Here is a 261,753-nt window from a genome sequence, read left to right on the forward strand (position 1 = left end):
AGGGGAGAAGTAACGTTATTACATATACAAGAAAGTAGTAACGTTATAGAATACACAAGGGAGTAGTAACGTTATTGCATGCACAAGAAAATAGTAATGTTATAGAATACACAAGGGAGTAGTAACGTTGTAGAATACACAAGGGAGTAGTGACGTTATAGAATACACAAGGGAGTAGTAACGTTATTGTATACACAAGGGAATAGTAACGTTATAGTATGCACAAGAGAGTACTAACGTTGTAGAATACACAAGGGAGAAGTGACGTTATAGTTAAGGGAGTAGTAAGGTTATTGTATACACAATGGAGTAGTAACGTTATACAATACACAAGGGAGAAGTGACGTTATAGAATACACAAGGGAGTAGTAAGGTTATTGTATACACAAGAGAGTAGTAACGTTATAGAAAACACAAGGGAGTAGCAACGTTATAGTATACAGATGGGAGTAGTTACTTTATAGAATACACAAGGGAGTAGTCAGGTTATTGTATACACAAGGGGGTAGTAACGTTATACAATACACAAGGGAGAAGTGACGTTATAGAATACACAAGGGAGTAGTGAGGTTATTGTATACACAAGAGAGATGTAACGTTATAGAATACACAAGGGAGTAGCAACGTTATAGTATACAGATGGGAGTAGTACCTTTATAGAATACACAAGGGAGTAGTAAGGTTATTGTATACACAGGAGTGTAGTAACGTTATAGAATACACAAGGGAGTAGTAACGTTATTGTATACACAAGGGAGTAGCGAGGTTATTGTATACACAAGAGCGTAGTAACGTTATAGTTTACACAAGGGAGTAGTAACGTTATAAAATGCACATGGGAGTAGTAACGTTATAGTATGCACAAGGGAGTAGTAACGTTATAAAATGCACATAGGAGTAGTAACGTTACAGTATGCACAAGGGAGTAGTAACGTTATAAAATGCACATGGGAGTAGTAACGTTACAGAATACACAAGAGAGTAGCAACGTCATAGTATACACAAGGGAGTAGTACCGTTATAGTATACACAAGGGAGTAGTAAATTTATAGAATACACAAGGGAGTAATAACGTTATAGAATACACAAGTGAGTAGTAACGTTATAGTATACAGATGGGAGTAGTACCTTTATAGAATACACAAGGGAGTAGCGAGGTTATTGTATACACAAGAGCGTAGTAACGTTATAGTATACACAAGGGAGTAGTAACGTTATAACATGCACATGGGAGTAGTAACGTTATAGAATACACAAGGGAGTAGTAAGGTTATTGTATACACAAGAGAGTAGTAACGTTATAGAAAACACAAGGGAGTAGCAACGTTATAGTATACAGATGGGAGTAGTTACTTTATAGAATACACAAGGGAGTAGTCAGGTTATTGTATACACAAGGGGGTAGTAACGTTATACAATACACAAGGGAGAAGTGACGTTATAGAATACACAAGGGAGTAGTGAGGTTATTGTATACACAAGAGAGATGTAACGTTATAGAATACACAAGGGAGTAGCAACGTTATAGTATACAGATGGGAGTAGTACCTTTATAGAATACACAAGGGAGTAGTAAGGTTATTGTATACACAGGAGTGTAGTAACGTTATAGAATACACAAGGGAGTAGTAACGTTATTGTATACACAAGGGAGTAGCGAGGTTATTGTATACACAAGAGCGTAGTAACGTTATAGTTTACACAAGGGAGTAGTAACGTTATAAAATGCACATGGGAGTAGTAACGTTATAGTATGCACAAGGGAGTAGTAACGTTATAAAATGCACAAGGGAGTAGTAACGTTACAGAATACACAAGAGAGTAGCAACGTCATAGTATACACAAGGGAGTAGTACCGTTATAGTATACACAAGGGAGTAGTAAATTTATAGAATACACAAGGGAGTAATAACGTTATAGAATACACAAGTGAGTAGTAACGTTATAGTATACAGATGGGAGTAGTACCTTTATAGAATACACAAGGGAGTAGCGAGGTTATTGTATTCACAAGAGCGTAGTAACGTTATAGTATACACAAGGGAGTAGTAACGTTATAACATGCACATGGGAGTAGTAACGTTATAGTATGCACAAGGGAGTAGTAACGTTATAAAATGCACATGGGAGTAGTAACGTTATAGTATGCACAAGGGAGTAGTAACGTTATAAAATGCACATGGGAGTAGTAACGTTACAGAATACACAAGAGAGTAGCAACGTCATAGTATACACAAGGGAGTAGTACCGTTATAGTATACACAAGGGAGTAGTAAATTTATAGAATACACAAGGGAGTAATAACGTTATAGAATACACAAGTGAGTAGTAACGTTATAGTATACAGATGGGAGTAGTACCTTTATAGAATACACAAGGGAGTAGCGAGGTTATTGTATACACAAGAGCGTAGTAACGTTATAGTATACACAAGGGAGTAGTAACGTTATAACATGCACATGGGAGTAGTAACGTTATAGTATGCACAAGGGAGTAGTAACGTTATAAAATGCACATGGGAGTAGTAACGTTATAGTATGCACAAGGGAGTAGTAACGTTATAAAATGCACATGGGAGTAGTAACGTTACAGAATACACAAGAGAGTAGCAACGTCATAGTATACACAAGGGAGTAGTACCGTTATAGAATACACAAGGGAGTAGTAAATTTATAGAATACACAAGGGAGTAATAACGTTATAGAATACACAAGTGAGTAGTAACGTTATATAATTCACAAGTAAGTAATGACCACCCATTTAACCCCAAAGAAACAACATTCCACTTTTAACGTCTTTTTGTATCGCACAATAGAAACTTTAGCATTTCCCCAATGTGGTAGGTCATGAGGTAGTGAGTTAATGGCTGCTGTTGAATGCCTCAGTCAGTATTTTTCCATAATTGCATGGCAGTCTGTAAAAAATCCAGTCAGAGCCAAGCAAACCAGTGGCTGATAGCATGTGCAACGATCACCTCCAACGAACTACGGTAACACAATCAACCAGATTACATTGGGGCCACGTGATGTGGATGTTTCACGACTCTAAAGACAATGAACTGTCACCTATTGTCAATCAAACACCATTATTGACCAATCAGAAAGTCCAAGTTGATGCTGAATCCACTACTTTGTCTGAATAACTTCAAGTATTTCAAAGTGCCGTAGTGATGAAATATTTATTGTTGATACATGATTCAACATTGCTATCTTGTAGAGTGTTGTGAGATGGCATGATGGGCAGATGTGAACGCACATATATTTACATACTGTTGTTTTCAAAAGGCACAATCATCAAGTCACGGACATCGTTTGATGGAATCTGTAGAATGGTCCCATGTTATGTCTGAGAAAATAAGTCGTGAATTTCTAGTAACAGTTCATGCATCCCCTTGTTGTACTCCAAATACACAGGGGTGAATAATCCGGTGATCGGGAAAATAGTTACAGGAAAAAAGTTACGAAATCAAATTATTTATGTCATTTTATTTCATACACAATGTTTTATTGACATAGCACCGTATATAGCAATCACAGTATTTAGTTTAAAGTCCAAAGTTGCTTATGGAGATTGGACAACAGATTTATGACCTTCAGCGATGTCCAGACATTGATTCTTCAAATGATTTTGAAGACGAACAAACTTCCTCTTCACCTTCTTGACAGGGATATTGCCGATGGCTTCTTGTATTGGGACAGTGTCGATGGTTGCATTTTCTTCAGCATAATCCGTGACAGTACGTGTTTCATCACTTCAAACACACACGGGCAAATAATCTATGACAGTAAATGTTTCATCATTTCAAACATATACGGTGTGATCACAGGTGACGGTATATTATATTTCATCACTTTAAACACTCACGGGCGAATAATCCATGACAGTAAATGTTTCATCATTTCAAATATTTACGGTCGGATCCGAATCTTACAGTATATGTTTCATCACTCCAAACATACACCGGTACAAAATCCATGACAGAAAATGTGTGATCACTTCAAACACACTGACTGATCAAACATGGCGGTTTATGTGTCATCACTTTAACAACACACAAACTGGCACAAACACAGGACGAGTTTTGGCAGAGACCCTTTGGATTAACTCTGATCATATATCTAAGGTCACCATATGTACAGTTCTTGATCACACAGTAGTTCTCTGCTGGTCTTCGATATTACTTCTTTTGTGGTCATTCCCATAGAGGAATTCAAATACATGCATAACTCTGTGTACATACCTAATAATTAAGGTCGTCAACATGTTGAATTAAGCAGCTCTCACACTTTGCCAAGGTGGTTGCCGAGCTCTACCGAGCTTAACTCGGTTAGGACTCAGGAAGAGACATATATACGAGTATGTTACGAGCCCCATAGGAGTCCAATAGGAGTCCAATAGGAGTCTAATTGGAGTCTATTAAGAGTTGCATACGAACACAACGATCTCGATACGAGCTGTACGAGTTTGGTACGACTTTGGTACGAGGTGGCTACGAGCTGCTAAATAATTCGACGGGAATTTGTCACATGATTTAACATACAGGCTCGTATAGCTCGTATTAGACTCGGTCAACTCGGCAGTAAATTTTGCAGACGAGTTCTGTACGAGCACCACGAGTTCGCCACGGTAATACGAGTAGGACGAGTAGGTTACAAGTTTGTTAAGAATTTGTTAGGAGTTGTCTGGTCCAGACTGGATTATTTACAGACCGCCGTCATATAGCTTGAATATTGCTGAGTGCGGCGTTAAACAACAAACAAACAAACAAAATGTTAGGAGTTGGCTGGAGGCCCGACTGTTTTGAGCAGTTCCAGAACTCTCGTAGATCAGTATGATGTATCCCGAGTTACCCCGAGTTTAGTACGACCTCGCTACGAGCTCCATACGAGTACCCCCGAGTCAGCTCGGGTTCATACTCGGGACGCAACTCGGCAAAGTGTGAGAGCCCCTTTAAAGTCATGACGAATATACTGCCCGCTGAACACGTCCGTCAGTGAACACACTATAAACGCAGTGCTATAACTGGAATACTGTTCAAAGTGGCGTTATACATTGTTAAAGTAAGACTTAATCGTTGTGACGAATGATATCATACCCGAGTCGTACCACCGCAGACAAATGCACTAGAGCTTGTTAATTTTTTTACATCAGTTTTGATTTAATGTCACTTGTTATTGCGAGTGTGAAGCTTCACCTCTTCTAACCTGTCCCACTGGCAACAATCACAGCTTAATTTATGCCTCATCTTGGTGAGCTTCACTATTATATCGTCTTCTGTAAACATAAATATTTGTCTTGAGCCATGGTAGAGTTGCCTGTTTTTGGAGAACGTTACTAGCGGCCACATCAGGTTCAAACCCCTTGCCTGACAGAACACTCTGTACATATGACAAGGGTCTGTTGTTAACGTGCGAGAGGCCGCCTTGACCAGGCACTGCCCAGCTCAAAACAATACCTATCTTTGCGTGCCTCGCGATATTGTCAACGTATATCTCTTCATACTGAGATGGAATATGTTCCGCCACCTCAAGGCTTATGATCCAGTCATATATCGGAAGTCCGTACTGCGGCGCCGTCAGATCTAAAAACCGGACCACCCCACCACTCGTTTCCGGTCCATAGGGGGCGCCATCGAAAGCATCGTAGATAAGAAGTCGACGTGTGGAGTCTAGGTATTTCTTGTAGTCGCCTGGGCCATCCCCGAAACTTGCCACCGTTTGGTTTTGAAAGAATATTGACAGTTGCTCTGCTAGACTTTTATCACATATATGTGACCCGCCTTCTGATCTACTTGTCTGTCTGCACCACCCACCCGCCGTAGACACCGAGGGCAGCAGCGTCTGGAGGGGAAATACAGATGAACACCACACAGTTAAAACTACGACTTACAACTTACCACTAAGTCTGTAGTCGTACTTCTTAGACTACCCGTGCTTCTAAAACGTTCTACTTTTAATAGTAAAATTACATAGTAACAATTTTATTCGTTAAGGCACTTCGAACATACACCTGGCCAGTAAAATGTCCACACGAGGCGTATAAAAACAAACTAGAGAAAACGAATATTTATACACGTACCCTGTTAAGTTTTGCATACAAGTCTATCATTTCACAGCTCATGGCTGCGATTTCTTGTTTGACCTTGTTAAGTGTTTTAGACAGCTCATTTCTCTGTTTGCGGAACTTCTCAGCTGCCTGCACGGTGACGTGAATCTCCAAACCTTCCTCTCTGTCTGGTATTCTATGGATGCTTTGCTGAAGAAGGGACGACTTCATGACAATGACGCCGATTACTCCTAGTACTGAGAGAACCATTACTAATGACATGAACCATTTCTGCCGAGCCATGGTGGGAATCAACCTGTAACGAAATATAGACATAAATAGGAAGGTAACCAAATGTTGGATGTTATGTTACATAAACAAATGCGTTGGTGGTAATGTCGGAAATGAAACAATATAGGCGAACATTATTTGAGTTACAAAGCGTCGACGATGTAAACAGATGACAAGATGACGCAGAAAACACTACGTACCACTTCCCGGGCATACCACACCTGACAATCCAACATACACGCCTGACCATCCAACATACACGCCTGACTATCCAACAAATACACACGACCATCCAACCCACGTCTGGCCTTTCTACATACACCCCCGACCATCCGACATACACGCCTGACTATCCATCATACACACACGACCATCCAACATACACACACGACCATCCAACATACACACACGACCATCCAACATACACACACGACCATCCAACATACACACATAACCATCCAAACCACGCCTGGCCTTTCTACATACACACCCGACCATCCGACATACACGCCTGACCATCCAACATACACACATGACCATCCAACATACACACCTGACCATCCAACATACACACACGACCATCCAACATACACACACGACCATCCAACATACACACCTGACCATCCAACATACACACACGACCATCCAAACCACGCCTGGCCTTTCTACATACACACCCGACCATCCAACATACACGCCTGACCATCCAACATACACACACGACCATCCAAACCACGCCTGGCCTTTCTACATACACACCCGACCATCCGACATACACGCCTGACCATCCAACATGCACACCTGACCATTCAACATACATTCCTGACCATCCAACATGCACACCTGACCATCCAACATACATGCCTGACCATCCAACACAGACGCCTGACCATACATTCCTGACCATTCAACATACATGCCTGACCATCCAACATACACGCCTGACCATCCAACAAATACACACGACCATCCAACCCACGTCTGGCCTTTCTACATACACCCCCGACCATCCGACATACACGCCTGACTATCCATCATACACACACGACCATCCAACATACACACACGACCATCCAACATACACGCCTGACCATCCAACATACACACACGACCATCCAACATACACACCTGACCATCCAACATACATGCCTGACCATCCAACATACACACACGACCATCCGACATACACGCCTGACCATCCAACATACACACACGACCATCCAACATACACACCTGACCATCCAACATACATGCCTGACCATCCAACACACATGCCTGACCATCCAACATGCACACCTGACCATCCAACACACATGCCTGACCATCCAACATACATGCCTGACCATCCTTCACACATGCCTGACCATCCAACATACATGCCTGACCATCCAACATGCACACCTGACCATCCAACATACATGCCTGACCATCCAACACAGACGCCTGACCATACATTCCTGACCATTCAACATACATGCCTGACCATCCAACACAGACGCCTGACCATCCAACACAGACGCCTGACCATCCAACACACATGCCTGACCATCCAACACAGACGCCTGACCATCCAACACACATGCCTGACCATCCAACACAGACGCCTGACCATCCAACATACATGCCTGACCATCCAACACAGACGCCTGACCATACATTCCTGACCATTCAACATACATGCCTGACCATCCAACACAGACGCCTGACCATCCAACACACATGCCTGACCATCCAACACAGACGCCTGACCATCCAACATACATGCCTGACCATCCAACATACATGCCTGACCATCCAACATACATGCCTGACCATCCAACATACATGCCTGACCATCCAACACAGACGCCTGACCATCCAACATGCATGCCTGACCATCCAACATGCATGCCTGACCATCCAACATGCATGCCTGACCATCCAATACACATGCCTGACCATCCAACATACATGCCTGACCATCCAACACACATGCCTGACCATCCAACATGCACACCTGACCATCCAACACACATGCCTGACCATCCAAATACACGCCTGACCATCTAACACACATGCCTGACCATCCAACATGCACACCTGACCATCTAACACACATGCCTGACCATCCAACATACATGCCTGACCATCCAACATGCACACCTGACCATCCAACACACATGCCTGACCATCCAACACAGACGTCTGACCATCCAACATACATACCTGACCATGCAACATTCACACCTGACCATTCAACATACATTCCTGACCATCCAACATGCCCACCTGACCATCCAACATGCCCACCTGACCATCCAACATGCATGCCTGACCATCCAACATGCACACCTGACCATTCAACATACATTCCTGACCATCCAACATGCCCACCTGACCATCCAACATACATGCCTGACCATCCAACATACATGCCTGACCATCCAACACAGACGTCTGACCATCCAACACAGACGTCTGACCATCCAACATGCACACCTGACCATCCAACACACATGCCTGACCATCCAACACAGACGTCTGACCATCCAACATACATACCTGACCATGCAGCCTGACCATCCAACATGCACACCTGACCATCCAACATGCACACCTGACCATTCAACATACATTCCTGACCATCCAACATGCCCACCTGACCATTCAACATACATTCCTGACCATCCAACATGCACACCTGACCATTCAACATACATTCCTGACCATCCAACATGCCCACCTGACCATTCAACATACATTCCTGACCATCCAACATTCACACCTGACCATCCAACATACATGCCTGACCATCCAACACAGACGCCTGACCATCCAACACACATGCCTGACCATCCAACATTCACACCTGACCATCCAACATACATGCCTGACCATCCAACACAGACGCCTGACCATCAAACACACATGCCTGACCATCCAACATTCACACCTGACCATCCAACATACATGCCTGACCATCCAACATACATGCCTGACCATCCAACACAGACGCCTGACCATACATTCCTGACCATCCAACATACACGCCTGACCATCCAACACACACGCCTGACCATCCAACACAGACGCCTGACCATACATTCCTGACGATTCAACATACATTCCTGACCATCCAACATACACTCCTGACCATCCAACACACACGCCTGACCATCCAACACACATGCCTGACCATCCAACATGCACACCTGGCCATCCATCCAACATACATGCCTGACCATCCAACATGCACACCTGACCATCCAACATACTCTCCAGAATATCGAACATACATGCCTGACCATCCAACATGCATGCCTGACCATCCAACATTCACACCTGACCATTCAACACACATGCCTGACCATCCAACATACATGCCTGACCATCCAACATTCACACCTGACCATCCAACACACATGCCTGACCATCCAACACAGACGCCTGACCATCCAACACACATGCCTGACCATCCAACATTCACACCTGACCATCCAACATACATGCCTGACCATCCAACACAGACGCCTGACCATCAAACACACATGCCTGACCATCCAACATTCACACCTGACCATCCAACATACATGCCTGACCATCCAACATACATGCCTGACCATCCAACACAGACGCCTGACCATACATTCCTGACCATCCAACATACACGCCTGACCATCCAACACACACGCCTGACCATCCAACACAGACGCCTGACCATACATTCCTGACGATTCAACATACATTCCTGACCATCCAACATACACGCCTGACCATCCAACACACACGCCTGACCATCCAACACACATGCCTGACCATCCAACATGCACACCTGGCCATCCATCCAACATACATGCCTGACCATCCAACATGCACACCTGACCATCCAACATACTCTCCAGAATATCAAACATACATGCCTGACCATCCAACATACCCACACGATGGACCATCCAGCATACACACACGATCGACCATCCAGCATACACACACGATCGACCATCCAACATACACATACTAACATCCACATACAACCGTTCAACATACACACACGACCATCCAACATACACACACGACCATCCAACATACACACACACGACCTTCCAACGTACACACACACGACCATCCAACAAACAAAATACCATCCAACATACACACCCACGACCTTCCAACATACACACTACCATTCAACATACACACACACACACGACCATCCAACAAACACACACCACCATCCAAATGCCGCGGCACAACGTACACCTTTATATCTCCTGTTAATTAACTTTTCATTATATTCGTTGACGGATCACTAGAAATACGGTCCATTTCAATGCTTCCCCATGTACTAAATTAAGGATGATGATATTTAATAGGCAACTGACTTCAAACGCATTGTATCAACTTATTTTCCATGAACAATGCATTTGATTTCCATCTGTTTAAAGTGGAAAACTATAACAAGTGTGACCAGGGCTTGTTTGCCTAACAATATATATTAGCAGGAACACAACTGTCGTGCAGTACTCGCACAGATGCAGGACTATTTGACTACCGCTGTGTATTATATCCAATGTTTGCTTGGGATGAAATCTCCGGTAAAGACCGTTACAAGTTAAACCGCCTTTGTCGATGTCACGCAACCAACCAATATTTATCGAGAGCCAACACCGTGTGCTTCAGACAATAAAAGAATCCATTGTTGTTGCCTACAATCTTGCCTCATTTGTTGATTGCATGTTTGATCGACAAATGCAATTTTTTTCATAATGTGTTAATATTTAATGCAACGTATTCACAGACTGTGCAGTTCGAAATGTACATGCCACATCCAAGTAGCGTTCAGCATGTAAAATGTCGGTTATGTGAGGTTCGGCGACGTCTCATTTGATACAGCTTTGTTTCTATAGTGTCACTGTGTTTATATCGACACCACGGAACAGAACACGTTTTGGAACTGTTTTCTAATATTTTCAGGACTTGATCTGTTATAGCTGCTAGGAACTTCAATCATTTTTTTGTATCATTCATGCCAAATGATCAAATCTATCTAATATTGTAAGTAATAATTTATTATATCATTTGAATACATTGTCAATTTTACGAGTCGTGAAATAAAAGCGACAAAATCCTTTTCCTAATCTGAAGAAATATCTGCTAAAAGCAGAGTACAAATACTATTCCGAGCAGGGATAGATCCAGGATATATAAAAAGGGAGTAGGGGTGTGTGTCCACCTGGGCCTTTTGTAACTTCAAGGGCAGGGGCGGTCCAAACAAATAGCCTACCCCAAAAGGCACACACACTATATGTAAACCATTATTAATTATGTTACTTTAACAACCGCATCAACATGTTATCATGGTAGGAATTGCGCATACAAAATGTCATCAGATGTGAAAAAGAGGTGGTGGCATCCCCTCCACCCATCCCCAAGGTACTTGTAGATCTGTCAGAGATGTTCAACATGAACTGAACTTTACGACTTTCTGAGGAAGTGTTCCTGCTGACACAACCTCATTGGGATGGCTCGAATACTCTCGTTGGAACTCACCTATACTACTTCCGGGTACATATCTTCGGTGTCATATATACATATATATATGGTGTGGTCGCCAGGAAGAACATCTATATTCGTTGGGAAGGATGTGATCGCCAGGCAGGGAGGAGACCTATATTTGTTAGGGAATGTGTGGTCGCTAGGAAGAAGGTCTATATTTCCCAGGTGGATATGGTTGCTAGAGAAGTTGTGGTCGCCAGATAGGAGATATACATGTATTTTATCCAGGGTTGGTGTGATCGCCAGGGAGGAGACCTATATTAGCAAGGCATGGCTTTCGAAAAGAGAAGATATATGTTCCCCATTGAGGGTGTGGTCGCCAGGAAGAAGATATATATTCGTTAGAGACGGAAATATATAATCTACAGCGAGGGTGTGGTCGCCAGATAGGCGATATATATTATCAAGGGAGGTTGTGGTCGCGAGATTGGAGACATATTCGCAAGGGAGGGTGTGGTCGCCAGATAGAAGATATATATTCTCCAGGGAGGTTGTGGTCGGCAGATAGGAGATATATATTCTCCAGGGAGGGTGTGGTCGCCAGACAGGAGATATGTATTCTCCAGGGAGGGTGTGGTCGCCAGATAGGAGACATATTCGCCAGGGAGGGTGTGGTCGCCAGATAGTAGATATATATTCTCCAGGGAGGGTGTGGTCGCCCGATAGGAGATATATATTCTCCAGGGAGGGTGTGGTCGGCAGATAGGAGATATATATTCTCCAGGCAGGGTGTGGTCGCCAGATAGGAGACATATTCGCCAGGGAGGGTGTGGTCGACTGATAGGAGACATATTCTCCAGGGAGGGTGTGGTCGGCAGATAGGAGATATATATTCTCCAGGGAGGGTGTGGTCGGCAGATAGGAGATATATATTCTCTAGGGAGGGTGTGGTCGCCAGATAGGAGACATATTCGCCAGGGAGGGTGTGGTCGACTGATAGGAGACATATTCTCCAGGGAGGGTGTGGTCGCCAGATAGGAGATATATATTCTCCAGGGAGGGTGTGGTCGCCAGATAGGAGACATATTCGCCAGGGAGGGTGTGGTCGACTGATAGGAGATATATTCTCCAGGGAGGGTGTGGTCGCCAGATAGGAGATATATATTCTCCAGGGAGGGTGTGGTCGCCAGATAGGAGATATATATTCTCCAGGGAGGGTGTGGTCGCCAGATAGGAGACATATTCGCCAGGGAGGGTGTGGTCGGTTGATAGGAGACATATTCTCCAGGGAGGGTGTGGTCGCCAGATAGGAGATATATATTCTCCAGGGAGGGTGTGGTCGCCAGATAGGAGATATATATTCTCCAGGGAGGATGTGGTCGCCAGATAGGTGACATATTCTCCAGGGAGGGTGTGGTCGCCAGATAGTAGATATATATATTCTACAGGGAGGGTGTCGTCGCCAGATAGGAGACATATTCGCCATGTTGTCGCCAGGTCGGAGATACATTTTGGCCAGGAAGGAGACGTGTATTTGTCAGGGAGGGTGTGCCCACCAGGTAGGACACATTTGTTCATCGTGCAAGGTGTGGGCTACCGTAAAGGACCGTCTTTAGTCATTTACATGATCTAGGTATATATTTTCTTGTCGGATTCTATTGAAAAACATACGATGTCTTAAATGTTTGTAGTAACAGCAACTTAACAATGATTAACCACAACAAATACATGAATTGCAAACACAAAATTAAGATTCGAAGACATTCTGTTTATAACTGTCATAAACCTTTGCAACTGAATTTTACGTCGAAATATTAAATAAATAACAAAATGCATGAAACGACAAAATAGGCATATGCTACCGGCCGTGCCTAAATATACATATTAGCCATATTTGCTCAATATTTTCACTCACAGTTTTTCTCACGTTAACAAGTTGTTCTTAAAATACGGAGACAGTCTTCTCCTTGGCTGCCGTTCACTGTGTATACTTTGATATTTGCTTCGAACAATCTACTTTCAGTGTGTGTCCAACAGAGTACACTCTCCTCCACCAGCAACCGAGGACATACTCCGTCACAAGCCAGGGGCAAAGGGGCTACTAGCCATTTCCTGTGTCTATCTGATATTGCTGGATGGGAGCCTAGTTGTACCACCCACACTGACGGGGGTAGCAGCATCGTGATGGATGGACATACCTTAGTCAATCAATCTTCCCCGTCATCACGACGCTCGCGTGCAGGTCTGCTTTGGGACATGTTAGTTTGTGTCATTATTGGAAACTGATATGCATATCAGACATTACGATCTGTAACGATGTCATGATTTCAGTTGCCTCTCACTCTACAAATTGTATATAGCAAATCCAGCTGATTGTACTACTTGTGCATTTTTATAAAAGACGACATTCAAATATATCAAGATCTTACTATCACTTTACATTTTATTTGCATTCAAACTATTTACAGACGTACCTCAGATACAAAGTTTATATATCAATTATTCGTAGTTTTCAAAAAGCGTTACCCATTCTGATGTTCAATTTGCCATTAACACTCCGTCACTGACACCATTTCTATGAATTATTTTGGCATGATAAATGTCAAGTTATTGAGGATACTGTTTTCATGTGATCTTATTCTAAATATTATGAACGCTAACATTGATAGGCATTTCATCATTACCTGTATACGTACCAGTCCATGAAGTAAGAGTTATATTATACATCAAATTTAAACAAGAACAAAGTAAAGGACTAAAAAAAAACAATTTGCAACTAAAACGAAACAAATCTTACCTGCGGCTTCTGACACATAACTCTGAACGCCGGGCTCTAAAATTAAACTTTTGTTTAAGTGGGTTTTCACAAGTTGGTTTTCCGGCAAACAGCCTTCCCACATAGTTGACCAGCGCGAGGACAACAATAACATTTGATAGACCTAAATGTCCAGACGTGATTTGGACGTTTGATCAAGAAACCTGAATAATTTTGTGCGAATCTCCCGGGCACAGAATTGAGAGTTCATACAAAGAGAGGTAACTCTAATCTTTGTTTACTGGCTCAAGTCACAATAAGTAAACAAAATGAGTTTATCGCAGTTTGTTTCCGATGGATATTTTACGCGGCATAAACAAATGGCCGTAGCCTTGCATCTTACGTATCCCCTGGCACGATTCGCGAGGGGGTTTTAAAATATTTCGGATTTTTTCAAAACAAATCCTACTTCAAGCTGATGGGCCATGAAGTCTCGTCCAGGGTTATGTTCATTATGAAGGAGAGATAGTTGGTGTTTGAGTGTGGAGTAAACGGTGATACGTGACGCCGACAGTGAGGACCCCTTGTTTCGTGTCACCATGGCCTGTTGACTGATCAGAGAATTACAACTGTTCCCGGACCTTAAGGTGATAGTATTGATTTGAGAGTAAAGATGTAATGGTGTTATAGCTTGCCAAAACATTTAAAACGCCCTTTTTGCGTGGAGACAATGTATTCCCACATTGTTTTGTAATGAATTTAATTAGCACGTGAATGTTTGAAATGGCTGATATTACTGTTATTACTGCAACACGTGTATTTGTGAGAATATGAAGATAAATTCTTATGACATTCACATGTTTTACACTTAATATAATAAATATATTTACAGTTCGAAAGGTTATTTGTTGTCAAGCCACTCCAAAGTCATTTGCTTGCTTCTGGAATGCATAAGGAAACTGTACTTAGCCTTATTCAGCTATCACCACCACCGTCCTCTCCACGTCATTCATGTGCGAGTTCCAATACCGGAACTTTACTGTGTGAGTTATGTGCACATTCGGTTTGGCGACAAAATGTAAAAAACAATTATTCATTCAAGGACGATAGTGATTCTTAAACAATGTTTTAGTACGGAAATATAAAACTCAAGAATAGAAATAGTGTTTTTATGGCGGGAATCTGTGACTTATTGATATATGCCCCTTTCGGATTTTTCAACACCGAAAAACATTTAGGAAACATCAAGGTGTGGCATGTGCCACTTTCTAAGACCTGAAAGCACGGGACGTACTATGTCCCCTTGGGCATTATTCCATAAACCACCAACAGTGTTACTGAGTTACGATGTACTAATATAATATAACGTCACTTTACTAAGATTAAGTCATCAATTTAAATAATCTAGTAACAGACATGAAAAAAATCACATTTCTCACTGAGAACTAAGGTGTCAAGGCAAAGTCTTCAGGAAGCTATTTCCTACCTTAAAGACTAACGGAATCAGAGCCCTAGTTACCATCTAGACCCACCCTAGTATCAATCAAAGTACTAGATTGTAGGTAGACCGTTTCTACTTGTGCAATCACAGTACTAGATTGTAGATAGACCGTCCCTACTTATGCAAATACAGTACTAGATTGTAGATAGACCGTCCCTACTTATGCAAATACAGTACTAGATTGTAGATAGACCGACCCTACTTATGCAAATACAGTACTAGATTGTAGATAGATCGTTTCTACTTATGCAAATACAGTACTAGATTGTAGATAGACCGTCCCTACTTATGCAAATACAGTACTAGATTGTAGATAGACCGACCCTACTTATGCAAATACAGTACTAGATTGTAGATAGATCGTTTCTACTTATGCAAATACAGTACTAGATTGTAGATAGACCGACCCTACTTATGCAAATACAGTACTAGATTGTAGATAGATCGTTTCTACTTGTGCAATCACAGTACTAGATTGTAGATAGACCCTAGTATCAATCAAAGTACTAGATTGTAGGTAGACCGTTTCTACTTGTGCAATCACAGTACTAGATTGTAGATAGACCGTCCCTACTTATGCAAATACAGTACTAGATTGTAGATAGACCGTCCCTACTTATGCAAATACAGTACTAGATTGTAGATAGACCGACCCTACTTATGCAAATACAGTACTAGATTGTAGATAGACCGACCCAACTTGTGCAATCGCAGTAAACACGTCCCATTTTAATTCTGGAAACCCAATTTCGGTCAAAGGTGTTTACAAAATTCAACATGCTGTTTTCATGAATTCATACACAGGAACAAAAAATGAAAACAAATTGTTTCGAAAACTCAAAATGTAAACTATGTCGCCCATTGCGAGAATATTTTCCTTTGCTCAAAACTCATGTTTTTGTTTTGGAAATATGGTGTTTCTACAAGTATCATGACACATATTTCAACTCACTTAAACTTTATTCAACTAAATAATAGCGTTATTAAAATATTTCCCCCATGGGCGAGAAATATTTACTTTGTTTAAACCTCATTGGTTGTTGTGTTTTTTTCAAATACTTGGAGGTATGTCAACAAGCGTCATGACGTACTTCAAGTCCGTTTAACCTAATAACGTTATCAAAATACTTGACTCGTGGGAGAAAACGTTTGGTGCATGGCCCAGCAAAAATATTCCTTTGTTCAAAATTAAACTTCTTTCGTGCTTATGCAGATGTGAAACTAAATGTATCATGACACATATTTCAAATAATTGTAACATTGTTCAACTATTAAAGTTTATAGTCATATTAAAAATTGGCTCACTTCTTGGTTTTGCAAAAACACAAAGGTGTAAAGCAACTTAATTTTTAGCGCTTTAAAACTTGACATACAAACAAAAATCAATCAAGATTAAAATATTTTATATATATAACAAGTGTCACAGAATATACGGTTGATAAGTAACATCAATTCATGTATGAAGAACATAAACATAAAGTCATGTTTCAATGTTTTTACACAATAATTACATTTAAAAGCATATCTTAGTAAACGGGGTTTTCCGTGACACACCTACATAAATATCAATCTATTTACACAATAATTTTAAGCATGTCAATGAACATTTACAAGCATGAAGCAGCTATGAGTCCTTCGCTTGGATGAGTTCCGCTGGCCTGAAAAGTGAAACAGAAGGCTTTCTGTTTGCTGCTCAGGGCCAGTCAACTTCCCACTCGAAACCGCCAAAGTGTGATTTTTCATCAAAATGTTAATATGAAATGTAGATTATGTAATGAATTTAATGAGACTGTCCAACACATTGTCAGTGGATGCCCAGCTTTGGCACAAACACAGTATCTTAAGCGACATGATGGATTGGCTCGATCATTTTGTTACCGTCTTCGCCATGCTTGTGGTTTTGACACAAAGGTCCATCCATAGTACGACCCGGAATATGTAGAGGGCGTCAAGGAAAATGTTAAACACAAAATTCTTTGGAATAAGTCCGTATGCAGCCTCAGACGTATCCAGGCCAACAAACCTGATCTTGTCCTTTTTGATACATCCAATGAAATCATTTATATTATTGAATTTTCTGTCCCTTATGACACCAGTGTGATTGACAAGATTCAGGAAAAAACATTGTAAATATGCAGACCTCACGTTCGAAATGTCACGCTTGCATCCAAAGTACCAAGTTGTCCGACTCCCCATTGTTCTCCGTGCCTTAGGTATGGTACCTCCCAATCTGTTGACTTACATTGGGAGAGTACCCGGGTTTGCTACCAGGAATACAGCCCTTCTGACAATTTGGGTAATGCAGAAGGCTGCAGTGTTGGGGAGTCTTCACATTCTCCGAAAAGTCCTGGGTGGGTTTGACCAGGTAGCTTGTTTGCTGTGTTTGTTGGGTGTTTTATTTGATTGTTTGTTTGTTTTAAATGCGACCGAGTAAGCCTGTTTTGAATAGATAAATGCCTAATGCTTTAAATTTTTGTAAGTTATTTGAGGGGTTTAGTAGAGTTGCTTGTGCCATTTGGTTGTTGTAGTTTGGTTCGGATTCGGAATCTGAATCTGCAAGATATCAGACAAAATCCTGTCATAAAATGGCCGACTTCGACGGGCAGATTACGGTCACAGGTTCTATGTTTCAGAATAGGATAATATATTTGTTTAGATTGGAGAAGAACGTTTTCAAATGACGGGATATCTTTATATTATATATATCATATATATCTTTCATTTCTTCAGTGTCTATATCACGTTCTTCAACGATGTGTTTATTTACAGTGCAGTCATCTTTCAGTGCTCTAGTCTTTGCATTAAGATCACCCATGAGTAAAATATAATCCCTCTCCGCTTGCATGTGCAAAATGGATTGTTCTACACGGAAATATATGTCATCGTTTGCATATTTAGAACCTTCTGGGGGTAGATACAATATTCCTAGATACAGGCCATTGTCAAAGTTAAATAATGACTTGGATATATAGAACCATTTAACTTATTTACAATAGTAATGAACAAGAGAGATATAGTCAGAGTATTTGCCACCAAGCTCATCAAGTGAATATGTTTTTGTTTCTTGCAAACCAATTATAACAGCTTTATCGATTAGGGAGGTACATTAAGGATATTCTAATTTCCTTTTGAGTCCACACACATTGAGGCTAATAAACATAAGTTTATTTACAGTGTTGGGAGAATACTGATCATTAGATTTTTCTATATTGTTTATTACCTCATGTGTTATGCTGGAGCCATTCTGTAATGGAGTAAGTTTGTTAATTATAGTAGATATATTATCAGGATTATAGTTCTGATAATGTGTCTCAAAACAACAGGTACAATCGTTAACAAAAACATTGCAAATCATTGGTATGAGTAGGATTTGTTTGTGAAGACTCTAAAGTCTCTGGGTTGGCATTTCCATCAGAAATCCTATGTTTATATACAATATTCAATGTTGAATCATAGACAGTGGTACTTATACCAATGCTGTTTACAGTATTTACATTAGCTACCTCATCAGCAGTATGAAGAGCAGTACAATCCCTAGTAATAGAGTTCTCTTCCTCATCTACATGCACAGCATGAGGTACACCTACATTGTACAAGTCCCCGAGACCACAACCGTCGTGTCCCTATGGTCTAGAGTTAGATGTAGTGTTAGACCGTGTGCTGGAGACCCTGTATGGGGGTGACACAGGCACATTCTGGAGTTTGTTCTCAATGTACAGTTTATCAACTGTTATGTGGGCTTTCTTGTTCTCTCTCCAAGCCTCCCTCGGTAGAGACCTAAGAACATCCTTCCTACCGCTGCTCACCTCCTCTGGGAACTGCTCGGATATACTATAGTCTTGTCCCTTGAGTTCCCTCCCAGCCCTCTTAACAGTATCCCTTTTCACAGTATAAAAAAACCTGGTATGGTTTAACATGGTGTTGGGGTTTTCTGTACCGCCCACGTCTACTTATGTACCGGTTGGTTCGAAATACCCCCTCAACAGTAAAACGTATTAAGAATGACTTTCTCGCCTACTCAAAGGTCGATCTGACTGAAATTGGCATACTTCCGCTAATCTTCACTGTTGTTGTTTATGGTGACATAAACTTATTGCTCTGTATTTATGTTAACATTAACGTTATGGGGTACTGGCTGAAGCGAATCTGCTGGCACAACCTCAGTGCCAAGGGAACCACTTTGAGGTATTAGCTGCAGTCGAGTCGAGAGAATCTGCTCATGTTGGTGACCGATGAATGTGTGGCCCCTTCAGTGAACAGTGTGTATTTTACTTAACTGTGAGTGTTCTGAAACAGATTTCATCATGTTTGATAAGCTGTTCTGACATCGAACGTATACAATTCTAATGGGGTATCGGCAGCCATTGCTGTATGCACCAATGCGTAGGCTGTCGATACATCGACGTTTTCAGAGGCAAGGTTTTTGTGTGAAAAGGCATGTTGAGTTCGAGGTATCGAATGGAATAATATACCTGATTTTGACCTATCAGAAATAAGCATTCTTCAGTGTCATTGTAGAATTATGCTCAATCCTGATCAAATGATTCCATATTTCAATCACAGTTGTTAGCCCATTATGACAATGTTAAAGGGGCACTGATCTAAAGCAATTCCCCGGGACTGGTGGTTGCCTTTGTTATTGTTTTTTCCCCGTGAGTACCCGGATGATACGCAACGCAACTGAGCGTGACAAGAGACTGGGCTACTGTCTGCAAGGACAGCTGAATAAACTTGGAGGCAATAATTGTTTTACTCATTTTTGAACACTGATTGGTTAACCGTGATCTATTAGGATTTCGACAAAGGGCGCATGTTAATTAATTTCTTCAGCCTAAACAATCAGACAAAAAGAAGCACATCGGATGTCGTCATTTGGAAATAGTTATATGATTGTTATAGTTTAATAATAAAAGAGTATCCATGCAATGAAAGCATTTTCGGATTTCGGATTTCGGATTGCGTCGATAATACGATTACTACTCCCTTGTTGTCATCCACGTTTTCTCGTATACCCTACACTTGTGTGTATTTGTCGTCATTCACTTGGTGCTCAGTTAAAGAATTTATTACAGGTAAAATTAGTGGTAGCACCGCTCAGAATACCTGACAAAGGTTTCCATTTGGCATTTATTGTGTCTGGGGTAATTAATAAATCAAAATCCAGGTTTGAAGTGAGGTGAAATGTGTATTATGTAATATGCACGTGGCAGCCCAGCAAGAGATAAATGATCAGTTGATTTACTTTTTTGTAAATCAACGGATCGTTCCTAGTCATCAAAGGGTTGACAGAAAATACATTGATTGATTAATCACTGTTATCTTGCACAGTGGATATGTCAAAAGTGAGTGTTTACATGTCTAGGTTTACTAAAACAAAGGGAATACACTCATATCATGGCGTGAAGTGCCGATGTAAAAACAACATACTTTGTTCAAAGGGTTAACCGATAATGTATTGATTGATTGCTCATTGTTATCTAACTCAATGGATTTTTTTAGGAACCGAGGACGTTATGAAAATAGTTGTCACGTGGGCTTTCTCAGCCGACCTTTGAGACATGACACCTATGTGAAACACCTGAAACAATCTAAGTGATCAGTTGAGAAACGAACACCGGTCCTTCTAAATAATGGTGAATCTGCGAAGCAAATACGATTTTATTTTATTCGAACTGACGAGGTATTCGTCCGGGCAACGTCGGGGAGCATCTGGTGGGAGCGTCCGGGAGGTTTCATCAGACGACGGAAACGTCCGGGAGGTTTCATCAGGCGCCCGGAAACGTCCGGGAGGTTTCATCAGGCGTCCGGGAGTTTAAAGATACAGTGCAGACAATAAAACATGTCTTTCTCAGTTTGGTAAGATCGTGAGAATATCAACTGGCGTACGTGTTTGCCACGTGCAGCGGCCAGAAACTTCCGGTTACTGGTACTTCCATTTTCTGGCCGCTGCACGTACGCCAGTTGATATTCTCACGATCTTACCAAACTGAGAAAGACATGTTTTATTGTCTGCACTGTATCTTTAAACTCCCGGATGTCATTTTGACTGAAAAATCTGTCCATTTCTTTAACAGATTGACTAAAACTGATTAAGACGATCAAAAGGGCCTATAAACATCACAATAGATTATTATGTAGGATTAGAAGCCAAACAATATAGAAATGTACTTTTCATCGTAACATTTTCAGTCTCTTGGTGATGATATTAAACATAAAAATGTTTGGAATTCGTTATCATAATATTACAGATGGACACATTTTTCAGTCAATTTGTAAAATAACTGAATATTCAGGCTTTTAATAAATTTCCTAAGTGAAAATTTTGCACATTTCTGACTGTAAAAAATATAAACACGATAAAATAAGCAATCCTCAGGAGAAATATTTACTTTGTGTTGCAAGTCAAAATAGTGTAAACGAAAATCGCACAATTACCAAGCAAGTGACTTATCAAAAGTTCGTCACAATTAGAGATGCTACCCACAAAGATACCTACATTTCCTTATTATTTCCAAAACTGTATTTCATTTTGATGATAGATGTGACCATACGCCCTTATACTATCAATAAAAGTGACAAATGCGCTTACGAATGGCGCAGCACAGGTCGCGAACTAGTCTAGGTTTCTGCTATATCACCCGGGTACTCGCGGGAAAAAAACAATTACAAAGGCAACAACCAGTCCCCTTTAACGTGTCTCTTTTAGAAACCGAAATGTACATTTAGTTACTCATTTAGAAGACAAAGCGTTTATAAAGAGTCTTTTGTAAATTGAGAATTTCATGACACACTTTTCATGTAAATAATTCACGGAATATTAAGACAGGTACAGTGGATTATTCAAATTATGTATGCACGCATTGTGATAACGGTGTTGTAGATGATGAACACCTTGTTATCTTCATTTGTCAAAATTGTTAGGAGCCACTTACTTGCTTAGTTTTGGACCCGTGAAGATCCGGGGTAGAATAGGTCTTCAGAAACCCATGCTTGCCGTAATAGGCGACTATGGTTGGCGTAAGAGGTGACTAACGGGATCAGGCGGTCAGGCTCGCTGACTTGGTTGATGCATGTCATCGTATCCCAATTGCGTGGATCGATGCTTATGATGTCAATCACTGCTTTGTCTGGTCCAGATTCGATTATTTACAGACCGCCGTCATATAGCTGGAATATTGCTTAGTGTGGCGTTAAACAACAAACAAACAAACAAACTTAGTTTGGGTTTTAACGTGCACTTTCCGACATATGCGTATTTCGCGCACGGGCCCGCCAGTCCATTTAGTGACGTGGTCGAGAAGAGTATGTCTAAAAGGTAAGGCAACCTGGAGGGGCTTTATGGTCACTTAAATCATTTTGGCGGAAATTTGGAATTTTGAAATATGCCATGCAAATAAGGTGGGGGAACTAAAGGAGTTGTGTGTTTTTATAGATTAATAATTTATGTTATATTGGTAGTTTGTTTGCTGTGTTTGTTGGTTTTTGTTTGTTTGTTTGTTTGTTGGTTTGTTGTTGTTTTTAATGGGGCCGAGTAGGCCTGTTTTGATTAGATAATGCATAGTGCTTTATATGTTTGTAAGTTATTTAAGGGGTTTAGTAGAGTTGCTAGTGTCATTTGGATGTTGTAGCTTATTGTGGATTTCAGTGTTATTCTGTGTTGTTGGTAATGTGTGCAATGTAGTATTACGTGTTCAGGAGTTTCTATTTGGTTGCAATGTGGGCATTTACCGGTTTGATGTTTTTTTTAATTTGGAGTAGGTGTGAGTTTTGTTTAGTGTGGCCTGTTTGTAATTTGGTTATTGTTCCTTTGGTTTTATGATGGATTTGGGGCTTTTTGAGTGGCTTTTGTAGCAGGTGTTTCAGTTTGCAGTTTTGATTTCTGATAGTTGTTTTGCCACTTTTGGAAGATTTTTTCCTCCGTAATATTTTTAATTTCGTTTTTAGATATTGGAAGGTTGATGCTTACTTCTTCTAATTTTAGTGCTGATTTAGCTGCTTTGTCGGCGTGTTCGTGAGTTAGGAGCCAAATATCTAACATCTTTTATTGCTATTACTTGTCTCGTCTTGTCGTCTCTTGTGTGACACGTGTGTCTTGTCTTGTGTGTGTATTGTATTGTCTTGTGTGTCTTGTCTTAACTGTATTTGTCTTCTCATCTCATGTGTGACACTTGTGTCTTAAAGTCTCGTGTGTGTTATCTTATTTTGTCTTTTGTGTCTTGTCTAGAGTGTCTTCTCTTGTGTATCTTGTCTTGTATTTTGTGGCTTCTCTTGTCTTGTGTGTCTTGTTTTGTTTATCTTGTCTTGTCTCCTGAAACAAGAGTTTAGCTGCTTGGCTATGTTTTGTGTCGGAGCATGACGAGTACTCTGCAAACACAACAACAATCCCTTGAGCATATTCACCCGTCACATCCTTGTCACATGAAAGCGCACATAAAAACCCCATCTCTCTCTCTCTCTCTCTCTCTCTCTCTCGTCAGATGATCTGACTGAGCGTGTCGGTGTACCTGGATATCCTGGATTTGCCACGGCGTCAGAGATAAGGCAGGTATTAACGAACGCCACTCATTCTCATCACTTTAAAGTTGTTCGAACTAAAGGCACATAACGATGACAAATTTGTGGCATGCAATTCACGCTGTGTTGAAACCGGAACTGATTCTTCGTAAAACCCATAATGACAGAACATCGGCGTTCACGATCGGCTGCATCTTGCAATTGTATTCCGTATGTTACTTCCAAGTTACTATTTACTATTCCTCGGCTCTTTATGGTCATGAGGTCCATAGGGCACGAACGGTTTCTAGCAGTCTGCTCCTCGGCGCTGTCCATGTCATACACAATGTATGTCGGGAATAAAACGACACGCATATACTTTAAACAGTTTAATAAACGGCAATATGTACACGCATGAAGATTGCTAAGGTAGCCGAACATTGTTGAACTACATAAAAGGGTCAGAATGGAATCGGATTTCCTTACCAGGACCATAAGATTAATCTATAACAGTTTTGCGAATCAGGAGGCTAGTCTGGCACGGGTGGTCAACAGTGTGGCAGGTCGTGGGTTGTATCAATGGAATAATTCTCTGACCAGTCTAATAATTAGTGAATAATTAGGAACGGTATGTGACGGAGAGAATAGCATTATTGAAACTTCATCCGTCCTCCGATTAAAATAGCATTTTTGTTATATGTCAACGTCTGATCTTATGCCGATATCTACTGCCTTAAAAGACTGTCTGGTGTTCCTTACCGAGTCCCAAAACGCTGCCATGATTTGATTTGAATATCTCCAACAATAATGAGTCTCATTTGAAACATGTAGAAAAGCACAATGGTGGAATCGAACTGTTTCCGATGATCAGGTGACAGGTCTGAGAGGACTGTATTCCCGATGGGAAATCGCACTGTCTGCAGCATGGAGATAGAAGCTCCCTTATGTCGCCTCCACTGCCAAGTTACTGACCCATGCTCAGGGCACCGGCGCCCCCTCCGAATCCGAAACCCTTCGGACCATGACGCTTTCCGTAGCATCCTGAAAAATGAAGTCAACATTAATTGTTACAACGACTAGGGAGAAGAATCTGTATCTACTTACCCTAAAGTCACGTTTCGGCAACTCACTACTCTATTGGGCAGCCATACCACTACGTGTAACGCCAAGGAGTTCAGGTTAGTTTTTTGTTTGTTGTTTAACGCCGCACTCAGCAATATTCCAGCTATATGACGGCGGTCTGTAAATAATCGCGTCTGGACCAGACAATCCAGTGATTGATATCATAAGCATCGATCCAAGCATTTGGGATACGATGACATGCACCAACCAAGTCAGCGAGCCTGACCACCGATCCCGTTAAGTTCAGGTTAGTGTTCAACAGGGAAGAAAGGAAATGCATACTATCTGTTAACATGCATACCATATTGAAACACATTCTTAAGAAAGCTCGTAGAGAACATCTTTAGCCAACGTAAACATCACGACATTTTCAATTCCTAAAGAAAATGTTGGAGTATGAGTTGCACTTGTGTGCTTCTGATACATGTTAATGTGTGAAATAAGAGCATGCTGGCTGTTGCTATTGCCGGGTGTGTTCCAGGGATACCTAGCACATTACCGGAGTACATGAACATGTTCTTCTATACTTTCCAACATTCGACATATGAAGGTCTTCTATGGAACAATTCTTATTGGAAACAATCCCCAGCAATGTAGTCTCCAGCGTCATTAATACCATGCCCTGACTAAACCTACAATAATATATCAATTACCCAGGCGTCAAGGAATTGTATATGTGTACACATGGTGTTACGACAGTAAGCTTAAGATATCTGTCCGTTCATCCCTATGTTGTGTGCAAGTGGTCATGTCGGTGTGAAGTCAAGTACAGAGATATGATACAGTTGTTACACAATGTATTGGGTGTCTATGCTTTGTACAGCGTAGTTCTTCATACTATATTCGTTAGGCCCCTTTGTGTTAGATGAAGAGACACCCCCCCCCCCCTCCCCCCATCCACCCACACACGGCAATATTTTCCGTTTAATAACAGACCAAAAGGCCAGAACCGTTTTTAAAGTGTACACCTCAGGCTCATAATCATAATCACGAATAAAAGCAACTCAGTTTATTGAGGTCAATTGAATATGAGGCACTGCATCCCGATGGTATTGCGGAAGAAATCTTGTTTAGTATAGCCATATCATTATTTTCAAGTAATTTTATTTCTCTACATTTCAACACATACCTTTACAAAAGAGGTCCATCTCGTGCATGGCCATTGTGGTAGAGTCCACGGCTTTCTTGCAGTCTTGGCAGCGGAAACAGGACTTGTGCCATGGCTGATATACAACACATTACATGACCTTTCCATGACAATATCAAAGGTGTTCCTTATAAAACTCTGTTATGTGTCTAAATGTATATCTTTTCTTTTCTTTTCTTAGAAGCGCATTGACAGGAGGCACATTAGGGAATTAGATTTACTTTATGGAATGTATAAAACGATCTATGTATGGAACATATAATGTATCGTCTTGTGCCGTCGACTGATCAAATGTTAAATAAGCAACATTTAGAAGAGCCAGGGACATCATAACATGACACATTTTGATTCATCCACATCTGTCCGTGAGTGTTGTTTCCTGTAACGTGACTGCATAAGGCAAGACATGTAATCATGTTCTGGTGAGTAAAACACTCTTTATAGCTGTAGTCCGTGGAAGTGATAGCCTATTACTGCAGTTAAAATCGCTTTTTGATAATATATATATATATATATATATATATATATATATATATATATATATATATATATATATCGTAATTTCGTGTCCACTGACAGAGAGGTCCGACTTCACACGGGAGGCGACACTATGCCACAGCAAACCAGATCGAGGGATATACTGTCAGCAGACAACTGAGAGTTTGGACGCTAAAGCAAAGTATGATAGCATGATATTGGTCATATAAGTTTTTATAAACGTAGATATTGTACAAATAAGAGCAAGGGAAGTTGACATTGCGGTGAAAGGTTGATTGCGATTGCATCTATCTTTTTAGAAAAGATATGGGGCGATTGACTTTGTGTTTGATATAATGGTGTGCGCATGCTCTAGATTTCTGTTAGTCTGTTGCTGCAGGTGTTTTCTACCAGCTGTGTGCAGTACTCTCTCTGCCACTACTGACATCGGAAGTCCATAGTGGAAAACACACACGCAGTTTTGCTTGCTTGCAATGTAGATGCACCCAGCTGTGAGTTAACATAGACTATTTCCTAGTTTCATTGACAGTCTTTTAAGCACTCTTCGGGTCGTACTTTTTAATGGATTGATAGCTGAAGCAGTATTATACTGAGGTACTGAATGTATAGCAGTGTCTTCTTTGCATGTACAATATGTGCACAATAACGTTTTCGGGAAACACAGAGAATATTTAATGTTTTGAGCTGGATCTGTGTATAAATAGGTTATGCATTTCAAGCATACTCTGATCACCAATGTCGCAGTATTTTTAAAATGGGGTTATAATATTTGATAAAACTGAGTCATCTGAAGGTTACAAAAATACACTTATCCAAGGTAATTTAGCTCTAGAACATGACTGTTTATCCTTGAAAGACCGTGATGTACTGAGAATGAGATGATGCAATCATAATCGAACGGGAAGATGGCAAAATACACCATTTGTTATATCTTGGGTAATATGTCAGCTTGACCTTTACAAGGTCGTGACAGGAAGTTGTGCTTCCAACAGATTGTTAGTTAAAACTGACCCATATTTCCTTGAAAGTATTTTTAATAAGCTCTTTCTATTTATATTTAAGTTTTTCAACGGAGTGGCCATTGGAAAGTAATGTTTACGATCAAGGGTAATTTTAAAACTTTACTACTGATAATCTATCTTACAAAGTTTATTTTGAAATATTGAATCATTCGTCCATCTCGTTGCCATCGAAACGCATAAACTATATATTCAGAACACTTTCTTAATTACCAGAGGCACCAGTACAGAGCATTCTTTGTTTGTGTGTGAACGTTTCATAAAGAGATATTGAACTGTAGTTGAGCTACTCTCCGTTTCTATGTCCACGGCAATAGTTCGTTTGGGTTTGGGCGATCGATAATCTTGATGTTGATACTTATTTACAATAACAAGAAAAACATTACAATAACAAGAAAAACAAATATAGCATTATTCGTACGTCATATGTGTTTGTGTCGATGGAAGAACAGTTTTCAATGAAATTAAAAAGCTTACATAGTGCAAGTTCGCAAAACTGCGTGTGTGTTCTCCGCTATGGACTTCCGAAGTCAGTAGTGGCAGAGAGAGTACTGCACACAGCTGGTAGAAAACACCTGCAAAAGCAGACTATAGCAATCCAGCGCATGCGCACACCATGTCAACATGTCAGCTCTTCACTGTCGAAACAGGAAGCGAATGGGTTACCGGCCTGTTATTACCTCAAGTTGTGGGTATTAAATTATTACAGGCACGCGTACAGGTAGGGAAAGGATCAGACAGTAGAGTGACATCAACCTTTCAGTCACACACCCATGAGAAATTTGCACGAGGGGTAATAGGCCACCTCGGTCTGAAGAGGATTTATGAAGGTGATGTAGGGTCTTGTGGGGCTTGATTGTCTGACCCCATCGCGGCTCTCTCTCGGGTACTATTACAGGTGTTGGAGCGGATTCCTAGACTAACGAGCGAGAGAGCAGACTACTCGAGGATCACTTGTTCCAACCTCTCCATGCTAATGGGGGTCTCATGAGGGGGATTCATTTGCTTCTTGTTACAAGGCCAAAAAGTGAGCGCTTTTATTCTAGAGTTTGCAACCCTGGCGCTGAAGGGGAGGCGCATTATCTGTGGGATGGGGAGAAGTGAGTAACCTGATAGTTCCGTCTGTTAGCATTGCTGGAGACTTGAAACACATGGAGGAATGCAGTGCTCGGGGCACAGTAGTATTTCTGTTTGGTATTTAGCGATTTGTGACCCCTGTTGTGTCGTAATAATAGTTCATACCACAAGTAAGGGAATGGATACTTTGTCAACTAATATGCCTGGCGAGCTATGAGAATACGCGAGTCGCAACAGAGCAGTGGAGTTCAAGTGTCTTGTAGTGAGCAGCTCATGGTAGGGTCGTGTGATGGTCATCTGATGTGAGCATACGCAGGTATGTACATGGACTGTTGAGTTGGGAAGAATTGTGGATTTGTACTATCATGAGTTTCTTTATATTTCTTCCACCTATATAGTGTTTATATATGCATGACCAGTAGGTTGGCGGTTGTGTATAACAGTGCACATGTTCAAGGTATATGTGTGCACACCCGCGCGTGTGTTGGCTGTAGAGCCAGGATGGAATCATAACGTGTAATGTTTAAATAAATGAGTATATTTGGTGTTTCGGGGTTGACAATCTCAGGATGGATCAGTATCGTGTTTATTACAATCAGACAAAATCGCCAACTAGTTTCTGCCATTACAGACCAACACAAGATGCCTTGGGGCAGTGAGCGGTTATTTACTTTCGCGCTAAATTTAACATTTGAAACCACACGCTGCTCGTTCGGTTCCAAATTCAATTTTGCGCGGTTAATTCTTCAGGTAACATAGCTCTACATTGAAAACACAGTATGCTTATCTCCTGATTATGATGGGATTACGTTGTAGTACAGCTGTATGTACACTTGTTTAGGTATATTTTCGTCCATGATAATGTGTATCACTGTGTATGTGTTGACTACAGAGGCAGCATCATAATACTACTTGAATCTTGTGGACGTGCATACTGTATGTCTGCGATAGGTCACATGTGTACTGTAATCCCACCGGTAGTTGTTGTTTGCAGATGTTGAAGGAACATGGTCCCAGGGTATTTTCTCTAAATGGAGATGTTTCCCTCTTGTTTTACGTGTCGGGCAACAAGAAGTTATTTTTGTGAATGACGATGCAATGTATGCAAGATCATACCTAGTGATCATCTTATGTATGTAAGCAACTGCGTTAATAACTCTCGGTCGTATAAGCCGTCAGAAGTCTTATTAGGCAGTATAAGACTGGGCTGCCTGTGTTCGTCTTGAACCATGATGTGAAAGCTTGTTTATGATTGTTATTGGTCGAAATTTGTCACGTTTAGGAATATGGAAACAATATCATATGTATGTGATGTGCTTTAGCTCCTAAAGTACCTGATTTAATCAACAGTTGGTGCACGATTAGTCATTGCCTTTGTTGTATGTGAGAGAAAGTAGAACACTATTGCTTTTTCGAATGATTTATCAAAAGAAGCTACGAAAGCAGAAAACTTTGGAAACCTGTTGCAGAAACTACTTACGATGTTGACACCGATGGCTCTCTCGGCATCGTAGACAGATTTGCCACAACGTGGGCATTTGGGCCCCGTGCCTGTACTTCCAACAACTGCTTGAGTTGGTTTATTGCTGAAATAGTCGACATTTAAGTAAACTACGGTTATAACACGAACATGGTTTACTGTATTCCACTGGAGAATGTGAAGTTGGGTGCCAGATACATAGTGCAGAGATAGGTGGTCGTTACCTTAACGCGGTTCCAAGTTATTGCTCTAAAATCAGAGGATACATGTAGGTGGTTGGTTGATATTGGTAAATTTTGCAAATCACTATTTCCAAACTGTTAAAAATATGTTATCATAATACACCAACAGACAAGATACGTACTCGGAACAGGACGTCTAGATTATCGACGTCTTTACCTCATTTCGCCTGTTTTAACTCCAAACTGGGCACCTGTCTCTGTGCTCAGAGCGCCTGCGCCACCGCCGAAACCGTATCCCTTGGGTCCAAACTGTTTGCCGTGGCATGACCTGCAGTAGAGATGAGCCTCATGGCAGTTGGCATTTGTGCTGTCGAGGGCCTTGTTGCAAGTATCTAGAAACACAGCAGTCATAAAATACACCAGGATACAGCTATACACTATCTATACAATATGTTTTCTTACTACCCATACACACGGCATCACCCATCGTTTAACAGCCATCGTCCTACAGGATGTTCGTGGTTGTTTGCTGTCTAAATGCAAACCATTATTTGATTTATATACGTTTATTATTTTTGTATATTCACACACGTTAGATGTTAGTATTATCATTTCAGTTTTGTCCATGTTTGCAAATGTTTTAGATAATGTTATGAGAGTTAATGATTAAGATGACATATGTATACTCTCTATAACATTGGTATATTTGTCAGGTGTCCCTTACCGCATTTGAAGCACACTTTATGCCACTTGAAACCTCCGGCAAGTCTCTCCTCTGCCGCATAAACAGACTTGTCGCATTTTGGACACTTAGCCATTTCCTTTGGTACGAAAGGCATGATTGTTGTTTATCTCTGAAAGCAAAGGAAAACAATACTGCAGGTGGCCTCATTCAAAGGATGTGTTTGCGTGACCTAAAACCTACATTTTCTTAATATTTGCTTTTAAATGTCCCCAATCACATTATAGAATATGGATGAAAATGTGAAGGAATCAACAGTACTCTTTTTGTTATTTCTGTCACCAAACCGTTTTAATATCTTTGATTGTCATTCAGAAGTGGTAACTTCTTTATTGTGAGGATCATAACGTTAATTGTATATCCTTACTCCTTCATTCACCTGAATTTGAGCTGTAGTGGTTGTTAAGAATAAACACTCGTCTGTGGGCCCACAGCTTTTATTGAGACAATATGACTGATGTCAAGGTACGCCCCTGATCAGTACATTATTACCATCTACCCCTGGGTATTGAGTTCAAGTCAATGTAAGTCCCTGATCAGTACATTATTACCATCTACCCCTGGGTGTTGAGTTCAAGTCAATGTAAGCCCCTGATCAGTACATTATTACCATCTACCCCTGGGTATTGAGTTCAAGTCAATGTAAGTCCCTGATCAGTACATTATTACCATCTACCCCTGGGTGTTGAGTTCAAGTCAAGGTACGCCCCTGATCAGTACATTATTACCATCTACCCCTGGGTATTGAGTTCAAGTCAATGTTAGCCCCTGATCAGTAAATTATTACCATCTACCCCTGGGTATTGAGTTCAAGTCAATGTTAGCCCCTGATCAGTAAATTATTACCATCTACCCCTGGGTATTGAGTTCAAGTCAATGTTAGCCCCTGATTAGTACATTATTACCATCTACCCCTGGGTATTGAGTTCAAGTCAATGTAAGCCCCTGATCAGTACATTATTACCATCTACCCCTGGGTATTGAGTTCAAGTCAATGTAAGTCCCTGATCAGTACATTATTACCATCTACCCCTGGGTGTTGAGTTCAAGTCAAGGTACGCCCCTGATCAGTACATTATTACCATCTACCCCTGGGTATTGAGTTCAAGTCAATGTTAGCCCCTGATCAGTAAATTATTACCATCTACCCCTGGGTATTGAGTTCAAGTCAATGTTAGCCCCTGATCAGTAAATTATTACCATCTACCCCTGGGTATTGAGTTCAAGTCAATGTTAGCCCCTGATTAGTACATTATTACCATCTACCCCTGGGTATTGAGTTCAAGTCAATGTAAGCCCCTGATCAGTACATTATTACCATCTACCCCTGGGTATTGAGTTCAAGTCAATGTAAGCCCCTGATCAGTACATTATTACCCTCTACCCCTGGGTATTGAGTTCAAGTCAATGTTAGCCCCTGATCAGTAAATTATTACCATCTACCCCTGGGTATTGAGTTCAATTAAACGTTAGCCCCTAATCAGTACATTATTACCATCTACCCCTGGGTATTGAGTTCAAGTCAATGTAAGCCCCTGATCAGTACATTATTACCCTCTACCCCTGGGTATTGAGTTCAAGTCAATGTAAGCCCCTGACCAGTACATTATTACCCTCTACCCCTCGGTATTGAGTTCAAGTCAAGGTACGACCCTGATCAGTACATTATTACCATCTACCCCTGGGTATTGAGTTCAAGTCAAGGTACGCCCCTGATCGGTACATTATTACCATCAACCCCTGGGTACTGAGTTCAAGTCAAGGTACGCCCCTGATCAGTACATTATTACCATCTACCCCTGGGTATTGAGTTCAAGTCAATGTTAGCCCCTGATCAGTACATTATTACCATCTACCCCTGGATATTGAGTTCAAGTCAATGTTAGCCCCTGATCAGTACATTATTACCATCTACCCCTGGATATTGAGTTCAAGTCAATGTAAGCCCCTGATCAGTACATTATTACCCTCTACCCCTGGGTATTGAGTTCAAGTCAATGTTAGCCCCTGATCAGTAAATTATTACCATCTACCCCTGGGTATTGAGTTCAATTAAACGTTAGCCCCTAATCAGTACATTATTACCATCTACCCCTGGGTATTGAGTTCAAGTCAATGTAAGCCCCTATTCAGTACATTATTACCATCTACCCCTGGGTATTGAGTTCCAGTCAATGTAAGCCCCTGATCAGTAAATTATTACCATCTACCCCTGGGTATTGAGTTCAAGTCAATGTAAGCCCCTGATCAATACATTATTACCATCTACCCCTGGGTATTGAGTTCAAGTCAATGTAAGCCCCTGATCAGTACATTATTACCATCTACCCCTGGGTATTGAGTTCAAGTCAATGTAAGCCACTGATCAGTACAGTACAAAAATCTAGACTTGCTTCATTTCGGGCTTTCATGTTTTTCATAACAGAAAGGGATGGGCGGAAGGGAAAATAATATGGTTTCAGTTAGACTCCCCGTCTACCAACTGACTGGGATATATGCCAAATAAACGGGTCGGCAAACACGCAACGCGTAGTGAAAGTTCCTGGAAGTGTGCCAATTCACCAAATAGACAAGACGAGCCAGAAATAGACGGTTCCTTGTTTATCCCTCTACAGTAAATCTAAGCTCGTCGGATGCTACAGCTGGACTGGGAAGAGGAAGATGTGTTACCTTCGATCCCCGATCTCTTCCGTGTTCCAGCAAGCAGAACTTGTTTCTTGAAGATAAATGCCATTTATAAAACAGCTTGGTACTGTACAACGATTACTGGTTTCTTTTGAATGAGACCTTTAATCTAGATTGTGTTCTGTGTTGTGTACTGTGTCTTCTAGCCTATTAGCAGGACTCGATGTCTACCAAGTTTGGTGCATTCCTTTGCAAGTATTCATTAAGTAGCGTTTCAACCTCTACATACCATATCAGAACGGGGACATTTTATTTCTTTAGCGAAGGGACATGACGGTCAGGTTTTGGCACACATGCATGTACCGCACACTGAGTTTGACATAATGAAATCGCAGAAACAGGATTAGAAGAAGCGGTGCAGCGTACAGGCTGATCTAATGGTCACGTTATTCTTGCCTAAACTCCCGCCTTGTTATACCATGGTGTACAGCGTGTCCTTGTGTGGGTGCAAGACCTAAGCGTTCAGGCTGATTTAATGGTCACGTTATTCTGGCCTAAACTCCCGCCTTGTTATACCATGGTGTATAGCGTGTCCTTGTGTGGGTGCAAGACCTAAGCGTACAGGCTTGTCTAATGGTCACGTTATTCTGGCCTAAACTCCCGCCTTGTTTTACCATGGTGTACAGCGTGTCCTTGTTTGGGTGCAAGACCTAAGCGTACAGGCTGGTCTAATGGTCACGTTATTGTGGCCTAAACTCCCGCCTTGTTATACCATGGTGTACAGCGTATCCTTGTGTGGGTGCAAGACCTAAGCGTACAGGCTGGTCTAATGGTCACGTTATTGTGGCCTAAACTCCCGCCTTGTTATACCATGGTGTACAGCGTGTCCTTGTGTGGGTGCAAGACCTAAGCGTACAGGCTGGTCTAATGGTCACGTTATTGTGGCCTTAACTCCCGCCTTGTTATACCATGGTGCACAGCGTGTCCGTGTGTGGGAGCAAGACCTAAGCGTACAGGCTGATTTAATGGTCACGTTATTGTGGCCTAAACTCCCGCCTTGTTATACCATGGTGTACAGCGTGTCCTTGTGTGGGTGCAAGACCTAAGCGTACAGGCTGATCTAATGGTCACGTTATTCTTGCCTAAACTCCCGCCTTGTTATACCATGGTGTACAGCGTGTCCTTGTGTGGGTGCAAGACCTAAGCGTACAGGCTGATTTAATGGTCACGTTATTGTGGCCTAAACTCCCGCCTTGTTATACCATGGTGTACAGCGTGTCCTTGTGTGGGTGCAAGACCTAAGCGTACAGGCTGGTCTAATGGTCACGTTATTCTGGCCTAAACTCCCGCCTTGTTATACCATGGTTTACGGCGTGTCCTTGTGTGGGTGCAAGACCTAAGCGTACAGGCTGGTCTAATGGTCACGTTATTCTGGCCTAAACTCCCGCCTTGTTATACCATGGTGTACAGCGTGTCCTTGTGTGGGTGCAAGACCTAAGCGTACAGGCTGGTCTAATGGTCACGTTATTCTGGCCTAAACTCCCGCCTTGTTATACCATGGTGCACTGCATGTCCTTGTGTGGGCAGGCATTGCTTTGATTGCGCCGACAGACCAGACTACCAGTGCATATATACTCAACAACAAAAGTTCCTGTGACACCAATATTTAAGTGTATTTTTCAAACAAGTAAAGTTTGGTTTTCAATATTGTAGTACATGTATGGAATCAAGTCACAAAAACGCAACTTCTACAGAAAAGCATGCATTCCATGCAAAAGTAGACTTTTATGCAAGCCCCATGCATTTCACTACCCAAGAATGGGTATAAAAACGGTGTGCGTTAACGGTATTCCATATGCATTGTTTAGCATCGTGCTGACAACAACCACCCAGAAAAACAACAAAATTACGCGATTATTCAACATTACGAAATGCCACGCCTGTCCAAAAATGAGCGTCTGCGAGCCATTGGTATGCTTGAAGCAGGATCGTGTCAACGTGATGTTGCAAGACAATTTAACGTCCACAGAAACACCATTTGGTGTTTATGGCAACGTTGGCAACAGACGAATGCAGTCAGAGACCATCCTCGGAGTGGCAGGCCAAGCGTAACCAATAACCGACAAGACAACTGGATTCGAACAACAAACCTAAGAAATCGATTCCAGCCAGCAACAGTGACTGCAAGAAGCATCCCTGGCCTTCGACGAATATCTTCACAAACCATACGTCGTCGCCTCAGATGTGCAGGGATTGTCGCCAGAAGACCCGCCAGACGTCCCATTGTGACGGGTAACCACCGGCAATCACGTCTACAGTGGTGCAGACAACGTCTACGCTGGACGGCCATGCAGTGGGGACAAGTTCTATTCACTGACGAGTCTCGTTTTCACCTCAGCCACAACGATGGACGGATTCGAGTGTACCGACGTCGAGGTGAACGTTACGTCAATCATTGTGTCATGGAAGAAGATCGGTTCGGGGGCGGCAGCGTTATGGTATGGGGTGGGATTACAGCAAGACAGAGGACCCGTTTGATAGTGGTAGAGGGAAAACTCAATGGACAGCGCTACCGCGACGAGATCATCGGCCCTGTTGTTCTACCGTTTGTGCGTCGTCATGGCCCAGGCATTACCTTTCAACATGACAACGCCCGGCGTCATATTGCTCGACTTGTTCAGGATCTCTTCAACAAAACAACGTGAATGTCATCTCCTGGTCGGCTCGCTCCCCTGATCTCTCACCAATCGAGCACATGTGGGATGAGATGGATCGGCGCCTTCGACGTCAACCACGTGTTCCACAGACACTCCAGGAACTTCGAAACATGCTCCAGCAGATATGGACAGATATCCCACAGGACTTTGTGCGACGCCTGGTCCATTCCATGAGACGAAGAGATGTGTTGCTTGCATCGCAACCAGAGGTGGACATACACGCTATTGATTTGTGAATTGACATTTTGGCATGTTCATGGTTTTTTTTATGAAATCATGCATTTTCTGAAGTCTGTATGGCAAATTAAACCATTTGAACATTTACATGAGTCTTTTATCTGATGCAAACCGAAATTGTTTCAGATTTGTTAAAAAAACATAACTTTGCATTAAATCTTATTCAATGTCACAGGAACTTTTGTTGTTCAGTACAAATACTGAATGTGTTCAGGGGAACGGCTGATCCAGTTGTCTAATGCGCCTAATTTAGCTGTGCAGACTTGCGTCCGAAACTTCTGATTGTGGGTTCGAATCCCGGTTACGTTTCTATATTTTGTCAGCACCATACCCGTGCTCGTTGGGTTGGCCCTCCTCCCACATCAAGCTGACATAACTGGAATAATGTTAAAAGCGGAGTGAAACCCAACTCACTCACTAGCTCATTCACCCTCAGTGTGTTCAAATGTAAGTCATAGATAGAAGTATTCAAGACACCTCGTAAACAACAGACATGGAATGTTTGAGAAAGGGTCTTTACGCATGTGTAACAAAGTATTCTGAGACCCTGACTTTCATTGATGTCTTCATACCAAATACTTTTCTCTCATTTGTGTATTGCTTCAATCATGTTCCGGCACCTGACATTCTCGGTGTAATGATACTGTCGTATTTCCTTAAATGGTACATGTATGTACTTACGATATGTCGCTTAATGGTGTCAGAGGTCGGTGTAATGTATATGATGTAATACCCTTGCTGTCAAGAAAACTGCATACGGCCATTCCGCACCTACGCAGCATGTCGCTGTCATGAACTGAAAATGTGCCTGCCAGTGTTAGGTCCAGGTTGACATAAATTTGTTAGCACAACTGTCATCATTCGTTTCAAATATTAGATGGTCTGCCGTAACATTTGAGATATCTAGTGAAAGGGGAGATGTGTGAACATTTTAGCGTCCGATTTCACTCACGCGACCCTTGGGGAAAAAACAGTTGTATGGGAACTGTGTCAGGGAATGGTAGTACACCCACAGAACAACAGCCTTCATGACAATACATGGTGGTGATTTTGAAGCTGGTTTCAAATACTATGTGAGTAATAAACTGGATGAGTAAAACAGTCTCAGTTTGTGTTGAATAAAATATATTTGTGACACAATGTTCGTTATTCTGTTGTATTTGCTATTTGTTTTTATTTCCATGATCAATGTATTGTACAACATTTAATTATGATGATGACCATTTGAAAAAGTTGCAGTGATCATACACTACTTGCATTTAGTCTCCTTTGGCCAGCACTCAATGTAATCGAAGCATGGCCGCCCGCCAGGTTTTTTCACGGTAAATATTCTAATAGTACCCCGCAACGAGCACACTTAGCACCTCTGCAGAGAAAGTCCGGCATATCAGACACTTGCACTTGGCATATCAAATACACGACACTGAGCGTAAAAGGCGGTCATTTTTAAGTCGGACCCTTTTCTCCAATATGGTACATATCTGATTGAAGATGTGACATTCCTCCACAGCAGGGCACTGAACTTTCTTAGTATCAAATCAGCGAAATAGTAATACATTTGCTTCGAGTAATGGCATTTTAATTGTCCTTGCCTAATACCCCCATTGATTAGCTTGTGTCAGTTTAACTGAGTGAATAACAATTTTACGTCACATTCTGTCGCAGAAACACTTGCGTCACTTTAAATGCTTAGGTATCCAAAGTGGCAACATTCTGGTGTATGAAATTTATACTCCCCAAAAAGAAAAGGCATATGTGGTTTTCAGGAGATCCATCTGTGACTATGGCGTTACAGCCAATCCACTAATTCACCCCTATACCTAATCTCTCCGTTTCTTCCGGCGTAACGCCCAGTCAATCCCCGATGCACTCGGAACCGACTATCTCTCCTCTGAAAAAGGAAACGGTCTTTGTCACTAATCCAAATGCTTCACCAACGTTGGGGAACTCACTGATAGTGTAAACAACATCACTCCAGCAGCTGGCGTATATTACGTTGGGGGTAACAGAAAGCCAGAAATTCACTATGTATTCATGTGGTAATTGATACAGCAGACTTGCCACATACGTCATTAGTGTGAATCGTTTGAAACTGATACTTGTTCTTTACTGAATAGTTGGGGCTGGGGAATGATGGCACGCGTTTCTCATGAAAGAGAAATTGACGACTCATCACTTCGAGATTTCGAAATAGACTTGTGAAACCACGGACGTGTGAGGGCACTGTGACCTTGCAGTTCCGTTTCCCGTTGTATATTCCCATCTTTCTGCCATGCACAGTCAGTGTGCGAGCTCAGCCTATGTTACCGCTTATAGATGAAAACCAAGCCTCGCTTTCACCCAGGTTATAAATAGATTCAATGCTAAAGGCCCCATAGTGACGTCACAGCCCCTGTCACAGGAAGTGAAAAATCCTGGGCTCTACACCTACCTAATATAAACCTTTTTTTTACAAATCCTATATGTACATGTAATGTTTTCATATATTTCCCATTTCCACATATGTCAATTTATCAAAATAATACCTAAATATAACCCATCCATGCACAGTAGAGGCTGTGAGAACATGTTTATTGGAGTCACGTGATCTCAAAATATTCTCTCACAGGGTAGAAGTCATTCACAAAAATATGGGTTCCATCTATCTTAAAGGGAGGAGGGGCCAATTCCTATGTTTCCTGCAATCACTGTTCACTAAGCTTACTATATCCAATTTAAAATAGGAGGAGCTACAACTGTAAACATGTTTTTAATTGGATAAAAGACAGTCCCCAGTTTCCCCCTCGAAGTGACCAAGAAGTCCCACACAGAGCGGCCAGAAACATAAATAAATCTGGCACCTTAGTGATAGCATCACATTCTAGTGACAGATATGTTACTTTAGGGCAGTTTAACACCGTTTGTTTAAATTTGAGTTGACTGATATGTCATTGAGGGACTAATTTGTGTGTCAGGGGTCTAAACTGATGGTTTACAGGTCGTGGTGTTTGACATTTGGTTCTTTCTGTCTTAAGCTGTCTGGACATAGTTTGTCAGTGTTATCACACTGAACAGACATTTGCGCTTAAATAAATTAGAACTTAAATCTCAAATATGTATTGGTTTGTTAGTTTTAATTAGGGAAAGTAACCCTTCACAGCACCGGAAGTAGTCAAGATTTTAGTCATGTGACCTCTATCAGTAAAATGATTGGCTCAAACCTATCGTCTGCTGTAGCAGTATACTACTTTTACTGTTGTGGTGGACGATTACTTTGGGAATACACCTTGGCTATTGCATTTTTATGCTCAGTCATGGCTAAATCATGTGTTACAACTGTTATTTTCTTGGAACTCACTTGGAATACCAGTCTCTTACTAACTATTTATCATGATGCAACTTCCAAGTGACACCACTGGAGATTTGTCAAGAAAGGTATGAACATATTGGAATTCTGGCACCTCTATAACTAATGAATTTTCAAGTGGAAAATATCAAGAGTACATTTATACCAATAAGGCTTGTGTATGCATTAATATTATATAGAAGTTTAAACGCTAGTAGAATTTTGCATCTTGTGAATATATGTGCATTTATGCCATCCAACAAGTCAGAAAAAATAGAAACAAAAGAATAAATAATGGTATTCCTCCTGAGAAAAATGTAAGACATCGTATCATAATGGTAGCCCATGTCGTCCTTGTCAGGTATACATACAGTTGGGACAATTTTAAAAAAGATGATCCTCATCATGAAATGAATAAACCTTATTATCCAGGTGAAAAGCATTAATATCCAGTGAATAAATTTTGTAACATGGAAAGCTTATAAAAGTACAAAAAAAGTTGTTTCAGTGGAAACCTCTGTTTAAAAACTCCAGTTGACAGAGACTATAGAGTGAATATGTCATCTGCTAGCAAATTGTATTTACTGTTTGTAGGTCGCACTTGAGAAGGAGGCTTGGTTTTTACGGGAAAAGATATCATTTACAAAATTGAGGCTAAGCTCGCACACTGAGTGGTGTCTGTGTGTGAGACACCCAATAGAACATCAAGCTGATGCCTCCAGGTGACGTACAGATATATCCGACAGGACTGTGCACAAGCATTCTCTGGATACAGAGAGCGGCGACGTGTACTGATATTCAGTCTCAGGAGAAACACAGTGAGGATACAGGATGTAGGGTGTCAAGGCCCAAATAGGAGTGAGTGAGTGAGTTGGGTTTAACACCGCTTTTAACAGTATTCCAGTTATATCGCGGCGTGTAAGCTTAATGTGGGAGGAAAGCCCGAAGTGATGCAGGTCTCAGACGTTTACCACTTCGGTGAAACCCACGAACACGGGTATGGTGCTGACAAAACATAATCGGGGCGAACCGGGATTCGAACCCACAAACATAGGTTTCTGGCGTGCCCAAAGGACGCAACTCTGCACAGCGAATCGCGGCGCCTTAGACGATTGGGCCATCCGTGCCCCCGGCTCCAATAGGAGGGGGAGTGGGTTGGGGGCATTACATGCGGTCGCCATTCATTCCGACAGTAACCTTTTTTCACAAACTTTGTTCAGATGGACACAGAAAAATATATAACTCTAATGTTTCAAGTGATAGTGTATTTTGTTACTCAAACGAGCTGAGATTCCCATATCTCATCAATAAACCGTATCAACTATTCTTAGCGCATAGATCACACAATATAAACACGTGTTATCAGTTCTAACAGTAACACAAGTGTTTTTTCTGTGGCACGTACTTCCTATATTTTATATCAGTTGGGTTATATTTTGAGTCTTACGGCAGTATTATTGAGCACAGCGGGCGAAGACTGCTCGACCTTGGCATCACAAGGTGTTTCTCTCGAGCCTGAAATAGACAAGGTATTCGTCTTCCTGTCTCGTGTTGCACGCGATATTACCAATTCCTGTGCCGCTTCCAGAAATGCCAGTGGATACGCGACCTGTTATGTACATTTCCCCAGCTGACAAGACGGTCAAGCCGCACTTCCTGTATGAGGTAGTTCCTTGTTCCGATATACCCTTTGTTTACCCGGCCGTGTTGTGGTTAGGCGTTCTTTTCAACCCCGTTTTTGAGTTCTTAATATTATAGAGACGTGATTATTCAAATTAACCCGTTTTTATCAGGTAATGAAGACTTTGCAAAACATATACTTACAAGTATATGAACCTTGGAATTGTGTTGAAAATCGAAATTAATTATTTGTATATGCAGACTGTTTCATTTTATTCTGTGGTTGGTAACACTATTCATAAACATATAGCACTGCATAAGTAATAATTTTAAAATATAATGATAATATATAATATACAGTATATAGGGGTATCATTCTCAACTTTATATTTAATTTGTGTCTTTAGATTTAAGATACTGTTGACATTTGTGTTAGGCACCTGATTATACGTGTATTGCACAGGCGGAATTGAACAAACTGTTATGACTTTATCAAAATGACAGCTTGCATAGTAGATATATTTATACTATGATGAGTTTGCACAAGGACAAATCACCAAACTACATATCAGGAAGAAACCACTAAAATCATACAAATATTATTACATAACCATTATAAGCAAAGGTCCTGACAATAATACAAATTGGAGGTGAGGTGCCTTACCTTTTCTTGAAACGACGACTAAAGGAAACCTGCCTGATTTCAGGTGTGAACTGCACCAAACCGTTGCAGATAGTGGTGGAAATTTGCCTATGTGCTTATTTTGCACACGATACGAACTTAACTGTGTATATTCATGTAGTTTTGCACACCTCTCTTTAAGTTCCCTACTGCCGGTGGACATATAGGGACGGAATGGTCACTTTGCACACGCCCTAAACATTGGCTGAATGTGTTGTAGTGCGCTTTCACATAGTCTTAGATGTACGATAGAAATCTTACTCAGCACGTTTGGTATGCCCAGAGTTTTCGGGGTGATTAGATTAGGAACTAATTTGCAGCTGTGTTGTCACTGAGTCCACCTGTGCTGTGTCTGGTCAAGCGTTATCACGTGTAACATATATCATTGTGACATACTGTGTCCCTATCCCATTTCGTTTGTAATCAATTTCACATCTTCCAATTTCCTTTTTTAAAGTTTCAATGAAACGCATGCGAGCGCCCACACACGCAGACACACACACGCGCATGTTGGAGTCTCAGCTCGACACATATCGTAACATCGCTTCCGTGTTCGATTTACATTTACTGCGCTTAACTCCCTTTGTAAACCACTTTTGAAATATGTAGATGTTTTAAATGAATCACACGACGAAAACGATGGTTTATTTTATATCCTAATGGCGAATACCTTGTATTGCTATCACGATAGCACATCGACATTCATGTAAACCACTACCAAGACGGACTGATGTATTTAGGATATATATGTCCTTGTACCTTTCAGATATTCGCTCTACGTTTTAACAGCCATAATTGTTGTGTATAAAAAGACATCTCATCAATTTATCATTCATTTTCCGGTCTTTTCTTACACGTTTTACACGCATCGTGTGTGAGGTGTATCTCGTGGTCAGTATCTGCAGGGCACCGCCGATACGGGTTAACAGCACAACGTGTTTGAAGTTGGCAGAGCATTTGCTCTTACTCAGGCGGCATGGAATTGTTGCACCCGACACCAACCAGCTTTACATGGAAAGTGTAACCCGATCTCACGGAAGTGAGTAACGCGCTGTTCTAAACGCGCTCTTGTCTGTCCGTGATGACTGAGTGCGTAAAGGAGAAATAGTTTCTAAAAGTAGTGGAGCAAGCATATTCTTGCTTGAAATGGACAACATGATTGATGGCAATGGACATATTGTTTATAATGTACATTGATCTACCTTCCATGTACTTGTTTACTGTCGCGAGCGACCCTTAATATCTGGGGTAGAATAGGTCTTCAACAACCCATGCTTGCCGGAAGAGGCGACTGTGCTTGTCGCAAGAGGCGACTAACGGGATCGGTTGGTCAGGCCCCATTTTCGGGGTTGATGCATGTCATTGTGTCTCAGATCGATGCTCATGATGCCAATCACTGGGTTGTCTGGTCCAGACTATATTTATTTACAGTCCGCCTTTATATAGCTGGAATATTGCTGAGTGCGGCGTTAAACAACAAACCAACAAACTGTCGCTAGCAGTCATGTAGCAGTGTTCCTTTCATCGTTGCGGTGTTGCATATGTTGACATTGTCAGGATACATTGCGTGTGTATTTGCACATGACACGTTCCAGGTAATTAGTGTAATGACGTCTTAATACTGTCCAGATATGTGCACAACGACATATAGTATCTATGTATATTGTCTAAACAACATGCACTGACTCCGAAAAGGCATACCTATGTTATTACGAGATTTGTAATTAATTGGACGTTGTCTGTCCCTTAACTGTCTTCGGACGCTCTCTCGCTCTCTCACTACCCCCTAGAAATAACCCTCCTTCCCACTGCGTCGTACACAGTGGAACATAGTCTTTAAATAGTGTTTATCACAATGCATGCCGAACTAAAACATACAACACATAATTAATAATATATCCATTATTCTACTTAAAAGAAACTGTGACATAAATGTACTGCCCGTTGGTTTTAGCCAAGGTCCGAGGCTTAATGCTCGAACATTGAGGCGAGTAATTGGATTTGGTGTTCTGATTTCGTGACTTGCTTGATTGCGACTTTTACCGTGTTTCAAGAACACAAAAGGTGCGAGGCAAAACTGTTATATTATTTCACTTTTAATAGATAACAATTCTTCAGTAATTCTATGAACATATATTTCACCCTTTACACACCGAAAGCTTCAAGATATGTGCTTCTTAAAGGGGCACTGATCTAAAAGCAATTCCCCGGGACTGGTTGTTGCCTTTGTTTTTGTTTTTCCCCGTGAGTACCCGGGTGATAAAGCAGAAACCTAGACTAGTTCGCGACCTGTGCTGCGCCATTCGTAAGCGCATTTGTCACTTTTATTGATAGTATAAGGGCATATGGTCACATCTATCAACAAAATGAAATACAGTTTTGGAAATAATAAGGAAATGTAGGTATCTTTGTGGGTAGCATGGTAATGGTGACGAACTTTTGATAAGTCACTTGTTTGGTAATTGTGCGATTTTCGTTTACACTATTTTGACTTGCAACACAAAATAAATATTTCTCCTGAGCATTGCTTATTTTATCGTGTTTATATTTTTAATAGTCAAAATGTGCAAATTTTTCACTTAGGAAATCTATTAAAAGCCTGAATATTCAGTTATTTTACAAATTGAAAATATGTCCATCTGTATTATTATGATAACGAATTCCAAACATTTTTATGTGTAATATCATCACCAAGAGACTGAAAATGTTACGATGAAAAGAACATTTCTATATTGTTTGGCTTCTAATCCTACATAATAATCTGTTGTGATGTTTATAGGCCCTTTTGATCGTCTTAATCAGTTTTAGTCAATCTGTTAAAGAAATGGACAGATTTTTCAGTCAAAATGACTGAAATATTTACACATTTTATAAATTGCCTGAGAGAATCACATTTTACAAATTGACTGTAACATATACACGCTTGCAAAGGAAAAGACTTGTGAAAACAACGTCTATCGCGCATCGAAGAATTTCCCAACCAAGACGTAGAGGAACAGGAATGAATCTGTCCAATGCTACAGCAAATGAAGGAAAACAAAATGAAATATCATAATTACATCCTACCAATTTTATGTGTATAACTTTAGGCAGCTTCCTTGTTCGAGGAATGTATCCGTGAATATCCACACAAATGAACAATATCCCACACGTCTGCAGCTGTACAAAGAAACTTATTCGATGTCACGTGTCTCTGTAACAATCAAATATTTTAAAATATATATATCGTTTCGGGATATTATAACCCGTGTTCGTGGGTCCTACTATTTAACGCCCAAGGACGCCCGGGAGCGTCCGGAAACGTCCGGGAGTTTAAAAATACAGTGCAGTCAATAAAACATGTCTTTCTCAGTTTTGTAAGATCGTGAGAATATCAACTGGCGTACGTGTTGGCCATGTGCAGCGACCAGAAACTTCTGGTTACTGGTACTTCCATTTTCTGGCCGCTGCACATCTGCTCCTCAAATTCAGAGAAACCAGGCTATCGGACGTTTGAAGCTGGAGAGTCTGTCCAAGATGTTGCCCGTCATTTCAACGTTAACATAACCACAATTTAACGTCTCCTGCATCGCATCGATACAATGCTACACAGACCACAGATGACCTTCCTCGGATCGGTCGTCCTAGGGTCACCACACCTCGACAAGATCGGCAGATTACCCGTCAACACCAGCGACATCCGTTCCTAACTGCAAGCGAAAGTGCTCGACAGACCATAGGAACACATAATCGACACATTAGCCGGGACACTGTGATCCGACGTCTCCGTTCCAACAACCTCAGATGTCGCCGACCAGCACGTCGTCCTGTTCTCCAACAACGACATCGACAAGCACGACTTCAGTGGGCACAGGGTCATCTCAATTGGCGTATCGTGAGTGGAGGCGTGTCATCTTCTCTGATGAAAGTCGCTTTGGTGTCTCCCATGCAGACGGAAGAGTCAGAATTTGGCGGCGTCGAGGTGATCGTTTCGCTGACAGAAACGTTGTGGAAAGGGATCCATGGGGTGGACCTAGCGTCATGATATGGGCAGGGAATGGACTTAATGCGAGACTTGGACTCATGTGCTTTCTGAATGTTGGTCAAGGTCGGGGACACGGCGTCACTGCACAGCGGTATATCGACCAAGTGATCAGACCCCACGTTGTTTCATTTTTTGCACAACATCAACAACACATTTTCCAGCAGGACAACGCTCGTCCCCATGTTGCAAGAGCTACCATGGCCTTTCTGCAACAACACAACATCCGTGTTCTACCGTTGCCAGCCCTCAGCCCTGATCTGAACCCCATCGAACACTCGTGGGATGAGGTTCAAAGGCGTCTGCACAATGTGCACCCATTCCCTACAACTGCCGATGAACTACGCACAGCTGCTCTGGATGAGTGCAGGAGGATCCCTAGGGCCTTCACAAATCGTCTGATCCACTCAATGTACAGGAGATGTGTGGCAGTGATCAATGCTAATGGTGGTCACACCAGGTATTGACTGACATTTTGAGTATTGACCCGAAACTGTGTAAGCCCTTAACATTTGAAAAAAACAACAATTATGTCTTCTTTTAATCCATTTAACTGTCTTCAGTCACATTTTGGTCAATCTTGCCCTATTAGTATTTCTTGTCTTTACTGTTGAAAATATATAACATGTATACAGCATACTCGACTTATCTATACGGATTTATAACAGGATCTGTCCACCCTGACGTCCTCCAGAAGGAGGTTTTGAATAAGCAAAAGATCCGAAACCCTGAGGACACTGTCATTGATTCTCCTTCTAGCCAACAAGAAAAACAATCACAGAAGACTATGCACATCACTCATGTTTGCCAAAGTTTTAGAAATGCATGATTGTTTAATGGAACATTCTCAGTCCGTTGATCGCAAAATTAAGCATCTGTGTGAGAAATTTGACTTAAACATCAAAGCCATTAGCCGATCATTGGAGGAGCAAAATAAAGAGCTGATAACTGCTACTGGAGAAATATAAAGACTCCATACCACTGAACTAAAACTACGCAGTGATATCAGGGTCTTAGTATATCAGATGAAGGATAAAGACTCACTGATCAGCCTCCTCAAAGATCAACTTAAAACGAGCATTGACACAATCTCTCGCAAGACAAGTGATATTGATGGAAAACTGAATTCATTGAACAACAGAGATAGACTATTGTACTCTGAAACACTAACAAGTCCTCCAATGCGTAAATCCCCCCAAACTAATGAAAACGGTAGTATGCAGCCTGGAGCATCCATAGATACACAGGAAACATATTCCAAAGAGATGGAGTATAATTCCCATACTCCCGCCAGTGGTGATGGATTATGTGACGATGAAAGCGCTGACGTAATCCTGAGTACAGGGATAGGTAAAGTAAACTTCGCGAGACAATACAAGAGTACGGGCAACGTTCCAGCAACGTTATATCTCACTCACAAAGAAACATTAACTTTGACGGTGAATGGGAGAGGGCTTTCAAGGGGGCTTCACCTGGATTTAAAAGAAACAGACTTGTACTGTCAAACATCAAAGCTGATATGCCCTTTGACGTAGTTCGCGATGCTATTGTAGCATACGCCAAGAAACAAGATGTCCATGTGAGCATGGTCAGACTCTTGAAACATTGGACCGGTGCGTACCCAACATATACACTGCGGATCAACATTGACACTGGATCAGCACATAAAGTTCTTGAAAATGAACACTTTTGGCCTAAGAATGTAAAATGCCGCGAATGGGTGTCCTACCCGCGGCGGGATGGTGGAAATAAGTAACCATAAACATGCTTAGGTTCCTAATACTGTTCATGCTGAACATCGGAATACCAGAGGTGGACTGTACAGTCGCCAGTACCTTGAAAACATAGCTAACAAATGTGATGTGTTAACTGTTTCTGAACACTGGTTGACCAAGAGAACTGAGACATTTTTCGACTCGCTGAGTTCGTCATATGACGCCTTGGTAAAAATCAAAGAAGACCAGAGAGGATACAGAGGCGAAGGTGGAGTTGCTATTTTAGTTAAAAAGGACTCGTTCAGTGATATGCAGACTTACGTCCCTGAGTATGACGGAATAGTTGCTGTAAGGCTATCAAGACCCAACTATGTTGATCTATCTGTGGCCTGTACACTCATTCCCTCTACCAATAAGAATGTGTGTGCCTATCAAGAGCGATTAAAGGAAACATTCGACATTGTTAATGAACTCTCACAAACCAGTCATACTATCCTGTGCGGCGACTTCAACACTGACATAACCAATAATCGATCACGCCTACTCCGAGAGTATCTGTCTGTGCGGAATATGGTATCTTCCTATAACAGCGGTAAAGTAGTAGGACAACTAATGACATGGAGGAACAAGAGTTACACACAATCTTCCGTAATTGACTATGTATTTGTACTTCAACATCTACAACTATCTGTCAACAAGACACGTATATAAGATTCAACTCCTTTCGATGTGTCTGATCACTTCCATGTTATAGTGTCCATACATGATGACAAGCTAAACAGCACTACATGTAAAGCGGACATGCCGTCGACTCCATACAAATGGACAAAAGCTAGTCACCTAGAACTAAGTATGTATGAAGCCGAGGTTCACAGATTGCTTGGTGATGTAATGCTTGACACTGGGAATATAGGAGCTGATGTAATAGAGAGTTATATTGACTCGATTGTTAGCGCACTAAAGACGTCTGCTTCTAAGTTCATACCACGTGGACACTATAGAGCTCACCTGAAACCGTACTGGAAGAGTTCAAATCTTGACCTCTATCACTACAAGATGCGCCAGGCGAAAAGATTGTGGTCAGCAGAAGACAGGCCTCGGGGTGCCGGTAACGACTCGTATACCCTATACAAACAGGCTAAATGTGACTTCCGATGTTGCAAAAGACAGGCTGAGAGACAATGGAATAAAGAAAAATATGTTAAAATAAACTCAGCATGTGAAGTAGATATTGCTGAATTCTACAGGATTGTAAAGAAACAAAGACAATCTAAGAGACTGTAAATACACATCTCAGGTACAAAGAACGCTGTTGCAATACACCATCAGAGGTGTGCAACTTGTGGGCAGACCACTATGCAGATTTATTATCACCTCTTGACCGGCCGGAGTTTGACAGCGACTTTCGTGTTGAGACAGACTCTAGAATAAACACATCTCAAAGATACCACTGGACGATGATCCTATACTGAAGACAGACATAGAAATCCACGAACTAAAACGACTGAAACAAAGCTTAAAAATGAGAAAATCACCAGGACCGGACCAAATCACAAATGAACATATCTATTTCGCTGGAGATTTGCTTCTGATGATACGAACATGCTACAGTCCTGCACTGTTGAGATCTGGAACAATTATTCCAATATATAAAGGAAACAATAAGGACAGATCGGATCCTGCAAATTACAGAGGTATAACTCTGACGTCCGTGGTGGGAAAACTGTTCGAATTGAGAGATATGTCAAATATATGGAGCCCGACTTCCCACATAGATTACAATGTGGCTTCAGGCGAGAACATGGTGCAAACATAGCTACCTATATACTCAAAGAAGTCATATCTTTCTACACGGAAAGGTCTTCCAATGTATACACCGTGTTTCTTGATAATGAGAAAGCGTTTGATCGCATTTATCACAACGGACTACTCCTAAAACTATTCATCCTTGGTGTGCAAGGGAAAGCCTGGCATATCATACGTCAGTCGTATCACGAATCTACTGCATGTGTCAGATATGCCGGCGAGACAAGTCGAACGTTCCCAATCGGACAGGGTGTAGGACAAGGACGTGTCTTATCAGCTTGGATGTTCCTTGTGTATATTAACGAGCTTATAATCCGCCTTGACCATTTGAAACAAGGTTTTATGCTCGGACGTGATCACTTCCCAGTTGTCCTACTCGCAGATGACACAACCATCATAAGCTCAACAAGTAGTGGCCTATGCATGTCCTTACAGACTGTACATCAATATGCTTGCCAATGGAGACTGAAATATAATGCAAGCAAAAGCTGTGTTCTGGTGTTTAAAGGTGGAAACAAAATCAACCAGCTATGTTCTTTTAGACTAGGTAACCATATACTGGAAATGAAATCGAACACAATATATGCAGGTTCCATTATCAGTACTCATTTAGAATCCGACAGGACCAGGGGAGCTTGCGCCAAGGCGAGGAAGAATTTGAATTCCCTGAGAGATATTGGACTATATATTGGTCTGAACCCAGTCTGCTGCATGAACATATGGCGTAGAGTAATAATTCCATGTGCCTTCTACGCGTGTGAACTGTGGTCAAATATGTCCAAGACAGATCACAATGAAATTGAAAAACTCCAGCGCTACTTTGCACGTAATGTACAAAATGTTCATGTAAGATCTCCGACCGTTGCAACTATTCAGACGCTGGGATTGTGGACAATAACATCTGTGATTGACAAAATGAAGCTGATGTTCCTTGGGAGGATGTGTACAAGCAGCCACAGATATGCCACGAAAAAGGTGTTCTATTTCAAGTGTGCTCAATATATAGCAGGCAGTGACAAAGGCAAGTCTGTAACACATGATCTACTCAATGTGGCAAAGAAGTATGAATTATGGACCATAATAGTTCACTTTATGAAAACTAACCAGTTTCCATCCAAGGATGTGTGGAACAAAACCGTACAGACGAAAATAACAGAACATGAAACTGCTCACTGGCACACGAGTCTGCGAGATGACCCTGAATTAAAGAGATTTATTAAAATTCACAGTAAGCTTGTACCTCATAGACTGTGGAATATGTGTATTCTGTACAATATACCAACTAGACCAATGTATGCACTTGTGAAGCTAGGAACACTATCAATAACACATGGACAGTGTTTAATGTGTGATGAGGAGTGCGATGACATAATAAAGCACCAACTGCTATGTTGTACAGCTTTAGTTGATGCAAGGAACACCCTCTATGAACATCTACTTGACACTTTAAACCTCGAACAATACATGTGTATTGAGGACTGTGCAGATGACGAAGTAAAACTTGTGACATTGCTAGGTGGTATAACCCCTATTGTAGAGGATATGAGCCTTGATAGCTGGGCTGAATTCATATCTTCTGTATCACGAGACATAAGCCTCAGGAACCTGCGATCAATGCTCTATCTATAGATAGTATATATCATACCAGGGCCACGACATGTAAATATTCAGTATGACCAATTTCTCTGCATAATGTTCTTGTAAATATGCTGTGTTAAGATGATTCCAAATGTATATCACTCTCCGAAATTAAAGGAGGAAATAAAGATCATTCATTCATTCATTATAACATGTATACAGCATACTCGACTTGTGTTTCTTTTGCGTGTGAGTATACATATAGATGATACTTGTTCATACAGCTATATACAGGAGGCGTTGAAGTTCATATACGTGGTACCCGGTTATGCAGCTATATACAGGAGGTGTTGAAGTACATATAGATGGTAGTGTTCATGCAGCTATATACAGGAGGTGTTGAAGTACATATAGATGGTACTTTAGTCTGTCTTACAGACCCTGATACATTTATATCAACTACAGCCCATGCAAGTCTATAATGTTTGGCAAGTCTAGATTACTGCAGTACTGAAAATGAAGAGAATCACTGGGCTCCCTTTTTATTAGATTTTTATTAAGATAACTGAACAACTGTTTTTTCTGTATGATATGTTCATTTCAGAGACTATATGTTAGTCTAATGGTACTTGTTCATGCAGTTATATACAGGAGGTGTTGAAGTACATATACGTGGTACTTGTTCATACAGCTATATACAGGAGGCGTTGAAGTACATATAGATGGTACTTGTTCATACAGCTATATACAGGAGGTGCTGAAGTACATATCGATGGTACTTGTTCATACAGCTATATACAGGAGGCGTTGAAGTACATATACGTGGTACTTGTTCATACAGCTATATACAGGAGGCGTTGAAGTACATATAGATGGTACTTGTTCATACAGCTATATACAGGAGGTGCTGAAGTACATATCGATGGTACTTGTTCATACAGCTATATACAGGAGGTGTTGAAGTACATATCGATTGTACTTGTTCATACAGCTATAACCAGGAGCTGCTGAAGTACTAATAGATGGTACTCGTCCATGCAGCTATACACAGGAGGTGCCGAAGTACTAAAAGATGGTAATCGTCCATGCAGCTACACACAGGAGCTGTTGAAGTACTAACAGATGTTACTTGTCAATGCAGCTATAAACAGGAGGTGCTGAAGTACAAATAGATGTTACTCGTCCATGCAGCTATACACAAGAGGTGCTGAAGTACATATAGGTGGTACTTGTTCATGCAGCTACAAACAGGCGGTGTTGAAGTACAAATAGATGGTACTTGTTCATACAGCTATACACAGGAGGTGCTGAAGTACATATAGGTGGTACTTGTTCATGCAGCTACAAACAGGCGGTGTTGAAGTACAAATAGATGGTACTTGTTCATACAGCTATACACAGGAGGTGTTGAAGTACATATACTTGGTACTTGTTCATGCAGCTATATACAGGAGTTGTTGAAGTACATATACGTGGTACTTGTTCATGCAGCTATATACAGGAGGTGTTGAAGTACATATAAATGGTACTGTTCATACAGCTATATACAGGAGGTGTTGAAGTACATATAAAATGGTACTTGTTCATGCAGCTATATACAGGAGATGTTGAAGTACATATAGATGGTAGTGTTCATGAAGCTATATTCAAAAGGTGTTGAAGTACATATAAATGGTACTTGTTCATACAGCTATATACAGGAGGTATTGAAGTACATATAAATGGTACTTGTTCATACAGCTGTATACAGGAGGTGTTGAAGTACATATACGCGGTACTTGTTCATACAGCTATATACAGGAGATGTTGAAGTACATATAGATGGTAGTGTTCATGAAGCTATATGCAGGAGGTGTTGAAGTACATGTAAATGGTACTTGTTCATGCAGCTATATACAGGAGGTGTCGAAGTACATATAAATGGTACTTGTTCATACAGCTATATACAGGAGGTGTTGAAGTACATATAGGTGGTACTTGTTGATACAGCTATATACAGGAGGTGTTGACGTACATATAGATTGTAGTGTTCATACAGCTATATACAGGAGCTGTTGAAGTACATATAGATGGTACTTGTTCATACAGCTATATACAGGAGGTGTTGAAGTACATATAAATGGTACTTGTTCATGCAGCTATATACAGGAGGTGTTGAAGTACATATAGATGATACTTGTTCATGCAGCTATATACAGGAGGTTTTGAAGTATATATAGATGGTACTTGTTCGTGCAGCTATATACAGGAGGTGTTGAAGTACATATACGTGGTACTTGTTCATACAGCTATATACAGGAGGTGTTGAAGTACATATAAATAGTACTTGTTCATGCAGCTATATACAGGAGATGTTGAAGTACATATAGATGGTAGTGTTCATGAAGCTATATTCAAGAGGTGTTGAAGTACATATAAATGGTACTTGTCCATACAGCTATATACAGGAGGTGTTGAAGTACAAATAGATGGTACTCGTCAATGCAGCTATATACAGGAGGTGTTGAAGTACAAATAGATGGTACTTGTTCATACAGCTATACACAGGAGGTGTTAGAGTACAAATAGATGGTACTTGTTCATGCAGCTACATACAGGAGGTGTTGAAGTACAAATAGATGGTACTTGTTCATGCAGCTATAAACAGGAAGTGCCGAAGTACTAATAGATGTTACTCGTCCATGCAGCCATACACAGGAGGTGTTGAAGTACAAATAGATGGTACTTGTTCATACAGCTATACACAGGAGGTGTTAAAGTACAAATAGATGGTACTTGTTCATGCAGCTACATACAGGAGGTGTTGAAGTACAAATAGATGGTACTTGTTCATGCAGCTATAAACAGGAAGTGCCGAAGTACTAATAGATGTTACTCGTCCATGCAGCCATACACAGGAGGTGTTGAAGTACAAATAGATGGTACTTGTTCATACAGCTATACACAGGAGGTGTTAAAGTACAAATAGATGGTACTTGTTCATGCATCTACATACAGGAGGTGTTGAAGTACAAATAGATGGTACTTGTTCATGCAGCTATAAACAGGAAGTGCCGAAGTGCTAATAGATGGTACTCGTCCATGCAGCTATACACAGGAGGTGCCGAAGTAATAATAGATTGTACTCGTCCATGCAGCTACACACAGGAGCTGTTGAAGTACTAACAGATGTTACTTGTCAATGCAGCTATAAACAGGAGGTGCTGAAGTACAAATAGATTTTACTCGTCTATGCAGCTATAAACAGGAGCCACTGAAGTACTAATAGATGGTATTCGTCCATGCAGCTATACACAGGAGGTACAAGCATGTGGTACTCGTTCATGTACATATAAACAGAAGGTGAAGACGAACACAAGACGAAGAAGGTTCTCCTTCATGCAGCTATGAACGGCAGATGATGACGTACGCAGAGGTGGCACTCGTTCATGGTGCAATGCAATGCAGTGCAGTTGCTAATCGATAATCGACTGATTATTCTCTGGCGTGCGCGTTTGTTCTTGTTCTGTGTCATCGTGTGTTGCTTGTTGTGTCTAGTTATCAGTTTGACTGACTGTACAAGTCTAAACGTGGACTGCACACATAGTTATAGCACATAATCTTCCTATATTGGATATAATAAATACTTACTCCATGAATAAAGTGGACGGTTAATGACAACCCGCTCCGATGCAGCAGGAGCGTTGACGGGTAATCACAATCCGCTCCAATGTAAGCGGGGCGGTCGGGTAGCCTAGTTGTTAAAGCGTTCGCTCGTCACGCAGAAGACCCGGGTTCGATTCCCGACATGGGTACAATGTGTGAAGCCCATTTCTGGTGTCCCCCGCCGTGATATTGCTGGAATATTGCTAAAAGCGGCGTAAAACCATACTCGCTCGCCCCGCCCCTTTATAAGTAGAAACCATGAGAGGTAATCACAACCCGCTTCAGTGTAAGCAGGAACCATGACGGGTAATCAGAACCCGTTCCAATGTAAGCAGTACCTATGACGGGTAATCACAACGCACTCCAATGTAAGCAGTACCCATGACGGGTAATAACAACCCACTCCAATGTAAGCAGTACCTATGACGGGTAATCACAACCGACTCCAATGTAAGCAGTACCCATGACGGGTAATAACAACCCACTCCAATGTAAGCAGTACCCATGACGGGTAATAACAACCCACTCCAATGTAAGCAGTACCCATGACGGGTAATAACAACCCACTCCAATGTAAGCAGTACCCATGACGGGTAATCACAAACCCTTCCATGGTAAGCAGTACCCATGACGGGTAATCACAAACCGCTCCATTGTAAGCAGTACCCATGACAGTAAATCACGGCAATCGGTTATTACGGTGCTGACCTCTCGGGAAGAGGAAATTGATATATAATCTATGCATAACAACAGTGGCAAATAAGATATTTGTACAAATGAGAAATACATGTATTTGACAGAATGTTTTCATCGGGACCAAAGCATTTAATTATTATAAAGAAAAATGACTGTTGTTCTGACCCGTCTAATATTTAACAGGTTTGAAAATGTATTGTATAATGAATATTTGAGGGATATAAAATTCTTTTTTAACATTAAGAATCTATAGTACATTCTTTCCTTCTTCATATAACTCTCACAATAGGCAACTACATTATGTGCCAACTGTTGCGGTATTATTCAACGGCACAACCTCGATCGGGGCGGCGAGCTGTTCAGAATTGGAGTAAGCAACTCCAAACGTTAAGTGTTAGCCTATGAAGAGATCTGCACATGGGATAACTATGGTAGATAGAACTGATCCTTAATACTGTCAACTGAAGGACATTCCTGGCTCCTCTGCTACAAATAATTATGCAAAAATCCATTGATGTTTATGAGCGCACGTATGGTCATGATATAATTGGAGATGTTGCGTGAGTAAATGTGTTTTGCACATTTGCAAGTTTCTGTACGGGCCCTGTAGGATGCAGCACGAGTATATACGACAACACTTCCCTATACACGCATCCAGTGGGGGCACGTTTCAACAGAACATACAGTGAACACTTTCAGTTATTCCAGTTTATACAACTATTCACTAGCACTGTTGCTACAACATATGGTTTCTTGTTCATAAGGTTCTGTTTGGTAGTTTACCTTCCTGCACTGATCAATGTATTTATGACTGACGTTTGCGTAAACTGTGTAGGAATTCCTCCAGCGAGTGAACATCTTGAAATGATTTGCACTTAACAATTTATATGGATACACCCATCGACCAACATACCAGGTTTGTTACTTCCGTTTGTACTTTGAATTAAAAAAACAACATGATATCCATCAGCAATATTATGCTCACGAAACTCGAAACCCACGCATCGTGTGGATCCTGACATCAACTTTTACACAACGACGTGCAGTGTCGTAGAGCGCTGCAACCAACCACAGCCCAACACACCAACCCTACCTCCAACTCACTCCTCAATCTCGTGTAAGCGATGTAAGATGTACACGGACTGAGATGAGTTTCTCTTCAGTGGTACATGCCCTGGAATCTACCTATTGTTCCTGTCGACCCCTTGTACTGTGATCACCAACATTTATGGTTACAGTCTGTGGCGGCTACCGCCATACATCACTTGCTCTGCGGGGAAACAGTTCGATTCATAGACATTCCAGGTTAATCAAATGTGTTTATAGGGGGATTGGTTCGTCCGTGTCTCAGCTATGTGATAACTATTAATAGCTTGATAGTACGAAGTCTGGTATTACGACATTGGCTATCAGCAGTCTGCTCCGTAGGAAATGAAAATGAACGCTCATGATCATGTCAAGTTGAATGATACAACAAACTGATCTGTCCCTTGAAGCATTACACATGGAGTTGTGCTATGTGTGTCAGCGTGGAAACATGGAGATACCCAGGATGGACCACGCCTCCACACTGATGCATTGATGCAGTGTAATCTTCACGTGGCATTTTATGGAATATTGAGATGCCACAAACACAACTAGATCCCAACATCCAGGCTCAGAAATAGCTGCGAGTCTGCCAACTACACAGACATATACGCTGAAAGCACCAAGGAGGGTTTTTATCTGCCTGATGCTGGGCAGCATAGTATAAGTGTTTATGCGGTGACTGTAGCGTGCGTGATCTCCACTCTACCAAGGTACTTGTTACCACATACATTGCTTTTTTGTTTTGTCATCGCTGTGAGAGATATGAGGGAATTAATTAAAATGAGCTGGCAGCCGTCATATGCTACATCGTGATGGGTTCTGCCTCAGGTGTGCACCCTGTCTGTATCAATCCCTAAGTGACATCCCACCTGCCATACGTAGTGCCAGACAAAATGACATCCCAACTGCCATACGTATTATCAGACAAAGTGACATCCCACCTGCCATACGTAGTGCCAGACAAAATGACATCCCAACTGCCATACGTAGTATCAGACAAAGTGACATCCCACCTGCCATACGTAGTGTTAGACAAAGTGACATCCCACCTGCCATACGTAGTATCAGACAAAGTGACATCCCACCTGCCATACGTAGTATCAGACAAAGTGACATCCCACCTGCCATACGTAGTATCAGACAAAGTGACATCCCACCTGCCATACGTAGTATCAGACAAAGTGACATCCCACCTGCCATACGTAGTATCCGACAAAATGACATCCTAACTGCCATACGTAGTGTTAGACAAAGTGACATCTCACCTGCCATACGTAGTATCAGACAAAGTGACATCCCACCTGCCATACGTAGTATCAGACAAAGTGACATCTCACCTGCCATACGTAGTATCAGACAAAGTGACATCCCACCTGCCATACGTAGTATCCGACAAAGTGACATCCTAACTGCCATACGTAGTGTTAGACAAAGTGACATCTCACCTGCCATACGTAGTATCAGACAAAGTGACATCCCACCTGCCATACGTAGTATCAGACAAAGTGACATCTCACCTGCCATACGTAGTATCAGACAAAGTGACATCCCACCTGCCATACGTAGTATCCGACAAAGTGACATCCTAACTGCCATACGTAGTATCAGACAAAGTGACATCCCACCTGCCATACGTAGTATCAGACAAAGTGACATCCCACCTGCCATACGTAGTATCAGACAAAGTGACATCCCACCTGCCATACGTAGTGTTAGACAAAGTGACATCCCACCTGCCATACGTAGTATCAGACAAAGTGACATCCTAACTGCCATACGTATTATCAGACAAAGTGACATCCCACCTGCCATACGTAGTATCAGACAAAGTGACATCCCACCTGCCATACGTAGTGCCAGACAAAGTGACATCCCACCTGCCATACGTAGTATCAGACAAAGTGACATCCCACCTGCCATACGTAGTATCAGACAAAGTGACATCCCACCTGCCATACGTATTATCAGACAAAGTGACATCCCACCTGCCATACGTAGTATCAGACAAAGTGACATCCCACCTGCCATACGTAGTATCAGACAAAGTGACATCCCACCTGCCATACGTATTATCAGACAAAGTGACATCCCACCTGCCATACGTAGTATCAGACAAAGTGACATCCCACCTGCCATACGTAGTATCAGACAAAGTGACATCCCAACTGCCATACGTAGTATCAGACAAAGTGACACCCTAACTGCCATACGTTGTATCAGACAAAGTGACATCCCACCTGCCATACGTAGTATCAGACAAAATGACATCCCAACTGCCATACGTAGTATCAGACAAAGTGACATCTCAACTACCATACGTAGTGTTAGACAAAATTACATCCCAACTGCCATACGTAGTGCCAGACAAAATGATATCCCAACTGCCATATGTTGTATAGGACAAAATGACATTCGACTACCATACGTTGTATCGGACAAAGTGACACCCTAACTGCCATACGTTGTATCAGACAAAGTGACATCCCAACTGCCATACGTAGTATCAGACAAAGTGACATCTCACCTGCCATACGTAGTATCAGACTAAGTGGCATCTCACCTGCCATACGTAGTATCAGACTAAGTGGCATCTCACCTGCCATACGTAGTATCAGACAAAGTGACATTCCATCTGCCATACGTAGTGCCAGACAAAGTGACATTCCATCTGCCATACGTAGTGCCAGACAAAATGACATCCCAACTACCATACGTATTGTCAAGTGACATCCCCACTGCCATGCGTGGTATCAGACAAAGTGACATCTCACCTGCCATACGTAGTATCAGACTAAGTGGCATCTCACCTGCCATACGTAGTATCAGACAAAGTGACATTCCATCTGCCATACGTATTGTCAAGTGACATCCCCACTGCCATGCGTAGTTTCAAAGTTACATCTGACCTGCCATACGTAGTATCAGACAAAGTGACAACACACCTGCCATACGTAGTGTCAGACAAAGTGACATCCCACCTGACATACGTAGTGTCAGACAAAGTGACAACACACCTGCCATACGTAGTATCAGACAAAGTGACATCACATCTGCTATATCAGACAAAGAATCATGTCATTTGTCACACAAAATCTTACTTTCGGACAAAGTGACATGTCTTGGAATATAGAGTTGCTCATATATCAACTATGAGGGCTCCTACATCGGAACAGTACACGACTCTACTTGCATGCAAGTCGAATCGAAAGGTTCATCCATGGATAGATGCCAACTCGTGTTTTGTGCTTTCAGCCAGTGTGTGCGCAATGGCATACTTTTGTGTTTTCAGTTGCATGTTTTATCATCTGATACTATCTGATATGAAAAGAGCTGACTTATCGCCGCTTTGAAGCAAGTGGGCCTCAACACAGGCCATTTCCGTATTTAGGGTAGTTCTTTGCGTTCGCTGGCCACCCAAACAGTCGGAGTTTGAAGTCACCGCAGCCCTGGGTAGAGTATGTAATGCCAGTTGTTCGCACCTGTTATCAGAGATCCCTAGCAAGTATTTTAAGACACTTTGTGGTGGGCGTTGTCAGGGCATACGGAAAGGCATCGCCCATGTATGTATCACGGACGGGGATGATGCAACTGGCAAATTGACGTAGCCTTCTAGAGTATCACATAGAATACATGCATATAATTCGTACATAATCTGTGTTGTAAACAGACCGGGTTAAGTTCATGCCTTTGTCGACGGTGTGAAGAAGCAAGTGGCCATCTTGAGAATATCATGTATCATAAGTCTAGATATAACATATTATTTATACCATACCTGCATGTGCCCATCCAAGAAGCACATCGATAGCACATTGAAAATAATAGCTTCCTTACTCATATATAACTTGTATGTGCGATACATAACACGTTTTACATTGGGTACACACTAGAAAAAATCTTGTGAATTCTACTAACTTACTTAGACACAGCGGCCAGAAGGTTAGTAAACAACGAATTTAGTATCCTGCCTGGTAGATTGCACGAAGATGCTGAAGATCTGTAAATGCCACGTATTATATTAGTATTGTTCACTACTTAAACCACAATTTAAAAACTGTTAAGAATGTAAACACACAAGACATGTTTAGGAATGTGTTTCAATCCTTAACGGTATGCACATTTGATGTGTTCTACCTTAACACGTTTAGTGTCTAAACACATGAAATGGCATAATCTCCTCATAGCCTAAAAAACACCTAAACGCAACACCCCCATAATCCAAACATGCTTAGAATTTAAACACCTTTAAACATGTTTAATAAAGTGCGTATCATCAGGCTATAAGTCAAATATGGATGAGATGTATAATATATACTAGTATTGAAATTAGATGTGCAAATCAGATCAACTACATAACATATATACAATGTGGACTCACTACAATATTTACATATAAATGTGCAAAATAATTCAAGCTAATGGTAACTAGGAAAACTGACACTTGTGACAACAGTTTTACGCAGCACAGGTGGTAGCGTGACGGACTACAAATCAAGAAGTTGCAGTTTCGAATCCCACCGAGTTCTTAGCTACGCAATTATCCAAAACATTATGTGAACTATTTTTTACTTTTCCTTTCGAAATTTCCTCATGTATGGAAATGTTCTTCTATCGTTCCAATACATAAGAAAAACGATGCCCATGACTGCTCACATCATAGACCAGTTGTCTTACGAGCTGTTTATCCAAGGTATTGGAAAAATGTGTTTACAAACATGTTTCCAATTTGTTTCTCGATAATGACTTAATATTATCATTTCATTCAGGATTTAAGGCAGGAGATTCTACCGTGTACCAGTTAACTGATTTACATGTTATTATTGCAAAAACATTGGACAATGGCAAGGAGATTAGAGCAGTATTTTGTGATATTAGCAAAGCCTTTGATAGAGTCTGACATTAGGCACACAAGTTATATTTAAATGGAATACGAAGACCACTCTTAGCATCAGTTGCAGTTTGTACTCCAAGCGAGCAACACCTCCCAAGCCAGCACAGAGCATTGCCTGATAGCCAGCCAAGGAAACTCCATCATCGGTAATTATCACGTTATCCTTTCAGCCTTATTCACATACTCTTAAAATCACTCTCATCGTTTGTTTGTTTGTTGTTTAACGCCGAACCTAGCAATATTCCAGCTATAGGACAGTGGTCTGTAAATAATCGAGTCTTGGCCAAGCGAGCAACACTTCCCAAGCCAGCACAGAGCATTGCCTGATAGCCAGCCAAAGAAACTCCATCATCGGTAATTATCACGTTATCCTTTCATCCTTATTCACATACATCACTCTCCCCGAATTAATCACAAAACCCCTAAATCCTTAAAAACAACAACACTCAACTCTTATAAATAACCAACACCTTATCCTCCCCCATCTCCTAACACAGCTCGCACTCATTTCTACTCACTACCCACGCCCACCACTCAAACACACCCTTTGACCCAACTCCTAAAAACAAAAAAACACCTAATCCCCCCTTCTCCTTAACACAACGCACGCTCTTTCCTACTCACCACCCACGCCGACCACTCACATACCTCCATCTTTCGACTAAATATCTCCTAATCCCCGCTTTCAAATTGTCTCACCTAATCCCAGCCTTCCAGCAACAAAATAAATCTTTAATAATTAATCCATTTCACAAACCCTCCTACTAAAACCAACAACAAATAACCACCGCAACCTCCTCCGCCTCCTAAACACAACTCACCAAGTAAAAACAACACATCCAGCTAAACTCGACACATCCACTCCACCTCCATCGCCCACACCTTCCCCGGCCGCCTTCCTCACCACATTCGCCCTCTACTTCTTCTCAGCAGGCTCAGGCACCACTCTCTCACTAGAACTTTCGGCAGATAAAATAGGACTTTGGTTTAAAAGAGAAAAAATAAATTACAACAATATTAAAAAAGCCAACAAAGGATCTTCCCTAACCGAGAATCTTACAACGCAGCAAATAAAATAACTCAAATATTCCACGTCACAGTAATCAAACAAACACCTAATTGGCAACAATATACACGAGGCGTAATTAGGGTTAACCCAAGGGGAACAACTGAGGACTTACAATTATACTCTCTAGAGGCTATCATAAACCAAGACCAAAACCCTCAACCCCTAATCACCAGCACGCGTAGAATAACCTCAACTAGAAACGGAAAAACGGTCCCAACCTCCATTGTCATAATCAACTTCAAAAAGACCGCTAAATTCCCTGAAGCCCCCAAACACATATCCTTCGGAGCCCACACCAACTTAGAAGTCAAACCCTATATAAAGCAGGTTAAGCAATGTACAAAGTGCCTCAAATACAACCACACTGCCTCCCAATGCACATACCGTAAAACTAAATGTAAAAAATGCGCACAAACAGACTGCCCAGGCACATGCACATCCTGGTGCATCCACTGCAAATCCACCCCACACTTCACTCTCAAACCAATGCCCATACAGACACACACTCACCCAGCAGGCCAACAAACACATAAACATAGACACCTACACCTGCATCTAAACCACTCCTCCCTACACCACACCCAAACACCATCCCACAAACAAACACCACACCCATAACCGACAGCTCTGTCTGGGCCCCCTACCGAGAAACCTCACCCACCTCACACATACAAGCAGCCACTCAACCAACCACGAACCCTCCCACATCTCACATAGCCAAAACATCAACCCCCGCATGCAAAACAAACCTCAAAATGACCACCACAACACAACCCTCATCCAAGCACCCTACAGCCCATATGGTAACAACACTCTCCCACAAGCAAGCACAACAACAAAACACAAACACTAAGAAATCATCAGCTACACCCATCCCACAAACACCTTCACAATCCTCCACATCACATGCCTCCCCCATGGAAACTCAATCAGCTAAACCTAATCTAACCGATGACGAAGATTTCTCCACTACTGAGGAAACAATAGACTCTACTCCAACTAAAACAAACCAAACTCCCCAACAAGCCAACACCCAAAACCTAAATAACCTCACCTTACTCCTAGCATACATGCATAGTCAAAACTCACCAAAAGCTAGCATGAAATCCTTCTACAAAGTAGCTTTCAATCTAAAATTAACCGATCTTCCCTTCTTCCTCTTTAACCTCCATCTAAAGGAACTCACCGAATAAAATAAAAACTAAAAACTAAATCACCAATCACCCGAACCCAATATTCGAAGGACTAACTATTTTTCAGTGGAACGCCAACGGACTCACCTCCTACGGCCATGAACTAAAAACTAAATTTAAACTAAATAAAGGCCCTCACATTGCTTGTATACAGGAATCCAAATTCTCAAAAAAATCCAAATTCACACTACCTAACTACAACTCAGTTAGAAGTGACAGAGCTAAACCGAAAACAAGAAGAGCCGCAGGAGGACTAATCATAATTATCAGGGAAGATATAAATTACGAAGAAATAAAAATAGACACGCCAAACCTAGAAGCCAACGGCATTAAAATCACATTAAATAACCGAAACATAAACATCATAAATATTTACCGCTGGGCGGAACAAAAAGTCCAACCTGAGGATCTAAACAAACTACTCCAAATAAGCGATAAATCTACTATATTCCTAGGAGACTTTAACGCTCACCATCCTACATGGAGCATAGATGATAAAATAGATAATCATGGCAAATTAATCTCCGAATGGATAGAAACAAACGACCTAGTACTCCTTAATAGCAACCAACCCACGAGGTACGATAAGATAAACCAAAAAATGTCGGCTATCGACCTAACCATATGCACCGCAGATCTAGCCCAAAGTACTCAATGGGAAGTGCACGACGTCCCGCTAGGTAGTGACCACTTCCCCATAAACATAACCATAGGAAATACAAACGTACCAATCCAAACAGAAAACCAAGAACCAAAATTCCATTACAATAAAGCTAACTGGGACCAATTCCAAGATATTTGCAACGAAGCTAACTTAAACGAAATAGAAAATAATGATCCAGAAACCTATTGTAAAAACCTAACAGACTATATAATAAACGCAGCCAAAACCTCCATCCCCTTCAAAACATCTAAGACAGGCAAACCGACGGTACCATGGTGGAATGAGGAAATAGAACAGACTAGTCGAAAACGTAAATCAGCCTTCAATAAAGCAAAACGCGACTACAAATATTTAAACATAGCCCACAAACTAAACCACCAGGTTCAAAAACTAGTCCAAATAGCCAAAAGTAGAGACTGGAAAAAATTCTGCGAAGGTATAAATAACCGTACAGATGCCAGAATGGTCTGGCGCAAAATCCACGCCATCAGAGGCTTAAAACGACATAAAAAAAACCTAACATTGACAACTCAACCAACCCCGCCCAAAAAGCAAATAATCTCGCCAACCACTTTTCGGCCGTTAGCAGTAACACCAACTTCAGTCAAAAATTCCAAGATAAACTTAAAACAGAAAACAAACCCACAAAAGAACCAAACAATAACAATCTAGAAATAAATCAACCTTACACAATGGAGGAGCTCCTCTACGTAATCCAAAACAGGAAAAAGGGCACAGCCCCAGGATTAGACCTAACTAAAATGATAAACGATCTATTCGAGGGCCTATCCCCTAAAGTAAACACATCAAAATTCGCGGATGATGGAGCCATCTGGATCCGCACTAAAAGCATGAACATGGTCCAAAATTTACTCCAAAAATCTCTTAATAAAATACAATGGGCTGACAAATGGGGCTTCTCCCTTAACTCAGAAAAAAAACAACAGGAATAGTATTCAAACATAAAAAGATGAAACCCGCCTCCCCAATCCTCCAGCTAAACAATCAAACAATCAAATTTCAAAAACAAACCAAATTCTTAGGACTTATTTTCGATGAACATCTCACCTGGGATGCTCACATCCAAAACCTAACAACTAAATGCAGTAAAGACCTAAACACCCTAAGATGCCTAACTGGCTCTAACTGGGGAGCATCCAAAGATACCCTCCTCTCTCTCTACATATCACTAATTAGATCAAAACTAGACTACGGCTGCGCCATATACAACACCCTTAACAACTCTCTATCTAAAAAACTTGACTCAATACAATATCAGGCTCTCAAACTAATTACACGCACCCAACATGGCACCTCTTACACCTCACTTCAGGCCTTAACAGGAGAAATGCCACTAAGTCTACGCAGAGAACAGCTAAGCTTAAATTTCTGGGCCGCGTCCCAATCAAACCCTCTCATCCAAAACTTAATAAACCAAAACATCAGCCCCCAAAACCAAGCTCTAGCTCGTAAACACCCCTTACTTACCCCAATATCCCAAAGAATAACAAACTACCTAAATGAACACCAAATTAAAAATCTTAAACAAAACTGCAAACAATCAAATATCTTCACCCCTAAACTTAAAATACCCCAAATAGACACAACACTAGCTAGCCAAATAAATAAACAAACCGACCCAAACATAGCTAAAACTACCACACTAGCATACATACACGAAAATTGGCCAAATTGGTGTCACATTTACACGGACGGATCCTCAGATCCGACCTCCAAACACACAGGTTTCGGAGTCCATACCACACAACCAACTAAAACCACACAATCCTTCCGACTCCCAAACAACCAATCAATATTCACGGCCGAACTAATGGGCATGGCCTCAGCCCTCCATAATCAAGAATCCAAAAAACACAAAAAAATCCTAATACTTACCGACTCCCTAAGTGGACTGCAAGCCCTCCAAAACAAAAATACCAAAAACCGACCTAAATTAATAAATCAAATACTTAAAAGCTCCAACGACCTAACTAAGGCAGGCAAACAAATAACCTTCTTGTGGATACCCGCCCACGTAGGAATATACGGTAATGAAAACGCCGATAAAGCAGCTAAACTATCCCTCAAAATCCCAGAAATAAGCTTAAACTTACCCATCTCAAAATCAGAAATTAAAAGTGTAAACAAGCAAAAAATCACCAAAAAATGGCATAACCTATATCTAAACTCAAATAGCCAAATCAAGAAAGTGCTCAGCAAACCACTAACCAAACCAAAAATTCTCCATCCATCCAAAAAAATCGACAGAGTAATCACTAAACTCCAAACAGGACACACCAACCTAAATAACCACCTAAAAAAAATAAAAAACACACTACAGGTAACTGCCCACACTGCAAACAACCAGAAACCCCAGAACACGCACTCATCCACTGCACACACTACCAAACACATCGAACCGCATTACAAACCACCCTCAATCTAAACAAGGCTCTAACTCTAGAAGCAATACTAAACCCACAAAATGAACTAGAAAACTTCAAGGCCTTAGGCGTATTCTTAATAAAAACGGAACTAATAAAACGCTTCTAAAAACACAATAACCTACCAAATCAAAATCACATAAACAAACAAACATCCACCATACCCAGCTCCCTTAGTTCTCCTCCCCAATCCCATCGGCATCTATTCCAAATCTCAAAATTCCCAAATTCTATATAAGCAACCCCTAAACCCCACTCTTGGGTTGCACAGACCACTTTCGCCCCTTTCGGAAACACATTAAATTGCCTGACCGGGCCCGTGTGCGAAATACGCATCAGTCGGAAAGCGCACGTTTAATCTCCAAAGTAAGTAAGTACCACTCTTAGATTGGCTTGAAAGTTATCTAACCAACAGAAAGCAGAAACTGTAGTTAACGGATATAAATCCAATACTAAATCTGTACATGCAGGCGTTTTTCAAGGTTCAGTGCTGGGACCACTTTTCTTCTGAATTTTGATTAATGATATAGTTGAAGACATACAAAGTAATATCAAATTATTTGCTGATGATACTTCTTCATACGTTGTTATTGATGACCCAGTGTCAACAAGTATATGTTGAGATAGGGATATAGAAATGATATCACAATGGGCTAAATTTCGGAAAGTAAAGTTTAATTCAAACAAAACAGAATCAATCATATTTACCAGGAAGATATCAATAACCCATATGCCCGCTCAATCTGTAGATTCTCATAAACACCTTGGACTTACTTTGTAAAGTGATGGTCAGTGGCAACTGTATGTTAATGACATTATGATCAAAGGAAGCCCAATGGTTAATTGCTTAAGATGTTTCAATTATCGTCTGAATATAAACAGCCAAATATACGATTACTGTGATTTCATCTGGAACAATTGTACCAAGGGTCAAGAATTGTATTAGAAGAACTACAATTAGATGCATTTAGAACCATATGTGGATCTATTAGTGGAGTATAATATATAATGAAACGGGCTATATTTCACTAAGTGATCGCCGGTCAAACCACAAAATAGGTGTATTTCACAAATGTTCTATAATAAAACGCCCGAATACCTGTCTAGTTTAATTCCTTTTAACATTTGTGCCTCTTCCACGTGTGTAACGAGATCATCCAACATACTGCAAGTACCCTCATGTCGCACGGAAACATATAGAAAATCATTTTTGCCACCATTAGTACTTAGATTGGAATATGTTGGCTGATACTTTAAGATGTACCGAATCACTAATTCAATTTAAAAAGAATTACCAAAAATATATCATTAGCAATGTACATCCTTTATTTCAATGTTATGGTACTAGAAAAAACCCAAATCATCCACAGTGGAATGAGACTCAATTGCAGTGACCTGAATGGACATAGGTTTGATCGTTTTGTTGTTACTGATCCTAAGTGTAGTCGTGGACATTATTACGAAGATAATCTATATCATTTATTTCAATATAAAAGATAAACGGATATTAGATCAAATTGTTTCTTTTATATAAAAGGTTATGATATTAAAACTGTATATTGTTTGGAAATATAACTCTAGCTGACATCAGAAACAAATATTAGACTTATAGAATCTGTTCATGATTAGTTTACCCCCCCCCCAAAAAAAAACAACAACAACAAAACAACAACAAACAAAACAACAACAACAACAAACAAACAAACAAAACAAACAAAAAACACTTTGAAAGCCTTTAAAGTATCTTAGACATTTTTCTACATTAATTTTATATATATTTGATGTTAAACCTTCTATCATCCACTGTTTGTTATCATATATAATATAAATATTTTTGTATCGGAGAGGGCATTAAATAGGCATTGCGCCTGTTGCAAATACATTTTGAATAAAATATAATATTGTTTGAACAAAAAATAATAACTGATTAGTAAAGTGTTCTAATATGTTAGTGTCGGGGTGGACAATGAAATTAACTAAGTTGGTAGACTTAACAACATATTTATGTCAGCACACGTTTTCCCGGAAACTGACAAGTAGTTAAGAATATCATTTGAGGTGATTTCTACACTGTCAAATGCATGTAAACCGACTAATTTGTGTGACACTTACGTCTTTTTTGTTAAACTATTTATTTATATAATACTCTGTTTGAGGTTCGTGTCGACTATACCATGTAATATGACTGTGCTTCCTCGCCAATCAGTCCATTGTTACCCAACAATAGGGCTCACCTCATTGTCATGTGCTTAACCCCATCCACCATCTTCTGTTGAATGAGTAATTGCAATATCCCGTATGTGTTAATGTTGTGTAACTGTATCAAATATCCAGCTTCATGTAATGTCTCTGTACGAAGTTAGCCCTTGAGTCCAGTGACATCCGTAGGAAGTCAATGGGCGACATTTGTATATGATTCGCGGAAAAGAACAGAATTTTATTGCGTTTCAGGCCGCGGCATAACGGGATAAGAAGTTTACATGACTGAATGAATTAATAGAACAAAAACAGAGTTAGGATTTTAACAGAGGATATATAGGTTTTCAAGAAAACTGAACAGAAAGCACTCACCTTTCTTGAAACACTGACAAATTTATTATTAAACAGATAAAAACTAAAATTTATAAATACTCAGCGATACAGGATAACCATTTGACTATCTAAATCTAGATTATCATCAGGTGACATGTAGAATAATGGGCTACTGTCACAATTGCGACTTTCGAGATATACATAAGCTAACAGCTTATATATACTAACAGGAAAAGTAATTTTCCCCTGCATGACCCCTGTTTTACATGGGTAACATTAATGAGTGCACTAACATTAACTATAGGGCCTGTCACCAATGCTGCTACTTACTTGACCGACTGGGTTGCCCTTTTTATTGTAAACCTGAATCGGTGTGTTTTAGTATATGAGTTACACCCAAATGTGCATTGCAATAAACAAAACATTAATCACATGCTTAGATCACCGCAATCTCATTAAAATCGGATACAAGTTCTCGCTACTGCTGAGAACATCCCATTACAGGTCACGTCAGAACGACCTTTGTCCTTTTGACTTCTGTGCACGTGAATAAGATTTTTAAACTCATACACGTCACTGTCAATTGCACGCATTGGGTGTAACATATATGTTGATTATAAAGTGGCACTGAATGGTCATTTAATGATTTCACAATTTAGTTTTATGCGAATCGATTTTTGGGTTGACCTCTAATTTAGTTTGGAAATCACCTCATAACACGTCATTGCGCTAATATCGCATATGTACCCATGTCACGTGATCATCCAAGTTACACTACATATTAGTTTGTAGGGTATATATATAGACCAGTGGATCCTCACACTGCAGGCGTATATATATGTGACACCTGTATTATTCTTGGAAAGACATGATACTGTAGAGTTGCAAAGTGATATTTATCATCATTAAGGGTTGCATTTAATGGCCTTGCCTCGTCCACCCACCCACTTTGGAACCATTAGGTAACGAAGGCGATGATAAATCACCAATGCTTTTTACCCCGAGTGCAAGAGATATTTTACGCCCGTTTCCTGAGGTTCATGGAGAGTATGTTAGAAACATAGTTGATAATGTTTCAGATTTTATTCTCTGTTTGATAAGTTTGATAAAACATTTTCCCTAGGGTGTTTATGAGATTTAATTAAGTTTTCAGGTTTTGAACCCATCGACCTTGTTTTATCCTACACATAACAATATCGCCAACACAATCAGGTACCATTTGTCGCCGGATCTGTTTTGACGCGTTGACGGTTCAGCCTGGTTCCACCGGAACTATTTATAATTAGCACCATCTATGCAATGCCCCCTTGATCGATACATTGTCTAAGGTTCCCGATAGATCGTGATTGCGACTGCCGATGTGTGGGTGCTCCTGGGAGCAAACATGGCTGCAAATTATTTGTCTTAAATTTGATGATGTTAGAATGACATTAAAGAGATACAGTTACCCACACTGTGTCAGAAATGGCGTATACTAGGAAAACTTAATCTAGCACAGTCTGTTAATTTTAATCAAGCTTTTCACCCGTGTTTTGGAACCTGACTATACCACAAGAAAAAGAGGACCTTTTGCAGTCAAGTCGTGTACTTTCAATCGTGTTGTGTACTGACCACGATGCTTCACTTTCATTCATAGTAATCGCCCTCCTGTGATTGACCTTTGGCAATTCCTTTGGTAGCGAATTGTACATTGTCTTGACATAAATCGCGACCGACGATACATCACATGGTAACGATACTGTAGTATTACATAATTATAACTTATGTGGATATACAACTGTGGCCACTGGACAATAGAAATAACCCGAGTGCGATAGATTTTACGAACGCGGCCATCTTACGTCGCCTCAGACTGCTATGTTTTGAAACCTTTATGAATATTTTAAGTCAAATAATATTTGGAGCGAATAAATATATTAGAAAATCTCTAATATCTTTTAATGTAATTTTTTTAGCTGTATTTTGTTTTGGTGTGAACTGAAGTACGTGTCAGACACATGCCATATACAAATATACATAAATACACGCATGGGATCAGGATGGCATGTATTAACATGTCTGGAAACACGCTGTCAGAGATCTGTACTGCATGTATAGTATCACATGGCTCACAGCATTGCTCATATGTGTGACGGACAACAAGAATGTCGGCTTGCAAGGGATGGTTCAAAATAGCCTTCAAGGTTTTACCACAAAGTAATGGAGATGGAATTTACTAGTATACTTTTACACGAAAATTTGTTTTTAATTTTGAATTCAGGTCAGTTGAGAGAAAACTTAAAAGTAATAGACTGTCTCTGTTACCAGTCCGATCGGCACAGGGAAACGTTGCTTTTTGTTGTTGTTTGTTGTTTAACGCCGCACTCAGTAATAATCCAGTTTTATGACGGCGGTCTGTAAATAGTCGAATCTGGACCCGACAAGATAGTCATTGACATCATGAACATGATCTACGCATTTGGGATATGATGAAATACATCAACCGAGTGAGCGAGCCTGACCACCCGATCTCGTTAGTCGCCTTTTACGACAAGCATAGGTTGATGACCAATTCTAATCCGGATCTTCACGGGCGACTATATTGTTGATGAGCTTGTCACCCGTCCTATGCGCACAGAAGCGCTTTGGCTAAGTTTAAATGTGGCACCACTCCTATCCAAGTTTGGACGGTATATTTACCAGTCATGGTGTCATGGTGGTCTTGAGCTGGTCTGGGATGTTGACATCGCTTTTAGTGGTGCCTGTGAGGAGGTTTACTTTCTCTGGCGATGTAAAGAGCCATTGGTGGCTTCGAAGATGGGGATGCTGGATACAAGCGTCTTCATTCCTTCTGCCCTAGGTCCTACCCTCAGTCTGTTAAACTTCTCCTGGTACAGTAATGTCGCCTCAGCTGCCTTCTTCTTGATTCTCTCCAAAGCCTCCTTGACCTTCATGCCAAGTCGGACTGGTTCATGGTTGCGTTCTTTGCCAAAATTGGCAAGGGTGTCATCCTTTGCCGACACACGAGCTGGTCATCTTCCCTGGACTCTTCCTATTGCACCTAAATATTGAAACAAGAAGCCCTGCACCTTTATGGATGACAACCTCTGTTATACTTTATTAGTGGCGTTTTGATTTAGATTCTTTAACCGTCCTCAAGCTGGACAGAGAGCGATGTAAGAATCCACATCGAAACGTGGCTAAATGCAGTAAAACAGTACTTGTCATCTATAGAGTTGCATGTCTTCATATTTACTCACCAACTTCTAGAATGCCGATCAAACAGCTTTACATGAAACCATGAAGACAAAGGACGCGACCTAATCTGTATATTGGTTTTAGCTTGACATCTAACTCTGCTTTTGCCATTTTGCACGGGTACAATGTTTCCACCACATATATCCGAGAATTGAACAAAACTCACTATGAGTAGTTTACTCGAAAATCGCAAAAATCAGTGAACGCATTTCACTGAGCATAACATGCGCTATCCACATGTCCTGTATGCATCAATCACTTGTCCAATCAATCAATGTTGATTCAGAATGTAGGCCACCCAGCGAATAGTTCACATAATACACTGTGTTATTACATAACAAATCAAGTATTGGGCACAACTATGTCCCTATAAATAATATCAAACATACATATCAAGACACACAGTCCATAACGCGTCCATCATGTCCTGGTACGAATACAGAAAAAGGATAATTTATTAAAGTAAAACATTACCAACATCCACATTTTGGATGTTTTTACTATAAGGATACAAAGGATTAGTGCTCAGTTACTTCTCATGTTGTTTCTATCCAATCTATCGAATATAAAGCTAAAATATAGATATTCCCCTAATTCTCACGCTTCAACTTCACTGTTATTATTTCTACATAAATGATCTCCTCGAAGATATGTGTTACTCTTGTTGTATAACGGGCATGTGAACAAATTCTACTTTACATTTCCCCCGGTGAGAGAGACAAGCGAGACAAGAGAGACAAGGTTGTTTGTGTATAGCCTCATGGCCAAAAGCATTGGCAATAAAATGATTTGCGCCCGACAGATGAGATTTTGCGTTGTTTCACAGTAAAATTTGTAAACATTTTTTTGAGAAACAAGGCAAGTTTTTTTATATCTCTGTTGTTTGACGACAATAATTAATGTAATTTCTCATAGATAGGTCTAGCACCATACCCGTGATCGTGAGTTTAACCGAAGTGGTAAACGTCTGAGACCTGCATCACTTCGGGCTTTCCTCCCACATTAAGCTGACACCCAACTCACTCACTCACTCATATAGGGTACTGCTGCAGGTAATCTCCCACGCTCACCTAGTACAGCTTCAATGCTTGTTTTCTTTTCAATTCACAGTATCTGTTTGCAAAAGAACCCTCAGCTTAAATGGTCTCAATCTTCCCAGTATACTGGTACACGCACGCACGCGCGCGCTCTGGCGCGCCGTGGTCTTGTGGATGGAGCGCCTGCAAAGAGAGCGGAAGGTCGGTGGCTCGATCACCGGCCGCGTCATACCAAAATACGGTAAAAGATGGTACTTGTTGTTACCTTGCCTGGCGCTCGGCATTAAGGAGCTAAAATAAGGACTGATCAGCTCGGAATGTAATTTTTCAATGAAAACATGTAATTCAAAATGAGATTTTTAACCATTATTAAAGTCAAGAGCTATATATAACTCCTTTGTTTTTTATCAATGTTTTTGCTATTCACAGGACTGATAGTTACAGTTACAGTGGTGTATATACATGACCAGAAGGCACTGGACCCTGGTTGTATCAGTTTATAGGTACATGAAATATACCACTCGGAGGTTCTGTACATAGCTTGATATGCAAGAATACCACGCTTTGATTGTATCTCACGTGGGTCTCCTTAGACGTGCTATGTTTATATAGTCTTCACACGTTCACCTATAAGTTGTGGTTTCCTAAGCAATGCAAATATGAAAATATGAAAAAAGAAAATATCCTAAATATGTAACAGTATAGCAGATGTGGTAAGTGTATGACATGATATTATGAATTTTTCACAGAGACAGGCCATGATACCTATGTTTTATGGCCTTACTCGGCTCTAGATACTTCATAGAAGCAGATTAAATTCATCAGTAATTGATGTTTAATGTCATGAATATAACAATTCTGTTTACTGATAAGTTCATTTCATCCTTCCAAAGTATCAATTACAATATTAAACGTGTGTTAAAGGTCAGAGACATAATTTGTTACTATGTGGTAACAGTTTCCCTGTCCAGATGTTATCTAGATACTCTTAGTATTCATGATCTCTTAGGCAATGTAGCATTAACGTTTGGTGGCCTCTGAAAAAGGGCAAGGACGCCAGAGGTAATTTTCCATTCATTTAAGATAGAGGTCATAACTAAAGTACTGTCGGAAATGCTAGAAAACTGCTTTTTGTTAAAAAAAAGATATATTTTTTCACAGACTGTTGTTATTGAAATATCGAGTAACTACCGATCGACCTACCTGAGCTTTGAAGTATTTCAGTAACAAGGAGTCATATCGACAAGTTTACAGGAGACAAATTCGAACGAAAACAGGAAGTTTACATTTATTATGTCCAATGATGGCAGTCTGAAACGGACTATAGAAATATGCGCACGTGACTCCGTTATAATAATGATAATAATGTAGTCTTCATAAAACATCTAGTCCACACACAAAAATCATTTTGAGAAAATTCTAGATTTGCATCTTCTAAAATGACAAAGTGACGCTGCGTTTGTTTTGTTAACATAGTTCCCATGATGCATGTTACATAACACTTGCATAGCCATAACCATGGTATACGATATGGAGTCTGTATTGGGAAATGTATACAAGTTCTTTACACTTTAGAGAGATAGAGGGAAAACATTTATTAATTTAGATAGGGTGAATTACCGAACTGCCCAAGCTATGGTGTTTTCAATTCATACCATCAAGTCTACAGTATGATAAATAAAACAAAACAGGTATAGGGATGGTCTCAAAAACAAAACTGGGGCGTAAACGTATATTACAGGATGATTAGGCGTATAGTGTACAAGCTTTATGAGCAGAAGGTATTCCTGACTTGTAGTAGAATTTGGGAGGAATTAAAGATACAATACAGGACCATACAGGAATATATGACATTGTCGATTTCAGACCATATGAGACGAAAGTTCAACCCATGGAGATTATTCGGCTGAATAAGAACCCTGTAAAGTACAGGACATATGTGCTGGCGGCACAACACGGTCACGTTTTCTTACGTACGGCAGTCAGACATTGTGAGCTCAATCCTGTTGTGCCCATCTTGGCTAAGTGTAAAGGGTTCGTGTCAAGACATAACACAACATTCAAAAGTACAGATTCATATACGTCATCGGCGGAGATAAATGCTACCTCAAGAAATCATCTGAAGAATACCAAATACTTCTGGATTCCAAAAAACGCAACCTTCCAATACTCATCCCGTCTCATAGCTCTTAACTATTCCATCATGTTTCCAAGCAAATATTATGCAGTACATATCCTTAATTGCTATCCGATCAACGCACATGTCAATTAAGTACAATAACAGCAATGTTTTGAGACCACCCCCAACTCGGTGACATTCGGACCTGTGAGAATGCACGTGGCGGTGTGAGGTCAACACTTCGGGACAGGTGTTAGGGAATTACCTCAGGTTATAGGCCATTTCATACATGCATGACAACACACGAATATTTTCTAAGTTGATCATCATTTTACCTGTAAAAGTACATTTTAAGGGTAATCACAGTGTCAGTTAGGACAGGCTAGATTAGGGCGATTTGCGTTATTTTGATATATGCTCTTTTTATAGTCCTATGACTCGTATTTATGAAATGAAGCCGGAAAACCAGTTTTCTAGCATTTCCGACAGTACTTAAGCCCAATATTTGTTATATGTCATGGCTGTGACATAAGTGAACGCCGCTTTGAAGGTCATTCACTCAAGCAGTTTTCTCGAATGTGATTGTTGAAGGTCAAGGTAACTCTATATGAAGTGGACGTCCCCATGAGATGGTCTCCACAATGTCCAGACAATGGACGGTTGGTTGGTTTCGGGGTAGCATGCATCCCTAGCACCCTACTGTTCGTCGTAAAAGGGGACAAAATTGGGAAACCTGTTGGCCGTGGGTTGCGTCCTTGTGGAAGTGGGGAGTCAGGTGGTTGTGGGCACAAGTTCCAGGAACTGTGTTGCTGTGCCCAATACACCTCGCTGACCGTTACTTCATCTTCACCGTTACTTGAATTTTTAGATTTAACAAACTGTATCATTGTCTAGAGTCTAATGCCAAGAAAGTTGTGGCTCATGGGCCAATCTGGTACGTTACACTACTGGAGTATATCTATCCTGTAACTTCTTGGTGTTGCACTGAATATAACATTGCCTGATATACCTCATCTCATCTTATAAAGTACCCTTGAGTGCAATTTACCTTCAGTGAAGTAGAGCTGAGGGCCTCATGATAGACCTAGCACTCATTTGAATATGGTGATAGCACTCATTTGAATTGCTGTTGTACGCTTCGTTATTTTGTTCACAAACTGTTTGCCGTGCGTGCGTGCGTGCGTGCGTGCGTGCGTGCGTATGTGTTTGACTTTCTGTTCAGTTGTTAAAACTTGATTGCTTTTCAGAAAGTAATCCTATGTATTGCAAATGAATAGTTTGCTTTGATGAACATTTGCATCTTCTTTTTAAAATGAAAATCGTTCAGCAGATGGTAGCCTCTATTAAGGCACTAGATGAACAAGAAAATTAACTGATTTCTCCAAAGATGTTTTAATCAACAAAAGCATACAAAGACACTTCCAAATTCAATGATCGATTGCAACCGAGAAGTATAGCTTAAATATTTATCCTTATTTTTCTACTGGCGATTTAATAACTACACATGCTTTATACTTTAATTGTTTTATAGCTAAATATAACGAGTGTTTCATTGCTTACCTTAGTGTTAATAATCACATTATTATTGAGGTTTCTCTTATTCAGCATTTGTAATGTTCCATTTATTAATGTAAGTTGAACACGTGAAGAGTTGAAGTTTTAAATGTAATACGGTATGGTCAACAAAATACTTTCTGAAGAGATGTGAGAGTGTATGTCTATATATCATATACTTTTTTGATTTACTTTAAAATACACTTAATCTTGTTATCATTCGCTTTGTAGTTTACGGGCAGTCTAGAGTGAATGGAATTGAACACTGCAGTGAACAACATATGAAATTACCTTGAATTTAGGCTACACGCGAACTGGTGCATGTAAATATAACCATATTTTGTTAGCAAGCCCTCCAGTTTTAGTAGAGTTGGCACTGATTATGGCAGTAATGTTGGCCCTTCTCAATACTATTGGCGGAAAGAGACAGCAGTTACTTTCCTAAAATATTTGAGCGACGTTTTAGTTAACAAAACAACATTAGTATTTGTCTTGTTTTGAATATTGACTTTGACCTTTGAACTAAGGCAACACTGTGTATTTATTGCACTTCTTCATGTCGTGTTTAGGCAGCTCTGGTAATATGCACAGGTAAATTCAATTGCACTTCTACCGTATTCCACCCCTGTCTTTATCTACTTTTTAAGATACCTTTCTTACATAAACTGACATGTAAATAGCTCCAAAGATGTTGAAAGTTTAGCCTTATCCACTTGAGTGCATCATCGCTGTATGCTGGGGGAGTGTGGCCAGTCATCCAGTTTGGGATTCCAGTCCTCATAGGAAAGGTTTGTAAGGGGTCATGTGATTATGCACTCCAGTATGTGTTGTCGTAGGTTGAGTTAGTCCCTGATTCTCATCATCCTCATCTGAAGACATACTGAGGTCACTGTTTGTCTCTTGATCTTTCAGGCCTTCAAATGTACTTGTATAGCTTGGAGGCAGACTTGCAGCTGACGCCTCACTTCCAGACATCCTCGCCGAAGACGTTTCACGTGGTTCAGACTTAGATTGAACACGTAATGTCGATGTTTCAATTGGTGCCGCAACATTTTCAGGGCTTGGTGATGGTCTTCTTTGAGGTGATAATGATTCTTCATAACTTGGAAGCTTCGTTGCAGGTATGAATACAATCTGTGAACCATCTGGCATATGCTGATACACAACCTGATCGGGCATGTGCCCAAATATTGACTGAGGCAGCGGGGGTAGAAGTACGTTCCGAACCGGGAAGTCACGTCGTTGATGATCTGACGTGGATGTATTAGTAACCTGGTTGGGTGGCGACGACCGGGACATGTTCCGGGCAATCTGTCTGTAGTGTTTCCCAGCCTGGCGCCGCCTGTGAAGCCACCGCAGTAGACCCGTGATGACCACGGCACAGGAGACTATGGCGCCGATAGCTGTCACGAAATATACACCAGTGTGGCTGTCCTCACCAGAACCAGTCGTGGAAGCGATGCTATTCAGGTTAAATTTCTTTTCGGAACATAAAGAACTGCGATCTGAAACCACCAATGACACCTTGGTTAGTAAAGGCTAATCAACAATTGTTCACAGTAATAAAGACGACATAACTGCAAGTATAACTCGATACACTTATGAATGCTCAGTAGTAAATCATAGTTTTCACACACGTCCTTGTTTTGGGCCAATATTTGTATAGACGTTCTGGGCCAAGTAGCCACCAGGTAACTTTTGGTGACTGCCTGAAACTGCTGCACATAACCTGTCACTCGTATGTATCATAACAAATATTTATTGTCTTAACAGTATAGAAGACTATGACTGTAGCTACAGTATACGAAATCTTGTATTAAGCAACAGGGTGTGATGGGCACGGCAACTCAAATGGACGGTAGAAACAGTACACTGATCAAAGCGTATCGCACATACAGATCCGTGCGGGCAAAAAGTTATTTAGGCTGCTCAAAGTCAGTCAAGGCAGTACCTCAAGAGGGAAACAACTCTTATCAATACGCACCAACCCTGGGAGTGGAAGTCATATGACTTGTACTCATTCCCAGATGACGAATACTAACAGTCAAACATGTAATTATTTAAAACTGAAATTCCACTGAGTGTATCAGCAATACCTACTTGCATGTGGGAATCCTTCAACCAAGCAACTGATACCATAGATGCTGTTCCCACAATTAGCCTTGCATGTGTAAACACCTTTGACTTTGTCACTAAAGGACAAAATCTCAAGATGGGATTCATACTTGATGAGCTCTGTGGTCACTCGGTAGGTAGTGTGATCGTGTGCCGGGTTCGTCTCCAGGTGACGGTCAGCCTCGTGCGACCACCATATGTTGGAACACGGTTCCTGCCTGACTTCATGATAACTAACGGCACAATGCAGGATTGCTTCCCAGTGATCTTGTACTTCAAAGTCATCTTCGTATACTTGCATCAGGACACCATTTTCTAAATAGACAAATCAGCGTTCGCTACATATAACACATCACTTAATTTGTTTTCGAATTTACTTTATGTAGAACGAGTCAACACGTCATGCAGGGAGGTGCAGTGCACATGATGATTGATCAATCTCGAACATTAACGCTGATCCCACAAGATACCTAAAACGTTAGCACTGATTACTAATTACTTCACACAAAAAGAATTTTAATAATATTGTTGGATTGTTTTACAAAAGTTTCATACTCATATTGAAACATAGAAACTGAAATTGATTATTTAATTACATGTGTTATAACCTATCCTTGACGAGTGGTTTTGTAACTACTATTTCCTTTGCATCATATGCTATAACTGACTGGGGAAACAGGAGTTATTGTGCAAAATTGAAAAAAAAGGATCCATTTAGTTTCGGGGTTATGTAACATAAAAGGGTCCTTGGCGTTTTCCTGGTGTATATATCCATTATATTTTTTGAATATACCGCATCAAGTCACGTGATAATAAGGAAGGTCCATGGATATGTTGCTGTCATTGACGCCGAGCCCTTACTGTAATCATATACCTGATGTATTAGTGCAGGTAAACCTAGATTTCCACATCTTGCCATGTCGGTATTATATCTGAGAAATAAACTGAAATCAAATCACAACAGGAATGGTAAAACAACATGCATTCATTATGAATCTTTGTGAACAAATGTATGAACAAATCTACACATGTACAATTTTTAATAACAGCGTCGATGGCAACGTGTCATGGACAACGATGTTTCCGTAACAACGTGAGGGATAAACAAGATTTAGTTTTTTCTTTGATCCCTGTATTTAACACGGGATTGATTTTAACGGGCGTCTACCGTCACCCCATGAGCAGCCTGCAGAGTGGCTATAAACGACGATGTCAGTAACATCAAGCAGCCTATAGGCCTCTATAGAAAATACGATACATAATGTGTCCTTATGTAAGTAACATCAAGCAGCCTATATGCCTCTATAGAAAATACTATACATAATGTGTCCTTATGTCAGTAACATCAAGCAGCCTATATGCCTCTATAGAAAATACTATACATAATGTGTCCTTATGTCAGTAACATCAAGCAGCCTATATGCCTCTATAGAAAATACGCTACATAATGTGTCCTTATGTCAGTAACATCAAGCAGCCTATAGGCCTCTGAGAAAATACTATACATAATGTGTCCTTATGTCAGTAACATCAAGAGGCCTATAGGCCTCTATAGAAAATACGCTTCATAATGTGTCCTTATGTCAGTAACATCAAGCAGCCCATAGGCCTGTATAGAAAATACGCTACATTATGTGTCCTTATGTCAGTAACATCAAGTAGCCTATAGGCCTCTATAGAAAATACGCTACATAATGTGTCCTTATGTCAGTAACATCAAGCAGCCTATAGGCCTCTATAGAAAATACGCTACATAATGTGTCCTTATGTCAGTAACATCAAGCAGCCTATAGGCCTCTATAGAAAATACTATACATAATGTGTCCTTATGTCAGTAACACTAAGCAGCCTATAGGCCTCTATAAAAAATACGCTACATAATGTGTCCTTATGTCAGTAACATCAAGCAGCCTATAGGCCTCTATAGAAAATACGCTACATAATGTGTCCTTATGTCAGTAACATCAAGCAGCCTATAGGCCTCTATAGAAAATACTATACATAATGTGTCCTTATGTCAGTAACATCAAGCAGCCTATAGGCCTCTATAGAAAATACGCTACATAATGTGTCCTTATGTCAGTAACATCAAGCAGCCTACTGGCCTTATAAGAAAATACGCTACACAATGTGTCCTTATGTCAGTAACATCAAGCAGCCTATAGGCCTCTTAGAAAATACGATACATAATGTGTCCTTATGTCAGTAACATCAAGAAGCCTATAGGCCTCTACAGAAAATACGCTTCATAACGTGTCCTTATGTCAGTAACATCAAGCAGCCTATAGGCCTCTATAGAAAATACGCTTCATAACGTGTCCTTATGTCAGTAACATCAAGCAGCCTATAGGCCTCTATAGAAAAAACGCTTCATAACGTGTCCTTATGTCAGTAACATCAAGCAGCCTATAGGCCTCTATAAGAAATACGCTACATAATGTGTCCTTATGTCAGTAACATCAAGCAGCCTATAGGCCTCTACAGAAAATACGCTTCATAACGTGTCCTTATGTCAGTAACATCAAGCAGCCTATAGGCCTCTATAGAAAATACGCTTCATAACGTGTCCTTATGTCAGTAACATCAAGCAGCCTATAGGCCTCTATAGAAAAAACGCTTCATAACGTGTCCTTATGTCAGTAACATCAAGCAGCCTATAGGCCTCTATAAGAAATACGCTACATAATGTGTCCTTATGTCAGTAACATCAAGCAGCCTATAGGCCTGTATAGAAAATACGCTACATTATGTGTCCTTATGTCAGTAACATCAAGCAGCCTATATGCCTCTATAGAAAATACGATACATAATGTGCCCTTATGTCAGTAACATCAAGCAGCCTACTGGCCTCTATAGAAAATACGCTACATAATGTGTCCTTATGTCAGTAACATCAAGCAGCCTATTGGTTTCCATAGAAAATACGCTACACAATGTGTCCAAGCCGCCTACTGGCATTTACAGAAGATACGCTACATAATGTGTCCTAATGTCAGTAACATCAAGCAGCCTATAGGCCTCTATAGAAAGTACGCTACATAGTGTGTCCTTATGTAAGTAACAACACGTAGGCTACTTGCCTCCATAGAAAATACGCTACATAATGCGCGCTTATGCAAGTAACATCAAGTAGCCTACTGGCCTCCATAAAAAATACGCTACACAATGTGTCCTTATGCAAGTAATATCAACCAGTCTACTGGCCTCCATAGAAATTACACTACATAATGTGCCCTTATGTAAGTAACATCAAGCAGCCTACTGGCCTCCATAGACAATACGCTACACAATGTGTCCTTATGTAAGGAATAACGCAGCCTATTGGCATCTATAGAACATACGATACATAATGTGTCCTTATGTCAGTAACATCAAGCAACCTACTGGCCTCTATACAAAGTACGCTACACAACGTGTTCTTATGTAAGTTACATCAAGCAGCCTACTGGCCCCCATAAATAAATACGCTACACAATGTGTCCTCATGCAAGTAATATCAACCAGTCTACTAGCCTCCATAGAAATTACACTACATAATGTGCCCTTATGTAAGTAACATCAAGCAGCCTACTGGCCTCCATAGACAATACGCTACACAATGTGTCCTTATGTAAGGAATAACGCAGCCTATTGGCCTCTATAGAAAATACGATACATAATGTGTCCTTATGTCAGTAACATCAAGCAGCCTACTTGCCTCTATACAAAGTACGCTACATTATGTGTCCTTATGTAAGTAACAACACGTAGCCTACTTGCCTCCATAGAAAATACGCTACATAATGTGCCCTTTTGCTAGTAAGATCAAGCAGCCTACTGGCCTCCATAGAAAGTACTCTACACAATGTGTTCTTATGCAAGTAATATCAAGGAGCCTACTGGCCTCCATAGAAAATACGCTACACAACGTGTTCTTATGTAAGTAACAACACGCAGCCTACTGGCTTCTATAGAAATTATGCTACATAATGCGCCATTATGGAAGTAACATCAAGCAGCCTACTGGCCCCCATAAATAAATACGCTACACAATGTGTCCTTATGCAAGTAATATCAACCAGTCTACTGGCCTCCATAGAAATTACACTACATAATGTGCCCTCATGTAAGTAACATCAAGGAGCCTACTGGCCTCCATAGACAATACGCTACACAATGTGTCCTTATGTAAGTAACAACACGTAGCCTACTCGCCTCCATAGAAAATACACTACATAATGTGTCCTTATGCTAGTAAGATCAAGCAGCCTACTGGCCTCCATAGACAATACGCTACACAATGTGTCCTTATGTAAGGAATAACGCAGCCTACTGGCCTCTATACAGAGTACGATACATAATGTGTCCTTATGTAAGTAACAACACGTAGCCTACTTGCCTCCATAGAAAATACGCTACATAATGTGTCCTTATGCTAGTAAGATCAAGCAGCCTACTGGCCTCCATAGAAAATACGCTACACAACGTGTTCTTATGTAAGTAACAACACGCAGCCTACTGGCCTCTATACAATTTGCGCTACATAATGTGCCCTTATGCAAGAAACATCAAGCAGCCTACTGGCCTCTATAGACAAAACGCTACACAATGTGCCCTCATGTAAGTAACATCAAGCAGCCTATTGGCCTCTATAGAAATTGCGCTACATAATGTGCCCTTATGCAAGAAACATCAAGCAGCCTACTGGCCTCCATAGACAAAACGCTACACAATGTGTCCTTATGTGAGGAATAACGCAGCCTACTGGCCTCTATAGAAAATACGCTACATTATGGGTCCTTATGTAGGTAACATCAAGCAGCTTACTGGCCTCTATAGAAAATACGATACATAATATGTCCTTATGTCAGTAACATCAAGCAGCCTATTGGTCTCCATGGAAATACGCTACACAATGTGTCCTTATGTAAGGAATAACGCAGCCTACTGGCCTCTATAGAAAATACGCTACATTATGTGTCCTTATGTAAGTAACATCAAGCAGCTTACTGGCCTCTATAGAAAATACGCCACATAATGTGTCCTTATGTCAGTAACATCAAGCAGCCTATAGGCCTCTATAGAAAATACGCTACATTATGTGTCCTTATGTAAGTAACATCAAGCAGCTTACTGGCCTCTATAGAAAATACGCTACATTATGTGTCCTTATGTAAGTAACATCAAGCAGCTTACTGGCCTCTATAGAAAATACGCTACATAATATGTCCTTATGTCAGTAACATCAAGCAGCCTATTGGTCTCCAAAGAAAATACGCTACACAATGTGTCCAAGCCGCCTACTGGCATTTACAGAAAATACGCTACATAATGTGTCCTTATGTCAGTAACATCAAGTAGCCTATAGGCCTCTATAGAAAGTAAGCTACATAATGTGTTCTTATGCAAGTTATATCAAGCAGCCTACTGGCCTCCATAGAAAATACGCTACACAACGTGTTCTTATGTAAGTAACAACACGCAGCCTACTGGCCTCTATAGAAATTACGGTACATAATGCGCACTTATGCAAGTTACATCAAGCAGCCTACTGGCCTCCATAAATAAATACGCTACACAATGTGTCCTTATGCAAGTAATATCAAGCAGCCTACTGGCCTCCATAGAAATTACACTACATAATGTGCCCTTATGTAAGTAACATCAAGCAGCCTACTGGCCTCCATAGAAAATACGCTACACAACGTGTCCTTATGTAAGTAACAACACGCAGCCTACTGGCCTCTATAGAAAATACGCTACATAATGTGCCCTTATATCAGTAACATCAAGCAGCCTACTGGCCTCTATAGAAATTACGCTACACAATGTGTCATTGCGTTACTCACATCAAGCAGCCTACTGGCCTCCATAGTAAATACGTTACACATGTTCTTATGTAAGTGAGATCTAGCAGTCTGGAGCGGTGGGGTAGCCTGGTGGTCAAAGTGTTCGCTCGTCACGCCGAAGGCACGGGTTCGAGTCTCCACATGTGTACAATGTGTCATGCACATTTCTGGTGTCCCCGCCGTGATATTGCTGAAATATTGCTGAACACGGTGTAAAAACATACTCACTCTCTCACGCTACCACCCTTAAAAAGCCTTTAAAGTAAATACGCTACGCAATGTCAGACCATGACGTGTAGGCAGCATGTAAGGAGAGCAATATGTCATTGTATCGAGCCTCAAGATTTGGTTAGTGGTACTCGCTCTACACCGTGTTGCGGGACGGCTGGTTGTCTCTCTACCGTGTCTTATTTCTGCAGCGTTTCAATGACATGATAAAGGTCGACGATGAGTACAGTTATTCATACACTATAATCAGACAATATCTACGGCTTGGTAGTCAATATATCTATTATCAATCGTATTGATGTTTGAAAGAAAATAGGCGATTGATTTTTTTCTCCATTTTTTTTTATTAGTTTTCATTTTGTGGCTATGTTTATATATATATTTAGATAGTGTCCCTTCTTGTGTCAAACACACACTGGTGATCGAGGGTTTGACGTGTTTGTCGTCGTTTCGCTTTGGTTAGTTTGCCTTTTTGTATTGAAATATGATCAAATAAAGGAAACCAGTGATTATATGAATGTCTTCAAATTTCGGTCAGGGGGTGTTGCGTTAGTAAGGTAAGAACATAAGTATTTATCTCACCTTACATTAAAATACTAGCTTCTGATTGGTTAAGGTGCGGGCAATTATTTTCCATGTAGCCCGCTCATGTAACCCGCTGAGAAATCAATCGGAACACACTCTTGATAACTTGCTTATCTCGCATACGTATCGTTGAGCTGAAATGAACCGATGGTTATTCGAATGCATTTGGTAAAGGGAAGTACCTCGTAAAGCGTTTTACTCTGTGAAACGTCGGACATGAATTCAGGGTCTGTATGAATGAATGTCGGTGAGATAAATGCGTAAGGTATGTGGTGTGATGTGCCCTGCGTGTGAACCTAACGGCTCGGTGTACATAGGCTCTCACACAGGGGACATCGCACCATATAGCCCTCGAGATCGGTTGACAACTTATAATGTAATTGCATTTGATCACTCTTTATTTTAACAATATATGTTTTCCTGACTGACATAACAGATTCGAAAATTGAAAAAGAAGACACATGCATAACCATACAAAGCCTATAAAGGGTGTACTTTTAAATAATATGAGAGATAGAGCCTGAATACTACAATACACTATTCGTGTATGCTATTTCTTTGTCGTGTATGTTGTTATTGACCCCTGGATATATTCGTCCACTAAGTAGCCCTGGCTTTTGTTTGACCTCCTTACAGGGCCGCCTCTGGGAAGGCCAACTCCCTGCTGACCATTAAGTGCCCAGCCAAGGCCGGCGCTAAACAGGTACGGTAGACAGCAATTACCTCTGTCGTGAATGTTCATACTACAAGTGTACAACTGACAGGTGATTGATTGAAACTGATGATGTGCATAGCAGGCATGCCAGGGTCTCATTACTGACACATTTAAGTGACTTGTGAAATAGACATCGCAACAGGTGACCTGTTCCCTCGCTGACCGTGTCTGACTGCAGCTGGTCACTTCTGTGTGAACTTCCTACACATGATGCCGAATTCGGAAGCATGCTGTGCCTACCTTGCATAGACCCATTACATGCAAGATGGGGATCTGTTAGATACTCGAGATACTACAATACACGGTCCCTGTAGCCCATTTGCAGGCGGGGTGGATGGGGTGGGTGTGAGAGGGAGTGGGGTCATCTGGGTGTATTAGGGCTGGTACCACACACACTCATCATTTTATTGTGCTACATTAATACGGATACATTTGAATTATAAAAGTATCACCCATATGTCATGAGAATAATTGTCGTTGTATATCGTGATAATTCCACCTGCACAGCTCTACATGTATCACATCGCCTTCTTTCTGGGCTGAACATAAATGGGGGGACATCATCAACGTCTCAGTCTGTATTTCCCTGATGTCTACGATCCGGGCACTCACTATCCTGCATGTATTAGGAAATGGCCTACAGTCTTGAAGCATGAGCAAAAGGTAGCTAATAAGTGTAATCGATCTTACATGAAATTTATATTAAAACATAAGACGTTTAAAAAGTCCTCTCGGACCTCAGATAATACATCTATGTAGTAAATACATTATATGACTTACCTAGAGGGCACGAATGCCCGATGAGTGATATCAACAGAAGATAAGTCAGATTTGTCTCCATTGACCTTTTCTTTTCTGCAAACAACCGAGGTCGGATATCTCGTGTGTAGTTTGCACCTCACTGAGGCCCAGGTACCATCGTCACCGATCACCGCACATGTATATCTGTTCCAGTCGCCGGAGGACATGTCACATGGTCACCAGATTATGTGGTGTCCATTGCATTTAGATTTCGTCCTTGCTTCAAGTGAAAGTTTGACATGTGTGACCTACTTCTATGTGCTGCGCGCATCCCGAGCAATGGCAGTAAGAATTTGTCGAAGATGTTGAGTCAATGCTGGTGCCACACCAACATGAAAGTGCCTTTGTGTGATAGACTGACATAAATGGAAGGCAACACAAACTAGAGTACCGACGGCGCATCATTCGTCATAATACTGACTTTACATTCAATAAAACACCAACATTTTGATTTTAGTCCGCACCGTGTGGCTAGTTGTACATGTCGTCTAAAATACCAGTATCTGGATGTGTACAGTCAATCGCCACACTTCATTAAGGATCTTTTTAGTATAAGTTATCATTTAATCGTCGGTTTTTAAGGAAATTGAGTTATTTCACAAATTCTGATTGACATGTTTTGTATGTAATGAAGGATTTTTTTTATAATTGGTAGAATAAATTTGATAACTGAGATTGTTAGTGGCTGTATCCTCGAAGGGGGTAAAAGTAGTGTAAATTACTGTCGCCCTGAGAGGGTATGTCAGACTACTTCATTCAAAATTGTAAGATTTATTTCTGCCACGTTTTCAATAATAGAATATATGCTGTTGGCTAAATGTGTCAATAATCGCCAACACCTGAAGGGATGATGTTGATCCTGCTGGGGCCCCTGCAGGTAGCAAAGGTACTGTAAGTCCCCATGGTCCCTAGTGTGGTGATCTACCTTCACTTGCTAGCGATCTATAGCCCGTTTTATCAGTATTGTTGTGTATAGTAATATCCTTTTTTTATAATTACATACTACTTATAGATTTGTTTCTGCGATAAGTCTAGTTATTTTACTGTCCTTCGTTGGCAGTTTTTGTATATAGACTAAATGTATTTATTATGTTTAACCATCGATAGTCACGATATGGCTGAAATATTGACGATGTGACATTCAACATTAACTCACTCACTCACTCACATACAGTATTCGAGATTGTATTAATTAATGTCCCACAGCGTTCTATTTCAGTTCAGTATAGCAGAGATTATGTTTACTTATTTAACTTTATTGTCAATCACACTTTTTTTATATATAATGTCCTCTTTGCTTGACCAACTGGCTTTCTATAGTAATGGTGGTAGCAGTTTTAGGTAGAAGTAGTTGTAGCAATGGTAGTAGTAATAGTAGTAGGTAGTAGTAATAGTTTTAGGTAGTAGTAGTAGTAGTAGTAGGAGTAGTAGTAGTAGTAGTAGTAGTAAACCCGTGAAGATCCGGGGTAGAATAGGTCTTCAGCAACCCATGTTTGTCGTAAGAGGCGACTATGCTTGGCGTAAAAGGCGATTAACGGGATCTGGTGGTCAAGCTCGCTGACTTGGTTTGATGCACTCTGCACAAATGGTCGAGTATTGCTTTCCTGTCTTGTGGATTGCAAGATGAAGCCACTCCATAATCATGTTTTTTTTTGTTATAAACATTGGCTATTCTGTTTATACCGTGAGCAGCAAGCAGTGATAATTCACATATGATCACCGTGTCTACATCCAGCAGTACCCACTGTCACTGTCTTAGTCAACAGTATGATGTCCAAATGACAAGTTTTGTTTGTGTTCAACTGGTAAACGGGTTACATTGTAAGCCTCGGGAAGATAAGTGTTTCTCGGGCACATATCTGTTTCTAATTTATGAGTTTAACGTTTTTCATACATTTATATGTTCATATTCTTCATTGGGCGAAAGACATTACCACAAAACAGACGTTCGTAAGCACTCGTAATGAACTTCTGCTATCACTGTAAATCCATAACGATTCGGCCACGTTCATATGTAAAGATCACTTAAACATTTTACTCTTGATATCAACGGTTTTGTACTTCGGGACAAAGGCTGTGTGTTTAACTGCTTACCCACAGTGGAATACCTTCGCTGCGCTCATCCCAGTAAATACAGCGAAGAAGTGTAAATACAACCAATCGATTCCGCGCCTATACTTAAAATAGATGTGATCATTCTGCAGTGACCTGTGATTGTAAATGTCTTGTCTTGTTTGGAGAAGTTAGGCTTATCTAGATCACTGTAATGTGACAGAAGATAATATAAGTTTATTTTGTTTATTGTTGGTGGCAACAAACTGAATGAGGCTCTCGTAAAATATATAACTAGAGTGACCTCCGCCAGTTATTGTGGTAGCAAGGGATTGACACCTCGGTACAGAGAGCATCGCGAACGGGCTATGCTGTTGTTGATGCACTTTCGGGACAGACTGTCGATAAGTTTCGTGAGGTGACGGTCTCTAAAGGGCAGGCTGTACCTCCACAAAGAGAGACGAGGGAGTTTCTACGAACTGACTTGCGTCTTTTCTACGTTCCCCGTGCGGACAGAATACCTTTCTGAAAACATCGGCTTCCTGCCACAGCCTCCAACACTGTTTCCGAATTCCGCAGAGCACGTCACTCTCTTAAGACAATTGACAGTGACACATTCTGAACAGACGTGAGGGCACATTTAGTCCAGGGGCTATTATCTATTGCTGCTGCTACATACTTGCATTGCCTCTTGTGATTGTAAACTTAATACTGTGTCTTTCAATATAATGTGTTTATTATTCATATATCTTGTGTGGTTGTTTACTGATTTCTTATTCAGTTTGGTCTCCGATAAATATGTTAACCTTCGCGTTTCAACTTTTAAGGCACTTCGTACCATTACTTTTATTAAATCATATTCATATTAACCAAATAATAGGATGTTAGAGTTTTTCTGCACACGCTAATGATACCTCTCGCCTTTAAGGTTATGTCAAAATCTCCGAACATGGATTCTATATACGATATACTATAAAGTCTCTGCTGCGACGTTCATACAGGTTGGGCCTTCACTCTGACGGTTCGCCCTCGAATGAACCCAATGTTTAAGTGAGAACAACAGTGCAGGGGGACGTCAACTTTATATTTTGTTCCAACGGAAATATAAATATAAGCTGTTTCAGCTTTGATAGTGGTTAAAACAGTAAATATCTGCAACGTGTTAACAAGATATATCCTGAATAACATGAATGACAGAAACACTGAATATTCAGTTCATATAAACGAAACCTATTCTTGTCTCCTATGGTGCGCCGAAATGTAGCCGCATTTAGTATTACAGCAAGTAGCTATAGCTAAAAGGCGATCGTAGCTAAACGACAGTCGTAAATCTATGTTGTTAAAGGGGCGGTCGGGTAGCCTAGTGGATAAAGCGTTCGGTCGTCACGCCGAAGACCCGGGTTCGATTCCCGACATGGGTACAATGTGTGAAGCCCATTTCTGGTGACCCCCGCCGTGATATTGCTGGAATATTGCTAAAAGCGGCGTAAAACCATACTCACTCACTCACTATGTTGTTTAAAGGATCGGAGTTATGATCACCTTGGCGCTACGGTCGCTTCGTGGAACGGGCCCCAAGCACCAAACTTTAAAGTCCATGTTAACTACGTGTCAGTAGATTTTACTGACGCTTCATACTTCGCAATCTTTTACATTTTCCTTCATAAGCCACCGCAAGAAGGCCTACCAAAGAAAACTAGAAGAATGTTCCCAAACTATGGAATATGTACACACTTTAAATAGAAATAGTCACCCAAATTACAAACAAAGACACAATACCCATACAGTTTGCATCGTAATGATAAGTATCCGGCACATTGTCAATGGAACCTGACACAGTGAATCACGCAGACAGCAACACATGGTTACAACTGTGTGTGTTACTGGGTCAGTCAGTACAGCACATCTTACCCAACACGTGTGCAGTTCCTAAGATGGGTACCCAGAATGATAACACAATGATAGCTGAGAAAAAAAACCACCTACATGTTTTGTTCAGTCGGCATGCAGATTAAAAAATATTCTTTATTTGGACATTTAGAAAACTATAACATCTTTATAAAACCTCACGAAGACCACCATCTTAACGAACAACCAGTACAATCAATGTAAACCTTTAAGAGAGACTACTACTCCCACTTTGAGTTAGACGTGGTATATATATATACATAACTGAATAAAATCCGTCTCAGATTGCACTGGCACTGAACAGTAGTCGAGACAACTCATCAAACTGATATCACATCAGAACAGGTGAAAAAACAACGTATATCTATACATACCTCTAATGTTAATTGCAGTCAACACAGACATATTCGGAAATGTTCACTCTTAAAAAGACACTCAATCAATTTGGGGCGGCAACTTAATATCACGCTCTCTCCCAAAGTATTTATAGGTCGGAGCTCAGTCACCATTCTTGCCACTAATAATTCCCGGAGAGAGGCTCTTATGTTACATTTATACCTGCGATTTGTTTGTTTGTTGTTTAACGCCGCACTCAACAAAAGTCCAGCTGCATGACGGCAGTCTGTGAATAATCGAGTCTGTTGATTGACATCATGAGCAGCGATCTACGCAGTTGGGATGCTATGACATGCATCAACCAAGTCAGCGAGACTGACCACCCGATCCCGTTGGTCGCCTCTTACAAAGCATAGTCGCCTTTTACGGCAAGCATGGGTTACTGAAGTATCTGTGAGCTAACAGTACGTTGGCTATGAATCGACATTGGGTTTCATAGAGTTCTTCTTCTCTCTGTGAAGACTCACACTGCATGGAGAAAGCATATAAATATCACGAGAAGAAGAGACAACAAAGCCCCAGTGTTCTGTGTAGCTATACTGTCTAGTGTCTGTACAAATATAGCTTATCTGCGCAAGTAGCAGCGGGGGGTGTCTGACGTGCACGACATCCGGGCGACAGATACTTTGCTTGTATTATGGCCAGCAAAAGCTGATTGAACTCTTTCAGACCTTTTCGCCTCATCATTTCACACATGCCTAAATGCACAAATTGAATAATTACCCAGTAACGCATATTATCAAGGCTGAAGAAAATGACCCCCGTTAGCTCCAAGATTACTGTATCTGCCTGTGTCACTATTACCTGAACTACACTGCATGTAGATATCCTGTAAGATATGGGAATGTGCGGGAAAAGGCCTGTATTTATCACGACTACTACCACTGCCACTAACACTACTACCACTACCACTACCACTACCACTACCACTAGCACTGAGACAACGTAGTACCATTATATATCGCTTTAAGATACAATAGTATCATTGCATAGCTCACTACTGTACATTGGTACACGGCAGCTTTACGTGTAACTTACCGAGCAATGGTGTACGTATCACAACAATGAACCGCAATACACAAGGCATTGATTAAAGCTCGATGCCCAGTTGAAATATTATTAAATTATGTTTGCGGTTCTCGTGTAAGTGTGGCTGACACAGCATACACAGAAGCATATCGAGGCGGTCGCGTGGCAACGTGTAGCTCGTGATCTTAATGTGTAGTTACCAAGCCTGCATTCTTCACTAAACTCCGCCATAGCACCCGTCAAAAGCTCAAAACTCACACAGGTTATGTAAACACATCTGAGTGTTCCAGTACGTACAACTGGGTTATAGATAGCAGACAATAAAGGTGGGATGAAACTTTACATAAGCAGGCTTTTCAATGTGTCCAAAAAACAGCGTGTCTTTAAACCGTGACTATAAAATTACCTCCTTATATAAGGGTACGTACGAAGCTCGTGTTTCACCGCAATGTAACGTCATTACAATAAACTTACATAACTGCATACAACTGTTTGGCGACAACTAATGTTCTTACATGAAGAGAAGTGCTTTAATATATGTTCCTCTGGGATATGAACATGTACGTTACTAAGCCGATTTGTGAACCATTTAAACAATGATCTGTGAACCACTAAAGCAATCTGTGAACCACTTAAGCAATCTGTGAAACACTAAAGCAATTTGTGAAACACTAAAGCAATCTGTGAACCACTTAAGCAGTCTGTGAACCACTAAAGCAATTTGTGAAACACTAAAGCAATTTGTGAAACACTAAAGCAATCTGTGAACCACTAAAGCAATTTGTGAAACACTAAAGCAACCTGTGAACCACTAAAGCAATTTGTGAACCACTAAAGCAATTTGTGAACCACTAAAGCAATCTGTGAACCACTAAAGCAATTTGTGAAACACTAAAGCAGACACGGGTACAATTTGTGAACCCCATTTCTGGTGTCCCCCGCTATTGATATTGCTGCAATAGAACGAAACGTGGCGTAAAACCATATTTACTCACTCCATGTAATTCCATTAAACTGATAGTGGTGTGACTTCATGATAGTGGTCAATAATATTATTATCGTGAATACCGCATTGAGTACCATGCGGGTACTACAACTACTATTGCGGCTACCACAACTACTACAATGGTAATGACGCGCCGTCTACTACAGCAGTGAGTACTATTGCGGGTACTACAACTTCTACAATAGTAGTGAAAGGCCATCTACTACAATAGTGAGTGCTATTGCGGTTACCACAACTACTACAATGGTAGTGACGCGCCGTCTACTACAGCAGTAAGTACTATTGCGGGTACTACAACTTCTACAATGGTAGTGACAGGCCGTCTACTACAGCGGTGAGTACTATTGCGGGTACTATAACTTCTACAATGGTAGTGACAGGCCGTCTACTACAGCAGTGAGTACTATTGCGGGTACTACAACTTCTACAATGGTAGTGACGCGCCGTCTACTGCTGCAGTGATTTCCACTGCGGGTACTACAACTTCTAGAATGGTAGTGACAGGCCGTCTATTACAGCTGTGAGTAATATTGCGGGTACTACAGCTTCTAGATTGTTAGTGACGCGCCGTCTACTACAGCAGTGAATACTATTGCGGGTACTACATCTTCTAGAATGTTAGTGACAGGCCATCTACTACAGCAGTAAGTACTATTGCGGGTACTACGACTTCTACAATGGTTGTGACAGGCCGTCTACTACAGCAGTGAGAACTATTGCGGGTACTACAACTTCTACAATAGTAGTGACAGGCCGTCTACTACAGCAGTGAGTACTATTGCGGGTACTACAACTTCTACAATGGTAGTGACAGGCCGTCTACTACAGCAGTGAATACTATTGCGGGTACTACAACCTCTACAATGGTAGTGACGTGCCGTCTACTGCTGCAGTGATTTCCACTGCGGGTACTACAACTTCTAGAATGGTAGTGACACGCCGTGTACTACAGCAGTAAGTACTATTGCGGGTACTACAACTTCTACAATGGTAGTGACGCGCCGTCTACTACAGCAGTGAATACTATTGCGGCTACCACAACTAATATAATGGTAGTGACGCGCCGTCTACTACAGCAGTGAGTACTATTGCGGCTACCACAACTAATACAATGGTAGTGACGCGCCGTCTACTGCTGCAGTGAGTGCTTTTGTGGGTTCTACAATTAATTAATATAATGGTAGTGACAGGCCGTCTACTACAGCAGTGAGTGCTATTGCGGGTACTACAACTTCTGCAATGGTAGTGCCCAGGCCGTCTATTATGTGATGTGTTAAGGCACTGGACTTCACGGGCTTGACGGACCTCGCCAACAAATTGAGTCTCAGGATTACATCAGTGTTCCACGAACAGATCATACTTGTATTACGACCCGGTTTTAACGCCGCTATCATCAAAACAGAAAGATATAAGAGAACTTCTTACACATGATGGTTGTACGACTTCTATAAAATTACCAGTACTACAACCAGTACAATCTTAGTGGTACGACCTCTATTTAAAGACTTGAAGACCCGGGTTCGATTCCAGACACGGGTACAATTTGTGAACCCCATTTCTGGTGTCCCCCGCTATTGATATTGCTGCAATAGAACGAAACGTGGCATAAAACCATATTTACTCACTCCATGTAATTCTATTAAACTGATAGTGGTGTGACTTCATGATAGTGGTCAATAATATTATTATCGTGAATACCGCATTGAGTACTATTGCGGGTACAACAACTTCTAGAATGTTAGTGACGCGCCGTCTACTACAGCAGTGAGTACTATTGGGGGTACTTCATCTTCTACAATGGTAGTGACAGGCCGTCTACTACAGCAGTGAGTACTATTGGGGGTACTTCATCTTCTACAATGGTAGTGACAGGCCGTCTACTACAGTTGTGAGTACTATTGCGGTTACCACAACTTCTAAAATCGTAGTGACAGGCCGTCTACTACAGCAGTGAGTACTATTGCGGGTACTACAACTTCTACAATGTTAGTGACAGGCCGTCTTCTTCAGTAGTGAGTACTATGACGGGTACTCCAACTTCTAGAATGGTAGTGACAGGCCGTCTACTACAGCAGTGAGTACTATTACGGGAACTACAACTTCTACAATGGTAGTGACATGCCGTCTACTGCTGCTGTGAGTGCTATTGCGGGCACTACAAGTTCTACAATGGTAGTGACAGGCCGTCTACTACAGCAGTGAGTACTATTGCGGGTACCACAACTTCTAGAATGGTAGTAACGCGCCGTCTAGTACAGCAGTGAGTACTATTGCGGGTACCACAACTTCTAGAATGGTAGTGATAGGCCGTCTACTACAGCGGTGAGTACTATTACGGGTACTGCAACTTCTACAATGTTAGTGACAGGCCGTCTACTACAGCAGTGAGTACTATTGCGGGTACTACAACTTCTAGAATGGTAGTGACAGGCCGTCTACTACAGCAGTGAGTACTATTGCGGGTACCACAACTTCTAGAATGGTAGTAACGCGCCGTCTAGTACAGCAGTGAGTACTATTGCGGGTACCACAACTTCTAGAATGGTAGTGATAGGCCGTCTACTACAGCGGTGAGTACTATTACGGGTACTGCAACTTCTACAATGTTAGTGACAGGCCGTCTACTACAGCAGTGAGTACTATTGCGGGTACTACAACTTCTAGAATGGTAGTGACAGGCCGTCTACTACAGCAGTGAGTACTATTGCGGGCACTACAATTTCTACAATGGTAGTGACAGGCCGTCTACTACAGCAGTGAGTACTATTGCGGGCCCTACCATTTTCTACAATGGCAGTGACAGGCCGTCTACTACAGCAGTGAGTACTATTGCGGGTACTACAACTTCTAGAATGGTAGTAACAGGCCGTCTACTGCTGCAGTGAGTACTATTGCGGCTACAACTATTACTTCAATGGTGGTGACCAGGCGTCTTCTACAGTAGTGAGTACTATTACGGGTACTACAACTTCTACAATGGTAGTGACAGGCCGTCTACTGCTGCAGTGAGTACTATTGCGGCTACAACTACTACTACAATGGTGGTGACACGGCGTCTTCTACAGTAGTGAGTACTATTACGGGTACTACAACTTCTACAATGGAAGTGACGGGCCGTCTACTACAGCAGTGAGAACTATTGCGGGTACTACAACTTCTACAATGGTAGTGACAGGCCGTCTACTGCTTCAGTGAGTACTATTGCGGGTACTACAACTTCTACAATGGTAGTGACGCGCCGTCTACTGCTGCAGTGAGTGCTATTGCGGGTACCACAACTTCTACAATGGTAGTAACGCGCCGTCTACTACGGCAGTTAGTGCTATTGCGGCTACAACTATTACTACAATGGTAGTGACACGGCGTCTTCTACAGTAGTGAGTACGATTGCGGGTACTACAACTTCTATAATGGTAGTGACGCGCCGTCTACTGCTGCAGTGAGTACTATTGCGGGTACTACAACTTGTACAATGGTGGTGACGCGCCGTCTACTGCTGCAGTGAGTACTATTACGAGTACTACAACTTCTACAATGGTGGTGACGCGCCTACTGCGAGTACTATTTCGGCTACAACTACTACTACAATGGTAGTGACGCGGCGTCTACTACAGCAGTGAGTACTATTTCGGGTACTACAACTTCTACAAAGGTAGTGACAGGCCGTCTACTACAGCAGTGAGTACCACTCACCCGAGACACACACACCGACACAAACATGGCACCACTCACCCCAGACACACACCTGACACCACTCACCCCGACACTCACCTGACACCACAACTACCCTCTCTCATCCCAGATAGACACCTGACACCACTCACCGCCAGACACACATGACACCACTAAACTCACTCACCCCAGACACACACATGACACCACTACCCTCTCTCACCCCAGACACATACCTGACACCACCACTACCCCCTCCCACCCCAGACACACACCTGACACCACCACTAACCCCTCTTAACCCCAGACACACACATGACACCACCACTATCACCTCTCAACCCCAGACACACACCTGACACCACCCCTACCCCTCTTAACCCCAGACACACACATGACACCACCACTATCACCTCTCAACCGCAGACACACACCAGACACCACCACTACCCCCACCTCACTCACCTGACAGAACCACACCCTCTCACCACCAGATAGACACCTGACACCACTCACCCCAGACACTCACCTGACACCACTGTCCCCTCTCACCCCCAGACACACCTTACACCACCACTACCCCCTCTCACCCCAGACACACACCTGACACCACTACCCCCTCTCACCCCAGACACACACATGACACCACCACTACACCCTTTCATCCCTGACACACACCTGACACCACCACTATCCCCTCTCACCCAGACACACCTGACACCATAACCCCTTCTCACCCAGACACACCTGACACCACCACTATCCCCTCTTACCCCAGACACACACCTGACACCACCACTATCCCCTCTCACCCAGACACACCTGACACCATAACCCCTTCTCACCCAGACACACCTGACACCACCACTACCCCCTCTCACCCAGACACACCTGACACCATAACCCCTTCTCACCCCAGACACACACCTGACACCATCACTACCCCAACTCTCTCACCTGACACCACCGCACCCTCTCACCACCAGACAGACACCTGACACCACTCACCCCAGACAGACACCTGACACCATTACTTCCTCTCACCCAAGACACACACCTGACATCAACCCCAAGACACCCCCACCCCCCAGACACACCTTACACCACCACCCCCTGTCACCCCAGACACACACCTGACACCACCACTTCCTCCCCCCACAAGACACCCACCTGACATCACCCCAAGAAACCCCAATCCCCCAGATACACACCTGACACCACCACCCCCTCTCATCCCGACACACACCAGACACCACCACTACCCCCACTCACTCACCTGACACCACCACACCTTCTCACCCCAACAAAGACACCTGAAACCACTCACCCAAGACACACACCTGACACCACCACTTCCTCTCGCCCAAGACACACATCTGACATCATCGCAAGACACCCCACCTCTAAGACACTTACCTGACACCACCACCCCCTCTCAACCCGACACACACCTGACACCACCACTACCCCTACTCACCTCAGACACACTCCTGACACCACCAATACCCCCTCTCACCCGTGACACTCGCCTGACACCACCACTACCCCCTTTCACCCCTGACACACACCTGACACCATCACTACCCCCACTCACCCCAGACACACCTTACACCACTACCCCCACACACCCCCACTTACTCACCTGACAACACCACTACCCCCTCACCCCCAGACACTCACCTGACACTCCTACCCGCGCTCACCCAAGACACACACCTGACACCACCACGAACCCCTCTCACCCCTGATACACACTGACACCACCACCCAACTCACCCCAGACACACCTGACACCTCCACCCCAAGTCACCCCCAGACACTTACCTGACACCACCACACCCTCTCACCCCCAGATAGACGCCTGACACTACTACCCCCTCTCACCCCAGACACACACCTGACACTACAACCCCACTCACCCCAGATACACCTGACACCTCCACCCCAACTCACCCCCAGACACACACCTGACACCACTACCCCCACTCACCCCAAGACACACACCTGACACCACCACCCCTACTTACCCCACCCACCCCCAGACACCAATACACATTTACAGTTATCATCTTGTTCACGCAGACGTCGCGGTTGTAGTAGTTTTGTATTAACTACACACTAGAAGTGCTGATATATCCTTACATGGATACGACCACTGTGTAAGTTAACTAGCCTAGGGTGACGCGTGGGAACTACATGTACGTTCGACTGACTGCACAAGGTTCATACTCGCATGTGATCATATAAATGTGTCTAGTACACCCCGACCCGCACAGCGGATATTCTACTGGCATTGTCTTGTATAACAGCAGTTTAATGATCCACTCCATAGACTCACCCGATTATTTGCATTTGTTTCCGGGTTTTCAAACACAGGCCCCGCCACGTGTTAGATAAGGGGTCCAGCAACAGGGGTATAAGGTACCCTATCCCTCTCACTCTCCTTCATAGTCGCCGTCAACTGTCGCGCACGTCAACCCCTCCGCGTCTCATCTCTATACTGCCAATATGTCGACCAAAAGAGTCTTTAAAGTTGGATCACGAGAGAGCAAAGTAAGTGAATATCAAATATTTTGAACTAAAGACATCTTAGATATCTCCGAAAATTATTATGGAAATGATAGGATTATGTGATGATGATGTATGTTTTCCATGCCACTATCCTGGACGAGTTTGTGGTATAAGTTTCGCTCCTGGTCAATCAGTAGATTCCATGAATTTGTGTTTATCGTTTTGGAAACAATTAGAAGACTTCAAACTCAGTTAAAATAAACTCACAGAAAACACGTTTTCAATATTTGTTTTGCAGACGTGAAGGATAGATTATTTATTATATAAATGTAATTGGGCATTGTAGTACATAGTTAACTGTAGGTGAGGCTTGGGGGGCGTGAAAAAAAAATATATGAAAAAATGAGACAGCGAACGAGGTGGGGTCGCGAAACGTTATCACAATTATATGGGGTGAACGCGCATGAAAAAAATAACACAGTTCGACTTTTTTTCAAATAAAAATGTTATTAATGTGAACATTATTAAGGGATTGATATAGGGAGTGTCGATATGAGGATTATGTTACAAAACAATGAAAGTATTGCTGAAATTGTTTTATCATTGAGCCTACAGTAAATAAACAAGAAAACATTGATGCAGAGCATCAAAGTTCCCCGCCATATGTGATGCCTCACAAACGCATAATTATGATGTTACTGAAAGGCATGATGGAGCATAATTATATTAACCACAAATAACACAACGCTGTTTTGAGTATTGGGCAATACAGTTGATACATATGCATAGGGTAGGTCTATTTAAAAAGTTTCTTGTTTAACGCCGCACTAAGCAGTATTCCAGCCATATGACGGCGGTCTGTAAATAATCAAGTCTGGACCAGATCATCCAGTGATTGACACCACGAGCGTCGAACAACGCAATTGCAATATGATGTTATGCATCGACCAAATCGGCGAGCCTGACTACCCAATCCTGTTCGTCGCCTCTTACGGCAAGTATAGGTTGCTGAAAACCTATTCTAACCTCGGTCTTTATTTAAAAAGTAGATCGAAGGAAATGGAAGCAATTTCTGGCACAAATGTAAACATGTGGAAATAGTATCAAAACTGCCAACAACATTGGCAGATGCACATACTCAAATAATAGATCACATTCTTTTTACACTTGGCATTTGGTTATAATAATGTAAGTGAAAATACTAAGGGCTCCATATGGCAAAAAAGTCATACTAGATAAGGTCTATTGGTCACAACTCAAAATATTATCACGTAGTTGGAGAACATTTCAATACCGGGACTAATCAATAACGGAGATTCCTCGTCTCTTGTTTTACGTTTTTTGGTCAGTTTCCTTTTTGTATTTCTTTCTTTCAAAGAATAGTAATTCTGATCATGATGAGTTGAGTTGCTTGTTTTTTTTCCTATGTATTGTTTTTTATCCAGTGTCAGTAACTTTTTGTTGAATGTGGTTTACTTGTAACAATGACTGGTTTAGGTTCATATGATGATGATTGATTGGTTTGTTGTTTAACGCCGCACTCAGCAATATCCCAGCTATATGACGGCGTTCTGTAAATAATCGAGTCTGGACCAGACAATCCAGTGCCTAATATCATGAGCATCGATCCACGCAATTAGGATCGATTCCATGCATCAACCAAAGCCTGTCCATCCGATCCCGTTTGTCGCTTCTTACGAGAAGCATTCCTGACCCAAACCATTCCGCTGATGAGAATCAAATAATGCATACGAATCAAAATCCGTAAAAATTGCAATGGAGACATCATTAAAAGTTACCAAAAGTGACGGGGATATCATTATTCCTTTTTGAAATGATTCTATGAAATTTGTTTTCCCTGCTTCAATATTTGGAGCACCTGTGACGGAGCCATAAAACTGATTATGACCTAAAAAAACCTCATAGCCTTCGGTGTTAACTATGTGACTGTAGAGAGCTGTGCCTTCATCCAACTGATTATCGAGGTCAGTGGAACACGGTGCAGACGCAAATAGATTTGAGCCATGGGACACAAAATATATGAGTGACGAGCTACGGCTGTAAATTGAATTCCATTAAACGGTTGAAAAATACTACAGCCTTGATGCAAATTCGCCGACACACTACTCCGATTTTGCTTTGACCAAAGACGTACGTCCGTGCTTTGACTTTGCTACCAAACGTTTCACATGTGCCTATGTGCGGTGCACTGATAAAAAAACCGGGGGACTGGTTTAATTCAAAATACGGAATATAACTATTCCAAATATTTCCAGTCAACATGAGCATCCAAACAATCAAAAGTGTGGTATGTAGAATGTGGAATTCAGCCATATTACATTTAAATTGAGATGTCGTCGTTGTTCATGAATAAGCATATTCAGAACATAATCTTTTTATTATGCTGTTATTTACGATCTCCGGAGAACAGTTCTTCTTTTGTATACACCGTGAAAATCAGAAAATTAGTCCTTGAGGAAAAAAGGACATCGGATTACACATGAATGGTTTAATAATGTCAGCTAATGACCAGAAACGGTCAGATGCATCAATCAACTACATAAAGACGATTTTGAAGTATCTCTTATAGCTGGAAAAGAACAGCATCAACATTCCACGCACATGATTTGTAAGTTTTGTTTCCGTAAATGCGTGGCTTGAAATTTCAAATAAACCAACATGTCGACATCCATGCTACAAAATTAACGTTTCCCGTATACTTCCCCGCCTTAAGGGCGGGGAAGAATAACGTGAAGGCCGTATACGTAATTCCCCGATATAGGACACATTCCGGAGTCGATAAGCTGTACAAATATAATTAAACAACGTAACGCTTACCTGACCTACTGACACAGGGACGGACCCACAATTGTGTTGGGTGTTGTGTTGACGGTCAAACTGCCACTTCAACCTCTTCTATTGCCTTGCATACAGCCCCTATTGTCTTCTATTGTCACTATGTGCATTCGCTAGAAGTGCGCCGGGTCCTCATACCGCCACTTCATCCTCTTCTGTAGCCTGGCATACAGCCCCTATTGTCTTCATGTCACTAAGTGCACTCGCTGGAACAGCTATCAAGCTAAACATGTAGTCGATCATATTGTCTGGAATTTTGAACATAAACTTTTACCAGCTCTCCTAGTCAGATCTAACCTGTGAAAATGTTGCTGTACGTAACAAAATGTTTTCTGTAGGACTCTTCAGCAAATATATGGAAAGCTGTGACAAGGTCGGATGGGCAATTAAGTGCAACGTATGCTGGATCTCGCTGCATTATGTCAAATTGACCGAGATTGTATACCCTACCAACAGCTGACTGCAATTGTTTTACTTCAAGTTATCCGTCGACGATGTTCCGTCGTGCCCCAGTTATATTTTATAGTCGTGCGTGACGTCGCAGCTAAACAGTTGCTGACCGACAACGTTTAGCGCGCACCTCCCCACTTTTATACGTCTAGTCATGTTTCACGTGTCGAATATGTACGACCATCGATCCTGCATTTTTTCTGCATTGCAACTTTTGGGATATGCATGTTCTAAGATAGTTGACCTGTTTAACTATATGTATCTCGTACATCTTTTTATAAAGGACACTTGAATATAACAAGATGTTCATCTTCAAGAACAGAACATTCTGTACATAACATTCACAATCACATGAAGTAAACGCCGACGAACAGTTTGTGTTTCATGTAACAATCTGCATGGTAGCACACTTGGTGAAACGTCAATACTTGAGTCTATATGTAAACTGAGATAGGAGTGTGGACTGTGTATGTACATATAGACATTGTGTCTACTGCAAGCGAAAAGTAGAAGTTGAGACTTAATTACAATATGGATCTCCAGGGCCGATCCAATCCTGCCTTCTCGGTATTTAACGGTCATCAAATATGCTGACTTGGATCGTTTAATAAATGAAACAGTTTTATTTATGTCATACATTGTGGATAATTACATTCCGTATAAAAAAACATTTATAAAGGGGGTGGTGGCTAGTGGGGTGGTTGCTGAAACAAGTAGAGGCGACTAAGTGGGTCGAGTTTGTGGTTGTACCTCAGTGTGAATGTGTTGACTGGTTGGCATGCAATGAATAGATCTCCAGCACCCCGTGCTTGTCGTAAAAGGCAACTAACGGGATCGGGTGGTCAGGCTCGCTGACTTGGTTGATGCATGTCATCGTATCCAAACTGCGTGGATCGATGCTCATATCAATCACAGGATTGTCTGGTCCAGACTCGATTATTTACAGACCGCCGTCATATAGCTGGAATATTGCTGAGTGCGGCGTTAAAACACAAACAAACAAACGTTATGGTATTGGATATTATGGAAATAAACTGTCCATTTGTAGTATTTATGTAATGTCTTGACACACTCGCAGCAGCCGGCCATCCGTAGGTAGGAGAGTTATCTCTTTGTTATTTCCACTCCGTGAGCATCATGCAATGTATAACACATGTCCTTTATTACCATTTTCAGCTCGCACTTATTCAATCCAACTACTTGGTATCGAAACTTCAGGAGCACCGCCCAGATATACAGTTTGAAACAGGTAGGTATTTGCCGGGCACCACAGTCTGCTAAATCGAAACAAAGAAGTCAACTTATAATCTATGTAAAATGCTTATATCTGATTTGTTTTGTGTTATTCAGTTACCATGTCAACTCCTGGAGATAGAGATTTGAGTCAGTCCATAGTTAAGGTAAGAAAACAGTGGCATTTTAAGGCACCCACCACGTTATCGAAGAACACCACATAGAGTTTTCGTATATTACTATTTCAAATTATCATTTATTAATAAATCATATATCAATAAATACATGTCAGCTAATTTAATTCAGCTACAAAGAGGGTTTCAAGGTTTACATAATGCATGCAGAAATAGTTTCCGCTACATACTTAACGTTATTGAAATATAAAGCTGATTCCCATTACGATCTTGATGTTATGACTTTCACAGGCATATCAACATTATGAGACTTGCTAAGATCATCGCATATGGATGATCACCGTACCACGACTAGCGCTTGATCACTGCTGACACATCACCACACTGTAATATTAGACCGGCAGCCCAGAGCACTTTGGTCAAACGAACAAGGTACCAATATCCGAACACAGGAACATTTACTGTGTAACCCAACATATTCATATATGGATGTCTGCCGGGGAGCCCCTGCTGCGTGTGGCCCCTGGCCCCCCAAAAGAAGGGGCCATTCAAGGGCTGGATCAAACATTGGAGGTACCACATGAAAGTAAGTGTAAATGAACTGTTACATCTCACAGAGTACAGAATGGGCCACGCCAGACAAATCTTCCTCTGCAAAAGGCCTGCCAGACACCCCCAATGAGGGTCCCAAAATTTGGGCTGGGTTAAACATTGGATGTACCACATGAAATCAACATAAAATGAACTATTTCACTCTACTAAGAATAAAAACCCCATTGCCAGACAAATCGTCTGCTGCAAAGGCCCGCCAGACACCCCCCAATGTTGACCCTTAATGCACTCAGTGGACACTCTGGTAAAATTTGACCAGAGTATACATTCAAAGTACCAGATGAAAGTAAGTTTAGATCAACAGGTACATGTTACTGAGTAAAACACAGCCCATACCTGACAAATTGTCCTCTGCATAAGGTCCGCCAGACCCCCCAGAGAGGGTCCCAAAATTTGGGCTGGGTTAAACATTGGAGGTACCACACTGGGGGGTCGCGCCTTCAGATTATAACAATTGCAATACAAACCAGGGGGGTCCAAGAAACAGGTTCTCATGACCTGCAAGTATGATCATGTTAATTCTAGTTCAAGTGGGAAATCACGCCATTAAGATAGTTACAATGCCAAGACAAACCAGGGTGTGTCAAAGGAAGGTTTCTCACGACCTTCATGTATGATCATGTTTATTCAGTTCAAAGTGTTTTATGATTTGATAAATGCTTCAAGTTATATTGGGATTATAACGTCAGTAGCACTATTATTAAGATTTCATATTTGCATTCAGAGGTTGGCAGAAAAGAAAAGGCTAGGTGTGGTTTGGAAACGGCTTTTTTTTTAACAAAAGAATTCACATTTGCTTGAAAACACAGCTCTATGGTAACAATTATATGGGAATTTATACAAAATTCAGTCAATGGTGACAGATCAACAATTGCTTGTTTAGAATTTTGTGTTGTGGAAAACACCCTGAATGGATCAGGTTAATGCAACATTTTTTGGCATTTTACCGGGAGGTAAGAAAAGTTTTCAAGGGAAGCTTGATGTCGATTTGTCACACACCTCAGAAAAAAAGAAGTTAAATTTATTGTGTATGGCTTTCCCTTCTTTATTGAGGGTATTCAAAAACAGATATATATATATGTATGTATGTATGTATGTATGTATGTATGTACACTAGGTCATCCTGGGATAGAAGTCTAAACACATTTAACCGTGGCACAGCTCACGCGCCAATATCATGACTCTCTGTCTAGTGTAAGACGTTTATTCAAACAGATAGATGGCAAATCTGAGACGTAAGGCCTTGTGAACATTTAGATATATAGTGGAGGTTTCATAACAGATATTTGAGTATTGAAATCAAAACCATGTCACATTATGAACATACATTTACATTTAACAACAAGAACAAAATCATAAAACATGATGGGTAATTACATTTCACATTTGGTGGTACGATAGTTTTGACGAGGTGAATATCAGTAACGGCCCTTCTCTTTTGAACAGAAAAATATTTTTGTATCCAACCGTGACACTCCGAGAAAAGTTGTAAAGATCAGGACGAAAATACATCAAGAATAGAACATTAATCTTTTCGTGTCACCAAACCCTGTTCATCTCTTTCCGTGACCTGACAAACTTGATATTTTCACACAGGTCTGTGCCACGATTTTGTTAGGTTTCTCGATACGATAAACTTTTCGGGACCGACCATAAATATGGAAATATTTGGCCGGAATTCAGCTTTTTAGATGATAAAACTTGCTAAATGAACGGAGATCATAGGTTTTTAAACACAATTATCACCAAAAGATTTCCAAATGGTATTAGGGACTGTCATTTACCATTCTTATAGCAGGCTTTGAGGACTGCCTAAGCATGTTTGGGTTTGTAGGAATCCATAGCCAAGCTATCAGGCTATAGCAGGCTTTGAGGAATTCATAGCTGATCAGATATATATTCACAAGAATCAGATTCATGCCTTTTTTTTATTACATTTCAACGATAGGCCTAATCTATGATATCAATACTAGTATTCAGAGACCTGATTTTATAAATACGTGATTTTAATCTCAATAAAATCCTTCCATCTTTAAGAACAAAACATAAATTTGACCATCTGTTGACTCTCAGAGCTGATGTCCAATGTTTCATTATGCACACTGGGATTACAGAGGGTCAACTGTGTGGGGTGGGGTGAGGGTCTGTCTAGCGGGCCTTATGCAGAAGAGGATTTGTTTGGCAATGGGTATTTTGTAAGAAGTAAAGTGTAATAGTTCATTTTATGTTGGTTCCATGTGATACCTCCAATGTTTAAGCCTTATGCAGAGGAAGATTTATCTGGTGTGGCCCATTCTGTACGCTGTGATATGAACCTGTTCATTCAAACGTACCTTAATGTGGTACAATCGATATATATTCCAGACCAATTTTACCCGTGCATACCTGAAGGGTCAACTTTTTGTGGGTGTCTGGCGGGCTTTATGCAGAAGATGATTTGTCTGGCAATGGGTATTGTGCAATAAGTAGAGTGCAATTGTTCATTTTATGTTGGTTTCATGTGGTACCTCCAATGTTTAACCCAGCCCAAATTTTGGGACCCTCTCTGGGGGGTCTGGCGGACCTTATGCAGAGGACAATTTGTCAGGTATGGGCTGTGTTGTACTCAGTAAGATGTACCTGTTGATCTAAACTTACTTTCATCTGGTGGTACTTTGAATGTATACTCCGGTCAAATTTTACCAGAGTGTCCACTGAGTGCATTAAGGGTCAACATTTGGGGGTGTCTGGCGGGCCTTATGCAGCAGACGATTTGTCTGGCAATGGGGTTTTTATTCTTAGTAGAGTGAAATAGTTCATTTTATGTTGATTTCATGTGGTACCTCCAATGTTTAACCCAGCCCAAATTTTGGGACCCTCTTTGGGGGGTCTGGCGGGCCTTATGCAGAGGAAGATTTGTCTGGCGTGGCCCATTCTGTACTCTGTGAGATGTAACAGTTCATTTACACTTACTTTCATGTGGTACCTCCAATGTTTGATCCAGCCCTTGAATGGCCCCTTCTTTTGGGGGGCCAGGGGCCACACGCAGCAGGGGCTCCCCGGCAGACATCCATATATGAATATGTTGCGTTACACAGTAAATGTTCCTGTGTTCGGATATTGGTACCTTGTTCGTTTGACCAAAGTGCTCTGGGCTGCCGCTCTATATGCTGACCAGTATCAAACATGAAGACATGTACATGTATAGCTGGAGACGTGTTAAGGATGTTTGAACCCTTAACGGAAGAAAGGTTTACATGTTTTATTTAACCACATTTCAGATCTAAAACATGTAAGAACATCTCATTCCACGTCTACAGCATTTCCATAATTTAAACATTTTTAGAAATGTGGGAAATATATTTCATAGTGGCATACGGCATTTAGCTTCCGTTCGTGCGTCAGAAAGAAGTACGTATGTTTACAACAGATTAACTGCATATACTTAATCGAAATATTATGAAGAATGTTTGGTTCTAAACACGTTTATATTATGAACATATTTTAAATCTAAAACATGCTTAGATGGTAAACAAGGAACGTGTTCGGGTTTGTATTTGGATCTGAAGACACTTTAGCAGTGTACTTGTGTGCCCGGGTGCCTGGTTTTATGCACTCACTCAGCTGACCATATTGATTGTAGTGATGATATTACTTCAGATTGGGGAGTCTGCACTCTGGACACTGGAGCTAGAAAACTCTCTGAAGAGCGGTAGAGTGGACATGATCGTCCACTCTTTGAAGGACGTGTCCACATCTCTGCCTCATGGCCTCGTGCTTGGCAGTATACTGGAGTACGTCCAACCTCCATTTTCTCTCCATATGCTAAAATATGTGTGACACATTTTCTTTTAAATATAACTCTGTATTTATATGGCATGCTTGCAGATAATAAAAGTTATTTTCGTCGCTATATGTCTGAAATAATGCCGATGATACGTTAAATTTTAACTCCCGAACACACTAAAGGCAATGGGTTTAGTTACACAACCCACACAGCGGCTGATTACCTTTACCACAACTGGCTGACTTAAACACCTTCATGTTTTTCTTGTCTGTTATGTTAACCAGGAGAGCAAATCCGCGTGATGCCATTGTGATGAGTCCCCAAAATCATGGCCATACCCTTGCAACTTTGCCAAACGGAAGGTACGTCTTGTAATTGAATATGATATACATGATGCTACGTGAGAAGCCTATGGTTGTGGGTTCGAATCCCGGTTCGACCCGATTATGTTTCTAGGTTTGTCAGCACCATATTCTTGCCCGTGGGTTTCACCAAAGTGGTAAACCTCTGAGACCTGCATCACTTCGGGCTTTCCTCCCACACGCCGTGATATTACTGGAATACTATTGAAAGCGGCGATAAATCCAACTCACTCAATCACTGGCATATTGACTCAATACACCCACCAAGTCACGCACTGAAATAGGTGCGAGGGGTAGTGTGCACTGAACCCACTTGATCCTACATACATGTTTTACACACCTCCGAAAACGTTGAAGTAGTAAGAGCACATACCTCCTGCAGTTATATTATGGCGTGGCTACCCTAGCTGGGGGCGGACCAGGCCCAGACCCAGGCCCAAGCTATACATAACCTTCATGTTGTATAACACTGATACCATCGGATGATTTATACCCTGTACACATACTCAAATACCTGACTCACATGTGGAGCAAAATTTTCCTCTCCTTATACAAGCAATGTGTTATTTGTGTAATGTGGGTCAAGGATAGATAAGCGGGGAATTATAACCATTCGCAACCGTGTGCTTTATTGGGGTTATTGGTCACAGAGTCACAGGCGGAAATACTACAGAGGTCACATATTTCGAAACTAGATAATTATAGTTGTTTTATCTCAGTAAGAAATCTTCCGTTCAGTTTGTATTTTTCTGCTTGTTAGATCGTCCCACATATGTATGCCCTGCATTACGTAAAACAGTGTTTATTCCGTGCTAAACAAGGAGCTGTGTGTTTCTGTAGGTATGTAGTTCCTTAACATGTAGGAGTCATCATTACATAAACACGACACATCGTTGTCCACGCGTGAGGCGTACATTGTAACTGTATGGCCGTCAGCCCCAGACACAAAGCACACAATGCGGCCTCTCAGCTGACATGGTATTCATCCGTACCGGAACAGGGATCTCGTGTTCCGGTTTGTAAGATGCAAAATGCTAAACCTTAACCCAACCCTCTAGATTCACGTGTTTCAACTGATTTTGGAAGTACAAGTACAAAGTCCAGTTGTTTGCTTTAGCTACCATTATGTAGAAATTCTTAGTAGTGCGAGCCAGGACCTGTATACCGTTTGCAAGGACGGCTTTTCGCACTGAGATCAACACAGGAGAAAAAGCACAAAAGCTAAACCTCGCTCTCCCATACCAGCTATATCTCAATTTCTAATGTTTGTTTTGAAACATAAAAAGTCCGAACCAGCTCTGAAATGCAACTCCCAATTCTGACTTTGGAAGGCGAAGCGTTGACAACCGCGTTATGTAGTTACAATGAGACTGACCACTGCACGGACCAACACCTGACCGCTTCTATTGTATATTTCTCTTTACAGTGTAATTGGAACAAGCTCGTTGAGACGTGCGGCCCAGATCAGGAGAAGTTACCCACATTTAAAGATATATGATATTGTATCCTTCAATGTAGATACCCACATGCAGTGTACACACATGTAAACCAACATTCACATTGTGTGTTCATGGAGTTCGGGGATTGAAATGTAACGATATGATAAACGCATAAAAACAATATATACGAATATATACTGAACCGCAAAAGAAACGTCACCCCATGTAACATTGCATGAAAAGTTGTCATTTAATTATCTTGGTAATTTTTGTCAAAGTTTCTAAAATTTAACATTCCCTTGTCGGAAAATGAAATTTGATGATAAAAAAACAAAGCAGATGACAATAAAACCGATCGCCCAAACACATCACGGCAACGGCCATGGTAACACGAAGCACGTCAGTTCCGTGCAAATTGAAATGCACATGCGTACCCCCATTTCTTGCCCTATAAAAATCCAACCAGATCGGATAACATTCATTCGTTTTTGAATTGCTTCCACATGCCAAGATTGACAAGATATTAGCGACACCGTCAAACCCTTGGGCGATTGCACGCTGGACAAACCGCCCGGCAAGTAGCCAATGTATTTCAAGTCCACGTAAGGACCATATACAGGCTCCAGCAACGGTACCAGACCACCAACACTACAGATGACCGACCACGAAGTGGAAGACCAAGGGTCACCACCCGACGTGAGGATCGTCAGATTGTGCGGCAGCATCTTCAAGATCGCTTTGTTACTGCTGCGGAAACAGACCATGGGGACACACCAGCGACACATTAGTGCGGACACCGTGCGTCGACGATTGACGAGCAGACACCTCCACTGTCACAGGCCATACCGAGGACCCATTCTGACACCACGTCATCGCCGGGACCGTCTTGGGCAATACAGCACCAGCATTGGCGCCACCAGCAGTGGAGAAGAGTCCTCTTCTCAGACGAGAGCCGTTACTGTATCTCAACAGCAGATGGCGGAATGAGAGAGAGAGAGAGAGAGAGAGAGAGAGAGAGAGAGAGAGAGAGAGCGAGAGAGAGAGAGAGAGAGTCTGGCGACGCCGTTGGGAACGTTATTCGGATGCTTGTGTTGTTGAGAGACTCGTGGGGTGGACCGAGCATCATGGTGTGGGGTGGAATTGGTCTTGCACAGAGGGTCGGCCCTGTGGTCTTCAAGAACATCGGTCCAGGGAGAGGCAATGGTGTCACAGCTGCTCGGTATATTGACCCAAGTCTTGAGACCACAAGCTATACCTCATTTTGCACGTCGCCGCAACAACGAGTTTCAGCATGATAACGCCCGTGCCAACACTGCGAGAGCAACAAGAGACTTCCTCCAGAAGAATGGCATCAGAACCATGCAGTGGCCTCCCCTCAGACCTGATTTACATCCCATTGAGCACCTGTGGGACGAGATTCAAAGACGGCTGAATGACGTCCGACCAAGTCCAACAACCGCAGCTGAACTGCGTCAGGCGTTCCTGAGAGTGTGGGCTCAAGTGCCTATGGCCTTCATCAACCAACTCATCCATTCCATGTATCGACGTTGCACGACAGTCATCAATGCACATGGCGGACACACGAGATACTGACTTGTGATGCAATTTTCTCAGTGACTAGTGTTGTGTTTCACTTTAAGAACATTTGACACTTTAATTTCAACCTTGATGATCAGTTTTGCCAAGTTTCATCTTTTTAATATGTCTCAAAGTATTTTTACAGTGTTCGGACAAATAAGGTTTCTCATATATCTGTTCATGGTGACGTTTCTTTTGCGGTTCAGTCTATGTCACCGGGCCAGTGTTCACGGGGCCTATGTGTTTCACAGTAATAATAATGCTGATAATATTCTTTCTTTTTCACCTCGTTTCGGTATGTGTCACGAAACACATGAAACTAATTTTCAAATTAAATTCTTCCTTAGTGTGTATACTTTTGACATCAAAATGACTCAACAATAAAAACTTAGCGGTATCTCTCCATCGCTCTAAAAATTTCTCCCTGTCTCCCTGTCTCCCTAAAACACTTTTTATATGCTTTTGTTTTTAGGGGCATACATACATATTCCCTATTTCCTCAGTTAAGACGAGATTCATACTCAGTTAATAATACCTTAACCTCGGTCAGCGCGGCAACATAGACGGGCGTATGCAGAAGCTGGACGAGAGCGGTCAGTATGATGGGTTGTGTCTGGCTGCCGCGGCGCTTGAAAGGATGGGCGCGGAGTACGAGAAGCGAACCTCACAGGTGAGTCACGCGAGGGTAATATCTGTCAGACGATGGCCGATGCCTTTGACCTCGCCACAGTATCACACAATGGTTGATCAAACGTCACACATGAGTAATTCATCATAGTTTGATCAAACATCACATGTGAGTCATGCATCACAGTTTGATCAAACATCAGAGGTGAGTCATGCATCATAGTTTGATCAAACATCACAGGTGAGTCATGCATGATAGTTTAATCAAACATCACAGGCGAGTCATGCATCAGAGTTTCATCAAACATCACGGGTGAGTCATACATCAGAGTTTGATCAAACATCACAGGTGAGTCATGCATCAGAGTTTCATCAAACGTCACGGTGGAGTCATGCATCAGAGTTTGATCAAACATCACGGTGGCGTCATGCATCAGAGTTTCATCAAACATCACGGGTGAGTCATACATCAGAGTTTGATCAAACATCACGATGGAGTCATGCATCATAGTTTGAGTACGTCACAGGGGAGTCCCGCTTCATAGGTTGATCACACGTCATAGGAAATCCATGCGGCATAGGTTGATCAAACGCCACAGGTGAGTCATGCGACATAGGTTGATCCATCGAGGATAACTTTTTGTCACGCGGCACAGGTAGGAGATACGTCATAGGTGTGTCAGATGGGGATGATGGCGAGTGAGTTTCACGCAGATGGCAGTGCAATTGTATGAACTGAAGATTTATTTCCATCGCGCACAAAAGGTGCAGCGTGTTTGAAGCGCTTGGACGGGTAACCTGCTGAACAGGTCAGCTGTGATCTGGCTGAAGAAGACGTACCACTAATACTGACACCGGTTTGCCTGTTCTTGGTCCGACTGAACTACGTGTTCCTGGGCGAACATACGCCGACATACGCCTATTCCCCCCCCCCCCCCCCCCCCCACCGTGTAACATCTGGTATATATTTGTCCATCACACCTACGGATGCTCCAGTTCGTATCTCAAACGGACGTTAAGTGTTGTTTCCTATTCAGATCCTGTCCCCTGAAGAGTGCATGTACGCTGTGAGTCAGGCCGCACTAGCTGTAGAATGTCGAGCAAACGACGTAGATGGACTAAATCTGCTGGACAACCTTCATCACAGAGACACGGCGCTCCGAGTTGTGGCAGAGAGGGCCTACCAAAAGAGATTGGTACGTCTGATTGGTGGCGATGTGGCAGAAGTAATCGTAGACGGCGTGACGATTTTGCTAGGATATAAGTAGATGGCGTTATGATGGGTTCAGGTATAGGTAGGTGGCGTTATGATGGGTTCAAGTATAAGTAGGTGGCGTAATGATGGGTTCAAGTATAAGTAGGTGGCGTTATGATCGGTTCAAGTATAAGAAGATGGCGTTGTGATGGGTTCAAGTATAAGTAGATGGCGTTATGATGGGTTCAGGTATAGGTAGGTGGCGTTATGGTGGGTTCAAGTATAAGTATGTGGCGTTATGACGGGTTCAAGTATAAGTAGGTGGCGTTATGGTGGGTAATAGTATAAGTAGATGGCGTTATGACGGGTCTAAGTATAAGTAGATGGCGTTAAGATGAGTTCGAGTATAAGTAGATGGCGGTATGTTGGGTTCAAGTATAAGTAGGTGGCGTTATGATGGGTTCAAGTATAAGTAGGTGGCGTTATGATTGGTTCAAGTATAAGTAGGTGGCGTTATGATGGGTTCAAGTATTAGTAGATTACGTTATGATGGGTTCAAGTATAAGTAGATTACGTTATGATGGGTTCAAGTATTAGTAGATGGTATAAGTAGGTGGCGTTATGATGGGTTCAAGTATAAGTAGATGGCGTAATAATGGGTTCAAGTATATGTAGATTACGTTATGATGGGTTCAAGTATTAGTAAATGGTATAAGTAGATGGCGTTATGATGGGTTCAAGTATAAGAAGGTGGCGTTATGATAGGTTCAAGTATAAGTAGGTGGCGTTATGATGGGTTCAAGTATAAGAAGGTGGCGTTATGATGGGTTCAAGTATACGTAGAATGCGTTATGGTGGGTTCAAGTATAAGTAGATGGCGTTATGATGTGTTCAAGTATACGTAGAATGCGTTATGATGGGTTCAAGTATAAGTAGATGGCGTTATGATGGGTCAAAGTATAATTAGGTGGCTTTATGATTGGTTCAAGTATAAGGAGGTGGCGTTATGATGGGTTCAAGTATAAGAAGATGGCGTTATGATGTGTTCAAGTATACGTAGAATGCGTTATGATGGGTTCAAGTATAAGTAGATGGCGTTATGATGGGTCTAAGTATAATTAGGTGGCTTTATGATTGGTTCAAGTATAAGTAGGTTGCGTTATGATGGGTTCAAGTATAAGAAGATGGCGTTATGATGGGTTCAAGTATACGTAGAATGCGTTATGGTGGTTTCAAGTATAAGTAGATAGTATAAGTAGATGGCGTTATGATGGGTTCAAGTATACGTAGATGGCGTTAGGATGGGTTCAAGTATAAGTAGATGGCGTTAGGATGGGTCTAAGTATAATAAGGTGGCTTTATGATTGGTTCAAGTACAAGTAGGTTGCGTTATGATGGGTTCAAGTATAAGAAGATGGAGTTATGATGGGTTCAAGTATACGTAGAATGCGTTATGATGGGTTCAAGTATAAGTAGGAAGCGTTATGAGGGGTTCAAGTATAAGTAGATGGCGTTATGATCGGTTCAAGTATAAGTAGATGGCCTTGTGGTGGGTTCAAGTATACGTAGATGGAGTTATGATGGGTTCAAGTATTAGTAGATGGTATAAGTAGATGGCGTTATGATGGGTTCAAGTATAAGAAGGTGGCGTTATGATAGGTTCAAGTATAAGTAGGTGGCGTTATGATGGGTTCAAGTATAAGTAATTGGCGTTATGATGGGTTCAAGTATACGTAGAATGCGTCATGATGGGTTCAAGTATAAGTAGATGGCGTTATGATCGGTTCAAGTATAAGTAGATGGCCTTCTGGTGGGTTCAAGTATACGTAGATGGCGTTATGATGGAGACCGAAGACAGGTGGATGTTTGATGGAGCCCGAAAGAGCGTAATGATGTTGCTCAAATATACGTAGATTGCTTTATGATGGGCTGAAGTATGAGTAGACAGTGTTATGATGGGGCATACATAGTTTACATAGAAGCGTATACATAGGGTCGTATGGGAGGGTACAGGTGTATACATAGAGCGGTATGGGAGTGGCCTGGTGAATACATAGAGTGGTATGGGAGTGGCCTGGTGAATACATAGAGTGGTATGGGAGAGTGCAGGTGTATACATAGAGTGGTATAGGAAGGTGAATGTGTATACACAGAGTTGTATGGGAGAGTGCAGGTGTATAACATAGAGTGGTATAGGAAGGTGCAGGTGCATAAATTGAGTGGTATGGCAGGGTGCAGGTGTATTCATAGAGTGGTATGGGAGAATGCAGGTGTATGCATAGAGTGGTATCGGAAGGTGCAGGTGTATACATAGAGTGGTATAGGAAGGTGAAGGTGTATACATAGAGTGGTATAGGAACGTGAATGTGTATACATAGAGTGGTATGGGAGAGTGCAGGTGTATAACATAGAGTGGTATAGGAAGGTGCAGGTGCATAAATTGAGTGGTATGGGAGGGTGCAGGTGTATTCATAGAGTGGTATGGGAGAGTGCAGGTGTATGCATAGAGTGGTATGGGAGAGTGCAGGTGTATACATAGAGTGGTATAGGAAGGTGAAGGTGTATACATAGAGTGGTATGGGAGAGTGCAGGTGTATAACATAGAGTGGTATGGGAGGGTGCAGGTGTATACATAGAGGTTATGGAAAGGTGCAGGTGCATACATAGAGTGGTATGGGAGGGTGCAGGTGTATTCATAGAGTGGTATGGGAGAATGCAGGTGTATACATAGAGTGGTATCGGAAGGTGAAGGTGTATACATAGAGGTTATGGAAAGGTGCAGGTGCATACATAGAGTTCATATGGGAGGGTGCAGGTGTATACATAGAGTGTTATGGAAAGGTGCAGGTGCATACATAGAGTGGTATGGGAGGGTGCAGGTGTATACATAGAGGGTTATGGAAGGAGCAGATGTAAACATAGAGTGGTATGGGAGAGTGCAAATATATACATAGAGGGTTATGGATGGGTGCAAGTGTATACATAGAGTGGTATGGGAGGGTGCAGGTGTATCCATAGAGGGTTATGGATGGGTGCAGGTGTATTCATAGAGTGGTTTTGGAGGCTCTTCAATATTCATAGAGAGGTATGGGAGGGTGCAGGTGTATAACATAGGGTGGTATGGGAGGGTGCAGGTGTAAAACATAGGGTGGTATGGGAGAGTGCAGGTGAATAACATAGGGTGGTATGGGAGGTTGCAGGTTATACATAGGGTGGTATGGGAGGGTGCAGGTGTATAACATAGAGTGGTATGGGAGGGTGCAGGTGTATAACATAGAGTGGTATGGGAGGGTGCAGGTGTATAACATAGAGTGGTATGGGAGGGTGCAGGTGTATACATAGAGTGGTATGGGAGGGTGCAGGTGTATAACATAGGGTGGTATGGGAGGGTGCAGGTGTATAACATAGGGTGGTATGGGAGGGTGCAGGTGTATAACATAGGGTGGTATGGGAGGGTGCAGGTGTATAACATAGAGTGGTATGGGAGAGTGCAGGTTATACATAGAGAGGTATGGGAGGGTGCAGGTGTATACATAGAGAGGTATGGGAGGGTGCAGGTGTATACATAGGGTGGAGTGGGAGGATGCAGGTTATACAAAGAGAGGTATGGGATGGTGCAGGTGTATACATAGAGAGGTATGGGATGGTGCAGGTGTATACATAGGGTCGTATGGGAGGGTGCAGGTGTATACATAGAGAGGTATGGGAGGGTGCAGGTGTATACATAGGGTGGAGTGGGAGGATGCAGGTTATACAAAGAGAGGTATGGGATGGTGCAGGTGTATACATAGAGAGGTATGGGATGGTGCAGGTGTATACATAGGGTCGTATGGGAGGGTGCAGGTGTATACATAGAGAGGTATGGGAGGGTGCAGGTGTACACATAGAGAGGTATGGGAAGGTGCAGGTGTATATATAGGGTGGAGTGGGAGGATGCAGGTGTATACATAGAGAGGTATGGGAGGGTGCAGGTGTATACATAGAGAGGTATGGGAGGGTGCAGGTGTATACATAGAGTGGAGTGGGAGGATGCAGGTGTATAACATAGGGTGGTATGGGAGGGTGCAGGTGTATACATAGAGAGGTATGGGAGGGTGCAGGTGTATACATAGAGAGGTATGGGAGGGTGCAGGTGTATACATAGAGAGGTATGGGAGGGTGCAGGTGTATACATAGAGAGGTATGGGAGGGTGCAGGTGTATACATAGAGAGGTATGGGAGGGTGCAGGTGTATACATAGAGAGGTATGGGAGGGTGCAGGTGTATACATAGGGTGGAGTGGGAAGATGCAGGTGTATAACATAGGGTGGTATAGGAGGGTGCAGGTGTATATATAGAGAGGTTTGGGAGGGTGCAGGTGTATACATAGGGTGGAGTGGGAGGATGCAGGTGTATAACATAGAGAGGTTTGGGAGGGTGCAGGTGTATAACATAGAGTGGAATGGGAGGGTGCAGGTGTATACATAGAGAGGTATGGGAGGGTGCAGGTGTATAACACAGAGGTGTATGAGGGTACGGGTGTATAAAATAGAGGTGTATGAGGGTACAGGTGTATAAAATAGAGGTGTATGAGGGTACAGGTGTATAACACAGAGGTGTATGAGGGTACGGGTGTATAAAATAGAGGTGTATGAGGGTACAGGTGTATAACACAGAGGTGTATGAGGGTACGGGTGTATAACACAGAGGTGTATGAGGGTACGGATGTATAACACAGAGGTGTATGAGGGTACGGGTGTATAAAATAGAGGTGTATGAGGGTACAGGTGTATAACACAGAGGTGTATGAGGGTACGGGTGTATAACACAGAGGTGTATGAGGGTACGGGTGTATAAAATAGAGGTGTTTGAAGGTACAGGTGTATAACACAGAGGTGTATGAGGGTACGGGTGTATAAAATAGAGGTGTATGAGGGTACAGGTGTATAACACAGAGGTGTATGAGGGTACGGGTGTATAACACAGAGGTGTATGAGGGTACGGGTGTATAACACAGAGGTGTATGAGGGTACGGGTGTATAAAATAGAGGTGTATGAGGGTACAGGTGTATAACACAGAGGTGTATGAGGGTACGGGTGTATAAAATAGAGGTGTATGAGGGTACAGGTGTATAACACAGAGGTGTATGAGGGTACGGGTGTATAACACAGAGGTGTATGAGGGTACAGGTGTATAACACAGAGGTGTATGAGGGTACGGGTGTATAACACAGAGGTGTATGAGGGTACAGGTGTATAAAATAGAGGTGTATGAGGGTACGGGTGTATAACACAGAGGTGTATGAGGGTACGGGTGTATAAAATAGAGGTGTATGAGGGTACAGGTGTATAACACAGAGGTGTATTAGGGTACGGGTGTATAACACAGAGGTGTATGAGGGTACAGGTGTATAAAATAGAGGTGTGTGAGGGTACAGGTGTATAACACAGAGGTGTATGAGGGTACGGGTGTATAACACAGAGGTGTATGAGGGTACAGGTGTATAAAATAGAGGTGTATGAGGGTACAGGTGTATAACACAGAGGTGTATGAGGGTACGGGTGTACATGGAGGTATGTGGAAAGATGCTTGTTAACATTTAGTCACAGCTTTCCGTACGGGATTTTACGTTCTCTTCTTCGTATTTATTTCGCATGGTGGTATGATAAGGCTTTTCAATATATTGGAAGCATTTCTGATCGACTTGCTATTTCTTGTTATGTAAAGGTAGTCATCTTTAGCCCCCAAACTGGTTCAAACCTTCCTCGATTCTTTTCATAATATTTACTCCTGTGCCATGTGAATAAACTGCACTTGCGAAATGGAGGATTAAAGACGGAGTTTTATCTACAAAGTTAACATGATTGGTTTGGTTTTGATTCGGACATAAATATAGCCATGGTATTTATAATGATACAACATAAATTTAAACAATAACAATTTGAGAAAAAAATAATTTCATTCAGATTGCGCTGTCTAATACATCCATCTGTAAAGATCCCAAACAATGTATACTCATGTCCGCCCCTCTCCGTAAGCCGCAAACAAGGCTTGGCTGGAAAGGAAACGAACTGTCATGAATGATCTTAAATAGCATAAAAACGAAATAGTCTGTTTCATTGTTCTCGTACAGCACGAATATTGTGTAGCCGGAGTATTGGTGTATATTCGGTACACAGATACAACCACGTGCATACTTCCCTGACACCTCTGACAAACTATTTCATTATATTTGACAGAAAGCCGGTTGCAGCGAACCTGTTGGGGCCCATTCGATCCTTAAGGATGGTGTTGTAAGTATGAACCGGAGATGAGAAAACACGTAATCAGAATTATCTTTCCGTTGACTCAGCGACATGTGGTGAGGCGGAAATTTAACAAGGGATTTCGTGATTAGTGTTTAGTTATTGGAGTCGGGCACACAGAGAACAATCATGTCGACAGTAGTCGATGCCTTGTTATGCCAAAGAACAGCGAGCGAAGAGGAAAGCAACAAAGCCCAACTATTGATGGTGTGGAGCTAACGTGGCTCTATGCCGTTTGATTTGAGTCGTTCCGTGAAGCTAGACTTGCTCATACCACGGCTCGTTAAGTGGCTTTCTCAGATTCCTTCAGACAACGATTTATCGTCAGACGAAATATACTGTAAATCGTGTACATATTGATTTCTTCACAAAAGTAGGTACTATATTAATATCTGTTCCACCATGAAATACTCGATTCTAATAGGTCAGTCAGAGGTTTCTAATAACAACCACCTCTAAACGGAAGTGCCGATATGACGGCCGAAGCCAGTGTTACAGAATAGGTTCTCAGTCATTGTCGGTAGGCATTTTGAAATACCCATAGGCACAACTGTTGCTTGCGAAATGCGGATACGGTTACTACAATAACCGTAGTATGTGTAACAATATGTTTTGGGCCGGAAACATGAAATCGACAGTTAGTTCAGTAGTTCATGTTTAGGGACAATTGATTTAGCGCTACTGTTAGGGTCAGGGGTAATTTCACCTGGTCTTCTTACACGTAGTTATTCTTGCACACTTTCAATGCTGGTCATATAGGCATATAGTATTACGCGTACGATGTGCAAATACAGGGCCATACTTTGGTTAACGGCTACTGTCGATGTTTACTTAATTCAGATCGACAACCTGCTCATAAACTTTGGACCCAATAGAATTTGCTTTTTATTTAGTCATGGTAGAATGAACATAAGCATACTGTGTTTTAAATGTAAAGCTAGGTCACCTGTAGATATAACCGCGCTAACTTAAATATTTAAAACTGAACGCGAATAAAATCAATTTGGAGCGGTTAAATCTACCAATCTCCTAATTGACAATACAATTATTTTGATTAAATCACCCAACTCTTCTTGAGATATAAATAGAATTTCTGACGTCACTGAGTAAAGCTGTTGACTTGATTGAGTACATTTTCTGTAATATATGCTTCCGCGGTGATGCGGCCGTCATAGCAGGAGAGGTGGTTTGTGGGATTAGTAATCTCTGATTGACCTATTAGACTCGAGTATTTTCAAAATTCACTGTAGAATGATATTTACACAAGGTTAGCAGTGCAAATAATTGCCTGATATCATTATTACACGTCTGCTACCTATGGATATTTTTTATCGCGCTTGTACTATTTTCAATCATATAGATAATGAATTATTATTATTAAACATGGTTTTATCTGTTCAGTATCTGAGAGAGATGAGAATTCTGAAATATACTCAACAACAAAAGTTCCTGTGACACCAATATTTTAGTGTATTTTTCAAACAAGCAAAGTTTGGTTTTCAGTATTAAAGTACATGTATGGAATCAAGTCACAAAAACGCAACTGCTACAGAAAAGCATGCATTCCATGCAAAAGTAGATTGTTATGCAAGCCCCATGCATTTCACTTCCCAAGAATGGGTATAAAAACATGTGCTTTAACGGGATTCCATATATAGTACAAGTGATGTTCAGCTCAGACAGATTTCGACATGTTTTCAGCTAACACTAAAAGGGGCAGTGTTTACCGCCGACGGCAAGGAGGCCATCTTTGATGAGGAGACTATAAGACTACCGAATGGAATCAAGGACGGAACTGAGGTAAGGACTATTCTACCTCAATATTTTCGAATCCTGCATTCTGATTGGACCGCCGCCGGTATGGAATCGGCGTTTGACCATGGTTTTACCAATGGCCACATCATCGCAGATGACAAAAGAATCTTTGAAATCTCCAAGACGTGGTTCTCTAACCCGACGGGTAGACAATTTCGATACTGATTTTGCTTATGTTGCTAAAATAAATGCGACAAAACCATTTCCACAATCACCCGAAAAATCATCTCTGAAAAAGGTTTTGTATGATTCCAGCTATATAAAAACCTGGGAAGAACCACGGGAACATTTGGTACAAAGTCAACAGAGGGAATTGCAAGTAGCGAATTAGACAAAAGAAACACCGTCTTGCAGTTCCATAACTGTTTCCTGGCAAGCGTGACTATGGACAGGAGAACAGCTACACGGCTGAGAGAATGTATAATTTTAGAATTTAATCACATCGCCACCACTTCACATATGACTTGTTGGCTACTGCATCAGAACGTGGTAGTTGGGGGGTACTTAGAAGACAAACCTTGCACGGGTGGCTACAGTTTCTCTAGTAAGAATTATTGGTGTCTGTCACGATGATTTGATAGTAATTGAAGTGAGGTGAGGTGAAATGGGGTATAAAGTCGCGTTCAAGATTGTTGCACTTATGTAGCTACGTGAGGCAGTCAAGTATCACTGTGTAAATTATTGAGTAAACACGTCTCATTTTAATTCTGGAAACCTATTTGATGAGGAAACTCTCCTTGCTGTTGACAGTCTCGGTCAAAGGTAATTCCAAAATTGAACATGCTGTTTTCATGGGTACATACTAAGGAAGAAAAAATGAAAATAAAATATTCGAAAACTCTGTCCACAGCAAGGAGAGTGTCTGGACGAATAGGTTTCCAGAATTAAAATGGGACGTCTTAGTAAATGAAATACTTAGTAAACATCGTCATTGATTCCAGAATTTGACCACTTTATGTTCTGTATTCCAGTTCAAGTTGATATCCTAATTGAACTGCAAACTATATCTTAATTGATTATTTCTTTATATTTGGGAGCACAGCTGACCCAGTTGCCTAATTGGCCATTTACACTGGGTTTTTTACCCGTATCTGTATCCATAAATATCGCTTTTGTAGAAAATACACTGGGGCATCTAAAATTCTCCATATCAGTACATTTGGGACACGTGTGCCACACCCGTTTTACTTTTCGATCCCATACAGAATTGTGCGGACACCGATGGACCTGCGGATAGAACAGCCCCTGCTGTAACGTCACATTATAGTATGAACCCCATGGGATTCCTTTTACCACGTGGAAAGCAAGCATCATGCTTAAATTAAAATTGTGTTTGTTTCAGGAGCAGAGTTCCGACTTGAAGCAGTACTCTTGCATTGTTACTGGGAGGTGCAACGACCCCCGCCTCTTTCAGGCTGCCGAGAGGTTAGGCACAGAATTAGCTGACAGGATGATTAAAAACGGCGCTGAAGATATTCTAATTACAGTCCGGAAACAGATCGCGGCCGAAAATGCAGGCGGGAAATAGTTGTGACTATTTAGAAGCTTAGTACACTATCTGTAGTAGCATAGAAGTGTACTGTAGAAACTTCTAGAGAAAAGACAACAAACTTGTGTTAGACCCTACTTACATTGCTATCGTGTCCATAGTTTTAGCAGATGCATGTGCACGAACTGATGTTGGACGATGCTATTTTAATGAGAGGGGGGTAAAAGTGAGCCTTGGTTCAAGGTTTTGCATCATTGTGTACAGGTTAAATAGTCCATCGAGTTCGTAGCCCACGGGCTGGTTAGCGCCTCTCTCTATGGGAAGTATGCTCTCGGCAAATGCATATAGAACTTTGAAATCCACGTCCCGTTTGGGCGGTAACGAATAGCTACTGAGGATACGATAATATTACTGGTGATTGAGTCACATCACGTATCTTAATCCCACACCCCACGGCCTCTGTTCCTAACGACGCTGTTATGCTTCCAATGACATGTGTACATCTGTCTGGGTGTCTGTCTGCAGCCGTCGGAGGCATCATAGCGTCGTTAGGACCAGAGGCCGATGGGTGTTGGAAATTGTTTGTGTGTTAGTTTCTAGTTAAAAACCAAGCCTGACCACCCGATCCCGTTACGACAAGCATGGGTTAATTGCTGAAGGCCAAACGTCCCCGACCTACATCCTGTTGGGCTCTACGCTAACACTGGAATAGATCCGCCGTGATGTCGCCGAATTACTGCCACTTTTCGGTTGATTCGTCACATTCCAAATGCATCCAATCAGATGATGTTAATGTCTGCTGTTCGATACACCATACAATGTCATGAAGGGTAGAATAGGATGGGGTATTACACGATTTGAAATGCCATAAAGAGTGACTACTGTAGGGCGCGGGGTTTATTGTGAACATATGTACGATTTGTATACAACTAGTCCATGATGACAATGCAGAAATAAATATTTCCATTACAAGCTTGTCGTTTTTGCGCTTCTATAAACAGCAACATCGCAGCTCGTAACACAAACGAGCTTGTTACATCTTGATAACTGTGCAGGTTGCAGCCTCAATGTGATTGTGTTCTGTGTAAGTTCTCCGTGCATGTGTGACACGTGTGTGCGATCTCTGTGTCTTTTGTGTGACACGTGTGGGCGATCTCCGTGTGTCTTGTATGACACGTGTTGTGAGATTCGTGTTTGCGATCGCCGTGTGTCTTCTCCGAGACGGGGCGGTCGGGTAGCCTAGTGGTTAAAGCGTTCGCTCGTCACGCCGGGTACAATGTGTGAAGCCCATTTCTGGTGTCCCCCGCCGTGATATTGCTGGAATATTGCTAAAAGCGGCGTAAAAGCATACTCACTCACTCACTTATATGACACGTGTGGGCGACCTCCGTGTGTCTTGTGTGAGATTCCTGTTTGCGATCTCCGTGTGTTATATTTGTGACACGTGTGTGGCGACCTCCGTGTGTCTTGTTTGTAACACATGTGGGCGATCTCCGTGTATCTTGTTTGTAACACATGTGGGCGATCTCCGTGTATCTTGTGTGAGATTCGTGTTGGCGATCTCTGTGTATTTTGTATTACACGTGTGGGCTATCTCTGGTTGTCTTGTAGGTTGACACGTGTTGGCGATCTTTGTGTGTCTTGTGTGACACGTGTCGGCGAGCTCCGTGTGTCTAGTGTGGGTGATCTTCGTGTGTAAGATTCGCGTGGGTGATCTCTATGTATGCTGTGTGAAATAGTTATGAATGGTCCACGTGTACTGTGTGAGATATTTGTTGATGATATTGATGTGTCCTTTGTGAGATGCGTGTGCGATTTCTATGTGTCATGTGTGGAACTCGTGTGGGAGATCTCCACGTGTCCAGTGCGAGAGCTTTTAGTAATCTATCACCCACCAACCAATCTGGACATACCAACCCAATTGCCGAAACCATGTTTACCACAGCACTTTTTCTGGCTCCTACATCCACCTCTGGAGAGCACACATATGCAGCTAACGGAAATAGGTGCTGACATCTGTTGACGATTTCTAGCCAACATAAGCATGATCTGTGGTTAAGATCGTCGACTGGATAGCACGTGTGATGTGATGAGAGACGCACAACTCACATACATGTTCAATTGGTGTTTGTTTTCCCTAAATTATGGGGAACGCCTGTACGTAGTCCTAGAGTTCTATGTTCTCATAACTGTTCTGAGAACTGGGTTTGGGGATTGATTTCATTCTTGCAGCCATGTTGTTTTAATATGAAGTGTGGCACGATGTGCCCGGGACAGCCAAACTAGAAGCAGGGATCAATGGAGGTGGACGATGTGCCCTGGACAGCCAAACTAGAAGCAGGGATCAATGGAGGTGGACGATGTGCCCTGGACAGCCAAACTAGAAGCAGGGATCAATGGAGGTGGACGATGGGCCCGGGACAGCCGAACTAGAAGCAGGGATCAATGGAGGTGGACGATGTGCCCGGGACAGCCAAACTAGAAGCAGGGATCAATGGAGGTGGAAGATGGGCCCTGGACAGCCAAACTAGAAGCAGAGATCAATGGTTGTGGCACGATGTGCCCGGGACAGCCAAACTAGAAGCAGAGATCAATGGTTGAGGGCCAATAATTATGCAAACAGAAAAATACAACATTGGTGTTTTGGCCAGTCGTTTCGAAACGTGGACAGAGAACCAGTCGAAATGCCATGTCCATTAAACGGTGAGTGAGTGAGTTAAAATTGAACGTCGCATCGGCGTTATTTCATCCCTATAGCGACCCATTATACAGAGAAACTAAGAAACTAACCGATGCATACTTAAAGCAAAAACAAATATACAAACATATGCATCTATAGACGGGTAAATAAAATCCCAAATAACCTCGTATTTTGCGAAAACTGCTACCTTCCTCAAAATTCGAATTAGCTGATTATTTATAAATGCGGCCATCTAAATTGATAGCACATGACAAGATATAATTAATTGCAATAGAAATATCAAAAGAAATATTTCATGTTATCAAATGCTCCCATTGTAATGAAATGTACATTGGAAAAAACACCACAACGTACGCTGAAATAACGCATAAATTTGTCCAGATCACAATTCAATCAGCGCCTCACAAGTAATCATATGATTTGGAAGAATGTTGAACAAAAGGACATACATTACACTGATCACCGAAGTTAGATATCGGAGTATGGCGCACAACTTTTGTCTCCTTGTTTCTCTGGTATTATTATGTGACGTCCTGCACGGTAGAGTTTTGTCCCCCATCTGAAAAGACTCGTTTCATGTTATTTCGAAAACAGCATGCCCATTTGAGTCTTTAAGAAAGCCAAAACTTCAACGGAGGCGTGTCAACATTCCCATGCACACACACATACCGGACCAGTCGTAACCAAGGTCAGGACAGGCTGCTGTAACAACTAGGCAGGGAATGGCACTGGAGACCAATTAATTCTGAATAACAAAGTGTTAATCGCACGATTATTTTCCGAAAATACACTCCTCCTGCAAACAGAACGTTGTACGTTTTCTTGTAAAATTTATCTATTTTTACTGAATAATTGGGTTGTTGTAACATCAGTTTGTGCATTTTGCAGCAACTGCAGTGTGTTGTAAACGCATCAACATATGACTGCTGGTGTCGCCCCAAGCCGTCTGTAGCAACATTAGTCCTTGCTGGTGTAGTAGTATTAGTATGTGGTGTTAGTAGTGGTAGTGGTAGTAGTAGTAGTAGTAGTAGTAGTAGTAGTAGTAGTAGTAGTAGTAGTGGAAGAAGTAGTAGTGGTAGTAGTAGTATTAGTCGTAGCAATAGTAATGGTAGTAGTTATAATAGTAGTAGAAGTAGTGGTAGTAGTAATAGTGACTGTAGAAGTAGTAGTTGTTGTAGTAGTCGTGGTAGTAGCAGTGGTAGTAGTAGTAGTAGTAGTAGTACTATTGGTAGTGGTAGTGGTACTAGTGTGAGTGGTGGTGGTAATGGTAATGGCAGTGATAGTAATAGTAGTAGTGGTAGTAGTAATATTATAGTAGTCGTAGTAGTAGTAGTAGTAGTAATAGTAATAGTAGTAGTGGTAGTAATATTATAGTAGTAGTGGTCGTAGTAATAGTAGTGATGTTGGAGGTAGTAGTAGAAGTAGTAGTAGTAGTAGTAGTAGTAGTGGTGGTAGTAGTGGTGGTAGTGATAGTAATAGTAGTAGTGGTAGTAATATTATAGTAGAAGTAGTAGTAGTAGTGGTGGTGGTGTTTGAGGTTGTAGTAGTAGTAGTGGTGGTAGTAGTAATACTAATATGGTTGAAGAAACAGCAACAACAGCATATTATTATTATTATTAATGTTACAAGTAGTAGTAGTAGTAGTAGTAGTAGTAGTAGTAGTAGTAGTAGTAGTAGTAGTAGTAGTAGTAGTAGTAAGAGTAGTAGTAGTAAGAGTAGTAAGGGTAGTAGTAGTAAACGATGATCTATATATAACTAATATTTACACTGTATACATTTGCACTGAAAACGTTTAGTAATATTTTTACTCCCAAGCAGGTGTCGTCAGCATACACCTGTGTGTACTCTCTTATCACGTCTTGTACGTGGAACACATGTTTGCAAATGCGTATTTTCTATACATGCTGCATGCTGCAAAACACACTATTATGTTACCTTAGCCTGTAATATTTCCATATATTTCCTTATCTTATACGTCATATGTTTAGATATGATCCGTGGTACATTATGTAGATGAACAAAGATAGATAGATAGATAGATAGATCCTCAAAGTCAAAAAGAAATAGTCCCTTGGTGCCGAGAGTTATAATTCCCTGTTGCTCGGAACAAGTCAGCACATATCGATCAAATACGTGTTCTCAACCGCCCGATGTTTGCACTAAACTCGAATCATGCAAACACTGTCATGTCTTGGACCAGAAGTATGTGACCGGTTAACAAACACCTAGACTATTGCTAATACTTCATTGCTTGAGATCTGTAGACGGGGAAACAAACAAACACCTAGACTATTCCTAATACTTCATTGCTTGAGATCTGTAGACGGGGAAACATTACTGTGTTACCTATCTTCGTGTAGAGGAACGTTTCCTTCTATCAGGAATTACACCCTACCTATTGGTTCCATGTTGCTAGGCAACGCTGCCATCTTGGGTTGCTGGGTAGTCTTCAGTATCTCGAGAAAGGAATGGAAATCATTATGATCCGTAAGGAATGAATGTCTGCGCAACGTGGGTATTTGATCCACCAATGGTGTCTTGGTTTCTGTAGCATGTTGGAATATGTATGGTCCTGTATTTTCATTCGTGGTATTCAGTCTCCAGTTGGAAATGTATTTTTTAATGCTTTTCTTAAATCTTCGCTAACAGAGCAATCTGTCGAAGTATCAAGAAGGCGTGATACACTCTAATAACAAAGGAGTATGTGGGGATAAACAGGAGACCGTCGGAAGGACAGTTACTTTCATCATGAAGATGCGAGCATAAGGAGTAAGTGAAACCCGAATCTGTTTATTTGACTCTCCTTAGATTTACATGTATGATGTACTATGCGATATGGTATGCCTAATTTCACCTATATATATAAACGGAACATAGGCTTAACCTTTAGGTTGTCATTTAGTGGGTTGTGGCATTTAGTTCCGCGACTCTGCACCCAAACATAACATAAATGTGAAATGTGTCTCATTATATGACATATAACTGAAACTCTGCATTTCCTCTTTTTCTCAAATGTCGACAGAAAATATCATTTGTTCCAGGCTGATTTTTGTTGGGTTTCAGAAAAAATCGCCAAGGAAAAGACACGTTATAAAATATAATATATACTGTACAACTTCAATGTATTATCGTACTTCCAAACTACGCCCATCTGAACGCGGCAAGTATGTAAACTGCAAATGCATAACATTGATTTGCAAAGGCCACCTGAAACCTACAGCGTGAAGATATCTTGTTACAAAATCAAAAGAGAGAAAGAACATTTATATTGATAGTTTTCAGGTGTGTAACCATAACATTTCAAGAGGCACATCTCTCAAGTAGCATAACACAGGTGCGTTTAGTGGGTGGAGGGTTAGAGTGTGAGGGGATGTTAGAATTCCTTTGTTCAACGTCTAGACAGTGATCACCTTGGATTAGAGAGCGCCGCCATCTCATGTGCAGACGACTAAGGAAATGTTCTGAAAGAAAAACATACGAACATTGAAAGTTTATTCATGTCCCATCATTCAAGTGATTAAAATTAATCTTGAGTTTATTTCTGAGAGGGTAGTTTAATCGTAGATTCCTCAAACGCAATAATTTTTTTAATGTGAAGTTTAAACGATATGTGTTTTTTTCCATTGGACGATAGGTCGGTTAAATGACCGTGAAACTGACGTATGTGAACGACATATTTTGACGTTCCTACGTTTTTTCCCGAGACTGTTTTCTTAAATTAACGTAAACACTAACGGACTACTTCCGCATTCCAGGGAAAACCTCTTTGAATTCCCTGGCATGAATAAATACAGAAGTGTTGTTTCTGAACATTTAGACCCTTTAATCCTAAAATTAGCGTTTTAGCATACATTGGGATAAGTCAGAGATTTAACTGCACGCCCGTTCAAGAATATCCTCGCTACGACCCATCTCAGTGAACAAAGAAATGTATAATTATTCAAACTTTGGATTCGATCTGTGTCTAGACAGATAGGTGACAGTCTTCAGCTAACTATAAATTTACCTTAGTATCTGTTTGCCACACCTATATAAATCATAATTTCAATGGTCAGTCAATTGATCAAAAGTAACTATCACTTGTCACCGCCACAGGTTCAAGACGGCCATTTTGACGTCCTGTATTTGATGTATATGTTTTACGAAGCGCCGTCACTGTGACCAACATACTGATGTAGTTCTCAAGAGATCCTTTTCATCTATTGATGCTATTATATGAATGTTTTTGTTGTAACCAAACTCCATGAGATGTTATCGTGGAGCAATTGGAGCATGCATACGCGCAAGTAACTTCTCCTTTTGATGAACTATTTTATTCCACGTATTCCATAAAATAGATTTCTTGGTCTCTGCACGAACTAAATGAAATTGGGTAACTCATCCCTAGTGGTAGAAAAAAAGTAATACATGTATAAGAATTTATAAGAATTGTGTTCCATTTTGTGTGTGTTCGCAAGCTCCGTTTGATACTCACTCTATGCACGTTCATACTCCGATGAACTCGCAAAGGGAAAGCCTATTCATTATGATTTATGCTATCGATGTAAAGAAAGTACTAGACACTGATTATAGGACACCAATGTCTATCTATCGGAACGTAATGTATTCGATATTTGCACGACATAATTACTGAGATATTTGTTCATTGTCTGTACCTTTGTGGTCATACGTTCGTAATGGCTCTTGATAATATAACAGTCTTGGCAAAACAGGCGCCAGGGAAACTGATTTTTAAATAGAGTGTTTTTTTATTAAAACTTACTATGCTGCTGAAACTACGTGATTACGCATCATGGCTCTTCACATGCATTACCTAATACACCTCTATTGTGTGTGCTTCTTCGAGTGAGTGAGCATGGTTTTACGCCGCTTTTAGCAATATTCCAGCATTATCACGGCGAAATGCGCTTCATACGAGTGGCGTTCAATAAGTTTTGCAACTTCAATATAAGACCAAGTCGCAGAATATCTTTTGCACTTTTATTTTTCAATATAATCTCCATTTACCTCAATACACTTATTCCATTTGTCCTTCAAGCTTTTAACACCACTTTTACAGAAATCCGCAGATTGGCCCTCTGACCATGCCTCTGTGGCAGCCTTTATGTCCTCGTCATCCTGGAAGCGTCTTCCACGTAGGGCAGATTTCATTTGCCGGAACAGGAAATCGTCATTGGCTAAGTCTGGGCTGTAGGTTGGGTGATGTAACTGTTCGAATCCACATTCACATATGGCGGCCTGTGCAATTCTCGGCTTGTGAACCGGAACATGTAAGGAACTTTATTACACTGCGTTGTTCATTTTTGAGAGACTTCTAATTCTAAGGAATCAATGTCCTAGGCTCGGAGCTTATGTTCTATAAGTGTCGCTTTCTGGTTCACAAGGTTCTACTCGTTAGGAATCAATGTCCGCGACAAAGATGCAAGACAATATTCATGATTATGTCATTTGTATATTTTAACATGATTTTGAATTTTTTAAACAACACTGTTTCTATAGTGATGATATCAGTTAAAAGTGCCATTCATGTAGACAAACTTAACTTGTTTTTTTCAACAAGAAGATGTGATCAACATCTTTGTTTACTACAATTCCTACTCATAGACATTTCCTATTTCAATTTGTTTTACAAAGTAAACCCCACGTCTTATGACCGGTATACAGAAATACTAATCACACCTTTTAATTGACATCTGCGTTTTATCTCAGGACCAGCGGGTTAACGATGGTGGTCGTGGCAAATATTGCACATCAATTGTTAGGTCAACTTTGTAATGTTTAGGTCAGTTGTGTAACGTTTAGGTGTGTTGTGTAATGTTTAGGTGTGTTGTGTAATGTATGGTGTGCTGTGTAATGTTTAGGTCTGCTGTATAATGTTTAGGTCAGCTATGTAATGTTTAGGTCAGCTGTGTAATGTTTAGGTGTGCTGTGTAATGTTTAGGTGTGTTGTGTCATGTTAAGGGGGGCTGTGTAATGTTTAGGTGTGTTGTGTAATGTTTAGGGGTGCTGTGTAATGTTTAGGTGTGCTGTGTAATGTTTAGGTGTGTTGTGTAATGATTATGTGTGATGTGTAATGTTTATTGCGCTGTGTAATGTTGAGGTGTGTTGTGTAATGTTTAGGTCAGCTTGTAATGTTGAGGTTTGCTTGTAATGTTTAGGTGTGTTGTGTAATGTTTAGGTGTGTTGTGTAATGTTTATGTCAGCTGTGTAATGTTTAGGTGAGTTGTGTAATGTTTAGGTGAGCAGTGTAATGTTTAGGCGTATTGTGTAATGTTTGGGTGTGCTGTGCAATGTTTAGGTGTGCTGTGTAATGTTTAGGAGGGGTTGTGTAAAATTTAGGTCAGCTGTGTAAAGTTAAGGTGTGTTGTGTAATGATAAGGTGTGCTGTGTAATGTTTATGTGTGCTGTGTAATGTTTAGGTTAGCTTGTAATGTTTAGGTGTGCTGTGTAATGTTTAGGTAAGCTGTGTAATGTTGAGGTGTGTTGCGTAATGTTTAGGTGTGCGGTAAAACGTTAATGTCAGCTGTGTAATGTTTAGGTGTGTTGTGTAATGTTTATGTGTGCTGTATAACGTTTGGGTGTATTGTGCAATATTCAAGTCAGCTGTGTAATGTTTAGGTGTATTGTGTAATGTTTTGATCAGCTGTGTAATATTTAGTTGTGTTGTGTAGTGTTTAGATCAGCTGTGTAATATTTAGGTGTGCTGTGTAATGTTTAGGTCAGCAGTGCAATGTCAAGGTCAGCTGTATAATGTTTAGGCGTGCTGTCTAATGTTTATGTGTGCTGTGTAAGGTTTAGGTGTGTTGTGTAATACAATGTATTTAGGTCAGCTGTGTAATGTTAAGGTGTACTGTGTAATGTTTAGGTCAGCTGCGTAACGTTTAGGTGTGTTGTGTATTTGTATGTGCGTTTTGTAATGTTTAGGTGTGCTGTGTAATATTTAGGTGTGCTGTGTAATGTTTAGGTGTGTTGTGTAATGTTAAGGTGTGCTGTGTAATGTTTAGGTTAGCTGTGTAATGTTTAGGTATATTGTGTTATAATAAGGTGTGCTGTGTAATGTTTAGGTACACTATGTTATGATTAGGTGTGTTGTGTAATGTTAAGGTCAGCTGCGTAATGTTTAGGTGTGTTGTGTAATGTTTAGGTGTGTTGTGTAATGTTTATATCAGCTGTATAATGTTTATGTCAACTATGTAATGTTTAGGTGTGCTGTGTTATGTCTAGGTGTGCTGTGTAATGTTTAGGTCAACTGTGTAATGTTTAGAAGTGCTGTGTTATGTCTAGGTGTGCTGTGTAATGTTTAGGTATACTGTGTTATGATTAGGTGTGTTGTGTAATGTTAAGGTCAGCTGTGTAATGTTACAGGACACAATGTAACTGGACACCTAGGAAACATAGTTCTAGTCACAAAATACCAGTAATAAAAATCCTCTGTTATTCGCCTGTCGGTCATCCCCACATTCTCTAGATCATTGCTGATGTCGCTGATGCGTCAAGCCTTCCAGGGCAGGGGTTATCTTCAAGGCTCTCCCTGCAATATTGAAATCCTTCTACCCACCTCCTTACAGTGGCAGTGGGAACGGGCACCCTTCCATTGTGTTCTGCACCTATATTCATAGATGGCTCTTGTTGTTAATTCCGTTATCAGCAAGTACTTGATCACTGAATGTTCCTCAAGTTTGTCCATTTTCCAAAGGTCAGAGACCCATGCTTATTTTAACAATTTGCTCAAATGACTTATGTTCTTGTGGATATACATCTATGACATCATGCAGTATCTTGTTCAATTGATCTTTCTTTCACTAACCCGCTAGGTGCGCTGACCGGACCGGAGCGGTACAACCTTAAACTTACAGCGCACGTGGTACATGTATGCGCAATACTTGCGGTACGTGTTACTATCACACCTATAGATAGTTAACCAGTATAGCCTTCACCTCTATCGGCAGCGTTCACGCTGGAGTATGGACACCTTTCGCCTAAACAATACATTGTCATGACCTGCAATATTTGTTCCTTGATTCAACGATGCATCAGGGATGACTATGACTGTTATTATATATAACCACTTGATGGCCGTAAGTTCGAAGTGAGACGGTGGGATCAACTGATCGTTCAATCCCATTCAGTCGCTTTGTTGACATGTTGCAATTGATCAAGCATATTTTCATTGTATACTACCCATATCTATGGCGTATTATCGTCGACGAGGCTACAGACAAGCACCTCACCGCCAAGGTGCAAGATGCGGCACACGAAATGTGAAGGTCTTATGCAACGTAAAGTTCGTCTGTAAATTTTGTGAATTTTGACAGCAACACGAGTATTTAGCAGGTATATAATATAAATGATAGAGGTGAGGATAAATGTTCAAGAAACAACAACATAACATAATACAATGTTCAAAATAAAAGAGATGAAATCACTGAAATCCATGTTGGTATTTGTAAGGGTTAATTGGTGCATGGTGTATATAACGATTGCATGGATGGATGGTGGACATTGCCCATTACCACCAAGAGTACATTTCAGATATGATAAATACAATATATTATTATGGCAATAAAATGTTGACTATTTGAAAATTATATTTTTTTCAAGACACAGAAGAGCCTAAATATAGTTTAAATGTATATTCAAGGGTACTTACCCTCTACAATTTTTCATCATATTAATTAAAAGCACTATATTCAAACTAATTTTCAATCTCTATAATGATGATTGCTTAAACAGTATTATAAACCTCAAATGATTTACATTTTTCTACATTAGATTTTCAAATTCCCACACAAACAGGTCAATGCTCATTCTTCTCTTTACATCCACTGGTATCTGCATTGCACATTGCTAAAATCTTATTTGATTAAATTGCAAAATTGTGCATGGGTACTAACATTACATAACATGCACGACATTTTAGCAGTCATTATATATAAGTATAATTTGTTATTAAAATTTAAAAAATACCATATAAATAAATATATTTAGTCATATCAACATGGAATGTTTGTGGGGTGAAATGTGCCTTTATGCCATGATAAAAATACTTTATTGGAACCTTTTTAAAAGCAAACATGCAATATCATAATAATATCTAATAAATACATTTAATACTTCAGTTGTCTTGAAGTACTGTTGAATGAAAATCAGGATATATAGCTGAAGCAGGATAGAGCATGGAATGTGAGGTATATTTCTAAAACATATTGTCAGAGTTAAAACAAATGAATTCAGGTGTCAGATGTTATATTCTGTTCGTTATTTCTTCTTCAATTACTAGTTAAGTCAATTATAGATCTATGGTAAAGGTCTGCCAAAGGATGCCCGTGTACTGCAGATGTAGGCGTATTTCCGATTTTATTACCTTGAAATTTGAATCCTGCAATAGTTAAGGATTTGTCGTGGGAAATAACGCAAGGGCTGCTAAATACAGTGAGATTGCATTATTCGCTGTCTGGGCTGCATGTATATCGGGCTCTGAGCTGATGATGAGTCTAACCAGCCTGACTGTGCCAGTATCACCCGATCATATATTTAATTAATCTGTATTATAATAATTATTATTATAATAATAATAATAAGAAGAAGAAGAAGAAGAATATTCGCTGTCCATCCGTTGAAGCATGCACACAGCATGACAGGAATGACACCCTAAACACGAGTATATATATAATATAATATATAGGATGATGGTAGAGGATGATGAAGTATTAGAACAAAGATAGTGTCCTATCCAATTTGTTTTTGCCTTTAGAAAATACAAAAACTTGTGTTTAGGGTGTCATTCCTGTTTCTTTACACTTTCAAGGAGGGTCGTTTAATCATAAAATATCTTAATGATTATGCTCATCTTACAGTTGTGATTTCTCTTGATGTCATTCATTTTTTGTATATGAACCAGCGATACGGTGTCTGAGCGTCTATGAGCAATTGGCATATATATATAATATTATTTCAAAGGCTTATATGTATCTTCATCTATATACAGTTTTTTAATATTATTTTGCAGGTATTGTTGATGGAAAATATTGGACGGCATGTGGAATGAAATAGCTTGAAAGGGTATTTACAAAGTGAAACAAGTTTGATTTTGAGCAGATTGTAGTGTAATTGGATCCACGATGATATTAGTGTACTGGTGTAAATTTTGTTTTGTGGAAGATGAATACAAAGAAACTATAAATTTAGATGACCATTTGCTTCGTCGGGTGCTGCATACCAGTACATAAAAGTAATACACTGTCGGATAAAGAACAGTTACGACAATGAGTCGTCAATCATTGTCACGAAAAGCATCGCTCAGTCGTAAGCTGTCGAATGACAAGAGGGACCAGAAGACCAAAGACCAGAAACAGACGAAAGGCGAAGACACACGCGAAGACTTTGTCGCTAGGGGCATCTTCGGCGACGTCCCTCTCACTGATACAGAACGTCGTTTCCTCACAGCAGCTGAGACAGGGAACCTAGAGCAGGTACAGCTGTGTATCCGGGAAAATGGTTCCCTGAACCTGAACTGTCGCGACTACCTAGGCCGCACAGGTCTACAGTTGGCTGTTCTCGGCGAGCACTATGAAGCCATACAGTTCCTTTTGGACAGGTGTAGCCTTGATGTGGTTGAAGAAGGACTTCTTCACGCCATCAAAACCGAGAATGTAAAAGTTTGTGACATGTTCCTGGCACATCCAATCTACTCGGACAAACGAGCTCGGATGGAGTTGGAATTTCAGCATGGCTTCTATGATCAAGAGGAAAGTAGTTCCAGCTTCGCGCCAGATATAACTCCAATTGTGTTAGCTGCCCAGTGTAATAATTTTGACATTGTTCACATGTTGATTCAGAAAGGATTTACTATTCAAACACCCCATCATTACTTTTGTCTGTGTACAGAGTGTACTAACCACAAAACATTTGACCGTTTTGTCCATTCCCGGTCGAGACTGAATGCCTACACTGGCCTAGGGAGCTCGGCCTACTTGTCACTGTCCAGTGATGACCCAATAGGGACAGCCTTTGAACTAAGTCGGGCACTGCAGATACTGGCGGAGACGGAGAAGGAGTACAAGGTGAGTTAGTCAGTTATTGTAGTGTAAAAGACTCTGCAACTTCACAGTTTTCATAGTAAATATTGGCGATTAGTCAGAACATATAATCCGCAATACGCCGTCAGAATATTACAAATTGCCTCCACGCAAAGCCTAATTTAGTCGGCTTTTACCACAAGCATGGTTTACTGGGGTGGGCACAAGATTGGCCGTGTGTAGTCATATGTGATATGAAATGGTATAGTTTAATGTGATTCATTATACACAAAATACACACATAACATAAATTATATGTGTATGCTATGTTAAAAGAGTAATATCCCATAATTATATATGTCCAGATTTTATTGGATGATGACATGACTACAGTTTGAAATCAAGTAGTTTGAATATTATATCCTCCAGTGAAAGAATCACGACCGAGGAAAAGTACGTTTTGAAGTTCGATTAGTGCAATAAGACGTGGTAACGGCAATGACCAAAAACAAAATCCTTAGCGTTTGATTGCTATGGTAAAAAAAAAATAACTTGATAAATTTTGACTGAACTGATCAGCCTGTTTCAATCCCCAAAATCAGTTATGTAGCAATTCATTATTTTATAATTCATCTGGCCATAAAAGAGGTAAAAAAATAGACGTTCAACAGTGGTAAGGGATTACGCAGATATGACTCAGAATGACTCAGAATGAACTCAATGCTTACCTTGCATTTGAGGTCCCACAGTATTATATTGCTGATGTATACGTTTAAGCTATGTATTTCAAGAAACTGGATGCCAACTTGGCACCCTTTAGCATTTCGAATAAAATGGGTTTGAAAATATACCCTGGAATCTCCAGCGCCAGCAGAGGACCATGTGGAGGCAAAATAAGTTGTTCGGTAAGTAGTACAACATGGAGTTCTTCCTTTATAGTTGACATTAGTTACTCATCTTCTACCTCATCTGTACAAATGATATGGCACAATGGTAGCTCATTTTTATTGTCCAACTCATTTATGACATATACACTACAGTAATCCAGTGTAATTGTATGATTGAAAAGTAGGGGGACATATTCAGAACAATTTTCAAACTAGTGAAGTGTCGTCCTGCTGAGCCAAGCATACCACTGTAATGAAAAGCTGTATTATATCTGTTGTTGAAATCTATTTGAATATCTTATAGATGCATTCATATATTCATGTTTGAAAACCATATTTCATGGCAAAAATGTCGCCTTCCACATGAATTGATAGTTTGGTGAAAACTGTACATACTACTCTCTGAACAACTAATGATACTGCCATAGTGTCTCTATTGTCTGTGCAAGTAAGGGAGGTTTTTATTTTATTTTTATCTCTAAATTGACAAATAACATGGACCAAAGTGATTTGGTTTCTAGATACTATATTCATGTGAACTATGATGTTTTTCATCAAACTTCAAAGGACAAGATGTATTTGGCAAAAATGAGCCCCCACAAGTAATATACAGAGAATATAAGGAAATGTTACATAATTTTCATCAAAAGAAATATTGATTATATGTACAGTCTGGACTGTAAATATGTTAAATAATTGATGCGGCTAATGTTTCATAAATTCAATTTCATTTATATTTGAATTTTAAACGTTTTGAAACATTATCAAGATTATATAGTTAACCTTTCAATATTTTATTTACATTTTTGTATATTTCAAGAGAAATAATGAATCCTTTCTTTAATTTTAGTCTGGGGTTGAGGAATGTTTATTCAAGCTGGTTAGCTGTTGCAGTACCCTAAGTCAGAAGCTTAAAGCTAATTCAACAAGCAAACGTATCACATCTTCATGACCTACATTTAGAAATTGAACAAAAGAATTCTTCTTTTCTGAAGTTAATGGATTATTTTACCACAAAAGCTGTGTTTCTACTTACACATCAAAGTCAAACCTCAATATGCATCCTATAACCATCCAAAAAGAGAAGCCGTTGTTCAGATTCAGGCGCTAACTTCAGCTTTTTAAAACATTGTTTATTCTGTTGGAGCCCATGTGAAAGTGAAAAGACTCTAGAAATCCTGGACGATGGAAGAGATCGTTTCTTTGTAGATATGCAGATGATTGCCAAAGACCATTCAAGAATATAATTATTGGGACGATTTACGCCAAGATAAGTGGGGAGATGAAGTACGACTGAGAGTAGATGGAGCCATTAGCGATCTTCATGCTGCAGAAGCAAGATATCATGACAGGAGTAGAAAACTTTTATGGACCCTATATCTGAACAATTAGCTACTTCAACATTCAAAGGAACTCAGTCAAGCTCAGGTGCATCATTTCATTGTGTGATCAGATCAGCGAATGCTGATTGGAAGCAAATTAGAAATTCCACAGAAGTATACAACCAGTCGAGAGAATGATGGGGTCATACTTTCAGAGAGACAGTTTAATGAAGAAATATGAAGGTGCTCTGCCGATGAACTGATTATAAGGAGAGTGGCTAGTATTATTTGCTCTTCCGTGAAACTGCAACAGACACCTTTAAGGTGGTTCTTGCTGAAACTGGAGATGATGATTTGACTTATTCCATGAAAACACTTCCAAAACAAGAAAGGCAAGAAACTAAACAAATACCACAGAATGACACACAGGTCCGAAAAAGCCACACATGCCTAAGGACAGCATCACGAAGACAACGTTACTACTGAAATCTTTTAGCCACGCAGGTAGTCTCAGCATCACGCGCAACTGTTAGGGATGTTGACCTCTTGTCTGAAGTTGTTCAAGACACCCCCTGTTCAGAATCGAATTGATACAATAGTGCACACTGAACAGAAGAGATAAAAAACAACGTTAGTTTTTACGAGTTACACATTAAACCGGTTGGCCCTGACACCATCCTAACTGCTATGACGGAAGCTAACAAACTGACCAAACAAGTTGGACAAGATATTGTTGTTTTCACGTGTGAGCATGACCAACAACAGTACAGGGTGGCAGTACACATTCCATTGGCATACCCCGAAAGATTCCATAATTTCTTTCTGCGTATTGGAGGAATGCATTTCCTTGTGAATTTTTTTTGAAGTGTTGGCACACTGATGGCTGGAAGTGGATTGTCAGACATTCTTGAGAGTTCTTTTGGAAGTGGAGCAAACATGATGTCAGATAAAAGATACCCTCAAAACTAACGAGCCTTAGGAATACTTGTTGAACAGCTATTAAGGAATGTGATAAGACAGATGATTTATCGGAAAATCTTGGCATACAGAGCAAACTATGATTGGATATGCTAATCAAGCCAGTTTTGGTGATGCTACAGTTTTTCAGAGCTGAAAAAGAGGATGGTAGGCCAACCCATTTGCTTGCAGTAAAACTGATAATGCTATAGTTCTTTGCCGCTGACATCAGAACTATGCTCGTTACGGTCTCTATTATCTTTGATCAGCAGATCTCAATCCAGAACTGCTTGAAAACGTTCTCAAAGGGGAACATGTCACGCTTCATACACCTGGTACTTGGAACGGAATATGGACAGGCATGATGATTGAAACGACTTTCATGAAATATGGAAAGGGTCCAGATGGCATCATTGGCATCACCTTAAAGCCAAACACACTGAAGACATGGGCCTTGAGATTTCGAATTTACAGTGTTTGGTCAAATGATATTTATGACATGACAAACCAGGACAAATCAACTGGTCAAGTTCACAAAGAAGAAATGAAAGCCAGAATTGCTGCAGATGCGACTGATCGGAAAAAAACATCGACAGAAGCTCCAAGAGTCAAGTGATCCACTAGCTAAACTTCTGATAAACTTCTGCAGGTTACAGATAGTTCTGTGAATGTTGATAAGGCATTGACAGCAGGTCAGAAAGAAATGGTCAGATGGAATGCATATGCTTTTGTCAAACAAGATTAAGACTGTGGCTGTCTTGAAGAATCATGTTCAGATTGGATCTTCCACGTTATTATATGACACAGTTCTGATCTACCCCAGAATCACTGGACTTCAGGCCTCAGGATGAGACATTAACATACCCCAGGTCTTAAAGTTTGGCACCAGTGCCTGCTTCTGTGTATACAGATGCAGGTATTACGAGAACAGCCACAATCGAATCTACTTTGAAAAATCAATTGCAGATTGAATTTTCAGAAAGTCTCGGACTACAAAAACATTATCGTTGATGGTAAAATAATTCTTGGACAAAGTTACTTCATGTGTGTACCTTGTATTTGACAGGTATCTGATGACAGCATCAACGGTGTCACACAGAAGCCAACCGACATCACAATATTTCTCTGTCCTCCCATCAAAACAGTTTCAACTCACAGTTACTTTAAACAAAGTCCAACTGATAGATCTAGTAGTAGACTGTCTGCAAGAAATAAGAGAATCATTTAAAGTCTGCTCACACAAGCTAGTATTAACTGGATGTTCCCAGATTCCTGTGGAGGTCAACATTGGTTTAATTTTTCATCGACAAGATCATCGTTCAGAAGGTGATATATGTTGCAGAGTCATATACCAGTGCATCTATCACAGTGGTGTGTGACGACGCTGATGTGTTTGTGCTGCTACTGCATTTCTAGCTGTGCCTGACTCAGCTATGAATGGAGTCAATATCATCTGTCAAAAAGAAGTGCATTGACATCAAAGCCAAAGTTGAGAAACTCTTTGCTGTTGTTCTCAAAAGTTCTTTTACCTCATGCTCTCGCAGATTGTGACAGTAGCTCAGTGCTGGGGTGTTGGGGAAATCTAGCGTTGTCAAATTGTTGAAAGGTTATTAGGCTCTTCATCATGTTGGGTATTTGTCTGCTCTGAAGAAATAACACAATAATCTATGTCATTTCTGTCATCATGCTATGGTCACACTGCATCTACAATGCATGAGCTACGCTTCAAGTATGGAAATAAAAGTTGGAAGAAGACACAGCTCTCTCATCTATGAATATCATGTCATTTCCCACCTACTCAGGAGGCTTGTGAACAGAATGCAATGAGGGCTTATCTGCAAACCTGATGAAGATCCTCCGACCCTAGATCCTATCAAGCATGGCTGGATGAAAGACACCCTCAACCAGACCCTTGCTTCCAGTGATGCTGCCACCAGTTCCCGACTACATTCTCAAAATGTTGAAATGTAGCTGTGTAAAACTGCGCCTCAGCAAAGTGTGGATGTGCTGTTACTCGTCTTCCATGTGCAATTTTATGTGAATGTGAAGGATGTGATGATTGCTATAACCAGCACACAAAAACTGCACAGAGAGTATTAAATGAAAGTCACTGACATTTGGGTTGCTTTGTTTCTGTAGAGTAAAACAGACTTTGCCTATGACTCTCACTCATAACTATAGTGACTCAAATAAATTCAAGAATGGAGTCCTGACTGGTTATCCTGCATAATAATTTTTATGATGCATATTCTTCATCTTTGTAGTATTGTAAGTAATACACAATATATAAATCAAACCATTCAGTCATGGGTTTAAAGTGGGAAAACTTATTTCTACGTCATGCATTTCATTTATTTGTTCAGTAAAACAACAATTGAAAAGACATTTATGGATATTGTTAAAGCACCCTTTTAATCATTCGATAGATAAATTAACATCTGAAAAGTTTTCTGAAATATGTTTACTTATCCTGTTTTCTTAATACATATCAAAGAAATTATTACTCACTTAATATCAGAAATTTCAATATCAAATATTGTTTTTTTATCTCCTGTAATACATTGATTATTCACAATTCAATAGTAAAATGGTATTAAGTACATGTTGTCTGGATAGAAGGAAGTTGAGATTTTACAATTCCCCATGTTTTAACACTTAAAGAAAATTAATGCTTAAAAGAAAACCACATGTATGAGTAAAATGTTTTATAATATATGTTGTACATCAAGTGTATTTTACATCCATATACACTGTATTTCCATTATGTGTTTCTTTGTGACTACAAAAATGCAGCCAAATATCAAAATAGGGCCAACTTTTATCAAAACCCTCAATGGTGCCAAAGCGGCATCCATTAGTTTATTCATATGTAGTGTCTGAACAAATGAAATCATGCAAAAAGAACTGTGGGACCTAAATTGCAAGGTCATGTCAACATTCTGCCGGACTAGTTATACAAATTGGAATTCAAGAACTTGACACGTGTTTCTTTCTTATTCAAGAATGGATACTTTTACAAATTGCCAACACACTACCTTTAGGAGGGATGCAGCAAATGTTCGACAAAGTTTTATCACAAGAGATACTTTGCCACATTAAATATGCATCCCCTACCAACGAGGGGTCATTCGTGTAGCTCATTTTTATATAAATATCTTGTCAAAGAATATGCATTTGAGAGAGATAATTCAGGAAACACCTGCATCACTGCCGAACTTTGACAACCCTTTTTCATTCCAGTTACCTTTTTTCGATTTCATGACAGTTGTTAAATCGCATGATATATTAGCATCAAGCCACAACAATGTTTTAACATGTCATCTAACTGAAAACTAGGAATTGCAATAAATTATATGAAACAAAAATCTGGTTGTGAACAGAATACCGTGAACGTATAATCAAGCAGAAAATCCAAACATTATTTTCATTATGTTCATGCCAGTGCGTATTTGTACAATGTACTCTTTCAATTCCAACTTAAAATAATCATATTGCCCATGACATAATGATTAAAGGTTTATCATGTTTTTCAAAAACAATATTTCTGTACTTTGAAGTGAAAGGTTCTGCATTTCTTAGGCACCTTGGCGTTACAGATTTGCAACATAATTGTGGTTCCGATATATATTGAAGGACAAGAATGATTAAAAATGATTACTTTTCTCAGTTTCCAACGTAGACACCTAAAGGGCGTCTCTCCTACGATTTTATAAGCGCAGTAAAAATGAAATAGGACAGTTCATTGCATATAAGCATGAAATTACATATATCACAAAATATGTAAATCGTTTGGCGATCAAGATTTTTGCTTGCTTTTTTTTAACGTGTCAAAAGCCTTCGACAGAGTATGGTACAGTGATTTATTACATAAGTTGAACCACTATTGTATATGGTAACCAATATGGCGAAGACTTAAACCTCCTATTGATATATAAAATTGTCCATAATCAATGTATGTATCATGTATGTCTGACTTATTTCCTACCAAAATATCCAATGTTACCAACTATAATTTGTGTCATAAAAACAACACAGTTATTCCTTTATTATAAACGCTTTATGTTCCTGGCAATGGAAGCATCTTGGTTGCGAAGTGAAAGTAAATTTGAAACAAACAAAGGTCCCTGACCAGTTCGACTGTGACAAAGAACAGTTAACATACGACATAGCAGGACCAGACATGTGGTTACTGTGGTAACTGCAGATCTATGCAGAGTAAACATATTTGATGAAATCATTTGTAGTTTTCCATATGGAAATGTATGTCACTATTTCCTGGAACGTACAGATTACTCATTATACAGACTAACACTGTTGAAAGAAATCAAACTCAGGATTTTTTTTCCAAATCTAAAAATAATTCTTTTGGGTTAAAAGGTATCATCATATACTGAGAGGCAATGAAAACGCAATCAGCATTTTTTATCATAGAATAGTAACAGAGGAGAAAACAGAGTGATTAGTAATTGAAACATGTTACTTAGCGGGATAATTGTCTTCTGTCGTCGTGTGTACAGACATGTTTGGTTGTGTGCACACCATCCTGAACAAAACGCCAAAACACATCTTCAGCTTGCAGTCCGAAATGCACGTGCACGACATGAATTTTAAATTGCATGCAAACAGTACACATTGCTCCCCTATAAAATCACATCATGATTTGAAACTGGTGTCCATATGCACCATGCCACGGTTAACCCAAGATCAGCGACACCAGGCCATTGGAATGCTGCGAGCTGGCACTCCACAGACTGACGTTGCACAACACTTTAATGTCCATCCATCAACTGTCAGTCGTCTCAGAAGGCGCTACCAAGTCACAGGCAGGGTGGAGGATCGGCCACGCCCAGGCGGTCAACGGGTGACAACAGGACGTCAGGATCGCTATATTGTCATGCAACACCTCCGACGTCGATTTCAGACAGCTGTACAGACTGCTAACAACACTATCGGAAGCAGAGGAAGATCCATCAACAGCCGAACTGTGCGTCGTCGTCTTGCTGCAGCAGGGATACGGTCACGTCGACCGTACCAAGGTCAGATCTTAACGCATAATCACAGACTTCAACGACAGCGATGGGCTGCAGCAGGTGGTTTTCTGGGCAACGTCGGTTGGAGGAATGTTTGTTTTCTCTGATGAATCTCGCTTTAACGTCTCCTTCCCAGATGGACGGCTCCGTGTGTACCGACGTCAAGGTGAACGTTATCTGCGACCTTGTGTTATTGAACGAGATCGCTTTGGTGGTGGAGGAGTAATGGTTTGGGGAGCCATAAATGCTGTGTTTAAATCACAGCTTGTTATTGTGCAAGGTAACTTGACGGCACGACGTTACGTGGATACTGCTCTACAGCCAGTTCTTCTTCCTCTCTTAAGACAGCATGGTGGAAACCGGCTAGTGTTTCGGCATGACAATGCTAGACCCCATACTGCCATCCTGACACGGAATTTTCTTCAGAGAAACAACGTGGAGGTCATGCAGTGGCCCTCAAGGTCACCAGACATGAACCCAATTGAGCACCTGTGGGACGAACTTGGTAGGCGTAGGAGACGACAGCAGATACCGCCCCGCAATGTTGCTGAGGTCACTCAGGCATTGCAGTATCACTGGAACGCAATCCTGGCTCATTTCATCAGTCGTTTATGTGATTCCATGCCAAGGCGTTTGCAAGCTTGTGTTCGTGCTCAAGGTGGACACACCAGATACTGAGGGTCTGTTCAATCTTTCTCCTGTAAATGGGGTTGGAACTGATGATATTGGACCCTGCTTTATGCAGAATTTCTCTATCTTGATGCGTCTTTGCTAATAGACTTAATACAAGCTTTGAAATTTTCTTATTTTCATAAAATTCACGTTTTAAAATTCGATTGCGTTTTCATTGCCTGTCAGTATATGATACCACCATTAAGAGTTTTTGTCTGTTCAAAATGAAATATAGCCACCACATAATGTAATTGCACAGTTGAACCCACATGGTTCTGCTTTCACTGATATGTTTATTATGCTTTTTCAACAGATAAAGTATCTATATATTTATTCTAGTTTACATGAGATTGTCACGCCTTTAACTGAATTATCAGTATTCTAGCTAGCAAATTGTTCAAAGTTAATTGTACTGCGTATGGTATATATTTGCACATGTTTGATAATGGTGTTATGGAGCCAAACATGTGTAAATTCATTGATGTCAATGTCATGATATCTCAATAAGGAGAGGATCTCGTCATGGTATCACTTTTGTCCACTCTTGTTGTGTTTTGTCAATGAAATAGAAGGGAGTTAAATAAGCATTTTATTATCAGCCAAAATACCAGGAGTATGTCAGAGCTTTGCGGTGACTTAAGTTAATTTCATTCAGATGTTGGCATATACGTATACCGATGTGTGTTGTCACCTACCATGTTGGACCACATGCTGAATGATAGGTGAGTGTAGCAGGTTGTCACCTACCATGTAAGACCAAAGGCTAAATGATAGCCAGATAAGTGACTCAGATACAGAAGATCTTTACCTGACTTGTAGGACCACATCCTGACAACCAACCAGATGAGTGACTCAGATACAAGAGATCTTTACTTGACTTGTAGGACCACATCCTGATAACCAGCCAGATAAGTGACTCAGATACAAGAGATCTTTACTTGACTTGTAGGACCACATCCTGATAACCAGCCAGATAAGTGACTCAGATACAGAAGATCTTTACCTGACTTGTAGGTCCACATCCTGACAACCAACCAGATGAGTGACTCAGATACAAGAGATCTTTACTTGACTTGTAGGACCACATCCTGACAACCAACCAGATGAGTGACTCAGATACAGAAGATATTTACCTGACTTGTAGGTCCACATCCTGACAACCAACCAGATGAGTGACTCAGATACAAGAGATCTTTACCTGACTTGTAGGACCACATCCTGATAACCAACCTGATGAGTGATAGTCAGATGGAGGATATAAGTAACTACATGTACGACCACGTGTTGTATTGACAGTAAAATAAGTCAGCTTTGGGAAATATGTAACTACAACGTAGGACCGCATATTGATAGATAGCCAGATTAATGTTAGTTAGATAAAGGACATCTGTTCGTTCCATGTAGAACCTCATTCTGTACTTTTGTTTGTTACATTGACATCTGCAGTTTGACTACGCCCAGAAAGTTACACATATTTTAACCAAGGCATTTTCGGAAATATGTCTGCAAATATGAATTTGTGTGATGAGGATGTGGATTTAAATTTAATGTAGATACAGCCATGTACATGTATGTTGAAAAACCTAATCAGAAAGCAATTTGAATGTTGATATATGTGTACACTGCAAACAATTTCCGGACAAAAAACTAGACCCGCCATAAAGCTCATTTACAGTCACTACGGATACTATCACGGTTTGTTTCCGGGATATCTTTCCAGGGAAACATACTTACTGTCTCGCGATCGTGTGGTGCGTTTACGATGTGGTGTAGTGAACCAGAGCACTGTGGGATATCATCCGGGCAAGTCTAATCGGTGCCATTTTCGTACAACGCTCGATGCTCATAGTTGTGTGGTAACTCGGAACTGATAGGTACTGCATAGTGACGGGGATACATTAACTGTTTGTTGTCATGAGAGCTGCAACAGGTCTTTTGAGAACTTTTCAACCTTCAAAACACCGATATTTTCACCATGACCGATATAACGTGTATATTCAGATCATGTTCATGCTTGGGCCCTGTCAGTTGTGCATTTAATTGTGTGAATTTTCCTCAATTCCGATGAATGCTTGTGTGTATTGTGACCAACTTAAGTAAAAGTTCTAAATAAAACTGTTATTTGGTCAATTATGTGGTGTTTCTTTGTAAACCACTTTTAATGGTTTTGTATGGTAAAAAGAATTGTATCACTCTTACCTACGGTAAACGTCCTGGCAGCTGGTTGCCATTAAAAAAACCTACATAAAACGTCCCTTTCGTAGACACGGGTGTACCATGGATACGGTATGGACGTTTCCATGTACGATCCTTCCTGGCAACCAGCTGCCAGCATTTTTGAAGTAAAAGCATACGGGATTATTTTACAGTGTACTATGTAGTGGTCTGGAGATATACTTTCTATCTGACGTTGATTTTACACCAAGCCCCCATGTCACACAGTGCAATCTATGGCAAAGTACGGATAAGATATATGAATGAACAACTTCTTTATTAGGAGCGACGTTTCGGTGTAGGTTCTAACACGGTTATCGAGCAAAGTATTGATGACAAACATATATACATGGATGAGGTAGAGTTTATACAGTTGAATAGATTGTATTGTGGTTACAGAGGAGTGGAGATATCTGTTATGTACACAGAGCGGGTGGATTAAGGTGAAACGTCCTAACAGGTGAAACCAATAATATAAACAAGTGGATTACGACTGATTGGAATACTTGATGAGTCGAGTAAGCCGGAAGTCTATGATAGCCTTGTAACGGCCTTGTAACGGTGAGTGAGTGAATGAGTGGGTGAGATTTTAACACCGTTTCATCTATATCTTGGTTTGATGTGGGAGGAAAGTCCGATGCGATGCAGGGATATTAGACGCTTACCACTTAGGAGCACCCGAAACATATGATTGCGGGTTCGAATCCCGGGTCGCCCCGATTATGTTTCTAGGTTTGTCAGCACCATACCCTTGCTCGTGGGTTTCACCGAAGTGGTAAACGTCTGAGACCTGCATCACTTCGGGCTTTCCTCCCTCATTAACCTGACACGCTGCGATATAACTTGAATACTGTTGAAAGCGGCGTTAAACCTCACTCACTCACTCACTCAATCACTCAATCACTCACTTAGGAGCACGGGCCCGGTGCTGGATCACTTTGAAACCTAATCAGGACGATCATAGGTTTCTGTGACGCCTGAGGACCGACAACATTAGATTATAATATACTATGGAACCGATTGTTTTACACATGAAACCATTCTTCACTTTAGCCATTTCTTAAAATACATCAATCCTTACATATATTTTATTCAGTTCAAAGTTTCTTCAGAGCGCAATTTGCAATAACAATAACATCAGCAACTATTGCCTTGGGCAAACAAAATTGGCATAATTGAAACTATATTAGGTAAGACTCAGTGTCCCTGCAACTATTTTTTAATCAACCCAGAAACTACGGAAATACAAAGAATGCCGCCCCTTTTCCCATATGTATTGAGATAGTATTGATGATACTCATTGTAAACCCAAACGAATGTTAACATCGTTATCATAAGAAGCATTAGTATATGTTTACAGAAAAGTCAGTTTACGTTTTTCTATTCTTTTTCTTTTTATACATAGATTGTACAGACAACAACTATTTACAAATTCGTTGCTAGTATCAACATATTTTACATGGACAATCGTAATGCGTTTTAAAAAACGCATAAAGGTATTTAGAATATAAATATGTTCAGCTTATGATCCTGCAATTGTTTTCATATGAAAGCTGGCTGACTGCATGGCTTTTCTGAGGGATTACTTACTATAGATACGTTAAAAAGATAGACCCACAGCCAGACAGACTGTTTGCCAGATTTGAATTTCAGAAGTTAAAGAAGAAACAACCTGAAGTATATTGTAAAGTACATCAATACCGACATTTTAGAAGATGGTATATAAATTATATATTTCAACAAAACGCACCCTACTAAACGTTTTCATGAATAGTCTTTAAAATGTAGGGTAAACTCAACATCGATATGAATAAAGACTGCAGCCATGAAGCGAAAAACAATGCGTTTTCTGTCCTATTCTTGCTTTTCTTTACATTTTCTTTACATAATATGAAACCGTTAATTCTGGAACAAATTGTGATATTGAACAGTAAAGTCATAAATTAGGATGGCTTTGGTATCATGATTATATTGGTCATATGCATGATTTCCTGGATGAGGTAATGAGAAACTATACACATCCCGCCAACATGTCAGTTCAGAAAATTATTCAATGTTAAAAAAAAACTTGTTAGTTTGATCTTTTGTAAAGAACACATTGTCTACTTTAGGCATCCGTGTACAGCTGGACGGTACAGAAATGAGTGTCAACCAAGCGAAGTGCCATATCAAATCGGCCCATATTCAGTTTTTCAGGGAGAGGCTATCTGAACGACCACTGCATCGAGTTTATGTGCAGTGTGTTGAGGGCAGCAACCATGCAGAGACGGTTGGCTGAAAAGTGAAACAGAAGGCTTTCTGTTTGATGCTCAGGGCCAGTTACTTCGCACTCGGAACCGTCAATGTAAATATGAATGTAAATAATGTAATGAATGTAATTTGACTGTCGAGCACAGTCAGTAGATGCCCGGCTTTGGCACACGCAGTATATTAAGCGACACGATGGAGTCTTCGCCTTGCTTGTGGTATTGACACAGAGGTCCATCCTAGGTACGACCCGGAATATGTAGAGGGCGTCATGGAAAATGTTAAATTCAAAATTATTTGGAATACCTATCAATGTCCTTTTTGATAAATCTAATGAAACCTTTTATATTATTGAATTTATGTCCCCTTTGACACTAATGTTATTGCCACGATTCAGGAAAAACATGGCAAATACGCAGACCTTGCTTTCTAAATGTCACCTTTGCATCCCAAGTACCAAGTTGTCCGACTCCCCATTGTTCTCGGTGCCTTAGGTTTGGTACCTCCCAATCTGTTGACTGACATTGGGAGAGTACCGGGTTTGTTGGCAGGAATACAGCCCTTCTGACAATCTGGGTAATGTAGAAGGTTGCAGTGTTTGGGAGTCTTCACATTCTCCGAAAAGTTCTGGGTGGGTTTGACTCTCAGCGCTTCCTGGGAGAAGTCCCATTCGCTGTCTGGGCTGTGTGCAGAGGGGGCAAGGGCACAGAACTGATGATGAGCCTAACCAGCCTGACTGTGCTGATACCCAAACCCTCTTTGCTGCTTTTTTAGTATAATATGTAAATACTACGCTACTACTACTACTACTACTACTACTACTACTACTACTAATAATAATAATAATAAACAGCCTCACTGTGCCAAGATCACCCAAACCCTCTTTGCTGCATTTTTTAATTTTAATCTGTACATGATAATAATAATCATAATAATAATAATAATAATAATAATAATATGCCAAAGCATACAGCCTCTAGACCAAAAATCAGGACTTCACTAAATGAAAACTCTCGGAAGGCATAGAAATCCACCTTGTTAGACTGTTCACTTTGCTGAAGGACACCGTCAGACGAAAGTGCAGCAGTGACTTATCTCCTGATGTGATTCAGACTGACTATGAATCTGCCGTGATCAGTGTGTATTCCACCTTAACCAGTCGATTTGGTGTCATTGGTGGACATTGGACTGCCTCAGAACTACAAGAATAACCCGAATGTCCATGCTCACGTCCGGAGAGTTGTAGACTACACCTCTTCTACCAATCAACCAAGTGCAGGATGCATGGCTTGATGTCATGAACCAGGGTCCAGATGGGAGGAAAATTGAACAATTTAACGACTTGGCCTTTGCCACCAGTACAACAACACTGGACCTCGCTCCAACAACCATTTGGAGGGTTTTCATTTGGGCTTTAAGAAGCGATTGCCGAGAGCTTATACCAGTTCATCACTGAACGAAAGCAGATCGAGTCGAAAGACAGAAGGAGCAGAGTGCAGATACATCATGGTGCAGCGCCTCGACACACAGCTCGAGTGGACAGAGATCGGGAAGTGCGGATTCAGAGACTGAAGGCCGAATTAGGTGACGGAAGAAACAGTGTGATGCAATTTTTAGAGGCCGGTGGACATATGGACATTAAGTTGAATTGACATTGTTTGTGATATGATGACATGTTGAAATAAAAGAAAAGTGCAATTGTTTCTTTTTCTTTATGTTATAATTTATTTATGTGTAAGTCCATTTGCCGGAAGGTTGAACGTAGTGTGACTTGTGTGTGACAGAGTGTGAAGCTGTTTTAATGACAGTGTAGGTAAAACAAGGTGTGGCCATGGGCGAAACGAGAACATGCCTATTACATCCTGTCTGCCTATGAAGATCTAATTAAGCAATAGACTTTTCAATTAGTATCTAATCAGCGTGTTCAACAAGTTAATTAGTATCCAATCAACCTGTTTTTAATCCTTACTGTATATCTGGATTCATTACCCCGTGTACCATATGTTATTCTCACTGTACATCTGGTTTCAACCAATTATCTGTGTGCTTTTTTGTGTTGCTTATCAACATATCATGCATTATTACCTCTCATTACCTAGTTGTAGGCACTCCAGCTTGATAACGGTGTAAGAATCAACATCGAAACCTCGCTACTTGCAGTAAACCAGAAATTGTTATCCATAAAGTTGTACGTTTTTTTTGTTGTTGTTTTGTCTTGCTTTAAACTCTACCTTGAATCAAATATAATTTTCAAATAAAAGATGACTACCTGAGAGTAATTCACTTCAATTGCCTGTTAAAAATATAAATTTTATTAAGACTTTTTTTTAATCGGAAAGGTTCATACACTTTATTCAACAAGCTCTATAATGCCAATCAAACAGTTAAGAAAGAAAAAAGACAATGCAAAGATGATTTTCAGTTTACAATTCCCAGTTTAGAATCGGAATTGTGTTTTGTTCTTTTTCTTAGCTTGAACTGGCAATTCAAATACTTTTTATTATTTGATGACGAATTTGTCCTTTCATGGAGATGGTAAACAATTATGTATACCCCATATATGTTATTAAAGAGAAAGCTTGTGACTCACCCCTTGACATGAAATGATGCAACTATTGTACTATGGATCTATTGCCTGTTCAGAAATAAACAAACCGAAACTCAAAATATTACACTATCATTATTCAGTAATGCCATATCCATTGTTCATGCGAAAAGTAAAGATCCAGATAGCCACTCTTGTATAAGAATGAGATTAAATTAATTTGTAAGTATCAAAAATGAACTAAAATATAAGCATACTATTTTATATTGAGAGAGGAACACATACATTGTCTTAACGGGTGAATAATGTCAATATGTTTGCAGCTTTATCAACACTTCGCGTATAATCAACATGGATATTGAAGTGAAATTTAGTTTTGGTGAGCCAAGTAGAGTTATTACTCAATGCAAATGAGCCTGCACGTGAACAAACAAACGTTTTTTTTGTTTTTTTGTTTCATTTTAAACGGTTTGGTACCTTATTCGTCAACATCCCCTGTCGCATTCACTGAAACGGAAGAAAATTGCACAAGGTTGTACATGGTCCTAAAAATAACTTCTCTTTTTTACACAGTATTCGGAACAATGTGTATAACACTGTCACAATCGTTAAGCAGGCTGTTTCGACTCATAGATTATACAGTTACACGTAAATATTTTTTTTTAAAAACGCTAGAACTTGAGATCGCGACATTGATCGAGTGTCTCGCGTTTATATTTCAATATTTACATAAAACTGTATAGGCCTTTGGCAGACCAATATCGCATTCTCTCATATTTCTGCCAATTGCCTATACAGTTATGTAAATATTCAAAAGAAACCGCGAGAACGCGAGATAACGTCTCTTGGGTACCATTGTCGTGATCTCTTATGTTCCTGCCTATTGCCCATACAACTATTTCTATCTAATTAGAAGAGTTGTGATTTCGAGAAGGCGAGATCGCGATTTTTGATCGATCTCGCGTTCTCGTCTTTTTAGACTTCATCAAGACCTGCGGGCACGGGTAGCTCTGACGTCAGAGGAGCCGCAATTCGCTGTGTAGAGTTGCGTCCCTTAGGCGTCCCAGAAACATATGATGGCAGGTTTCCCCCCACATCAATCCAACAAGCCTTTATACAACTGGAATGCTGATCAAATCGGTGTTAAGCAAAACGCACTCACTTACTGGGAGTCATGCACGTTGCCAAGGTTGTGAATTGGAGTACATTTGGAGTAGGAGCATGCGTAACATGTGGATGTTAAGTCCACAAGAAGTTAATTGTTAGAGTATCATTAATTTTTTTAATGAGAGGCATTATATTTTTTTACATTTAATAAACTTTAACTATTTAATTCACGTGCACAGTTAGTGTCGAGCGGTGCGAGTCACATGCAACATGCACCTGTAGTAAGGCTACGAATGTATGTGTAGTATTCCATCAAGTAAAACAGTTAGGAACACACATATGTGCGATGTCTTGTCTGTAGGTATTTGGAGACACTATAATGATGTGAGGCGGGCGGGGGAGGAAATGTAGTCATTAATTCTTTAAGGCCTAAAGTACCGAATATATTGTCGTATAAAACATCGGAGAAACTAGCTTCAGACAAACAAAGAAAATGCTAGCCGTGGCTCATGTTACCAAATAGAGAAACTCACTGGCCTGTGATTGATCAATAACTTGTGCGTATGATACCATATGATGATTTATGATAAGTTGACTTGCCGTATGCACAGTATGTATGGTTCATGTGGTATTCAGTTAAAAACAAATATTCGTGTAATAAGGTCACATACCTACTATTTTGGGCTAATGCGAAGTTATCACAATGTTTATAACCTCTTACAAAGTGAGACAATTTCGTGATGTGAGGTAATAGTATACTTGGTATTTCTTCTCGTTAACTTCTGTATAATAACTACAAACCATGTGAATATCTCCTGACAATTTAATGTCTGAACTGACGGTAGTTTCTCAGGATTATGAACACCCTAATGCTTACATTATCTTTGGACATGAATGTATTTGTTAAATTATGTTGAGCATGTTTACATTTAACGTACTTACGAAATGTTACAGCGGGAGAGGAATTCTTTTCATTACATAACAAAGACTAACAACAGAAAGGTAATAGCTGGTTCTATTTGTGGTATAAGTTACATAGTATGTTCAAGCTAAGTCATCACTTTGCTAATTACTTGTAGGAACATGAAGACCTTGACAGACGTATGTCCACTGGACAAATAAAGCTACAACGCGTGAAAATGAAATGCCGCATTCTCGCACTCTCGCAATTTTGTGGGTTTTTGTGTGGCTTGATTTCACAAGTCGAGATTTACATCATGCCTAAATGTCGCATTCTCGCGTTCTCTGCCTTTGGCAGAAATGTTATGTAAAAAAAACACCTCAAAGATACGAGGTCGCGAGAACGCGAGACTTACCAAAATCGCGTATTTTCGCTTTCTCGCAGTTTGGCATATTGCGTTACTAAACGTTTCTTTCCAAAGGTCGCGAGACTGCGAGAACGCGAGAATGTGTCTGACAGTATTCCATACTGAGTGGAGTTCATTGAACATTATTTATATAAACATTTCTGATGACTTCATTTAAGGTTAATTCATACCCACTATCTGTTGAATTAACGCTCACGAAAATATGATTATTTGGGATGTCCTTTCTCCATTTAATTACAAAAGCAGTGTCTGAGTAGGATAAGTTATTGTTGAGAAATGAAACAACCATGCTAAGTGCTTTAAAAGAATACATTCCCAACAAACGTGGCATGTACTGCATATAATCGCCAGTAGTATGTGCCAACCACACTACGTGGAAGACAAGGTCCTTCAAACAGAAACCCACACGCAGGTCATCACGTCCCATATCGTCTGTTTGTCAGACTACGCCTCCAGCGGGCGTAGATAGGAATTAATGGTTGAAATATCAGATCGTGTGGGGGGCTGCTCATGTTGTCTTTCAGTGATTAACTTTCCTCTCTTCCTTCACGGTAGGGTGTTTGCGAGATGGCTTTGTTTGGAGAATGCCTGACAAGTTGTGCGAATGGGCATCTGACTGACCATGTTCCCGAATTATTTGGTTTCATAGTGCTTAAGGACTTCTTGTAGATGGGTGTCTTGTGAACATATGTTGGCGTAAATAGGTTAAGGTATCTTCAAGGTTTCCACAATTAATTGTTCCACCAGGCCAGGATTGACACGTGATTAATATTACTACACACATCTTGTGAACAAATGATGCTGGAATAAATTGCTAAAGAAATCTTCAATGTTTCTACAATTAGTTGTTCAACCAGTCCAACATCGTTGAGTGATTAATATAACTGCTGTACGCAGCAATTTCATCATATTTCTTTTTTCAACGGTCCCTTCTAAACTGACTCATTCCTCAGGGGTTATTGCAATTCTCACCCTCCCGTCATTAGATTCCCGGATTGCCACAACATTATGTCAGATTGGCAAGCATCTGGTTAACTAAATTCTTTTGAATTTGTCAGTTCACGAATGATTTTCATTTCGACATTCAAATGTCCGGTAACATGATCAGAGTTTACTGATAAAATTAAGTGAGGTCAGGACTGTTAGGTCTTTCTCCGAATTGAACTCAAGTCTGTTATATTGTATTGCGTTTAAATTATATTGACTTTCTACTGAATGAAAACAAGTATAAAGCACATCTCGTATGTTCCCCGTGTAGTCGCTGTGCACTGCATATCGTTTTCGAGTAACTTTAAAGAAGTAATGATACATGTGGCATATTTAGGAGGAGTCAATGTAAAATCTACTGCACACGTTATTCGGTTGTCCCAGACAACTTTTGGAGATAAATTCCTGATCACTCATTAAACAGTACCAGTGTTATCGTGGTTGTAATTGAAAGACTGTTTACAGTAGGGATAACAGGTGTAAATTTACAACCCAGTTGTTCTTTCAAGGTATGGGTTTAAACGTTTAAATAATATTCAAGTTCAAGATTAATTACTTGTATTCTTGACTAGTTCAAAACAATGGTTACAAAAGACAGTTTTTCAAAAAAAGAATTGATGAAACGGACATATATTTATTTTGATCGCAACCTCTTTCATTTTTGCACTGCTTGGATAGATTATAGAAGTTGTGACACTAAACGCTGAGCTCATTTGTAAAAGGGATGTCACTCCACATGGAATGTTTGGGACGGATGACGTCACGACGTAATGACTCTCAACGTTGATATAGTTCGCTTCAAATAATTAAAGTTTGATGTTAAATGGATAGTTTTGTTATGATATATATAGGGTCGGTCGGGTAGCCTAGTGGTTAAAGCGTTGGCTCGTCACGCCGAGGACTCGGGTTCGATTCCCGACATGGGTACAATGTGTGAATCTCATTTCTGGTGTTCCCCGCCGTGATATTGCTGGAATATTGCTAAAAGCGGCGTAAAACCATACTAACTCACTCATTGTTATGATATATGTATCTGTCAATGTAAGGATTTTCCTCAAATAAGGAAACTCTAGATGATGGTGTAAGAATCTACACCAAAACATCGCTAAATGCAATAGACTAGAAGTTGTTGTCCATAAGAGTGGAATTTTCTCATGTACCAGTTGGTTTGGAATAACCTTTCAGTAACATATTTCGAAGAACGATCTCTCCATACCAAAATTCCACATAGCTGAACGTGACCTACTTCCGTTACTCTTCACTAGTTGTTAGAATAATTTTCCACGTTGATCCAGAGGACAATCTTGATCTCTAATTATGTTCACCATTAACATGATGAGCTACTGATGAAAATGAGCCTGACGTATGACTGAATACGGAGTTGTCAAACGACAGATCGATGTTTTCATACACAAGGTTTTTGTGTGGAAAGGCATGTTAACTTTGAGGTATCGAATGATATTGGGTATCTGATTTTAATCTTCCATGACTAATCAGAATCAAGCATGACTAGAATATGCATTCGAGCACGTGGTACATAAAGCCCGCTCACGTTTTCAATATTAACAATGCCTTTTTCCCCAGAACGAGTACAAGGCCCTGAGTGAACAATGCAAGAGGTATGCGGTGGAGCTTCTGGATCTGTGCAGGTCTAATGAGGAGGTCATGGCAGCCCTTCATGGGGGATCAAACGTGCGGGATCTCTCAAGGATAAAAACCGCCATCAAATATGAACAGAAAAAGGTAGATTTATTTCGCGTATTTCGCCTAAGATGCAGTTCGCCAACAGCTGGTTAGTAGTTAGTTTCCAGTGCAGTTTGCCTTCCATTAACACACTGCACTCTTTTACTCACTGATGAACCAATCCATTAATGGGTGCAATTTGAGATCATAAATACACACGAGATGTTGAAACATACAATGATATAATGTTGTGTTAGGAAGTCAAAAGCATCCTTCTGAAATATTGTTGGTTCAAAAAGCAAATGTTTTTGCGTAAGGATGCGTTACTTAAGGTTAATGGGGTTATACGGAAAGTACCGGGAATTGTATGACCTGCATTAAGGACAACAAGGGATATACTGAAACCAGGAGGTCAGAAACTAAAGATAACTTTACAGGACTTGAACTTCGAGCGGTGATTGATATGTTTTGAGCATCACATGGGAAGACTTGAGCTATTATATATTTTATTACATAATCCCCTTCCACATTGATGCACTTTTGCCAACGATGTTGGAGGGAGTGACTTTGGTCTTATGTTAACGATGAAGAGTTTAAATGTATGCCTAAGGTACTAAATGCTCCTTTTGAAGGCTGCTTGGGGGATATTTACTATAATACCGTATTCGACGTAATAAGCGCCCAGGGCGCTCTCAAAATTAGAAATAGGGGGCTCTTATTAGAATATTATTTTGGTGAAAAAAACAGAGTTGAAAGATAAATTTCGTGGTTTATGCTGATTCCAGAATGTAATTGCCCATAATTAAGGGTGCATATAACACACGAGTGCGTATTATACATGAATAAATAAGTCTTGTGTACTTTGATCAATCGGAAGGGGTACTAATTGGGATTGTTCACTTGCCAATATACAAGCAAATGGGCGCTTATTAGAGTAGGGCGCTTATTACGTCGACTACGGTAAGGGGAAACTAGGACTATACCTACGTTGAAACCTGCAGGTATGTATTTCAAACTACATAGGTAATTACAATGGACGTATTGGCGGTTCGCAAGTTTAAACGCACGGTACCGGTTGTGTACTGAAGGTTGCTTGTACATTGTTCACATGTACAATACCAGGGAGCACGTTAAACATTAGGTCGAGTAGTAGCGTTTGAAGGTCACGGATGTCACCGAAAACTACTTGTGTTCAGCTTACATTTAAGACACCACAGGTTTTACAGAAAGCGATACAAAGGTTGTATTGAACAATATTGACAGTCATTGAAGGCTATAGCGATAAGGTATTGCAGGATCCATGAAATGCATGCGTCACAAATGCGATGGAAGTTAAGCTGTTTTGAATCATGAAATTTTCTATTCTGTTCTACTGCAGGGTAAGACGCAGTTTTAATTCATATAATATTCTTAAAAACAAAAATAAAGGTTGAGGAGCAGACCAAACATCCTTTATGGTTCCAATGACAGGTAACATGCATTCTAAACAGAATAGATTTCTGTAAATTTTGTTCGTGTTGTGTATTTGTAGTTCATTGCCCACGCCAGTTCTCAGGAGCATCTGATGAGCATGTGGTACACCGGCGTGCCATGGTTCCAACATCAGCCGGTCATGATGAAACTTTTCCTTGCACCGCTCGGAATAATGTTCATACCTGTCACGGCCATCGTCTACGTATTCCTGCCCTACTCTAAGGTACCCCGCTTAACAGCCTTGGTCAGAGGATAGTCTTGTCACTTGTTACTCTTGTTACTAGCTTCAACTGTTTTGATCCCAAAAATGATAAATTATATTAGATAGTGTGTTTCAGATTGGCGAGGTATTGAGAAGTCCTTTTATGAAGTTCATGAACTACATTTGTTCCTACACGGCGTTCCTCGTCCTGCTGTTTGTGGCCACCACACTGGGATCTTCTAACCATGCGGACTTGTTTGAGGGCACAAAGGGTACCGTCAACAGTCTCATCATGTTCTATGTATTAGGTACGGTGTCACACAAGCTTCAAAATGTTGTTACTTTCATGGACTACTTATACTTTTACTGATACTGATACTACTACTACCATTTCCTCTGTCATTACCACTACTACTACTACAACAACTACTACTACCAATAACAACAGCAGGGTTCTTTGATAAAGCCCCTCGTCAGCGATGGATTAATAATATAATTTTACCTCAGTTAACTGATCTGTATGCGTTCACAGTACTCAACTCAAGCTGCACATAAAGTGCAATGCCATCTCATCCTACCACGTTAACCTCAGGGTGAACAGATTCCGAATAAATTCCCTTTTTTATCAAAAAGTTTCTAAGATGTCAATGTAAACTGAACCAAATTAAAACTTCACCATCCTAAAATTTTAACATTTTGACCAGTTATCATTGTGGGCCCTTATTGTGTATTTAAACAGTAATGGCCACGTATTGTCTTCAGATAACACCCGTTTTTGTGCAGGTGAATCGATCAAAATCATGTGCACAGCACTATAGTGGCAAAAGTGCTTTTTCACACGTGCAACTGGTCACGTGGCCATAATGCCGCACGTGTTTTCAGCCATACTTGTTAGCAGTCATTAACAAAAAAAGAAAAACACAAGAAAACAAAAGTCTTTACGGCCATTTGTCATGCCACGCCTTTCAAATGTGCAACGTGAACGTGCCATCGGCATGTTGCAGACGGGAACGTCCGTAGCTGAAGTCGCAAGGACGATGGTTTGTAGTCGACGGACTGTTTATGATTTACAGACGCGTCTACAGCAAACGGGTACCACCGCTGATCGCCCTCGACCAGGTCGACCACGTGTGACGTCACATGCAGAGGATGGTCAGTTTGTCTTACGTCCCCTCCGTAACCAATTTTTGACTGCGACATCAACCAGAAATGAACTGTTTAGGGGTAGACCGAGTGCGCAAACTGTTCGAAACCGTCTGAGAACTGCTCACCCTCAAGCACGACGGCCATACTGCGGGCCGATTCTGACTCAATTACACAGACGTCAACGTCAATTGTGGGCACAGCGATACTTACGATTGACTCAGAGGAATTGGAATCAAGTCGTCTTCAGTGATGAATCCCGATTTAATCTTCGATTTGCTGATGGTAGGGCGAGGGTGTGGAGGCGCCGTCATGAACGTTACGCCCAGTGTTGTGTACAGGAAGTTGACAGATTTCGAGGCGGAAGTGTCATGTTGTGGGGTGCTTTCTGTGGCAATGCACGTTCCAGGCTTCTTGTCATCCGTGGCAACCTCAACGCTGCTGCTTACCGCGACCAGGTACTGGCACCAGAACTTCTGCCTTTTATGGCAGCACATGGACTCGGTTTGATCTTCCAACACGACAATGCCAGACCCCAAACAGCAATTTTGACAAGGAATTTCCTTCAGAATGCGGGAGTCAACGTCATGGACTGGCCGTCATGGTCTCCCGACCTCAATCCCATCGAACACGTCTGTGATGCTCTTGGCAGAAGTTTGCGCACTCTCCAGAACCAACCACAGAATTTGCAAGATCTTGGCCCCATTTTGCAGCAACAGTGGCGTCTTCTTCCCAATCATGTGTTCACAAGCATCACAAGGTCCATGCGGAGGCGTTGTGTGGCAGTTGTCAACGCACATGGTGGCCATACACGCTACTGAACTTGTGTGCGATCAGATTCTCGTGCTTGGGACTTATGATTTAAACTGTTGACGTTATTACCGAATACCGTAGGTGCTTGGAACAAATTATGGTTACCACCGTTAATTAAAATCCTTCTTTGGACATTAATGATTAAAAATAACCTTCTCTGATACATTTGTCCGTTGTATATCATATATGGGATTACTTTTAAAAATGTGAAGTTTTTAATTTGACTCAGTATATATATCATGGAACTCCACAGAAATGACTCAGTCGTCTTTGCGGGCATGTTCTGGGGAGGGAATGTTAGCAGCTCTGGTAGGAGGGTGTGAGGGCATACTCCTCCCAGATCTGGATATACGAGGGGCGTTCAATATGTTTTGCAACTTCAATATAAGACCAAGTCGCAGAATATATTTGCACTTTTATTTTTAAATATAATCTCACCTCAATACACTTATTCCATTTGTCCTTCAAGCTTTTAATACCACTTTTACAGAAATTCGCAGATTGGCCCTCTAACCACGCCTCTGTGGCAGCCTTTATGTCCTCGTCATACTGGAAGCGTCTTCCACGTAGGGCAGATTTCATTTGCCGGAACAGGAAATAGTCATTGGGGGCTAAGTCTGGGCTGTAGGTTGGGTGATTTAACTGTTCGAATCCACATTCACATATGGCGGCCTGTGCAATTCTCGACTTGTTAACCGGAGCGTTGTCATGCAAAAGTAGAATACCACGTGTTTAACATCCAACGGCGTTTCTGGCAAATAGATTTTCGCAATTCTTTCATTACAATAGCATAATACTATCCACTGATTCTAAATTTGGTGACATGTAATCAATCAGCAATATGCATCCCAAAATATGGTGGTCATTACTTAGTCAGCCGATGGTTGAGTGCGAAACTTCTTCGGAGGCGGAGAATGGGGGTTCTTCCATTGCATGGATTCCACTTTAGTTTCTGGGTCACAGTGGTGGATCCATTTCATCACCTGTCACTTCATCAGCAGTATAGAGATCCAGGAGGTCGCGACAACTTTCAGTTGTCCGATGGCGATCTTGAGCTCTGAGGTTTCTAGGTACCCATCTTGCAGATACCTTGGACATACCAAGATGCTCATGAATAATGGTTACAACAGTTCCAACTGATATTTGGAATTCCCTAGAAAGTTCAGATACTTTCACTCGTCGGTCAGACAAAATTCTTCTTTCTATAGCAGGTTACAGATTTACGGTTGGGTGGCATCTGAAGGCCTGCCTGACCTTGGGTCATCGTCTATGGAATCCCTACCCCTTTTAAACTGCAGAGACCAACGGCAAACTGTGGAATAGTCAGTAGCATCCTTACCCATCACTTTACACATGCGATCATTGATTTCTTTTGCTTTGCGCCCCTCCTTGGTAAGAAACTTTATTACAGCGCGTTGTTCATGTTGGAGAGAATCCATGATTGTGACCACCTTTAGGTGAATGAAGCCATCACATCTAACTTATTGTTGTGTCTAGAACTTGTTATGACACGTGTCAACCTGATGTTATGACTAGTGTCACACCTGCCACAAGTTGACATTGTTTGTGTAAACACAAATGCCCAACTTGCAAAACTATTTGAACGCCCCTCGTAATAACCATGTTTTCTGTCCACCAAGGCATGTTCTGAGCGGAGTGTACGCAGCTCTGGGAGGAGGGTGTGAGGGAATGCTTCTCCCAGATCTGGATATAATAACCATGTTTTTCTGTTATATACAGGCATGTTCTGAGCGGAGTGTAAGCAGCTCTGGGAGGAGGGTGTGAGGGAATACTTCTCCCAGATCTGGATATAATAACCATGTTTTCTGTCCACCAAGGCATGTTCTGGGCGGAGTGTAAGCAGCTCTGGGAGGAGGGTGTGAGGGAATACTTATCCCAGATCTGGATATAATAACCATGTTTTCTGTCCACCAAGGCATGTTCTAGGCGGAGTGTAAGCAGCTCTGGGAGGAGGGTGTGAGGGAATACTTCTCCCAGATCTGGATATAATAACCATGTTTTTCTGTTCTATACAGGCATGCTCTGGGCGGAGTGTAAGCAGCTCTGGGAGGAGGGTGTGAGGGAATACTTCTCCATGATCTGGATATAATAACCATATTTTCTGTCCACCAAGGCATGTTCTGGGCGGAGTGTAAGCAGCTCTGGGAGGAGGGTGTGAGGGAATACTTCTCCCAGATCTGGAACTACATGGACATCATGATGTTGGCTCTGTACACAGCATCGTATGCAGTAGAGGGGGTTATCTACACTAAGACCAAAGACATTCACACAACCGGGCTAATATCAAGCGAGGGTAGGTGAGCACACGTTATCAACTTTTTACAAAATCCCTTTTCTATTAAAACACGTAAATATTTCACCGCGTGCCTTTCCGTGTCAAATATATCAACACAACTCGATAACAGTGGCAAAACTCCTTGGCGTCAATCGACGAGTGTTGCTATATAAGATCCGCGTTAGAATTGATTTTCAGCTACCCATCTTTATATTGTAAGAGGCGACGTATTGACTAACAGACACGGCTATTTACAGAGCATCGTGATCTAGCTGGAATATTGCTGGGCGCGACAAACAAACAAACTTATGCCAATTACCTAAGAATCGGTTGGTTTTTCACATCATTAAAACAATATTCTGACACAATCCCAATGCCCTAACTTACTTTTTGAAAAGAATACTTTTACAAATTCAAGCATATTAAACGCTTCCAAATCAGTCCATGGATCAGAAGAGGTGGGGAAGGTATATTCGTTGAAGTGTTCGCTCGTCGCGCCGAACATGTGTACAATGTTGGATTATCAGTCCTGGTGTCCCAAGCTGGATCTAATGCTAAAAGTGGCGAAAACTATGTACACTCATCTCCCTCGTCTAACTGGTTGTGTCCACAGTGTCCACAGGAATCCACTGTACGCCCGAGTTCTGAATAAAGCGTTATTTCCCTCATACTCTGCTGTACATCCGACCACTTCTACACTCACTAGGCAACCTGTCCCCCTACTTGTCATCGACAAACCCTCGCTGCTTGAACCTAAACCCCATATTCCAAGGTCTCTCTCTCCCCTCTATCTATTTGTGACATGATATTATTATGTTGAAATATTGCACCTTTCTGAAGTGGGTTTAGTGAGGCCCGATGGAGTCGGCAGCTGCATAGAGCATATCGATAACAGTGTGCAGGTGTTAGTTGGCTCATCTCATCCTCTCTAATAGCCTGCACTCTGCGGTTGGCGTAAATATTGTATGTTTCCATTTGGACGAAACATGTTCGACCTGATTGTGTCGGTTTCTGATCACCCCGAGACATTTAGCCTGATACAAGAGTCAACAACTGAACGCGTTTGCGGTTGCTATATTACAACTTGTTTTAATCAGGTCCGTTATGTTTTAGATGACAGCATCCCAAACCCACAGATACTGTCCAAGGTCCTCTTTTCCGTTGCCAATGTACTGAGCTTCGCCAGAATCGCCTATATCCTCCCGGCCAGCGAGACGTTTGGCCAGCTTCAGATCTCATATGGCAGAATGCTGCAGGATGTGGGCAAGTTCATCTTCATCTATTTCACCGTCATGATCGCCTTCATCTGCGGGCTCACCAGCCTTTACAGTCTCAGCCAGAACGAGCATTTTTCCAAGTAAGATTCCCTTCTGTTTAGATTGGGCGCCGGGGAAGAATGGGTCCAATATACCATGTGGGTGACATTGAAGCTTTATGATAAAAAGCTGTTTTTTTAATGAATTTGACACAAAGTATGATTGTTCCATAAATGAATCTTCATGTAATGAGATAGTTTCGGTACCCTTTTCCGTATGCGTGCCTGTGTTTGTTCGCGCGCGTGCGTTTGCGTCTGTGTGTGTCTCTGTGTCTTTGTGTATGTCTTTGTGTGTTTCTCTGTGTCTATGTGTGTGTCTCTATGTCTGTGTGTGTGTTTCTATGTCTTTTTGTGTGTCGCTGTGTCTGTGTGTGTACTTGTGTCTATGTGTGTATCCCTGTGTCTTTGTGTGTGTCTGGGTCTATGTGTGTGTCTTTGTGTCTATATGTGTGTCTGTGTCTATGTGTGTGTATTTGTGTCTATGTATGTGTCTATGTGTGTGTTTGTGTCTATGTGTGTGTATCTGTGTCTATGTGTGTGTCTATGTGTGTGTATCTGTGTCTATGTGTGTGTCTGTGTGTCTTTTTATGTGTATCTGTGTCTTTGTGTGTGTCTCTGTGTCTTTGTGTGTGTCTCTGTGTCTATGTGTATCTCTGTTACCATGTGTGTATGTGTTCCTATGTGTGTGTCTCTGTGTCTATGTGTATCTCTGTTACTATGTGTGTATGTGTTCCTATGTGTGTGTCTCTGTGTCTATGTGTGTGTCTCTGTGTCTATGTGTGTATCTTTGTCTATGTGTGTGTATCTGTGTCTGTGTGTGTATATGTGCCTGTGTGTGTATATGTGTCTATGTGTGTGTCTGTGTGTGTCTCTGTGTCTATGTGTGTATCTGTGTCTATGTATGTGTCTCTGTGTCTTTGGCTGTGTCTCTGTGTCTTTGCGTGTGTCTCTGTGTCTGTGTATATCTGTGTCTATGTTTGTGTATCTGTGTCCATGTTTGTGTACCTGTGTCTGTGTGTGCCTCTATCTATGTGTGTGTATCTGTGTCTATGTGTGTGTGTGCCTGTGTCTGTGTGTATCTGTGTCTATGTGTGTGTGTCGTGTCTATGTGTGTGTATCTGTGTCTATGTGTGTGTATCTGTGTCTATGTGTGTGTGTATCTGTGTCTATGTGTGTGCATCTGGGTTTTGGAAGTGTTGGTGGTCATTGGAGATCACTTAGAATAAATAGAAAACTGAATATCGAAATAAAAAACAAATATGTGTTAATCACCGTTGGGACAGCTACTTCAGAAGAGGTCCTTGACCCATCTGCCACTTGATCACGAGACAAAATGTTCACTTTTAGAAGACAACCGTACAATGTGTGTTCGACATGCCGGAAAGCTTACCAGATTCTGTGAGGACTCGCCTACGCATCAAATATTGCTAAATCGGATATCTTCTACTTCGACCAGAAACCTTTATGTAGGGGCAAATACAATCGTTTAGCACCGACACGATCCAAAAATCTCTTTCATGCAAACCCAGAGAGATCGTTTATGGGGCATTTGCTTCTACTATTACATATTGTATCTGACTGTATAAATACAGCAGCAGCATACATGTGGCATGGCTTGTTTACACAGAGAGGAACACCACATATCACTAACACATGGAGAGCCCCTGAGCGTGCAATACCTGTCGGCAACGCACACGGCAAACGTTAAACACGGAGGCGTGGAGTTTTAAGCAGTATAGGGCGCCTCTAGGCCTAATTTCTGCAATCGGAGAGGAATGATTGTTATTTTGTAGCCGTAATCCCAGAAAATACCCCGGCTGCTTCAGCACACTGGGCAGTGATTGACGACCCTAAAAGCCATGTTGGTTATCGTTGGTTATCGTTATTCCAGTTATAGACATGGACAAAATAAGGACTCGCATTGACTGGAAAATCAACAATCATTACTTGTGTGTTCAACGATTTTATGTAAATCAAGGAGGTGACACGGAAAGTTAAATGGCAAAACTTTAAGTTTAATCTGTCGTGTTCACGGCCTGTCTTATTGACATTTGCCATGATCATGCGGCATTTTGCATCAAATTCCACAACCCAGTTGTTTCCCGACCTATCATGCCAAATGCTTTCAAAGTGTGCGCTACTCTCATGTATTGTTTCGCCATGATACTGTACACCGTGATGCACGGGTGACACAATACGCATGCAGGCTGTCTGAGAAAGATAGTATGTAGGTTTTGACTATGGCCCACACCCACACATGTACTGCTATATAATTGTAGTTATATTAAAGCGTGGTCCACAAGAGGTTCACGCAATAATATGATGTATGAACAGTATATGACCAGACTGTAGCTATGCATCATTAGAAAATGTTTCCTATCGTATGTGTAGATGCATCAATTTATGCTGAGAAATACAGATGTTCGAATTAGGTGACATGTTTCTTAAACGTTTGTCTTTGTTTGTATGCAGCGGAATCTCTTCACTTGTGCGCCGCAGACGTAGTTCAACATTAACATGTCGTTTTTTTGTTTCAGCAAAATTAGAAAATGTGCTATCGTATCACTGGATTTCCGGGTCCATAACTCGATTGTCTGGTTTGTTGATAGGCCGCAGCCGTCAAGCAGGAGTACTGCTGTGCGGCGTCAAGAAACATGTTTACTTTTCATGCAAAGTGTGCTACCGGTGGTAGTATGATCATGTATGCTGACTGAATGGACTGCAACCTCAGTACATGATGTATACAGACTGAATGGACTTCAACCTCAGTACATGATGTATGCTGACTGAATCGGCTTCAACCTCAGAATATGATGCATGCTTACTGAATGGACTGCAACTCAAGTACATGATGTATGCTCACTGAATGCGCTGCAACCTCAGTACATGGTGTATGCTGACTGAATGCGCTGCAACCTCAGTCCATGGTGTATGCTGATTGAATGGAGTGCAACCTCAGTACATGGTGTATGCTGACTGAATGCGCTGCAACCTCAGCACATGATGTATGCTGACTGAATGCTCTCCAACCTCAGTCCATGGTGTATTCTGACTGAATGCGCTGCAACCTCAGTACATGATGTATGCTGACTGAATGCGCTCCAACCTTAGTCCATGATGTATGCTCACTGAATGAACTCGAACTCAAGTACATGATGTATGCTGACTGAATGCGCTGCAACCTCAGTACATGGTGTATGCTGACTAAATGCGCTCCAACCTCAGTACATGGTGTATGCTGACTGAAAGCGCTCCAACCTCAGTACATGATGTATGCTGACTGAATGCGCTGCAACCTTAGTCCATGATGTATACTCACTGAATGGACTGCAACTCAAGTACACGATGTATGCTGACTGAATGCGCTGCAACCTCAGTACATGAAGTATGCTGACTGAATGCGCTGCAACGTCAGTACATGGAGTATGCTGACTGAATGGGCTGTAACCCCAGTACACGATGTATGCTGACTGAATGCGCTCCAACCTCAGTACATGATGTATGCTGACTGAATGCGCTGCAAACTAAGTCCTTGATGTATGCTGACTGAATGCGCTGCAACCTCAGTACATGATGTATGCTGACTGAATGGGCTGCAACCTCAGTACATGGTGTATGCTGACTGAATGCGCTCCAACCTCAGTACATGATGTATGCTGACTGAATGGAGTGCAAACCAAGTACATGATGTATGCTGACTGAATGCGCTCCAACCCCAGTACATAGTGTATGCTGACTGAATGCGCTGCAACCTTAGTCCATGATGTATGCTGACTGAATGTGCTCCAACCTCAGTACATGATGTATGCTGACTGAATGGAGTGCAACCCAAGTACATGGTTTATGCTGACTGAATGCGCTCCGACCTCAGTACATGATTTATGCTGACTGAATGGAGTGCAACCCTAGTACATGGTGTATGCTGACTGAATGCGCTCCAACCTCAGTACATAGTATATGCTGACTGAATGCGCTGCAACCTTAGTCCATGATGTATGCTGACTGAATGCGCTCCAACCTCAGTACATGATGTATGCTGACTGAATGGAGTGCAACCCAAGTACATGGTGTATGCTGACTGAATGCGCTCCAACCTCAGTACATGATGTATGCTGACTGAATGGAGTGCAACCCAAGTACATGGTGTATACTGACTGAATGCGCTCCAACCTCAGTACACGATGTATGCTGACTGAATGGGCTGTAACCCCAGTACACGGTGTGTGCTGACTGAATGCGCTGCAACCTCACTACATGGTGTATGATGACTAAATGCGCTGCAACCTCAGTACATGATGTATGCTGACTGAATCCGCTCCAACCTCAGTACATGGTGTATGCTGACTGAATGGGCTGTAACCTCAGTACATGATGTATGCTGACTGAATGCGCTGCAACCTCAGTACATGGTGTATGCTGACTGAATGGGCTGTAACCTCAGTACATGATGTATGCTGACTGAATGCGCTGCAACCTCAGTACACGATGTTTGCTGACTGAATGCCCTCCAACCTCAGTACATGGTGTATGCTGACTGAATGCGCTCCGAACTCAGTACATGGTGTATGCTGACTGAATGCGCTCCAACCTCAGTACATGATGCATGCTGCCTGAATGCGCTCCAACCTCAGTACATGGTGTATGCTGACTGAATGGGCTGTAGCCCAAGTACACGATGTATCCTAACTGAATGCGCTCCAACCTTAGTCCATGATGTATGCTCACTGAATGGGCTGTAACCTCAGTACATGACGTATGCTGACTGAATGCGCTCCGACCTCAGTACATGGTGTTATTGACTGAATGCGCTCCAACCTCAGTACACGATGTATGCTGACTGAATGCGCTCCAACCTTAGTCCATGATGTATACTCACTGAATGGGCTGTGACCTCAGTACATGGTGTATGCTGACTGAATGCGCTCCAACCTCAGTACATGGTGTATGCTGACTGAATGGGCTGTAGCCAAAGTACACGATGTATGCTGACTGAATGCGCTGCAACCTCAGTACACGATGTATGCTGACTGAATGCGCTCCAACCTCAGTACATGGTGTATGCTGACTGAATGGGCTGTAGCCCAAGTACACGATGTATACTGACTGACTGCGCTCCAACCTCAGTACACGATGTATACTGACTGAATGGGCAGTAGCCCAAGTACACGATGTATGCTGACTGAATGCGCTTCAACCTCAGTACATGGTGTATGCTGACCGAATTCGCTCCAACCTCAGTACATGATGTATGCTGACTGAATAGGCTGTAACCCCAGTACACGATGTATGCTGACTGAATGCGCTCCAACCTCAGTACATAATGTATGCTGACTTAATGCGCTCCAACCTCAGTACATGATGTATGCTGACTGAATGCACTGCAAACTTAGTCCATGATATATCCTGACTGAATGCGCTGCAACCTCAGTACATGGTGTATGCTGACTGAATGGGCTGTAGCCCAAGTACACGATGTATGCTGACTGAATGCGCTGCAACCTCAGTACACGATGTATACTGATTGAATGCGCTGCAACCTCAGTACATGATGTATCCTGACTGAATGCGCTCAAACCTCAGTACATGGTGTATGCTGACTGAATGGGCTGTAGCCCAAGTACACGATGTATGCTGACTGAATGCGCTGCAACCTCAGTACACGATGTATACTGATTGAATGCGCTCCAACCTCAGTACATGGTGTATGCTGACTGAATGGGCTGTAGCCCAAGTACACGATGTTTGCTGACTGAATGCGCTCCAACCTCAGTACACGATGTATGCTGACTGAATGCGCTGCAACCTCAGTACACGATGTATGCTGACTGAATGCGCTCCAACCTTAGTACACGATGTATGCTCACTGAATGGGCTGTAACCCCAGTACACGATGTATGCTGACTGAATGCGCTACAACCTCAATACATGGTGTATACTGACTGAAAGGGCTGTAGCCCAAGTACACGATGCATGCTGACTGAATCCGCTCCAACCTCAGTACACGATGTATGCTGACTGAATGGGCTGTAACCCCAGTACACGATGTATGCTGACTGAATGCGATCAGACCTCAGTACAAGGTGTATGCTGACTGAATGCGCTCCGACCTCAGTACACGATGTATGCTGACTGAATGCGCTCCAACCTTAGTCCATGATGTATGCTCACTGAATGGGCTGCAACCTCAGCACATGATGTATGCTAACTGAATGCGCTCAAACCTCAGTACATGGTGTATGCTGACTGAATGGGCTGTAGCCCAAGTACACGATGTATGCTGACTGAATGCGCTGCAACCTCAGTACACGATGTATACTGATTGAATGCGCTCCAACCTCAGTACATGGTGTATGCTGACTGAATGGGCTGTAGCCCAAGTACACGATGTTTGCTGACTGAATGCTCTCAAACCTCAGTACACGATGTATGCTGACTGAATGGGCTGTAGCCCAAGTACACGATGTATGCTGACTGAATGCGCTCCAACCTTAGTATACGATGTATGCTCACTGAATGGGCTGTAACCCCAGTACACGATGTATGCTGACTGAATGCGCTACAACCTCAGTACATGGTGTATGCTGACTGAATGGGCTGTAGCCAAAGTACACGATGTATGCTGACTTAATGCACTCCAACTTCAGTACACGATGTATGCTCACTGAATGGGCTGTAACCTTAGTCCATGATGTATGCTCACTGAATCGGCTGTAACCTCAGTACATGGTGTATGCTGACTGAATGGGCTGTAGCCCAAGTACACGATGTATGCTGACTGAATGCGCTGCAACCTCAGTACACGATGTATACTCACTGAATGCGATCCGACCTCAGTACATGGTGTATGCTGACTGAATGCGCTCCAACCTCAGTACACGATGTATGCTGACTGAATGCGCTCCAACCTTAGTCCATGATTTATGCTCACTCAATGGGCTGTAACCTCAGTACATGATGTATGCTGACTGAATGCGCTCCAACCTCAGTACATGGTGAAAACTGACTGAATGCGCTCCAAACTCAGTACATGGTGTATGCTGACTGAATGGGCTGTAGCCCAAGTACACGATGTATTCTGACTGAATGCGCTCCAACCTCAGTACACGATGTATGCTGACTGAATGGGCTGTAGCCCAAGTACACGATGTATACTGACTGAATGCGCTCCAACCTCAGTACACGATGTATGCTGACTGAATGCGCTCCAACCTTAGTCCATGATGTATGCTCACTGAATGGGCTGCAACCTCAGTACATGATGTATCCTGACTGAATGCGCTCAAACCTCAGTACATGGTGTATGCTGACTGAATGGGCTGTAGCCCAAGTACACGATGTATGCTGACTGAATGCGCTGCAACCTCAGTACACGATGTATACTGATTGAATGCGCTCCAACCTCAGTACATGGTGTATGCTGACTGAATGGGCTGTAGCCCAAGTACACGATGTTTGGTGACTGAATGCTCTCAAACCTCAGTACACGATGTATGCTGACTGAATGGGCTGTAGCCCAAGTACACGATGTATGCTGACTGAATGCGCTACAACCTTAGTATACGATGTATGCTCACTGAATGGGCTGTAACCCCAGTACACGATGTATGCTGACTGAATGCGCTACAACCTCAGTACATGGTGTATGCTGACTGAATGGGCTGTAGCCCAAGTACACGATGTATGCTGACTGAAAGCACTCCAACCTCAGTACACGATGTATGCTCACTGAATGGGCTGTAACCTTAGTCCGTGATGTATGCTCACTGAATGGGCTGTAACCTCAGTACATGGTGTATGCTGACTGAATGGGCTGTAGCCCAAGTACACGATGTATGCTGACTGAATGCGCTGCAACCTCAGTACACGATGTATACTCACTGAATGCGATCCGACCTCAGTTCATGATGTATGCTGACTGAATGCGCTCCAACCTTAGTACACGATGTATGCTGACTGAATGCGCTCCAACCTTAGTCCATGATGTATGCTCACTGAATGGGCTGTAACCTCAGTACATGATGTATGCTGACTGAATGCGCTCTAACCTCAGTACATGGTGTATACTGACTGAATGCGCTCCAACCTCAGTACATGGTGTATGCTGACTGAATGGGCTGTAGCCCAAGTACACGATGTATTCTGACTGAATGCGCTCCAACCTCAGTACACGATGTATGCTGACTGAATGGGCTGTAGCCCAAGTACACGATGTAAGCTGACTGAATGCGCTCCAACCTCAGTACACGATGTATGCTCACTGAATGGGCTGTAACCCCTGTACACGATCTATGCTGACTGAATGCGCTACAACCTCAGTACATGGTGTATGCTGACTGAATGGGCTGTAGCCCAAGTACACGATGTATGCTGACTGAATGCGCTCCAACCTCAGTACACGATGTATGCTCACTGAATGGGCTGTAACCCCAGTACACGATGTATGCTGACTTAATGCCCTACAACCTCAGTACATGGTGTATGCTGACCGAATGCGCTCCAACCTCAGTACATGGTGTATGCTGTCTGAATGCGCTGCAAACTTAGAACATGATGTATGCTCACTGAATGCGCTCCAACCTTAGTCCATGATGTATCCTCACTGAATGCGCTCCAACCTCAGTACATGGTGTATGCTGACTGAATGCGCTGCAACCTCAGTACATGATGTATGCTGACTGAATGCGCTCCAACCTCAGTACATAATGTATACTGATTGAATGGAGTGCAACCCCAGTACATGGTGAATGCTGACTGAATGCGCTGTAACCTCAGTACATGGTGTATGCTGACTGAATGGAGTGCAACCCAAGTACATGGTGTATGCTGACTGAATGCGCTCCAACCTCAGTACATGGTGTATGCTGACTGAATGCGCTGCAACCTTAGTCCATGATGTATGCTGACTGAATGCGCTGCAACCTCAGTACATGATGTATGCTGACTGAATGGAGTGCAACCCAAGTACATGGTGTATGCTGACTGAATGCGCTCCAACCTCAGTACATGATGTATGCTGACTGAATGGAGTGCAACCCAAGTACATGGTGTATACTGACTGAATGCGCTCCAACCTCAGTACATGGTGTATGCTGACTGAATGGGCTGTAACCCAAGTACACGATGTATGCTGACTGAATGCGCTGCAACCTCAGTACACGATGTATGCTGACTGAATGCGCTCCAACCTCAGTACATGGTGTATGCTCACTGAATGGGCTGTAGCCCAAGTACATGATGTATGCTGACTGAATGCGCTCCAACCGCAGTACACGATGTATGCTGACTGAATGGGCTGTAGACCAAGTACACGATGTATGCTGACTGAATGCGCTCCAACCTTAGTATACGATGTATGCTCACTGAATGGGCTGTAACCCCAGTACACGATGTATGCTGACTGAATGCGCTACAACCTCAGTACATGGTGTATGCTGACTGAATGGGCTGTAGCCAAAGTACACGATGTATGCTGACTTAATGCACTCCAACCTCAGTACACGATGTATGCTCACTGAATGGGCTGTAACCTTAGTCCATGATGTATGCTCACTGAATCGGCTGTAACCTCAGTACATGGTGTATGCTGACTGAATGGGCTGTAGCCAAAGTACACGATGTATGCTGACTTAATGCACTCCAACCTCAGTACACGATGTATGCTCACTGAATGGGCTGTAACCTTAGTCCATGATGTATGCTCACTGAATCGGCTGTAACCTCAGTACATGGTGTATGCTGACTGAATGGGCTGTAGCCCAAGTACACGATGTATGCTGACTGAAAGCACTCCAACCTCAGTACACGATGTATGCTCACTGAATGGGCTGTAACCTTAGTCCGTGATGTATGCTCACTGAATGGGCTGTAACCTCAGTACATGGTGTATGCTGACTGAATGGGCTGTAGCCCAAGTACACGATGTATGCTGACTGAATGCGCTGCAACCTCAGTACACGATGTATGCTGACTGAATGCGCTCCAACCTCAGTACATGGTGTATGCTCACTGAATGGGCTGTAGCCCAAGTACATGATGTATGCTGACTGAATGCGCTCCAACCGCAGTACACGATGTATGCTGACTGAATGGGCTGTAGACCAAGTACACGATGTATGCTGACTGAATGCGCTCCAACCTTAGTATACGATGTATGCTCACTGAATGGGCTGTAACCCCAGTACACGATGTATGCTGACTGAATGCGCTACAACCTCAGTACATGGTGTATGCTGACTGAATGGGCTGTAGCCAAAGTACACGATGTATGCTGACTTAATGCACTCCAACCTCAGTACACGATGTATGCTCACTGAATGGGCTGTAACCTTAGTCCATGATGTATGCTCACTGAATCGGCTGTAACCTCAGTACATGGTGTATGCTGACTGAATGGGCTGTAGCCAAAGTACACGATGTATGCTGACTTAATGCACTCCAACCTCAGTACACGATGTATGCTCACTGAATGGGCTGTAACCTTAGTCCATGATGTATGCTCACTGAATCGGCTGTAACCTCAGTACATGGTGTATGCTGACTGAATGGGCTGTAGCCCAAGTACACGATGTATGCTGACTGAATGCGCTGCAACCTCAGTACACGATGTATACTCACTGAATGCGATCCGACCTCAGTACATGGTGTATGCTGACTGAATGCGCTCCAACCTCAGTACACGATGTATGCTGACTGAATGCGCTCCAACCTTAGTCCATGATGTATACTCACTGAATGGGCTGTAACCTCAGTACATGATGTATGCTGACTGAATGCGCTCCAACCTCAGTACATGGTGAAAACTGACTGAATGCCCTCCAAACTCAGTACATGGTGTATGCTGACTGAATGGGCTGTAGCCCAAGTACACGATGTATTCTGACTGAATGCGCTCCAACCTCAGTACACGATGTATGCTGACTGAATGGGCTGTAGACCAAGTACACGATGTATACTGACTGAATGCGCTCCAACCTCAGTACACGATGTATGCTGACTGAATGCGCTCCAACCTTAGTCCATGATGTATGCTCACTGAATGGGCTGCAACCTCAGTACATGATGTATCCTGACTGAATGCGCTCAAACCTCAGTACACGATGTATGCTGACTGAATGCGCTGCAACCTCAGTACACGATGTATACTGATTGAATGCGCTCCAACCTCAGTACATGGTGTATGCTGACTGAATGGGCTGTAGCCCAAGTACACGATGTTTGGTGACTGAATGCTCTCAAACCTCAGTACACGATGTATGCTGACTGAATGGGCTGTAGCCCAAGTACACGATGTATGCTGACTGAATGCGCTACAACCTTAGTATACGATGTATGCTCACTGAATGGGCTGTAACCCCAGTACACGATGTATGCTGACTGAATGCGCTACAACCTCAGTACATGGTGTATGCTGACTGAATGGGCTGTAGCCCAAGTACACGATGTATGCTGACTGAAAGCACTCCAACCTCAGTACACGATGTATGCTCACTGAATGGGCTGTAACCTTAGTCCGTGATGTATGCTCACTGAATGGGCTGTAACCTCAGTACATGGTGTATGCTGACTGAATGGGCTGTAGCCCAAGTACACGATGTATGCTGACTGAATGCGCTGCAACCTCAGTACACGATGTATACTGATTGAATGCGCTCCAACCTCAGTACATGGTGTATGCTGACTGAATGGGCTGTAGCCCAAGTACACGATGTTTGGTGACTGAATGCTCTCAAACCTCAGTACACGATGTATGCTGACTGAATGGGCTGTAGCCCAAGTACATGATGTATGCTGACTGAATGCGCTACAACCTTAGTATACGATGCATGCTCAATGAATGGGCTGTAACCCCAGTACACGATGTATGCTGACTGAATGCGCTACAACCTCAGTACATGGTGTATGCTGACTGAATGGGCTGTAGCCCAAGTACACGATGTATGCTGACTGAAAGCACTCCAACCTTAGTACACGATGTATGCTCACTGAATGGGCTGTAACCTTAGTCCGTGATGTATGCTCACTGAATGGGCTGTAACCTCAGTACATGGTGTATGCTGACTGAATGGGCTGTAGCCCAAGTACACGATGTATGCTGACTGAATGCGCTGCAACCTCAGTACACGATGTATACTCACTGAATGCGATCCGACCTCAGTTCATGATGTATGCTGACTGAATGCGCTCCAACCTCAGTACACGATGTATGCTGACTGAATGCGCTCCAACCTTAGTCCATGATGTATGCTCACTGAATGGGCTGTAACCTCAGTACATGATGTATGCTGACTGAATGCGCTCTAACCTCAGTACATGGTGTATACTGACTGAATGCGCTCCAACCTCAGTACATGGTGTATGCTGACTGAATGGGCTGTAGCCCAAGTACACGATGTATTCTGACTGAATGCGCTCCAACCTCAGTACACGATGTATGCTGACTGAATGGGCTGTAGCCCAAGTACACGATGTAAGCTGACTGAATGCGCTCCAACCTTAGTACACGATGTATGCTCACTGAATGGGCTGTAACCCCTGTACACGATCTATGCTGACTGAATGCGCTACAACCTCAGTACATGGTGTATGCTGACTGAATGGGCTGTAGCCCAAGTACACGATGTATGCTGACTGAATGCGCTCCAACCTCAGTACACGATGTATGCTCACTGAATGGGCTGTAACCCCAGTACACGATGTATGCTGACTTAATGCCCTACAACCTCAGTACATGGTGTATGCTGACCGAATGCGCTCCAACCTCAGTACATGGTGTATGCTGTCTGAATGCGCTGCAAACTTAGAACATGATGTATGCTCACTGAATGCGCTCCAACCTTAGTCCATGATGTATCCTCACTGAATGCGCTCCAACCTCAGTACATGGTGTATGCTGACTGAATGCGCTGCAACCTCAGTACATGTTGTATGCTGACTGAATGCGCTCCAACCTCAGTACATAATGTATACTGATTGAATGGAGTGCAACCCCAGTACATGGTGAATGCTGACTGAATGCGCTGCAACCTCAGTACATGGTGTATGCTGACTGAATGGAGTGCAACCCAAGTACATGGTGTATGCTGACTGAATGCGCTCCAACCTCAGTACATGGTGTATGCTGACTGAATGCGCTGCAACCTTAGTCCATGATGTATGCTGACTGAATGCGCTCCAACCTCAGTACATGATGTATGCTGACTGAATGGAGTGCAACCCAAGTACATGGTGTATGCTGACTGAATGCGCTCCAACCTCAGTACATGATGTATGCTGAATGAATGGAGTGCAACCCAAGTACATGGTGTATACTGACTGAATGCGCTCCAACCTCAGTACATGGTGTATGCTGACTGAATGGGCTGTAACCCAAGTACACGATGTATGCTGACTGAATGCGCTGCAACCTCAGTACACGATGTATACTGACTGAATGCGCTCCAACCTCAGTACATGGTGTATGCTCACTGAATGGGCTGTAGCCCAAGTACATGATGTATGCTGACTGAATGCGCTCCAACCGCAGTACACGATGTATGCTGACTGAATGGGCTGTAGCCCAAGTACACGATGTATGCTGACTGAATGCGCTCCAACCTTAGTATACGATGTATGCTCACTGAATGGGCTGTAACCCCAGTACACGATGTATGCTGACTGAATGCGCTACAACTTCAGTACATGGTGTATGCTGACTGAATGGGCTGTAGCCAAAGTACACGATGTATGCTGACTTAATGCACTCCAACCTCAGTATACGATGTATGCTCACTGAATGGGCTGTAACCTTAGTCCATGATGTATGCTCATTGAATCGGCTGTAACCTCAGTACATGGTGTATGCTGACTGAATGGGCTGTAGCCCAAGTACACGATGTATGCTGACTGAATGCGCTGCAACCTCAGTACACGATGTATACTCACTGAATGCGATCCGACCTCAGTACATGGTGTATGCTGACTGAATGCGCTCCAACCTCAGTACACGATGTATGCTGACTGAATGCGCTCCAACCTTAGTCCATGATGTATACTCACTGAATGGGCTGTAACCTCAGTACATGATGTATGCTGACTGAATGCGCTCCAACCTCAGTACATGGTGAAAACTGACTGAATGCCCTCCAAACTCAGTACATGGTGTATGCTGACTGAATGGGCTGTAGCCCAAGTACACGATGTATTCTGACTGAATGCGCTCCAACCTCAGTACACGATGTATGCTGACTGAATGGGCTGTAGACCAAGTACACGATGTATACTGACTGAATGCGCTCCAACCTCAGTACACGATGTATGCTGACTGAATGCGCTCCAACCTTAGTCCATGATGTATGCTCACTGAATGGGCTGCAACCTCAGTACATGATGTATCCTGACTGAATGCGCTCAAACCTCAGTACATGGTGTATGCTGACTGAATGGGCTGTAGCCCAAGTACACGATGTATGCTGACTGAATGCGCTGCAACCTCAGTACACGATGTATACTGATTGAATGCGCTCCAACCTCAGTACATGGTGTATGCTGACTGAATGGGCTGTAGCCCAAGTACACGATGTTTGCTGACTGAATGCTCTCCAACCTCAGTACACGATGTATGCTGACTGAATGGGCTGTAGCCCAAGTACACGATGTATGCTGACTGAATGCGCTACAACCTTAGTATACGATGTATGCTCACTGAATGGGCTGTAACCCCAGTACACGATGTATGCTGACTGAATGCGCTACAACCTCAGTACATGGTGTATGCTGACTGAATGGGCTGTAGCCCAAGTACACGATGTATGCTGACTGAAAGCACTCCAACCTCAGTACACGATGTATGCTCACTGAATTGGCTGTAACCTTAGTCCGTGATGTATGCTCACTGAATGGGCTGTAACCTCAGTACATGGTGTATGCTGACTGAATGCGCTGCAACCTCAGTACATGATGTATGCTGACTGAATGGAGTGCAACCCAAGTACATGGTGTATGCTGACTGAATGCGCTCCAACCTCAGTACATGGTGTATGCTGACTGAATGCGCTGCAACCTTAGTCCATGATGTATGCTGACTGAATGCGCTCCAACCTCAGTACATGATGTATGCTGACTGAATGGAGTGCAACCCAAGTACATGGTGTATGCTGACTGAATGCGCTCCAACCTCAGTACATGATGTATGCTGACTAAATTAGCTGTAACCCCAGTACACGGTGTATGCTGACTGAATGCGCTGCAACCTCAGTACATGGTGTATGCTGACTAAATGCGCTCCAACCTCAGTACATGATGTATACTCACTGAATGCGCTCCAACCTCAGTACATGGTGTATGCTGACTGAATGGGCTCCAACCTCAGTACATGGTGTATGCTGACTGAATGCGCTCCGACCGCAGTACATGGTGTATGCTGACTGAATGCGCTCCAACTTTAGTACATGGTGTATGCTGACTGAATGGGCTGTAACCTCAGCACATGATGTATGCTCACTGAATGCGCTCCAACCTCAGTACATGGTGTATGCTGACTGAATGGGCTGTAGCCCAAGTACACGATGTATGCTGACTGAATCCGCTCCAACCTTACTTAGTCCATGATGTATGCTCACTGAATGGGTTGTAAACTCAGTTCATGATGTATGCTCACTGAATGGGCTCTAACCTCAGTACATGATGTATGCTGACTGAATGCGCTCCAACCTCAGTACATGGTGTATGCTGACTGCATGGGCCGTAGCCCAAGTACCCGATGTATGCTGACTGAATGTGCTGCAACCTCAGTACACGATGTATACTGATTGAATGCGCTCCAACCTCAGTACATGGTGTATGCTGACTGAATGGGCTGTAGCCCAAGTACACGATGTATGCTGACTGAATGCGCTCCAACCTCAGTACACGATGTATGCTGACTGAAAGGGCTGTACCCCAAGTACACGATGTATGCTGACTGAATGCGCTCCAACCTCAGTACACGATGTATGCTCACTGAATGGGCTGTAACCCCAAAACACGATGTATCCTGACTAAATGCGATCCGACCTCAGTACATGGTGTATGCTGACTGAATGCGCTGCAAACTTAGTCCATGATGTATGCTCACTGAATGCGCTCCAACCTTAGTCCATCATGTATCCTCACTGAATGCGCTCCAACCTCAGTACATGGTGTATGCTGACTGAATGCGCTGCAACCTCAGTACATGTTGTATGCTGACTGAATGCGCTCCAACCTCAGTACATGATGTATGCTGATTGAATGGAGTGCAACCCAAGTACATGGTGAATGCTGACTGAATGCGCTGCAACCTCAGTACATGGTGTATGCTGACTGAATGCGCTGCAACCTTAGTTCATGATGTATGCTGACTGAATGCGCTCCAACCTCAGTACATGATGTATGCTGACTGAATGGGCTGTAGCCCAAGTACACGATGTATACTGACTGAATGCGCTCCAACCTCAGTACACGTTGTATGCTCACTGAATGGGCTGTAACCCCAGTACACGATGTATGTTGACTGAATGCGCTCCAACCTCAGTACATGGTGTATGCTGACTGAATGGGCTGTAGCCCAAGTACACGATGTATGCTGACTGAATGCGCTCCAACCTTACTTAGACCATGATGTATGCTCACTAAATGGGCCGTAAACTCAGTACATGATGTATGCTCACTGAATGGGCTCTAACCTCAGTACATGATGTATGCTGACTGAATGCGCTCCAACCTCAGTACATGGTGTATGCTGACTGAATGGGCCGTAGCCCAAGTACACGATGTATGCTGACTGAATCCGCTGCAACCTCAGTACACAATGTATACTGATTGAATGCGCTCCAACCTCAGTACATGGTGTATGCTGACTAAATGGGCTGTAGCCCAAGTACACGATGTTTGCTGACTGAATGCGCTACAACCTCAGTACATGGTGTATGCTGACTGAAAGGGCTGTAGCCCAAGTACACGATGTATGCTGACTGAATGCGCTCCAACCTCAGTACATGGTGTATGCTGTCTGAATGGGCTGTAGCCCAAGTACACGATGTTTGCTGACTGAATGCGCTCCAACCTCAGTACATGGTGTATGCTCACTGAATGGGCTGTAGCCCAAGTACACGATGTATGCTGACTGAATGCGCTCCAACCTCAGTACACGATGTATACTGACTGAATGGGCTGTAGCCCAAGTACACGATGTATGCTGACTGAATGCGCTCCAACCTTAGTACACGATGTATGCTCACTGAATGGGCTGTAACCCCAGTACACGATGTATGCTGACTGAATGCGCTCCAACCTCAGTACACGATGTATGCTCACTGAATGGGCTGTAACCCCAGTACACGATGTATGCTGACTGAATGCGCTCCGACCTCAGTACATGGTGTATGCTGACTGAATGCGCTCCAACTTCAGTACATGGTGTATGCTGACTGAATAGGCTGTAACCTCAGTACATGATGTATGCTGACTGAATGCGCTCCAACCTCAGTACATGGTGTATGCTGACTGAATGGGCTGTAGCCCAAGTACACGATGTATGCTGACTGAATGCGCTCCAACCTTACTTAGTCCATGATGTATGCTCACTGAATGGGCTGTAAACTCAGTACCTGATGTATGCTCACTGAATGGGCTCTAACCTCAGTACATGATGTATGCTGACTGAATGCGCTCCAACCTAAGTACATGGTGTATGCAGACTGAATGGGCTGTAGCCCAAGTACACGATGTATGCTGACTGAATGCGCTGCAACCTCAGTACACGATGTATACTGATTGAATGCGCTCCAACCTCAGTACATGGTGTATGCTGACTGAATGCGCTACAACTTCAGTACATGGTGTATGCTGACTGAATGGGCTGTAACCTCAGTACATGATGTATGCTGACTGAATGCGCTCCAACCTCAGTACATGGTGTAAGCTGACTGAATGGGCTGTAGCCCAAGTACACGATGTATGCTGACTGAATGCGCTCCAACCTTAGTACACGATGTATGCTGACTGAATGCGCTCCAACCTTAGTACACGATGTATGCTCACTGAATGGGCTGTAACCCCAGTACACGATGTATGCTGACTGAATGCGCTCCAACCTCAGTACACGATGTATGCTCACTGAATGGGCTGTAACCCCAATACACGATGTATACTGACTGAATGCGCTCCGACCTTACTTAGTCCATGATGTATCCTCACTGAATGGGCTGTAAACTCAGTACATGATGTATGCTCACTGAATGGGCTCTAACCTCAGTACATGGTGTAAGCTGACTGAATGGGCTGTAGCCCAAGTACACGATGTATGCTGACTGAATGCGCTCCAACCTTAGTACACGATGTATGCTGACTGAATGCGCTCCAACCTTAGTACACGATGTATGCTCACTGAATGGGCTCTAACCTCAGTACATGATGTATGCTGACTGAATGCGCTCCAACCTCAGTACATGGTGTATGCTGACTGAATGGGCTGTAGCCCAAGTACACGATGTTTGCTGACTGAATGCGCTCCAACCTCAGTACGCGATGTATGCTGACTGAAAGGGCTGTAGCCCAAGTACACGATGTATGCTGACTGAATGCGCTCCAACCTCAGTACACGGTGTATGCTGACTGAATGGGCTGTAACCCCAGTACACGATGTATGCTGACTAAATGCGATCCGACCTCAGTACATGGTGTATGCTGACTGAATGCGCTCCAACCTTAGTCCATGATGTATGCTGACTGAATGGGCTGTAACCTCAGTACATGATGTATGCTGACTGAATGCGCTCCAACCTCAGTACATGGTGTATGCTGACTGAATGGGCTGTAACCCAAGTACACGATGTATGCTGACTGAATGCGCTCCAACCTCAGTACACGATGTATACTGACTGAATGCGCTCCAACCTCAGTACATGGTGTATGCTGACTGACTGGGCTGTAGCCCAAGTACACGATGTATGCTGACTGAATGGGCTGCAACCTCAGTACACGATGTATACTGATTGAATGCGCTCCAACCTCAGTACATGGTGTATGCTGACTGAATGCGCTACAACTTCAGTACATGGTGTATGCTGACTGAATGGGCTGTACCCTCAGTACATGATGTATGCTGACTGAATGCGCTCCAACCTCAGTACATGGTGTATGCTGACTGAATGGGCTGTAGCCCAAGTACACGATGTATGCTGACTGAATGCGCTCCAACCTTAGTACACGATGTATGCTGACTGAATGCGCTCCAACCTTAGTACACGATGTATGCTCACTGAATGGGCTGTAACCCCAGTACACGATGTATGCTGACTGAATGCGCTCCAACCTCAGTACACGATGTATGTTCACTGAATGGGCTGTAACCCCAATACACGATATATGCTGACTGAATGCGCTCAGAACCTTACTTAGTTCATGATGTATCCTCACTGAATGGGCTGTAAACTCAGTACATGATGTATGCTCACTGAATGGGCTCTAACCTCAGTACATGATGTATGCTGACTGAATGCGCTCCAACCTCAGTACATGGTGTATGCTGACTGAATGGGCTGTAGCCCAAGTACACGATGTTTGCTGACTAAAAGCGCTCCAACCTCAGTACACGATGTATGCTGACTGAAAGGGCTGTAGCCCAAGTACACGATGTATGCTGACTGAATGCGCTCCAACCTCAGTACACGATGTATGCTGACTGAATGGGCTGTAACCCCAGTACACGATGTATGCTGACTAAATGCGATCCGACCTCAGTACATGGTGTATGCTGACTGAATGCGCTCCAACCTTAGTCCATGATGTATGCTGACTGAATGGGCTGTAACCTCAGTACATGATGTATGCTGACTGAATCCCTCTCCAACCTCAGTACATGGTGCATGCTGACTGAATGGGCTGTAACCCAAGTACACGATGTATGCTGACTGAATGCGCTGCAACCTCAGTACACGATGTATACTGACTGAATGCGCTCCATCCTCAGTACATGGTGTATGCTGACTGACTGGGCTGTAGCCCAAGTACACGATGTATGCTGACTGAATGCGCTCCAACCTTAGTACACGATGTATGCTGACTGAATGCGCTCCAACCTTAGTACACGATGTATGCTGACTGAATGGGCTGTAACCCCAGTACACGATGTATGCTGACTGAATGCGCTCCAACCTCAGTACACGATGTATGCTCACTGAATGGGCTGTAACCCCAATACACGATGTATGCTGACTGAATGCGCTCCGACCTTACTTAGTCCATGTTGTATCCTCACTGAATGGGCTGTAAACTCAGTACATGATGTATGCTCACTGAATGGGCTCTAACCTCAGTACATGATGTATGCTGACTGAATGCGCTCCAACCTCAGTACATGGTGTATGCTGACTGAATGGGCTGTAGCCCAAGTACACGATGTTTGCTGACTGAATGCGCTCCAACCTCAGTACACGATGTATGCTGACTGAAAGGGCTGTAGCCCAAGTACACGATGTATGCTGACTGAATGCGCTCCAACCTCAGTACACGATGTATGCTGACTGAATGGGCTGTTACCCCAGTACACGATGTATGCTGACTAAATGCGATCCGACCTCAGTACATGGTGTATGCTGACTGAAAGCGCTCCAACCTTAGTCCATGATGTATGCTGACTGAATGGGCTGTAACCTCAGTACATGATGTATGCTGACTGAATGCGCTCCAACCTCAGTACATGGTGTATGCTGACTGAATGGGCTGTAACCCAAGTACACGATGTATGCTGACTGAATGCGCTGCAACCTCAGTACACGATGTATACTGACTGAATGCGCTCCAACCTCAGTACATGGTGTATGCTGACTGACTGGGCTGTAGCCCAAGTACACGATGTATGCTGACTGAATGGGCTGCAACCTCAGTACACGATGTATACTGACTGAATGCGCTCCAACCTCAGTACATGGTGTATGCTGACTGAATGGGCTGTAGCCCAAGTACACGATGTATGCTGACTGAATGCGCTCCAACCTCAGTACACGATGTATGCTGACTGAATGGGCTATAGCCCAAGTACACGATGTATGCTGACTGAATGCGCTCCAACCTCAGTACATGGTGTATGCTGACTTGAATGGGCTGTAGCCCAAGTACCCGATGTATGCTGACTGAATGCGCTCCAACCTTAGTACACGATGTATGCTCACTGAATGGGCTGTAACCCCAGTACACGATGTATGCTGACTGAATGCGCTCCAACCTCAGTACACGATGTATGCTCACTAAATGGGCTGTAACCCCAGTACACGATGTATGCTGACTGAATGCGCTCCGACCTCAGTACATGGTGTATGCTGACTGAATGCGCTCCAACTTCAGTACATGGTGTATGCTGACTGAATAGGCTGTAACCTCAGTACATGATGTATGCTGACTGAATGCGCTCCAACCTCAGTACATGGTGTATGCTGACTGAATGGGCTGTAGCCCAAGTACACGATGTATGCTGACTGAATGCGCTCCAACCTTACTTAGTCCATGATGTATGCTCACTGAATGGGCTGTAAACTCAGTACCTGATGTATGCTCACTGAATGGGCTCTAACCTCAGTACATGGTGTATGCTGAGTGAATGCGCTCCAACCTCAGTACATGATGTATGCTGACTAAATGCGCTCCAACCTCAGTACATGATGTATGCTGACTGAATGCGCTGCACCCATAGTACAAGATGAATACTGACTGAATGCGCTGCAACCTCAGTACATGGTGTATGCTGGCTGAATGCACTCCAACCTCAGTACATGGTGTATGCTGACTGAATGCGCTCCAACCTCAGTACATGGTGTATGCTGACTGAATGCGCTCCAACCTCAGTACATGATGTATGCTGACTGAATGGGCTGTAGCCCAAGTACACGAAGTATGCTGACTGAATGCGCTGCAACCTCAGTACACGATGTATACTGATTGAATGCGCTCCAACCTCAGTACATGGTGTATGCTGACTGAATGCGCTCCAACTTCAGTATTTGGTGTATCCTCCCTGAATGGGCTGTAACCTCAGTACATGATGTATGCTGACTGAATACGCTCCAACCTCAGTACATGGTGTATGCTGACTGAATGGGCTGTAGCCCAAGTACACGATGTATGCTGACTGAATGCGCTCCAACCTTAGTACACGATGTATGCTGACTGAATGCGCTCCAACCTTAGTACACGATGTATGCTCACTGAATGGGCTGTAACCCCAGTACACGATGTATGCTGTCTGAATGCGCTCCAACCTCAGTACACGATGTATGCTCACTGAATGGGCTGTAACCCCAGTACACGATGTATGCTGACTGAATGCGCTCCGACCTTACTTAGTCCATGATGTATGCTCACTGAATGGGCTGTAAACTCAGTACATGATGTATGCTCACTGAATGGGCTCTAATCTCAGTACATGATGTATGCTGACTGAATGCGCTCCAACCTCAGTACATGGTGTATGCTGACTGAATGGGCTGTAGCCCAAGTACACGATGTTTGCTGACTGAATGGGCTCCAACCTCAGTACACGATGTATGCTGACTGAATGGGCTGTAACCCCAGTACACGATGTATGCTGACTGAATGCGCTACAACCTCAGTACATGCTGTATGCTGACTGAAAGGGCTGTAGCCCAAGTACACGATGTATGCTGACTGAATGCGATCCAACCTCAGTACACGATGTATGCTCACTGAATGGGCTGTAACCCCAGTACACGATGTATGCTGACTGAATGCGCTCCAACCTCAGTACACGATGTATGCTCACTGAATGGCCTGTAACCCCAGTACACGATGTATGCTGACTGAATGCGCTCCGACCTCAGTACATGGTGTATGCTGACTGAATGCGCTCCAACTTCAGTACATGGTGTATGCTGACTGAATAGGCTGTAACCTCAGTACATGATGTATGCTGACTGAATGCGCTCCAACCTCAGTACATGGTGTATGCTGACTGAATGGGCTGTAGCCCAAGTACACGATGTATGCTGACTGAATGCGCTCCAACCTTACTTAGTCCATGATGTATGCTCACTGAATGGGCTGTAAACTCAGTACCTGATGTATGCTGACTGAATGGGCTCTAACCTCAGTACATGATGTATGCTGACTGAATGCGCTCCAACCTCAGTACATGGTGTATGCTGACTGAATGGGCTGTAGCCCAAGTACACATTGTTTGCTGACTGAATGCGCTCCAACCTCAGTACACGATGTATGCTGACTGAATGGGCTGTAGCCCAAGTACACGATGTATGCTGACTGAATGCGCTCCAACCTCAGTACACGATGTATGCTGACTCAATGGGCTGTAACCCCAGTACATGATGTATGCTCACTGAATGGGCTCTAACCTCAGTACATGGTGTAAGCTGACTGAATGGGCTGTAGCCCAAGTACACGATGTATGCTGACTGAATGCGCTCCAACCTTAGTACACGATGTATGCTGACTGAATGCGCTCCAACCTTAGTACACGATGTATGCTCACTGAATGGGCTCTAACCTCAGTACATGATGTATGCTGACTGAATGCGCTCCAACCTCAGTACATGGTGTATGCTGACTGAATGGGCTGTAGCCCAAGTACACGATGTTTGCTGACTGAATGCGCTCCAACCTCAGTACGCGATGTATGCTGACTGAAAGGGCTGTAGCCCAAGTACACGATGTATGCTGACTGAATGCGCTCCAACCTCAGTACACGGTGTATGCTGACTGAATGGGCTGTAACCCCAGTACACGATGTATGCTGACTAAATGCGATCCGACCTCAGTACATGGTGTATGCTGACTGAATGCGCTCCAACCTTAGTCCATGATGTATGCTGACTGAATGGGCTGTAACCTCAGTACATGATGTATGCTGACTGAATGCGCTCCAACCTCAGTACATGGTGTATGCTGACTGAATGGGCTGTAACCCAAGTACACGATGTATGCTGACTGAATGCGCTCCAACCTCAGTACACGATGTATACTGACTGAATGCGCTCCAACCTCAGTACATGGTGTATGCTGACTGACTGGGCTGTAGCCCAAGTACACGATGTATGCTGACTGAATGGGCTGCAACCTCAGTACACGATGTATACTGATTGAATGCGCTCCAACCTCAGTACATGGTGTATGCTGACTGAATGCGCTACAACTTCAGTACATGGTGTATGCTGACTGAATGGGCTGTACCCTCAGTACATGATGTATGCTGACTGAATGCGCTCCAACCTCAGTACATGGTGTATGCTGACTGAATGGGCTGTAGCCCAAGTACACGATGTATGCTGACTGAATGCGCTCCAACCTTAGTACACGATGTATGCTGACTGAATGCGCTCCAACCTTAGTACACGATGTATGCTCACTGAATGGGCTGTAACCCCAGTACACGATGTATGCTGACTGAATGCGCTCCAACCTCAGTACACGATGTATGTTCACTGAATGGGCTGTAACCCCAATACACGATATATGCTGACTGAATGCGCTCAGAACCTTACTTAGTTCATGATGTATCCTCACTGAATGGGCTGTAAACTCAGTACATGATGTATGCTCACTGAATGGGCTCTAACCTCAGTACATGATGTATGCTGACTGAATGCGCTCCAACCTCAGTACATGGTGTATGCTGACTGAATGGGCTGTAGCCCAAGTACACGATGTTTGCTGACTAAAAGCGCTCCAACCTCAGTACACGATGTATGCTGACTGAAAGGGCTGTAGCCCAAGTACACGATGTATGCTGACTGAATGCGCTCCAACCTCAGTACACGATGTATGCTGACTGAATGGGCTGTAACCCCAGTACACGATGTATGCTGACTAAATGCGATCCGACCTCAGTACATGGTGTATGCTGACTGAATGCGCTCCAACCTTAGTCCATGATGTATGCTGACTGAATGGGCTGTAACCTCAGTACATGATGTATGCTGACTGAATCCCTCTCCAACCTCAGTACATGGTGCATGCTGACTGAATGGGCTGTAACCCAAGTACACGATGTATGCTGACTGAATGCGCTGCAACCTCAGTACACGATGTATACTGACTGAATGCGCTCCATCCTCAGTACATGGTGTATGCTGACTGACTGGGCTGTAGCCCAAGTACACGATGTATGCTGACTGAATGCGCTCCAACCTTAGTACACGATGTATGCTGACTGAATGCGCTCCAACCTTAGTACACGATGTATGCTGACTGAATGGGCTGTAACCCCAGTACACGATGTATGCTGACTGAATGCGCTCCAACCTCAGTACACGATGTATGCTCACTGAATGGGCTGTAACCCCAATACACGATGTATGCTGACTGAATGCGCTCCGACCTTACTTAGTCCATGTTGTATCCTCACTGAATGGGCTGTAAACTCAGTACATGATGTATGCTCACTGAATGGGCTCTAACCTCAGTACATGATGTATGCTGACTGAATGCGCTCCAACCTCAGTACATGGTGTATGCTGACTGAATGGGCTGTAGCCCAAGTACACGATGTTTGCTGACTGAATGCGCTCCAACCTCAGTACACGATGTATGCTGACTGAAAGGGCTGTAGCCCAAGTACACGATGTATGCTGACTGAATGCGCTCCAACCTCAGTACACGATGTATGCTGACTGAATGGGCTGTTACCCCAGTACACGATGTATGCTGACTAAATGCGATCCGACCTCAGTACATGGTGTATGCTGACTGAAAGCGCTCCAACCTTAGTCCATGATGTATGCTGACTGAATGGGCTGTAACCTCAGTACATGATGTATGCTGACTGAATGCGCTCCAACCTCAGTACATGGTGTATGCTGACTGAATGGGCTGTAACCCAAGTACACGATGTATGCTGACTGAATGCGCTGCAACCTCAGTACACGATGTATACTGACTGAATGCGCTCCAACCTCAGTACATGGTGTATGCTGACTGACTGGGCTGTAGCCCAAGTACACGATGTATGCTGACTGAATGGGCTGCAACCTCAGTACACGATGTATACTGACTGAATGCGCTCCAACCTCAGTACATGGTGTATGCTGACTGAATGGGCTGTAGCCCAAGTACACGATGTATGCTGACTGAATGCGCTCCAACCTTAGTACACGATGTATGCTCACTGAATGGGCTGTAACCCCAGTACACGATGTATGCTGACTGAATGCGCTCCAACCTCAGTACACGATGTATGCTCACTGAATGGGCTGTAACCCCAGTACACGATGTATGCTGACTGAATGCGCTCCGACCTCAGTACATGGTGTATGCTGACTGAATGCGCTCCAACTTCAGTACATGGTGTATGCTGACTGAATAGGCTGTAACCTCAGTACATGATGTATGCTGACTGAATGCGCTCCAACCTCAGTACATGGTGTATGCTGACTGAATGGGCTGTAGCCCAAGTACACGATGTATGCTGACTGAATGGGCTCCAACCTTACTTAGTCCATGATGTATGCTCACTGAATGGGCTGTAAACTCAGTACCTGATGTATGCTCACTGAATGGGCTCTAACCTCAGTACATGGTGTATGCTGAGTGAATGCGCTCCAACCTCAGTACATGATGTATGCTGACTAAATGCGCTCCAACCTCAGTACATGATGTATGCTGACTGAATGCGCTGCACCCATAGTACAAGATGAATACTGACTGAATGCGCTGCAACCTCAGTACATGGTGTATGCTGGCTGAATGCACTCCAACCTCAGTACATGGTGTATGCTGACTGAATGCGCTCCAACCTCAGTACATGGTGTATGCTGACTGAATGCGCTCCAACCTCAGTACATGATGTATGCTGACTGAATGGGCTGTAGCCCAAGTACACGAAGTATGCTGACTGAATGCGCTGCAACCTCAGTACACGATGTATACTGATTGAATGCGCTCCAACCTCAGTACATGGTGTATGCTGACTGAATGCGCTCCAACTTCAGTATTTGGTGTATCCTCCCTGAATGGGCTGTAACCTCAGTACATGATGTATGCTGACTGAATACGCTCCAACCTCAGTACATGGTGTATGCTGACTGAATGGGCTGTAGCCCAAGTACACGATGTATGCTGACTGAATGCGCTCCAACCTTAGTACACGATGTATGCTGACTGAATGCGCTCCAACCTTAGTACACGATGTATGCTCACTGAATGGGCTGTAACCCCAGTACACGATGTATGCTGTCTGAATGCGCTCCAACCTCAGTACACGATGTATGCTCACTGAATGGGCTGTAACCCCAGTACACGATGTATGCTGACTGAATGCGCTCCGACCTTACTTAGTCCATGATGTATGCTCACTGAATGGGCTGTAAACTCAGTACATGATGTATGCTCACTGAATGGGCTCTAATCTCAGTACATGATGTATGCTGACTGAATGCGCTCCAACCTCAGTACATGGTGTATGCTGACTGAATGGGCTGTAGCCCAAGTACACGATGTTTGCTGACTGAATGGGCTCCAACCTCAGTACACGATGTATGCTGACTGAATGGGCTGTAACCCCAGTACACGATGTATGCTGACTGAATGCGCTACAACCTCAGTACATGCTGTATGCTGACTGAAAGGGCTGTAGCCCAAGTACACGATGTATGCTGACTGAATGCGATCCAACCTCAGTACACGATGTATGCTCACTGAATGGGCTGTAACCCCAGTACACGATGTATGCTGACTGAATGCGCTCCAACCTCAGTACACGATGTATGCTCACTGAATGGCCTGTAACCCCAGTACACGATGTATGCTGACTGAATGCGCTCCGACCTCAGTACATGGTGTATGCTGACTGAATGCGCTCCAACTTCAGTACATGGTGTATGCTGACTGAATAGGCTGTAACCTCAGTACATGATGTATGCTGACTGAATGCGCTCCAACCTCAGTACATGGTGTATGCTGACTGAATGGGCTGTAGCCCAAGTACACGATGTATGCTGACTGAATGCGCTCCAACCTTACTTAGTCCATGATGTATGCTCACTGAATGGGCTGTAAACTCAGTACCTGATGTATGCTGACTGAATGGGCTCTAACCTCAGTACATGATGTATGCTGACTGAATGCGCTCCAACCTCAGTACATGGTGTATGCTGACTGAATGGGCTGTAGCCCAAGTACACATTGTTTGCTGACTGAATGCGCTCCAACCTCAGTACACGATGTATGCTGACTGAATGGGCTGTAGCCCAAGTACACGATGTATGCTGACTGAATGCGCTCCAACCTCAGTACACGATGTATGCTGACTCAATGGGCTGTAACCCCAGTACATGATGTATGCTGACTGAATGCGCTACAACCTCAGTACATGCTGTATGCTGACTGAAAGGGCTGTAGCCCAAGTACACGATGTATGCTGACTGAATGCGATCCAACCTCAGTACACGATGTATGCTCACTGAATGGGCTGTAACCCCAGTACACGATGTATGCTGACTGAATGCGATCCGACCTCAGTACATGGTGTATGCTGACTGAATGCGATCCAACCTTAGTCCATGATGTATGCTCACTGAATGGGCTGTAACCTCAGTACATGATGTATGCTGACTGAATGCGGTCCGACCTCAGTACATGGTGTATGCTGACTGAATGGGCTGTAACCCAAGTACACGATGTATGCTGACTGAATGCGCTGCAACCTCAGTACACGATGTATACTGACTGAATGTGCTCCAACCTCAGTACATGGCGCATGCTGACTGAATGGGCTGTAGCCCAAGTACACGATGTATGCTGACTGAATGGGCTGCAACCTCAGTACACGATGTATACTGACTGAATGCGCTCCAACCTCAGTACATGGTGTATGCTGACTGAATGGGCTGTAGCCCAAGTACACGATGTATGCTGACTGAATGCGCTCCAACCTAAGTACACGATGTATGCTGACTGAATGGGCTGTAGCCCAAGTACACGATGTATGCTGACTGAATGCGCTCCAACCTTAGTACACGATGTATGCTCACTGAATGGGCTGTAACCCCAGTACACGATGTATGCTGACTGAATGCGCTCCAACCTCAGTACACGATGTATGCTCACTGAATGGGCTGTAACCCCAGTACACGATGTATTCTGACTGAATGCGCTACAACCTCAGTACATGGTGTATGCTGACCGAATGCGCTCCAACCTTAGTACATGGTGTATGCTGTCTGAATGCGATGCAACCTTAGTCCATGATGTATGCTCCCTGAATGCGCTCCAACCTCAGTACATGGTGTATGCTGACTGAATGCGCTCCAACCTTAGTCCATGATGTATGCTCCCTGAATGCGCTCCAACCTCAGTACATGGTGTATGCTGACTAAATGCGCTGCAACCTCAGTACATGTAGTATGCTGACTGAATGCACTCCAACCTCAGTACATGATGTATGCTGATTGAATGGAGTGCAACCCAATTACATGGTGAATGCTGACTGAATGCGCTGCAACCTCAGTACATGGTGTATGCTGACTGAATGCGATCCAACCTCAGTACATGGTGTATGCTGACTGAATGGGCTGTAGCCCAAGTACACGATGTATGCTGACTGAATGTGCTCCAACCTCAGTACACGATGTATGCTCACTGAATGGGCTGTAACCCCAATACACGATGTATACTGACTGAATGCGCTCCGACCTTACTTAGTCCATGATGTATCCTCACTGAATGGGCTGTAAACTCAGTACATGATGTATGCTCACTGAATGGGCTCTAACCTCAGTACATGGTGTAAGCTGACTGAATGGGCTGTAGCCCAAGTACACGATGTATGCTGACTGAATGCGCTCCAACCTTAGTACACGATGTATGCTGACTGAATGCGCTCCAACCTTAGTACACGATGTATGCTCACTGAATGGGCTCTAACCTCAGTACATGATGTATGCTGACTGAATGCGCTCCAACCTCAGTACATGGTGTATGCTGACTGAATGGGCTGTAGCCCAAGTACACGATGTTTGCTGACTGAATGCGCTCCAACCTCAGTACGCGATGTATGCTGACTGAAAGGGCTGTAGCCCAAGTACACGATGTATGCTGACTGAATGCGCTCCAACCTCAGTACACGGTGTATGCTGACTGAATGGGCTGTAACCCCAGTACACGATGTATGCTGACTAAATGCGATCCGACCTCAGTACATGGTGTATGCTGACTGAATGCGCTCCAACCTTAGTCCATGATGTATGCTGACTGAATGGGCTGTAACCTCAGTACATGATGTATGCTGACTGAATGCGCTCCAACCTCAGTACATGGTGTATGCTGACTGAATGGGCTGTAACCCAAGTACACGATGTATGCTGACTGAATGCGCTCCAACCTCAGTACACGATGTATACTGACTGAATGCGCTCCAACCTCAGTACATGGTGTATGCTGACTGACTGGGCTGTAGCCCAAGTACACGATGTATGCTGACTGAATGGGCTGCAACCTCAGTACACGATGTATACTGATTGAATGCGCTCCAACCTCAGTACATGGTGTATGCTGACTGAATGCGCTACAACTTCAGTACATGGTGTATGCTGACTGAATGGGCTGTACCCTCAGTACATGATGTATGCTGACTGAATGCGCTCCAACCTCAGTACATGGTGTATGCTGACTGAATGGGCTGTAGCCCAAGTACACGATGTATGCTGACTGAATGCGCTCCAACCTTAGTACACGATGTATGCTGACTGAATGCGCTCCAACCTTAGTACACGATGTATGCTCACTGAATGGGCTGTAACCCCAGTACACGATGTATGCTGACTGAATGCGCTCCAACCTCAGTACACGATGTATGTTCACTGAATGGGCTGTAACCCCAATACACGATATATGCTGACTGAATGCGCTCAGAACCTTACTTAGTTCATGATGTATCCTCACTGAATGGGCTGTAAACTCAGTACATGATGTATGCTCACTGAATGGGCTCTAACCTCAGTACATGATGTATGCTGACTGAATGCGCTCCAACCTCAGTACATGGTGTATGCTGACTGAATGGGCTGTAGCCCAAGTACACGATGTTTGCTGACTAAAAGCGCTCCAACCTCAGTACACGATGTATGCTGACTGAAAGGGCTGTAGCCCAAGTACACGATGTATGCTGACTGAATGCGCTCCAACCTCAGTACACGATGTATGCTGACTGAATGGGCTGTAACCCCAGTACACGATGTATGCTGACTAAATGCGATCCGACCTCAGTACATGGTGTATGCTGACTGAATGCGCTCCAACCTTAGTCCATGATGTATGCTGACTGAATGGGCTGTAACCTCAGTACATGATGTATGCTGACTGAATCCCTCTCCAACCTCAGTACATGGTGCATGCTGACTGAATGGGCTGTAACCCAAGTACACGATGTATGCTGACTGAATGCGCTGCAACCTCAGTACACGATGTATACTGACTGAATGCGCTCCATCCTCAGTACATGGTGTATGCTGACTGACTGGGCTGTAGCCCAAGTACACGATGTATGCTGACTGAATGCGCTCCAACCTTAGTACACGATGTATGCTGACTGAATGCGCTCCAACCTTAGTACACGATGTATGCTGACTGAATGGGCTGTAACCCCAGTACACGATGTATGCTGACTGAATGCGCTCCAACCTCAGTACACGATGTATGCTCACTGAATGGGCTGTAACCCCAATACACGATGTATGCTGACTGAATGCGCTCCGACCTTACTTAGTCCATGTTGTATCCTCACTGAATGGGCTGTAAACTCAGTACATGATGTATGCTCACTGAATGGGCTCTAACCTCAGTACATGATGTATGCTGACTGAATGCGCTCCAACCTCAGTACATGGTGTATGCTGACTGAATGGGCTGTAGCCCAAGTACACGATGTTTGCTGACTGAATGCGCTCCAACCTCAGTACACGATGTATGCTGACTGAAAGGGCTGTAGCCCAAGTACACGATGTATGCTGACTGAATGCGCTCCAACCTCAGTACACGATGTATGCTGACTGAATGGGCTGTTACCCCAGTACACGATGTATGCTGACTAAATGCGATCCGACCTCAGTACATGGTGTATGCTGACTGAAAGCGCTCCAACCTTAGTCCATGATGTATGCTGACTGAATGGGCTGTAACCTCAGTACATGATGTATGCTGACTGAATGCGCTCCAACCTCAGTACATGGTGTATGCTGACTGAATGGGCTGTAACCCAAGTACACGATGTATGCTGACTGAATGCGCTGCAACCTCAGTACACGATGTATACTGACTGAATGCGCTCCAACCTCAGTACATGGTGTATGCTGACTGACTGGGCTGTAGCCCAAGTACACGATGTATGCTGACTGAATGGGCTGCAACCTCAGTACACGATGTATACTGACTGAATGCGCTCCAACCTCAGTACATGGTGTATGCTGACTGAATGGGCTGTAGCCCAAGTACACGATGTATGCTGACTGAATGCGCTCCAACCTCAGTACACGATGTATGCTGACTGAATGGGCTATAGCCCAAGTACACGATGTATGCTGACTGAATGCGCTCCAACCTCAGTACATGGTGTATGCTGACTTGAATGGGCTGTAGCCCAAGTACCCGATGTATGCTGACTGAATGCGCTCCAACCTTAGTACACGATGTATGCTCACTGAATGGGCTGTAACCCCAGTACACGATGTATGCTGACTGAATGCGCTCCAACCTCAGTACACGATGTATGCTCACTAAATGGGCTGTAACCCCAGTACACGATGTATGCTGACTGAATGCGCTCCGACCTCAGTACATGGTGTATGCTGACTGAATGCGCTCCAACTTCAGTACATGGTGTATGCTGACTGAATAGGCTGTAACCTCAGTACATGATGTATGCTGACTGAATGCGCTCCAACCTCAGTACATGGTGTATGCTGACTGAATGGGCTGTAGCCCAAGTACACGATGTATGCTGACTGAATGCGCTCCAACCTTACTTAGTCCATGATGTATGCTCACTGAATGGGCTGTAAACTCAGTACCTGATGTATGCTCACTGAATGGGCTCTAACCTCAGTACATGGTGTATGCTGAGTGAATGCGCTCCAACCTCAGTACATGATGTATGCTGACTAAATGCGCTCCAACCTCAGTACATGATGTATGCTGACTGAATGCGCTGCACCCATAGTACAAGATGAATACTGACTGAATGCGCTGCAACCTCAGTACATGGTGTATGCTGGCTGAATGCACTCCAACCTCAGTACATGGTGTATGCTGACTGAATGCGCTCCAACCTCAGTACATGGTGTATGCTGACTGAATGCGCTCCAACCTCAGTACATGATGTATGCTGACTGAATGGGCTGTAGCCCCAGTACACGAAGTATGCTGACTGAATGCGCTGCAACCTCAGTACACGATGTATACTGATTGAATGCGCTCCAACCTCAGTACATGGTGTATGCTGACTGAATGCGCTCCAACTTCAGTATTTGGTGTATCCTCCCTGAATGGGCTGTAACCTCAGTACATGATGTATGCTGACTGAATACGCTCCAACCTCAGTACATGGTGTATGCTGACTGAATGGGCTGTAGCCCAAGTACACGATGTATGCTGACTGAATGCGCTCCAACCTTAGTACACGATGTATGCTGACTGAATGCGCTCCAACCTTAGTACACGATGTATGCTCACTGAATGGGCTGTAACCCCAGTACACGATGTATGCTGTCTGAATGCGCTCCAACCTCAGTACACGATGTATGCTCACTGAATGGGCTGTAACCCCAGTACACGATGTATGCTGACTGAATGCGCTCCGACCTTACTTAGTCCATGATGTATGCTCACTGAATGGGCTGTAAACTCAGTACATGATGTATGCTCACTGAATGGGCTCTAATCTCAGTACATGATGTATGCTGACTGAATGCGCTCCAACCTCAGTACATGGTGTATGCTGACTGAATGGGCTGTAGCCCAAGTACACGATGTTTGCTGACTGAATGGGCTCCAACCTCAGTACACGATGTATGCTGACTGAATGGGCTGTAACCCCAGTACACGATGTATGCTGACTGAATGCGCTACAACCTCAGTACATGCTGTATGCTGACTGAAAGGGCTGTAGCCCAAGTACACGATGTATGCTGACTGAATGCGATCCAACCTCAGTACACGATGTATGCTCACTGAATGGGCTGTAACCCCAGTACACGATGTATGCTGACTGAATGCGCTCCAACCTCAGTACACGATGTATGCTCACTGAATGGCCTGTAACCCCAGTACACGATGTATGCTGACTGAATGCGCTCCGACCTCAGTACATGGTGTATGCTGACTGAATGCGCTCCAACTTCAGTACATGGTGTATGCTGACTGAATAGGCTGTAACCTCAGTACATGATGTATGCTGACTGAATGCGCTCCAACCTCAGTACATGGTGTATGCTGACTGAATGGGCTGTAGCCCAAGTACACGATGTATGCTGACTGAATGCGCTCCAACCTTACTTAGTCCATGATGTATGCTCACTGAATGGGCTGTAAACTCAGTACCTGATGTATGCTGACTGAATGGGCTCTAACCTCAGTACATGATGTATGCTGACTGAATGCGCTCCAACCTCAGTACATGGTGTATGCTGACTGAATGGGCTGTAGCCCAAGTACACATTGTTTGCTGACTGAATGCGCTCCAACCTCAGTACACGATGTATGCTGACTGAATGGGCTGTAGCCCAAGTACACGATGTATGCTGACTGAATGCGCTCCAACCTCAGTACACGATGTATGCTGACTCAATGGGCTGTAACCCCAGTACATGATGTATGCTCACTGAATGGGCTCTAACCTCAGTACATGGTGTAAGCTGACTGAATGGGCTGTAGCCCAAGTACACGATGTATGCTGACTGAATGCGCTCCAACCTTAGTACACGATGTATGCTGACTGAATGCGCTCCAACCTTAGTACACGATGTATGCTCACTGAATGGGCTCTAACCTCAGTACATGATGTATGCTGACTGAATGCGCTCCAACCTCAGTACATGGTGTATGCTGACTGAATGGGCTGTAGCCCAAGTACACGATGTTTGCTGACTGAATGCGCTCCAACCTCAGTACGCGATGTATGCTGACTGAAAGGGCTGTAGCCCAAGTACACGATGTATGCTGACTGAATGCGCTCCAACCTCAGTACACGGTGTATGCTGACTGAATGGGCTGTAACCCCAGTACACGATGTATGCTGACTAAATGCGATCCGACCTCAGTACATGGTGTATGCTGACTGAATGCGCTCCAACCTTAGTCCATGATGTATGCTGACTGAATGGGCTGTAACCTCAGTACATGATGTATGCTGACTGAATGCGCTCCAACCTCAGTACATGGTGTATGCTGACTGAATGGGCTGTAACCCAAGTACACGATGTATGCTGACTGAATGCGCTCCAACCTCAGTACACGATGTATACTGACTGAATGCGCTCCAACCTCAGTACATGGTGTATGCTGACTGACTGGGCTGTAGCCCAAGTACACGATGTATGCTGACTGAATGGGCTGCAACCTCAGTACACGATGTATACTGATTGAATGCGCTCCAACCTCAGTACATGGTGTATGCTGACTGAATGCGCTACAACTTCAGTACATGGTGTATGCTGACTGAATGGGCTGTACCCTCAGTACATGATGTATGCTGACTGAATGCGCTCCAACCTCAGTACATGGTGTATGCTGACTGAATGGGCTGTAGCCCAAGTACACGATGTATGCTGACTGAATGCGCTCCAACCTTAGTACACGATGTATGCTGACTGAATGCGCTCCAACCTTAGTACACGATGTATGCTCACTGAATGGGCTGTAACCCCAGTACACGATGTATGCTGACTGAATGCGCTCCAACCTCAGTACACGATGTATGTTCACTGAATGGGCTGTAACCCCAATACACGATATATGCTGACTGAATGCGCTCAGAACCTTACTTAGTTCATGATGTATCCTCACTGAATGGGCTGTAAACTCAGTACATGATGTATGCTCACTGAATGGGCTCTAACCTCAGTACATGATGTATGCTGACTGAATGCGCTCCAACCTCAGTACATGGTGTATGCTGACTGAATGGGCTGTAGCCCAAGTACACGATGTTTGCTGACTAAAAGCGCTCCAACCTCAGTACACGATGTATGCTGACTGAAAGGGCTGTAGCCCAAGTACACGATGTATGCTGACTGAATGCGCTCCAACCTCAGTACACGATGTATGCTGACTGAATGGGCTGTAACCCCAGTACACGATGTATGCTGACTAAATGCGATCCGACCTCAGTACATGGTGTATGCTGACTGAATGCGCTCCAACCTTAGTCCATGATGTATGCTGACTGAATGGGCTGTAACCTCAGTACATGATGTATGCTGACTGAATCCCTCTCCAACCTCAGTACATGGTGCATGCTGACTGAATGGGCTGTAACCCAAGTACACGATGTATGCTGACTGAATGCGCTGCAACCTCAGTACACGATGTATACTGACTGAATGCGCTCCATCCTCAGTACATGGTGTATGCTGACTGACTGGGCTGTAGCCCAAGTACACGATGTATGCTGACTGAATGCGCTCCAACCTTAGTACACGATGTATGCTGACTGAATGCGCTCCAACCTTAGTACACGATGTATGCTGACTGAATGGGCTGTAACCCCAGTACACGATGTATGCTGACTGAATGCGCTCCAACCTCAGTACACGATGTATGCTCACTGAATGGGCTGTAACCCCAATACACGATGTATGCTGACTGAATGCGCTCCGACCTTACTTAGTCCATGTTGTATCCTCACTGAATGGGCTGTAAACTCAGTACATGATGTATGCTCACTGAATGGGCTCTAACCTCAGTACATGATGTATGCTGACTGAATGCGCTCCAACCTCAGTACATGGTGTATGCTGACTGAATGGGCTGTAGCCCAAGTACACGATGTATGCTGACTGAATGCGCTCCAACCTCAGTACACGATGTATGCTGACTGAAAGGGCTGTAGCCCAAGTACACGATGTATGCTGACTGAATGCGCTCCAACCTCAGTACACGATGTATGCTGACTGAATGGGCTGTTACCCCAGTACACGATGTATGCTGACTAAATGCGATCCGACCTCAGTACATGGTGTATGCTGACTGAAAGCGCTCCAACCTTAGTCCATGATGTATGCTGACTGAATGGGCTGTAACCTCAGTACATGATGTATGCTGACTGAATGCGCTCCAACCTCAGTACATGGTGTATGCTGACTGAATGGGCTGTAACCCAAGTACACGATGTATGCTGACTGAATGCGCTGCAACCTCAGTACACGATGTATACTGACTGAATGCGCTCCAACCTCAGTACATGGTGTATGCTGACTGACTGGGCTGTAGCCCAAGTACACGATGTATGCTGACTGAATGGGCTGCAACCTCAGTACACGATGTATACTGACTGAATGCGCTCCAACCTCAGTACATGGTGTATGCTGACTGAATGGGCTGTAGCCCAAGTACACGATGTATGCTGACTGAATGCGCTCCAACCTTAGTACACGATGTATGCTCACTGAATGGGCTGTAACCCCAGTACACGATGTATGCTGACTGAATGCGCTCCAACCTCAGTACACGATGTATGCTCACTAAATGGGCTGTAACCCCAGTACACGATGTATGCTGACTGAATGCGCTCCGACCTCAGTACATGGTGTATGCTGACTGAATGCGCTCCAACTTCAGTACATGGTGTATGCTGACTGAATAGGCTGTAACCTCAGTACATGATGTATGCTGACTGAATGCGCTCCAACCTCAGTACATGGTGTATGCTGACTGAATGGGCTGTAGCCCAAGTACACGATGTATGCTGACTGAATGCGCTCCAACCTTACTTAGTCCATGATGTATGCTCACTGAATGGGCTGTAAACTCAGTACCTGATGTATGCTCACTGAATGGGCTCTAACCTCAGTACATGGTGTATGCTGAGTGAATGCGCTCCAACCTCAGTACATGATGTATGCTGACTAAATGCGCTCCAACCTCAGTACATGATGTATGCTGACTGAATGCGCTGCACCCATAGTACAAGATGAATACTGACTGAATGCGCTGCAACCTCAGTACATGGTGTATGCTGGCTGAATGCACTCCAACCTCAGTACATGGTGTATGCTGACTGAATGGGCTGTAGCCCAAGTACACGATGTATGCTGACTGAATGCGCTCCAACCTTAGTACACGATGTATGCTGACTGAATGCGCTCCAACCTTAGTACACGATGTATGCTGACTGAATGCGCTCCAACCTTACTTAGTCCATGATGTATGCTCACTGAATGGGCTGTAAACTCAGTACCTGATGTATGCTGACTGAATGGGCTCTAACCTCAGTACATGATGTATGCTGACTGAATGCGCTCCAACCTCAGTACATGGTGTATGCTGACTGAATGGGCTGTAGCCCAAGTACACATTGTTTGCTGACTGAATGCGCTCCAACCTCAGTACACGATGTATGCTGACTGAATGGGCTGTAGCCCAAGTACACGATGTATGCTGACTGAATGCGCTCCAACCTCAGTACACGATGTATGCTGACTCAATGGGCTGTAACCCCAGTACATGATGTATGCTGACTGAATGCGCTACAACCTCAGTACATGCTGTATGCTGACTGAAAGGGCTGTAGCCCAAGTACACGATGTATGCTGACTGAATGCGATCCAACCTCAGTACACGATGTATGCTCACTGAATGGGCTGTAACCCCAGTACACGATGTATGCTGACTGAATGCGATCCGACCTCAGTACATGGTGTATGCTGACTGAATGCGATCCAACCTTAGTCCATGATGTATGCTCACTGAATGGGCTGTAACCTCAGTACATGATGTATGCTGACTGAATGCGGTCCGACCTCAGTACATGGTGTATGCTGACTGAATGGGCTGTAACCCAAGTACACGATGTATGCTGACTGAATGCGCTGCAACCTCAGTACACGATGTATACTGACTGAATGTGCTCCAACCTCAGTACATGGCGCATGCTGACTGAATGGGCTGTAGCCCAAGTACACGATGTATGCTGACTGAATGGGCTGCAACCTCAGTACACGATGTATACTGACTGAATGCGCTCCAACCTCAGTACATGGTGTATGCTGACTGAATGGGCTGTAGCCCAAGTACACGATGTATGCTGACTGAATGCGCTCCAACCTAAGTACACGATGTATGCTGACTGAATGGGCTGTAGCCCAAGTACACGATGTATGCTGACTGAATGCGCTCCAACCTTAGTACACGATGTATGCTCACTGAATGGGCTGTAACCCCAGTACACGATGTATGCTGACTGAATGCGCTCCAACCTCAGTACACGATGTATGCTCACTGAATGGGCTGTAACCCCAGTACACGATGTATTCTGACTGAATGCGCTACAACCTCAGTACATGGTGTATGCTGACCGAATGCGCTCCAACCTTAGTACATGGTGTATGCTGTCTGAATGCGATGCAACCTTAGTCCATGATGTATGCTCCCTGAATGCGCTCCAACCTCAGTACATGGTGTATGCTGACTGAATGCGCTCCAACCTTAGTCCATGATGTATGCTCCCTGAATGCGCTCCAACCTCAGTACATGGTGTATGCTGACTAAATGCGCTGCAACCTCAGTACATGTAGTATGCTGACTGAATGCACTCCAACCTCAGTACATGATGTATGCTGATTGAATGGAGTGCAACCCAATTACATGGTGAATGCTGACTGAATGCGCTGCAACCTCAGTACATGGTGTATGCTGACTGAATGCGATCCAACCTCAGTACATGGTGTATGCTGACTGAATGGGCTGTAGCCCAAGTACACGATGTATGCTGACTGAATGTGCTCCAACCTTAGTACACGATGTATGCTCACTGAATGGGCTGTAACCCCAGTACACGATGTATGCTGTCTGAATGCGCTCCAACCTTAGTACACGATGTATGCTCACTGAATGGGCTGTAACCCCAGTACACGATGTATGCTGTCTGAATGCGCTCCAACCTCAGTACACGATGTATGCTCACTGAATGGGCTGTAACCCCAGTACACGATGTATGCTGACTGAATGCGCTCTGACCTTACTTAGTCCATGATTTATGCTCACTGAATCGGCTGTAAACTCAGTACATGATGTATGCTCACTGAATGGGCTCTAATCTCAGTACATGATGTATGCTGACTGAATGCGCTCCAACCTAAGTACATGGTGTATGCTGACTGAATGGGCTGTAACCCAAGTACACGATGTTTGCTGACTGAATGCGCTCCAACCTCAGTACACGATTTATGCTGACTGAATGGGCTGTAGCCCAAGTACACGATGTATGCTGACTGAATGCGCTACAACCTCAGTACATGGTGTATGCTGACCGAATGCGCTCCAACCTTAGTACATGGTGTATGCTGTCTGAATGCGATGCAACCTTAGTCCATGATGTATGCTCCCTGAATGCGCTCCAACCTCAGTACATGGTGTATGCTGACTGAATGCGCTCCAACCTTAGTCCATGATGTATGCTCCCTGAATGCGCTCCAACCTCAGTACATGGTGTATGCTGACTAAATGCGCTGCAACCTCAGTACATGTAGTATGCTGACTGAATGCACTCCAACCTCAGTACATGATGTATGCTGATTGAATGGAGTGCAACCGAATTACATGGTGAATGCTGACTGAATGCGCTGCAACCTCAGTACATGGTGTATGCTGACCGAATGCGCTCCAACCTTAGTACATGGTGTATGCTGTCTGAATGCGATGCAACCTTAGTCCATGATGTATGCTCCCTGAATGCGCTCCAACCTCAGTACATGGTGTATGCTGACTGAATGCGCTCCAACCTTAGTCCATGATGTATGCTCCCTGAATGCGCTCCAACCTCAGTACATGGTGTATGCTGACTAAATGCGCTGCAACCTCAGTACATGTAGTATGCTGACTGAATGCACTCCAACCTCAGTACATGATGTATGCTGATTGAATGGAGTGCAACCCAATTACATGGTGAATGCTGACTGAATGCGCTGCAACCTCAGTACATGGTGTATGCTGACTGAATGCGATCCAACCTCAGTACATGGTGTATGCTGACTGAATGGGCTGTAGCCCAAGTACACGATGTATGCTGACTGAATGTGCTCCAACCTTAGTACACGATGTATGCTCACTGAATGGGCTGTAACCCCAGTACACGATGTATGCTGTCTGAATGCGCTCCAACCTTAGTACACGATGTATGCTCACTGAATGGGCTGTAACCCCAGTACACGATGTATGCTGTCTGAATGCGCTCCAACCTCAGTACACGATGTATGCTCACTGAATGGGCTGTAACCCCAGTACACGATGTATGCTGACTGAATGCGCTCTGACCTTACTTAGTCCATGATTTATGCTCACTGAATCGGCTGTAAACTCAGTACATGATGTATGCTCACTGAATGTGCTCTAATCTCAGTACATGATGTATCCTGACTGAATGCGCTCCAACCTAAGTACATGGTGTATGCTGACTGAATGGGCTGTAGCCCAAGTACATGATGTTTGCTGACTGAATGCGCTCCAACCTCAGTACACGATGTATGCTGACTGAATGGGCTGTAGCCCAAGTACACGATGTATGCTGACTGAATGCGCTCCAACCTCAGTACACGATGTATGCTGACTCAATGGGCTGTAACCCCAGTACACGATGTATGCTGACTGAATGCGCTACAACCTCAGTACATGCTGTATGCTGACTGAAAGGGCTGTAGCCCAAGTACACGATGTATGCTGACTGAATGCGATCCAACCTCAGTACACGATGTATGCTCACTGAATGGGCTGTAACCCCAGTACACGATGTATGCTGACTGAATGCGATCCGACCTCAGTACATGGTGTATGCTGACTGAATGCGCTCCAACCTTAGTCCATGATGTATGCTCACTGAATGGGCTGTAACCCCAGTACACGATGTATGCTGACTGAATGCGCTCCAACCTCAGTACATGATGTATGCTCACTGAATGGGCTGTAACCTCAGTACATGATGTATGCTGACTGAATGCGCTCCAACCTCAGTACATGGTGTATGCTGACTGAATGGGCTGTAGCCCAAGTACACGATGTATGCTGACTGAATGCGCTGCAACCTCAGTACACGATGTATACTGACTGAATGTGCTCCAACCTCAGTACATGGCGCATGCTGACTGAATGGGCTGTAGCCTAAGTACACGATGTATGCTGACTGAATGGGCTGCAACCTCAGTACACGATGTATACTGACTGAATGCGCTCCAACCTCAGTACATGGTGTATGCTGACTGAATGGGCTGTAGCCCAAAGACACGATGTATGCTGACTGAATGCGCCCCAACCTCAGTACACGATGTATGCTGACTGAATGGGCTGTAGCCCAAGTACACGATGTATGCTGATTGAATGCGCTCCAACCTAAGTACATGGTGTATGCTGACTGAATGGAGTGCAACCCAAGTACATGGTGTATGCTGACTGAATGCGCTCCAACCTCAGTACATGGTGTATGCTGACTGAATGCGCTGCAACCTTAGTCCATGATGTATGCTGACTGAATGCGCTCCAACCTCAGTACATGATGTATGCTGACTGAATGGAGTGCAACCCAAGTACACGATGTATGCTGACTGAATGCGATCCAACCTCAGTACACGATGTATGCTCACTGAATGGGCTGTAACCCCAGTACACGATGTATGCTGACTGAATGCGATCCGACCTCAGTACATGGTGTATGCTGACTGAATGCGCTCCAACCTTAGTCCATGATGTATGCTCACTGAATGGGCTGTAACCCCAGTACACGATGTATGCTGACTGAATGCGATCCGACCTCAGTACATGGTGTATGCTGACTGAATGCGCTCCAACCTTAGTCCATGATGTATGCTCACTGAATGGGCTGTAACCCCAGTACACGATGTATGCTGACTGAATGCGATCCGACCTCAGTACATGGTGTATGCTGACTGAATGCGCTGCAACCTCAGTACATGGTGTATGCTGACTGAATGGGCTGTAACCTCAGTACATGATGTATGCTGACTGAATGCGCTGCAACCTCAGTACACGATGTTTGCTGACTGAATGCCCTCCAACCTCAGTACATGGTGTATGCTGACTGAATGCGCTCCGAACTCAGTACATGGTGTATGCTGACTGAATGCGCTCCAACCTCACTACATGGTGTATGCTGACTGAATGCGCTCCAACCTTAGTCCATGATGTATGCTCCCTGAATGCGCTCCAACCTCAGTACATGGTGTATGCTGACTGATGCGCTGCAACCTCAGTACATGTAGTATGCTGACTGAATGCACTCCAACCTCAGTACATGATGTATGCTGATTGAATGGAGTGCAACCCAATTACATGGTGAATGCTGACTGAATGCGCTGCAACCTCAGTACATGGTGTATGCTGACTGAATGCGATCCAACCTCAGGATATGATGTATGCTGATTGAATGAAGTGCAACCGAAGTACATGGTGAACGCTGACTGATTGCGCTGCAACCTAAGTTCATGATGTATGCTCACTGAATGCGCCCAAACCTCAGCACACGATGTATGCTGACTGAATGCGCTCCAACCTCAGTACATGGTGTATTCTGACTGAATGGGTTCCAACCTCAGCACACGATGTATGATGACTGAATCCGCTCCAACCTCAGTATATGATGTATGCTGACTGAATGCGCTCCAAACTCAGTACATGGTGTATGCTGACTGAATGCGCTGCAAACATAGTACACGATGTATGCTGACTGAATGGGCTCCAACCTCAGTACATGGTGTACGCTGACTGAATGCGCTCCAACCTAAGTACATGGTGTATGCTGACTGAATGCGCTCCGACCTCAGTACAGGATGTATGCTGACTGAATACGCTGCAACCATAGTACACGATGTATGCTAACTGAATGCGCTTCAACCTCAGTACATGGTGTATGCTGACTGAATGCGCTCCAACCTCAGTACATGATGTATGCTTACTATTTTCGCTGCAACCATTGTACACGATGTATGCTGACTGAATGCGCTCCAACCTCAGAACATGGTGTAGGCTGACTGAATGCGCTCCAACCTCAGTACATGTTGTATGCTGACTGAATGCGCTGCAACCATAGTACACGATGTATGCTGACTGAATGCGCTCCAACCTCAGTACATGGTGTATGCTGAGTGAATGCGCTCCAACCTCAGTACATGATGTATGCTGACTAAATGCGCTCCAACCTCAGTACATGATGTATGCTGACTGAATGCGCTGCAACCATAGTACAAGATGAATACTGACTGAATGCGCTGCAACCTCAGTACATGGTGTATGCTGGCTGAATGCACTCCAACTTCAGTACATGGTGTATGCTGACTGAATGCGCTGCAACCTCAGTACATGGTGTATGCTGACTGAATGCGCTCCAACCTCAGTACATGATGTATGCTGACTGAATCCGCTCCAAACTCAGTACATGGTGTATGCTGACTGAATGCGCTGCAACCATAGTACGCGATGTATGCTGATTGAATGGAGTGCAACCCAAGGACATGGTGAATGCTGACTGAATACGCTGCAACCTCAGTACATGATGTATGCTGACTGAATGCGCTGCAACCATAGTACACGATGTATACTGACTGAATGCGCTCCAACCTCAGTACATGGTGTATGCTGACTGAATGGGCTGTAGCCCAAGTACACGATGTATGCTGACTGAATGCGCTCCAACCTCAGTACACGATGTATGCTGACTGAATTGGCTGTAGCCCAAGTACACGATGTATGCTGACTGAATGCGCTCCAACCTCAGTACATGGTGTATGCTGACTGAATGGGCTGTAGCCCAAGTACACGATGTTTGCTGACTGAATGCGCTCCAACCTCAGTACATGGTGTATGCTGACTGAATGGGCTGTAGCCCAAGTACTCGATGTATGCTGACTGAATGCGCTCCAACCTCAGTACACGATGTATGCTGACTGAATTGGCTGTAGCCCAAGTACACGATGTATGCTGACTGAATGCGCTCCAACCTTAGTACACGATGTATGCTCACTGAATGGGCTGTAACCCCAGTACACGATGTATGCTGACTGAATGCGCTCCAACCTCAGTACACGATGTATGCTCACTGAATGGGCTGTAACCCCAGTACAAGATGTATGCTGACTGAATGCGCTCCGACCTCAGTACATGGTGTATGCTGACTGAATGCGCTCCAAATTCAGTACATGGTGTATGCTGACTGAATAGGCTGTAACCTCACTACATGATGTATGCTGACTGAATGCGCTCCAACCTCAGTACATGGTGTATGCTGACTGAATGGGCTGTAGCCCAAGTACACGATGTATGCTGACTGAATGCGCTCTAACCTTACTTAGTCCATGATGTATGCTCACTGAATGGGCTGTAAACTCAGTACCTGATGTATGCTCACTGAATGGGCTCTAACCTCAGTACATGATGTATGCTGACTGAATGCGCTCCAACCTCAGTACATGGTGTATGCTGACTGAATGGGCTGTAACCTCAGTACATGATGTATATTGATTGAATGCGCTCCAACCTCAGTACATGATGTATGCTGACTGAATGCGCTCCAACTTCAGTACATGGTGTATGCTGACTGAATGGGCTGTAACCTCAGTACATGATGTATGCTGACTGAATGCGCTCCAACCTCAGTACATGGTGTATGCTGACTGAATGGGCTGTAGCCCAAGTACACGATGTATGCTGACTGAATGCGCTCCAACCTTAGTACACGATGTATGCTGACTGAATGCGCTCCAACCTTAGTACACGATGTATGCTCACTGAATAGGCTGTAACCCCAGTACACGATGTATGCTGACTGAATGCGCTCAAACCTCAGTACACGATGTATGCTCACTGAATGGGCTGTAACCCCAGTACACGATGTATGCTGACTTGAATGCGCTCCGACCTTACTTAGTCCATGATGTATGCTCACTGAATGGGCTGTAAACTCAGTACATGATGTATGCTCACTGAATCCGCTCCAAACTCTGTACATGGTGTATGCTGACTGAATGCGCTGCAACCATAGTACGCGATGTATGCTGATTGAATGGAGTGCAACCCAAGGACATGGTGAATGCTGACTGAATACGCTGCAACCTCAGTACATGATGTATGCTGACTGAATGCGCTGCAACCATAGTACACGATGTATACTGACTGAATGCGCTCCAACCTCAGTACATGGTGTATGCTGACTGAATGGGCTGTAGCCCAAGTACACGATGTATGCTGACTGAATGCGCTCCAACCTCAGTACACGATGTATGCTGACTGAATGGGCTGTAGCCCAAGTACACGATGTATGCTGACTGAATGCGCTCCAACCTCAGTACATGGTGTATGCTGACTGAATGGGCTGTAGCCCAAGTACACGATGTTTGCTGACTGAATGCCCTCCAACCTCAGTACATGGTGTATGCTGACTGAATGGGCTGTAGCCCAAGTACACGATGTATGCTGACTGAATGCGCTCCAACCTCAGTACACGATGTATGCTCACTGAATGGACTGTAACCCCAGTACACGATGTATGCTGACTGAATGCGCTCCAACCTCAGTACATGGTGTATGCTGACTGAATGGGCTGTAGCCCAAGTACACGATGTATGCTGACTGAATGCGCTCTAACCTTACTTAGTCCATGATGTATGCTGACTGAATGGGCTGTAAACTCAGTACCTGATGTATGCTCACTGAATGGGCTCTAACCTCAGTACATGATGTATGCTGACTGAATGCGCTCCAACCTAAGTACATGGTGTGTGCTGACTAAATGGGCTGTAGCCCAAGTACACGATGTATGCTGACTGAATGCGCTCCAACCTCAGTACACGATGTATACTGATTGAATGCGCTCCAACCTCAGTACATGATGTATGCTGACTGAATGCGCTCCAACTTCAGTACATGGTGTATGCTGACTGAATGGGCTGTAACCTCAGTACATGATGTATGCTGACTGAATGCCCTCCAACCTCAGTACATGGTGTATGCTGACTGAATGGGCTGTAGCCCAAGTACACGATGTATGCTGACTGAATGCGCTCCAACCTTAGTACACGATGTATGCTGACTGAATGCGCTCCGACCTTAGTACACGATGTATGCTCACTGAATGGGCTGTAACCCCAGTACACGATATATGCTGACTGAATGCGCTCCAACCTCAGTACACGATGTATGCTCACTGAATGGGCTGTAACCCCAGTACACGATGTATGCTGACTGAATGCGCTCCGACCTTACTTAGTCCATGATGTATGCTCACTGAATGGGCTGTAAACTCAGTACATGATGTATGCTCACTGAATGGGCTCTAACCTCAGTACATGATGTATGCTGACTGAATGCGCTCCAACCTCAGTACATGGTGTATGCTGACTGAATGGGCTGTAGCCCAAGTACACGATGTTTGCTGACTGAATGCGCTCCAACCTCAGTACACGATGTATGCTGACTGAATGGGCTGTAGCCCAAGTACACGATGTATGCTGACTGAATGCGCTCCAACCTTAGTACACGATGTATGCTGACTGAATGGGCTGTAACCCCAGTACACGATGTATGCTGACTGAATGCGCTCCGACCTCAGTACATGGTGTATGCTGACTGAATGCGCTCCAACTTCAGTACATGGTGTATGCTGACTGAATAGGCTGTAACCTCAGTACATGATGTATGCTGACTGAATGCGCTCAAACCTCAGTACATGGTGTATGCTGACTGAATGGGCTGTAGCCCAAGTACACGATGTATGCTGACTGAATGCGCTCTAACCTTACTTAGTCCATGATGTATGCTCACTGAATGGGCTGTAAACTCAGTACCTGATGTATGCTCACTGAATGGGCTCTAACCTCAGTACATGATGTATGCTGACTGAATGCGCTCCAACCTCAGTACATGGTGTGTGCTGACTGAATGGGCTGTAGCCCAAGTACACGATGTATGCTGACTGAATGCGCTCCAACCTCAGTACACGATGTATGCTGACTCAATGGGCTGTAGCCCAAGTACACGATGTATGCTGACTGAATGCGCTCCAACCTCAGTACATGGTGTATGCTGACTGAATGGGCTGTAGCCCAAGTACACGATGTTTGCTGACTGAATGCGCTCCAACCTCAGTACACGATGTATGCTGACTGAATGGGCTGTAGCCCAAGTACACGATGTATGCTGACTGAATGCGCTCCAACCTCAGTACATGGTGTATGCTGACTGAATGGGCTGTAGCCCAAGTACACGATGTTTGCTGACTGAATGCGCTCCAACCTCAGTACACGATGTATGCTGACTGAATGGGCTGTAGCCCAAGTACACGATGTATGCTGACTGAATGCGCTCCAACCTTAGTACACGATGTATGCTGACTGAATGGGCTGTAACCCTAGTACACGATGTATGCTGACTGAATGCGCTACAACCTCAGTACATGGTGTAGGCTGACTGAAAGGGCTGTAGCCCAAGTACACGATGTTTGCTGACTGAATGCGCTCCAACCTCAGTACACGATGTATGCTCACTGAATGGGCTGTAACCCCAGTACACGATGTATGCTGACTGAATGCCATCCGACCTCAGTACATGGTGTATGCTGACTGAATGCGCTCCAACCTTAGTCCATGATGTATGCTCACTGAATGGGCTGTAACCTCAGTACATGATGTATGCTGACTGAATGCGCTCCGACCTCAGTACATGGTGTATGCTGACTGAATGGGCTGTAACCCAAGTACACGATGTATGCTGACTGAATGCGCTGCAACCTCAGTACACGATGTATACTGACTGAATGTGCTCCAACCTCAGTACATGGTGCATGCTGACTGAATCGGCTGTAGCCCAAGTACACGATGTATGCTGACTGAATGCGCTGCAACCTCAGTACACGATGTATACTGACTGAATGCGCTCCAACCTCAGTACATGGTGTATGCTGACTGAATGGGCTGTAGCCCAAGTACACGATGTATGCTGACTGAATGCGCTCCAACCTCAGTACACGATGTATGCTGACTGAATGGGCTGTAGCCCAAGTACACGATGTATGCTGACTGAATGCGCTCCAACCTTAGTACACGATGTATGCTCACTGAATGGGCTGTAACCCCAGTACACGATGTATGCTGACTGAATGCGCTCCAACCTCAGTACACGATGTATGCTCACTGAATGGGCTGTAACCCCAGTACACGATGTATTCTGACTGAATGCGCTACAACCTCAGTACATGGTGTATGCTGACCGAATGCGCTCCAACCTTAGTACATGGTGTATGCTGTCTGAATGCGATGCAACCTTAGTCCATGATGTATGCTCACTGAATGCGCTCCAACCTTAGTCCATGATGTATGCTCCCTGAATGCGCTCCAACCTCAGTACATGGTGTATGCTGACTGAATGCGCCCCAACCTCAGTACATGGTGTATGCTGATTGAATGGAGTGCAACCCAATTACATGGTGAATGCTGACTGAATGCGCTGCAACCTCAGTACATGGTGTATGCTGACTGAATGCGATCCAACCTCAGGATATGATGTATGCTGATTGAATGGAGTGCAACCGAAGTACATGGTGAATGCTGACTGATTGCGCTGCAACCTTAGTTCATGATGTATGCTCACTGAATGCGCCATAACCTCAGCACATGATGTATGCTCACTGAATGCGCTCCAAACTCAGTACATGGTGTATTCTGACTGAATGCGCTTCAACCCCAGTACACGATGTATGCTGACTGAATGCGCTTCAACCTCAGTACATGGTGTATGCTGACTGAATGCGCTCCAACCTCAGTACATGGTGTATGCTGACTGAATGCGCTCCAACCTCAGTACATGGTGTAGGCTGACTGAATGCGCTCCAACCTAAGTACATGGTGTATGCTGACTGAATGCGCTCCGACCTCAGTACAGGATGTATGCTGACTGAATACGCTGCAACCATAGTACACGATGTATGCTAACTGAATGCGCTTCAACCTCAGTACATGGTGTATGCTGACTGAATGCGCTCCAACCTCAGTACATGATGTATGCTTACTATTTTCGCTGCAACCATTGTACACGATGTATGCTGACTGAATGCGCTCCAACCTCAGAACATGGTGTAGGCTGACTGAATGCGCTCCAACCTCAGTACATGGTGTATGCTGACTGAATGCGCTGCAACCATAGTACACGATGTATGCTGACTGAATGCGCTCCAACCTCAGTACATGGTGTATGCTGACTGAATGCGCTCCAACCTCAGTACATGATGTATGCTGACTAAATGCGCTCCAACCTCAGTACATGATGTATGCTGACTGAATGCGCTGCAACCATAGTACAAGATGAATACTGACTGAATGCGCTGCAACCTCAGTACATGGTGTATGCTGGCTGAATGCACTCCAACCTCAGTACATGGTGTATGCTGACTGAATGCGCTGCAACCTTAGTCCATGATGTATGCTCACTGAATGGGCTGTAACCTCAGTACATGATGTATGCTGACTGAATGCGCTCCGACCTCAGTACATGGTGTATGCTGACTGAATGGGCTGTAACCCAAGTACACGATGTATGCTGACTGAATGCGCTGCAACCTCAGTACACGATGTATACTGACTGAATGTGCTCCAACCTCAGTACATGGTGCATGCTGACTGAATCGGCTGTAGCCCAAGTACACGATGTATGCTGACTGAATGCGCTGCAACCTCAGTACACGATGTATACTGACTGAATGCGCTCCAACCTCAGTACATGGTGTATGCTGACTGAATGGGCTGTAGCCCAAGTACACGATGTATGCTGACTGAATGCGCTCCAACCTCAGTACACGATGTATGCTGACTGAGTGGGCTGTAGCCCAAGTACACGATGTATGCTGACTGAATGCGCTCCAACCTTAGTACACGATGTATGCTCACTGAATGGGCTGTAACCCCAGTACACGATGTATGCTGACTGAATGCGCTCCAACCTCAGTACACGATGTATGCTCACTGAATGGGCTGTAACCCCAGTACACGATGTATTCTGACTGAATGCGCTACAACCTCAGTACATGGTGTATGCTGACCGAATGCGCTCCAACCTTAGTACATGGTGTATGCTGTCTGAATGCGATGCAACCTTAGTCCATGATGTATGCTCACTGAATGCGCTCCAACCTTAGTCCATGATGTATGCTCCCTGAATGCGCTCCAACCTCAGTACATGGTGTATGCTGACTGAATGCGCTCCAACCTCAGTACATGGTGTATGCTGATTGAATGGAGTGCAACCCAATTACATGGTGAATGCTGACTGAATGCGCTGCAACCTCAGTACATGGTGTATGCTGACTGAATGCGATCCAACCTCAGGATATGATGTATGCTGATTGAATGGAGTGCAACCGAAGTACATGGTGAATGCTGACTGATTGCGCTGCAACCTTAGTTCATGATGTATGCTCACTGAATGCGCCATAACCTCAGCACATGATGTATGCTCACTGAATGCGCTCCAAACTCAGTACATGGTGTATTCTGACTGAATGCGCTTCAACCCCAGTACACGATGTATGCTGACTGAATGCGCTTCAACCTCAGTACATGGTGTATGCTGACTGAATGCGCTCCAACCTCAGTACATGGTGTATGCTGACTGAATGCGCTCCAACCTCAGTACATGGTGTAGGCTGACTGAATGCGCTCCAACCTAAGTACATGGTGTATGCTGACTGAATGCGCTCCGACCTCAGTACAGGATGTATGCTGACTGAATACGCTGCAACCATAGTACACGATGTATGCTAACTGAATGCGCTTCAACCTCAGTACATGGTGTATGCTGACTGAATGCGCTCCAACCTCAGTACATGATGTATGCTTACTATTTTCGCTGCAACCATTGTACACGATGTATGCTGACTGAATGCGCTCCAACCTCAGAACATGGTGTAGGCTGACTGAATGCGCTCCAACCTCAGTACATGGTGTATGCTGACTGAATGCGCTGCAACCATAGTACACGATGTATGCTGACTGAATGCGCTCCAACCTCAGTACATGGTGTATGCTGACTGAATGCGCTCCAACCTCAGTACATGATGTATGCTGACTAAATGCGCTCCAACCTCAGTACATGATGTATGCTGACTGAATGCGCTGCAACCATAGTACAAGATGAATACTGACTGAATGCGCTGCAACCTCAGTACATGGTGTATGCTGGCTGAATGCACTCCAACCTCAGGACATGGTGTATGCTGACTGAATGCGCTGCAACCTCAGTACATGGTGTATGCTGACTGAATGCGCTGCAACCCTCAGTACATGGTGTATGCTGACTGAATGCGCTCCAACCTCAGAACATGATGTATGCTGACTGAATGTGCTCCAACCTCCGTACATGGTGTATGCTGACTGAATGGGCCGCAACCATAGTACGCGATGTATGCTGATTGAATGGAGTGCAACCCAAGGACATGGTGAATGCTGACTGAATGCGCTCCAACCTCAGTACATGGTGTATGCTGACTGAATGCGCTCCAACCTCAGTACATGGTGTATGCTGACTGAATGGAGTGCAACCGAAGTACGCGATGTATGCTGATTGAATGGAGTGCAACCCAAGGACATGGTGAATGCTGACTGAATGCGCTCCAACCTCAGTACATGATGTATGCTGACTAAATGCGCTCCAACCTCAGTACATGATGTATGCTGACTGAATGCGCTGCAACCATAGTACAAGATGAATACTGACTGAATGCGCTGCAACCTCAGTACATGGTGTATGCTGGCTGAATGCACTCCAACCTCAGTACATGATGTATGCTGACTGAATGCTCTGCAACCTCAGTACATGGTGTATGCTGACTGAATGCGCTCCAACCTCAGTACATGATGTATGCTGACTGAATGCGCTCCAACCTCAGTACATGGTGTATGCTGACTGAATGGGCTGCAACCATAGTACGCGATGTATGCTGATTGAATGGAGTGCAACCCAAGGACATGGTGAATGCTGACTGAATGCGCTCCAACCTCAGTACATGGTGTATGCTGACTGAATGCGCTCCAACCTCAGTACATGGTGTATGCTGACTGAATGGAGTGCAACCGAAGTACATGATGTATGCTGACTGAATGGAGTGCAACCCAAGTACACGATGTATGCTGACTGAATGCGCTTCAACCTCAGTACATGATGTATGCTGACTGAATGCGCTCCAACCTAAGTACATGATGTATGCTGACTGAATGGAGTGCAACCCAAGTACATGATGTATGCTGACTGAATGGACACAACCCATGTACATGATGTATGCTTACTTAATGGATTGCAAGCCAAGTACGTAATGTATGCTCACTGAAAGGACTGCAACCCAAGTACACGATGTATGCTGACTGAATGGATTGCAACCTCAGTATATGATGTATGCTGACTAAATGCGCTCCAACCTCAGTACATGATGTATGCTGACTGAATGCGCTGCAACCATAGTACAAGATGAATACTGACTGAATGCGCTGCAACCTCAGTACATGGTGTATGCTGGCTGAATGCACTCCAACCTCAGTACATGGTGTATGCTGACTGAATGCGCTGCAACCTCAGTACATGGTGTATGCTGACTGAATGCGCTGCAACCCTCAGTACATGGTGTATGCTGACTGAATGCGCTCCAACCTCAGAACATGATGTATGCTGACTGAATGTGCTCCAACCTCCGTACATGGTGTATGCTGACTGAATGGGCCGCAACCATAGTACGCGATGTATGCTGATTGAATGGAGTGCAACCCAAGGACATGGTGAATGCTGACTGAATGCGCTCCAACCTCAGTACATGGTGTATGCTGACTGAATGCGCTCCAACCTCAGTACATGGTGTATGCTGACTGAATGGAGTGCAACCGAAGTACGCGATGTATGCTGATTGAATGGAGTGCAACCCAAGGACATGGTGAATGCTGACTGAATGCGCTCCAACCTCAGTACATGATGTATGCTGACTAAATGCGCTCCAACCTCAGTACATGATGTATGCTGACTGAATGCGCTGCAACCATAGTACAAGATGAATACTGACTGAATGCGCTGCAACCTCAGTACAAGGTGTATGCTGGCTGAATGCACTCCAACCTCAGTACATGATGTATGCTGACTGAATGCTCTGCAACCTCAGTACATGGTGTATGCTGACTGAATGCGCTCCAACCTCAGTACATGATGTATGCTGACTGAATGCGCTCCAACCTCAGTACATGGTGTATGCTGACTGAATGGGCTGCAACCATAGTACGCGATGTATGCTGATTGAATGGAGTGCAACCCAAGGACATGGTGAATGCTGACTGAATGCGCTCCAACCTCAGTACATGGTGTATGCTGACTGAATGCGCTCCAACCTCAGTACATGGTGTATGCTGACTGAATGGAGTGCAACCGAAGTACATGATGTATGCTGACTGAATGGAGTGCAACCCAAGTACACGATGTATGCTGACTGAATGCGCTTCAACCTCAGTACATGATGTATGCTGACTGAATGCGCTCCAACCTAAGTACATGATGTATGCTGACTGAATGGAGTGCAACCCAAGTACATGATGTATGCTGACTGAATGGACACAACCCATGTACATGATGTATGCTTACTTAATGGATTGCAAGCCAAGTACGTAATGTATGCTCACTGAAAGGACTGCAACCCAAGTACACGATGTATGCTGACTGAATGGATTGCAACCTCAGTATATGATGTATGCTCACTGAATGGGCTGCATCCTAAGTACATGATTTATGCTCACATAATGGCCTGCAACCATAGTACATGATGTATGTTCACTGAATGGACCGCACACATACTGTATAGTGACGGTTCCGATAGAAGGGAACAAAATTAAAAAGAAGCCGACCGAAAGGACAGCAACACCATTTATAGAGATAATGCTGACTAAAGGGAATGTAAATTTATTTATACACCTGCTGCTGACTAAAACGACACTATGTATGCTATATACAGGTGCTGCTGACTAAAACTATAATACATTTGGGATGAATCGACCAGTATCTGACCAGTACCACCATCAGCGGCAATCCCTCATTTTCCACCGATATTCCTTTCATAAAACATTCATCACATACAATTCCTCTCCACTCAATTTGGCAAGGAAATGTTCCAGTACTAATGTAGGTTAAAAGGACGTTTTTGGGGTTATACACACAAACAATTAATATCATTGTGTCACAAATGCCAGTGCCGTTATCAAGAACATTGACTTAAGCAAGTAAGGCAATTTATGTTTCATGGCAGAGTAGCATGAGTTTGTACAGTCTTCCGAGGAGTAGTAGCCTGTATTTGTCTCATTGTTCACATTCCTAGATTCATTGTGGTTGCATCAGTAGGTGATCTTTGGTCTAGGCATTGAATGACTCTGACCATCTCCATCGAGCATTCTCTATCAGAATAGTATCTTCACCGAGCACTGAGCGCCGCCCATGCATAGAGAATCAGTCGTGCCATATTTTAACACAAACAATAGGATGGAGTTCATAATTATTTTAATCCTACAGACTTGAGTGAGCTTACTTGCATTTTGGCAACATCTCACCATCATATTAGTCCATGTTTACTGTTATTATAAACCTGCCTATTTGTGTAACTCGATATGGAGTTTTTGAAATTGTGGTAACACCTCGTAGGAGGTATTATAACGATTTTAACGCCTCGAAGGAGGGCTTACAATCATTGTAAACCCTTGATAGAACAAAAACTACAACAAGAGATGCCAAGCTTTATTTCACTTCAAAGGAAGTTGAATGTCAGAGAGATTCCAGGTTTTACGCCATTGTGGTGGGTTCACCCAGGTCAACACCAGAAGAAACAGGAGAAGATGCTAAGGAGGGAGCTGGCTCCGTTTTACTGGCCTTCGACAGAATTTCGGAAACAACCGCTTTCTGATCTTCACTTGCACGCTTGTACACACGTACGTTGCCCAGTTTGGTCACAAATGGTCTGCTCATCTATGTGAGCTTGGTAGAGATCATCTTCCCGAGGCAAGCGAGTTAACTGACTGTAAAAGTCCAGTTTCCACCCTTGCCGAACTAGGCTTGAATTCCTGGACTTAATCGTAGCGCTACAAGTGGTTATTACGAGTTATAACCCTTTTAAACCTTTCCTATGAACCAATCAGATTCTACCTTTCGTATCACTTGCATTTTATTCAAACAAAATGGCGGCGCACAGTCAAGACGTTCTGATCGATAATCAAGATCTATATTGTGATAAAACGAGTCTTACATCGCGAAGTGCATCAAATCACGTAAGCACCTTGATTAAAATCATGAAAAGATTTGGAAAATATCTATGGACAACGAGTTTAAGGTGCACATGCTTTGCAAATCCTGCAATCGACCGAAATCAGCACGACAGTTTACGAACCGGATTTCGATTTCGTTGCGCGATTTTGATTGGACTATGCATAGACTCGTAAGCCCAGCCAAAATGAAACTCCACAATACTAGCCAAGTCCGGCAAGGCTGAAAACTTGACTTTTATAGTCAGTTAACTCTCTTGCCTCGGGAAGATGGGTAGAGATGTTCGTTGACCTTTAGTACAATATAAACACTCACCAGTTAGGTACAAAACAGTATCCAGTAGTGTTTGGGGAGTAGAGTCTCCAAGCATCCCCTTCTCCCACAAATGCTGTTCCTCTTCCTCGGATATAACTTCTGTTGACTTGCGTGTTGACGCGCCGAATCCCTGACCACTCCTTTCTTTCATTACTGCATCGAGAGATTTTCTCGCTTCTTTAAATTCATCGTCATCAAAAAGGTTGCAGAATGCAGAATTTTCTTTCAGAATTGACGCGAAGGCTGCCTATATTCCATATAACGTCGTGGATGGATAAACTTCCCCGTTCTGCTTCCTGGCTTCAAACAAAAAGTACGTCAAGGCAGTGTTCAAGTCCGGCTTTTCAATATCCTGCAAACGCTGTGTCAAACGACTAGGAGGCAAACGAAGATTTTCATTGACTGAGCGTTGCATTCTCTCCTGTTGCCATCGCTTGAAAATACCCACAGCCCAGTCAGTTTTCATTCGAGTTAGCTTAGAAACAGTACCTTTTAACTTCTCTCTCACAATCTCCTCCGTCATTGGTTCCCCAAAACGAAATTGAAAATCATCCAGGTCTTTCTCCTTGGATCGAAATAACTCTGTCTCGCTGTCAGACACCCTCTTTCGTCACTGGCTGTACAATGAATGAGCGTTAGTCAAAGCAAAACGTGTAATAGTCTCAGCCTACGAGACGCACGTGCAGATTTCGTGCCATTGCGAGACGCACGTGCAGATTTCGCACCGTTGCGAAACCCACGTGCTGAGGTCACCGGTTTCATTGACTTCACGACTGCAGGCGATATTTCATCTCCGATACAGATTATACATTTGAGAGTTTTTATTACAGTTATTTAATTAAAAACGTTGTCTATGCGATGAGTCGGTTTATAAGTTGAACAAACCATTTCTCCTCGGGATTGCCAGCGCTGGTAAACCCTGACATTCGGTGACAAGGGTTTACAATCGCTGGTAATCCCTCGTAGAAATGGTTTCTCCTATACAGAGTGACTCTCCCATATGTTACGCTATCTGACGTTTGAATAGTAACACCACTAAAGGCTCCCCCAAACTGACGCAGCGCGCGAGAGGCGCAGCGCGACAACGCGTTTTTTCTCCACAATAACGCGCTGCTTTACCGCCCATACTGAAGCAGTGCGTTAAAGGAAAAATTATGGTTTTATGCCTTTGACCATTCGTGAAGGATATCAATATATCACAGATCCAATTTAATTTAACAGTCTTTTATTTGCTCCAGATCATTAACCATGACTAGAATCCGACAGAAACAACGAAAACGTACAGCAATCATGTTGTATCTCATGAGGAGAAGACAAACAAAATCAGAAAGATCCAAGTGGATACATAAACTACAAGAAAAAAGAAAAGAAACGGGAGAATACAACACATTGGTGAAAGAACTAGAACTTGATGATAATATGTTTTCTGAGTATTTCAGAATGCCGAAGACCAAGTTTGACGAAATATTGAGATATATTGGACCATCTATATCTAAAAAATCAACCAACTGTAGACGGGCGATTTCACCCCGAGAGCGTCTTGCCAAAACACTGAGGTAATGTCATGTACATTGTATATTCATTGAATATATCATTTACAGATATTGATAGGTTGGTGTGTCATTATAGTTCCACTCCTGGTTCATACCATACTGGTTGGTTCCCAAAGTAGATTGTCCTGGCATTGGTAGAACCTGAACAGACATGTTGGAATTAGGGAAACATTCGGCCTTGTACATCATTTCATGGATTAAAAACTTAACTTCCGCTCGTTTTTTGGGGTGTAGGCGCTTTAGTGCTTGGACTTGTGATCGAAGAAATAACTCATCTTCATCATTCGCATTTTCTGGGCAAATTCACAATTTGGAAAGGCAATGGAAAACCAGAAACTCAATCTTCCCAAAGAATCTGTACTGCATGATGCTCAGGACATAGGACCAATGCCGTAAGTGATCGTAGCTGACGAAGCGTTTCTGATCAAAAACAACATTATGAGGCCATATCCAGGAAGACATTTGTCGGAATCTAAGCGCATCTTTAACTATCGATTATCACGCAGTCGCAGAGTCGTTGAAAATGCCTTTGGCATCCTTGCCAGTAGATGGAGAATCTACCAGAGGAGAAACAACCTCAAGGTAGAGAATGTAAGGAAGGTCATATTTGCTACGTGTGTCCTTCATAACTTCCTTCAGCAGGATACTCCACAAACACGGGAATGTGCACCCGTTGCAGAAGCTAACAGACAAGGACTAGCAGACATTGGTGGAATCAGTACCCATGCAGCCTCTTCTGCTGTCCAGATTCGTGACAAGTTTTGCCAGTAATTCAACTCTCCAGCTGGGGAGGTTCCATGGCAATATGCTGCCGTCAGAAAGGGGTCAGCTGAATGAACGTTAACCATGTGTACAGAGAAATTGTATCCAGTATTTCTTCGTTAAATGTATTTTGATAATAATGATACGAATACTTACCACTTGAACCCTCAAATGTCGAACTGATTGATTTCCAGGCACTTAATGCATTTCATTGTCTTTGTAGTGGGGTGAATCCAAATTATACAGAAAAGGGTATTTCTGTATTTCAATTTATTTTATTAATTTCTCCTCGTCAATGTTTTTGTTTGGCATTTTCTGTCTATTTTGTTTGCAATTAATAAAACTGTCCTCAACCACGTGTTGTGTTTTGTGAAAGGAAGTGACATCACAACTAGGGGATCCCCCCATGCGTCGGGGCGTCACGCGTTAAAAATCGCTTTTGCCGCGTGAGCATGGGCAGTTCATTGAAATAGCACTGTTGCGATTTTTTGACGCGAGCGCGTCGCTCGCGCGCTGCGTCAGAAGGGATTATGTTGAGAATTCAATCTACTGAATGTAACGGTTTGTAAAGTTAATCGTCAATCAAAGGCATACTGAGTGACAGTATCAAGAGCTACTTGTAGACCTCTAGGTGTGGCGCTAATTAATGTAGTGTCATCAGCGAGCATCACAGATCAGAGCATTGATATACGAAGAAAGCATCCATCGAAAGCCACGAAGAAAGCACCCGCCCTACTCGACATGAAACGTATGTGATATGTCACCAAAGTAGGTGAGATATGCACACATTTTGCTGGAACTTTGATAGAGGAGATTCCACAACTTCCCCTTAATCCCTATCATATACAGTTTTACAAATATTTCAGCATGCCTAATACGATCAAAGTCCAGGAAGGCTCCATATTTCGGTGATTTCCTGGATAAATAATCACACATTCATGTAATGTATAGTCAGACATTACATCACATTGCTCTTTTATAAATATGTTGTAAAAATAACGGATATTTTCGTTGTAAAATAACTTTTGCAAATAATTTACCCAGACCTGATGTCAACTAATGCACCTATAGATTGTAGGATCTTACTTAGGACCGTACACATTGAACTTACAATCCCAAGTCTATACTTGTTGGGAAGATATTCTGTTTTGAGAATTGTGTTAAATAACTTGGTAAGTTTTGCAACACGATTAAATGGTACATTTAGCAAATACTAACAATGCATTAGAGCTATTGATTTCCACACTCAGATGATATTTCGCCTGGTGGAATACTAATATCTTGTAAACACAAGTCCAGGGCCCACTTGCACAAAGCGATCTTAGCGCTATGACTATTGTAAACCTATGTTAAAGTATGGGAGCTACGATCATCTTAGCGCTAAGATCGCTTTGTGCAAGTGGGTCCAGGACGGATTTGTTTTGGGAAATGTGCTCATCATAATGCTTTTGTCAATTTACTGTTTAATGTTTTCTTCGTATTGTCCTACATTGCGCGCGGAAGAGTGACACATAGCAAGACACGTGATCTGGTTCGTCATACGTTCAATCATCGAATACAGCACAGCTAACTACTGATGATTTCTGCGGTTTGTCCTTCACATTCTTCGTGGTGATACGTTCATCATATGTAGACTTTCTATTGTGCACTGTGTTTCCAAATGTATGTTCATCGTCGTTTTCGAAATATAAGTTCATAAGATGTTCTTTGTCCGAAAAATCAAATGCTTGCTTCATGGTCTTGGCCGATTCCTGTGACGCACAGCTGTTAGGTTTCTGGTTTATATGTGGCCTATCTTGTCCAGTTACATGAAGGGGATCCTGCTATATGCACTTTCATTACTTGTGTTTCCAGTCCGTGAGTGATTGACACTGTCCCTACTAGGAATCCTTGGAAAATCCGTTTCGGTATCCATGGAAGCAGAAATGCCTTCTTTCTGTGATGACTTGATGAGTTTGGCTTGTCTTTGTCTGTCGCTGTACAGTATTTTAGTGATTTCATCCGCATTTGGTTAACCCTGTTCCACTGTCTCGACATTTTGATATGTGGATTCATTTCAATGCTCTCTCCGTGATTGTTCATGTGATACAATCACACATGTTTTATTAAAATTGTAGTTTTGCGAGTTTTCATGCTTTCTGCTCTTCCTTCCTTCTGTATTTCATTAAAAAAATGACAAGTGTCATACCTATGTTTATGTATATGTGTATATATAGTGTACACCATAAATCGTGTAATTTTATAACGGAAAGGACTACAATCGTAATAGATACACGTGACTGTAATAGATACACGTGATTGAAAGGGTTGCAGATCAAGTGACTGCTGAAATGCTAGGAAAGTGATTTTACCTTCTTGGCCATTATGTTCTAGTCTGATGCAGACCTCAGGGACTTTGTTCTGGGCAGCTTTCGGGATGGGAAACTCTGAGGCCCCCAAGATCAGCGAGGGCGGGTCCCACAAGGTAGTGGAGATGGTGGGTTTCATTCTGTACGGAGTGTACATACTGGGAGCTGTGGTAGTTCTCATCAATATGCTCATAGCCATGATGAGTAACACATTTGAAGAAATTCAGGTGAGGATTTGTCCAGTTAAGCACAACTTATCACTTTGAAAACCTATTATTAACCAAAGCTTGTAGTATAAATGCTGCATATAAGTTGTTTTCAGATTATTTTCCCGCAGATATATGATGCAGCAATCTGTTGACTTTGCTGCGCAACTCTCTCTTTACAGCTAAAACAATGTACCTTAAAATCCAAAAATAATCTTATTTCATCTCATCAAATGTACATGATTCTTCAAACAACTCACGCCGAATCTCTCGTCACGACTTACGAAACGTAGCGCCCTCTCATTTGCAGATAGACGAAGACATGGAGTGGAAGTTTGCACGTGCAAAATTGTGGATATCATTTATAGAAGAGGGCACGACTTTACCTATTCCTTTCAATATCATTCCGACACCCAAGTCCATTCTCAAGTTAATCCTCTTCTTTAAGACCTGCAGTAGAAGAAAAACACCATTAAGTATACTTTATGATTTGTAAACGAACAATTTCCAATTGTATGATTTCCATATCAAATCATCGAATATATATTAGTGCGTAGTTTGACTTATAAACATTGACACAAACATAGCAGTATTACTGTTAGTATGTTTCCGGCTGAAGATTTGACATTGACAGAACATAACAGTATTACTGGAAATCTGTTTCCTGTTTACAGTTTGACATTGACAGAACCTAACAGTATTACTGTAGGTATGTTTCCTGTTTACGGTTTGCCATTGACACAACCTAACATTATAACTGTACGTCTGTTTTCTGCTTACAGTTTGGTATTGACAGAACAAAACAGTATTACTGTACTCCGGTTTCATTTTTACAGTTTGACATTGACAGAACATGACAGTATTACTGTACGTCTGTTTCTTGTTTACAGTTTGACATTGACAGAACCTTACAGTATTGCCGTAAATCTGTTTCCTGTTTACAGTTTGACATTGAGAGAACCTAACATTATTACTGTACGTCTGTTTCCTGTTTACAGTTTGACATTGACAGAACATAACAGTATTACTGTACGTCTGTTTCTTGTTTACAGTTTGACATTGACAGAACCTTACAGTATTACTGTACGTCTGTTTCTTGTTTACAGTTTGACATTGACAGAACATAACAGTATTACTGTACGTCTGTTTCTTGTTTACAGTTTGACATTGACAGAACATAACAGTATTACTGTACGTCTGTTTCTTGTTTACAGTTTGACATTGACAGAACATAACAGTATTACTGTACGTCTGTTTCTTGTTTACAGTTTGACATTGACAGAACCTTACAGTATTGCCGTAAATCTGTTTCCTGTTTACAGTTTGACATTGAGAGAACCTAACATTATTACTGTACGTCTGTTTCCTGTTTACAGTTTGACATTGACAGAACATAACAGTATTACCGTAAGTCTGTTTCCTGTTTACAGTTTTACATTGACAGAACATAACAATATAACAGTAAGTAGTCTGTTTTCTGCTTACAGTTTGACATTGACAGAACCTAACAGTATTACTGTACGTCTGTTGTCTGTTTCCTGTTTACAGTTTGACAGTGACGACACGGAAAATGATGACGACGGTTTTGAGTTCGATTATAAGGTGAGATACCAGTCATGAGAGAAGGTGAGATTATAACTGTGTGATCATTAGGTGACATATTCGTGACATGTAAAGGGTATGCATTATAAGCTAGGAAGTGAGTGAGTGAAGTTATGTTTCAACAAGATTTCAGTTATATCACAGTCAGTCAACTTATGGGAGGATGGTGTGATAGACATTTCTTAGAAGTTGGCGGATGACAAAGTAAACATAATTTATGGATAATAACTTCTTTAATGTTCATTCCATATTACATTAATAGTTTAATAAAAAAGTTGTTATCAAAAATTGTGTCTAGTTTATGAAAATGCCCTAGTGCTGAGAATATTAGAAACATTATCACGCCCGCGGCCCCTTAGCATCATAAAATGAAAAACATACGACCTTTTTAGTTTGGGTTTTCAGTATTATGAGACATTCATGCCATAGAGCTCCATGGCACTGTAAGGTTATACAGATGTCGTTGGAAGTAAGAGTTATTCGAGTTGTACTTGCATGTATTTGCCAGTATACCTACAGTTTTGTCGTGGGACCTCCGAGGTCTTAGTGCCATTCAGATACAAATAAACCCCACGAGAGTTTGATGTACATATATATGAGTCTTCAAAAGTATCCAAAATGTTTTATTTTGATAGCAATATACAACAAAAGACGAAAGATCTTAATCATATCCCTTGAACATTTTTACCTTTATATCAGATGTAAGTTTAAAATGGCCTTTGCACTAAATGCCGGTAACTTTCACTGACAGAACTGATGAATCCATGTCCACACTTGGAGTCTCATAATCTTAAGACGTCGCGTACTTTGTGAACAAGGTCTCACCTTAAGCATCAAACGTTCGCAGGGCAATCGTCCCCAATTAATACACCAAGTACTTCTAAAAGTAAGATTTAATTGTGCTTTGCTTCCAGGCAATCATGCATAAAGTGGTTCTGCGCTACGTCCATAAGATGAAGTTCGACAAGAAAGGAGAAACACTGAAGGACGGTGAGACTCCACACCTTCTCATCATTGACTATTGACTAATAAGAGAAATAGAATTGCCTCCCTACGGGACAGTTGCCTTTATTGTTTATTAATAATGAACAGACACTCGTGAGAGACAGTATACTATTCTTTCGTGTTTTGGCAAGGTCATCGGCTAATTAATGGACATGTAAAACTGAAGGAAAAACAGTAAACTAAAGTATTCACGACCATGACGTTCTATTATTCACGTTTCATTTGCCGTTTTACTACATTCTTCCCTTTGCTAATAATTCCATAGCATTTGATCATCTAATAAAGCTATTTAATTTTCGTTTATATTAAATAGACGAACACTAGTCTACTTGGCTGATAGATGGTGGGTTTGGCTTAGGTTGCATCATTGCACTATAAGATGTCACCGATTTCGTATTTTCGTCTACATATTTTTGGTTTTAAATTAAATGATTTAATAAGCAGTGACCTTATTATTGCTGACTTATATATTTATAACAATTGACTTCAATAAGTTTTTTTTGCATTTGAGGAATTATAAATGAAAAACCCGGCGGTTCGTACGACAAGCAAAGGACACTGGGGAATCCCTTCGGGGCGGAGTATTGAGTAAAACATGCTGTTACGATCACCTCGGGCTTGGCCATTCATTGTTCACGTGTCAATCCTGTCTATACACTGTGTGAATGACATATCGTTAATGCCGATTCATTCGAGTATTCAGCTAATTATGTCATTCGGACTTATCACTTCGCTGTCAATAAAGAGTGTATTTGTCATGGTTGAGATCTATCTCCTGTGAGAATAATTTAGAATTCGATTTAAACCTTTACATTTTACACATTCAGGTATCTAAGTTTGAAGCCTCTAAACTGGAAACAGATGTTGTGTGTGTCATATGCCTTTTGTGTTCTTGTATTTCAGACATAACTGAAGCCAAAGATGAGGTGTTAAACCAGTTAAACAGCTTTTACAGTAAAATATCAACAAAAATTGACGCATTGGAGAAAAATATTCAGGAAGTCAAACACTCAGTTGAGATCAAAGAAACGGAGGCTCCTTCAACCTATCAGCCACAACAAACAAACTCCGCATCGTCTCACTCCATCAACAACACACGTGCAGACAGTATACATAAACATGGAACTGCTCGTGCTGATATAAAACCTCATGGTCCTAATATTATCAGGCAGAGTCCACAACTGGCAAGACCCGGCTCAAGACCCAGAGAAACACATGTTGTGGTCCAGAAAAAAGCGAGTCCTTATGAGTCTGAAAATGGTGACGGTCACTCTCGAGGAAGACCAGAGCACAGGAGTCACAGTGTCAAGCAAAACAATCATCCCAGAGGTCGAGAGTCTATGAGTAGAAGGACACCGTCTCTAGAGAAAATGCCAGAGAACAAGAGAAACAGTGTGATTAGAAGGACACCATCTCTTGAGCGGAGACCACAGGATCAAATTCAATATCAAGCCATACAGCAGCGAACACCTTCCTTGATGAGAACAACTACCAGCAGGAGAGGAGATCCGAGATCGCCATCTGAGGAGATGCCGCTTATTGACAGGCGTCTTAATCAACAAAACCCGTACGATAATTGGCAACACGTCCAAACGTACGAACTACGCACTGTAAGAGGTCCTCAAGGAAGCTATGCATGCAGAGAAAGTTCGCTGGACAGACATATGCGGACGCAGTCCCTCTCTCGACCACGTCGATCAACATCCCCCAACGACCGTATGGGTATTAAGGAAGTCTGAAAAGAACTAATATCTGGCTACTTTTATAACAGCATGGCACCCTGCAGGCCTTGGATACCTACCCAGACGGCGATGTATTGGACTGCACGCTCCTTCCTTAATGGTATGCTCACGGGGCATTTGGCACCTCTTTTGATGGTACATGGTTCCAGATGTTGCATCTGAACGTGGGAACCAAGGCATCCTGGTCGTGCATTGCGCGCCTACCCTGGCCGTGCATTGGGCACCTACCTTTTTAATGCATTGAGCACCTATGTTTGTAATGCTCTGGGCGCCTACCCTAGCTGTGCATTGGGTACCTACCTTTTTAGTGCATTGGGCACCTATCTTTGTAATGCACTGGGCGCCTACCCTGGCTGTGCATTGGGAACTTACCTTGAGCGTTGTTGCGAACCTTCTGGTCGTGCTTTGGGCGCCTACCCTGGGTGTGCATTGAGAACCTACCTTGGTAGTGTATTGCCAACCGTCCTTGACAGTGCGCAGGGCATCCCGGTTGTGCTTTGGACGCCTACCCTGGCTGTGCATTGGGAACCTGCCTTCGTAGTGTAATGCTAATCTTCCTTGGCAGTAGATAGGCTATCCTGGTTGTGCTTTGGACGCCTACCCTGGCTGTGCATTGGGAACCTGCCTTCGTAGTGTAATGCTAATCTTCCTTGGCAGTAGATAGGCTATCCTGGTTGTGCTTTGGACGCCTACCCTGGCTGTGCATTGGAAACCTGCCTTCGTAGTGTAATGCTAATCTTCCTTGGCAGTAGATAGGCTATCCTGGTTGTGGTTTGGACGCGTACCCTGGTTGTGCATTGAGAACCTGCCTTCGTAGTGTAATGCTAACCGTCCTTGGCAGTGCATATAAGGCATCGTGGTTGGGCCTACCAAGGCTGTACGAAAAAGTCATTACTTGTTGTTCATTTTGTCTCTTTGTTTTTGTGTTCCACACATTTTGCACTTCCGTGGTTATAATTCCGCACTGAATTCTGTTGACTTTAATAATGTAGTAGTCAACGGTGTGGCGTCTTTAAATGCGTTACAGTTACCATGGCAACACCATCCAAAACAACGGTATGGGTCGGTTTCCTACGAAGGACAATGAATGGTACTGGTATATTGTGGAAACCAAAGCAATAGACAAATGTTCTTCCACGAAGGATATCTTCTGTTATGCAAATTATTTTATTTATATATTTATTAATCGACTTTTTTATGGTCGTTAGAATATGAAATAATTAGTTTGGATGATAATAAATAGACACTATAGATCGAATTGTGTGATTTCTCTTTCAAGATATTAATTGAAACAAGAATAAGTCACAAAAAGAAATATATATTTTACACGTAGAAAACTCAAATTTACACTATCAAAAAGACGAGTACGCCAAAAGTCACCAACAGTGTCTGGCCTTATTTTGACAATGCACTCTGGCAACTTGGGGACAATGTACGAGCATAACTACGACGGGTAAACTGAGATAAATCAAAATCCCACTATCACACAACATATACTTTTGTATGCTCTAATCGACTGTGACATTTACATGAAGTTTTCGCAGTGAAGACGTATAATTGTTACCTTGAAGGCCGAAAAGCTCACTGAAAACTGCGACCATACATACCTCTTTCTTGCCTCATTCATCAGCCGGTATGATCCTTTCGAATTCGTTCCAGAAAAAGACCGATTCACTTTACACCTGACATTATATGCAAATCAGCAAATCAAAGCGGGACAGGTTTCACGTGCGACCTTGACCGAACGAACACAACTTACATCCTCGGACATTCAGCGAGGGTTGACGGCAGGTGATATAGATATAGACGGGGTTTTAGATCTAACTAACTTTCCCCGACTATTACGATATTAAAAACCGTATATTACAACATCGATTGTCAATGTAATATTTTCACATTGTGATTATTGCATGACATGACTTCCACTCCGCCGCCCCATAATTACCTAACCATGTGTAGATTACATGTGACGTAACATAGGTGCAGAAACACAAATAGCATGCCATCTAATCCGGATATCCTTGCATTGTGGTCTATCTCTATGATATATGCCAACCTTACACTGTGTGGTTCAAATGCACTCGGTGACATTTAGGTGACTCTAAAACTGTTATAACCATCACCATCATGCATGGGGATACAAAATACACACAACACAATCATAAGAAGAAAATTGTGTTTGAGTGCGTCGGTGTGTATATGTATTCTCCAAAGGGAATAGGGAAGTAGGTGTTGTGTGCATGTGTGTTTGTTTTCGGTGTGTGTGAGGGGGAGTTTTTTGGGGTTTTTTGTTTGGAGGGCGGCGCAGGTGAATGTACATTCATTAAAAATGAACCTTTGCACCGTGTCATACAATGTAAACAACTCTTCTGGCCATAACGAACACATTTGATACCAGATTTTCAGAATATTTTCAAAGCGAAAGTTTAGTTTTGATTTTGTCAGGAATGTGTGTCGTTACTGAGTGGATGTGTGAACGAACGAACGTCAGGTAATATTTACCTGTTCTTAATTTGTTAGGAAAAGATCTCATAACATTAACAATTTTCCTGAATGACACCTTTTCAACCACAATGCTACTGTATCAACCACAACACTAAGTTTGGAGACACTCTTGTCAACCACAACATTACCTTGAACAAACCGTTGTCAACCACAACACTAGGTAACAACACTTTCATAACACTACCTTCAACACACCACTGTCTACCTCGATACTGTAATGGACACGTCCTTATCAATGACACAACTTGGGTACAATGCCACATGCAGCTTGTCAGCTTGTCAAGCACAGAACCTTAGACACACATTTGTAAAACTCTTAAAGTGTTGTGCGAATGAATATTCATGACACAGCGTGTGTTTGTTATGGTTGTGTTGTGGTTGACCAGCGAGTGTTTAAGGTAATGTTGAAGTTCACAAGAGTGTGTTGAGGGTAGTTCTGTGGTTGTCCAGAGTTTGTTTGAGATAATATCGTGGTTGACCAGCGTGTGTTTATGGTAGTGTTGTGGTTGACACGAGCGTGTTTAGGGTAATTATCTTGTTGACCAGTATGTGTTTAGGGTAGTGTTGCGGGTTGACCAGTGTGTGTTTAGGGTAGTGTTGTGGTTTACCAGCATGTTCATGGAAGTGTTGTGGTTGACCAACGTGTGCTTATGGCAGTGGTGTTGTTGACCAGCGTGTGTTTATGGTAGTGGTGTCGTTGACCAGTGTGTGTTAACGGTAGTGTTGCGGGTTGACCAGTGTGTGTTTATGGTAGGGTTGTGGTTGACCAGTGTGTGTTTATGGTAGTGTTGTGTTTGACACGAGCGTATTTAGGGTAATTATCTTGTTGACCAGGGTGTGTTTATTTTAGTGTTGCGGGTTGACCAGTGTGTGTTTATGGTAGTGGTGTCGTTGACCAGTGTGTGTTTAGGGTAGTGTTGCGGGTTGACCAGTGTCTGTTTAGGGTAGTGTTGTGGTTGACCAGCATGTGTTTATGGTAGTGTTGTGGTTGACCAGCGTGTGTTTATGGTAGTGGTGTCGTTGACCAGTGTGTGTTTACGGCAGTGTTGCGGGTTGACCAGTGTGTGTTAATGGTTGTGTTGTGGTTGACCAGCGTGTTCATGGTAGTGTTGTGATTGACCAGAGTGTGGTTATGGTAATGTTGTGGTTGACCAGCGTATATTTAGGGTAGTGTTGTGGTTGACCAGTGTGTGTTAACGGTAGTGTTGCGGGTTGACCAGTGTCTGTTTAGGGTAGTGTTGTGGTTAACCAGCGTATATTTAGGGTAGTGGTGTCGTTGACCAGTGTGTGTTAAGGGTAGTGATGCGGGTTGACCAGTGTCTGTTTAGGGTAGTGTTGTGGTTGACCAGGGTGTATTAAGGGTAGTGTTGTGGTTGACCAGTGTGTGTTTATGGTTGTGTTGTGGTTGACCAGCGTGTTCATGGTAGTGTTGGAATTGACCAGAGTGTGTTTATGGTAGTGTTGTTGTAAAACCAGCATGTGTTTATGGTAGTGTTTTGGTTGACCAGTGTGTGTTTATGGTAGTGGTGTGGTTGACCAGTGTGTGTTTATGGTAGTGTTGTGGTTGAGCAGCGTGTGTTTATGGTAGTGGTGTTGTTGACCAGCGTGTGTTTATGGCAGTGGTGTGGTTGAGCAGCGTGTGTTTATGGTAGTGGTGTGGTTGACCAGCGTGTGTTTATGGTTGTGGTTGACCAGCGTGTGTTTATGGTTGTGGTTGACCTGCGTGTTTATGGTAGTGATGCGGGTTGACCAGCGTGTGTTTATGGTAGTGTTGTGGTTGAGCAGCGTGTGTTTATGGTAGTGGTGTTGTTGACCAGCGTGTGTTTATGGCAGTGGTGTGGTTGAGCAGCGTGTGTTTATGGTAGTGGTGTGGTTGACCAGCGTGTGTTTATGGTTGTGGTGTGGTTGACCAGCGTGTCTTTATGGTAGTGTTGTGGTTGACCATCGTGTTTATGGTAGTGGTGTGGTTGACCAGCGTGTGTTTATCGTTGTGGTTGACCAGCGTGTGTTTATGGTTGTGGTTGACCAGCGTGTGTTTATGGTTCTGGCTGACCAGCGTGTGTTTATGGTAGTGTTGTGGTTGACCAGCGTGTGTTTGTGGTAGTGTTGTGGATGACCAGCTTGTGTTTATGGCAGTGCTGCAGGAATGACCACTGTGTAACACTACATCTGTGACTGTTAATACATTTCCATGCCACATTTTAGACCAGCGTGTGTTTATGGTTGTGGTGTGGTTGACCAGCGTGTGCTTATGGTTGTGGTTGACCAGCGTGTGTTTATGGTAGTGTTGTGGTTGACCAGCGTGTGTTTATGGTAGTGTTGTAGATGACCAGCGTGTGTTTATGGTAGTGTTGTGGTTGACCAGCGTGTGTTTATGGTTGTGGTTGACCAGCGTGTGTGTATGGTTGTGGTTGACCAGCGTGTGTTTATGGTAGTGGTGTGGTTGACCAGCGTGTGTTTATGGTAGTGTTGTGGTTGACCAGCGTGTCTTTATGGTAGTGGTGTGGTTGACCTGTGTGTGTTTATGGTAGTGGTGTTGTTGACCAGTGTGTGTTTATGGTAGTGTTGTGGTTGACCAGCGTGTGTTTATGGCAGTGGTGTGGTTGACCAGCGTGTGTTTATGGTAGTGTTGTGGTTGACCAGCGTCTGTTGATGGTAGTGTTGTGGTTGACCAGCGTGTGTTTATGGTAGTGGTGTGGTTGACCAGTGTGTGTTTATGGTTGTGGTTGACCAGCGTGTGTTTATGGTTGTGGCTGACCAGCGTGTGTTTATGGTAGTGTTGTGGTTGGTTGACCAGCGTGTGTTTATGGCAGTGTTGCAGGAAGGACCACTGTGTAACACTACATCTGTGACTGTTTATACATTTCCATGCCACATTTTACCACATACTGCGTAGCCAAAGTAGGCACAATGTATGGATAACAACTTCTTTTAATACTGTAAAGGTGACGTTTCGGTATGGATCCTTATACCGTTGTCAAGCAATATACCGAAACATCTCCTTTACAGTATTAACAGAAGTTGTTATCCATACATTGTGCCTACTTTGTAAGTACTTCTCAGTAATGCCTTACAAACAATACTGCGTAGCCAGTAGAATTCCATGACACGATCGGTAGACGAGATTCCCAGGTGGATCCTATCAAGGAGTGTGATTCTCTGGCATTCGATAGGCATACCACGAACTTGATCACATGATTAATGTATCATCTATACGTTCTCGCACTGTCACAATACTTCTGTTTTCCCTTCCCAGTGTTCTAAACGTTGTTTTCACTTATGTTTTAAGATGTTATAAACCAAAGAACTAATTTTAGACAAATTAATTTCCTACGCGAGACATGTCAATTGTGTCATGGAGTTTTGTGTTGATAGTGTCTGCGAAGACACACAACCTAATTACCCATCTACAACCTTCCATCTTATTGGGAAGTATAGTTTACGAGCGCTTCGATTCTGACGTGTTCTCTCCTAATGTCAATTTGATGAGGTTGAAGTTATCATTTTTCATATTGTGTTGAACCACATAACCCACTCATTTACGACTGGCGTTTAATGGTACTGAAGATAGACTCCATTACCTTTGTAAATATTTAAGACTAGTAGCACCAATTGTGATAAACGAAAGGTATCTTGTCTGCAGGACATACCCCACATATCTTATGAATACATGTTACAGTTCCTACCAAGTTACGTATGCGTGAGCAGGATGATTTAAAAAAATTTAAATGAAGAAAAATGGTGATAACTGAAATATATTGTACTTTCTAAATTATGTATGATTGCATGACATGGGTTACCACTCAACTTCGGCTTCATATATTTGAACTGTTGGGGAATTTTAAGCACAAAAATACACACAATCCTTAAAATACATCAAAATAAAATACAATTATCAGTTTGTAACAACAGTTTATCCATTTGACAAACAATACACTAAGGTACTTTATAATCTTCTTATACAATTTATGCTCGTGTGATACCCGTGTTGATCTCGGTAAGAATAGGTCTTTAGCAAGCCAGGCTTGCCGTAAAAAAAGGATTATGGCTGTCGTAAGAAGAGACTAACGGGATAGGGTGGTCAGGCTTGTTGACTTTGCTGTGCATGTCATCGTATCCCAATGGCGTAGATCGATGCTCATGATGTCAATCACTTGATTGTCTGGTCCAGACTCGATTATTTACAGACCGCCGTCATATAGCTGGAATATTGCCGAGTGCGGAGTTAAACAGTAAACAAACAAACAAACATACACCAGTGTTTTAACAATGAGGCTGATTCTGCTATAAAACGTGCATTGTAACACAATGATCATATACATTTCGAATCTATGCTGACAGAAATATCACCACGTCTAAAAATATTCAGTCCAACATGACCCTTAAACATACCTCATTGCATTCATTTGATATTTCGATTGGAAAGGTTTTGACATGTTCGAATCAATTATCGTCAACAATGATCATATAGCTGGACTATTGCTGAGTGCGGAGTTCCACAACGAACACACATTCTTGTATGCAACCTCATGGCATGGCACTACATACAAAACTAGTTGTCTGTGTGTGACATATCATTTATGGCCTATAAACATCAAAGTGACAACAGAATAACCGTTTCTAATATCCTAGCATCACATGCTGATAAACTGGTAGTTGAAATCACATGGCATTTAAAACATCCTGATCCTACTACAAACAGTGGGTGCAGGCTAGAACGGCACCTCATCGAAACGGCACCTTGTGTTGTCGGCTGCTGGCAAAAAGGGGATACAAAAGCAGCCGACACCACAAGGTGCCGTTTCGATGAGGTATTTTACAGATATTTCAATCATGTATATATATCTGTATCTGTATCTGTAAAATAACTATTTATTTCCTACTTACTAAAATAACCACTAAATATATGTATACCTGTAGTAAATTTCTTGACATTTCCGCCCGACTCAGTTTCAGCTTGGCATTGAGTTAATTTGGGTAAAGGTACTTAAAAATTAAACTTTCAACGATAAGTTTTGTTGTGCCTCCCAATCAGAGTCGGTGAGTAATTTCGAGTAGAGGCTAATTTCTTATGTAAACTTGTTTTAAGGCGATTAATTTTAACATTTCAAAATTATTTGTGTTTGCAAGTGACCATGTTTAATTCAATTTATTTTACTTCAAAGCATGTAATATTTTCATAATATATTTAGCTGCGCCTCCAAATCAGAATCTGCGAGCAGAGGCTAGTTACTAATGTAAACTTTTTTTAACAATTCACAATTACTTGTGTTTGCAAGTGACCATGTGAGTTTAATTTCATGTATTTCAGTCCCAAGGTAAAACAAATAATAAGGTGCCGTTTTAGCTATAACCCCATGCAGTAATCGACGAGAAACAACAATAAGATGTATTAAATAACAATTGAACGCAAGATACATACGCTTCGTGCGGGATATTTTTTCTACGATCTAAGTGTTGCGTAAATAAAATACAATTACTTAATGAAATTTCCTAACTACATGTATACTATTCATCACATGTAGTGTGAATACTTAGTAACAACCAGAGCCACAGCATCTAGTGAAACAACGTCAAAGCCCTCACATCAACTTCAAAGAATTCAAAGTCAGAAAACTACAAGAAGCCATCAACATCAAAAGAATCTAACCATCAAACAACCGGAGAAAACACCTGTTTCTACAAATCTTATACAGACACTAACATGGAATTTTCACGCTTACATCGAAGATTAAACAGTTTAACGACAGCAATGCACAAGTAGAGTAGTATAGGTAATGATGGTTCTGGACCACTTCCACTGGAGCCAGATTCATATACCTATACCACCACTACAGGGGGAATTTTTTATGCCAAAATGATGATGTGATTCAATGATAGTCATGAGATTAAGTTAAATTGACTCTAGCTCACCACCACCTGGAGCCAATGATATAATTTTTTATAGGTAATGATGGTTCTGGACTACTTCCACTGGAGCCGGATTCATATACCTATACTGCTACTACAGGTGGCATTTTTTTATGCCAAAATGATTATGCGATTCAATGATAGTCATGAGTTGTATTAAACGAAACATCAATATTAATTAATAATGCATAAAATTTACTATAGCCCACAAGGATATTGGAAAGGTGTAGGAGCAATAAAAAAATTAGCCACCGCGGCTAAGGTATCTAAAGATGTAGCCAAGGATTGGTTAAAGAAACAAGCGATGTGGCAAATATATTTACCGGCACCGCGTTATATACCGAGGAAAAAGTTTGATATTTTTACAACGAATGAAGCTCATCAGGCTGACCTCTTGTTTCTTCCCCACGATAAGGTAAAACGCAAAACTTATAAATACGCTTTAACTGTAGTGGATGTGGCTGGTCGATACAAAGAGGATGAGCCATTAACCTCGAAAGAATCAACAGAAGTAGCTAATGCACTGAGTTGCATATATAAACGCGGACCGCTAAAATGGCCTAAGCTATTTCAAGTAGATCCCGGTCGCGAGTTTATGGGATCGGTAACTAAACTGTTAACAAAGCACGATGTCGAAATCGTCCGTGGTGAAAGAGAGGCCCACTGAAGTCAAGCTATCGTCGAAAGATTTAACAGGACATTAGCGGAACGTTTGTTTGGCTATCAGTATGGGATCGAAATGAAATCGGAACGATTGAGATCAACCGAATGGGTGACACGATTATCAGCTGTTGTATCAGCGCTGAATAATGAAGTGACGAGATTAATAGGGAAGAAACCATCCGATGCTATTAAAATGAAATCCGTGACTTCCGAATCTTCAGCACCGAGGAGAGGCAAAGAACGAAAACTTCCGGATAGAGTAAGGGTAAGATATTTATACCAGGCCGGTGAACTCGAAGGAGGCCTACGTCGGCAACCGATCCCATATGGTCCCTTAAGACTTATAACATTAGTCGATTGGTTACGAAAGAAGGAGAGCCTATTCTTTATTATCTTCAAGATGGACCGGGTAGGGCATTTGTACGAGAAGAGTTGTTCATAGTTCCCAACGGTACGGTATTACCACCATAACCATAAGCATAGGTAGTTACACCATCCTTTTCAATCCATCTCTTTGTATCTAAGGGGAATAATGATGTCTTGTTCATTCTTAATCCATATATCCTATGATTGTAACTTCTTAAAGAGTTCATCTCGTGTTTGAACGTTCTACCGTTGAATAATGATTCTTTATACTGTTCGTGTTTTATATGCTTTTTTATAACATACTTCTTAACACCTTTAGCTTTTCTTATCTCTCCATTATCGGACTTCTTTATAGAATACATCTTAGGTCTTAATCCGACATACTCCGCTATAGGGGTCCCAGCACATTCATCCTTCATCTTACCTAACACCTTTTTATTTACTATGCGGTACAGTGGATTATCTTTTGGGTAATCGCTCGTGTCGTACATATCTATTTTTTCTGCCATATCTTTATACACATCCTCAGTTTGTATTTCCATCAACAAAGAATCTGTGTCGGTATATAACACCTCGCATCTATCGCCGTATTGCTTCTTAAGTTCGTTGTAATAAAAGTCATACATTAAGTGTTTTGACAAGTCGAGAATACTCATACCGACGTACACCGGTCTGTTGAATTTTATATTACTCTTCTGCATATGCAACGTGGCTAAGTCGTTATCGAATATCTTGCTTCTGTTAAAAGCTGGACTGGCTATAAGTTTCCTGAGTCTTTCTTCCTCATTAGATCTGACTAATTTAACATCAACACGCTTCCTTAGATTCTCCATAGTTTTACCAAATACTGAGTTATTCATGAGCTTATACAGATTCTTTTCGAAATCGCTGGTAGCTATCTTTCTTAAATCTGTGTTCAACCTTATATAGGGCTCCATCCAAGGGCTTTGATCGAACTTTAGAACTCTGTGTATTTTCTTAAGTTTCATACCTAACGATAGATCGAACTGGAGATTTCTGTAGTGAACTATATATATTGTCTTATCCATCAAATTTGGTACGAGTTTTTCTACGTTAGCTAACCTACTATTACCCATCAAGGAGTGTTGATATTCGGACATCCAATCTTTATTAGCCATTAATCTTTCTGGAGCTAGCGGATAACTGTTATGATCTTTATGTAACGAACTTGGATATTCCAAGTCAACTTCTAGTATGTACCCTTTATTCGTATCATTATTATGGATATTATCCACATCGATATCATCTACCCATTCAAAACCACCCGTGGGTAAAGGTTGACTCATGGCCCATCCATACAAATTGTTAGCGTCGAGATATAATATGTGCGTGTCGGGTTTACTGGGATCATATCCTTCCACTAATTTATTATTAGCCTTAGAATACCTTTTCGCTGCCATCGCTATACCACCTCTTAATCCTTTCTCAATAAAGTGCATATCATAATCTGTGAGTAGTTTTAGTTCTACGCTGGTCTTCTTCAACAATGCATCCCACGATAGTCCGGGACTGGAATAGTACCATGCCGGGTCCAAGCCGTATTGTTTTAAACACGTCTTTCTAAACATCTCGAATATATCGGCGAGTAACAGTACATCGGTTTTTAAGTACAGATCGTGATAATCGCCTAAATTCTTACAACCTAATTTATCCCAGACCGTCAGAGCGTGTTCATAATCGGCATCTGTTTTTCTAGATTCCGTTAAGTTACTATAGAATGATTCGAGGGGTGGTAATTCAGTTTCTTCGAATCTAGACCAATCATCCATATATTCGTAAGGATATACACCTTTTCTCAGCAACAAGTGACGAGTTATCTTATCGGTATATTTATTTGTTATCGCAAAGTCATCGGGATTGTTGGCATTGGCTAAATTGTCCAGGGAAGATAACAGAAACTGTACGGAGTCTATGAATCTAAGCCGATTACTTTGCTTTATTCTAGATTTCCCATCCTTGTCCCTATAATGTATAGGTTTAGTCAACGAGAACGATATGTATTTTTCCATATTGTTAGGAATGCACGTTAAACCGCCGTCGGTCTTTGAGATAGCTTGCATAATGAGATGTGAATCGTATCCCCTAAGGTTATGAAACACACCGGGGATGGGTATTGTTTGAGAATTCATTTTTAGTTTCAAGTTACACTCGTTATGCACGGCTCCCCGATAATTACCTGTGACGTGGCAATGATCTCTTACGGAATCCCCATCCAGGGGTTTATTACAAACGTGACAACTCGTTGACCTCTTATGGGCCCTCCAATCATCCCTCGTCATACACATTGGTTTCTTACACGATAAATTTTCCCTGATTATTCTCTCTTCATTTTGTAGATATTCTAGGAACTTTCCCGCTGCATCGGGTCCTCTGTAAATCACGGGAGTGTTTGTTTTCCCATCATACCTTACAACGATATATCCAAACCCACAAAGAATATGTTCTTGAGTTTTGTACGTAAAACTACTATCAGTATTGCTATGGTTGGTATTTTCTATGGGTTTGATAAGAGCTTCAAAGTCGGCGTAAATTACGTACGGTACTGGCATTTGATTACAATAATGTTCAAATTTTAATATGTTTTTCCCCTCTTTAGGCTTATCCATCCTAATAGCAGTCTGTCCAACACCTCTACAGTCTTCTTTATGTGCTTCTAATAGATCTTGTCTGCTGTACCCATGCAGGCATCTTTCGCAGAAATATTTCTTTCTAGCATGTTTTGTTTGATCGTATAGTAGCCTGTTTAAACTCTTTATCCATGTATAATGATATTTTCCATCTTTTTCGATCAGAAATGAATTGATTATGGGAATATGTTCCGGAGCGGAGTTTATCCTGTGTACAACAGTTCCTTTAGAATGTCCGAAAACATTTATAGCTAAATTATTTTGTTTTTCCACCTTATCAATTTGCGATATTGGTGTAGGTTCGTCTATATCATCGAAGTTGAGTCCATCGTTTTGGGGATAGCTAGAAGGTCTATCCGGATGCTTCTCTATGGGGAACAATGCAGATCTTATCATCATTCTTAAACAGTCATCGGATTTATTTTTTACGTTAATTATGGCTTTTTTCTTCTTATAATACGGGGGTAAATCTATATAAGATCCACCTTTGAAGGGCATATAATTTGCTATATCTAAATATAAACTATCGATTTTATCCACACCCCAACCCGAACCTCTATTAGTCCAGCGTTCTAAAGTTTCCTGTATCCTCTGAATTGATGTATCTAATGATGCGTTTATAGTATCGGATTCGGTTATAACTTCTTGATTGCTTCGGAAATATGGTTTGGTATATTCGGTGCTATCGTCTGTGTTACTTTTACTCAATGTCATTTTAATCGTCAGCTGGTATTTTATGCTATGTAAATCATCTAATTCCTTGTAAATTTTACTCGATATGATGGGCTTAATATCGTTAACATCCATGTTGGAATTAATATCCATCTTCCAACCTCTTAGATATTTACCAACGCCGGCGGATGTGGGTACAAATATTATTTCTTGTTGTTTATTCTCAACATCATCATCAATATCATCATCATCATCATTATTATCTAGTAAAGCGATCAATTCAGCTCTTCTCATTCGAGAATAACCTCTCAGCCCACTGTTTCTCGCTCGAACTTTGAGTTCTCTAACAGTCTGGGGTTTGTTGTATTCCAAACCGAGTAAGGTAATCAATTCAGCTTTTCTCATACGAGAATATCCACGTAGGCCACTTTGCTTTGCCATAGCCTTCAACTCTCTGACAAAAACCATTGTGGTTGAATGGTATATACAAAATGATTCATTTGTCTAAATGGTTGTTTTTCATATATAAATACGTATTCTCCCCAACCTATTCCTCTCATTGATGTAATCTCTCTTCCTAGCATAAATAATCTGCTTCCTGACCTTATCAGCACCGTGACTCTTACATAAACTGTAACTACATTTGACTCCAATCCCACATACAGAACAAACGTAATTTTTAAAACCCTTTCTGATGTTATAAGCGTGAGTGCCACAGTAAATACCCACCGATGGCTTCTGACATTGAATCGATTTCCCCATGAGTGTATATTTGCATAGATTCATGGTTATACACATATCATATCATTTGTCTAAAAGGTAAATCACATCTACACTATTGATTAGGCTAATTATAGATCGCTCTAAACTAGGTCATGGTTTTTGCATAGCCACAGCTGTGGTTATTTATTAGTAGTCAAGGTATAGCTGAAAATCAATAGAGCAGATAACCCCATAATAACAAATGCGACCTCTCGGTCTTTCTGAGCCTCTGACGGTGTATAAAACTGACTCATTGTTGGTCTAGGTATTGGGTCGAGTTTTTTCCCATAAATGAGGTAGTATTCGTGCATGGCAGATTCAACATCCTTAAATGTTTGAATTGAATGTCCTTCCTTAAGCAGTTTTTCATGAATAAAGTCTAATCTCTTCATTCTCTGCTGTGTATATTGTAACTGGGCTTCTTGGTATTGTTCTAAAGCTTCGTTATGTCGTTTACGCTCCTCTTCAACTTCTTTAGCGTTTGATTCCCTCATACTGGAAAATAAAAAATTACTCCCCAAAAAAGCTAGAGCATTAACAACAGCTCCACCGACCATCATCGCAATTGTTGCCATAGTATATGAATATAAAATATTCAAATGTTTAATTACTTCATTATGTCTTCCGGGATAAGCCCTTGTTTGATGAGCATATCCTTCGTTGCCATTGCTAATCCAATATCCAGAACCATCATACCTATATCAAATCCATTAAAATCTAGCTTGGGAGGTGTGGCTTTAGTAATCATTTTAGACATACGAGCATAGCCAATGGCCAAGCTGGTGATCACCGCTGAATGATACGTCGCGTTTACCAACATTTTACCGTCTGTAACTGGAGTAGTCATGCTTCTGATAGCATAATATGAGGACTAACCTCTAATTGAACTTGTTGTTGCGGCGGGGGTGACGTTTTCTCTTCTCCGATCTTATAAAAGAACCATACAGCCGCTATACCAGCAACTCCTACTAGTGCCCATGTTTTAATCGGATTAATATTTGAATTATTTATTAATTTCGCTTTGCGCGCCAGCCCACCCTTTCTTTCTGCAGCTATTTTCAAAGGATTCTTTGTCACTCTGGGTTGTTTTTTTGTATTCACATGTGGTGCATCCTCATTCACATGTGGTGGTTCCTCATTCACTCGTTGTTCCGCAATCTGTTGTGGTTGTGTGTTCACAATCTGTTGTGGTGTCACCTGTTGAGTCTCCATTATTATTAAGTGGGCATGTATGTTTAAATTGACAATACCTAGCTGTTTTTAAAGCTGTGGTGAACGGAGCTAAGAACATTCCGAATCTATGATAAAACTCACAGCTCACTGAGCTTATAGCGTGTTCGATGAATGGGTCTTTCTCTAGAGATTCGCATAAATACATGCGATGTTCTGCCGGGATAGGGAGAAACGTACTAGCTACGACTGTGTATAGTTGTAATATAGACGACCCTATGGTTTTAGTCATGGTAGCTCCCAGTCTAGACTCGTAACGCGCGTACAGTTTTTTAATATCTTTGTCGGTCATGTTATCAATTTTTTCGATGGTATAATTTTCTCCCAAATATTGAGAACATTTTCCACCGGCTACCAAAGCCGCGAGTCTTTCTCTATGTTTATCTAAAGATTTATCTACATCAGGCTCAGATTCTTTGAGCATTTGTTCGATGAGTTCGTCGCATTCCATAATGTAATACCTAAGGAGATATTTAAGTCTAACATAATATAATATGACATATCCAATACATCCCGTAATAATGAACTGTTGTGAAAGAATGAGGATTTCGAACCACATTTTATGTTATATTAACCGCTAATGTTCAATTTATCATATTTTTTGCTATTTTTGCTATATTTTTATATTTTTGTTATATTTTTGCTATTTTTGCGATAATTTTGCTATATGTCGCTACATTTTGCTACATTTTGCTATAATTTTGCTAAGCAGTTGCTACATTTTGCTACAGTTTGTTAAGCAATTGCATAAGCAGCTGGTTGATTGGTTTTTAATACGAGTTTACAGTGCTTCGTTGCCGCTAACACTTTTCTGACTTTATCTCGTTCGCCCTTGGTATAAATGACATCATTTTCGCGTAAACATTCCTCGAATGAATCTCGGTCTTTGCAACGAAACAGCACTACCCATTTGGTCTGCTCTCTGAGATCTTTCAGGACAGAGTTGTATTTTTGAGTAAGTACCAAAATGCTATGTTGAGTATGCCGTCCGGAGAATGCTAAACACGAAAGCATATCTTTCTATTTTGTGAGTTCTTTACTCGCGCTGCAGTCGTCTATTACGAAAAGAGTTGATTCTCCTTTGTATTTTTCGTGACATACTCTGAGGCAGTCTTGTAAACGATCGCCCGGATCGACTCTGTGTACCCCGTCGTCATTCATTACCCAATCTCTCGATAGGTAGGTTTTATTAACGCTTATAGTCGGGCACAGCATAATAATATGATCGAAAACGTCCCGATAATGACTTTCTAAAATATCTAGAATAAAAGCTGTTTTTCCACAGCCCGTTTGCCCGCATATGATAGTGCAGTGTAAATCTTTAGGTAAAACATTATCAATAGATTGCTTGTACGAATCTCCCATTCTGTATATTAAGTTGCGCATCCATAATCACGTACAAATATATGTTTAATTTACCAGCCGATTCCTGGAGCTTCGTTATCTGTATGGTGGCACCCTCGCTAGCATTTTCTATTCTCCTCCCACTGCTGTGTAATTGGTATCGTCCGTTGTTCGCATGTCGAGCCATAGCGCGTACTTCGTGGTGAGGTATTCACCCATCGATACACTCCCTAGAGACAGATCTTTCACGACCGCGTTAACTTCCGGAGAACGTTTTATAGAAGGAAGTTTTTTAATCTCATCCCACTGGTGATACGCTAGCATTCCTTGGCTATATAGTTGATTAGGAACGCCCTCGATAGTCAATTCTACTTTTGTAATCTTGGGATTGTAGAACTTCTCGGTATTTCTTTTAAACGCATCGGAGGGGTCCTCGAACAACATTAAAATACCCTTCAACGATCTCGTGGGGACGTTTAGATTTATATTCCACATCGTATCTTTTTTGTCCCTCGTGATCTTTCGATGTCGCAGCACGCGATTGTACAAAATGGCTAAACTTCCCGTATACTGGTTACGAATTTGTCTGGCTAATTCGGGATCCGTTATCATATCGTACTCCAGCGAGATATTGTCAATGGAATAGCTAGCATCTTCAGCAGCTCTGATTACTCTGCCGTCGTCATTAAAAGTGAGTTCGTATTCTAACCTATCGCCTAGGGATGCTTGATAAAAGGGCATGTGGGAATCTAGTAATTCAAAGTCTAGGGGAACATAGAATTGGTTACCTAATGCGTCGGCAATGGCCTTATCTTTTTCGTTGGTATCAACACCATTATCAGCGCCCACGCACAGTCTCAATGTGTTCTTATTACAAATACCTTGGTACTGTAAGTTTTCCCACTCTTTATCCGTTCTCCAGAGATCCATGTAACAATAGTATACATCGCTATCGTCGATACTCAAAACCTCATTACCACTAATTTTAATGGCGATTTTCTTAACGATAGCACGACCTATGTTCTGAACAGGCTCCCTGTTAACGTCTGTAGAAGTCAAACTAATCGTAAATGCTAGTCGGACAGTTCCTAACCAGGAACTTACACATCGTGGGAAAGCGAACCAGAAGCGTTTGATTCTGATCGATGGTACTAGGGTTATTAGTTATAGTTACAGACTGACGAATTGCTTTGACCCCTAATGGATCTCGAAGTCTACGTTGTGGGTTTAACTCGCGTCCGTATTGCGAAGACATTGTTATATTGAAAACATGTACCCTATGTTCAATATAAAAATGACTGATTTTGATATTAATGACTTTGATCTAAGTACCTTTGATGATCCGAATCGAACCGAAGAGGGTACTGATGAAACCAGGTTTAGTAGTCTTAACGATGAACTTTTACAATCAAACGTCAATGATTATTACGATGCCTTAAAAGAAGATAAAAATTATGTTAACCCAATAGGCCGTGACTATTCAAAGTTTAAGATAGATAGTAAAGGAATATTGCGACTGCATGACTCTCCGGATATTGATCTTATGAATTCTCGTACTCGTAAGCCCCTAGCCTTGTCTACTATACCCGGTAAACACGGCACCGGGTTTGTTCGTGATAAATTAGGTTTTGTAGACTACTCGCGGCTTTCTACGAAGACTACTAAGGTTCTTCGAACCGTGCGTACTGAACTCGGTAATACAGATGATTTGGAAGCAGCCTCGATGGTGGCCTCGAACGGACTCGGAGAAATCTTAGATACCTATTATGATAATTCCACGTTACAGGTATCGGAGTTTAGTATTAGGGAATTACGAGGTCTTGACAAGGCAATGCGAACAATGCGGGGAGAACTGATAAATAAAATCGCCAAGATATCCGAAATCGACAAGCATATAGCTCAAGAGAAAACAAAACTTGAACAGGCGGGCGATGAATTCAGTAGACGCCACGTAGCGGAAAGATTGTGTAACTTAGAAGACGAAAGATCGGCCCACCTCGAAGCAGCTTCCAGTAATAGAAAGGCACTTTGTTCACAAATCAGTCGAATTCGAGAAAATATCGATCAAGTCCTCAACGATGATACTACACTGGCCGATAAAATTAAAACATTGTTCAGAGAACAGGGAATTACAATTGCCAGTATTTTAACTGCGTTGGGATTTATTATATCGGCTTTGACTCTCTCGTTAACAGGTGGCAGTACAGGTGGCACAGGTGGTGGTACACCGCCTAACGATAAAAACGGGATAAAAGAGTGGATAAAAAAGCATTTAGAAGCATTAGGTTCAGCACTGGGAAAGCTCGCTGAGAAAGCTGCGGCCGCACTTCCCGGTATAATAGGGAGTACAGTTTCCTGGCTCTTGAATTTATTAGCTAAGACCACCACTTGGCTTAGTCAAAACTTGGCGGGGCTGATCGTAGCAATCTCAGGGCTGTTGTACGTATTCGCTAAGAACTATTTAACCAAATCAGTTCGCTAAGAACTATTTAACCACCAAATCATGAGTAAACCAACCGTGACTCCACCCACTACAAGCGCTGTTTTTTCATCGATATTTTGTTGATTTTTAGCCTCAATATGCGGTGGTACTTGTGCGTTAGTAGATGTTTGTGAAACATGTGGTGTTTGCGGCTTGACTATTTCCTTTTCGCCCGTGATCGTTTGCGTTATTAATTCGACGTTCATATCTGAATTTATACCTGGTTTTTGTTGATCGGTAGCGATAACAATTTTATTATTATAACCTATCACTTGACCGATCTTAAGTTCCATATTACTCGGAGACATGTATAGTCCCGGCGCATAAACGTAGTCGACTTTTGATTGAGCGTACTGTAATGCATCTTAAAAACGCTTTATAGACGATGGTATGTCAACTGGTGAATTAATGGCGTCCTCCACGTTTGCGACAAACTGTTTTTGCGCATCGAACGCCGTCCCAGTACCGATAATGGACGTTCGTGTTTGTGATTGCACTCCGAGAATTGCCCACACATAAGTTATTATCGATTCATTAACTCTTTAAAATCCTGGGTTAGTAAAATTATTTTCCGTTTTATCATTAAGAAATTCATTCCAAGCATCTGTTGTATCGTTTGGATGCACAAACTTTGTTATAATATAAGGAATGCCACTCTCAAAGTTCATACGATCTGCTCTAAACTGTTTACTCGAGAGAGCAAAGCCTGAAGGGATCACACCCTCTTTAATTAAATAATCGCTTTTATCTTTAATAGTTCTTTGTCCATTGTACGGAATACCTAGACCATGGGTAGGTCCTTTAATGCGCCAATCTTTACTCGTAGAAACATTAAATTCATTACAAATACGTTCGAAGGCCCTCTTATTATAATGATTATTTGCGTGATTCCATGCTGGATCCAGCGGTAATGGAGCACTAATTTCTTTAAGTATACGTCTAATCTGATAGTACACGTGAAATAATATAACAGACTTATATAGTTTAAATCCTGGGGCATTAACAGATACACCACATCCCGTTGTGGCACACCATACGGCAAAGTTTAACTGATTCTGCCAAAATTGCATTGGACGGTTAAACCAATCGTCCACCATTGTATCGTTAGTTGCCGTGAAACTGTATTTTTCAAAGATATCGTGGAATTTAACGCTAAACTCCGGAGGCAGTTACTATAATCGACTGATTAGTAATGTAAGTTGATTTCATATTTAAGTTATGATATAGTATCATTGTATATTTAATATGTATGTTACACTCCCTGGAATAACGAATGGTCAGTCTATTGAACTGCTTCATACTATCGATAACTCGGATGGACAGCTAGAAGTAGCTATATGCGATGTAACGTATTACCCACTGTGGAACAATATAAATGCTACGAGGGGTTATAATAATGAGACAGAAATAAATGGTCAAAAATACATTATACCTGATGGGTATTACAGCGTATGCTCACTCAATGATGAATTTTTAAAGCCTAATGGAATTAGTCTAACACAAAATGAGTCGAATGGGTTACTGATTTTAAACGCTGGAACAAAGGATGTAAAGCTTTACGAGAACTTAGCATACACACTTGGATGGGGAGGAGAAATAACAGTAATCAAGACATCAGATCAGGGACGCTATTTACCTGAGTTAGTTCCCTATAAAGAGTTGTGCATCCATCTTGATCAAATCAGTACGACGGATAATATTCAACAAGAAAGTCCTTCAACTCTACTCAGAAGTGTTCCAGTGAAAGATGAAAAATACAATAGCGGTAGAACGGAATCTTTCTCAACATTACAATATAAAAAATTAAAGCGGGGTATTATTTCAGACCTCAAAATTTCTGTATTAGATGTAAAACACCAACCTGTACATATAGGATACTTAAGTGTAACACTCCATATTATAAATAATGGTTGATTCCATATTTAAGTTATGATATAGTATCATTGTATATTTGATATGTATGTTACACTCCCGGGAATAACAAATGGTCAGTCTATTGAACTGCTTCGTACTATCGATAACTCGGATGGTCAACTCGAAGTCGCCCTATGCGATGTAACGTATTACCCGAGGTGGACCAATATAAATGCTGCAAAAGATAATAATAGGATAATGCTATTATCCGCACGTGGTACTGTCAAATCCATTACTATACCTGATGGGTATTACAGCGTAAGCTCACTCAATGATGAAATTTTAAAGCCTAATGGAGTTAGTCTCTCACAAAATGAGGCGACTGGGACAGTGAAATGGGGCCATGCAAATATAATTGTATTGAGCCAACCGGGTACAGAGGAATTTAGTTGCTTAATTGGCACACATCCTGATGTTAAATTACCCAATTTAGTTCCCTATAAAGAGTTGTTCATCCATCTTGATCAAATAAGCACGACGGATAATATTCAACTAGAAAGTCCTTCAACTCTACTCAGATCTGTTCCAGTGAAAAATGAAAAATACAATAGCGGTAGAACGGAATTTTTCTCGTCATTACAATATAAAAAATTAAAGCATGGTATTATTTCAGACCTCAAAATTTCTGTATTAGATGTAAAACACCAACCTGTACATATAGGATACTTAAGTGTAACCCTCCATATCATAAATAATGGTTGATGCATCAGGCCCTGGAACACTAAGACAATGTAATACAATTGCGCTTTCCGATCTTGGAGACACGGAAGGATTTGATAAACCCGGTTACAATGGTAAGTTATACGCTTTACACTTACACGATAATGTATACAAGCGGAAAGAAGTCACATTCACTGGTAATCTAGAAGATTTAAGCAATGTCGACGTTAGTAGACTAATTAAAATCACTTCGTACAATATTAGTCGCAACGACGAGAATAAATGGACTATGGTCGAAGCAAACATCGAGTGGCTTCTGAATATCGTCATTACCCCACCTTATGTGATGATGGGTAAGGGACATAATTTAACTAAGATAATAAATAGTGGCATCGTACTCGCGGCTTATATCCCGTCAAAACGAAAAAGTGTGTTGGTCACTCCCCTGCCAGAAAACCCAGGTCATATGTTATATAGTCGTCCGGCCTTAAAACATATTACTTTAAATTTGGTTACTGAATTCGATGATATCAAAGATAACTTAAGTGCAATACCTAATATTTCCACGCTTATTATTGAAGTCTTGTTCGGAGATGCACCGGAAAATGCCTTCGAAATATTACCAGGTCTATCGATTAAATGGCTCAAGAAACACGAGCGTCGACGTTGCAGTATTATTCATATCGGAGCATCACCCGTTGCAACCCTCGAGGGGGTCCAAATTATTAAAAGTGACAGTATTTCTCTTTCTAAGATATTCTTGCCGTATAATATACATTTGAAAAGGTTGATGTATAGTCTCAAAACATTTAAGCAAGACCAATTAAAGACTATTATATGATTGTAATATACACTATGAGTTTATATCCAGCGCTCGATGAAGCATTTGAAAAGATGGAAACTGTTGATGGATTTCGATTACATCAAATAAGCGACATAAAACATCGAATGGAGAAGGATAGGGAGTTGAGACTTGGATTGTATAAAAAGTATCGCAGAGCCGTGAATGCTCTGGACGGAGTTGACACCGCGCTTGTAGTGACTAGCATGGGACTTGGTGTAGCGGGTATCGGTTTACTATCAACTATAATCGCCGCGCCTATTGTGCTCGGCATGGAAATAACCGCTGGAGTCTCGGGACTGGCAGGAATAGCGATAAAATTCATTTCTCGTAGGTTACAAAAGAAAGCATTAAAACACGATAGTATTCGGATATTCGCCGAAGCAAAGTTGAACAGCATTGAGGATCATATTTCAACAGCAATGGCCGATTGAAAGATATCCGAAGATGAGTTTCGTTTAGTGCTGTCGGAACTCACCAAATACAATGAAATGAAGCAGGAGATTCGATCAAAATCTCATAAGACCAGTGGTATTAGTGAGGATGAGAAAAAAAAGTTCATAGAACAGGGGAGGCAACAAGCGCGTCAATTATTCCGTGCCAAAACCAAAGAACTGGTTGGAGATTAAAAATAGATTGCTTACTATCGTTTGATCACATTTAGACAAATGCTTACATAAATATATAATAATGGAGAAAGCTATTAAATGGAGAGAATTACCACAAGGTTTTTATTATATCAGTGATGTCAAACCAACCAAATACGGTTATCAATTGTTTCTTATCAATTTACAAAAAGAGTGTAGTTATATAGTCTGGTCTCCTAGTAAAATGAACGAAGAACTTAATAAAAATGTTGAATATCGCTTTATCGATAAAAATAATAAAGAATATTTTTATTACCATTTAGACTCATCTAAAGCAATGATTGGCCCCAGGTATTGGTGAGCTAGAGCCAATCTCATGACTATCGTTAAATCGCATCATCATTTTGGCATAAAAAATGCCACCTGTAGTAGCAGTATAGGTATATGAATCCGGCTCCAGTGGAAGTGGTCCAGAACCATCATTACCTATAAAAATTTATATCATTGGCTCCAGGTGGTGGTGAGCTAGAGTCAATTTAACTTAATCTCATGACTATCATTGAATCACATCATCATTTTGGCATAAAAAATTCCCCCTGTAGTGGTGGTATAGGTATATGAATCTGGCTCCAGTGGAAGTGGTCCAGAACCATCATTACCTATACTACTAGTAGAAAAAATGCGAGAAAATAGATGTTATAATCATGTTCGTAAGCTAAAGAGATAATACTTAAGTTATTGACAAACATTGATGTCATGATGTTTCTTCTCCTGATATATGGATGTGCAAATTGTGGGCCCACTATTACTATCATCCAGCAAACCACTCCCTTAAGCGTGCCCAAAGCGCAACATTATTACTCCGATCAATAGATCGCTGTGCACTCATTCTCCTCTGTCTGTGGAATATACAACCCAAGCTGCCAGTCAGACGCCAGGAGGTTTACAGCCACATTACCATCTCATCCTACCGGGTACCCATGTTGTGCTGGGGGACCAGAGGCACAGTTCGAACAAAGTCACGGACCACCCCAATCCCTGTTCAGGACAAGACTAAAATCAACAAAACAGAAAAAAATATTCACACATCACACAAGGTCATTCATACACAATATCACTTAAAAAACAGTACATGCATATGGCTCACGAACAATTGATCTGACAAACACACACATGCACATACAAGAGTCAACATGAGATCCTCTATGTTCTTCAGAAGTCTTGACCTACTATGTCCTGACGTTATCACCGCCACCACGTTGCTAGCCGGCAAGGTTCACAACAAGGTGACTACTAGCTATAGTATGTGAACACTAAAAGAATGAACAATAAACACATCTGGTGCGGTCAAACCATTACATAACAAACACTATCAAGTACTGATATCTCAATACATATAATAAAAGTCAGCTAAAAGTAAATATCTGAGAAAGTGTTACACAAACAACATAATTACACATGATGACATCACGTTTTACCACTAAACTCATTCAGTTTCATAAGAATGCAATTATAATCACAAAATACTCAAATGATTGCTATGCATACAGTTTCATATGGTGGCCGAGACGGGAAATCGCTTTCTCGCCTTCACTTACGGCCGCGAGAAAGCGAAATGCGATAACACGAGGCGAGTAAGCGATATCTATATATCCCATCTTGGCCATTATAGAGGTCGCATGTGTTTTGTGTTTCTGTGCGATAAAAAGAATATGCGCAAAACAACAGTAATGAATTGTTAAACCTGACCTTAGTATCATTAAGGGGTTGATTTCAGGGTGGGTGGGGACCATATTGTTTTCTTCATTGTCGCCATGGTGGCCTGAAGTGGTGGGGTTTTTCATAAAAGAGAGCTGAATTGTTTGTCCTGTCACATTTCAAATTTTGACTGTGGACGGAATGTTGAGATTTTCTCACTATTCGCCTAAACATAATAACTGTACAGACGTTGGTGATTTTCTAATAATTCACGGATTTCTGCGTAGAAACGTAATTGATTGAGTTTTATGGGACTTTCATGCTGTCATGTACCTGTGATCTATTGTGAACAAGGAGGTATTACTAGATGATGGTGTACGAGGAGGTATCGATCACAATATACCGATGATGGTGCACCAGAGGTATCCCTGGATACAGTGTACCAAAGAGTGTGTATGTATACCTTATAGCGCAGAGGCCATATTCGGAGAGCTTCTTTGACGCTTCGGGTACTATGCCTCTGCCTGCTGTGAACATACCATCCATATGCAGTGACTACAGGAAAAACACGTCTAATTCATGGACGTACATGGGTGAGCGTGATCAAAGTTTTACGCAATCGTATTCTGGACAATTCTGGTGTCCAATTGTGCAAGGTCCGCTGGTCCGAGTCGGTTCACCTAACGGTGAAGACATCGTAAGTACACTTTTATAGATTTTCTTTCTAACTTTAGGTTGTGTTATATTATCCGGTTTAGTAAACGTTTAATGTCACATTCTGCCAAGTGATAGAAAATAGAACATACAAATATGCAAACATGAAACACGCAAGCGTCTCTAACTAACGCATGTTGTGTTGTGTTCAATATGTTCATGTACGCGTTGTCTTTGAAACGCCCGTACAATATTATATCTATGCGAAATCTTCCGAAGTTTGAGTCTTGTCATGACAATCAAGATAACAGTAAAAAAAAGACATGTCATCACCAGGTAAATGGTGTGATTACTCAGACACATGAATTACCTGTGAAATTCCTGTTAGATATATAATGCTAACTACTCAATATAAAGGGACAAAACCATTTCCATAATCACGAGGAATCTCCGACTTTCGGCTACAATGTATTTAATGAGCCTGTGTTCATGAATCACTATCAAATAGTGATGAGGTGACTAGTGACCAGTTGTTCGCTAAACATCGTCATCAGACATACTGTCTCTCTTGTAACTGTAATTCCAACATTTCTTCTATTCATATAAATATATATCTAATACTATAGAATTGATACCTGTAACAAAAGCGATTCTCTGTTGATACTCATTTTTGTGTGACCTCATGAAATTTTGAAACTACACTGTTTCTTGAATACGAGAAGCATCCTTGATATTGTACATGTTTATGTTATTGTATCTTTACACAGATTCATTTCGTTGACGTGCATAACACCCATTTTACACAGCATCTGATGGCTATTGGGATACCATCTACTTTGATGAGTTATTAACCTCAAGTAATGTCATCCTATTGTTTTACGGGGCCTTGTGAAGCAACCTGTATAATTCCTTCCGAGTCACTTTTGTAAATAATGAACGCCAGCAAGATATAGGTTCATGGAAAGTGTGTTATGGAAAGCATAAAAATTGTTGATGACTGATGTTCATATTCACCAGAGAACAACAAACATGATTATTATATTAAGGATAACATATGACTGCGGGGTTTCAGTAAAGAATGTAAGCACGATGGAGGAGGAACAAAACAAGTGCCAACTAACCATTGTTGTAGTCGTCTCTTGGCTTTGGCCAAAACAAGCTACATTATCTTAGCCCACTATATTAATCCCTTCATATTGCCTCTAGACTTACGTTAAGAGACAAAGTATGTTTTTAAACATAATAACAACACCACTAAAATGAGTAGTTTAAGGTTAACTAAGTCACATTTATTGATCCGTTCGGTGTGATTATCCACTACCCCATGAAACAATACGGAGGATTTATATTTAAGGTTATGTATCAATTTGCTTCAGTTTATTCACGGTTCTCGAAACATGCATTGTGGGGCCAAGCTAACTCATTTAAACCTGGCCGAAGTTACGTGTGGCTGGTTATCGTGTTGAGGTGTTTTCTGTCGTAAAGGTTGCAACGTTGTTTCCACCACTAATGTTATCAAACTGTAGCAACTGGGATTTTCTCTGGAGGTTAGATATGTTTCAGCGACATCTGCAAAACAAGCTATGTTTTAATTAAAACCGAGACCATGAATATTTTTAAAGAGAAACACCTTGTAGCAATAAAAGTTTAGTGGCAGACAATTTCTTCCTTTTTTTAAACTGTCTGAAGCATAATTAAGGTTTACAAGAATTTTTGAAGACAATTTATTTATAAAATCCCAGATGATCTACATTGCACTGTTCATAAACGAGCTACCACTAGTTGATTCTAAACAAGCCATTTTACGCCAGCTACCTTCCGGTTTCTAGACGATCTACCCTGCCATAAACCTCGACTGGCTACATTGCCCAGTCCCTACACCACCTACCTTGCCCTGTCCATGCACGAGCTACCCTGTCCAGCAGTATTCGATAGCGACCTAACTTGACCTGTCCCTACACGACCTACCTTGACCTGTCCCTACACGACCTACCCTGCCCTGTCTCTACACGACCTACCTTGCCATGTCCCTACACGACCTACCCTGCCTGGTCCCTACACGACCTACCCTGCCCTGTCTCTACACGACCTACCCTGCCCTGTCTCTACACGACCTACCCTGCCCTGTCTCTACACGACCTACCCTGCACTGTCCCTAGACGACCTACCTTGCCATGTCCCTAGACGACCTTCCCTGCCCTGTCTCTACACGATCTACCCTGCCCTGTCCCTACACGACCTACCCTGCCCAGTCTCTACACGACCTACCCTGCCCTGTCTCTACACGACCTACCCTGCCCTGTCTCTACACGACCTACCCTGCACTGTCCCTAGACGACCTACCTTGCCCTGTCCCTAGACGACCTACCCTGCCCTGTCTCTACACGATCTACCCTGCCCTGTCCCTACACGACCTACCCTGCCCAGTCTCTACACGACCTACCCTGCCCTGTCTCTACACGACCTACCCTGCCCTGTCCCTACACGACCTACCTTGACCTGTCCCTACACGACCTACCTTGACCTGTCCCTACACGACCTACCTTGACCTGTCCCTACACGACCTACCTTGACCTGTCCCTACACGACCTACCCTATCCTATCTACCATCATCCCGAGGCAAGAGAGTTAACTGACTTTAAAAGTCCAGTCCCCACCCTTGCCGAACTTGAGGCTTGAATTCCTGGGTTCGATCATAGCGCCACCAGTTTCTAGTTATGTCCCTTCTAAGCCTCTCCTATGGACCGATCAGATTCCACCTCTCGTATCACTTGCATTTGCTTAAAATGGCGGCGCCCAGTCAAGACGATCTTATCTATCATCAAGATCTATATTGTGATAAAATTGGTCTTACATCGCGAAGTGCATCAAATCACGTGAGCACCTTGATTAAAAACATGAAAAGATTTGGAAAATATATGTTGGCAACGAGTTGCACATCCTTTCCAAAACCTGCAATCGACCGAAATTTGCACGACAGTTTACGAACCGGATTTCCATTTCGTTGCGCGATTTTGATTGTACTATGCATAGACCCGTTAGTCGAGCAAAAATGTTACTGTTAACCTTCTTGGCTCGGGATGATGGTCCTGACCCTACACGATCTACCTTGTCCCGTGTTTAGACTTAGACGAGCTATCCTGTCCAGTCCCGAGACAAGCTACATTGCACTATTTCCAAATAAGCTACCTCGCCCTGTCATCAATCGAGCTACCCTTTTCTGTCCCTAGACAAGCTATATGCCCTGTCCCTCGACGAACTACCTTGCCCTGTCTATATCCGTGCTTCCTTGTCCTGTCCCTAGGCGAGGTATCTTGTCCTGTCCTCAGACGAACTACCTTGTCCTGTTCTCAGAACATCACACTGTTCCTAAACAAGCTACCTCGCCCTGTCCCTCAATCGAGCTACCTTGTCCTGCCCCTAAACAAGCTACCCTGTCCTGTCCCTACACGACCTACCCTATCCTGTCTTCCATCATCCCGAGGCAAGAGAGTTAACTGACTTAAAAAGTCCACGAGCTATCTTGCCCTGTCCCAAGGAAAGCTTCCTCGATCTGTCCCTGGGAAAAATTCCCTGTCCTTTCCCTAGGAAAGATTCCGTGTCCCGTTCCTACACAAGCTACCTTGCCTTGTCCCAAGACGAACTACCTTGTTCTGTCCCTACACAATGTACCCTGCCCTGGCCCAAGACGAGATACCTTTTCCTGTGCCTCGACAAGCTCCCTTTCCTGTCCCTAGACGAGTTACTTTGCCCTGTCCCTAAGAAAGCTCCCTTCTCTGTCGCTGGGAAACCTTCCTTGCTCTGTCCCTGGGAAAGCGTTCTTGCCCTGGCCCTAAGAAAGCTTTTT

At 42.2% G+C, this 261,753-nt stretch overlaps 4 protein-coding genes across 9 annotated transcripts; 2 read left to right on the plus strand and 2 right to left on the minus strand.

Moving 5' to 3' along the window:
* Positions 1-3,506: 3,506 nt before the first annotated feature.
* On the minus strand, positions 3,507-13,891 carry LOC124115561. 2 transcript variants are annotated; one of them, XM_046476595.1, is made up of 3 exons: positions 13,727-13,891; positions 6,079-6,361; positions 3,507-5,840 (listed from the first exon to the last, which is right to left on the minus strand). In XM_046476595.1, exons 2-3 carry the CDS (start codon positions 6,346-6,348, stop codon positions 5,235-5,237), a joined length of 876 nt encoding a protein of 291 aa, XP_046332551.1. In that variant the 5' UTR covers positions 6,349-6,361; positions 13,727-13,891; the 3' UTR covers positions 3,507-5,234. The 2 variants fall into 2 exon arrangements, with proteins under 2 accessions (XP_046332551.1, XP_046332550.1); XM_046476594.1 differs by lacking the exon at positions 13,727-13,891 and having other exon boundaries at positions 6,079-6,382.
* An 11,045-nt stretch (positions 13,892-24,936) lies between these two features.
* On the minus strand, positions 24,937-43,169 carry LOC124115541 (muscle LIM protein Mlp84B-like). Its single transcript, XM_046476568.1, has 6 exons — positions 43,016-43,169; positions 31,810-31,939; positions 31,303-31,477; positions 30,904-31,009; positions 26,812-26,905; positions 24,937-25,601 (listed from the first exon to the last, which is right to left on the minus strand). Exons 2-6 carry the CDS (start codon positions 31,922-31,924, stop codon positions 25,525-25,527), a joined length of 567 nt encoding a protein of 188 aa, XP_046332524.1. The 5' UTR covers positions 31,925-31,939; positions 43,016-43,169; the 3' UTR covers positions 24,937-25,524.
* Positions 29,476-125,979, plus strand: LOC124115540 (porphobilinogen deaminase-like). Of its 5 annotated transcripts, none has more exons than XM_046476565.2 (12): positions 29,476-29,739; positions 79,233-79,441; positions 105,649-105,721; positions 105,823-105,872; positions 110,091-110,224; positions 110,502-110,579; positions 112,006-112,081; positions 114,147-114,266; positions 115,261-115,419; positions 121,638-121,691; positions 123,405-123,503; positions 123,774-124,854. In XM_046476565.2, the coding sequence occupies exons 2-12, from the start codon at positions 79,343-79,345 to the stop codon at positions 124,089-124,091; spliced, it is 1,260 nt and encodes a 419-aa protein (XP_046332521.1). In that variant the 5' UTR covers positions 29,476-29,739; positions 79,233-79,342; the 3' UTR covers positions 124,092-124,854. The 5 variants fall into 5 exon arrangements, with proteins under 5 accessions (XP_046332521.1, XP_048242183.1, XP_048242184.1 ...); XM_048386226.1 differs by lacking the exon at positions 79,233-79,441 and adding an exon at positions 87,713-87,779 and having other exon boundaries at positions 29,478-29,739; XM_046476567.2 differs by lacking the exon at positions 123,774-124,854 and adding an exon at positions 124,861-125,979 and having other exon boundaries at positions 29,482-29,739.
* A 4,191-nt stretch (positions 125,980-130,170) lies between these two features.
* LOC124110756 (short transient receptor potential channel 7-like) lies at positions 130,171-234,228 on the plus strand. The gene is made up of 12 exons (XM_048386272.1): positions 130,171-130,477; positions 137,718-138,771; positions 159,607-159,765; positions 161,237-161,401; positions 161,517-161,688; positions 165,471-165,650; positions 166,746-166,989; positions 228,441-228,642; positions 228,932-229,093; positions 230,170-230,223; positions 231,138-231,213; positions 232,132-234,228. Exons 2-12 carry the CDS (start codon positions 137,974-137,976, stop codon positions 232,965-232,967), a joined length of 3,048 nt encoding a protein of 1,015 aa, XP_048242229.1. The 5' UTR covers positions 130,171-130,477; positions 137,718-137,973; the 3' UTR covers positions 232,968-234,228.
* Positions 234,229-261,753: the final 27,525 nt, after the last annotated feature.

The sequence above is a fragment of the Haliotis rufescens genome, unplaced genomic scaffold (genome assembly GCF_023055435.1).
Source record: "Haliotis rufescens isolate VD_foot unplaced genomic scaffold, xgHalRufe1.0.p SCAF_6, whole genome shotgun sequence".
Lineage (NCBI taxonomy): Eukaryota > Metazoa > Mollusca > Gastropoda > Lepetellida > Haliotidae > Haliotis > Haliotis rufescens.

Bases quoted from the DNA above. Each gene is read 5' to 3' on its own strand.
- LOC124115540 (XM_046476565.2), top strand. From the start codon at position 79,343: ATGTCGATGTTTCAATTGGTGCCGCAACATTTTCAGGGCTTGGTGATG. The intron at 110,580-112,005 runs GTACGTCTTGTA...TTCTCTTTACAG, and splicing joins GCAACTTTGCCAAACGGAAG to TGTAATTGGAACAAGCTCGT. The intron at 121,692-123,404 runs GTAAGTATGAAC...ACATGTTTTCAG, and splicing joins CGATCCTTAAGGATGGTGTT to CTAACACTAAAAGGGGCAGT.
- LOC124110756 (XM_048386272.1), top strand. From the start codon at position 137,974: ATGAGTCGTCAATCATTGTCACGAAAAGCATCGCTCAGTCGTAAGCTG. The intron at 166,990-228,440 runs GTAAGATTCCCT...ATTATGTTCTAG, and splicing joins CAGAACGAGCATTTTTCCAA to TCTGATGCAGACCTCAGGGA. The intron at 230,224-231,137 runs GTGAGATACCAG...CTTTGCTTCCAG, and splicing joins GTTTTGAGTTCGATTATAAG to GCAATCATGCATAAAGTGGT.
- LOC124115561 (XM_046476594.1), bottom strand. From the start codon at position 6,381: ATGTCTATATTTCGTTACAGGTTGATTCCCACCATGGCTCGGCAGAAA. The intron at 5,841-6,078 runs GTACGTGTATAA...TTTCCCCTCCAG, and splicing joins TGTATGCAAAACTTAACAGG to ACGCTGCTGCCCTCGGTGTC.
- LOC124115541 (XM_046476568.1), bottom strand. From the start codon at position 31,924: ATGCCTTTCGTACCAAAGGAAATGGCTAAGTGTCCAAAATGCGACAAG. The intron at 31,010-31,302 runs GTAAAGACGTCG...CGACTATTTCAG, and splicing joins GTTAAAACAGGCGAAATGAG to CAATAAACCAACTCAAGCAG. The intron at 25,602-26,811 runs GTATGTGTTGAA...TTCATTTTTCAG, and splicing joins GATGGACCTCTTTTGTAAAG to GATGCTACGGAAAGCGTCAT.